The sequence below is a fragment of the Cylas formicarius genome, unplaced genomic scaffold (assembly GCF_029955315.1).
Source record: "Cylas formicarius isolate icCylForm1 unplaced genomic scaffold, icCylForm1.1 PGA_scaffold_7__23_contigs__length_41026272, whole genome shotgun sequence".
NCBI lineage: Eukaryota > Metazoa > Arthropoda > Insecta > Coleoptera > Brentidae > Cylas > Cylas formicarius.
In genome coordinates, this window is record NW_026844352.1 from 8943463 (window position 1) to 9189604 (window position 246142).

The window sequence follows — 246142 nt, forward strand, 5'->3', positions numbered from 1 at the left end:
TTGTGCCACCAGCAGAGACAAACTTAAAGAACCATGCTCAACTGAGAAAGACTACAGAGGTAAGGGAGAGGAGAGAAGTTTCTTGATTTTTAAGTAAACATATTAGGTACTGAGATTGCTGGAAATTACGCCATTTTGCACTTTCATTTATTTATACAGCTGTACAATGTACATTCATTCATTCATTTTGATTAGAATATAGATAAAATAATTACCTACTAAAATACAACAATGAACAAAGAACTGTGGTCTCCATTTCGCAAATACAAGTGTCAAATATGAAATTGTCATTCGTAATATTTATATATTACGAACGACAATTATAAAAACAAAACATAACTAAAATATTTTATTGGTATAATTAATTTCATTTGTATTAATTTTTATTTAATTTTGTTAATACGCTGTTCAGGAAAGCAAGAAATAACCCCTTTGAATTATATTGAATGTAGCGGTAGCTTCCAACAACACAATCATGTTTTGAGTTTCGCTCATTAATTTTTAAACTACTAACCAACATGACTAATACGTGTCACCAGACATTATGGTGACACGTTCTCTTCCAAAAGGCGGAGCTAAAGCGATGCGCCTAAAGATTGGGGAAACTTTTTTCATCATTTTTTCATATTTATACTTACATTTATTTCAAAAAGAGAATTGTATTGTTTCCAATGGAAATAAATATCCTATGCAGCTACACTAATGTCATGATCAGCTGCTAAAATGAAATTTAAAAGATTTGAAATTTTAGTGTTACCTAATAGATTGTTGTAAGTAAAAGCAACAATGCACAGAACGCGAAAGAATGAGCCATATTGCTCACTGGGTGCAATAGTGGCACATCCACAAAATGATATTTCCGGGAAAACAAGTGATTTAGGAAAATAAAAACTGAAATATTGAGATAACTCATATCAACTCTCCCACTTATTACAAAATTTATAGTGATATGTCTTTATAATTACATATTGATTTGTATTATTCTCTTTTTAAAACAAAAAATATCTATTTTTGATATGTGCCATTATTGCACCCAGTGACCGATATAAGCAGTTACATTTTTTGTTAGGCTAGTTCGCGATCGCAGGCTCTTGCATTAATAACCTTTTAAAATATTCGTCGTAGTATATTAACCGGCCGTTTTTCGAGACTGCCCTATTCAAAGAAAACATATTTAAATAAAATTGCAAATTTAAAAGACGCAACGTTTGCAAAGTCGACTGCAGATTTTTTTGTTGTTGTTTTCATTTATTAAACCTTTATTGAACCATTACACTGTTTTCGAATATTCCAAAGGGAATGCAGTAATTATTTTTTTTTTAAATTAATTTTGCATCTCCCCTGTAGTTTAATGTCTTTGGTGATATCAAAACTTGAGTATCCGATACTCGGTACTAATTGAATTTAAGGGCTTCTAATCCATTATAGGTGTCATTATCGAAAGAGAAGGCCGGTGCATTTCTTAAACCTCAAATACCTCGAAGTAGCGGTTTACCCAGGCCTACGGGAATACCCAGACCCGCCTCCCGAATTCCGGGACCTCGAAGTAGTAACGTAAGGTAACTATGGTGTGTAAATTACCCGCTTCGTGGATAGTGATCAGAAATAGGCCTACAACCGTTTTTTGTTAAGATATATATATATATATATATATATATATATATATATATATATATATATATATATATATATATATATAATATATATATATATATATATATATATATATATATATATATATATATATATATATATATATATATATATATATATATATATATATATATATATATATATATATATATATATATATATATATATATATATATATATATATATATATATATATATATATATATATAGAAAAAAATAAATAAAACTGACCTGTGGTTGGATCTGACTGGAACTATTGTAAAATAATGGCTGCTTAGTTTTGCTTTTACTCGAATGCTCTTCACATTACAGCAGGAGTTGTGATTTTTTTAGGCCTTCATACTCAAGGAGCTCAAATTACTGACGAATAATTTTAAGAAAACAATCGTGCCTTAGTGACTGCTTTGTCACATATCTAAATCCGTACGTCATGTAACATATCTTTTTGAATAAATTTTTTATTATAATTTGTTATACGGTCTATATAATGTATTTATAAATTGTCCAAAATAATATATGGCATAAAACGTTCAGCATGTTACAATATTATTTTCAATAGGTGAATTGTTCTTCATCCTGCAATTAACGTCATATTCAATTTTCAAAGATAAAATTTATTGCAAAAAATAATTTAATTTTTTAACTTTGAAAAGAAATGACAAAAATATAAAGTTTATGGTTTGCTTAACAAAGTAATAATCGAGAAAGTCATTCGCTTTGGTGGTAATGAATACTCCCATGTTGAGATAGTGTGTGAGGTACAAGAAAATCTTGTATATTATGTATGTAAATGACTGATACCCTAATCCAAAAATAATGTTAGTCTAGATTTTGCTCATGTATATGATTTGTTATTACTTGTCTGCTTTGGGGGAGGGGGAGGCCTTAACGTATATTGATTTTTCTGTAACTATTACCTAATAGACCACATAATGCTGGGCGGTACAAAATAAGAAATGCTCTTTTCTTTTCTTATATGTATTAATTTATATATATTGTTTGTTGAATTATTAAAGAGTTATTGTGTGATTTTACAGGGTGTGAATTGGAGTCTTTTAAAATGATTTATCTATATTGGGAAAAATGTAAGAGTACAAATATTTTAATTGATGATTACTGATTGTTGGTAAATTTTACCCATTACATATACCCCGTCCCATACCTAATTGAAATAATAAACTAAACAAGTTTTTAAGGTGATATCTTCTCTTTTTCATTATTGAAAATGTTTGCACTCGTACATTTTACATGCCTCTGCCATAGTTCAAAGTGTATCTCCATTCGTTTAATTTTCTTGTTAAATGAGTTTGGATGATATTCATTTTTTAACTCGTCATTTCTTTAGAGTTTGTATAAGGTGTTTCAAAAAATGCTCTAACGCTCAGCTGGTGATTCGTCATTCATTGCTTGGTTTTCAAGATATGGGGTTCAATATTAAAAAAAAAAACACGGCTGCTGTGAGAATCCTTACATCATAGGCTAGCTATATGCATGCAATGAAGCAGATGGTGGTCATTTTTCTCATTTTGTTGAGTGTTAATCTTTTAAAAGTTTGTGTGATCAATGTTTCCAAAAAATAAATGTTCAGAAAAATGTTTTGTCAATTTTTGCTAGAAAATGAAGCAAGACATGAAAACAACTCAAGAGTAAAAAAAAGTTGTAGTTTTAGTGGCTTATTCAAAGTAAATAACAAAAATTGCAAAAAAGTCGCCCTCGCCCATATCTTGAAAATAAACATCTCCATACCAAATGAACTTTTCTTTTTATGTTCTCCAGTGGAGCGTTGGCGCATATTTTTTGAAACGCCCTGTATTATAATTTTTTTGCATTAACTATTGGCTATATGATAAACAAAATTAATTGGTCAGTATTAAAATTTTCTTCTTCCCATATTTTATGACAATAGCATGAAAAACAAATTAAAACTTTTTCACAATCGAATATATAACATAAGTAAATTTTTGACAATTTTATCGTATTTATTTTAGTAATCTCAGTTTTTTTGTTAATATATTATATATAACTCAATAAGTTTGTTTTATTTACAATTATCCTACACTCGAATTATATATTGGGAAACATACATTACGAAATGTATATATATTTATTATAAAATTGAATACATAACAATAGAGCACATCATACATTTTTAAAGTTTATTGGAAACAAAGAGGAATGAATACTAAAAAATACTACCACCACTAAGTGAACTGTTATACCTATATACCGCTATACCGCCAAAAACCAACCGCACTGATCTTTTCGTCTAAGGCACTAAAATCCTTTTCAAATCCCTTACCTAGCTGGGGAAAAAAGTTACTTTGCACAACCTATGACCTTTTGTTAAACGGATGTTTTGGATATACCTGTGTCGAAACGACTTCCGTTTCCTAATATAGGGCGCCTTACGCTCGTAGAAAAGTTAAACGGCTGAAGTCAAAAGAGTATAAATATGCTTTAAATAAAACACCTTGCATTGTATGAGCTCGCAACTACCTCCTACAATAATTCGCATCAGTATAACCTTTAAACCCATACGATGCATTTTATGGGGTAAGATCTAATGCTTGCAAATTAAAAGTTGTTTACAGTCAGAATCCTTCGGTTCGATACCGTGATCATCATCCTACAGGTCATCCTATAAAAATATTCAATCCAAAAATATTTTGAAAACGTTGGTACAACCGTAATTAAATGCCAAATGTTGCACCCAAGAAACCTATATCACATGGTGCTGGATATAAAAGAGAAAAAATTGGTATTTCAAGAAGTGTGAAAAATGTCATAGTAAAGATGAACGTTCTCTAATTGGCACAGGTTTGGCATTTTAAAAAGAAAAATAATCTCTTTAAAGGGTATATTAAAGATTTCATAAAAAGCTGCATTTATCACATCGTACATATCAGCTGCAAAGAAACATTTAGACTTAGATTTAGATCAAAAAAATATTAATCCAAATCCAGGAAAACGAGCAGTTTCAAAAATTGGGACAAAGACAAAATGTATCTAAAAGCGAATATATTACTGAAGCTAAACCTTGGAATAAAATTGTATTTGTAATGTTTTTATTGTAACACTTACTACCTTTAACGTCAGACTTAGGTTGTTTGATCAATTAGGCGAAGTAGTGGTATATAATAATAATAATACAGCTTTATTGTCTAACACACAGATTTTGTCCAATTATAAGACAATTATACAGCTAGTATAATTTATATTTATGAAGGCATCAATACTGTTAAAACAAGTTGTATGCTTGGATAAAGATATATAGATCAAAAAATGGTGAATAATATGATAAAAGAATGATATTGACTAAAGAGTAAAGATGGTATAATAGATATTATACCTTGGAGTTATTGTTGAGTTAAATTGAATATAAAAAATATTTTATAAAAATAAATGAAAGAAAACAATACAATTAATAATGGAATGTAAAATTTTAAAAGCAATGTGTGGCCGTTCTCAAATGCAGAAGGAAAGCCTGCGGAATGTAGAGTGTAAAACATCCGTATAGCCAAGTTTAGATTTGTTAATGGGTGCAATGCTATGCAACAAAATGGCGGAAGAAGAATTTGGTGAAGAATATTTAAGCTGTGATATGATTTGTAATTCGGAAAGGAAAACTTAGTGAGCAAAATCCTGAATTGTTGCCTTCGTGCACAAATGCAATAGATGAATATGAAGATCAAGTATCACCAATAATAATAGTAGAAACAAATAATACAGAACTGGAATAGAGCAAAAATGATAAATCAGTTTTTCCTTTATCAAATTTGCTTACGATACTTAAACAACTTGAATTACTTGAAAGAAATCAATAATACAGCCTCTGTTATTTTAGAATGCCTCCCAGATTCGCTGATTAATGTTATTGTCAAATAAACCATAGCCTAACTTTATGAAGTGTGATAAAATCTTTTGGACACTGGTGAGACATCAATGAGGTGGAAATTTGATGGTGTTTCCAAAAATACAATATAGCGACCATAAGAAAAATAAAAGTTAAGGAGAGATAACAGTAGACCGAAGGTAAATCTGAAGCCGGTTATCAAAGCCACTAAGTTTCCTCCAAAACTTAACCCATTGAACCTTTGCAGTAGATATAATGATTAAACATATCGCATCTGGATGCGAAGCGTCCTAATAAGGTTCTTCGAACTGGAAAGTGCTATTTATTGGATTAATTCATTATAATACCTTGCTCCCTAGTGGAACCTAAAAAAGAGACACACATTTATTGCAATGATTGTGTAAGAAGCACACAATCGTTGAGGCACGAAACGACTCAATTTACTCTTTTGTGTTGACTACGAATGCAACTGAACTAAACCCTATACAAAAATAAAGAATAAAGCCCAGATAGCTGGTAGGTACACTTTTTCTATCCCTGCCATTTAAAACATATTGCGCAAGTGCTGATCAAAATCCACGGCGGTGGACAGCATTTTGTGGCCCCAATTTAAAAAGCAGGTGCCAAATGTGATATTTTCAGGTGTAGGTTATAACAGCCCAGTTAGTAGTTATAATCAATGATCCTCATGATTAATGAGCTTCCTTTAAATTTCCCTGGGTACTTGAGGTAGACACATATTGTAATAGGCACTTTTATCCCAAAAATCTACCCCTTTCCATCCGCACCACCCTTTACTTTGTATAATATGCAAATCTTCAGCACCAGTATAATGGGGGTCAAGTATCAAAAATTTCAAGGTCCCTGTTTGTTGATTATAATCGACCCCTAAGATTGTATGTGCCAGAACACCCCCACCTAAAAAAAGGAGATATTGTTAAAAAGGTGAAAACCATGTCTGGACTGAGACAAATTCCAACAAAAGCTTAACGAACTTAATAACGGAAACAGATTTGCAAAATATATGTTTACCTATCATTACTGGAGACCCATGTACTTCAAAATGATTAACAAGTTCTGGTCCTTTCGAGCCCATTTCATCACCAGAGCTCACAAACAAAATCCTTGAGGTGACACCCAATAAACTATCCAAAACAAAGCTAACTTCAGTTGAACCGATCCATTGGCGTGAATCTATAAAACTGGGTGGTTTGTCTCCAATTTCCACAAGACACTTTTGAATATCTTTAAATGTTGGGACTTCTTTATCAGTGTACCCCTTTATAAATAAAAAAAAGAAATGTTAGAATTAAAATCTATCCCTTGTCTCAATCTAGTACTTGATGTTTATACCAAGAAGCTAAAGTTTGCAGAGAACGGTACGCACATCCCCATCCATTGTCATCTATTTTGTTCTGGCAGTAGTGATAATACTCATATTTTCCTCTAACAATGGATATTTTTCCACCTATGGATCATTGAATTATAATACAGTTGTAATATAATTAATAAAATCACCATTATCTGTCAATTTAACTCCTTCATGGGGACAAATTAATGGTCCATTATTTTGATTTTTTTTAAACACAAACTGATTATTTTTTCGAAAAATTGGTCTATCTGTACTAAGCAACAGGGTTTTATGTAGTACTTCCCTTTGTATTCCTAAAAAAGAAGCTCTTCATGGTTACAATAACACTTTTAATGTCTGACTTACTCTGTGTGTGTTCTGGTTCATGGAAATTGATTCTGGTTATGAAATGACCACATTCTTTAGGATAAAAATGGGTCGTTTCTGGTGTACATGGACCAGTAACTCCTTGTTTGACTTTTTCTTGAAGAGCACTTTCATATAATCGCAAATTTCTAATTGCACATTCCAGTAGTATACCATACATCTTTGAGAGATTAGTCTTTTTGTGTATCATGGCCAGAAAATCAATTTTAATGTTTAAATTGAGTAAATTACCTGGCCCTGGGATAAAATATATTAACAACATTAAGAAGAGAATATTGCACATATTCACACTCACTTATATGAACCGCAATAAATGATACCCTTGCACAGGGTGAGTCAAATATAGAGTAAAGTTCATTATTTCTTTGGTATCAAATTTATGAGGTTGGGAAATTTATAAGAAAATGATAAATAAAAAAATTGTAAAAATTGTCAGGATGAACAATTTAAGGCTCAAAAAACCCTAACAACACATTTTTAAAAATCGAACACCCTATTCTTAAAGTGACATATATATGACTGTTGCTATAACATTAGTTGGCCATGAGACAATGACATTGTCAAATGATTACCTAATACCTGAGTAAATAAATTCATAAAATTGATTGCCGTGTCAGTAAATAATAAAAAAAAGTATAGGGTTTCTTAAAGCTGAATTAATTGATATATACTGGGTGAGGCGGAAAGAATAGTTTGATGGCAGTAAGACTTTACAAGGGGAAGTACCCTAATAGACGTATACCAACTAAACAATGGTTTGAGGCCACCATTTGAATATGAAAAAGAGAAAGGGGAAATTTGGCAGTTATTTTCACTAAAATTGCTAAGTTCTTTCACCCGTTTTGTAATATTAACATTTGGCTAATAAGGTTGTCATGTCCAACTAATGTTAAGTCTTAGACAAATAGGTATATGACATACTTAATACGAGTTGTAGGTTTTTCTTGGATCTTTCAGAAAAAATAACATATATGGTGTGCCATTTAAGAAAATTGAGATTTTTATACCTAAAATGATCCAAATATATTCGTTTATGAACTTTATTGTGGACTCACCCTTCACATATAAACTTTGCAGTTACTCACTTCTATTAAAGGCGACAACCGGAGAATGACTTGTATTTTCACTGTTAGGATCACTACTTGTAACTTTTTTCAACATTCTCATATCCACAATTTCAAGATTGTTATTAAGGTTTTTTTTCTTCTTCTGAATGCCTTCATTCTTAATATTGGCTTCATCACAAACTTCCCCAAAAGATGGATCACCAGTCAAACCAATTATACCATTTTCATTATCATTTGCTACCAAAATAACATTTAAGCTATTAAAAGTGAAGGCTATAGCTCCTGAAGCTACAGTTTTACGAAGCTGTTGCAAATCTTTAGAGAGTTTTTCCCGATCTTGGCACGTGTTTAAACAAAATTCACCTTTTAGCCTAATATGTGCAAAATCTGTATTAATCTCTTGTTCTGGTGTTACAATAAACTGTATGTGTTCAATTTTATTACTGGAAACAAGATTGAACGAAACTTCGTTTATTGCACCTAGCTTTAGAGATATAAATATTGGATTGTCAGTTACATCTACTCTTGAAATACGAGCTACAATTTCTTCCTTATGGAAATGATCTGAATAAACTTCAAAAACTCCATAGAGATCAACTTCTGCGGGAAAACTGTATATAAAATTTGGTTCATTGTCTACATCGACTTCTAAACCAACAATCAGAATAGTGTTTTTTACCATAATACCATATATTTTTCCAAAACATGGTTCACCTATGTTTTCCAGTCTCTACAAACCAACTAGGTTATACAATATTTTATAAAATATACATATTACCTTCAAGGTGATTTCTGAAATTTTAATTTGGGGTCTCATCCTGATATTGACACAGACATAAGACTGCTAAAAACAAATTAAATTCGAGTAGTCTGAAAGCTATTTTATTTAAATTAACAATAGCATAGCCACAGAATCTGCCACGAATGCTTCTTCTTCGTTGCTTTTCACAAGCAGTTGAGCAGACTACTATGGCCATTTGCCCATTACCGACTTCCGTCAAGCAATTTCTTCTCTTGTCAAAAACAGCGGGACCGACAACGACTACAACTTTGAAACTTTCACAAAACACTTAGAAAACAGAAACTACAATTTTAGAATCGACTTCAAACTTTGTGGGCCAATTACACCGGATTCTGGCGGGAGCGAACGGAGCTTAAACCGGCGTGGAATCTTCTTCTTACTTTTCCTTAAACTGGGGCAAGTCAACTAAGGACATTCGCCCATTATCGACTTACGTCGAGGATTTTCCCTTTGGTCACAGACCATCACACAAAAAAATAACTAACATTTGTTCTTTGACCGACACCAAAAAGACTCGGTCTTCCCCCGCTACCATTGCGGACCATCCTGGCCCATCCGGCCTCCATACCGGTGTGAACGGATAAAACAGCAGGGCCGGCAGAACTTAAACACTTAAAAACGATCACCAAACACTACCGAAACAGAGTCACACGAAAAAAGATCGATACCAAGGTTTTGGAACGAATACAACGGATTCTGCTAGGAGCGAACGGAGATTAACCCGCCGCGTGCAATGCTCCTCCACAGAATCTCGCCACGAATGCTAAAATGAACCGACCAGATACTAACGGTTTTTTTACTGCTGTTAGCCATATTTACCAGGATCATTGGGCCAATAGACCAAGCCTGTATACTTAGATTAGAGCACATATTGTGTGATCATTCGCCTATTACCGGCCTTACACATTGACAAATGGTTAATGTATTACCTCTGTTTATAGATTGGTGAAGCACAATACTACTAATTAATTGTTATACTACAAGAAAGATAATTAAAATAAGGCAGACGATAGGTACTTATCAAATCAAAATAATATTTTTGTTTCTGTGACGTCATTGTGACGTAGTTGTTTGTTGTTTCAATAGCAACATTGATCTCCAACAGCTTGATTACCAGTTTTCAAAGATTTTTTTGGTGAATGTTGCTCCCTGATCATTTATATTCTGGATTTACACACTTAGGTAGATAATAATTCGTTAGTTATTGTTTATCTAAAAATGCCCTCTAAAGCCGTTATCTTGTTACGAAATTTTAAAACTACTTTGTTTTGTATTTTTGGTAAATAGGTAACAGCAAGTTGATCTTTACGTTCATAACAAAAATTAGAATTCAAAATTTGCAATTTTAATGATTTTTGAGGTTTATTTCGGTACGTAAATAATAAAAATTACTGAATTTAGAGTGGTGTGTTATAATAGTATCTCCAACTAGCGCAATCTCTTAATTCTAGAATTTAGTCCATAATAATGAGTCCCAATTTAGAGCAGCAACTGCCACGTGACGACCCATCCCATGAACTTGATTCTATATATGATTTCACTACGCAAAATTTAACACCAGTTTCTGAATTCAGTGGATCGAATTCGTTGTCCGATGATTACAGCTCACCACTTTCTGAATCATCTCACCATGATATAATTACGCAATACACGTCGGAGGAATTCGAAGACTACAGAAGTCACGTACCTTGGGAATTCAACCTCAGGGAGCTATTGGTAAGATCTAACTGGATAGGTATATACCTAAAGAGAACGGTTTTCATATATAATTAATGCGAAATTCCCTTCAGAAATATTTGTTGATCTGTTGTCATATAGCTCTATCGATACTTATTTGGGTACAAATGTATCAAATTTAAGAATACAGTGATTGTGTTGTTTAAATATTGCTTTGAGTATCTGTTGTTTTTTCATCTTTATCAATTTTAAATAAATGTGGCATCCATGATGACTCTTCCATATATTGTAAAATGTATTGTCACTTTAAATGTTTATTTATCTATTTTAAAAAACACTTAAGGTATAGGGTGTTCGAATAAAGAAAAGTTATTGACAATGTGCTCGTGCACAATGGTTATTTAACTTTTTTGCACTCCCTTCATGGGTTTGAGAGCGATCGGATGGTTTCGGCTGATTTTAGCCACGATATCTTTTGATGCTGTTTTGCAAAAATGTACCCAAAATCTAATGATTGTAGGAAATATCATAATATGCAACACGTTCTATAAATTATTAAATTATTGAGGCGGCAACTTTCCCATTGCTTTACTACCATCTAACGGGGCTGTTTCGTTGACGGTATAGGGCTGATTCCTTTTTAAATACGTTACGGTGGCACAAAGTGAAAACAACTAAATGAACTAAAAAATACTAAAAAAGGGCTTAAGAATGAGAATTAGCGCCTGAGGGTACCCAGTTGTTTTATTAACAATATTGTTTCAGGTAAGAGTTGCTGGCACTGACAACTTGGAATCTGTCACGCAAATAAAACTGAGAGTGATAAGCAGGGACGTATCACTCCAGCAACTAAGTACTTATCTGCCTTTTGTACGAGAACTTAATCTAGATGGAAGTGTTGTTTCTTCTTTTAGAGATTTGGGATGTGGGCTTAAGAACCTAAAAATTTTAAAAGTTAACAGATGCCAATTGACTTGTATCGATTCAATGTCGGGGTAGGAATTTTATACATAACCCTAACGAATGTTTAAAAAACCAAGATTTCAGTTTTGAAAATCTAGAAGAGTTTTACATTGCCGACAACGAAGTGTCTGATCTAACTCCTTGTGCTTTTCTGACATCTTTAAAAGTTATTGATGTTCGCAGGTTAGTAAGGGTTGATGTATATTTACTGTATCTTGAGATGTAAGTTGTATTAAATGTTTTATTTTATTACTTTGCTTTTTACAAAACTAACAATACCTATTCTGTGTGTTGTTGTTATGATTCTGGCTCTGTTTTGCTGCACCGACTTGAATTAATAAATAACTCTCCACCACTCTTACTCTACAATTATGACTCATTCACATAATTTATTGAATACTAAGAAAAAAGTCAATTAAAAATCAAATTTAATTAAATTTTAGTTAACAGGAGAGTATTAATACGTATTACTTATTAATAATAATTAATTAAAACCACCATTAAGGTGATAGTAAGAAGAAGTACATTTTAATTTTGGGTAGTACGAGTGAATTGTATTATTTTGCTGAGCTGTACTTGTGGCGCCATCTATGGAGTGAAAACAGAGACAGTTATTGTTTGGCTGTAAGTAGAAGTTTTTGAGAAAATTAGTTTGTTTATATAGTGACCCGGCTACGGTAAAAATTGATGCCCCGCATCTTTTCGTAGAGACGCACGCCTCCACATTTCACTCACTAACCTGCACTTCTCGTTATTTAATTTTTAAACGTTTAACTCGTGGTAGAACACTTAACGAGACTTAGGCATATTTTAAGAAAATAAGCATACCGTATCCAAATTTATGTTTGATCTATTGTAGGCCATGTTGGTTGTTGAATGTCGCAATCGCATTGAGTAAAAACGAGATTTTAAATCACGGGCATGCGCATGTTGAATGGACTTTGTCAAACATTTTTTCATAGGTGCTTCATAGGTTCCTGTATTATCCGCATAGGCAGGGCCTCTATTACTCAAGTAGCTATATAGTTTAAACACAACAGAAAAAGTGGTAGTGAAAAGTAATAAGATCGTCTAGTCCGTTTTTTATTTTCTTATTTGGATGTATTAAATTTATGGTCCCGAAGTCTACTGAAACAAATTTTTTAGGTGTGAATTTGAGATTAGCAACCTTCTTTTAGCAATCCGCCAAAAATTATTCGGGACCACTCTGCAGTTTTTTCATATTTGAACTTAATGCGGGGTTGCACGATTTGGCACTATGGCAGCCCTTGTGCTTTATCGCTGTCATTATTTCATTTCTAAAAAAAATGACAAGCATTTTATATCAAATCTTTAACGAGATATTTGTCTATTGACTGTCATTGAATTATGTGGTAATAATAATTATAATAATCTTCATTTTTTGCATCTATATTAATATTAGTAGAGTATTAAATAGAAATTGTTATGAGATGTGCAAATTCAATTGAAATCATTTTGTCCATTTGTCGAATTAAATTTAACAGCTTTGCAACAAGGAAATGAAAATTTAAATTGACTACTTAAACAATTAAGTGAAATATGAAAGCATTTTCGAACGCTAAAGAGTGTGAAAAACTTATTCGCTATTTTGCACTATGCAGGGTGTTCATTAATGTGTCAATACTGGTAATTTCTGAGCAGCTTTTAAGAAAAGAAACTTATGAACGTATGTCTTGTAAAAGACTTAAATTTCGAGAGGTTGTAAATTTTTTTTAGAAAAATATTTTATTTATGTTATGAGGGAAGCAATTAAAGATATCCTTGTAACATTTGGTAAGTGAGTTCTTGCATCAAGAGGCTTATTGGAATGTTAGGTTGTAATTAGTTGTGGCATTTAATTTATTGATAGCAGCCGTAAAAAGTAGTTAGATGCAATGCCCGAGCCTTAAATTCTCCTCTATCATCTCAAGCGTCGGGTTTAATAAAACAGTTCCTCCTTATAATCCAATCGCGTCTTCTAGAAACGCGTTAAAGAATTTCGGCAGCCTGAGCTTCCTTAAGCTCTGCCCGCATCTGGAACATCTGTACGTGGCTGGAAATGCTGGCTGCGATATATTTCCGGGGTACAGGCAGGTAATAGGAAGATTCCTGCCCAATCTAAAAATGCTTGACGAGGCGACCTTGGAACAAGGTAAGTAGGTCAGTAGGACGCTGATCCAGGAAAACGTATTGAACGCAATCTTTTATTCATATTCAGATTGTCATGAACGGATTAAAAAAAATGCTTTGAATGAATGAATAGTTTTAAACAGCTCGTTTCTGAAACTATTTATTAATCAGGTGATAAATAAAATAAATGATTTTTACCGTTGTTTCCGAATATTTTTTTAATTCAATTTATTGGGTGCTAAACTTTCTGTTATTCGCTTTATTAGTGTTGATAATAAGCACTACTTCTCTTGGAACAGGTATCATAATGAAATCTAATAGTGGCACTATCTATTGGACCACTATTATCCGTTGTAATTTTATTAAACCATGATAGGTTAAAAGTACATACAGTTTTATTGCACAGTGAACTATCAAAATCATATATATTATGAAGGGGGTGATAAAATTACCGATGTTCATTAGTGGAAATGATGTTTTTCCTTTTTTCCACAATAGCTACAGTTTCAATTTGACATAATTTGTAGACATATTAATGTTTTCCGGGAACAATAGCTAATATATTCTTCGTTGTATGTTTGAACCTAACCTAGGCGCTTAGTATTTAATATTTTTATAATTATTATTTTCATTTTTTTAACTTTTTGTAACTTAAACCAAAGCATAATTTTTTTCTTAACTATATGGGTTGTTTCAAAATTTAATCTGAAGATCTTATCCATATTTCTCAACCAAAAATATGTCTGGATTTTGACGGAAACATGTATGCTACTTGCTTTGCTTTCTAAGGTGACTAAGTTTTATCAAAAAGTATTTATTTATTTATCACAATTAATGTTGTCCCCCATATGTGCGAACGTTTTTTTGAAATCCCCGAATCATATCTGGTAAGCACTATCTGCTATAATTTTGTGTTCTTCCAGGGATGTTTTCTTTATTTCCTCATTCGTTCGAAACCTCCTTCCTTTCATGAGTTTCTTAAGTTTTGGGAAAAGAAAAAAGTCGCGGGAGGCCATATTCGGTGAATATGGTGTCTAAGGCGTGTTGCAAAATCCGTGAATTCTTTTCCCACAATTCCGGATATTTTCTTCCTATTGCTTCTAGCGGAGGGCGCATAACTTCACTCTATTGACCGTACGACCTGATGTGCTCTGCCACGATAATCAAAGAAAACTGTAAGCATAACCTTAACATTTGGCGAATCCGGTTTCTTCAACGCTTTCATTAGTTATAGACGTGCTTGGGCGTTCAGAGCGAGGTCCGTGGTACAGCTTGTACCACTTATAAAAATTTGTTTTTGCTCCATATGCCGTTATAAACATTTCAAATGTTTTACAGTACTGTATTCCATTTTTTACACAACATTTTATGCAAATTATGTAAAACATGTCTAACGCTTCTGTCTTATAAAACATAATAAACTTGCAAATTGACTGAAGCTGTGAACTGTGTGTATTTGTTCTCATAAGGGAATTTATTTTTCGTATTTAAAATACAATTATTCATGTTAGTTGCCTCCAAAAGAGTGATCTAATTAATATTCATAGGTAAAACTGTGGTACTCCACTGTGGTGGCGTCTTTTTCATGTCATGTACCTGGAATGAAACAATTAATAGTTCCTCAAAATTAGGTTTTCATTACAAAACCGCTTATTTTCCAGAATTTAATAAAATCGAAGAACAAATTGGAAGACACAGATGACCACAAAATAACTATATCCTGTTTTATGGAAATCCTGTTAAAAGTTTTTCGATTAATTCATAGGAAAACGATTTCTCCCGAAGATTCCGGAACATGCAGACAACGGTTTTTAATTTTTATCTTGAAGGCGAAGTAAAATACAAATTAAACGGAATAAATAAAAATGTTTATAATAAAATTATAAAGAAATCAGTAACGTACCATGATTTTACCTAAAAGGAGCGTACAAAGTTTTGTCAAAATCAGGTTTTGAGTAATACGTAACAAACCGATAATATAATACTAAATTAACAAGTTATGACACACGCTTATTTGCAAAATCAGACAGATTGTTGCTGGTATGTATGGCCTTAGAATCTTTGTAACCAGCCCTTTTTACCCTTATAAATCGCTGAGGAAATTCTTTTATATTTTTTGCAAAATCTTTCTGACAACGAAATTAATTCATAGCTATGTTTATATACGTGGTTGAGGTGAAGTTTTCCAGTTTGACGGGGCTGAAATTCCATCTCATTTAGTATTGGCGCTCAACTAACAATTTTCAACTTTGTTTTTAGACTTTTGTTGTTAATAACAATAAGTAATTCGTTTTTATTAAACGTTGCACACTTTTTAGTAAAAAATTATTAGCGTTTGCCAAGCTGCAATTCTTTACGCATCAACGATATGGCCCTTATTTGTTTCAGTTACAACAAACCAACTAATTCTGATATTTTAGATATTGGAAACGAAAACCTTATCCCTTTACAAGGCGGTATAAGAAGCGAAGAAGATGAAAGGGTCGAACACTTGCAGGTAACTAATACAGGCTGATACTTATTTAAAGGTATGGAGTAAATTTGAGGTCGTTCAAATAAACATGGGTCCTAAAATATCTTATTTTTAAGATAGAGAGAATCAGCTTTCCTTTTTTAAATCGGTTCTTTATAGATATGTTGAAATTTGGTAGGGCTAGTTCAAGTTATAAGTAGCCCCATTTGCACCCAACAAACTGATTAGGTTCATTCCGATGGTTTCATCGGCAAAATTATTGCACAGAAAAATATACGCACTTAAATCTAGAATGTACTTTTAAGTACTGCCCTATATATCACTGAGCAAAATCAGATACATCAAGATTATTAGAAATTGATTGAAGACTTTATCTTGTGTGCTTGCTATTTTATTTCAATTAAGTTATAGCTCAGTATTTGCCAATTATACAATAAGGGGGATTAATTAAAAGTGTATCTAATATAGCAGTTTCTGTTGAATCGTATTTTTTTATAATCTTATTATTGGGTCCATTAAATTTTTCAATAATTTAATCAAAAACATAATTAAGGAAGTTCTTTATTAGTTTTATTATGTACATACTATATACATGTACCGGATGTCTCACATAAGATAGCTGATACACTTTTCTCAAAACCTGTAATGTTTCAACAAATTGATTCACTTCTAGATTATTCAGGGTGCGTCAATTCATTGGTATCGGCATCAATTTTGGAATTTGGCCCTTTATTTTGTTTTTATAAAGGTAACTTTCATCAGACCGACGTATTTTATTTCGGCACAGCTTAGGATATATATAAGGTTATGTGAATTAGCATATTAAGAAAAGCCTGCAAAATAGATATTAGGCCAACCAGTAAATATTTGCACAAAATATATATACACACACACACAAGTCTTAACTTTAATGAATTTTCGAGTATAGATTTATGATACGCCCTGTATTGAACGCTCATAAAATATCTTCTATACCTATCTATATACCTGGTGATTGTGGAATTACTTAACTTTTTCTCAATCCCACTTCTCATTTAAAAAATAACGCAACACAGTGAGTATATATGTTTATCAAGACAAAAAATATAACAATATCGTAAATTTATAAATAAATACTTTTATTATAAATGATTCAAGGAAAGATTTTATCTTACATCTGTAAATAAATTTTGTCAAATTAAAACACCCAGTTTTGGACTATTCTATACTAGGCACTATTTTAAATCTTGCCAGAACTCTGCTGTTGCTGACGGAAAGAGTCATATTTGCCTGTTTTGTAATATACGGCTCAAAATCAAGGGGGTCTAAAATGCCAGTTAAAGTGGCAGTGTAATTATGTCACTAGTTGAAGTTGTTTAACGAGTAAAGTGAAATACAAAATACAAGATAAAATTGTTTCAGAAGAAGAAAGATCAGCGCTTACCCGAATAGGTAAAATAGTATATTACGTAACAAGTGTGGTAAACGGCATTTGAGTCACGAGTTTATTCGGCACGAGCGAAGCGAGTGCTTAATAAACGAGCGACTTCAAAAATTCACCAAACGTGTTGCATAGTATACTTTTTCTACGACCGTTTTGTTTTTGGGACCGTGACTCAAATGCCGTTTACCACGTCTGTTGCATAATATACTACTCACGCTTTATGAGAGACTTATCTGAACATGGAGTTATAATGACCGAAAACCAGCAATTGGATATTTTGTTGTATTTCCAGAAAAATCTCGAAAATTCTAAAAGAGATTATGAACGTGACCTAAGATTAAATGGATTAGTTGAAGTTGTTTATTTAAGTTTTTTTCGACTCAGTTCCTATTGGATGCTGATTATCAATAAAGGCTGGGGTTTTGCGAAACAATAATAGACTTAAATTTCAGAAGCAAATTTTTGAAAAAGTGGTTTGGACGGTCGAAGCCATTTTCACAACGGCTGGAATGCACAGTAGAAAAAAGTGCCACAGCTGGTCGTGAACTAACCATCATCCAATAAGAAAAATTAAGAACAGAGGCGTCAAGCTTCAAATTTTGGTGTGCAGTAATAAGGGACTGATAGTGCACCCTGAGAGAGGTATTTTAATTTGATCGGACATCAAATTGAAGCTGAAATGAATTGTCGCAAAGTTATCGTTAGAACCTGGGTTTCTGCAAAACAGTGCAGTGTTGTGTTCAACTTGTAATAAATAGAAAATAATTTGATAAAATTAATTCGTCTTCTGCATATTCGCCCTGCGAATTATTCATAAGAAAAGTAGTTTTTTTAGTTTACGATATTTTTTTTTGCATTACATAAACATTTTTAATTTAATTTAAATGAGAAAAAGTCAGATAATTCCACAATCCCTGTATATAAAGATGTAGGAGATGTTTTATACTATATTCTATTACAGGTATAATATACAGAATGCACTAAGAAAAAATTAGATATTGGTATTTACAAATTCTGAAAGTCACAGACCACACCCGGTATATGTATAAAAATATGTATAAATTCTAGACTCGAAAATCACAAAAATCCATTAAACCTAAGTTTTGTGATTATTTCTAGTTAGCCTAATATCTATTTTGCAGGCTTTTCTTAATATATATTTTTCAACAAGTCACATAACCGCAAACATTTCTTAAACTGTGCGGAAATCATGAAAGATTCAAAAAGACAATAAAATAGAAGTTGTTCCGATTAAAATTCAATTGTTGATGTTGATACCAAAGAACTATGTCACCCTGTATTATGAAAAAGTGAATAATCTAAAAATTTTCTTAAATACAAATATCGTTTGTGTTTAAAATTTCTAAATACCTGTTACAGGTTTTGAGAAAAGTATATTGGTTGTTACCTTATGTGAGATGAATATTACATATTTAGAATTAGGTCACTAGTATTACAGTTCCAGTTCTTTGCAGCGTTTTCTTCTGAAGATCCAGATTGTTCAGATTACGACAATTGGTCTGAACTCCGGTATGAGAGTGCTGAAACAAATTGCACGGTACAAGTGCAAAGAATTCTAATTACTTGAAGAATTGTGCTCACCTTTATTTCACCGACTTCTTTGTCCAAAGCACCAACTAATTCCCGAACGTTACTCTGTATCCTCCTAGTACAAATTTGCAAACAGATCTTGTTGCTCATTTTTCTCGCAAGCACTTGATGCGCCTTCTTATACAATTGATCCACATTGATGTTTCCTATGCTTATACGTTTGAGAATATCGATGACCGTGTCCTGTGTCGCTACGGAAATAGTTTCGTCTTCTGATTTCCTCAACGTTTTGTCTTCTCGATTGGACATCTTTTTTAGGAAGTTTCGAACAACTTGAAATGGTGGTTTCTTCTTGGGTATTTTACGTTCGGGATATATCTTGCTGGTTTGGCTGGGTTTGGGAATGGAACTTGGCAAAAACTGAGGGGATTTTCTCAGTGGCGCTTTACTGCTTGGCATTTTGCGATCGGAATGTATTTTGGTCTGGAATGTTGGTTTGGGAATGGAGCTGCGCTGGAGCGTTTTTTTCTTTGTTGGTTTACTTGTTCGAATGTTATGTGCGGCGTTTGTCTTTTCGGATCGGTTATTTGATTTCTGAATATGGTGACGCAGAGGAAACTTTTGTGGGGTATCTTTTGTGAAATCTTTCTGAAAAAGAAATACAATTAAAAGTTAATGCGGCAAGTGCCTAGAATTTTTTCGTATAGAACAACTAACCGAGATGTCGGTCCCTAAAGAATTTCGCTTTTATGCGACATCCAAAATCGCCAAAATTGTTCACAGATTTAATAAGATAATGACTAATTAATAATAAACTAATACGATAACTGCGAAAAAATATACCATTTAAAAACCTACCGTTAAATTAACTGTATTCAGATGATTTTTGACAACATTTAGTTAGTCAATAACCAATTTAAAAAAACATCCATTTTGGGAATTCGTCGATTATGTGAGGGGTGCCAATAGACAAACAACACGCATGTGCTTATGAATTAATTTCGAGAAAAACACGGAAAACCTTTGTGTATATTTCATTTTCACAAAATTAAGTGAAATTAACCCACCTCGTGTTTCGTGCAGAATTCAAAACCACCTGTAACCTTCTCGTTTCGGGCGCAATAAAAATTATGGAAATAATCCAATTAGGGTAGGTTGTGACTGAACAAATTACTTTTACAGCTATTCTAAGATGTATTATATTCCGTACAAGGATAACAACCGTTTGGAAAAGGGTATCCGAATATCTATGAACTGCTTAAAATCCTTCAAGAAGAAAAACGGTACTACGATGTTATTGTAAAACAAACTGAGCTGAATGTGAACACCCTACACATCTAAGGGGTACGATCGAAATGAAAAGTTTTTAAGACCCCGCACGAAAAATGACACCCAAAACAAGCACAAACAGTTTGTCCTATTTATCGGATATTTCAAAAAGTTTTTGTCTCATTTATCGGACACTATTTATCTGACATAACGTTTTGTTTCTTTCGAACATAAAAACCATGTTGTTTTTTGAAATAAATATTTATTAACAACATGCGATAAAAACTGAAAACCATACTCTATATTTGTTCAATTATTCACTTTCAATTGCTAAATTGGTTTACCTTTAAGTTGTTATCGAGTTGATAAGAAGACCGTTTTTGTTTCGTGGTTCTCTTGGATGCGTTTGGCGGTTGATTGTGGGATACGGCTTGTGCATCCTTCAGCTTCAGAGTTTTCTGAAAAATTCATTTCACGTACAGATTTTTGCGGACTATCCTGTCCTCTTACTTACCAATTTGATAAACCTTCTCTCCACTACGTCCCACTTTTCGATCGAATTAATAGAATTCGTGGAACCCGATCGATTATATTGGATTCTTCCAGTTTGGAGTTTCTGAAATCGCTAAATTTTATTATTTTTTTAAATTTATGTTAAATGTTCAAAACAGCAAGCCTTACCTCTTTTGGTATTTTTTGTTCTTCGTGACGGAAAATACGCGGGTCGTACTTCGCTGTCGAGGTAGTGTGTAAATAAGCTTTCGCGAAAGACATTTTGAATTTCACTAACGATTTCTGCGCACGTACAACTATATTGTTTCACAATCACTATTCAACTGGGGCTGTTAGTTAATAGGAAGGGCAATATAAGGACAGGTAGGAATGGGTAATTACAATAATTCCCTGTATTTTCTGAGAATATTTAGATCCCATTTAATGCTCGGCATTGCCTTATATTACCTGCGATAGCATTAGCCCAGTAGGAGCCAGTTGGATTTCGCTTTCTTTATTCGCGTTTTCCCATTTTTAAAAGCTGAATTTTTGTTTTGTTTTTAAACATTATGCACGTTTTCCTGTTTATTTGCCACGTTCTTTTAGGCATTCACGCCGCGCCAGGGGCAAGCGAATTTGCCCAGAACGAGGCAATTTCCTGCCGAAGCATCTACCGGATTTGTCGTTCGATTTCCACCGAGAGTATTCGGCGAAAGAGCGAATAAATCCATATAATACAAGGCAAATTGGAGGCAGATTTTTGGAAAAGACATATACTTGCTATTGAATATGACTGCAAGATCTCGTCGAATTAAAGGGGATTTCAAACCACGCCAGTTTATAAGTCTGTAGATCCCAAGAAACGCGCTCTGTGTCGTATTTTTATTTGGCTAATTGACAAAAAAGTGTTTTTTTAATAATTGAAACAATAAAATCTAAACAGTATTGCATTTATATTAAAAAAATATCATCCATCAAAAGTCCACATCTGCAAAACTAAGATATTTGAAGGATTACGGTGTGTGAACATTTTAAATTGTGTAGTTTTTATTATTAGTTTTTACAATTATCTTATATTTTATTATACCGTGTGCTAAATCAGGCTGTGTCGTTTATAAAAATTTCGACCAGATGATATGTACAAATTATTTTTCGCGTATTTTACAAATGCGTTAAATTCTATATGATAAATGATATTAAGTGTTCAAAAGGCCATATATAATAAAACTTCTTCAGGATTGTATAACAAATGATGAATACCGTTACCGCAATGCGGTTCAAACAATTGCATAGTGTATGGCTCCGCACAACATTAACACTCATCAATTAGAATTTTGCGGTTCTAAGCTGCTGCAGAAGACTGTAGAGTAATAAAATATAATTATAATAATAACTATTAAGAAAATAATTTAATTTCCTAAACTAAATGATTTATTCATGCCTAAACCATGAATAAAAATACCTTCTTTAAAAACGTGTTATTTAAACTGCGTCACTTAAATAAAAACACAGAAAAGCGATGTAAATATGTAAAACACCTACGCCAAAATCAATACAATTTTTATAGTTAGTTCTGAAAATGCCCTTAATTCCGTGGAAAATGCCTGGATTATTTCTTATGACATTACAAGACGATATCCAATTATCGAGAGGATTTAAATCTGGGGATAGAAGCGGCCAGTGATAAAGTCTACGCTTTAATAACCAGCAGTTTTGATAAGTACGATTTAAAACGTTCGTACATGTGAAATGTGCTGGGGCACCATCATGCATGCAATGCATATCTCTTGTAGTTAAAAGGTGTACATTATTTAGAACACGAAAACAGGACCCATCGGTTAATCTTCAAGGTGTGAATTAGATGATCATCGATAATTCTTAACCAAACGTTAACGGCAAACTGATATTGATGCATACATTCTGCGAGTCAATGAGTATTATGTTTAGGCCATACATGCTTATTATCAAAGTTTTGAAATTAATGCTTTGAAAAACTAGCTTCGCCCGAAAAGAGAATTTTTGAAAACAATGACCATTGGTATTAATTCATCATTACATTGCTGGTATGGATATAATTGTTGTTCTCTTAATAATCGTCACGCAGTTGCAATTTTCATAGTACTCGTCTTCGGTTGCCCTTCAATAGTATTTAGCACAACAGACTCTTATTATTGAAAAATTAAATAATTTTTTTTTTCAAACTAACTGACTATTATTAAAGCAATTTTTTTTATCCCCTGTTAGATTTGATTTTTCTATTTGGAAACGGTAAGTTTTATCAAAAAATGCAGGCAACAAAAAAATTCTAATAAACCCGTCTACTGAAAATTATTTTTTTTCCATACCATTGCGTTAGTTTTTCTTGAAATTTAGTTAAGAAAAATTATAGAGATAATCTAATTCAACACCTTCCACTCTCATTTAAAAAAAACATGCAAGGAATCACCTCTTTAAGTGTTTCTCATTTGTTTTGAAACACTCTGTATAACAAATTTACCTCCAACATCTTGCGCCGTTGAGGAAGTGACAGCAGAGAACTAGTGAAAAGCAGTCCAAAAGAAGAGGAGATTTGACTATTTGATAGATCGGACCGTCAAATCTGTCCGTTTATTACCTGAGATGACGAAGAATATTATGATTTTTTATAATTTAATTTCTGGATATTTGTTCTTAGTATAATTTTTAAAATAAAAAGGGCAATACGATGTACATAATGCTTAATTTTTATTTTGTCGAAATAAACATCTTTCTTTTATACGAAACAAAGCCAGATTGTATTAACTTGCACTTGATAAAAAGAAAGAATTTTTCAATGAATCAATGCCAACAAATTTGTTATTTAAGTCGGTGGGTTTAAAAATAATGGAATGCAGGGCCTAGGCTAATTTCGAAAGCAAACGCCACTGTCCGTCCTAAATTATTTTATTAACATCAATCCTTTTGAGTACATTAACTTTATGCTATTGTACGTTTAATGTGTATATTTCCGAGCCCACCTTAACGAAAATATATACAGAGCGAAATAACTTATAATAATATATAACATACATTGTGGTTTGTGTAAAGGAATATCCACGATTTATTTCCACAGTCAACAAAATTATACTTTGGCACGTTATTGACAAACGTGTAAAGTGCAATTGCGCAATTCATTTTGTTCAGATACTGGCATATTTAATATATTTGTGTTACTTTTTTTTTAAATGTAGGTAGCACTAAAATTACACAGGAAAACAATTTTAGTTCATCGGTTTAAAGCATAGAATTTCAAGTGATACGTGGGACGATTTGTCCGAAGCCAGGTTTAAGAGATCAACATTAGAGTAGGTATAAAAATATTTTAGAATTTCTTATCGTACAATATACATATAAAATATTAACTTTAACAAGTGTAATAAAAGTAAAAAATAAAGTTACATTCAGTAAGAAAATTTTCGATTTTCATTTCTGCAGAAAGAGAATTATAGTAAGACCGATACTATTTTCTGACAGATATAAAACAGGCAAACTTCTTTCATTCACAGAGGGTTTTGTATTGTCTAACACACATACAATAATTTAAGCTTTAATTATATAGGGTGCGTCAACAAGGCGTACGGCTGAGATGAAAAATAAGTAATAAAGTAAAAATATACAGGGTAAGAAAAAATAGTTATTAACAAATGATATAAATATTTTTTCCACGTTCCGCGCGCAATTTAATTGCATTCTGATTTTCGTTGAGATTAAAAGGGTCTGTGTAAATAAAGATACGTCTTAGGACTCCAGCTAACCGCACAAAATATATATCACAGTTAACCAAGGGTAACTGATTTTTAATCATTAGGTGAAAAGATTATGCGTGGTGCTATTTGTCTGCCAAAGGATTTCATTTATAACTAAGTATTTTACCTACTTTATTTAAAATCTATTCAAGCAGCTCCAATTTTTATTACAAATTTGATGGTCACCCAAGATTAGCAAATTGCCTAACTTTTTATTTCTTTTGCTATTTTTTTTCGTATAGTTCCTAAATAAAAAAAAATAAATATTAAAAAAAAAAGTTTGATATAACACGTTTCAGTAAAAAATCAAGTCTATTGATAAGCAATTCGTAAAATTTGTACCCCTTTAAATTTTTATTAGATATATTGACCAGATCTCGGGAACCCTTGAGTAACTATTGAATAATCTTTTAGCTTAAGTGTTACCAGCGTCTTATTAAAAAGACCATTTAAAATAAAAAACAAAACATGAAATTCACAAAATAAAAAATTTCGCTCTAACGCGGAAGTGGAATTTAAAGAAAGGGGGTGCAATAGTAAAGCTTTGCCCTAATGCGTCAAGCGTCAGGTGTTAGTTTTGTACAGTATATCTACAGTTCTTGACTCAACTTGTATAGCTGTAACTACTTTTATCAGCTCAAAATGTTTGCCAATGTCTTCCCATTTATGACCTATATCAGTGGTACTCCTTGTTGACGCAGCATGCATAGTTCATATTTACACGACACACGAAAATAGACAGACTGTAAATTTTTCTACATAAAAACGTGGAGACACCATTTCCGTATAGTAGTTAATTGTTTAAATACAACTTCGAATGTGCCAATTTAAATTGTTAATTGATGAGGTTTCTTCCAAAAAGTGCTTATACCAACAAAAACATAATAATTTACCCTATTTTTCTAACAATATGCTGTTTTGTAGCATATCAACAGAACCCACCCACTGACACCCAAATTTAATATTTAACGCAATTTGGCACAGAATGCCGGAGTAGCGGAACTTTGTTTTATACTTTTTTTATCCGATTTTTAATAATGCCTTCATAAATGTTGAAACTATTCAGTCATTTTGTATAATTCTGTGGAAGACGTGATCAAAATGTAATGATTCGGGAGGTTTAAATCTTGATATTTTGCATTGAATTTTTGTTGGTGCGTGACACCTTGCCTTTCTCAAATACACCGTGTTTCCGAAACAGCTGTCACACAAATTTGTGAAAATCTGAACAACGTTCGTTCTAATTTAACTTAAATGGATTTTCATGGAAATCCACCTCTGTTCAACATTTTGTAGAGTACCACCTGCTACGGCGGCTCTCGTCCTTATTTTGTAGCTTGGCTTTTTTATTTTATTTTGTTATCTTTCGCTTCATCTATTTGCAAGGAATTTTTATATTTATATTGGAATAGATTATGTTTACACTTGACACCATCTTACATTTTGTATCTCAATTTGAATATAGCGGCTTTGCACTCAAGAAAAGTTTATTTATTTTATAATAAACAGGAAAGTATAATTTGTCACAGTCACTGTCAAAAATTCGGTCAGAACATTCGCCAACATTGATAATTTTTACCCAAAGCTTGACTTGCATTTAATAATAAATAATATAAATACGAATAAATTAAAAAACGAAATATATAAAATATATCAAAGATTACAGTAAGTAAATGCATATAAATTATTCACCTCAAATTTCTTACACATTGTTTTGATGTTACTACAAGAAAACACAATTCGATTTTTTCCTATGTGATAAAGCCCAATTGAAAAAATGTTACCTTATTTCATAATTAAAGGAAAATGCAATACTTAGATCTACAAAATGATAACAAAATAATCAACATAGGATAAAAAAAGACTTTAAATTTGTATTCAAAGAAAACATGCTAATGGATTTCCGACGTATAGATACGTTATTTTTCAGCTGGCGAATTTTTGTATACGTCACAAATAAGTTACGGTAAAGCCTGGCGAACACCGAACACGAAAGTCGAATATTCCCCCACAATGGGCAATTTATTTCTATTAGAGAACGCTTTTTTGTCGGTGGTTCAACCAGCTTGTGCTTTATTTCTAAACGCGTTACGCATCAGTTCGAACCAAGTAACGCTGATATTTCAAATAGCGTTTTTTGTACGTTACATAGTGGAACGGCTTTAGAAGGTGGTAATATGTTTTTATATTTTCCTTGCATAACTTTTTAAAAGAAAGTCCAGTTGTTATTATCTGATTGTAATATTGGCATATAAATTATCTCAAAAGGCGAAATTAATTAACAGTTTAAGCCGAACCACCTACCAAATCTCAGTTAAAATGTTTGCATTAAGTAAATAATTTTTCTGAAAATAAAAAAAAATTAACTGACTCAAGTAAAAATACACAAAAATCAAATTTCGCTCATCTTCTTCTAAAAGTGCCCATCCTGCATGCATCACATTGCCCATTGACCCCTATATTGAACGAGGAGCGAGACAGACCTAACTAGAATATCATATGGGCTCGTCCCGACCTTTTTCCTTCTATTTTGCCATGTAGAATTAGTTGTAGGATCAGATACGTGTCACTTCGCACCAAGTGCCCAAAATATGCCAGCATTCTCTCTTTCATGGTATTGAGAATTTCAGGTTACTTCTGTACTTGGTGCATTATTATATTTTTTATTTTTTATACGATGCACCCAGGAAATTCTTAGTATGCGAAGATAACACCAAATATCAAATGCAATGGACGTTTACGTTGATCCGAGGTTTCAGTAAGAGTCCAAGCCTCTTCGCCATATACAAAAATAGTGACATCGAAGAACCCGGAGACGAAGACAATTTTAATTTTAAGTTCTATAGAAATTGGAGAGCCTCAGCACTGTCTGCTAGAAGTGTAGTGTTATCAGTATATCTTAAGTTGTTTATTGCTTTTCCATTGCTTTTCTTTTAATGGGCGGATTTTTTGACAGCAGATTGACAGTTCCTGTAGAGAGCTTAATATCTTTGTCGTCGTTTTTCTTTTCAACATTTAAATGTTATGATGTACTACAGTTGACAGTTTTTAACCAATGATCTTGCGGCATTTAGCAACCAACATGGCCGCTGACAGATCGTCAAGAAGTTTGAAAGTTGGAAAAATGAAGTTCAGTATGTGGATATCGCTGTTTAGATGTAAAAGTGAAATGCAGAGGTATGGGCGGCAGATCATATAATATGTATCTTATGAAAATATCATAGCCACCTGAGTCGCATCAATTTTTAACGTAGTAGGGCCACTATATTACATAGCTATATGTCTGTAAATTTTGTAAATTTAAAAATAATTTCAAGAAAACATTCAGAACAGGCTAAAAGTGTAAAAAAAAATAAAAGCCTTAAAAAAAAAGGTTATACTGCCTTGGTTGGCACCAAGTTAGTAAACTAACAGCAAACTGCAGTTTGCGGTTACTGCAGAAAAATAATATATATTTCGAAACTTATCAACTTGTTGGGTTATTGTATTTTTCAATACTGTTAATGTTTCCATGTTAGATTTGCATATATACTTAAACTGGTATAATATATCTTACACTTATATATAAAGTATATAAAAAAATTGCCAATTAGCAAAAAACTAAATGCAATAAATGGCATATGTTTTATCTAGGTTAATTTAAATAAATCTTTAGACAAATTATTAATGTCCTTTATAAAAAAAAAATAAAATAAATAAAGTATTCTGTCTTTAAGAATAAAAACCCCATTATTATTTAAGTCATCAATAAAATTAAGTCTTGGTGTTCTCATACACTTTTTCGAGTAGAAAAACACAGACCCTATTATAATGATATGCAAATTAGTTTTAATTTCCACCGACATACATATAATATAAACATTACATATTTATATTAAACATTTTCTTAAGTTCTCGCGCACCTGTGCAGCGTATTTGAGCCCAATTATATTATCGCAAACACTAAAATCCGTACGCATAATATTCTCCAGTTGGTAAACTATACTGCAGCTCTCGAAATCGTTTGGTGCTCACAACCGTTCAGAATTTCTATGAACTACTGTAGCCTAATCCTAATCTTATTGACTCTAACCTTAAGAGCTAATGTTATTATCACAAATACAAAACAAATACAATAATTTGATTGGTGGTGAATATTTTGAAGCGACAGTATTAATAAAGCAGTTTTTGCTTCTTGAGCTTATCCAAATTATTTGGACTGAACATTACTTCTGCACAATATATATATATATATATATATATATATATATATATATATATATATATATATATATATATATATATATATATATATATATATATATATATATATATATATATATATATATATATATATGTAATTATTTGAATTGGCATTTTGCACAACCCTGTAGTTTCCTGATGAAATTTGATCCTGCGCCCCGCGTAATGTCTAAAACGGCTACAATATAACCAATAAAACTCTGTATAAATATTCACTAATACGCAATATACATTAACAAACAGTCAATCTCTACAGTAAACGTTATAGTCGTATTCCGTAAAAAACTTCAGTCAAAAATATTAGAAAAATATCAGTTGATATGAATCATTCCTCCGGTAACAATGGAAAGTGTTTTTTTTAACTCCTCTGCTTAGCACGTTACAAAATCTACAGTATATCTATAATATTCCTCTATACGGAATTCTATTTCATCTCTTCAAAAGTCCGTTGGTTTTTCTAATTTCCCATATTCTAAATTTCCAAGCTAGCCTTGAGCATCGCGTTTCAAAAAATCTTCAATTTCGAGTTCAGTTTAAAAACTTCACCTGGAATAAAACTGTAGATTAGCTGGGCCTGCTTTAAAAATATTCAGTTGTTTTCAATACTCTCATTGTGCAGCCTCTCTAGATATGTCTTCGTCACTTTAATTACCAGCGAGCCATGCAATGGAAAGAAAACCAATCGAAAAGATATAGAGCTCTGCTTATTCGGAGTTCAAGAGGCAGTGAAATGTATTGGGCGCCTCGAAATTATGAAAATTATGTGCAACTTCCTAGAACCACCGCTGGCATCGTAATTTTCAAAAAATTTCGTTTTTCTTAGCTTGAACCAAATAAAGTGGTCGGGCAAGGTTAGATTTGTTTTTATTTATATGTTAATCAGCCCGGATGGGGTTGAGGAAATTGAAGTTCAAAAGAGCTTCTCCTACTCTATATTGCAGCTTATAGAAAATAATAATAAACGAATTTTACACTAGACGCTGTTTGTATCTTGTTTGAATTTAAATATGAATTCCGAAGTTCTATTAAATTTGTTAAAGTCAAAATTTGCCCACCCTGTATTGTTAGCAATAGCTTTTGTTCGTATATCTGGAGTATTATATCTTTAAAAGAAATAGTATCATGTTTTTGCTATTTAAAAAATACCTAATATTGCCAACAAGTGACCTAAGTATTTATACGGGTGTTATCTTAAAGTAAAATTTAAATGTAGGATAAATTACAAACTTGCCTTATTTTTTGTCCTAGAATTGATATGTGAATAAAAAAATTTTGTGTTTCATTTGAAAATCTTGAGATTTTGTTAAATGAATTCGTCAAAATGACACTACCTATTTGGAACACCCTGTATAAGCTGAGGCGCATATGTCAAACTGATTGAGTAGTGCATCATTTTCTTAGTCTGTGGTTAAATTTTCGTTGCATTACCCGGATCAGTAGAGTTACAACACAATTTTATATGGGCCAATCAAAATATAAAAAAAAAACATATAAACCCCGATTTCTGCCTAAACGATGCAAAATTTGAATAGAAATTTCTTAATTTTCTTTATTTTAACCAAGGATTCCAAAAATGTCGAAAAATATGGGGTGTTCCATTTAAAACAACAAAATTGATATCGGGGAGACACTTTTGGGACACCCTGTATCAAAAAAAAAATTAAATCTTCAGGAGTCTTAGAAATTCTTGTTCGAAACTTTTTTCCGTATCTCCTTTTTTTGGCACATATTAGTTCCTCTAATAATATCTGACGATGTATTGGGTAAGCAATTACGTAAATTTGATTTCTTTTCGAAATAGTTACAAAAGGCAGCAGAAATATGTACATAACTCTAGAACTACTCTAGAGTAAAATGCATACACCCCCTGGAAAGAAATGCTACAATTTCCTTCCCTGGTATTTGAAGAACGTACCTGCTGTTGAGGCAGCTGAGGATTAGTGTGCCGTCTTTTAACGGTGGTACGTTCGCAGGTACCGATTCCATCAACGGATACCATTGTGCCACCGGTTTTCTTGGATTGTCCAACATTTCCGTCCAGTGGTCGCGCCCTTTGCCTATAAAGCTTGGTCCTATCACCGTGCAGCCCATCAATTCATTTAGTCCTATTCTGCACATAGAAATTAAAAAAATTAGCGGTTTGAACTATTTAACCGCATAGATCGATATCAACCAATGTCGAGGTAGATATACGGGATAAAAATAACCATACAAAAAGGCTAAAAATGTTGGAATACCTGTCGTAATCGATAACTTTAACTACCAGCGACACGTCGTTAATGTTTTCCTCAGGGACGTCGAATACCAGAGCTTCGTTATAAACTGGCGATAGGGTGTTGTATTTAACGGATGTTTTCTTTTTACGTATACGCTTCCCTTGACATATGAGGTATATTTTTACATAGGGATCTGGAAGTAAGGATATCATTTGTTAAATATCGACGGCGGAAGGGATCAGAATTTTCAGTTCCGGTAAATATTTTACTAACACACAATACAAAGGTTTTCTATATGAGGGCCAAAGTGTTATACTACTTTATAGGAAAGCGCCATGTTTAATCGTAAGAGAGTGGAAAATATCTATAAACATAAAAACCAAGTTTTAAACAACTTATCTATATGAGTAAACTTTTACTATTGATAGACTGTTGCCTCAACATTTTCTTAGCATTGTGATAGGCTGAACTTTAAGTCAAAAATAAAAATCTTGTTCAAATTTGCGCCTGTTCCATTTGGAAGCTCACAACTACTACGCAAATTATCTTAAAATAGTTATCTGTAAAATTTGTTATCGAATTGTTTAATTTTTGAATTATTATGTATTTTTGTAGTGCACTAGTTTAAAAAGGTTCCTAAAATCTGTATTTTAGCTTCTTTTAAATTCGAGCATTTCAGTTCTTTTAAGAGTACTATTTACAATTTTTAAAGTAGTTTTTTATATGCGCGGTGTATAATTATTTTTAAGACAGCTTTAAGTTTATTCATGTGGAATATTCACAGAGGGATATCGGACCCTCGCCGTTTCAACACAGCAGCTAATAAACATTATTGAGTTAGAAACTCAATATAACCAAACTACTCACAAACTAACCAAAAATTTTGAAGTCGCCATGTAACTGTTGACATGTTGAGTAACTCGTATTACCGTGTGCTTCCATAAAAGTTATTTACGAGTGCATCACTAATTTTTCGTCGGCTTGAAATCACTTGCAAAACAAAATGTGAAAAATGTGTATGAATTCTTAATAAATAAACAAAATGCCTTAAAGAAAACTTCGTACAAAAACGCCAATATTGTTAATAGTGAATCATTCAAAGAAATAAATGTAGTGATTTACATCACACCGTTTCCAATTTGCTACGCGATCCTTCATAGAGTAATTGGTAAATTGGGATTTAAATATCGCAAAATGACAAAAAACAAGTCGAAATGGAATCGCACAGCTTGCGCAGTTGGAAAGTTAATTACCTTTAGGAAATCAAAAGTATAGATCTGAAAACAGATATATAATTTACTAAAACTTGGTTCAATCCACAGACAAAAGCACCTTCAAATAAAGAAAACGTATCACCTTCATGTATGTTGGATCAGAATAACTATTAGTTCCAAACTGTTTGCTGTTGCCTGCGAAGAATATTAAGGACAATCATGAACATGCCAGTGCAGAACTTTTAGAAAACGGGTATCAAAATTAACTTTTAAGACTGTATAACGTATCACACCCGCCTGATACAAAAAGCAGCAAACTCATAAAGTACAGTGACGTAAAGTACAGTACAGTACAGTAAAGTACAGTAAAGTAACAGAAATTTAAGAGTATTTATTACAAAATAATATTTGTTGGCTGTTAGAAGTGTTAAATTAATATTTTATTAAAAAATAATATTTTATTAAATAATAATAGGTTTAGCTGAATAATGGGGCACAGTGTTTTATCGCTCCCTCCATATCATTGTAGATTCAACACCATAGAACTTTTGTGTCACCAAGTAAAATCAAATAATGTTATTAATTGAGAGCTGAAAATTGACGATTCTAACATTTGCAATACAAAATAACATAGAGCCCATTAGAATGAATCTTAATGATGACTCTGAGAGTGAAACAGAATTAGATTTTGAATAAACACGTACTTATTAAGTCGATTATTGATAATTAGTATAAATTTAATGCTACCGTATTTTCTATTAGTGATGTGATTTTATTATACCTAAGTAAACATATTATAATATATAATAGTTATATTTTTAAAACACCTTAAATAAAATACCGATTGGTCAGGTGTTTTGTTGCAATCGGAAGTTTATTTCGATAACGGCGGTAAAAGGCACACCATATGGTGCAGAATTTCAAAAATGTAATGTACAAATAATTATACATTTTCGGGCCTCTGCCTCTAGACCGTTACAAGGGTTTAATGTTTAGTAAGCCGGATTAATCTTTTGAGGGCGGTAAATCGATTTTAAATATTCGAATTGGTCTACAAAATTCACCGCTTAAAATTGCGTAGACAATTAAAAACTTACCAGATTTTCCGGTAATATCCATCGCTTTTAAATTATGGCCTTTTATGACCGTAATTGTCAAACGTCCTGCTTTTGGAAGGTAACACAGGCATATCATCAATTCGCCCAGGTCTACTTTATCCTGGAAAAGAAATGGTAAATAATTGAAGCGCAGCTGGTTGAAGCCTCTTTGTGTTATTTATTTCATTAGATTCTACACAAAAAAATGATTTTTGCTCACATTATTGTTTCACATATTTTCGTAATAAACAATATTATTTGTCATTTTTAAAAAGGCGTTTCAAAAATACGAAATTACTGGGGGAATGTCCATTTTAACTGAGTCTCGAATGGGCATCAAAAAATCTTTAACCCACTTTGTAGCTTACAGTTTCTGATATTAGAAATAGCGGTTTCCCTTAAAACGGACACATACCATTATTATTATTATTGAAGTCATATTGCAGCTGTTCGGTGTCATTAATATTTTCAACTTTATGTAGATATATTTATGTTATATGACTCTCAGTGATAATAATTTTAAAAATACAATTCAGTAAACATAAAAGAAATTTTCAATAGTCTATCTATCTAGTCAATAGTCCTGCACGTCTTTTATGGGGCTTAGTACTGCGTTTTTGCAACATCAGCATCTTCCGGATAAACTTTTCCAAAGTCCTCCAATTTAGCGATTTGGATTTGGATCGTCGTACATTTTAGATAAAAACAATCAATATAGATGTTTCGGTGTAATTTTATCAATAAATTACAGCAAATTTTTTAGGGTAACGTAAACGATAAATAACTAATAACCGGCCAACGGGAACCATTTATTTATAACAAAATGTCTATTGATTGATTAGAATTTCATTACCTGCTGTTGATCCGAGCCTGACCGCAGAACATACAACTAAAATGGAATCTGCCAACAATCCGATGCATAAAATATTGATGGGTTTAGATAGATTATGTTTGCTAATACGCAACACGTGCATTCGCATAAATAGGCATTTGGTGTTTGGCTTTGATTGATAACATGTAATTTTTTTTGCTACTCGCTGCTCTAAAATACCGATCAAATACACTTCGGGTATTTCTGGTACTGGGTTTCAGATGTTTTCTGTAGATCTTATCCACAGGTGGTATTTTGAAGCCTTTAAATTCTGACCGTCAGGTAGCAATGTATAGCATAATAGCTTCTTCAATCTTTCGTTTTTTAAGCAGTGTAAATAACCAAATCGAACTCATGACTAAAACGGCTTTTATCAAACTTATTGTCTAATATATTATTTCAGTTGAACGTTTTTCATATGAATTTTCACATTTTTTAAGGAGAAATGTAATTGATTTAATTATTTCTCATTAATAGCCAGTCCTGAGGGGCAAATCACCATCCAAAACGGTAACTAGATTTAGCACAATCATGGCATTTCACAGATTTCACGGATTTCAAAAATATGTCATGAATTTTTCAATTTTATGAATCTGAAACTATTAAATTAAAATTATTTTACGAAATAAATAAGTTAATTTTCGAAACGGTTTTCAGGTTAGAATCTGGTCGGTGGGTCCATCCGCGTGATATGTTTAGGATGTCCGCACTCGTATTAATACTTGATTATTTTAAATAGAACAATTTTTGTTATACTGAATTATTTATCTTTATAACTTTAATTGCGTAATTTTCATCATAGAAAAGTGCGTATTTAAGACATTTAATAAAGAATTCTGACTGCTCCAAAAAATCCAAAGATCACACGAATAAATTTTGTTTAATTTAACAATGGTATTTGTAAATATGGTTTCGGTTCAACCAAATCTTAGATGATAATCTACATCTTTCTTTTATTTAATAAATACGTTTTTGAAATTTTTGTTTGTTTATTTTTTGCGGATTTTGCAGGTAACAAAGATTTATGAGATTTCACATATTTCACGGATGTGGTAAATGATGAATTATGCCTAGGCCAGTCTATGCCTCTTCTTTTTTTGCGGACTATATTTCACAAACTCTGTTACCATCGACCAGGAGTTCGGCGCGCCTTTAGCAACATTTTTCTTGGAAATTATTGGCGATTTGGTCGCTTTCGCCGTAACTTTCTCATAATTAGTGTTTTTTGCAGTCTCTTAACGGAATTCGACTGTCATTAATCTTTCCTCGCCCCCGATCTTGATCCACGTTATCGAGTGGCAGCATCTAACAAACTCCAGGTACCCGTTTTAAAGACATCGTTAAAAGAAATTTTAATTGGATATTGATGTTTTATGCACGAAGTCGCAAAAAAAAAAAAGAGCTTTTCGTTATCCGTCGAAAGATTTCGAACTTGAGTCGGCCAAGAGTTTAGTTAAACGCCAGAGTAAATCATCTTGGGAATTACCGGAGGTTGCCGGGCCTCACCGAAGAACTTTGCTAACCTCATCGGCACGTGTATGCTAGATATTACATTTCTCTGTCTCCCCAAGGTTAATTATGCCAAATTACGCAGAAAAACAACTTCGAAAAATAACCTAATGCTCAACACGTAAATGAAATCCAAGCTGTGTCACCGTGGGAATAAAATCCTAAGCAAATTATTTATAATCTCGGAATTAATTTGCCTGACATTATAGGCTCGTTTGATTAGTAAGCAAATTGTTTGGGCATTTTTTAAACTTCTACAATCTACTGTAATTCTACTTATGAATCTTCTAGATTCCTACTGCGACGGTTGTTTATAAGCCAAACTTGATGCCGTTTAGGCATAAACTATTGGCTTTTTCAGAAACTGAGTTTTAGGACGACTGGATATAAGCCACCAAGTTTGATTTATAAACAACCGACGAAGGTGGAATCCAGAAGATTTGAAATAGTAAATCGGTTGGGCGTTATATTTTTCCATACGGCTGGGGTGAAATGAAAGGTGAAGAAATATCATAGCTATCTTGAATTTCAAGGTTGATTTTAGAAATTTCGCATTTTTGACACCCTTTGTAGCTCGGTTATGAGCAAACTTATCGAAAACGTAAAAAATGGTTTGGATAGGACGTACGTACGTACTATTTCAAATACAAATTATTTCAGTACAAAGCATATGTTTTTTATAAGTAGGCCATAAAATGTTCAGATTTTTAATTAATTTAAATGATAGCATTGATAATAGCCCCTATTTTAATATAGTATAATATAATTTAATATAATACAAGATTATATAATATAATATAATATAACCAGTTTGTCATAATTATGATTTGTGTGATTAAAATGAGCCATGGCAGAAGCAGGAGGAGGCAGAAGTAAAAATAATAATGACGAAATGTCACGACTGTGATGAAATTTATATTTGAAATAGTACTTATATTTTCGAAAATCTCAGGTCAAGGCTAATAAAATTATTTAAAGACATACAGGGTATTAACAAAACGGTTGTTTTGTTATTACCAATAATAACACACGGAAAAGATGAAAACGAAAACTTGCTATGGCCGTTCGATTCACCTAACATCCTGATCCGTATTATATTTCTTTTATATTACTGGTTTATTACGATTGACTTATGCTTTATGTTTTTTGAATTTTGACTAATTTATTTCTGTTGAACTTATTTCATGGTTACTATTATCATTAGCGCTGCAATCGATAAATAACTAAATAAATAAAATTTAGGTTTCAGTTTGATTGGTAAAATTTGCATTGGTGTAGGGAAGCAAACAAAAACAATACTAATTTTTCAAAATTGTCTACTGATTAAAATTCTTAGGGAGTTCAAAGAGCTAACCAAAGGACGTTAAATTTTTGAAAAGTATTAATGTCTGAAAAAATATAAAAACTTGCCTTGCTTTGTTGGTAAAATACGACGCATTTGTTTGTTAAGAAGTGTTGTCTGGTTAAAATTTGCATTGGTTAGTTTACGAATCTTCCACAGCATGATTTTTTGAGTTAACTTTGGCAACTTCGAATGTTACTGTTTAAGGGTGGCGTGACAAACAAAATTGACCAGTTTTAAAATTTGTAATGGTGTTGAAAAAATGATTTTAATAAACTTTCAAAACGAAATTGACAGCAAACCGATAAGATTCATTTCTGGTAAGTTGCCGAAACAGCGAAGCGATGAAGTTCGAAGCGTTAGCGGTGAAATCTGCGAGACCAAAATCTCGCAAAGTAAGCGATCGCAAAAATGCTATCCATTAATTTTAATCAAGTCCCGGGTTAATTAACGAAAGTTCTGAGATAAAACACTGCGAAACTATTCGAGCGACTTCATTAATTTTTTCCTCTCCAGTATATTGAATCGAACGACTTTTTGATACTAATTGTTTCGTATTTGACATTTGGGCAATATTCGCAACTATTTTGAAACTTTTCCCGGACGATCTTACCTCCAATTGGGATTTACTCACTCCGTTATCCAAAAATCGATTGAATTCAGGTTAATTTTGACGGTTTTATTTATGCACATTTTGGGGCCTACGTTTACGTATTCAGCATGTGCCGTAAAAAAATATGTACCGTGCTGTTCATTAAAAAATTTTAATTTAAAAGTGCATGGTGTCAATTGTTGATCGACGTCCAAAAGTCAAACATTTGAAATTTCAAAATCCATAATGCAAGAACTAATCATAACACGTATACGGGATTTTTATGAACATGGGGATGTTGAAAATAGAAGGAGAAGCAAATTTTGTGATATCATATATCTATACAATTTCGTAGTTACTATATGTGCACTGATGGCGCATGTGGAAAATGTCATTTTGAATGTCTTTTGTACTTTATTTACCGGTTTGGGAGCGATCGGATGTTTTCGGGAGATTTTAGCGGTCACGATCACGCCATTTATTAAGCTAACCGAATCAGACTCTAAACTACAATGGCGTTTATCAAACTTGCATAATATATTAATAATAATACAAAATGCTTGCATTCGTTAAATAATGATAAAATAATTGTAGAATCTGTTTTTACTGTTTGTCTTACTGCTTTCTAAGTTTTTTTTTTAAGGTTAACTTTGAATTATTAAATTATTTAAAATTTAATCTTGGGGGGAAACTTATTTGGGCGTAAAAATGTTATGTTGTGGAAATAAATAAATTCACCCATAAAATTCTGGTTGCAAAAAAGCGGACGTTTTGACGGAGCGCAAATTAACTTGGGGCTTAATTAAATTTTTTTGACATTTGCGGCAGTAAAAAACACGGCAGCATAAGAACGCAGCTGCAGCGATGTGAATAATTACATGTCGTAACGTCCGAGCCTAAATTCGAAATATAGGATGTCAGGGATGAGTACTTTTTTTTTAAATACTGGTCCACACATCTTTTTGAGTCGAAAATGGATATAACGAAAAACAGGGTCACGTTGGTCAGAATATTTATGTTTATTAGTAGCACCACTTTAATTTTTGTTTTTTTACTTCTTCGGACTAAACAAGTGTAAAGAGAAAGAAACAACCTTACCCTCTTCCACATACGATTTAATGCAAAATGCTTACAAGGGCTCGTCTTCATCTAACGCAATGCAAACTAAATGCAAATGTGCTCAAAGCTATCAGCCACTAAAACTCAATATTCGGGGTTTTAAAAGTGGTTGAAATATGTTCGAATATTTCATTTGTAAGCCTCATGTCAGGAGGAAAATAAACTATATTAAATTGGGATGATGTTATCAGAAGAATAATGCACCGCATAAATAACCACTTATAACTAGAAGAAATAAGGTGGGAAGCTCAGAAACTAGATTTTTTAACAATAATAAAATGTTTCAATATTGTTTCTACTTCTATATAAGTTTTTATTTACTTGAACTTAGAATAATTAGTATCTCAATTTTCTGCCTATCCCTATAATTATTATCATGTGTAATTTATTATTATAATAAGCTACCTGTAGTAACGCCGCTGTCTCATTACTTTCATTCACCAAACGCGTACTTCTACTTATTAAACTTGATAGAAAATGTAAATCTGAAGTTCCAAAATTCAAATTTCTTAATGACTCAAATTTCTTTTTTAACCATTTATCATCCTGCTATAAAACAATGCGGTAGCATTGTTTTATAGCAGAGTAGAACTTTTTTGCGACTGCGAGATATTAACACTATTTTCTCGCCTAGTTTCTTTTCTTTCAAAAAATCAAAAAACTTTTGCCACCACGCACCCCTCAGTTTGTATTTTTACAGACAAATCCGCCACGATTAGGCGTATCGACTTATTCGAAGTTTTAAAATCAAAGGTCCTTTATACTCTAGAAAATGTGACAGCCAACAAATACTTTTTGATTATACTATACATTGGTTCTCAAGATTATTGATAATTTTACAAAAAAACTGAATGAAACGTGGAACAAATCGAAACGTTATTTAACAAAGTTCAAGCGTATACATGAAAAATGTCTTTTGGACGAAATTTTAAAATCAGGACCAAGACCACTATTAAGAACCATTAATTCGGTAAATGTCCGAAATTATCATTTGCTCAAGGAAGTCGACAGACTAAACGCAGGAGGGTTGAAGCTGAACTGGCGTCGAAATCAGAACAGGGACTTTGCTTTGCCACTGAAATGAAGTTACGGGCCGCAGGAAAACGTGATGCCGCGGCATTTCTTCAGAAAATAAGATTTTCGCCGAAAAAAGCAATTCGTTTAAAGAAGATGGAAAAAGTTCGCAATGCACGCTTAGATAATGTATCGTTTTCTGCGGATGAGGCTCTTGCCTTTTTTTGTTAGCTTTAAATTTACCCGTCACCAATACATAGGTTTAAGAGCCCTAGTTAACGAAAAAGGTTTCAAAAAATTGTTTCCCACTTATGATAAAATTTTAGAGGCCAAAAAACAATGCTACCCTAATAAAATCCTAGTGACTAACTCATCAGTCGAAGTTCCTTTGCAATCATTATTAGATCATCTCGTGTAGTTAAGGTACAAAAAGAAGTTTTCGGAAGGTCTTTCGACAACGTTGAAGGAACTGTAACATCTTTAAAGCTAATCAATAAATGAGGATCTGACGGAAGTGGAAACCAAAGCAATTATAAACAAAAAATTGAAGGGGATGATTCAACTATATTGACATCAATAGTACCTTTACAATTAAATGTTAAAAACGCATTAGGAAAATCCACTATATTGTGGCAAAATCCATAAACCTCCTCGACTCGTTTTTGCAGGCCTTTAAGATTTCAGTTTGTTAAAGAAACTGATGAAGTAATTAAGTCAAAAGTCTCTTATGTTGAAAGCATAATTAAGCAACTATCCCCAACTCAATGTAGGTAGTAGAGAATATATTGTGTATCATGAATTATTAAAAACTATGGTAGACGGAAAGGTTTGCAATTCCTTAATGTCTACCTCATCACAAAAATGTTACCTATGCAAATCTCGACCTGCTCCATTTAATAATCTTAACTTTATAAAATCTTTACCTATCAATAAGGATGGGCTTAATCTAGGCCTCTCCACTCTCCATGCGTACATACGATTTTTTAAATGTTTCATTCATATTTCGTATAGATTAAATTTAAAAGTTTGGCGAGTGCCAAAAATTCGTAAGGACGCATTTAATCATAGGAAACAGGAAATAATTAAAAAATTTTGGGAAGAAGTAAGTTTGCTAGTCGATATTCCCAAAGCGGGGTTTGGTAATACGAATGATGGGAATACGGCTAGGAGATTTTTTTCCGACCCTGCTATTTCATTCAGAATTACTGGTGTAGAGCAAAACTTAATTTATAGATGTGGTACTTTATTAAAAACTTTAAATTCCGGTTATCAAGTAGATTCAATGCAATTTGACCATTATGCTTATGAAACAGCTCAAATCTATGTGAGCGTCTATGGATGGTATCCAATGCCCCCTACAGTGCATAAAATCTTGATGCACAGTAAAGAGGTTATCGATAACTTTTTATTACCGATAGGACAACTGGGAGAAGATGCCCAGGAATCGAAGCATAAAGAGGTTAATACTACAGGGAGCATAATACTAGGAAGATATCTAGAAATGATTGCAGCAAAGACTTATTTAATATTATTTTAGTCTCTTCAGACCCTCTTGTATCTAGTTTGAGGGTTGTACTACCAAAAAAAGAAAGTGTTTTTAGTACAGAAGTTATTAATCTTCTAGCAGAACCTGAATTTAATTAGATATATATTTTGCACCATTCGTATTATTAATTATAGTTAGGTAATACTGATTTTTTATAATTAAATACTTTATAAATTTATAACATTAACTTTTACAGTGACGTTGTTTCTTGATGGTAGTGTATTTAAACTGTGTGTATCTTTTTTAAAATCGGTTGAATTTTAACTCAAAAAATGAACTGTAGTGTAAAGTTATTCAGGTGATAAAATTAACTAATTTTAATAATTACCTATTGGTTAGAACATGAACAATTATTGTTTTTTTTTTATTAAACTTATCTTGTCACCCTGTACATTCAGTTCATGGAAATGGTACTATGTGTAAATATTATTTTACCAAACCGGTTAAATAAATATTCGCCATGCCTATATATATTATCCTTATAAATCCAACGAATTAATCGCATTTATTCGCCTATGTGATTATTTCTGGTAATACGGTGGATGTTTGCGTCAGCACGCATTCACATCCAACGCGATAACTGGGGCATTTTCAACGGTACAAGGACGATGCTGGCAAATTTTTGTTTGTTGGTGCAGCCCCTATTTTAAATCGGCTCCGCCACAAAATTCGTGTAGACGATAAGATCTTTTACTAATAAACGCGTTACGACATATCAGGGAAACAAAGACTAGCTGAGTTTTTGATGATTTTTGTGGACCGAGTGCATAATTTTCCCGAGTTTTATAATTGGTCCTTTCCAAATCAAAAAATTACTTTGTTTGACCCTAATATAGATAATTTTTAAATATTGATTTAAAAGCCATTAGCATGTTTATTAACAATAATCTTCTTTGCAAATTGAAAAACAAATGGTTGATGGTATATTATGCAATAAGTTTGATAAATGGCATTTAAGTCGTGACTTTTATTTTGACACTAGCTGCTTTGACGTGCTTAATAAACGAGTGACTTTTAAAGTTTACCAAACGTAGATATTGTATGTGTAGCATATTGTACTTGATATGACCGTGCGAATTGCCAAAAGTCAAAATTTAAGCTGTGCGGTAAGATCTACGAAATGGCCCGCAGGCATAGAAAACGAAACGATCGGTATATAGTTGACTATTTTAGCGAAGCGAGCGGAAACACTTTTCAAGTCTCTCGTTTGTTAAAGATTCGCTCCGCTCGTGGCAAATAAACTTGTGACTTAAATGCCGTTTACCACAGTTGTTGCTTAATTTACTATCATGCGAAGGAAAACAGGCTTGTCTTTTTATTTATTTACAGCTTCATTGTGAAAATTTTGGATTATTTTCGGAATCTTTATTATTAAATAATGTCCTGGAGTAATAGAAGCTCCCATATTTATTAAAGTTAAACTATAGCCCATTCCCATATACAGTGAAGTAGAATAAAATTTAAACAAAGAAGTTTCTTTTTTGACTCATCAATTGCATTTTTATTTTTTAGCTAAAATTGAGCTGTTAACGCTATTACAAAATTTATTGGTAAAATTGGCTATTAAATAAAAATAGTACTAATAACTACGTTGAATTGTTGAAATTAATATCGGGTACTTATACGCCTGATAAAACGAAATATATTTTGACAAAATAGAAAATTATACAATTAAATATTAAAAAATTTTCTCCCTCTTTTCCAATGTCTTACTCGTTTGAATTATATCTCACAGATATAATGAAATTTAATTAAATTTTCTGGCGTTGATCCTAATCAAATGTAGAGGGCTGAAAGAAAGGGGTGTTTAATCTTATTTGCTTCTGAACGTTAATCTTGAGAGACGTTTTGCTAAAATCGCTGTAATCTTTATTTCGGCCTGCTGTCAGAATAAAATTTTGCAGTCAAATACTTGCTTAACTTATTTCATCTTTTTGCTTTATTTCCGGAAAACAGTAGTGTAGTGATCAAAATGTCAATCTCAATCAATCAACTAGTGAAATTTAAAATTTATCTTACAGGGCGAAGTCTAGCCTAAGGCCTAAATCTAACCCTGGTATAGTGTGGAACTGAGGAAACATTTCAATACAAACTACTGACTAATAGATCGATTAACAATTTGAGCCCCGAGAGCAATGCTTGTCGGGTTTGTAGGTTAGAATATTTCCAACAGCCACGAGAAAACGAAAGAGGAAATTTTCTCGCCAGTTTTTCGGCAAACGCGTCTATTATATAATAGCGAAACACAAGGAACTCAAACAAGAAGGCAACCAAAGGAAGCTTGGGTAATACCGAAGCAAATAAAACTTTCTATTTTAATAAAGTTTCAGCACCCTGCTTGGCTGATAAAAGGAAGCTCATTGCGAAAACTTGAACGTGCACAATACCACACTCGTTTCTTTGCAAAAAGTTTCTTAAGCCGAACTTCTGGTGAAGTAGTCCACAATATAAAACCTAAATAATGAAAATTGTAGAAACAGCACCTTCTAATAACAGAAAGCCGCCAAATTTGATCACTGTTGTAAGGGTCAGATATTGACTAACGTTGACTAATATTAAAAAAGTGTAGTAATACTATAACAATCAATGGCCGTATTTAGAAAAAACGCATTTACTTTTAAGTAAAATGTAGAAGCAAAGGGTAGACAGAAGAAAAATTTTTATTAGAATTCGTATTCATAAATCACGTTACACACCAGCTTCACCCCACTAGTGGGCAGAGTAAAATTGATTGATCCCGAGGAACTATCCAAACTATTCACGAATTGTACTTCCACGAGAGTACAAACCCGCATGGCAATATCCCGGAAATATCCGAAATGTGTCGGTGTATAATTGGCTATTTTACCTAGCATCTATTATGCAACATTTTATTTTATACATATCGCGTTCTGTGAGTTTTACACGCCAAGGCTATATATTTTAACGGGGTTCCTTTTTTTGCGTAATATTGCCGGGACTGGAGGGGTAAATTGCTACAACAGCTTGTTTTAAAATTAACATTTTTATGATTAGTATCGCATGACAATTTCAGCTTGCAATCGTAAATTTTCACCCTTTTTAAAATTTGCTCTAACCGTTTTATACATGTTGTTTCAGAATGCAATGCAAAAATTTGAAGGGTATATTTATAAGTCAGTCTTTTTAGATACGCTTTGTGTCCTAACTTTATAAAATATTCGCTTATACGTCGTGAAAACAGTTGTTATTTTGTGTAATTAAAATGAAATTATTTATTCATCCCAATGCAATGGCGTCCCTGACCAATAACAACAACTTTTTTTGTTCCTGTCATTTTTTTGTATCTATCTTCGTCTTCAAAATAAAAATTAGAAACCGTTGCTCTGCATGTTTGTGGTCATCTATATTTATCTATTTGTTTACGAAAATAATCCGTTTTTTAATTAAATAAATCTAAATAATCCTGACGCATTATTAATTGTTATATTCCAGGTGCATAAAGTAAAAAGCCTATTTTCGTTTTTTAAACTAATCTACACACAAATAAGGTAAAAAATAAAAAATTTTGCTTTGATTGCTTGGTTTACAAAAATTATTCAATTAAATTAAAAAAAAAAACAAAATAATGATGTTTACGACAACAAATGCCAGTGCAAAGTTTTGTCAAAATCAGCTGAAAAGTTTTTGAGTAATTATTAAAAGAACGGCCAGTTAGGAGATATGAATATTATTCTTGTGAAAACTATGCTTCATTCATTTTATGGTTTGTGAAAATTTCCACTTGAGCGACCCTTTTTATGGACACAAATATCCCGGGAAGAAAATTTTTGATTTCGTAGTTTTTATTTAGTTATCTAACTCGGTACAGGAGTCTCTAAATTCCACATTATATATATATATATATATATATATATATATATATATATATATATATATATATATATATATATATATATATATATATATATATATATATATATATATATATATATATATATATATATATATATATATATATATATATATATATATATATATATATATATATATATATGATGACACTATATTCCGGGATATCATCCGTTCGCTCGTTGAACTCCGACTGGAATCCTGCATCCGACTGGAATCCTGCAAATCTTGCATCCGACTGGAATCCTGCAGACGTTTCGCCAAAATCTCACTTGGCATCTTCAATGCTCGCGCTCCGAAAACACTTCGAACAGTGTTTTCGGAGCGCGAGCATTGAAGATGCCAAGTGAGATTTTGGCGAAACGTCTGCAGGATTCCAGTCGGATGCAAGATTTGCAGGATTCCAGTCGGATGCAGGATTCCAGTCGGAGTTCAACGAGCGAACGGATGATATCCCGGAATATAGTGTCATCACATTTTTCCATCCGTGAATCAATACGTGAGAATATATATATATATATATACATACATACTTACCCTCGGTGGACATAAAATTTTCATTGTGTATTCGATCTCTTGCTGTAGGTCCGCAATATCTAACAGGCCCTTGAAAACTACGTGGCCTATAAGATCGTGCCTAGAAAATCTGTCGAAATCGTAGACGGAATATTGCAGATATCGATCTCGTAGTTCTTCGTAAGTCACGCTGAAACAGCAGAAAAATTTTTTCTTTTACAAATATTTTTTTCACCTTTTTCGTTTTTTGCGGGGACAAAAATTAATAGATAGATGTGTATTTATTATAGACTATTTATGTTTGCACAGAATTATTTTTTGTTTTCTTCTTGAAATGAACTCAAAATATGTTTATATTTCCAATATTATTTAGACCGATTTATTGATGCTAAGGAATTATTTTTTAAACAAACGGCTCTCTTAAAAGTCAATATGTTTGGTTATAGTATTTTAGTTTTAAAATTTTAAAGCATCAAACTTTTCCATAAATGAAAAAAGCCATACTCCTAAGCCATACGTGTTTCTGAAAACTGATTTTTTTCTTTAAAATGATTTCTGTATGGTGGATTTTTCTTAATATATTGTTACAACAACGTTGTCTCTTTTTTACGGGTAGTCTACCGGGACGCTTTTATAAAAGGAGATACTTGTATACCTAATAAGGTTTTGTTACTCTATATCTTTCTAAAATAGACTTTAATTACAAAAAAAAATTGGTTAGTATCTCTACGAATTAGTTTACATTGAATATTGTTAAATTTCGCTAATTTATGGTAAACAATATGTTCAATCTTTTATTGGTAGAGTACTATTTTTCGGGTAAATTGTAAGTATTATTTATTTTGTTTTTACTACAAATTTGCCTAACCTCTAGCCAGGTGCAGCCAGGCTCTTTTTTGCGACGCTGGTAGCAAGGTAGGATTTACATTCTGTGTTGATACAAAATTTGGTCCTTCGAGTCGGATATTATATTTCGCAAAATAATTGTGTAATCGGTGATTACACAAGAGTTTCCCCGGATTTTTCTTTATTCTCGATCAAGTGCCTTTCATATTGTCGTATTTGGATCTACAAAAGTCGAGAAAAGATCCAGGTAAAAAGTTGGACAAATAAATCATTTAATTTTACAGATTTTACAATTTTCCTTGCTCCGCAATCAAAAACTTCGTTTTATTTTTTTATCGATTTTCGTTGAAATCCGATTAATATATGTATGTATTTTTTTTCACTTTCGCTGAGGCAAAATTTTGTATGGTAATATGGCCTTGAAATATTTTTTTTTTTCGTGTTTAATATATCGGAGTTTAGAGCAAATCCAATTGGCTTCACTTTTGCTTTGCGAGGCATTCTAGCCGGGTTTAAATCTTGACTAGCCTCATTTTCGGATTCCTAATTTAACCTAAATAACTGATTACATTTTATAGGTAGGTGGCAATTTAGAAAATTTCGGGTCTCTTTTTGTCCATTTTGTTGTTGGAGAATGGCACCCACTCTTTCGGCTTCCAATACTGAAAAATTAAATAGATATATCGTTTAAATAGTATTAAAGAGGCATACTCCTTAGCTGTAAAAGCCAAGTCTGATTACTGGCCAATTTATGAACTCAAGGGTAGATATGAAGATACATTGAAAGAATATACAAAATTTCAAGAACTTCATAACAATATCTTAATTTTAACTTCCGCTTTGGGGGAATAAGAATTTTTACAATAGGATGAAGTTCAAAGCGATTTATTTCGAGCTTGTTGGTACTGGTTCTTCGTCCGCACCCGTTTCGCAATGTACAAAAATCAGGTAAAATTTAATTTGCTTTTGTACAAAATTCTAAGCAACATGCGTAATAGATTTAAACTCGAATTTGTTAACAAAAAAACCAGCGATGGTAGTAATGGAACTTCGAAGGGACAACCGTCAAATAAGGACCTGTATTTATTTTTGGTTGAAGAACTTCAACTGCAATACAGGTTAAAAATAATTTCAAAATTTCATATCCAAATAAAGATACGTGCGCCTCATTTAAGAAATCATAATCAACACCTGGTGTTTTTATAGCTGATGGAGTTGTTTGTTCGTGATATAGGGGGCGGAACATCCTTTAGCGTCTTGCAGTTAATTTTTGAAGTGTCAATTTTTCCTACCGCTGAATTTGTGTCAATTCTTGTTTTGCATGACTCCGCTTCAGCATCCAATTTTGTTCCGGGAGATTGTCTGATGTGTCTTGGGCTGCCTCGCGAACGATGTAAAACTCATATAGCGAACATTGGCAATCAAGAATTCGTAACGGCGAAGGGGTTGTTAATTGTATTGTCAAGCCTCATTTTTCACCAGAAACACAGTTGCTTTTAAGGGCTTTGGTCCTTCCAACAATTTTTGCCAAGTATTTCAGCGAATATTCCGCATATGCCATACTTTGATACTTTTGTACTGGCCGATAGGAAATTTTGGAAGCTTGCCGATATCGATTTGCTAATTGGGGTAGCGGAGTTTACATCTATTATGAAAAATAATAAGATGAATTTCTCTGACCCGGAAGGGCCCATGTTTATTGAAACAATTTTTGGTTGGGTTGCTCTAGGAAAATCTAAGATTTTGAACAAAACTAATGTCGCTTCTTTGCCGACGTATTCTACAAAAATTTTGGAGTCGAAAAATGATAATATTAAGCGGCTATGGGCGGTCGAATGCGTACCTATTATCAAAACGGTATCGCCAGTGAAAACCTATACAAGAAAACCCATTTTAGAGATTCTTCTATCCGAGAAAAGAAGAACCCAATTTTTGGAGAATCAAAAAATTTAGCTTTACGCAGACTTTATTCTTTAGAAAATAGATTGTATCATAACCCAGCTTTGTTGGATTTGTATAGAAATTTGATGAGAGAACATCTCTGGGCTGGTTATATGTCGATCGTGTGTTTGTTTGTTTTGGCGTCAAGACACTTTCGTTGGTGCTTTAAACCTGTCTATCGCAGGTAGAGGACGCTCAGATTGTGGCACCAATTTTATTGGCGCCAGTAGACAACTGGTAGAGCTCATTAAAAACGCTGTTGAGACGGAAAAAATCAAATGGTACGCTATCAGCACTTAATTTCGGAGGGTTATGGGAAGCTGGTGTGCGTAGCATGAAATATCACCTGGTTCGGTCAATAGGGCTAAACATATTAACGTTCTAGGAAATGTACACTACACTGTTGCATCAAGTCTGTTCTAAACTCAAGACCTTTACACCTTTTGAGTAGTGACCCTAATGACATGAGCGCTTGACTCCAGGGCATTTTTTAACTCTGGAGTCTCTTACTTCTCTACCTTTTAAGGATTATACCGAACGCTGATATTAATACTTTGCAAAGTTGGGAATTGGTGTAATGATTGCGCAGTGAATTCTTGATGCGGTGGCATCACGATTACTTGAACACGCTTCAGCAGCGTTCGAAACTAAATACGAATTAAATCTTCTTTGTTTTCTCTTCTTCCATTAATTACAGTAAAATGTTATTTTGTCAAAATACACTTGGTGATTTTAAGGTCGGTGGTATGTTCGATCTTATATTGGTAGAGGAGTATTTTTCAGGTAAATTGTAAGTATCAATTAGTTCATTTCCTAGTATAATTTTTTTTTAAGACAATCGGCAAAACGAACGAGAACTGCACGTGTCAGTTGGGATTAAACAAGCAAAGTAGGGTGTACATTCCTCGTCGATACACAATAAATCAGCTCTTAATTTTTAAGATCGCACCGCAAAAAGCTCCCAAATAATACGCGTCGACCTTGTACAGGGAAAATAACGTGATCGAATGCGGGGAAAAACCAAATCTCGGAAACATCACTTCGGGACTATAACATGAATTTCAAATTCCGAATAAAACCCAAGGCGGCTTTACTTTACTTGTTCTGCTTCGTCTGTTCCGGTAAAACCTTTGTAATATATTTCAAAGGCCTATAAACAATCTCGCATGATGCCAACCAGGGACACAACTTTTGTAAAACTGTGAAATTTTGTTCCAGTCCCTACAGTATTTCGCATTGTTATTAAATGAGACCTGCGGAAAGGGTGTTGAGGGGCCAAACGTGAATGTCATACCAAATTACTCACAAAAGGTTTTTTAGAAAGTTTTGTCATCTGATGTCACTTTATTATATGCCATTAGCTTCAGAATAGACAAAAGAAAGGGAAAAATCGAAGAAGTCTGCGTGAGGATACGATGAACTATACCTACTATAAAACATGTTATATAAGCTATTTAAGAGTCCGCTCCATTTGGGTCTCGACCACAGAAATCATAGGCAAATTTTCAGTAATCATTTTTTTTTATTGAGAGAAAGACAGCAGGTTAAGTGAAACCTCGCAGGAAAAGTCCAGGCAGACCAGTAAAAGTCTTTTATGAAGACTTCAAAGGTGTAATTTAATGATAAAAACACTTTTTTTAATTTTGGATTGTGCCTGGGAAAAGCATAACCATAAATCACTTTCACTAAAAAACCATGAAATTGTTTGCTGAGAACCAGAAACATAAAGCGGTACCGATAACAGTAAAAGAAAATCTTTTATCTTCATGGGATTTGGAATCTGTAGATTATTTGTTTAACAATGCATTTTTACATATATTAAATTTGTACTAAGACAACACGACATTCAAAATGAAAGACCTTCAGCTTGTGTTTCATGAAGCCGTTGAGGAAGTGACATTAGAGAACTGGCGAAAAGTAGTCCAGCATAACATTAAAGAAGAGGACAAAATATGGCTAGTTATAATGTCAAGATTAGAGGACAGTTTCTTAGCTGAAGAATATTATTATTATTCTGCATAATGTATGTCAGTGTTGGTGAATGAAAAGCAAAGTTGGTACTGCTATAGTAGACTAGCACTACTAGACTATAGTAGACCGAAATTTTTCAACCATAAAAGACACATGGTAAGTAATAAATGTTACTACCGTCTACGATACTATAGATACGATAGAATTTCTGCTAAATTCCTAAACTGACTTTATTGAATAAATTTTTTCAGTCAGGAATTTTTCCTGACTGCTTGAAACAGTCGCACGTTGTTCCAATTTTCAAAGGTAAACGAAACGGGAAGGATCTCCAAAACTATTGGCTTGTTTCGCTACTATCGGCTGCGGGTAAACTTCTTGAAAAACTTTTATATAGTAGGCTAACATCTTTTTTTAACTTAAGTAAAATTTTAAGTGACTGTTAACAACTACTATTGCAATGTTTGAGGTGGTTTCTAGAGCGATACATTTTTTAGATAAGAAAATTGTGAACGTTGGATTCACGTGTGTCTTTAGTAAAGCTTTTGGAATGCAAGCACTGGCTTACAGCTGATTGGAAAGATGTTTAATTAATCGGATTTAGTGTGTGGTTTTGTCCGACTATAAACTTAATTATCACAAGTCAGAATGGGGTGAAATTCAATGTGGGGTACCACAGAGATCTATTTTGGCACCGCTGCTATTTTTGATTTACATTAATGATGTCCCTGCCTGTTTCGAAGATTCTAAAATAGTCTTTTTTGCTAATTGATCTAGAAAATAAAATAAATACCTGACTGAGTGGTGTTCAGCAAACAAAATGAAAATAAACTTCTAAACTCAAATTATATACTTCCAAGATGCTTTCAACCAGGGAAACAAATTTTCTTATGATGTTGGAGTAGCTAAAAACTCTCAATGTTTAGGGTTTTACTTGGACTCATCTTTATCATGAAAACATCATATTAAATACGTGAATGATCGATCGACGAACTGCATTTCTCGCGAATGTTATGTCGCATATCGAGTTGGGTGGCGGTGGCGTTTTATCCTATAGAAGAGAGCTATTAGAATTATCTTTATTCTGAACAGAACTGAATCATGTAAACATTTCGTTGGTTTAAAAGTTCTGACGTTGGCGAGCCTTTATATTATAAATATACTATATTTTGGGGATCGATATAACACAGCTGTGACTATATAGTGAACTCCCAATTGACCGTAGGCATTTCAAAGAAAAAGTAATGAAGGTCCTTTATTCAAAAGGCTGTTATAATATTCATGAATATCGGCAGGACCATGATTTTGCTGTTTAGTGTGACTTTTTTCTGTGTACAAATCTCTCTTAATTTATATTGGAAATTGTATTATCAATATTCAAACGCAAATTGTAACTTATATATAACTCTCAAAATCTATCTATGTATGTTCTACTCACTATTTTTCAACGCATTTATTCGTACATTCCCTTTCTATTTTTTTTTCTATTTTAATACAATATTAAGTCTTGTGGCTATCAAACAATAACACATCTGATTTAGGTTTTACGTATCGCGATCTGTAATTTACAAGCCGGTGTCTAGCCTGGTATAATTATACAGATAAAACAGGTTCTTGTTTTGGATATAAACACAGGCACGTGCAAATCTTTGAGCTTGAATTCCGCTCAACCGCAAGGGATTATCCTGAAGCTGCTTTTTTTCTATTTCTCTGGTATGTAAATATTACCGCTCATTTACGTGAGATAGACTGTATGGGTAAATATAAACAGCGTGGACTAATGAAAAGATAACAAATTAGATTAATCTATTTGTTTAATTGTAAGGGAATTTTAAAACCGTATCTCGGTATCCATTTCCGCCTCCTTAATTCGTAGAAAAACTGTTTGGTTTTCCGATGCCTAGTAACTGAATTTAACATATATTAAATTAAAACCAATAAACTATTTTAGCACTTCCAACGCTAAACATATTTAACTCCCATATAGTAATCATAGAGGAAGTTACGCGTAGAACAAGCATTTTTCAGTTACTTGATTTTGATAATATTTTGACCGTTGTGTTGACAACTTAATAATATGTCGTCTGATTTTTATGTGATTACTAAGGAGCTCCTCGATGCTCAGTTTTATCGTTTATGTTTTTTTCAATATATTGGGTTGTTCGGAAAGTCATTTCGTTTTTTTTGGGGAACATGAAAGACAGTTTTCGTATAATGAATAAATATTTTATTAAATTATATATTGGCCATTCTGGTCCAACACCTTTTGCCATCTTTCTGGCAGTAACATAATTCCCCTCTCATAAAAGTTTTGGTCCTTGCTGTCAAAAAACTGGTTCAGGTGGTTTTTGACATCTTCATTTGAGGTAAAGGTTTTGCCATCCAAAAAATTTTGCAGGGACCGGAACAAATAGTAGTCGGAAGGCGCCAGATCTGGAGAATATGGTGGATGTTGCAGTACGTCCCATTCAAGCTGTAAAAGTTTTTGGCGAGTGACCAAACTTGTGTGAGGTCTCGCATTATCCTGGTGGAACACTACACCCTTCCTGTTGATTAATTCGGGCCTCTTCTCTTTAAGTGAATCATTCAATTTGTCCAGTTGATGACAATAGACTTCTGAATTAATCGTTGTATTGTCCCGCAAAAGCTCAAAAAAAACGATTCCTTTGACATCCCACCAAACGGAGAGCATCACCTTTTTTTGGTGAATGTTGGCTTTTGACACGCTTTGAGCCGGTTCATCTTTTCTGCTCCATGACCTCTTGCGTTTAACATTGTTGTATACAACCCATTTTTCGTCCCCAGTAATAATCCGCTTCAAAAATGGATCATTTTCTTGACGTTTGAGGAGCAAATCACACACGTCAACGCGACGACACAAATTTCGCTCCGTAAGGACATGGGGCACCCACACATCGAGCTTCGAGGTTAAGCCCATGCCTTTCAAATGGCCATAAACAGTCGAATTCGACAAATTTAATCTCTCACCGATTTCTCGTGTGGTTATTCGCCGATTTGCATCAACGAATGCCTTTATCGCATCTTTGTCAGCTTCGACCGGCCTTCCAGACCGTGGTGCATCTTCGACATCAAAATTGCCGGATCGAAATTTTGCAAACCAGTTCTGGCACTGGCGTACTGTTAACACGCCTTCTCCATACACATCCGTCAATTTTTTTCTCGCTTGGATAGCATTTTTACCTTTTCTGAAGTAAAAAAGTAAAATATGACGAAAATGCTGTTTATTGCTCTCCATATTTAAAAGGGCACCAACCAAAAACTACTGCGTAGAATTAATAGAACTTTTTCACACACAAGCCTTGCAATATCAGCTCTCAAGACATATAATGGTTATGCGGCTTAAGTGTGAAGTTGGTTTCGAAAAAACGTAATTAAGTCCTCTGACGGGAAAAAACGAAATGACTTTCCGAACAACCTTATATAATTCGAAAATTTTGCAATTTGTCACATATAGCGAACTAGACCCATATGAAGATGGCAACAGCAGCAGCTCAATTAAACTGTTGCTTTAAAATGTCGGTATATTTATAAAACACGCCTCTTTTTGTCATAACGTACGTCTTTATACATCTCAATTTTCTCTTTCCTTTTTAGTTCTAAGTAAGTATAAGCAAAACAAATAATGTTATTTAGATTGGTAAAAATTATACTGCCCAACAGTTATTTTTGGAGTGCATTTGGACTCAACAGACGTCAAGTCAAGACATTTCCTTAGGAAAATGATGAAATAAATGATACTCCTTTTTCATTTTACTTGTTGTGATTTGGATTAAAATTTTGGAAAGCATCCAAAGAGTCAGAGAATTTGGTCACTAGATTAACCTGAATATAAAGTGTCCACTCGGGAATACTAAACTAACTAACCAAATACTCAAACATATATCAGTCGTTAATAAATTAAATTTTTCATAATGTGCCTATGCCATTTAAAATACGATAGTTAAATTATTTCATTTATCTCATCTCCATCTCAAAATTATTTATGACAATTTTTGGTGCACATTATTAGAAAAGTATAAAATAGTGAAAAATGCCAATGCCAGGAAACATAAAACGTGTTTAGTGCTTCAATATCAAAGCGAAAACTGGAGTCGTTTACATTTTACAATTTGCTTGTATTCAATGCATCAACGCCATAAAGAAAGATGCATTAATTACATGGACTCGAGACATTCCAGCTGTTCACTCGAGCGCCATCGTAATATTTTTGTATCGTTTTAGGACGCTATTATTATTGTTATTTAGTGTTGGATTAAATGGGATGAAAGTATTGTATTTAAATATATAATGTTCTGAACCAACTATAATTAAATTACCAGAGGTGATACGAAATGTTGTAGAAAAAATGCACTTATTTTGCTTATAACGTTAATTAAATAATTATTAACAATGAAATTATACGCCCTCCATTTTTGTGCACTTGTAGATTCTTGAAAAATACTAGTTAATGAAATAATCTAACTCATGATAATTTAGTTTCATCCAATTTAATCGGCCATGTGTCTTTAAATGGTTTAAACGTATACGTATATATACGAAGAAGTATGGTCCATAACAAAACGTTTTATAGGTACCGGATTGTAATCTAAAATATTTCAAAATTCAAAAACGTTTATTACACGTTGTTGTATTTAACAAGGGAATGAAAAACCTTCGGGGCCAAAAGGGGGGAGCAAAACGTTCAGGGACGAAGTCATTAACAGGATCCCCACTGTTCGCTTTATATTTAATAAAAAGTCACCGTGGATCCAACAAAAGGAATTTTTTACCTGAATATAAACGTTTCATTAAAGACGGGATTCTGATTTTTCCTGTGGACCTTTGTTTGGAACTTTTTCTTTCTGTCCGGCAACAGGTACAGTTTAATATATGGATCGCAACTTCCGTTCATGTCTTTTACCGGTAAGTCCCTTGCCTCGAAAACCTGTAAAAGAAAATGTGGTTGAAGCGGAATAATAAAACAATAATACATGCCGTTGCGGCGGCCTGATTGTGTTAAAAAAGCATAAAAACTCAAAAGTCGTGCATACATAAACGCAATTTTGTGTGATTTAATATGTAGAGTGATTCACGTAAAGTTTGACACGTCGTTAAAAGGAACCTGCAATGTTATTCAACATCCAGTTTTTGAAAAAAAAATGCTTTTTAAAAAAATCACTACATAAGTAAAAATTAATCTTTACTTTCGCAAGGACCATTTGGGTATTTTGCATTATGATATGTACAGACTGAGTCAAAGATAAAGTTCATTATCTCATTGGTTTTAACAGTTATCGTGGCCAATTAATATTACGACAACAGTCTTAGACAGAAAGAAGGGTAAAATATTTGAAAAGTTAAAATAAATTGCAAAGTATTAACAATAGTTATATGACATGTTAATAAAAATTTTTGAAAGATTTCTCAAAAAAAAAATGTACATGGTAGCCAAATTAAGAAAATCTACATTTTTCAATTTAAAATAATCCAAATAATTCCGTTGCATATATCTTTTACGTCATATTCAAATAGCGCTTATATCAAATGTGATCTACCGTTAACAGTGCCAACTAGCTCAGATGTGTGGGAAGCGAAACTGACGTGGTAAAATGACACTTAAAATGTTCATTGTATTCGGTAAATTTATTATCAAAATTGTGAAAAAATGTTACATACAAGCATGGGTTCTTAGAGACGGAATTTTTTGAGTTTCTATGCTGCGTAAGAAAAGATTATTAATTACTTTATAAACCATTGAAGATAGGTTTGGGTTGAATTTTATGGTTAATTAAATTTTTACGTGCCATCGCAATCTATAATAAAATAAACGATGTTCCCTTTGATATTCCAAGTTCTCGTTGGTATCGGAAGATATGGAAACATTAAATGTGCCATAATATTTAAAAATATAACATTATGGATCCGACAGTCGCCTATCTCATTTTGAAGACCCAGCTTGGTTAGTTTTCCTAAACTTTCGAAACGGTACGTGAATCACTCTGTATTAACATGGAACTGTAGGCGCCCTACTATTTGCGCCAAGTAACTCACATTAATTTGATAGATAAGAAATCCGCATCCGCTCAGAATATTTGTACAGCACAGTACAGTAAATGTAAATTTAAACTTTTAATTGAGTTTTGGGAGTAGATATTTCGGTAATTTGTAACGCAAGTTAGCACACATTAAACACAAAACGTACATTTAATTTTTGCTGACACTGTGCAAATTTTCAAGAATGAAATACATACTGTTTAACGATTTTTAGCAATGAATTGCAGGCATCCAGAAAATGTAAAAGATTTTTCAAAGAAACATCCGTAGGCTACTGCAATACTATTTACAAATCCTCTAGATTCGTCCTGCGTCGGTGGTTGATGAATCGAACTTCATTATCACCAGCAATCGCAAATATATTTATGGAAGCTTTTGAGAAGAAAGCCCTCGACACTTGCCATCTAAACCAAGGACGCTAAGTTGAAGATACTTTTGTTATTTGGCCTTATGGTCTAGAATTCTTTTGAGATTTTCTTAACAATTTAAATTCCTATACACCATCATATACGTTTTACCATTGGATTAAAAACTAGAAATAATCTCCCATTATTCGAGTTTACAGCGTTCCATGCATGTACGACAAAGACAATGCTCATGTTTCCCCTCCTTTATCTCTGTTTCCCTCAAACAGTATCCAGGAATCCATAAATTAGTATTGAAAAATATATGAGCAATAATATAATCTAAAGAGGATACCATTTTCCAATTTGATTTTGTTGATGTAGTTTTTAAAAACTTCTCTACCCTTACTTTTCTCACTGTAACAGCTAAAAAATTGCACACAGTACTAGTCTAAAATTAATTAAACAAACCGCCATCATACCGGATCAATACGCGATACGCACTACATTTTTTATACACTGGGTGCCAATCAGCGTTCTTGAGTAGTGCGGAAGAGTCGGGAAGGAGATCGGCAAAAACGAAATTAAATCTGCGAGTACGATTTTGGAACGATTTTCACTACACGAACTGAAAAAAGTATCTTCGAGTTTAACAATCACTTAGCAAAATTACGTTGCCGTTACTAAATTGTATTTTATTTAACCACAATTATGTCCCAATTTTGCCTGACTAAACAATTAGCTTGATTGTGGCTTTAATCGGATTAAAAGTTTCATTAAATTTTGCCGTACCCGCCAAGGTGTCAGGTGCATCTGCTCGGATAAAAGCGTCTTCCCCATTTTATATTTCGCCATTCGAGCGTGTTACAAATAAGCATTGAACTTAAATACAAAATTTATTAGTATTAATAATTTAGTAAAAGCTGTGTAAAAATTTTTCTTGTATTATAATTCCGCATTTTAGATCACGTTTCATTCAAAATTTTAATGTATTTGTCTCTATGCTCCTAGATTATGTTGTTGTTAGTTGTTTGAGAAATTCCAAACGATTCATAAGTGTATTAGTTAGTGTCCGAAACACTTGTTGATTTAAATTGTATTAAAATTTTGAAGCATTTTGTTAATATCTTTTTTTTAATTTTTTTCTTTACTAAATAAAACTTCCAAAGATGTTCTTTATGATTATCTATGCTTGTTTATTTGTCTTTTCTTCCACTAGTTCATTGCTATCACTAATACGCAAACATATCTATCTCTATTAGGGTGGCTAGGATCTGTATCTAACAAACAAAAACTAGTTCCTAGGTACCTCTAGTAGGTACTTATCACGAATGAGCTCTTAATATTAATGGGAACATTATCCTAATTACAGTTTTGCATTTTCGATGTAGTCTCATTAAACCAATTTTATTAATAATCTTTATAGGAAATTGAACGCTCTAGAAAAATGTTCCCTTGTACTTTTCAGATAAATCAAACCATTTCAAAGATATTCGAGGTCCAAGATTGAAGAATTATAGTGAAGTGTTTTCAATCATTCTTATAGGAAATGTAAAGCTCTACAAAAAAGGTCTCTTGTAGTTACTCGAACCAATCTTGATTCATAGTTTTTAATAAATATTCTCAATTTATTCATTAAATTAGTAAACTTTGAGATTATTTATTATCTATTTCAGAAAAAAAATCTGTTCTAGTCAGGAAATAGATCTCGATATTTTTTGACAACTTGCAGCAAGTATTATAACTGTTCTTCGTTTTTCGTCAAACACTGATTATATTCAGTGACCAACGCTCTGCTGCGTCATTTAAAACTTTCATTTATTGAAATAATCTTAATTTGCTTTATAACTCTCATCTGAAGCCCACACTGCAATGGTAGTTCAAAGATTTTGAACAAATTCAATTATTTTTGAGAAACGAAATCACTCAAATCCTTTTGAATAATCGAATTGATGATATTTTGATTGATATGAAATTTTTTAACCCTAGAATTTATACCATCTCGAGTTTTTACCGCTTCGACTACCACCTTTTTTATATCGAGTGGAACAGAATCATCAGCAACCGTTTTAAAACGGGGAGTTCATTATTTAAATACCACATTGGTGATAAGATATAATTATTTATATATGAGCCTAAATCGAAAATGCAAAAGTATATTGAGGATAATCTTCCCATTAATATTAACAGCTCATACGTGGTAAGTACTTTCTAGAGGTACCTAGCAATTAGTTTTTGGGTGTCTTTCTTTTGCGTGGCATTGAACATTCGATGTTGAAGCACTTTTTATGCTCTTTTTTACTCCTGTGTGGACTATTTTACTATGTTTCGTAAGGCGTCTGCAAGTAGGTATTGTCTCCTGTTAAACTTTGCTTTGCTGACTTTTTATCAATCCTAGTGTTCCCGTAATTATTGTTGAGATTTTCTTGTTTTTTGTCAATATCTGACCACTTACTTAACCGAGGCATGCTTATTCTCTTGTCTGCTTGACAAGTAAAAAATAACAGGAACTACATCGCATTTCATTCGTTTCTGATTTCTTCTTGCTACAGAAAACCATTTTTGTTCTTCAGCACTAAATTTCTCGGTACACCAAGAAGTACCGGGTTTGGGTTATTCTTTGAAGTATTTGCACAATCAGCAAATTTTAAACGATTCCAAATCTCAAACGTGGTTGTTTAAAATTCTATGCTCACGTGTTGGATACAACACCATAGTTTTGGTCTTCCTTTTTTCCTCAAGAATTAGGATTATCTAAAATTTTCACTGGCGTGGTGAATACGTGTTTTTTTTTTTACTTAGAAGGATTTCTGATAATGAAGAAGTGCTTTATTAAGATGACAATAGACATTAAAGCGATATCAATAGACGGAATAGTTTTACTCCAAGAAAAAATCAAGTCCAATGGAAGTAATACTTTTTTACATTAACAAAATATTTTCTCTCGCATAATTGCGGAAACCAATCAACAATAGCGCGCGGCCTGTCAGTAGAGCACTTTATAAACCAGCTTTTACAACGACTGAACAGTAACCTTAATTGAACGGAACTGAACCGCAAAGTTTATAAAATCCGGATTTATTTCGCGAGCGTTCAGAGATGCAGCTGAAGAATTAAAATCTCGCACACTGGAGATACCTCGTTCATAGCGTTTTGTAGAGTACTTCCTTCGAATGCCAAACCTTTAAAAACCATTAACCCCATTTTATGTTCTCATGTCTAATTAACTGCGAATTTTAGCGGTTACTTTGTATAAAATATTGATCCTACGCTCAACTGCTTATACAAAAGTTAAAATTGCTTGGGCAATATGTGTGTACACTTTTTGTTTCGAACTTTTTAATCGTAGTTTGAAATTGGTTTATCGGCAAAAGTTCTTATCTGGATAGATATTAATAAAGTTTCAACATCGATCGTATGTGCGTTTTACAATAGAATCTATTGCGAAGAGTTGATGCTACTTCAATTATAAAGTTAATTAAGGAACTTGTTTCATTTCTGTTTGGAAGGACGGCGCTAAAATTGCATTTGTTGATTTTTTTGTGCTTAATGTATAGGGGGTTATTGAAATGCCATCATACAATTTAATTATAAAAAACTGACGTGAATAGAATAAAACCTTGTTCAGCAAAACAAGACGATTATGGCCGCAACTAGCTATCTCACTCTCAAACTGACAGTCACGATGCCTATCAAGCAACTCAACCTTGACATTTAATCAGAACATGTATGCCGCAAACATTTCGTATTAATTTTGATAAAACGCTGCAAACTGTCTCCATTTCAATTAATAAGCAACAGGGACCAAAAAAATTGGATTGTTAGTAGAGTGCACATTTTAAAACTCACATGATGCAATTTTCTGTCACATACGAATAAACCATAAAAATATAACAAATGAACAGTTAATTTCATAGGGACAAAAGAATTTTGCGGAGCTGATATGACAACTGAATAAATAAAATAATTACTTGCTTGCTTTTCAGTTATTTTGTAGTTGCAAATAAAAGTTTGTGTTTGTATGTTTCGCCAATCATCCTAACTCACATTTTACTCTGTAGCTGCTTATATATTGTTTGAGGGGATGGAGCTTAAAGGTGGGCAATGAACGTTGTTTCGGCTGACTGGTTCTCATATTGGTGAAAGGTAAAAACTTGAGTCGCGGTTTAAATTGATTGGTTGTTTATAGATGCAAGAATTTTGGTTTTATCGAATACAATTTGATGTCCGGTTCCTTGTTCGGTAACTGCTAATGGATTTATTTGTCTTAGTCGTAAGGCTCCTTCATGTTCTTTGAGCCTAGTTGATATTTTTCGTGTGGTCTCTCCAATGAATTTTGTTTTTAACAGATCGAAGATGTTTTGGACAAGTAGGTTGATTTGTAGTTTGGGTTGCTCTAAAGCTCATTGTCTTTGGAAGGTTGTGAAGTGTTAATTTATTTAATGTGGAAATTATTAGAAAGAAGAGCAGATATACGGTGTTTTAATTCTATGTCCAGTAACTCGAACTGAGATAGTTTTACGGTTCTGCAAACAAGAGAGTTGATTACCGATGATTTTTGGGTCAGATGGTGATTTACTATTGAGAAGAATGTTTAAAAATAGGAGAATATAATTACGTTACAATTAAATGATAAAACGTATATTAGAATGTATGGCTAAAATAATCTCCTAGGGAGAGACCGGACGAAAAATATCAACTAGGCTCAAAGAACATGAAAAGCATCCTAACACTACGACAAATAAACTTATCAGCAGAAGACAATCACAGAACCGGATATCAAATTTTATTCGACAAAACTTAAATTTTTGCATGTAATCAATTCCTCTCAGGTCTACCTTTCAATAACGTGGAAAACAGTCATCCGAGACATGCCCCTCCTGTAGCTCCGACTCCTCAAACAGTATATAAGCAGCTGACGAAGCTAACAGGATGTTTGGTGAAACGTCAGCAAGTTCAGTTCATCAATAATCGACACAGAAAGAATTCAGAAGATTTGTAAATAGTGTTACAGTAGCCTGTGGAAATTGGATTGATTAAAGTAATAGCGAGTGTTTAAATTTATTGTTGAGTAATGAATTAAACTATTAGTAATATATTTGCAATGTTTGTACCTCGGTTTTGCACAAAAAATGAATTGAGACAAGTTAATAAGTGATGAGACTGCTTAATCATTTTTTTGGAAGTGTGATAGATATATTGGCCAAATTTTGTTAACACTAATAATAATTAATTAATCGGTCATAATCGGTTGCGTGAGCAGGCAAATCAAAAGGATTAATCAATTTTTTTTTCATACTTGTTAAATACTACTACTGAAACAAATAATTTTTTGGGGTCGTCTACCTATGATTAAAAATTAGTGGGAAACACTGTGTAGTATTTGTAGACATAATAATAAGTCCGCTGAAAACGCGGAGTTGTATGGCACTGTGGCAAACCTTATTGTCTGGCTTATCGCTGAGGCATGGCAAGCATTTTTTAGCAAATCTTTGCCGTTTGTTCCTCGACAACTGGATTAACACCCTGTATTAATATTATAATATTCGCTGGCAATTATCGGAATGGTCTGATTTTTCATCAAATCTTCTTTCGACGATAACGGACGTTAGATATATTACGTTCGTAACAATTATATTGGTGTCATAAATCAAACCGTTGGGGGTTCTTCCTACCGGGTCCGCGAGGATGCCTCTTAAATCAAATTTGAATTACCTTTACCACGAGGGCTTCCAGCTCTTTGTCATATTTTAGGGCGAAGTGTAATTTTCCGCAGTATTCCATTTCGATGCCGCCATTGCTATCGACCGAGGGCTGCCGGACCAATTCTTTTTTGTACAGTTCTGGCTGCAACAACATAAGGAAAATATATTTTAGTTTGCGCGGGATTCACGTGCGCTATATGCAGGGAGAGGTTTGAGTTAGCTGTAACAACTGGGACAATGACCCACTAGAAAACACAAACAAAAACTGACAACGAAGGACAATTTAATTTTAACCATGGAAAACTATGGAAAACTGTAAGCAAAAAATTTTCCGGGCTGTTCGTTTGCTACCAAGGATCCTTGCCGTTTTCAATGCTTGCGTTTTGAAATCAATTTAAAAGGGTTGCGGTTATCGGTGTGCGTGTTGCAAGGGGTATCTTAATAATCGCAACAAAAAAATAAATTGGAATATCAGTCAACAATCAGAAAATTGTGGGAGACAATTGAAGGACTCTAAAGATACAAATTTGTAATTACAAATAAATTGGCGATAAAATTCAGTTCAGGCAAACAAATAGCCGACCTTCTAATTTTTTGTCCAGGATAGTTAAATTGGCAGAGCAATATAGCATATATAATATATAACATAAATTTAAGAAAACATTCTTTATCTGTGATTTTAGTTATAGTTATATTCAATTAATAGTTTTTGGATATCAGAATGTTTAACTCCAAACCCATCTGTTATTTTATCCGCAAAAAGTTCTTCACGGTGGAACTCGCCAAAGATCATTCATCTTCAATGCCATTTCCATCCAGAGAATGTGCAGCAAAGAAGTTGATTGAGTTTTGAATGAGGCAATGAAGCAAACACTTTTATATTTTTAAAACCATATAACTGCTCATTATAGATATTCTGTTTTCCCATTGATGCTGTGTTAAATTTTTGGGCCATATAAAGTTAGATCCTTACCAATCCTATTAATATCACAACTAAAATTTTTGACTCCCCTTTGTCTATTAGTTGCAGGTGATCTTATGACCTTCCCAATTTTTTTTTATAGGAAGTTTTTCATTCAGGAACTTTTAAAGCTTCCGAAAAAATTGTTATGTTTTTTTTAGTATTTGGTATTATGGTATTATGGTATTATAGTATTTGTCAAACTCGACAGTTGAAAAGCATCTTTTTTCTCTAATACAAAAAAAAAATAACGGGAAAAATTTGATATATATTTTTATTTCCAAAAATAATTTTGAACAAATTTTCTTTTGCTCATGTGGGAGCAAGTTTATATGACGATCATGTGGGACTAGATTTATATCACGAATGCCATTCAAAATATGAATAAAGACAAATGGATTTCGAAGTGAAAGCATTCAAAATGCAAAGCGGAACGTCTGAGACATCCCAATATACGCACGGATGATATCCCGAATTAGTTTTTCAGCAATAAGCTAAAAAAAAATTATTATACATACGAAAATAGTAAGTATCTTATGTCCAGTGTAAAAGATCACATATCAAATCAAATCAAATATCTGGTTCTTATGATGGAGTTTAAGAAAACCCTTATATTTTAATATCTCAAAGATCTTTTTCCTTGCTCTAAGTATTTTCTGAAGGATACTAGCTAAAGCTACTCATTTCCTCCATTCTCCATTCCTCAATAAAAGCAGTAACAATGATTGGGATTAACGCCATTCTCGTGTGTAGCCTTTTAGTTTAAACAGAACTGCTTTTCTATGAATGTTTAGTATTAGTAAATTCTTCTCGATCATTGCATGGCATTTCCTCTGCCTGGAAAATTTAGTTTATTTAACTTATTAAAGATCAAAGATATTTTGCAAAATGTTGATACTGCGTCACTGAAGCCCACGCCGAAACATTCGTCAAAAGAAATATTAAGCATTAAAAATTATTCGTCTGTGATAAATACTTCCCACGACATTGTTTCCAATTCCTTTCGGTTTAGCATGCAAATGAGACAGGGTATAATAAGCAGCAATAAAACTCAATTAAAACCGTAAAGTCGACTAAACAAGTCTTGGCGGAATTATGTAGATTAAAGTTTAATAATTTTATGTACTTTAACTACTTAAAAGTAATGAGTTTTTAGAGCTTTTACGAATATTTAGGAGTTTGAAATTATCGTTCTATGTGAGTTGTAGTACTGCCGGTGGCGTTTTCATTTTGGGTCGATTTATATTGAATCTTAGAAAATTTAGAAATAATTTTATGTTATTAATATTTTATTCATTCTAGAAAGATAATTTGAGAAGTTTCAATCTTTTGACCTCTTTATAATTAATCCTTTTTAAAATACCATTAAAATATTTTCTCATATAGTTTTGTTTTAAACACCAGTGAGCAAATTATTACCAGCGAAGCGGTTTCTGCCACAATTATGGAGCTCGACAGCTTAAATGACGCAAAGATACGCAAAATACAACAGAAGGCGGTAGACCGAGTCACGTGCTGAAGCCGAGTTTTTTCTAGACAAACTAATTATTTTGTTGATTATTCGGATTGTTTAAACCAATTATACGGTTGATTATTTTTTATCATAACTGTTGCTACACTGAGTTCTAATTTATTTTACACTTAGTTTGTAATACCTGACTTATTAATTTATATTTATCTCACTTTGAAAATTCGGACTAATAGTTCTAATTTTTCCTGGTGAATACTTTACTAATGTTTATTTTCTTCACTAAATAAGGTAACAATATTAAAATGTGTATGCGGTTTTCTTTCTTAAAAATACCTGGACCATTTTGATCTCCCTATGTTAGAAATATCACTGTCTTCACTGTAGTGTTCATATTTCTTTAGTGGATGATTCGAAAGTAAAGTCAATTTGTCTCAAAAAGTAAACATAACGAAAATGATCTGGACTCAATAACTGTAAAGAGTTGACGAATTGAGAGAGCGTTTTGATTAGTTTCTAAATTAGATATATGTGTATCTACCCTACATCTTAAGGCCATTCAAAAATGAATCAGTTTACCTTAATAAGACCAACGGTACTGCTGTGGTTCCTCTCTAAGCTGCAGATGCTAAATTTAACGTCCGTCGGTATGTCCAATCGATGTGATAACTGTCTTTGGAAAGTTTGATGGCGGTCGGGGACTATCGGTAGAGTTGTTTGTCGCAAAACCTGAAACGAAATCAATGCGTTTTCCAGAAACGTTGAATATCTTAAGGAATATTGTAATATTTGTGACATTGACGTTTCCGTACCGGACGAATTCATGTCTCTTTTCTGTAGTATAGCCAGCGTTTGTCAGTTCTCCTTTTGATTCGATTTGATTTGTATACATTTTAACTGCGACTCGCGAGATATGTTGCACGATTTGCCGTAAAAGAAATGGCCCTGGAGCTGGGAAATAAAAAGCTTTTCATTATTGGGAACTACCGTTTTACGGGAAGGCATTTGGGGAAAGGCAACTTCGCCAGGTATGTGTATTTCTAATCTTATTTGCGAATTTGGAATTACATGTTAGACAAAACATTGACGCTGCCAACAATTTAAAAGTTCCCAGAGACTTATTATTATCATTATAATTGCGAAATGTATACCTGTAAAGTTGTGTCGAACCTTTCTGAGTCACTAACGTGTTTAATGAAGTTACTAAGCAAGTATTTTATTGACAATAATACACGCATATGTGGAATTTTATAGATTAAGGTTTAAAACATTAACATTAACATTAATAATTAAAATAATATTTTCCTTTCTAAATTTCGCAATCAAATAAGATGTTACTATCTCTGTGAAATATATAACCCCCGTTTAATTTACATAATTATTGTTTCTGCTTAATTATTAAAACTAGAATAAAATGTGTTGATTCCGTAGTTATGATATAAGACAAAATCTTGACTATATTTGACTTTCACTTAATTTAAATTTGTTATAGTTTACCTTATTTTACTGAATGTAATGAGAATACGTATTCATCAGATACAATGAATAAATAAAATAATTAAGAAGGACGGAATGGCAATATCAATTTTAATTTTTCTTCTGCTTCTCTTGGTGCCTATCCTCTGTGGATTTTGGCAATCAAGTTGGTTCACATGATGTTATTGACATGTTCTAAATAAGCATGCACTTGTCATTCCGAACCATCGTCTGATATTCTTCAGCAATTACGTTCGTCGGCGCCCCTAAGTACGTCTTTTTGCTTTGTAACGCCAGCTGCATGAGCTGATATTTTTCATTGTCCCCATACATGACATTTTACTTATTTTTTCACATGTCTTATTATTTCTGGAAAACCGTATAAAATAGTGAAAAATACATAGCATAGCGATCCAATTCTTTATTCAGACTGTAAGTTTTCGTTACCTCTGCTGTAACTATAGATTCCTAATAAGTCTATCGTCAATATCAGAGAATTTTAATACTTGGTAATGTTGCACCAGTCCAACGGTTTTACAAAATCGATAATATATACATTGCAGTTTACGTCCACATCTCTTTGACATGAAATCTTAAATTTTGAATGGAAAATCCCGCTTTTCACGTTCCAAGGCCACTTTTGAAGACACACAGAATTTTGAGAACATTATTAAATATTTTCTTCGAGGCGTATTGAGAGCATCTGATGGCATTTTCTTTCTTAGGATTACGAATGAAGGTGGAAGTTAGCTAAACTCCTGTTTCATAGATTCTGTTGAGTGAATTAGTTAGTTTTGGTAGTAGCATTTCGCCATGTATATTAGCCAGATCATACGAGTTATTGTTTTATAGTTGTTTCATTGCTTATCTTTTGCCACTGAGTGTTATTTCCGGTTCCAGCAACCTAAGAATTTCGGTTTCTCTTTGTTACTGTCATATTTCAAGTATTCTTATTGATTTGTCGAAAAACATATTTTGAATCGGCAGGTTGTGTTGAATCTGTATTGCAATCGCCTACATCTTTTAGAAGGTAACGTTTTGACAAAAAAAAAACGAATTTCACTTTTAATAAAGAGTTTTTGCATATTTAAAAATATAAAAATTTCATTCGACATTTTCTCAAAATGCGATTTTTGAAAATATAAATTTGCAGGGTGACAAGTAGGATAGAACACAACGTAATGATACAATTCAAGAAAGAATCTGAACTATTTAAGGTCGATTTTACCGAAAATGGAAATTAACTTTTCATTTCCCCCGCATTCGACAAATTACTTGAGGTATTACATAATAAAGTGAATTTCGGTTGGAATTCGATATGCACCTCAAGTAAACCAATGACTATCGTCCCAGGAGTTAATTATTATTATGCTCTGTAATGTCGACAAATATGCACTGGAATTTAATTATTGAACGTTTCAAGTCAAATTAAGATTAAGCTGATGATCGAAAATTTATTTCGACACGGATTCATGTTCTTCGTCATACGCGGAAACAATAACTCGGATCTTTAGGGCTTTTCGGTAAAAGAGAAGTTTTGGGCAACCCGAAACTCGCAGATTAGAACCTAGATACGCAAAGTCTTCTAAATGCACCCATTAATTAAATTCGAAGCCCTTGGAAAGTTCTAGCCCTCCATTGCAGCATAGCATTGACTTAATTCGAAACCGGTCATTTTCAGAACACCGACATTCATGAACCGAACAACTGTTTGCTTAAGCGAATACTTACTAGCTATAAATTAACTTATTTTTATATATGTTTAATAAAAATGAATTATGCGAATCGATACGAATATGGGAAACCATAATAAAAGGGGTAAAAAACAAAGGAGAATTATTAATATTAAATTATAATGTAATTACTATATATATATATATATATATATATATATATATATATATATATATATATATATATATATATATATATATATATATATATATATATATATATATATATATATATATATATATATATATATTTATTTATTTATTTATTTTGTCTTTCGATTTTATGTAGCACCCGATAAAACAATTTTTCGTATGTATTAAAAACGGGTGATATTGTTATTTGTCACATTATTGCGCCATCCTGTATGTGTCTATATCGTTAGCGTATAGTGTATCTCAAATAATATCCTGTTCCCTTTCGACGGACCATACCCTAATAAATCATTAAAACGATTTTATTATCTATTGTTATTGGATAAACGCTTAATATGTCAGCTGATAGATGAGGCTACAAGCGCGGAAATTTTCGAAAAGTTTGAAATTCTCATTTATAAAATATTCCCGTTAACAGCCGCCTGCTACATAAAGCACGAATCGTGTCAGGTACAAAAACTAAAATCCCATGTTATTTGCTATAAATTTTGATTAAGTTCCCAGAAAGCACAATCTTTGAAACTTGTAAATTCATACGTATTGATATGTATATGATAATTTTGTATCATTGTATGTTTAACCTCATAAAGCATTTGTAGTACAATCAAAAGTCAATGAAAAGAAAAAAAGAAATGTAAGGAATACCTCGGTCTCGAAAAGTAATTGTCGGTATGACGTGGAGTGAAAAAAAAATATTTTTTTAAACTGGGAGTGTTTGAAACCCTTTTTAAGATATCGATGTTGACCTGAGCAGAAAAAATTAAATGCGATATCTCTCAACAAAAGATGGACAACTAAGAGTCTAATAATGCTAGAGAAAACCGCATTTTGATATCTGTTTTTTTTGCAAATCTATAATATCATTTAAAGAAATAAAAAGTCGAAATAATGACGCATATTTGGGAATATTTTCATTATATCTGCCATTATTAAATCTTAATTTTCGTTCTATATGTAAGAATTTACTGTAAAAATTGAAAAATTATATTTAAAATGTCACATGAAGTTTGAAATTTTTAAAATCCAAATGTGTTTTAGAAAACAAACTAGCAAAAATGAATTTTTTATATAGAAATGAGTATTAATTGTTAACATTTTGAATATAATGTTGGCGTTTTAGAAGCAAATTTATATACAGTAAACGGCTAAAATATGGAACAAAAATTTGGCAGTTAACAGCAAATAGTAGATGTCGATATCAAGTTTTTTTTTTTAATTTCTTTAAGTCCAATTTCGAATTCTTTATCAAATTTCACGCATAATTCATGTATCATGTACCTATCTTCTAGATTTTATGAGCAAAAGAATAAAAAACAGAAATTTAATTTAGAAATGAACAAACAATCCAAGTAAATTTTTCAAAGAAACTTCCACAGGCTACTATAATGCTTTTTACAAAACTTCTGGATTTCTCCTATATCGGTTTTTGCTTAGTCGAAATTGCTGACGTTTCGCCAATCATCCTGTTGGCTTCTTCAGAGGTGTCAGTTTCAGTCAAGCTCTGAAGAAGCCAACAGGATGATTGGCGAAACGTCAGCAATTTCGACTAAGCAAAAACCGATGTAGGAGGAATCCAGAAGTTTTGTAAAAAGCAGTCCAAGTAAAGTTGTTAAATTGTTAGATTTACATTTCTGTCAGTAAAAAAAGTGAATGTGGTAAACGAAACCCAAATAATTGAAATTTAAATATTTATAAAAAATGGAGACAAAACGAGAATTTAAGAAGAACTTTGTAATTTGTTTAACGCAAAATTATTTAAAAATTTATAGAAACAGGGCATGTAAAAGAAAATTGCCCCCATATTAAATAAACATTAAAATTTCAATTCTCTGGGTTTCATTTAGATGAGCAATATCCACTTTCATTTTTAAGAACTTTAGTGATACTAGCTACTTACCTGTTCATTTCAAAGTAAAATTTCTTTTTTTTTAATCTTTTTCTCATAGAAAGTAAAGTATAGGGTATGCTACATAAATTATGAGTGAAATGTGTCCCAGAATTCCCAAAATGGATTTAAAAACATGGGGTTCCATTTAAAAAAGAAACTTGGTACCAGCATCCACTTTTTGACCAACCGTGTATATTTTATACTTTCTGAAAAAAAATTGTGTGCGGACATTTTTTTGATTTTTAAATGAATTTGTTCTATAATTTAGGTGTTCATTGTATATTGCTAAGAGAACGAATATTAGTATATTATAATGGTAGGTATATTATTTTGTTTTAATTTCTTTTAGTGATATTAGTAATTAACCTTTTTCTCCACCAATACTCATAATATCCAATCAAGAGTCCTGGAAGTAAGACTTTAAGACGTCAGTTTCATTAACCCCTGTTGCGAGCAGCTTCACGACTAAACTGGGGTTTCCCAAACTTCTCCTACTTTTATCTTAATATTGTGGTAAAATGTTGACCGTTTAATACAGAGTGCTTCGAGGTTCGTTGCTACACGATCCTAATCTAGCGGTAAATTTCATCAGCTTGAAAAAAACCAAAAACAGTTCTACACCATTTAGTCACTCACTTGGCCCGTCAATTTAGAACCAGTTTTACCAATACTTTTTGTGGTTTTATCTTGCCTCGCCAGAATTTGGAGAGCTTTGGCTTTACATTGCTTTGTATTCCATTTTGTCAGTTTATAATTTACCACGAAATCATATCGTGTGATGACGAAAACAAGGCTTTTGTCAAAAATAGTCCGGATAAAATAGAATATCCTATTTTTCGTAAACAACACGTGCCTAAAAGTTCTAGCAATATGTATTTCATCCATCCGGCTTCCGTATTCGAATACACGTCAAAGCCGCGCTATCAATATTGGGATTCGGTAGCTCGATTCGGAATGCGTGTTACGGTTTATTTCCGTCCATGTAACAAATTCAATTGTTATTTTTATCTTGCTGCACGGGCCCAGGTATTGCCTCAAGGGAGACAAGAGCTGCACAATATGCAGTATTTAACTATAACTTTCTTGTTATTCTATTAATCATCAAAATAAACAGTAAATATCATAGACATATTTACACATTGTTAGAAAATATGATAAAATGGTATAAAAATGGGCGACAATGGTTCGTTAACGGTTAGCTCATGTTTTCCAGCATTGATCATTTGAATTGGTCACTGTATCCTCATTTATCACAAAAGCTGTCATAATTGCTCAAATAAAAAATTGAGTTCGCCAGCACTCTCATTTCGTTCGTGTACAATGCACATGTTTTAACACCAATAGGATGTATCAAAATTATGAAATGTTAAATAACAAACAAGAAAAAACAAATACTTTTTATAAAACTTCTGGATTCCTCCTGCGTCGGTTTTTGTTGAGTCGCACTAGCTAACGTTTCGCCAATCATCCTGTTGACTTCTTCAGAGCTTGACTGAAACTCCCTCGCAATTTACTCTGTACCTGCTCTTATATTGTTTGAGGGGGGAGGAGCTAAATGAGGGGTATAAACACCGTCTCGGATGACTGATTCCTATATTAGTGACTGGTAGAGACCTAAGTCGCGGTTAAGATTGTTAGGTTGCTTATAGATTTCTATAGACTCTCGGATTTTTCGTTGGCGGAAGAATTGATTACATGCAAGAATTTTAGTTTTATCGAATAAAATTTTATGCCCGGTTTCGTGATTGTGTTCGGCAACTGCTGATAAGTTTGTTTGTCTTAGTCGTAAGGTTCCTTCGTGTTCTGTTCGGAGAAAAATATCAACTAGGCTCAAAGAACGAAAAATATCAACCATGTTGTCTTGTTATCTTCGTAGACAGGCTCTAGAAGACACGTGTCGAAATTTTGGAGATCAGTTAATGGCTTACTCAACGGTCTGAATATTTAATAAAAAAGAGCTTTCGTCAATATTCAATTTCGATAAAAATAAAAATATAAAAAAAAAGATAAAAAACTCCTCTGGAACCATATACTATAATTACTACCATTTGTATAAATCGCAGATTGGAGAGTGTACACCGTAAATCCTATAGCTCTTCGCAGAAATTCAATTTACAATTTACAACTTAAGTGCCCTTCAACATTTTAGAGTCGAGGAGGCCGTACACAGCATCCTCAACGTTCGGGTGGCCATCAAAATCATGACCGTCAACGAGATAAAGGAAGATTACGTGGTGAAAAATCTGTACCGCGAGGCAAGACTTATGGCTAAACTGAATCATCCCTGTATAGCTGCCCTTTATCAAACAATACAAAGATCCGATAACGTCTACTATCTGGTAACAGGTAAAAAAAAGACAATCTCCCATTTACCTAAAACTTATATGCGAACCCATTTATTTGCGGTTAGAGGTGGCGTCCGGGGGAGATTTATGTTCTTTTATAAAAAACCAAAGAACCGGCAAGCTGGATGAGAGGGTGACGAGGATTTATGCGAGACAATTCGTCTCCGCTCTATCTCACATGCACAACTTGGGCGTAAGTTTGTTTCGACGGCGAAGGTTTTGCGGAATATTTCCCATTTGCAGGTCGTGCACAGGGACCTCAAAATGGAAAACGTTATGTTGAATTCGGCTCAAACGCAAATAAAAATCGTCGATTTCGGTTTGAGTAATTTATATGATCCTAACGAACCATTACGAACCCACTGTGGGTCTCCGGAATACGCTGCGCCCGAATTATTCGTCACCGGAAGGAAGTACGGACCCGAGGTGGATTTGTGGAGCTTAGGAATCATTCTCTACGGCATGGTAAGAAACAACCTGATGGTTGATTTGGGAAAAATAAAACATCACTATACTAGGTGGTTAGGTACTTGTCCAAAATAAGTATAATTAAAAATAAGTTTTAAACTATGTCAGTTTCACTCTCACCGTCACCCAAGTTCACAATAATTATTTCCCTTACCAACAGATCTAAATTTACGTATCATTGTTCTACTTTGTGAATATGGGCTACACAATTTTCCCAGCTTTTGTTCGAAAGATTTTGCAACTCCGTCTAGCTCAAAATCTCTATTTTTCTAACTCTACCATAAAAGAATAAAGTTACTTTTTATAAAACTTTTCGATTCCTCCTAGGTCGGTTTTTGTTGGCTCCAATTAGCTAACGTTTCGTCAATCATCCTGTTGGATTCTTCAGAGCTTGACAGTTATCAGTCAAGCTCTGAAGAAGCCAACAGGATGATTGGCGAAATGTTAGGTAGTTCGAGTCAACAAAAACCGACGCAGGAAAAATCCAGAAGTTTTATAAAAAGTGTTACAGTAGCCTGTGGAAGTTTCTTTGAAGAATACAGTTGGCTAAATAATGTACCTTTTTACCAACGCTTTGAGCTTATCCCATATAAATTCAATCAGTATGCTTGTTGGTATAGTTTTCTTCAAAAAATATGTCTTCTTTTCTTTTCTATCCTATAATTCTATGTCATTTGGTGTGTCACTGCAATGTGGAACTTTATTTAATCTACGACTTCCAATACTATCAAGCTTTTTGGTGATATCTTTGGTAACAATTTTTTCTCGAACCAGAGTTTTAGTTGACCAGATAAGTCTACCCAACCTTTCTATGTAATATCACGAGTGTCATTCTATGTCTTAACTAGATAAACATTTTCCCTTCCCATCTTTTCTAAATCGGGCATACAACAGATAAAACAAATGCATTTGGGTTCCTTGTACACCACAGGTATGTTTCGCAGTTTAATCCAATCAATTTTGAAATAACTAATACAATTACACTGCATTTAAATTTCGTAAAACACATAAGTGTGAGTAGGAGCACCTCCTCACAAAGTCATGCGGATCAAAAATTATGAAAATATGGAATATAAGACGGGGTTGGATAGGGAATGGAACCAACAACCAGGACTTCAACAAAGAACTACGGTGGCAATTAAACAATTAAGAGAAAACCCGGAGATCATATAATTCATGTTTAGGAAACTCTTATTTTCTTACATTTGTAAGTTGTAATAAAATAAAAAACACTTATTTTGATCCTGTAAAATGTGTAATATAATTGTAATCAAAATAATCTGTTCTATTGAACATCGATAAAATATACAAGGTGTGTAATTTGGAAACAAAATCTAATAAACTCGTATCTCAGAACATTTTCAATGTTTTGTTTTACGTTTATACAGGAATTTGGTTGCTCAATTCTGTTTTTTCATTGATCCTGATATCTTTAAAAACAAAAATAACATTAATAATAATGAGAGAGCTTTTTCATCACATGCTGTAAATTTAAATGCACTATGGATGTTAGTCAGTCTATCTCAACCTTTAAAATATTGCCTGCTTAATTTTTGAAATTTTTACTGCGCTATCTAGTTGTCTTTTTCACACACAGGTAATTTTAACTCCATCTATTTATTTTCGGACAAGGTTTGCCGCTACTCATGGTGTTTGTCGTAAAATTATTCCACTTACATATATATCAAGTAAATACAAGTAAAAACCTGAACACAAGTCAATCATGTATCAGTATGATACGATGCATTAAAAAGAATTGGGTCTTAAGATTTTGCATTCCGTTAAAATGAGTGCGCAAATTAAAAAAAAAAGCGTTACAAAATGAAAAAAACAAACGAAGAGAAACAAGTTTTTTAAAAGTTACATTAAATGATGATCTAACCTGATTCATTACAAACAATTGTTTTCGCAGTCCGTAGTTTTCGTCGTGGAAAACGAATTTGATTTTTTAAAAAACTTTATTCAAGCGAGATGACAAAAAAGCTAGCGACGTGGTTCGCACCGTGGTTTTATACAGACAAATTGCTGACGCTTTGAGAAACAAGTAATATAATATGTATGGGAACCTTTACTCAGCAGTTTACAGTATTAAAGCGTTTATAACTCCTCCGCCCTTAGATAAAAGCACGGGTACAACAAGTGCTTTTAAATAACAATATTTTCTTTTTGTTTATTAATTTTAGATTTAAATGGAAAATATTTATATAATAAATAAATCAAGATTAATATAAGTATTACGTATAACAAAATTGTCCAAACACTAGTTCTCGTAGAATATATACGTGATGACATCTTTCCAAGGTTTTCTTTTGCTTCATCCATTTGGATTTGCAGCTCCTTTATTTCCTTTAGGTTAATCGTGTCCAATGTGAGTTCTGGTGGATCGAAGATTATTTTCTGTTTATGTAGTAGTGAGAGATTCACTTCCGGTAGACGAGTGTCATCAAATCTCAATCGATTAGGGGTATAGGTTCTTAGTTCAGTTTTTCCAATTTGTACTTTGCAAATTGGGGAGGATTCGATAAGGTGGGATCCAAATAATGGAACAGTATTAATGTCGTCATTACATTGTACTGTTGCTATTATCTTCTTAGGTGTCACAATAATCCATTTTCCATTTTGGATTTTAAAAATTTTTATTTCTTGAAGTTGGATTTTAATTGGTTTACAGTTTGTTATATTAGTCTTGTGAGTTATTATTTCCACTGAACAAGGCGGGTGTTCCTTCATATAGGTAATATGTATATTTTTACACATGAACTCATTTTTTAATAGTTTTACGCATTCAGAGTCCATAAATGAGTACATATTTCCACTCAATGCAAGATATGGTTTGACCGGTATATTAACGTAATATTGCAGTTCTTGTTCACTATTAACTGGTAGCGGATACAACTGGTAATATTGATAAATTTCTGATTCTAGTAGCGGTAGTTCCAAAATAAATGTTATTATTAGTCCTCTAGAGTAGCTTTTTATTTCTATAATTTTTTCAAAATTTAATATATTTTCGATAGATAACTCGAACGGCAGTTGATTTTCTTTTAATTCTTTTTTTATGTTTTTAATTTCTTCGAATAGATCAGACGGATCAATTATCGAATTATGTAAAGTGTTTAATTTGGCAAAACTAATTGCGGTTTCAATTTTCTCAAAAATATTATATATTAAATTATACATAAAGGTAATTTGATTCATTACTACATGTATTTGGAAATACTCATAGTCATTCGTTTGTTCAATGGTTATCTTTTTAATTACTTGATCAATTTGTAATATTTTAGATTTAAGGATAAGTTGGTTATGAGAAATATTTGATATCGAATTTTTAAATGAGTTGATTGTTTTTTCTAACAGTTTTATTTGATTAATTGAATTGATTCTTAAATTATTTTGGTTTTCTTGCAGTTGTTTGATTTCTACATCGTATTTTTCCGCATCAGATTGGTCTAAGTTTCCAGTAATACATTTAATAATAGAACCGATTGGGTTTAATAAGCCTCTTTTACTTCTTATAGATAATGGATTGAGTTGACTAATTTGATTTTCAATGCGTTTTTCTAATGTTACAAGAGGGATGACTGAATTAGAATATTCGTGAAAATAATTAGTATTATTTTTAATCTGACTAATTAATATTTTTACTTGATTATAGATTACATAGAATTCAGCAACAGCTGGGTTTAAATCAAAAATTTGTATAAAGGAAAAATGGTTGGAGGTTATTTTTGCGGTACCTAGTTTATAAGGAAGGATTCCTGGATAGTTGTTCAGGTTGTGGATTTTTACTTCGTTTGCTCCGATGTTTGTGAGCCATCTGGAACAATGTTCATTATTTTAGTCTCGTTAACGTGAGTTATTTCTTTTTTATTTGTTTTTGGGTTTTCTATTTCAATTTTATTGTTATCTAAAATTTTTGTTAATATGAATGGTCCAGAAAATTTTTTGTTTAATTTACTTTTTCGACTTTCGGTGCGCTTATACACTGTTGCGCCAATTTTTAGTTCTACTGGAGTTTTGTTTTTGTTAATTTTATCGATCGTTTTTTGTTTTTTTAAAAGGGAATCATTATGTACCTTTTCGTAAAGAAGCTTAGTATTTGTTTGATGGTTATTTACGTATTCACAATATATTTGAGAAGGAATTAGGTTCATAGGGTCACGTGTATCAGTGTGTCCTAGTGTTAATTCAAAAGGCGTAAAATTAGTATTTGAGTGTATAGTACTGTTATATGCAATGATCGCATAGGGCATAAGTGAAATAATATCGGAATTTTTATCTATTTCTTTCAATAGGCGTAAGTGTTCGATGAGGGTTGAGTGAAAACGTTCGATAGGTGAATTAGATTCGTGGTGACTCGGCGTTGTGAAATGGATTTTAATTTTATGTATTTTTAATAAAGAGTCTAGGACGTCATTTTTAAATTCTATTCCGTTGTCAGAAACAATTTGTTTTGGTATTCCATAGAATGAAAAGAAATGTACTAATTGTTGACATGCTGAAATCGCAGTTCCAAAATAGGGCAATGCCTGTCCAAACTTAGAGAATTTGTCGATTATAGTTAAGAATTTTTGTCCGCCGGCAATAAAGGTATCGACGTGTATAATTTCAAATGGTTTAGAGGGTGTTTCAGTTAACATTAAAGGTTGATCTGGTGGTTTTCGTTGATATTTTGCTCGCTGGCAAATTTCACATTCGTTAATATATTTTGTAACATCTGACTTTAAGGATTTCCAGTAATAATTATTTTTTAAGAATTTACAAGTTTCTTCTATGCCTCTGTGATTAGTTTTACCTTCATGTTTATATTTAATTAATATATTTCGTTCTTCCGGTTCAACATTATTTATTAATTTTGTGCATTCGATTAGTTTATAATTTTGAAAATGTTGGGCGATTACTTTTTGTACAATTGGTCTTAGTTGTTGAGATAAAAAGTGAATATACGTCTTTTTGTTATTTAAATGTTCTTTGAAGAATTTTGTTAAACTAATTTCTTCTTCTGGAATTGTTGCATGTAATATATTATGACCGTCGAAGTTTTTAAAGTTACATTTAACATAAGTAGAATACGGAGATTTCTGAAGTATTATCTGATTTGGTTTGTTGTTAATAATTTCATTTAATATAGGTATTCCTTGTAAAGATTCGTCAGTATTTGTACTATGAATTGTATTTTCAAAAGCCGGTCTTAAAAGTTTGTTTTCGAGAATGATTATTTTTGGGCTCTTAGGACGTTTATTTTCTATTTCTTCGAGTGTTTTCGAAATTTCATTTGAGTCTAATTTATTCGGATCAAAATCGTTGTCTAGAAATTTGTTAATATCAAGATCAATATCTCCAGGATTATTGTAAATAGAGTCGGTTTCTAAAGCATTTAATTTTATTCGTGACAAGGCGTCCGCATTTGTGTTTTGTTTACCATTTTTATAAAGAATTTCATAATCAAATTCTTCTAGTTTAAGTCTCCATCTCATAAGTTTTGAATTTGGTTCTTTTAGGTTAAATAACCAGACTAATGGTCTGTGGTCTGTAAAAATTTGGAATTTTCTACCGAAAAGATACGGTCTAAAATATTTACAGGCCCATACTATGGCAAGTAATTCTTTTTCCGTTGTAGAGTAGTTTTGCTCGGTGTCATTAAGTGTGCGAGACGCGTATGCGACTGGGTTATCGTTTGGTGGTGTGCCTTGTGATAATACGGCACCTAACGCGTAATTTGATGCGTCTGTAGTTAACACGAATTGTTTTGAAAAATCTGGATATTTTAATATTGGGGCATTTATTAGTAATTGTTTTAAATGGTTGAAAGCTGTAATAAATTCGGGGCTGTGTTCTACTTTAGATTTTTTCTTTAGACATAAGGTCATTGGTTTTGTGATTTTAGCAAAATCTTTAATGAATCTTCTGTAGTATCCTGCCAATCCTAGAAATGACTTAATTTCTTTTTGTGTTTGGGGGAGAGGAAAATTTTTTACTACTTTTATCTTGTCAGGATTTGGACTAACGCCTTCTTTAGTGATTTTATGACCTAAATACGCTACTTCTTTATGTAGAAATTCTGATTTATCTAATTGAATTTTAAAGTTTGCCTCCCTTAGTCTCTGAAAAATTTTTCTTAATCGATCAATGTGTTCCTGTAGGGATGTGGAAAAAATTATAATATCATCTAAATATACTAAACAGATTTCGTTTTGGAAGCCTCTTAGCACATTATTCATAACACGTTGGAACGTCGAGGGTGAGTTTTTCAATCCGAAAGGCATGCGTTTAAATTCGAAAAGTCCAGTACCAGTAGAAAAGGCTGTCTTTGGGATGTCATCGGGATGCATTTCTATCTGATGAAAACCGTTAGCTAGATCCAGAGTTGAAAAATACTGAGCTTTACCGAGTTTATCAAGAATATCTGAGATATTAGGCAAGGGAAATTTATCATCAATTGTTTTTTCATTAAGTTTCCGGTAATCTATGACAACGCGCCATTTACGTTTATTTGATGCATCTAATTTTTTTGGTACGATCCATATAGGACTACTCCAAGGGGAATGTGAGGGTTGGATTATATTATTTTTTAGCATTTCGTCTATTTGTCTATTTACTTCGGCTTTATGTATTTCAGGATAACGGTAATTTTTTGTGTAAACGGGGGTTTCGTCAGTTAGATTAATTTTGTGTTTAATTTGATTCGTGAAAGATAATGGCACTTTATCACAATAAAATATGTCTCGATATTCGTAACATAACTTCCTAATTACTTTATATTCTTCTTTATTACAGTGATTCAGTCTTAAATTTTTTAGATTTTCTTTTTGCAGATTGTCGAAATTACTTATTGAATGTTCGATTAAATTTTCATTGTTATCTTCTATTTTTGTTATAAAATTAGTTTCACATTCATTTATTAATTCTATTTCTAGAGGTTTAATAAATTGTATACTAACAGGATTTTCAGATGTGTTAGTAATGGTTGTTAACGCGAATGAATCGACAATTTTTACTAAAGCTTCGGGCATTTCAGCATTTACAAATTTTTCATATTTTAAGATTCCTATACCATTTTGTTCTGTCACGGGTATTTTAACTTTATGTGTTGTTCTTGGTTGAATAATAATTTCATCGAATGTAAATTTGGATTCGTCAAAATTTTTATTTATTTTTGGATCCGCTGGGGTGTTTTTAATATTATGTTGGTAATACAGTGGAATTATTACATTCGGTGTTTCCAGTGTAGACTCGCTAATATTTATTTTTGATTTTATTTGTTTCAAAAGATCTACTCCTATAAGTCCATCAAATTTTGGGGAAAAGTTAAAAAGATAGAATTTATGTTGTTGATCAGGACAATTAAAAGAAGGAAATAATGGTATTGTCATTACTTCATTATGAACGGATGTTGCATGAGCTGACATTACTGAAAAATTTTCAATATTTATAAAGTCTGGGTAATATTTGTAAGCTAACTGTGGATTTATAAAACTTTTCGCGCTACCTGTATCTAATAGAAATTGAGCATCAAGTTCAGGAAAATAAACTATTGGTAAATCAGAATGATTATAATTATTAACATATATTGAAGTGTAGTTTTGGGGAAAATTTTGCGTTAAGTTTGGTTGCTTGTATTCGGAGTTTCCTGAAAATTTCCGTCCTGTTCATTATAACAGTAGTTATTTTCGTCTAATTGATATATTTGATCGGAAAATTCTTGTGTATCATAATTTGTGTCGTAGGTGTATTGTTCTTCAAGGATGGGATATTCGTGATAATAAAAATCATAAGGATTTTCACTTTCAAAATTTGATATTTCGTTGTTTGAATTAGCTTGGGGGGTTGTGGATTGATTGTCAATCTCTTTTGCTAGATAGTAATTTTTATTTGGTTGAATTTGATTTATACGGGTATTGCCTGATGAAGTATCCATAGGTTCCGGTTTGTCAAATTTTGGGGTTGGATTTTGGTTATATTGATTAAACATCGGTCTTGTAGTTGAATGCATAGGTCTTTGCATAAATGGGTAAGGTCTTGGATTAAATTGATGTCTTTGGATCATCGGGTTAATTCTTTGAATATTCGGGAAGTTTTGTCTTTGATTATTTTGGAAATTTGGTCTTGGAATATTCTGAAAATAAGGTCTTGTTTGGAAATTATTTTGAAATCTCGGGGGGTTAAAATTATTAAAACTTGGTCGAATTGTTGGCGGTTGAAATGGGCTAGTGAAATTTTGTGGAGCTAATGGGTAATTAATTGGGTATTGACCTAATAGAGGTTTTGGCTTATTTTGCATTGCAACAGGTGTAGTTTTGGTTGAAATATCAACACGATTTTTATAAGCGATAAAATTTTCTTCTTCTAACGAAAACGACATGGCTTCTTCGAGAGATTTTGGATTTCTTAAACGTACAACTAACTGCATATGGTAATTAAGACCGTTTATAAATGTTTTTAAAATTAGATCTTCAAATTGGATAATTTTTAGAGTTTTTATATTGATATCTTCGCATGTAGAGTTAATTTTTGAAAATAAAATACTGCGGGCATCTTGCAAGCGTAAACCAAAATTATGCGCACTTTCGCTACTATTGGGTTTCATTGAAATTATATCCTGTAAAAGACAATCAACTGATCTTTGATCGGAGAACGTTGCCAGAAGGGCTGTTTTAATTTTTAACCAACTATCGAGTTCAGAACGAGAAGCTATTAAATCAGCTGCTCTACCAATTAATTTACTAATTATTGTATCTATTAAACAAACATTTATTGATGCATTTGGGTTATTTACATTTTGATGATTAGTTAGAAAATTTTCGCAGATTCTAATAAAACGATTTATTTGTTTAGGATTGCCGTCGAAATGAGGGATGTTATCCGCTTGGTACCTAACTAATTGAAGATTCACCGTATCCGGCATTGTGTTTAAATTAGTGTCAGAATCGGAATCGGAATCAGATGATGTATTAAAATTATCGACAGAAGCTACTCTAGGTTTTAACTCTAATGTTTCAAAACGAGAAATTAATCTTTCCAGTTTGAATCAGAAAAATATTTACAAAAGAAAAACTTACATTAATAGTGAGAGAACGACGATTTTCATTCCTGGTTGTTTCGTTTCTTAATCTAGTTTTCCAATAGGATGAGCGATGCTTGTCTCTTCCCTGGGCTACGTATGAAATTCGGACGATTTTTGTTCCTTATTTCGCACCAATAGGGTTGTGGACGATGCTTGTTCCTTCCCCTGGCCAATTGAGCACTTTGCACCCACTTGAACAGTTTTTTGTGTTGTTCGGATTTCGCGAATAAACTCTTGAGAGAGACCAAACAGTGTCGATTTTGGAATGCTTGTTTCACGGAAATCCTACCGTGACTGCGCCAGTTTTCGTCGTGGAAAACGAATTTGATTTTTTAAAAAACTTTATTCAAGCGAGATGACAAAAAAGCTAGCGACGTGGTTCGCACCGTGGTTTTATACAGACAAATTGCTGACGCTTTGAGAAACAAGTAATATAATATGTATGGGAACCTTTACTCAGCAGTTTACAGTATTAAAGCGTTTATAACTCCGTTAAGAGTAAAGTTTGCAGATAATAGTAACATTTTTTGTGACGTCAAACATACTACCTCTGCCTGATTTGGTTTTTGAGATACATGCCATAAATAAGTTTTTAGGTAGTTGGGCAGTTACCGTTCGTTAGCAACCGATCGGAGCAAATATCCTCGCAAGAAAGGCGGAAAAAGCTAGTAGCCCAGATAAACAAAGGTCTCGGTAGCTACCACAGAAAAATATTAAGCGTTTGCAGTGCCGAATTTCAAAGTGTGTTGAGCAAAATGTTGCTGGCCGACTCTTCCAGAAGGATGACGGTCCGCGAGCTTCTAACCCATCCTTGGATAACGGAAAAAGGAAAGAAAATAATCCGTAGCAACCCGATTAGGGGTCTGGACACGAACGTTCAGTCGAGGATTTTTTTGCAAATGGGCGAATTGACCGGTAGAGAGTTCGAGGAGGTGGCGTTGGCTGTGAAGAACGAACCGCTTGGTCCGTTAGGCGGGATGTACAATATCATGGCCCATAAGTACTGGTTAAGTAGAATCAATGGGGACGGCATTACGAAAAACTTATCCTTGAACGGATTGCATCTGGTCAAGGAAAAGATCACAAAAGGATTGTTCAACTCAAGACCGTCGACGTCGAGAACAGCACCAACGAAATACGACAGAGGTAACAACGATGAAAATTTCGACGGTCGCATCACTTTACGTGGATACTGCAATGCAAAAAGAGGATCTGCATCCCACGATCCTAATACGTCACGGCCAAAGACTGTCCAGACACCAGTCGCGATGGATTACAGGGCGATAAAGTCTCCATCGTTGAGAAGGAAGGTATATTCGGCGACCATTACCTCGAAAATGAATAGACCGACCACCGTACCTCCAGCGCTCAGCAGAGTTTGCAAATCAGTGGACGCGGCGTTACCAAAAAGACTTGATTCGAGTGCCGCAGAGAGGAGGAAACTGATCGACGTAAAATTTATAAAACACGGGTGGCCCAAATGCCCTCATTGAAAAGTTAGTTTTGACTGTTGTCGTTTCAATTTCAGCGAGGTGAATAGAGGTCAGATAGAGGTTGAGAAGCCTGCATCTAAAATGGCAGAACGAGTCAGGGAAGTTCATCCAGTAACGGTCGTCGAAAGTTGTAGCTCCAGGAGGGTTTCAAAAGAAACGGTCATGAGGACTCGGGCCGTTGAGAGTAAGAGCGATTCCAGATCAACTGATAGAGGAGCCGCAACAAGGGTAGGTTTAAAAAATCATAAAAATGATTTTCACGGGGATTTAATAGAAGAACATTAACCTTATATAGATAGTTCTTATAAAAGTAAATGTAAAACTATCCTGATCGAGGAGAGGAAATTCTTTCCTAAATCACTAAATCTCATGGGAAGTCATATTGAAAATTGTCATTGTCTTTTTTTGTTACTTTGTATAAGTTTGCATTAGATATGTTGTTGGGTTCCTTAGGAATACCTTTACCAGGTGTTGTCCCCATTATGATTCTCGGAAACACAAATCATTTGCCTATCGAGGTGTTCAGTTACATTCATCCCATTAAAAAACTTAAGTTATGTTTCATGTTTCATATATTCTCAATGGAACTTTTTTGGCTCCATCTTTTACAAAAGTGTGTTTTGGCTATTTAGCACTAACGCTGTAATTAGTATTTTTATTTTCATATCGAAATATATGAATTTAGTGACACTAATTAACGAAATATTTTGCCATATTTACAAACATTTTATATTAGTAGGGTCACAATAATTTCAAAACTGATCATAGGCGCGAAAACGCAGATAGTATATGGAATTATATTAAAAAAACATCTTTTTTCGGTCCGCTCTTAACTCCCGTTTACTAGATTTCCATCATCCATGTGTTATATAACAAGAATAACAATAATAATAATAATAATAATAATAATAATAATAATAATAATAATAATAATAATAATAATAATGATGATAATGAAAATAATGATAATAATAAAAAATAATGATAATAACAATAACAATAACAATAATAATAATAATCAATTAATCAATCAATCAATCAACAATCAAGAAAATCGCTCACGATATTTTTCAAAAGACCTTGCATTTCATACATTTTTGGTAAAAATAGCAAATATATAAAAAAAGCTGTTAAGATAAACAATGGCATAATGTTATATAAAACAAGTTTATAATAATACATCTATAGAATTGAAATTTGAACTTCGATTACTGTCTCTTCAATAAAGAACTTTATTATTATCATTATGTAAAGCAACTCAAGTTTTAATTCTCAAACCGTTTTGAAATTGTTGAATGCTTTTTTTTTTCTTGCCGACCGGTTTATTTGCACCATTATATTCTTACTTCTCCCTGTAGGCGGTTTCGAGGTTGTCGAAACAATCCGATGCAGCTGCGTTAGCTGAGCAATTGGAAAAATCGCCTTTCGGATTCGGGGACTTGAGCAAGCAACCAGCGACACTGCCGAAGTCACGAAAGCCGATAATTTACGACCCTATCGCCAGATCTATTGCAGGTTACGTTGCGAATAATGTTCCCGCAAAATTACCTACTTTTGCGTTAATTAAAAAAGTAACTTAATAAGGTACTGTTTCAATAAAGTAGTTGAGACACTGGTTGGTTAATGTTGCTTCAAATCTCTGTTTTATAGTCTATTTCAGAAAGGTAATAAAAAATAAAGAAACATGTTTTTTTTTTTTAATTTCTATTTATTACAATCAAAAATAATTTTATTGCACAAATTTTACCCATGCCTATGGCTGACGTCGCAATTGAGTGAAACCGAATTCTCCATTTTATTATTTACATTTATTCTTTTGTGAAATAGACTTATTCACTAGCAAGAGAGAGTAGAAAATGATATACAGTGTGTCCAAGATAAGGGGATATTGGAAACCATAAGGGACGGAGAACGGTTAAATTGAAAGGCTTGAAGAACTTTGTCAGTTGACCTTCAGTCTCAAAAACTCGCTGTTAAACATAATTTTTGCAATACCTCACATATAGTGGAGTGGAGCGAGGTCTAACCTATACATTTTTTCAGAAATTTGTGGGATAGGTACCCGCGCACTATTAGGGTTTTGTGCGCGGGTGTGCCGTCCTGTTGAAACCGACACTTTTTAACTTTTGCAAGCGGTAAGTTGCCCAAAGCATCTTCAATGTCGTGCTCCAAATTATTGCGGTAATGCTTAGAGTTAAGCGAACCATTATTAAAAAAATTCGATTAAGTCTGTTTCAAAAATCCCAACTCTCATCTTAAACCCAAAACGATGTTGATGTCTAGATATTCTGTGTACCTGAAGATTTTGGCATAATAATGAGCAACCACCTGGTTAAAAATTGTATTATTTGTTACCAAACTTTTTTCCGATGAAATAATCTTATGGTGAAAGTTTTCATCTTTCTGACGGTTCCTAGTATGCCATTGCCAAAATGTTCTTCGGCTTTCTTCAACACCAGGTCTGACCGCTTGACAAATTTTCAACGTTGTTACTCTAGAATAAGATCTAATATTGTAGCATATTGAACTTGTCCTTAGATGAAAAAGCACATTCCAGTTTGCATAACAAAAAAGAACCACAGCAAACAGACAGAAAACAACGTTACCATTATGATAATAAAATTATTTTGATACTTTCTCAACGCCATCATGCCCTGTTCTGTGATTTAAACAATGTAGAATCATATTGTGTCGTATATCATTCTATTCGTAATAAAAAATGCTTAACAACACATGCTGTAGTTTTTCCACCGACCATATGAAAAAATTAAGTTGATGATAAAATGACGTACTTAAAATCTCTCAATGCTATCCTGTAGTGATCAAAAAGTGGCAACGAGAAAGTGACGTCTATTTTTTTATATTTCTTTAAATAACACCGTAATTTCGGAAGTGGCGGGAATTTTTTAGTTTTCACAAGAGCAGTTTATTAACCTTTAAATTTTGCATTTACGAAGGGCGGGCTTGAGAATTTGTATTGTATTGTATTGTATTGTAATGGAAGACAATAATCCCTCAAACTTTAGAAAAATGTCCACCTGTTGTTAAATTTAAAAAACACTTAAAAGTCGGCAGGTGAATTATTAAAGCGTATTTGTTATACGGGGATTTGTCAGTATACTGTTCTGAAAAACTAATATCTGTTACTAAAGAAGAAAAAAGAATAGAAAATAGTTTCATCTATTCTTTTTTCTGCTACTTTTTACTTAAAATTTTAAAACTAGACTTTCCAAATTTATGTAAAAATAAAAACCCAACTCATTTATTCACGGTACTGACAAAAAAAATTGAGTCCCAGAATTTTTGCGCTATTTCATAAAAAGTAAACAGTACTTGGATGATGTACTTTCAGCAAGATTCACTAGACGTTTCATAAATATCAGTTATATAAATTCAGTGTTAACTTAAAAAAATAACAAAAAAGTGTATTTTTTTTAGATCATACATATAATAATTTAAAACGTAATTAGTTAAATCACTTATTGCGACAGAAAAAAAGAATTTATATATATGTTCATGATCATCTAATTGATTCAAAAAATTCATTATTTGATTATTAATTGATCACTGATGAGAAAAAACAATACAAGACATAAAAAACCATAGTTAAAACAGGATCACCCATTTATAAATTAAATTGATATATATGCATATGTATATTGCCACAAAAGTTTCAACGAATGAATAACACGACTTTTGTAATTATTAATCAATAGATTTTTTTTAGTACTTGTACGGTAGGTCTCATCGAAATAGTTCTCTGGTAGTCACTGCTATTAGACCAACCGTGCACCATAGGAAACTACGACAAAGCCATAGTAACCACCACGGCAGCCGTCTAGTTTATACAGATGCCATTTTTGACACTTTCAGGAAAAGAATAATAAATTCGTTATAATTTTCATTTTTTCATGCCTAGTTGACGTATAGCCAGAGCTAATGAGACTAACCAAAACTAACTAAAACCAACCAAAACTCACCAAACTATGTGTGGTTATTTGTTCTAATGTTGCGAGGGAAGTTCTAGTTCTAATATCTGTTTTAATTTTGTAGATATGGACTTCAGGAAGTAGTGCTGTTTACCCATTTTGAGTATCCAGAAGCTTATCTAAATCCTAAATTAAATCAATTGTTCATTAAGCCAGGATCACAAAAATTGTCTGCTCGATACGTTTCGCTTTGCGAATATTACTTTCATTGCTCCTACATTTTTCGATGTTGCTATTTACTATCTATTCCAGCTACAATTAACGAAAAAATACGGTCGTTAATGCATCAGGCTGGTCCATTACACAGCGTGGTGTCTATTATGGACAATCAACTCATTGGCGGGATATTTCCCATTGTTTTCGTTCATCGAAATTGAACGATAATAAGATCAATTTAGGATAGCTTAGTGTGTTGTGCTAGGATAATCTGTATCGATAGAATCTCACACAAATCAACCCGAATCGGGAAATTAATCTGGCTAAATGGAGTAGCTTTATGAAGCAGGTGTTTGGTTATGAGGTTGCTCTAATAAAACCGGATTAGCAATACCAGGCTATATCGGTTACTCACACTATGAACGGTTGTAGCCAAATATTCATTTTTTTTATTTTTGTAAACTGGAGGAAATGAGAGAGAGATAGAAATAATTTCCACTAGGGAAGCCGATTATACTACTAACCAACCAACAGCAAAAGAACCAACCGTAAAAGAAGTGTATAAAATCAAAACCTAAATTAGTTTTATATATAGTATATAAATTAATATCTTGAAAACGAATTAAAGTTTTCGTGTTAGAATCACTTTAATGATCACTAAAGTTTAAAATTATTATTTCTCTAGTAATATACTATGGGTAACATAAAAGTCGAATTGAACGATCTAATTTTTGGATGCATTGTCAAGGGTAGTATGAAATGCTGATGAACAGTCCGGTAAATTGTGTTTACAAGAAACTTCAGATTTCAAATATTAGAAATAAACATTTTAATAAAACTATTAAAAGATGCGTATGTTGATTCGCAGAATTCAAAAATGGTGATCCAATTTTTAGGTACAAATTTTATGACCAAAGTGGCTAAGAAAGTTATTTTCAGGTTTTTAAAATAACTGCTAAGCTGCTAAAAAGTGAATTTTCTCTTCAAATGTTATTCTTATGGGTTCAACAAATTTGCTATAATTAGGAAGAAGTTCTTTTCACGATTTAATTTATTCCTGGTGAATGTAATTTGTTATAGATAGATATTTTATTGATCACGTTTCAGCGCAAAACTAATTGTGGCAGGTGAATTACATAACAAGTCGATTGTAAAAACAAGGTTAAATATAAGACAGTGATGAATAAAACTAATCAAAACTGACACAATTTTCGACCTTTATTATTGAACGCCACTAATGAGTCTTTTTAAAACCCAAACTTAAAAATCAAACTAATGGAATCCGAAGCATCATAACATTAACTTAAAACAATAATTAAAATAAATCTTACCAAGTTAATTTTACAAATAGGAGGGAGAGAGAGTGTGAGATGGAAAGGGTTGAAACTTATTTTAGTTTCAGAAAATATGCACTATTCTTTCAATATACGAGGTTAGTGCCAAAATTTCCCGGCCTGACACAGATGCAGCTCCTGTATCACGATAAAACTTTGTCTTCTTTTAAATATGTATGTTAGTAGGCTGCGGGAAAAAAATTGAAGTCTTGCGTCTAATAGTTTTTTATTGACAACATTTTAAACAAGACATGTTCGAAAAAATGTCGCACATAACGCAAATTGAGTATAGAGCGATCATAAAGTTTTTGACAAAAGAAGGGTTAGCACCTAAAATTATTAAAGAAAGGCTGGATGGTGTGTACGGCCAAAGTTCTCCTTCGTATTCTATAGTGAAAGAGTGGGCAAAACGTTTTCCAATGGGGCAGGAGTCCCTTGAAGATGATTCAAGAACTGGTCGACCAGTGGACGTCATAACGGAAGATATTGTTGCGATTGTGGAAGAGGTGGTTGGTATTGAGTGATCGTCGTTTAAACGTCAAGGAAATTTCGGAAATTACTACGCTTTCTGATACAAGTGTTCGTCGAATCCTGCATGATCATTTAGGTATGCATAATGTTAGTGCAAGATGGGTTCCTAAAAACCTTTCGGCTATTCAAAAACAACGCTGTGTCGAGTGTGCGCGGTCTTTTTTGGAACTCTGTGGGTCGGAACCGAAGCCTGTGATAAAAACTATTGTGACGGGAGATGAAACTATGTTTCTCTATTATGACCCTCTATCGAAAAAAGAACCAATGGAGTGGCGTCGTAAAGGTGAATCATCTCCAAGTAAATTCAGACTCTGCCAGACAACAGAAATGGTGATGGCCACAATCTTTTGGGATTGCAAAGGAATTCTTTTGATAGATTTTAAAGAAACTAATACCGCTGTCAATGGTAAATATTACGCAACATTATTACATAAATTGCGAGACAGTATACGTGTAAAACGTCGAGGAAAACTGACCAGAGGCGTGCGTCTTTTGCACGATAATGCACTTGTCTGGTGTTGCACAAGCTGCTATTTTAGAGTGTGGGTTCCAACAGATAGATCATTCCCCCTTAATTCCAGATATGGCCCCAGTAACTATTATTTGTTTGGAGATTTGAAAAAGGAAGTACGTGGACGGCGGTTCAACAATGAAGTTGAGTTAAAAGAGGCTGTTTTAGCTCATTTTGCAGACAAACCAAAAGAATGTTTGTTGAAAGGGTTTGAGTTGTTAATAAAGAGATGTAATAAGTGTATTAAAGTTAAGGGGGATTATATTGGAAAAAAAAAACAACAATTGTTACTGTACTTTGTTTCCTTTATATTCAAGCCGCGAAATTTTGGCGCTTCCCTCGTAAACAAGTCAATTACATTTTTTTTGCACCTTTTCATAATTAAACATTTTATGTCGATTATTTGAATTCCCTTTTTACATTCATGAGGTGCCTGCTGAAAATAAAATCGAAATTGCTTTCTCAGCAATACGTCTCGGTTTTTAAAAAACTTTGGCTTATTTAATTATTTAAGTTTTATTCATTTATGGGGACGTTGCTTGAAAACAAGATATCAGTACGTAAAATCTCAAAGTAACACACAATTTAGAAAAATATAGGGAATTAAATATTTTTATATTTATATTTATATTTTTTATCTGCCCATACATATTGGTTTGTTTGAAGTTTATTAATTATTATTATTATTAATTATATTATTTATTATAATTCGATAATGTGTTATTTATACACAAAAAAATTTACACAAAACTTCACTAAGTACTACAAGGTAACCAAATATGTGTGTGCTATTTAATATATTAATGCACTTGGATCATGACCGGTATGTGCAAAATATTAACATGAATTCCTAAATTTTAACCTAAATAAAGTTATTTCAAACTGGAAGTATCAAGAAAAACAAAACAATAATAAAAAATATGTTAAATGAAACTAGCATGGCGGACTAAATATCTGAAGCACTGGACTAAAGAGTTATATTAAATTAAAAAAGGTCTTAAAGTTGGTGAACACAACTAACTTACACTTTTTTCAAAATATTTTTCAGTTTGTAAAGCTTCGGACCCAAGCTTGTAGTAAAACTATACTAACCGTCCTTACTAAAGAAGGGAACAAGCAAGGTCTGGTTCGTTTTTTGCCTATTTTAATATGTGTGCTCAACTTAACAATCATTTTAAAAAGCGTTAATTTCTATTCTAAAACAACGTATTTTGAATGTCGCCTTAGAATGTAACGTTTGGATGTAATCAGATATAACGTAACTTTTATAATATGCTTGATAAAGTAGACGTTGCTTTGAAAGCAACCAGTTCCGCACAAGACGCAAATAATTTTGTTGTCGAGGAAGTTCTTAAATCTAGACAGAAGAAGTTTCTCTATTTTCGTCGCAACAAAATACGATAACTAAATCTCAACCGAACTTGTCCCTTTTCGTTGCTTGACAAAGACAGTCCCTCGATTTTCATTGCATCGAAATAGGATAACTAAATCCCGTTCCAGTCAAAAATTAATTTATTCTGCTCCTAGTCGCAATTACTTTCAAAAATTGAACTGAGGTGGCTTTTACTTGATGAAAATCCTTTAACAAAATAAATAAAACTAGAAGTTCAGATTTTCGAGAAATTATATATTTTCACATGCCAATTGTTTCGTCTTTTCGTGTCTTTATCAAATGTGTGTGACATTTGATAAGGACACGGTGTTGTCGAAACAATTGTCATGTGAAAATATATAATTTCGTGGAAATCTGAACTTTTATTACTTATTTATTTTGCAATTACTTTCGGTTACTATTTTTGTAGAGTCAACTTTTATAATTATTTATATTCAATGTTCGCGTGCATCGGCGTGAAATTTGACACTGTGGGCTGTGGGTTCGGATTTCTACGACTTGTTTTCAAGATCAATGTCGAACGAAGGCACACAACAAAATTCGTTCAATTTTACCGAGATCTAAAAAGCGAAGCAAAAAATGTTCTGCTGCAGTTTATATTATTAAAAATTAATGTCGGCTCAAACTTTTCTAATTTCTAATTTCTCCAGAAGATCAAGTTTTTTATTCTTTAGGCACTCATGTAAAATATCCACATTTTTGTTACGAGAAAAGTCTCCTTGTACTTTTTCACCAAACGTCAACCCTGATGGAATTTTCCTTCCAGATGATATCTTATCGAAAAACAAATTTGGGATAAATATTTCCGATTTAAGGTAGTCATTTATGTCAAATTTTCAACAAAAGTTCTTTGTTAATGTAGAATAGTATATTATGCAAAACATTTGATAACCGACCATTATTTTTTAGATACTTTTATGCAAAATAGCACGACTATATCACTGAATGACGTGACCTTTATAATTCATCAGAAAACATCAAATCGCTTCCAAACCCGTCACTAAAACGTTGGAAACGTCCGAAGTGGTTCGCGGTCTTGAGTGACAAAGCCGATGTCTTAAAGTGACACTTTCCCAAAGCTTGATACGAGCATAATTCGGTATTTTGTTCATTTCATTGATTTAAAATCAGTGTAAAATTATTGCAAAAAGTGTAGAATCTGAACTAAATAATTTTGGTAATCAATTAATATAATAAATATTACAATCAATTAATCAACAGTCAAGTAGAGAATACTTTTTAGAGCATTATGCATTTAAATTGTGATCTAATGTTAATTTCTCGCATCTTTCATGGGATGTTTTCCAAAGCACATTATTTGCCACGTAGGAAAAAAAATCGGTCTTCACGTCTCATCGAAAAAGGAAAAATGAATGAATTATTCGACAAATGAAACGAGTTTAACGTCGCCGAAATTTCAAGACGGTTCACCGTTAATTAGAGTAATTTGGAGCTAAATTAAAATCTTAATTAATGTCCAGACTGTTTCGTCTGCAGCATTCGAATTTTTTTCTCCTTTTATTTTCTAACATTAGATATTTTAAACGAGTTTCAAGCGACGAAACGAGGAAATTAGTATTGGTATACTTTAATTTAAGAAATACATTTTCCGAGAGATATTAGTCTGAAATTTGATTTGAAAATATTTTCGATATAATAATATAATTAAAAATAAAACACAGCATCCGTCCACGAAGACGATTAAAGGAAAAAAGTTCTAATTTTTCAGCTACTTTTCATAAAATCTGAAAACGATATTGAAAAATCAAATATATAGCTGTACAAAATGTCGTCAAACCCAATAATCGGCTAATGTTATGTTTAGCAACTTTCCAAAAATATCATATTATCATTGCGAACAAAAGTAGACGAAAGAAGTCAGTAATGACTTTTGCGAAAATAATACTTTGCACTTCTTGAGTATTTAACGAAATTTTTCTGTAATAATCGTCTGTTTATCAGGTTTTATATATTTTTTACCCAATCGAGAAATACCACACAATAGCACACTGTTTAGAATTAATTATTAGAAGTATAAAATGATTTGCGGCCATACTATGATTTACTCGAATCGCACACCAAGTTAATTTTTTTAAATGGAATGCCCTGTATATTATTACATTTTTGACTTTTATGAAAAATTCTGAAACTTTCTATGTAATATATGTTGTGGCTCAATTTTGCGAAAAGCATCGGTCATGGAAATAATTAACCGTCTTTCAACCATGTTAACGGAAATCTGTAACACATTATGTTTTATAAATGTAGATTAAACGCTGATTTTAAACGAAAAAAAAGGACAACTCATTCTTAATGTACAAATAAGAGTAGTACAATTTTTAATGGTGGCGATATAGTATTTATCAAACAATTTATTTTATTTATTAAATTATGTTATTTTGATATTCAAACAACAAATTAATAATTTTATTTTTATTTGAGGTCAGTGTTATAAGACTACATCAAGAGAATGAAGCAAATTTAATAAGCTCTATAAAAAATTGCCCCGATGAATGAAAAGGAGTTTAGAAGTATTGCGATAGGCATTAAAAACTATAACCTACTATAACTTTTATCGAAAATCTCATTCGCTAATAAACAGTGCTATAAACAAAATTGTACTCAAATACAAGCCAATAGAGGAAATTTTTGAATACATGTAAAATGCAAGATTATAAGTTAATTTCAATTCAATTTGTTCAACCCAATGACCCGCCTCAGGTTTTGATAAAATATGAAGACAATCCACAATTTAAAAAAAGTTATCTGTACTGACGAGTGTAAATTTCAAAAAAAGCCATTTTGCTATATCCATAAATCGTGGGAATATGAATCCGCAACATTAAAATAACATATATATTTTTAATAAATTAATAAAAACGGTCTAGAATTGGCAAACGTACCATTTTAATACTTTTAGGCCAAGAATGATTCGTTCTTTTTATTGTCTAATTACGATTAAAAGGTAGTTAATTATTCATGATAGACGTTCTTCGCCAAATTTTCTAAAAAATAGAGAGCTGTATGAGTCTTACGCTGAAAGTTAGAATTTTCCGTAGAATCTAAGAATTTCACAAATATTTTTTAAAATTGAGATCATAGTCTGATACCGCCAGCCAATTCTTAGAGGCATATCGTTATTTATTTATTCTCTTTTAATAGACCATCGAGTTTAATTGAACTCTGTATACCCTGTCGCAATCCAGAATTTACACTAAAAGCATTTATTGGTTGTTTTTCTCCTATTCCTACTTGTGCATAGGAGTTTTTTGTACAAATTTGTACTAGTAATATTTTGCGTTTGCTAAGGACTTCTGAAAAATAAAGACGTCACAAAAAATATATATTTTTTAAATTATTTATTGGTTAGCAAAAAATGAAGATGTTTATTTGATACTTTTTATAAAACTTCTGGATTCTTCCTGCGTCGGTTTTTGTTGAGTCGAACTAGATAACGTTTCGCCAATTATCCTGTTGGCAAACAGTTTCAGTCATGCTCTGAAGAAGCCAACAACAGTACAAAATTTCCAGAATTGCGCTACAACTGTTTTATTCAAAAAAATCTTTTTTTGTTAACTAAAGGTTTTCTTTCTAAAATTTAACAAAACTATCAATTTTTTGAATAAAAATTCTATTTTAAAAAAAGCAATTTTCCGACGTATAAAATTTGCCTAACAAAATCTAAAATAGAAATTATATAAAAACTCCGGATTTTTCACTTGGAATTTACAATTGCCCTGTTTGAAAATTCAATATAATCAACCCCCTTTCCAAAAAAAGTTTTTTTTAAATTTTTTAAAAATGTTTTTCAAGGAGGGGGGTCAAAAACTCTAACTACAATTTTTCAAAATCCAAAAACTTTGAGTTTTCAAACAATTAGATCAAATCTACCTTCAAATTGAATTTTACATTTTTTTTTCTTTTTTTTTTCATAGACTCATAAGTTAATCCCCCTGAATGGGTCTCCTATAATCTATTCATTTACCCAAGTTTTAAGATTTTTATGTCCTAAACTTAAAATTTGCCTTCAAAAATTCAAAAATGTCGTAATACTAATTTTCTATTTAACATTCTGTATAATTTGTATTCTTATATATATTATTTATCATATAATAAATTTATATATTATTATTTAAATTAGTTTTTTTTATATTTATAGGTATATAAAAAGTATATTAATTAATATTAACAAAATAATTTTAAAAAATAAGTATTCTCAAATCAACTGATACCCTTTAGAATCAACACCTGATTCTGAAAGATCTCGTATACGGGAAATTAAATTTGCATATGTTTCGTGACATTAAGGTAATAACTGTAAAATTGAAATTCTTAGTAACGCGCTTCTCAGAACAAACAACGAGAGTTTAACGCTTTGTAAGGGGTCTAGTTTTGACGCCGTACAAGTCTCAATGAAATGAATGTGTAAAGACCACTTGTATTAAATTATATACAGAAAGCAGTTTAGTTAATTATTAACTTTGAAGAGTGACGCTTTTATTGTTATTGTTTCGTTACTAATTAAAGGTGAACGCACTGTTAATTCCACAAATCCAAAGTGATTTCCTGTATGAAGCAATTTATTCGGTCGCCTAGATTTTGGACTTCCTCGGTTGCCCGCTTAAGTGCACTCGACAAGCTGCGTTCATTTGCGACGATATATCAAGCCGATTACTGATTTATCGCGGCAGGTTTTGAGTTGTGTGTTGCGCGTTGCTTTGACCTCGTTGTACCGTACCTCGGTTAGCGAGATCCGCTGCAAAGCGGACGAGCTCGTATTGTTTGGTTACTTGTTACTTTGTATGTAATATGAAATGATATCTACGCCTCAGCTAGACGGGGGTCGTGATAGGAATTTTCCTGCAATGAGGGCCGCAATCGCGATCTGAATTTTAAGAGGATTTGTTCCTGAGTCAAACAAGTGTGTGATTTGGCTGCGCTGCCTGCAGGTTGCCGTTCTATTTGGGGTGTACGAAAACATATCTAAAAAACGAAAAATCAAGCAGCAGCATTGGCGTCTTGGAAATCGTCAAATAGTTCTTTTTGAAGTCGGTACAAGTTCTTTCATGATGGTGTTGAGAAGAACAAGTGGGATTAAATAAAACTATAGATATTCTTTAAATTTGAAATTATTTTTTGTCTGAGCTCCACTTTTAAGTACAAAGAGTTTTTCAATTTCCTAAAGTATTCAGGTTTTTTGTCTGATTCCAAAAACAATTTCAATTTAATGGCTTTCATATTTTATTTTTAATCTCTAAGGAGGACTTCTATTTTTGATCAAGCAGCTTATAAACAATAATGAAATACTTAATACAATTATTTATTGTTAATATTATGAAGTTCTATCTTCCAATCGTTATCAAGATACTTCGTTTTTTCTTGTTGTTCCTTCTTTAACGTCTTTTTGAAGCAGCTACTTTGAAATCATAAATAATTGTGGTTTATTCCATGCAATGAGCAACCTGAAAACCTACCCAAATATGATGTAAATAAGTCAAGTAAAAATGCGCAGCGCAAAGGTTTATAATTAGGTTAATAAAATGCAAACGGAACTTTTAAAATATTACAAATGTATGTTATTCTATTTCAGTTCTATGTCGCTGTCCCTATCTTCAGCTAACTTGGAGGAATGTCCTTATAACGATGTTTCAATATTTGACAAAACGACAACGAACTATACCTAGTTTTTTAATGCTTTAATGTTATTTTGGATCATTAAACAAGGTGGAAATCTTATAGGTTATATCGTAAAGTTTAGTTTTGGTTAGAGTGCTATAATAGCATTTCATTTTAATTCATGCTAGAATCGTTCCTTTCACTGAAAAAATTCCGAAAAAATTACGATAATAAATATATATTTGGAACTTTTTATTTCCTTTGAATAAAATATGTTTCAATAGACTAATTTTTGATAGTAGCAAATAAATGTATGTATTTGCATATTTTCAATCACTTCTTTGAATTTTTTAATTTTTTTTATTTAGAACAGTAATTTATTTATTTACACCAAATAAAAAATAATAGGATTTGCTTAGTTCATTATATCAAACAATCGCTTCTCTGCTTTAAATGCATTTATTAAAACCAAATGAAATTAGTTTAAATACAAACAACTCAATCGTATATAGCAAGGATCCCCACAAACGTGACTTGTGCCTTCTGTTAGCAGTCTGCGGGGTCCTAATTTTTTTAGTTTTTTGGAGGAAAACCGGTAACAATTATTATGGAAATAGCAATATTTTTGATTGAATGTGGCGTGGATCATTGTGACCCATATTTCAGGATAAGTACTTGTAGAACTTAAAACTTATATATATATATATATATATATATATATATATATATATATATATATATATATATATATATATATATATATATATATATATATCGTCTTCCACGGGCGGTTGATGCATATGCGCTGTATGTTGCAGACTTCTCAAAAAATTAATAACTTATCTAAAAAATCATAATTTAATAGTTTAACTAAAATCTTTTCTTTAGGTAACCAACAGCCGGGAGGAGAGGAGAGTTCGCTGCAGTTAGCCCAGCGCAACATCGAACAAGGTTAATAGTATGGAATTTTCTCGTGGCTTTGTGGTTTACTGCTTTACGGCGAGGCGTGTTAAACCTAAAAACAAAAATAATAGAGTCGTGTGCTTTTGTTCTTGCGTATTTCTGACAATTTATATTCACTGTGAAGTATGGACGTAGTGTTTAATCTAATTAATGTGAACAGATAAAAAAAAGGTATATATGTAATAATGTTATAGTTTTTACCTAACTCTGCTTAGTTGGATCTTAAATAAATAAGTAAAATAAAATAAATAAAAATGAAATGACTGAAGTTTAAGTTTAAAGCAGGTATATCTAATTTCATAGTAGAATTGTAATAATGTGTAAAAACAAACTTTTTTCAGAGCCTCACCTTAATGTCCCGATGTTAATATTATTAGCAAATCAATTGGTGAACGAATTCGCCTTTAACAAGGTATCCGTAACCTGTCGGAGTGTACCTACTATAATAATAATAATTTCCAAAATAAAATTACACTTGCATTTAGTAGCATTTAACTTGTTGGATTAAAAATGTTAACAGTTTATAGTTTTGGTTAGCATCCGAGCGAAGTTGAGCTCCCGACTAAAAAAAAATCCGTTAAAATCTATATATATTACATATTCAATTACTTTGAAAAATTTGGTCAATGTTCCAGCTTATTAATGAAGATTTATTTATTAAGCATTTACTAGTATTTTTTAAAACTGCACTTAATCATTCCTCTAAGTGAATATTAAATGAACACATTACTAATTAGATAAGATATTACAAATTAATCTAATGTACTTTGCTATAAATGCCATTCAAGTGTTTTAACATCAGATTGCTATTATTATGCATTTGAAAAATACAAAATACCGAAACTTTTAAGTAGAAATGCAAATGAACTAAGCAAATCCAGATATACGACCAACCAACAAATTTCTTTAAATTAAATAACGAAATCCTCAGGTCAAATAAAAACAATCGAAAGTAAACTAAGCTATTCATTTAGTTAATATTAATCCATCAAGTTATTGAATCAAACAAATTATATATTCCTAAGAAACAAACAATCGTTTAATCACAATAAACATGTATTTCACTTAAATAATACTTGTGAAATTTAAGAAAAAACATATTTATTGTCTGGTCATCCATTAAAAAGGGGCGGTAAATACTTAGTGGATATAAAAAGGATAAACAATTCAATTTCATTTTTCTAGAACTTCAAATAAATATTTGTTTACATACAATAGAACACAATAAGAAAGTAATCTAACATCGGCTATGCTAAAGGTAGTTTATTAGAATAATAAACATAATAATTATTATTCAATGGTTATAATTATAGAAATGATTATTATATTCTAATTCTATTCTATTCTAATAATTCAATAAAAACTAGAAGTAGGAATGAAATGGATAAACTGTAATAAATATTATTTTTTTAAAATATGTTTACAGCACAACTTCATTTGTATATTTTAGTCATCATGTTGTTGAAGTCCAGATAAGTAATAAGGGGCTCTACAGGGTTTTCTAGCATTTTTGACAATCGACTCCATTGCCTCTTGCAAGAGGATTTCAACGCCTCTCATTTTAAAAATAGTGTTATGCCTTGCTACAAATCCTTTTACTTGCTGTCATACCAATTCTACGGGGTTTAATTCACTGTAATATGGCGAAAAGCCAAAAAGTAACTCCGTTTCCAGCATATAAGATGTTTTAAAGTAAGTTCAAGGAGCAGTATTTGCTAGAAGTAGTCTTCAAAAACATCAGCATAGTCTCCGGTCTATTATGATTCAAATACTAGTAAGGCACCACCGATAAATCTATTTTTGCTACCTTTTCTTCCTGTTTGGTGCCACTAAGGCAACCTGTCCGTCTATCATAATAAATACAATACTAGCATTAAGAAAGAGAGCATAATAAGAGCAAATTTTTAAAAATAAAATATCCCCGACATAAGGACATATTTCTACCTACTTCTCTTTTCAAATAACCACTACAGCCTGATCCATACCACTGGTCATATGAATTTACGTCCTTAGACCAAAACCACATATAGTTAGAACGCTAGTATTGCCGCGTTTTGTTCAAAGTTGCAATACTTGAAAAGCTGAAAATTTTCACATCGCTTCTTATTCCCTAAACTTAACGCGTTCGCTAATCTGCAGAGTCCGAGAAGAAATCTAATCCACCCGTGGAAATAGCAAACATTCTGGCAAATTTAATAAAACTACCGGCTTCCTGCTTTAATAACCTCGTGCTTAAATGCACTGTTACATGTCAGCGCCGTAGCCTAGTAGCACGATTGCCTTAAAATTAGTTTACACTTGCCCAATAACGACAACTTAAGTTGTAATCTCTCAGTTTTAATATTAATAAAAACAAAGTGATGTACAGAAAACAAACTAAACCATTAAGCACACGACACATGTTGGTATTAACTATTTCGAACCTATTCACGGATGCCGGTAACGCTATTATTTCAATAATCGCACATCAAATAAAGCCGGATCGCTATGTAAATTCACGCGAATAAAAATGCATTTAATTGTACAAATGCGCAAAAAAAAACAAATAGAAATGGACGAATCAATTGGGCGGGAACGATATTTTCGAGATTTGGATTCGCCGCTTTGAATTCTAAATGCCGCACGCAGCACATAACGCCATCGGATATTGATTTTTTTTATGAGCAGAAAAGTCGGTTTATTAATTTTTAATTAATTGCCTTTTATTTGCGTGCAAGGAATTTTAAAAGTTTTCTTCAGGCGACTGAATATTTTCTAGAATGCATTCCAGAATTGAGCGTTGGCAGACAGCTGAAGCATTAAGCATTTACAAATAACAAAATAACCGCTTAATAAATTTTATAAAATTTAGTACTCTGCTATAATCTTAATTCAATAATTTATATAAAGTAAAAGAAAGTAATATTCTAAAAACATCTTAAAAAAAATAACAATTACTAAAAATTAAATCGGAAGCGGATCGGCAAAGCTTTATTTGGAAAGGACAAGAATTATTACAAAGGATGGTTTGTAACCTCGTTGTAGATAAAATAAGCAATTATGATCCAATTTTAAGAGGCAAATGTGGTATATTTTAATATAGGATAGAAATTTTTACTTACAATATTCGATAAGTCTGGTTTTACTTTTCAAAGGGCCGACAAAAATGTTTCTTATTGTAAGTTGCTAATCAAATCAATATTTTTTCAGAGCGCTTTACGTGTTAATGTATTACTTTCTACGTATACTTTTTTGATAAATTTAATAAGATTTTTTCATAGGAACTTGCACAGACTATTGTTTGAAGGGGACCGACCTAAAAGATATCTGTCTCGAATAACTGAGTCGCGGTTAAGGTTGCTTATGGATCTCTATAGATCCTCGGCCTTTTCGCTGGTAGAAGAATTGATTACATGCAAGAATTTTAGTTTTATCGAATAAAATTTGATGTCCGACCTAACATTGGATCATTCATTATTACAGAAAACCTACGCACACATATCGATACCTTATACCATACCATACCTTATACCTTATACCATGTTTACAGAGCCATAAAACTATCTCAACCTGAGTCACTGAACACAGAATCGAATTGAAACCTTACATCTTCTCTTCTTTGTAATAATTTCCACATTAGAGATATTAAGCGTTACACCACGAAATAGATTTCACCATAACCTTCCAAAGACAATGAGTTTCAAAGCAACCCCACACCTGCCACTATTGTTCTTTATATTCACTAAAATAATAATTTAACTAAAACTATCTGCGTTTATAAACTCTAAACTATATTGGTTAAGGTAATCCAAGAAAATTATTGGAATAAGTACGTATAGTAATCATATACATCCTCGTTAGTGGAATGTATCTTGATCTGGTTGGTACTTTGGTTTTGAGAGCACTGACTCGTTAGGACCCGAAGATGTAGAATGGTCAATGCGCGTTAGGTTTGCGCTGTCTAACGGTTATTTCGGCACTGGCGTCCTGTAGGGCATCTTTTTGGATGCACATATTTTTCTCGTGTTTATTTCATAGCATAGTTTTAAATAAAATAAAAAATTAATAAGTTCTTAACATGTCTACGGCCTTGAAGTTGTTTCAAAAATGAAAAACTAAGCTAAGAAGAACTAACTAAAACTAAACACTTAAGCAATGGTCAAATAAAATTTAAACATGGTGACAAAGTAACAGGTAAGGTAAAATGTAAAAAGTAATTTAAAGGTAATTGGAAGTTGACACAACTTTATGACAGCGCGTTTTATCACTCCTGATGCGGTCTTGATTGAAACGACACATACAATATTGTCACACTACTACACACTATAAGTTCTTAAGTATGCACTTTCGCAAAATCCATTATATACGTATAATATGTTTTTTATTTTGTTATAAGCTATTTCAAAAAAGTATAGATCAATAAAATATGAAATTTCGTGCGGTTCGGTTTAATTTTGGTGTCTTTTATCTTGATGAGACGTGAATTAAAAAAGGACGTATAGTACGAAAAATATGGCAAGAAAATGATGCCTTCAATGATTCAACCAATGGCGACCCCTTGTATACTTAATCGGGTTCTATTACTCTACATCTCCCTGCAATTGACCAGAAATGATTTTGGACATTTTTGGGAGTATTTAAGTAATCTGACTATGGATAACAACTTTTGTATAGGGTACCTAAAAGTATTGTGTTGCCTTTTGACAAATCGTGCTTCAATAAAATTTTTATTACCTAATGTTACCATCGAGTGCCGCAATAGAACACTAGGTCGCAACCGGAGGCCGGGACATCGGCCACACACAAATCCTATACCATCAAGTGTGAATGTAGTGTAAATACATCAACAAATAATTTATTCATGGAGTCACAGGGCAGTCATGGTCCAGGTAAGAGCCTCTCCCTTTCTTTTCTTTCCTTGGATACCTACAGGATAAATACAGGAAAAAGCAAAAACGACATTTAATTTTTCAAAGAAACTTCCAGAGGCTATTGAAATACTTTTTACAAAACTTCTGGATTCCTAGTGCGTGGGTTTTTGCTGAGTCGAACTTACTGATGTTTCGCCAATCATCTCGTTGGCTTCTTCGGAGTTTGACTGAAACTGAAAACATCAGCAAGTTCGACTCAGCAAAAACCGATGCAGGAGGAATCCAGAAGTTAGAAGTTTTGTAAAAAGTAAAAACGATATTTATTTAGAAACAAACCATGCCTATTACTTATTTACGTATACGAAATTTTGGTTATTTTTAATAACATTTACTGCCAGATTGTCAAGTCGGCCACTACCATTATTCTTTATATTAGCTGTACTATGGACACAAATCACAAGTTAACATCAAAATACCAGAAATACGGACAAAATTTTGCTAAATTAACGTAAGAATGTTACAGACAGCATGAATGTTCTACCTAATAAGCGAGTTTGTCATCGTTTTAAATAATTCGCCATTGATTTTTTCTCATTTCAATGTTTTGTCAACAATTTGTAATTTAGTTTCTCAATGACAAAAAACATGTTGATTTTGTTGGTATTTGCCATAAAAGCGTAATTATAAATATTCTGTAATTAGTGACGAAATATTCCGTACCGACTGACTATTCCTATAGCTAAAACTTTCACTCAAAAGCGTCGGTTAAACACGAAAGCGCGGTCGAAAGGCACGTATCGACATGTAGCGTTAATACAAATCGGGAACAAGTTTCAAACGCTCCCAGTCGAGACTTACGAAATTAATCTCAATAATTAATACGTTAAATTTACTCGGAAAAGCATTTCGCAAAAAAGAAAGTTTGCGCAACAAAGCTGCATCCGACAAAATGCGGAGACAAAAAGGGAACTGCACGGGCACGCTTTTACGGAAATGGATCGACTTCTAAAAGTTGTTTTGAGTTCCAACAGCTTTGTGCCCCGTTACCGTGATTAATTATAAATTAAAATCGTTATCTGCGGTTCCGCTTTGTCGGCATTGCTAGTAGGTTTGAGGTAACAGCGACTTTATTTCTTACGAAGATCTTTTTCGTGTCGCTCTTTGTTTAAAACGTATCCAATAGCAACTAGAATTAGTCCGTCGGTTATTGTACTTCGTTTCTTCCTTCGGTCTCTTTTTGAAATGAAATTGAAACATAAAAAAACGAAATATTATAGATTGTAAATTTAAGGAACGAAATCTAACCACAGACGATACCGGAAACTAATTGACGTGGGAGTTTAGGAAAAAATCATTTTAAGGAAGATAGAGAGATATTTCTGGTGGAAATACTTTTGTTCACTCTCTCGCTCTCTCCGATTACTATAGTGAGTTAAAAAATTTATCTTCTTGAAACAAATAGACTAGAAACATTTAGTAATTCAAACAAGTGAAATACAGTTCTCATCAATTGAGGGACTGTTCTTTGTTGAGATTTATTGTTGAGATGTCACGTGGTTAACGTTGTACTGTTTTCTTTCGACGTTATTTAGATAATGTGCAAGAAAAAAATATTTTTGATGACTGAGGTTGAGGTTGGGTTCTGTTTATTAGACTTTTATTATTTTATATCAAGTAAAATAAAAAATAGTTATTGACAGCGAAAGTGGGTGATCTAAGAATTTTTCTACTGATAATCGTAAATTTAAAAAGGTTTAAAAAGGAAAAATAAGGGATGACGCGAAGATTTCACATTTCTTGATAAAATATCTGTAACATTGGCTTGGCTTGATGAAATTTGGAAAACTAAGTTTCATCTACTGTATGTCGATATATTCACTCGTATCCCAGTTATTGAACAGAATATTTCTAAACAATCCATTTTTATTGAGGAAGCGATTTTGATCAGGTTAAGGCTCCAGGATATATACCTTGAAAGAAATAAAAATAAGTCAATGATAACTAGATTTACGGTAATATAAACTGCGCAAAAAATGAACTTTCAAGATTCTGCATATATACCCACAATTTCTACTCCTTTTTTTGAATTCAAATCAAATAAAATTGCAAATAAAAATCATGTAAGGTATATTTGCTAAAAACATGAGTGAAGAAAAAATATAATTGGAACAACTAAATATAAAAATTTTGTTTGGACTACTCAATAGACTGCTGGAAACTTGATTATGCTTTCGTAGAAGGTAAAGATATAAGTTTTTGCAGGGAATTCAGTACTCGATTCGTTGCTTAATATAAAATTTCGGTAAAAGCAAAAATGTTTATTTTTTGTGGTTTTGAACTTGAGAAGCTAAGAACTAAAATGATACACGTAAATTGACTCAAATTTATTTTTGGTAATTTGTCTTTTTTTACAATTTAAACCAATACAAGCCATTACAATTTATATTTCTACATTCGATTAAGGCTTGCATTTATAATACTAATTTATAATCAGGACAACAACTAATATTTCATACCTCCAAAAATTTTTCATTAAATCTGAAAATGCAACAATTTTAATAGTATATTATGCAACAAGTGCGGTACACGGCATTTGACTCACGAGTTTCTCTGACACGAGCAGAGCGAGTGTTTAATAAACTGATAATTAGAAAACTTTACCGAACGTGTTTCAAACTATACTTTTTCTACGACCGTTATATTTTGTATACATTTTCGCAAAAGAAGACAAATACATTCACTGACATGGCCGTCAGAATGGACAAACGTCAAAATTCAAGGCGAGGGAAATATCTCCGAAAACATCCGATTGCTCCCAAACCCGTGCGATAAAATCACGTGGTAAAGTGACACTTCCCGCACGCTAGATCGGTGTGTAGAAAATAGTATATTATGCAATAAGTGCGGTAAACGGCATTTGACACACTAGTTTTTTTGACTCGAGCGGAGCGCAGCGGAGCGACTTTTTAATAAACGAGTGAGTTAAAAAGTTTACCGAACGTGTTGCATACTATACTTTTTCTACGACCGTTAGTTTTTAGGTGCATTTTCGCAAAACAACACAAATACATTCACTGACATGACCTTCAGAATTGACAAACGTCAAAATTCAAAGCTTGGGAAAGATCTCCGAGAACATCTGATTTCTCCCAAATCCGTGAGGTAAAATCCTCCTCCCGCACGCTAGATCGGTGGGTAATTAGGTATTTTACAGACGGGAGTAGAAAAAAATAATTATAAATGTACCATTTGCTTTCATAAGACGTATTTAGACTATGTCAACGAAATTTACAGTAGAGTGTACCAACATAAAATATTTTCTATCCTTGGTGGCCAAACATTTATCGTAAGTTAATTACAACTTTAAGTAAGTATAACTTTATCGATTTTAATTAATTTAGTTAATGCCTATCGAATGTTGTTAGGGTTCCAATAGCAAACTATTCGCGTTTTCACAGAATACTGATTGTTATGGTTTTTGGTGTCATTTCACACTGTTTTTTATGGTGATACATAATATTTCTTAACTTTATATATTTTTAACAGGTTTTTAAGAACACAATATGAAAATGGGATATTGTGAATACATGTTTTTATTAGTTAGCTGCGATTATTGACTAGATAATAAATGATTGTTATTATCCATGTCATTGTTTATAATCCCTATTTAGTTGGTCCACTTGTTGCTTTTGGAACATACTACAAGTTACAATTGTAAATATTTGAATTTGCACCAATGTCAAATCCTGATAAAGTGTCAGAGAAAATAATCAATGCAGTCAAAAAATATTTAAATTCGCAGAATAAACAGCAAAACCAGACAAACAAACTGACAGCTTCAATAAATTTTCCGTTATTCCTAGATACTATAGGCAACTACATTAAATAAAACATTTATTTAGATAACTCTTAAAAATGTAATTTCACGCATTTTGACAAAAGGCTTAAGCTATAGAAACATTCGTTTGGTAATTAAATAGTACATTCCCGAGTTGGTTAAAAAATATTGCGTAGAATTTTAATTAATGAAGATATAATCGCTTAAAGTTATTAGATCAGGATAACATTTTGGTCACCCTGTGTAATAGCAGCCTTTACGATTGAGGTATATTATTTCGCCACAGTTTACTCCAGCTTTTGCTTAAATACCTTAAATATGTAAATGTTTTTGAGAAAATTTTTGACAAAATAAAAGTAATTAAAAAAATCTTAATATTTAGTTATCATAACTGAACCATTTTTACATTTATTTTGGCTGTAGAATCCAAAATATACAAGGGTTTCCTTTAAAAACTACAACTTCGAAACTTGTTACAATTTTGCGACAACCTGAATAATATAAAAGTAATTTTAAAAAATTATCTTAATAGGAATTTACACATCCCAAAAGTTTTAATATCCTTTCATTTAGGCACAATATTTCACGCCGTATGGAACAAATAACCCTATAATAATATTAGTTTCAGCTTCAGATTAGGGAGGCATTAAGGAAATAATACCGTTTCAAAGTCGAATACACGCTTAAGTCAAATAAAACCGTTTAAAAGTCAACGATAAAATTGCCGTCTTGGAAAACAGGGAATAAATTTCACTTGGGGTGGTTTGACTAAACCGCAGCGTCACGTGCTTTTAGTAGCGGCGTTCGGGGTGGCGGCCGTTTCACGCCTGTTGATCCTTCATTTATTACCGTGTATTGACACGCTTCTATCGGAAAGGCGTCAGCGTGAAAAAGATTGTTATTGGGCAAATAAATATTTAGCGATTTCCACGGCAAATACACTTTTTCATAACCATTATTGGCCTGCCCTTTTTTTGTTTGGTATAAATAGCATGAAAATTACCGAGTATAGTCTTCCCTTTTGCTTAAGGTTCCTTTAATACCCGCCTTGCCTGCCTTCCATCAAAGTTTGAGAAACAATGGTTCTATTTTTATATATTTGGTATTATCTGAGAGGCTAATTTTCATTTCGCAATAATATTTCATAGATATCCAAAATTATTTTTTCTACTCCCTTCTTTAAAATACCCTATTATACAAGGATCGATCATGCGTAAAGTATCTTTTTACGCCGTTAGTGTTTCTCGCAGCCGTAGGTAACGGACATTTTCGGAATATTCCCGCACGGGTTTGGGAGCAAACGGATGGTTTCGGAGATTGTTGCCACGGCTGTAATTTTGACGTTTGACAAATCTGAAGGTCATGTCAAATGTTATTTAGTGAATGAACATGTATTGTTTTGCAAAAATTTAACCAAAAACTAATATTCCTTTCTCGTTTATTAAGCATTAAGCAATAATTTTTAGTTTATGCGGAAAATTTTTGTTTTCCGTTTTAATTAAAAAACTGTAAAAGTAAAATAAAAATAAACTTTTTACAAAAAAAAGAAGAGAGCATCTACAGTTCCAGTGTTAAATTATATAAAATTTTATAAATTCTAAGAATTTCTTCGTAGAAACCTATTCACTGAGGAATTCCGATAATTATTAATATTTAATTTGAATTATTATTAACTATTTAAATTAATAAAATTACAACTTACACAAAATAGAGAGAATGCAGCGAAATTATTTTTTTTCAAATAAAAACCACTTTAAAAATCCTAAGTGAATTTTTTAAATTGCTTGGAATGTTTTCAGAAAGTGCAATTTATTAGTTTTTTTTAACATTTACTCAAAAAATAAATATTACAATTTTTTAAATCTTGCCATTAGTTTAAGTGGTGGCAGGTGTCTGCAATAGGTCACACCATTTTTGAAAGACTTAACGGATTAAAAGTCGGTGATATATGATCTTATCTGATCACCACAAAGTTGCACACCGTGTTAACTGCTTAATTCTCTTTTGTTTTTCAACCTGAAAAGGAATGACGAAAACATCAAGACGCAATTCTCCCAACTTGCCGAAATTAATCAAAACAAACCATTTCAGGTAGGTAACATTTTTTTTCTTAAGCAGCCATGAAAACAAAATAAGAGTTTGGGTTGTCGTCTTGCTCGTTTTCTTTTCGGATTGTTTCAAAACCCCTTTTACTTGGACACACAAGCTAGGTTTTCTGGCGAATAAACCCAAATCGCTATAATCAGTTCACTGAAATTTTTCTTCCGACAGAGCGGTGTTGATTGTAATTTCCTTTTTACGCAAAATGTCTTCATTGGTGGATTTTTTTATGACCTAAACTGATGAAATCAAGCTCTTATTTTATTTATTTAATTTTGAATTTTATAAAAGCTCTGTTCGGTATATGAAATTTTTGATAGATTAAGAAGGATATATTCGGTTAGTTATTTTGGTTAGTTTTTAACTTTAACTTTTAACATTTAATTCAATAATAATTTTTTTAGTAATATTTTTCGAACAATGTATCAATAATCAAGAACCAAAATGGATGCTTGATTTTTAAAATATTAACACTAAACCCAAACAAATTGACACTTACCTTTTTTGCTACGATGTCTTTAATTTCCTGTACGTAAGTCGGCTTTAAAGGTTCCTGCAAGTCTGGCATAGAATTGCTTATCTGTAAAGTCGCCTGCGGTGGCTTTTCCAATTCTTCCTGCAGATGGGTGGGCCTGTAGCAAGCTTTCTCTCTCAACCATTTCCATGTGATGGCGCACTGGTAACTCAGAGCGGCTAAAAGTACTGCTGTCATTGAAGTTTCCCTACTTTCTAGTGCCCAAGTTCTAATCATATCTACTATTTTGGTACCTGTTAGCCAGTCGGAATCTTCTGAAACAATCAATATTACTTTTTACAAGGAGCTATAAAACTATTTAAAGAATAATAAAGATTGCTTTATTTCACCACAAAAAGGCCTTGAACAAATCTGAAAATCAGGGCTCCAAGATTAAAAAAAAAGGATTGTGATCATTCGAGGTTGCTAAATTTCTTTATGTATCTATGCACATAATTATTACTATTATAATTATCAACGATCATCATCATCATTTTTCATTCTCCAGAACAATTTTCAGTGTGCTGGGATTTATCAACATATACGAAAAAAAATCTGTATTCCGAATTTTCCTTCCCTAAAATACGATTTATTTTATAATATTTTATCATCGTTTATGTAGATAAAAATAAACTCTCTAGCGGCGGTATTTTCCTATAGCATTTATCCTGAGCGATTATAAACTTTCCCATTTACATTGCAGACAACTTTAAGCATTTTCCAGGATTGCCGACATTCGAAGTTTTAGTAGTGAGTAATTCAGACTTTACGGCGGCAACATGCGCTACCAAAGTTTAGGCATTCGCAACGGCCAAAAAAGTTCCTGTTTTAACCGAGCTCAGATAACATTCTGTCCCGTGAAATTTGCTTTGTTAAAATATATTTTCTCGTACAACTCGCAATTAACGATTATTTGATTTATTGGAACAGATGGCACATTCTTTTGCAAGTGGTAATTTTTCATTCCAAAGGTTCAAATTCCTTCAAAAGAACTTATATTTGTAAAGTTACTGGGTGATTCATTTTTGAGGGCACGCTGTATCACGATACTCTCTTGTATTCTATCGAAAAAAAGGTACTTTTGGGTTAGAACTCGTATATTAAAAAAAATTTTGTTCGTGGTCAATAAATATATAAATCCATACCATCTCTGTTTTATTCAGGTTTTTATTGAAATGACATCATGTAATAGAATAAAGGATCTCATCATGATGCCGAATCGATATTTTGATGACTTCAAAGTGGATAAAAATCTATTTAGCATATTTATTTGGCAAATGATTATGGTACAAAATTAATTATCAACCGTTAATGCGGGTTTTATAACAAGGGGCAAAAAACTTAAATGATTCTATACACAAGATATGCTGGTTCCTAATTCATTTTTATTGCTGCACATCCAACTCACCCGATGTTATTTTCTAATATATCCTATTCCAAATATCGCTTAAAGACATAAACAAGATCAGCAATAGTTCATTTAATAATAAGACAATTATCAAATAAGAGTATGGAAGACATTAAATTATCAAGAATAAGAAGATAAATAAGATCTAAAAATTGTAAATGACTTTTGGTTAGTTTAAATCTGTCTGTGCATTAATCAGAGTTTATTTGGGATTATCTACGACACTCTACTACTATTTTTATGGAAATCTAAAATCACAAACTGGAAATTTTCGTAGCTTGCAAATAATGAAACCGGGTCTTATGTGTATAACTTGTATCCTTTTTGAAAATAGTTTAGTGAGTTGGTGCAACTTGACTTTTTTTTCCTTAATTTGGTGAAATAATGGTCTTCAGTTTTTCCAACTACCAGTGTTTGTGGCAGTAGTAGCGGACAAAGTACACACAAAATATGCTTAGTAATTTTTTTTTATATTTCGACAAACTAATGGTGCCTAACTTTCGTTAATGTTAATAGTAAAACGAATTATTTTTTGCAGTAAGTAAGTAAGTAATCAGAAATCTTTTGCCGCGTTAGTAAACAACATAGCAAGTTTCGTTTTTTTAAAAAATATTTGGAGTTATTAATTGAACACTAATGCTGGAGCAGACCATTTTTTGGTATTTGAATTTGAGATTAGCGATGTCCCTGATAAAAATTAATTATAGACGCTTTGCACGGTAGGTAGACGAAGTAGAGTCCTCTAGAACAGTTTTGAACATATTAAACCTAACTTTTTATGCCTTATCTTTGGAGCAATTTATCTAAAATATCAGGTTGCGATGTCTGTAACGAGAATTTTTGCCATTTGTCTCCTTAAATTTTGTTGATAAAGTAACTTAAAATTAAACTTAACATTTTCTCACTTTGTTAGTTTTCGTTTTTTAACTCGGTAGGAGGTACCAAATTTAATTTTTGTGTGCGAAATGACACTTCGATAATTAAAAGAATATAATACAAATAAGTAAAAAATAGTCTATTTCGCTCACAAGTTGAAAACACTATTTAAGTAGCATGTAACATGTATAATTCAGTAATATTTTTAGTTTAATATAAAGAATGGTGTGGAACTGGGTTAAAATATTCATTTCAAATCAAGTAATCACTGTAACTATTGAAATAAAATTCCAATTATCAATAATTATTAAACATTTAGCAATAAACGATTTCTCGGTGTCATGTTATGTCATGTCATGTGGAAACGCAGGAATTGAAAAAAGAGTCAGTTCGTTTATCGTTGAAAATATATTATAAGATTTATAGTTTATCATTTTTTGACGTTTGCAGAAAAAAATGTCGAAATATATTTCACTGAAATACTGTTGCATATTTTAGTTGTTTACCTTGAAAGTTTGACGAAAACGTATCGTTGCAAGTTATAATTGTTTATTCCAAAAGTCTAACAAAAATCCAAATTCGAAAAAAAAAACTTTTTGCAGCAAAAATCTTTTGCCGGTTTCTTTGTGCCCAAAAACTACCCCATTATTTAATTGATTCTAATTGACACAATGATATAATCCATTATATAATATTATATAATCTTTTTGAATATTGCAAGCATTTTTAGTCTGATCAGGCCCGCACGTCATCAATCAATCGCATACATGCCGCTACAAAAATAAATCCGATTTGCTGTCGGTGCTGCGAAAGGCCCACTGTACCTTCGTCAGCCATACATGATAAATACCTAAACGCTATAACTAGGATTTATCGGGAAAACCGGATATATCGGCCGCACTTGATAAATTTTCCCTATTCAAGTGTTTGTTGGCAAACAATAAGTGATAAATTGTTGGACAAGCAGATACATATTAGCCAGGAAAAAGGAAAACAATTTGCAGAGGTATTAATTGAAAATCATCCCTTTTTGGGGCAAAATAAAATATTAAACAGTGAGTTAAGTATCATACTTATATGCTAGAAAACAAGTTCTATAGATGGTCGAATTCTGTTTATAGTTTTTGTTAAAATTCTGTCTAATTAAATATACCGTAAAACAAGGGCGCAAATTATCAGTGGAAGGATATTATTGATACAAATTTTGATATAATTTTCATCCTCTTATAGAAGTAGCATAACATCAAGCGATTAATTCGGAATAAGAAAAGTATAAACATTTTAATTTTTAGAACAAGACATTCACGAACTATAGTGCCAAAGAAAATTAAAACGTTAAAAAAACTGTTACATGTAACTGTCAAATGTATGAAAGAGAAAACATTTTACGTATTAAAATATGATGGGAGAGAGACAGAATACGAATATCTTGGAGCTTAAGAATATTAATCTTATATTCATGTACGTAGGTATATAGAAAAGTGTTTATTTATATTGCTTTTCCATCCCTTTTCACAATAATAACTTCTTATCGTTTATTTTTTACTGGTTAATACAAGTTTCTCAATCTAAAAGACATTACAAACAGTTGGATCACTGTCTCATCTTATCAAGTCTTATCAAGTGTACAAAGTTGTATAAAACGCTGTGTAATTAAGTCAAATAAAAACGATGGAAGTTCTAATTTCTTTTAGTTTTTATTTTCGAACCTTCTGTTATATCTGATATTAAATCGTTAAGATTTTATGAAGGGAAAGCATTTAATTTCCTCATTATAGTCTTAATGACCTAAAAGTTCACTTAATGTGCAATAGCCAAGATCAGTGAATGTTATTTTTTGTCAAAGTTTAATTAAGTTTCATTTGTGGCAACTAACCAAAATAAATTTGCCTTGGTCATATAAACATCAAATTAATTTTTTCTACTCCATTCTGTAAAATACCTAATTATTCACCGATCTAGATCTAGACTACTACCAGTTATTGATCGTTCTGGTGCGCAAATAAAAAAAGATGGGTCTATATGAAAGAGGTGATTTCTGGGATCGATGTAATTTTTATTTTATGTCGAAATAACGAGCTTGCGGAAGAGTAACAACAAGAGAATTGACAATGACTAAGATAAATGGATTAGTTTTCTGGAAGAGATGCAAAATTCGTGTTGACTGGCAAGGGTCAGTTGCTGAGACCGTGTCAAAGAGCCTTAAGTGGGCGGAGTGAAGAACCTGGTTTTCGTTCACTGAGCATGTTATGTATAGTAGTAGGACGCTGTTTAAGGCATTAGAAAATAGATAGATAGATAGAATACAGGAGAAAATGACAGTTTTTTTTTTAAAGAGGTGTAGAACCGTATTTACGGGTATTTACGGAGCACAAGACATGACCGACGCAACATAATGTCAACATAATATAAATTCCTGTTAATCTCACGTCGTGCCAACAAATGGAATTTATTTTCTTCGTTCGAAATCTATTATCTTTGTAGACCTCTTATCATATCCGACGAAGCAGCGATTCATTTTCTTTCACAGATATATTAAACCATTACATTCTCGGAAATCACTCCGTGTCACGACGCATATTCGAGAACATAATTGTGCCAAGGGCGGAATTTTATTGGTACGTCATGAATACAAACTTCACGCCTGTCTACATTATGCCCCTGTACGCCATAGACCTTGTCGCTGCTATATATCCGCGAATAACTGGAACAAGATGAGTGCCGTGGCTTCGGGTAAAGAAAATCGAAACGTCACGTTGGAGAAACCTAATAGACGTGAATACCAGTGCGAATGCATTAAAGCAGAGCTAGATCGTTGAAAACAATATTGCAGGCAGCGGAGCGTGGTTCGATGCCACGTAATATAGAGTATAACGTTTTCATGCCATTGTTATGAGCCTCAATGCTTAGTCGTTATCGTGGTAATAGTTCATAGGATACACAGTCCCGACGGACGTTTCCATAACCTTTTCTTGATAACGTCAGTAAAACAACAAACCAAGGCAAGACAATAAAACGACGGGCTGATCTGGTATTAATAATCTCTTATGCGATAAATATATACAGGGTGGCGCAATTGAGTAATAAATTGCAATATTTGCCTCATTTAGCGCCGTTTACAGAAATTGTTTTAAGGAATGTTTCAAAAAATTGATATATGTACAGGGTTGGTAAAAAGCAACCTTTGTGTGAAAATATTTAGAATATATAGCACGTTAAATTTTGTTTAAAAAATAAAATTTTTATTTATAAATCTTACAGTTACCATTTACAAAACATCTGGATTCTTTCTGAGTCCGTTGCTGTTGAATTTGCTAACGTTTCGCCAATCATCCTGTTGGCTTCCTCACAGCTGAACTGAAACTGGCTTTGAGCAGTTCAACAACAACAATCGACGCAAAAGGAATCCAGAAGAAAATCTTACCTTTTTCACTATTCACTATTTTTCTTCTGATCCTTGGTAATATATATATATATATATATATATATATATATATATATATATATATATATATATATATATATATATATATATATATATATATATATATATATATATATATATATATATATATATATATATATATATAATTGTCCTGTTAGGTTACACTTTTTATGTAAATGTTATTTATTAAGACTTATTTCATTTAATAAACCCCCTCTTTTGCATAATTTTTTCTCTCTTGTGTATTTTTAATCACAATTGTAGTTTTTGAGACAGTAATAACTTACATTGATAAAAAAATGCAAGTATATTATAAAGATGAGGTATTTTAATATTAATTTAACAAATTTAAATTAATTGTTCCATGCTTCCTGATTTTTTGTTAATTGACTTGGGCTCCGAATTTTTTAAAAATATTGGCTTTTTATTAATTCTATAAAATTCCCTGTCCCATATTGTGGTCACTGTTTTTGTAAACTTCCAAGGCCTGAGAGCGCATTGGCCATTGAGCAGCTGTACCAATTAGGGAGTACTTTGTTTAAATGGTGTCTAACGTTTCTTCAAATATGAGGAGGGACATTATCAAGATACGATGTTTTTTCCCCAATAAGTTGGCATATATCGGATGCTCAGTGAACGAAAACCAGGTTCTTCAATCCGCCCACTTAAGGGTCTTTGACCCCGTCTCAGCAACTCACCCTTTCAAGTCAATACTATAACGATTTTTGCATCTCTTCCAGAAAACTAATCCATTTATCTTAGTCATTATCAATTCTCTCATCGTTACTCTTTCGCAAGCTCGTTATTTCGACATAAAATAAAAATTACCTCGAGCCCAGAAATCAGCTCTTTCATATAACTGCTATAAATGGAGGCTAGAATTATTAGCGGTCATTGGTCGTCCTGGACAAAAGATGTGAGATCCATCGTTTTTTTATTTACGCACCAGGACGACTAATAACTGGTAGTATGGTCTAGATCTAGATCGGTGTATAATTAGGTATTTTACAGAAAGGAGTACAAAAAATTGTTTTGATGTTTATACGACCGAGGCAAATTTATTTTGGTTAGTTGCCACAAATGAAACTTAAAAAAAAATTGACAAAAAATAACATCCACTGATCTTGGTTATTGCAAATTAAGTGAACTTTTAGGTAATTAAGAATACAATGAGGGAATTGAAAGCTTTCCATTCATAAAATCTTAACGATTTAATATCAGATATAACAGAAGGTTCAAAAATAAAAACTAAAAGAAATTGGAACTTCCATTGTCTTTATTTGACTTAATTACACAGCGTTTTATACAACTTTGTACACTTGATAAGATGAGGCAGTGATCCAACTGTTTGTGATGTCTTTTAGATTGAGAAACTTGTATTAATCAGTAACAAATAAACGATAAGAAGTTATTATTGGGGAAAGGGATGGAAGAGCAATATAAATAAACACCTTTCTATATACCTACATGGATATAAGGTTAATATTCTTAAGCTCCAAGATATTCGTATATCTGTCTCTCTCCCATCATATTTTAATACGTACTGTTTTTGTAAACTTACAAGGCCTGAGAACGCATTGGCCATTGAGCAGCTTTACCGATTAGGGAGTATTTTGTTTAAATGGTATCTAAGGTTTGAATGAATGCATTGACCAATTGACAAAAAATACAATTGTACTACAATTCTGTTAACAACGTACTGTTGATTTAAAGAGAATTTGTAACTTAAAAATTGTATGTCAAACAACGTTAAGAAAATTGGGACCAGGCGGTTTGAAATTTCTTAATTTCACCCACATATTTGAGATATTATATATAGAGCTGACAGACTCTATTAGCATCCACAGTTAAGTTGTCGTTTCTGTAATATTTTTGCCAAAAATCACAATCTGCTTTTAAATATATTAAAAAAAAACTATTTGCGTTAATGCCTTAATGTTTACAAAATTGTTATGAATCTGGAAATAAAGCCCCTGTTCTATACCTTACAGCAAAGTAATAAACACGCATCTAATAGTGAATTTGTAGATATATTATTACCCTCTTATAATTTTGACGCCACCATATTGTTTCGTAAATATGCACAAATATCCGCCGCCATTTCCTCCGAGTGATGCCTTTTGAACTGTGAAGGTTTACGCAGACAAATGTGGTAAATAAACCCCTGATTGGATATCCTGTGCGATGTACTTTCGTCCCAAGCCGTATGCCGATGCAGTACATTGAGGTCATTTGGCTGGACAGATGTCCGAATATATACTTTTTTGAACCCCATCTACTCGAAATAAAATGCGGGCATGGAGTGGGTTTAATTCGTTAGATTCTCTTCAGAGGGCGCAGTGCTATGCCCTCTTGGAATGTTTTTAAAATTCTAGATTTATAAGATAACTTAACTCTCTTATCACGATTTAAAGATGTTTATTTATATGACATAAATTTTGCAACAAATTACCTAGAAAACAATTTTTATTCCCAAAAAAATTCGTATTCCATTTAAATAATTGAAGTTGGTATTTGCTGGGTTGATACTGTATTCCATTTCAGTAAATTAATTTTTTATGTTTGTATACTTATCAGCGACGTAATTTTATTTTCAAAATTAAATGAAACAACGAATCTACGAAAAAAGCGGAGGTAAAATAATATCCGGAATCTTTTAAGCGGAGAAAGCGTTCGGATAGCTCGCCCTGCAATGTGGTTAACGTAGCGTAGATCCCAGACCCGTGGAAGAGTTATGGCCTTAATTTGCATCAGCTCGAGAGAAAGTATAAATATATTTCCATGTAATGGCGTCGGTGTTTTTCTAGCCGTCCATTTCGTGGCAGACCAGAAAGCCACGCGCTTTTAGCGGTAAAACCTTTAAAGGGTAAGTACTAGCGGATTTTCATTTCTATTTGCACTATGTTTTCATGAAAGGTTTTCTTTGTATAAAACTTGGTTTCGTTGTTTCATTTTCAAAGAAAATCTTCTTTAGTCTCCTTTCTTCTATGTGAGGAAAAATGTAAACATTAAACAAAGAATTCTCGCACCCAATTGGTGGTTAAATAAAATTTGATGTCCAAAAGAAGTTATACAAACATAAATATAAACGTTGGGTATAGAACTTTAAAATTTCTTTCTTGAAAAGGAGTGACAATTCAGTACCATCCAGTGCAATGGTTAAATTATCTGAATTCGATCCGCTTCTTGTCATAAGATTGTTTATGGCGATGCCTAAAAACTGAACCAAAAATATTTATTGCAATTTTTATTGGATTTATTTTCTCAATCCAGTTGAGTTTGATCATCAGCCGCATTATTTGTATACCGTTACTTCTAATAGAAAACTTCGCTATTATTGAAATAAATGATATAGATTTTGTCAAATAAAGACCTAAGAACAAAATTAATTAATTAATTAAGTACCTAAAAATTAGTTTAAAGTTATTCATAACTGGGCGCAATTATAACCAGCGTCTTTAGTCACGCGCTCTATTAGCTATTTCAGCTAAGGGTTCTCACATACTAAAATTAAGGGCGAAAAGAATGCAGACTAAAATCTCTTCATTTCAACGTTCTTAACAAAGATAAGAAGGGACGCTCTCGGTGAGCATGTTATCGCGGTTAGACGCTAGAGTCGTGAGGTACATAGTTCGCGTCGAATGAATGTTGTCTTAGTATAATAGAACATTGGGTTAAAGTATAAAGAAAATTTAATTATTTGTTGATTAATTATTCGCTCCGCTCGTGCGAAATAATCTCGTGACTTAAAAAATTTACCACACGTGTTGCATATTATACTTTTTCTACGACGGCTAATTTTTAGGTAAATTTTTGCAAAACAACACGAATACATCAGATTTGACAAACGGCGGTAATATCTCTTTCCGCATGCTAGTTCGGTGTATAACTAGAAGGGAGTAGAAACATTTATTTTTACACCTGTTTTTTTTTATATCTTAACAACATTTTCGATTCGTTAGCAGAACTGTTAACTAGTTAGACCACTGTATCAACGTACGTAGAAATACACACGTCAAATACACAAATAATGTAAAACGGCCTTCAAATAAATGTAAACATAAGCCTAACCTAAAATTGTACATTTCGCTGTTTTAATTGATAGTATTTGAAAAAGCGTTAAATGTTTGACTGTAATCCATTGTTGCCAAGTAACCTGCGCAATGTGAAAAAAAACCTTTAATCCACAGATTAACTAACGCATCAGACATTTTGCAGATTGCCTAAATGATAGTCAACTTGCAGATTACCCACAAAAGTAGGGATTTTTCATAATGCCCGTTAATTAGTTAGTTTGCAGAAGACGACATTTCGCACATTCACGGTTTTTGTAAATTGCCGGTAACACATGTACGATAACATTTTCCTATTTGTTCATAAAAACCATTACAAAAATGTTTACGCAAAGTCTAAAAATTAAATAGTTAATATACTAAAGTTTAAAGTTTTATGGTCCATATATAAAGTTGCCTACGAATTATTTGACACGAACATTTTTACAAATTTTTAAAATGGCGAAGAAATATTTAATCATCCAAAGTGTTGATTTACGCATGTGATATAGTCTACAAACAGAATCTCGTTTTTTTGGATTTTAAGTTAATGAACAAAGACGAGACAAATTAGTTCAAAAATAAACAAACAGCCAGTATATATCATCGGTAAGTGATGCGCACTACATCATATAGAAGTTGCCTACGAATTATTTGACACGAACATTTTTACGAATTTTTAAAATGCCGAAGAAACATTTAATCCTCCAAAGTGTATATTTCCACACGTGCGATAGTCTGCAAACAGTATCTAGTTTTTTGGATTTTAAGTTAATTAAACAAACAGCCAGTGTACCCGAACGGCAAGCGATGCGCAATACAGCCTGTATACGTCGCGTGGTAACAGGTATTGCTAAAGAGTAAAGAGAAGTAAGGAGGCAAATTTTCGAGTCTCGAGTTAAATTGTTCCTATCGTACTCAACGCTCGGTGATGGTAATAGCATATGCAACAAGTGTGGTAAACGGCATTTAAGTATCGAGTTTACCAAATGTGTTGCATACTATACTTTTTCTATGTTTTTGGTACATTTTTGCAAAACGACACGAATTCATTCACTGACATGACCGTCAGAATTGACATATGTCAAAATTTAAGAGATGCGGTGAAATCTCCGAAAACATCCGATTGCTCCCAAATCCGAGTGGTAATATCCTGGAAATATCCGAAGTGGCTCTTGCGGTAGCTTGCGTTGGGCTGGATGTAGAAAGACCTTAAATATCCTTAACTATCCTGGACACGTGCTTGAAAAGTACTCTACTGCACTACTGTAGTTTTGAAGATGGGCACATGAAGTCGAATTTGGTACATTCTAGGCCTTTTCTTGTGTTTACTCTTCCATTGACTCAGGCGAACGCAACGGCATGCGTTATGCTAACCGGATAATACATGGCAGCCCTTCGGGGATATGTCGACTGACTCGGGAACAGGAACTATTCGTCGGCAAACATTCGAAGCTACTAATCAAAACGTTTCCAGTATTTAATCTAATGAAGACTAATAGAACCAGCTCTCTAATTTAATGGAACATTGCAGCTGACCTTTCGATTGTATAGAAGAATTAACGAAGCCCTTAGTAGTTTTTAACGGTCGTAGTCGAAAATTATTAATGCAGCTTTGTGCTTTTGACATTTCATTCAACGAAGTTATTTGCCCACGCGATCTGTTCAGGGCTGCAATTTAAGTAAGAATACAAAAACGCGCCTTTGAGCCGCAGCGATTGAACTCCCACTCGCCGTGAATTTCAATAATGCACGAAGTGAGCATCGCTTTTAACAGGGTGTTAAATCGCTGATAATGTTTACAGAAGTTCATCGGATTTTGCAGTCGAAACGCGCATTGCCTACAATGTAGACGCGTTTTAATTATCACAGGCATCGATTCAAATTCTGTCAACAAGTGCAGGTCTGGAAATTGCACCGAATATTCAGGAAACTGATTAACAAATGACCAAATGAAATTTTATATGGAGGTCACAGTTTATCAATAATTGGTAGTATACATCTTTCATCATGTACTCAATTGTCGTTTGACAACGTGAAGTATTTCTGCTGCCGTTAGTTTTCATGTAAAATTTTGCAAAAGAACACGAATACTTTGACTTGTGGCGTAACTATCAGAACTCACAAACTTCAAACCTTCAAAATACCGATCGTGTCTCGCTCGCTTGATTTGATAATTTCTTCAGATCACATTTAACTAATAGATACCACATATTTCAATACGAACTAGGTTAGATATTCCACAGAAGCTGAATTTTTGATTTATCAATCTATTCAATCAAATATCTTTGAAAAACACTACAAAATTATGTTATAAATTTGAAAAAATTATGAATTTTAATAGTCAAATATTTCACATTTTGAAATAAACTCCGTTGTTTCTTACATTTGCTTATTTCATACCTTTTTGCTATCGAATCACTTCAATCTTCACTAAATGTGTCCTATACTACCTATAAGTTCTTTATTTATTAAAATACTTGAACATTTTTTACGAAAATTACGCGCATCGGTCCTTAATGGACATTGTTTTTAATCGGCTGAATATGTTAAATATTCTGATATCGTCTCTTTTTGGTGCACTCTGTATTCTGTTGCATTCTTATTAATATTAAAACATCTTTAATGGGTCACTTTTAGCAAAAAAAAAGAAAAACAATGTGCTGATGTCACACTATTAAGCCCAAAGTATTGCATTGAAAATTTTATGTTGAAACAATTTCTATGCTTCTTTCTGGTTCTGTCTGAACTGCCTTACTACGATAAGGTATTCGAGCCGAACGGTGGTTGCTGTTCTAAGCTCTCTCGGAAATATATTTGAGGTCATGTAGTTTTCAAAGTTGCATTCAAAAAATCTTTTTCTACTCCCGTCTGTAAAATACCTAATTACCCACCGATCTAGCATGCTGGAAGCGTCGCTTTACCACGTCAGTTTCGTTTTCCATGAATGCGAGCCACTTCGGACATTTCCGGGATTTTACCGCACGGATTTGGGAGTAATCGGATGTTTTCGTAGATATTTCCCACACTTTGAATTTTGACGTTTGTCAATTCTGACAGTCATGTAAGTGAATGTATTCGTGTTGTTTTGCGAAAATGTACCCAAAAACTACCGGTCGCGGAAATAGTATAGTATGCAACATGTTCGGTAAACTTTTTAACTCACTCGTTTATTAAAAACTCGCTTCGCTGCGCTCCGCTGGTGTCAAATAAACTCGTGAGTCAAATGCCGTTTATGGCACTTGTTGCATAATATACTATTATAGTTATAAAAGCACTTTTCTGTTAAAATGTGTTTCATAGTTCTTAAATTCAATTGGGGAACAGTTGTTTTTGAAAGTTGCTGGTATTTTATTATATAATTTAATACCAATGAAGTTAATTGGCGATTGAGTATTTTGAGATTTTGTTTATACGATAATAGGGAACACACAGATCATTTTTATGTCTGGTATCATACATGTGAAAGTCGGAATTAAATTTTTTTTATTTTCATGGACATACATTATGCCTTGATATTATGATTTTCTTAAATGGTGGCTTACAGTGTACAACATAAAGTGGGAAAAATCTTTTTTTTGAATTTTAAAGATTCTTTCTGCCTCTGAAGAGTCTCCCCACAACGATATGCTATATGATATCAAGTGAATGAAGTTACTAAATAAAACGTTAAACCCGTCCGTAAGAGTAAGTTGAATAAGTTTTCGAATCTGAAATGTAACTTTGTTTAATCTCTCAGCCAGTATATGTACGTGCCAGTTAAGTCTACTATTTATGTACACGCCTAGAAGTTTAGCGTTGTGAGAGCTAACGTCAGGTGCACCTGAAAAAAGACAACCTCTGATTTATTTTCTTTCAATTTAAGACGATTCGAACGAAACCACTCTTCTGCATCAAAAATTGTCTGAGTACAGATACTGCCTCACTTAAATTATATATTGTTGTGTCACCTGCATATGAAGAAACTAAACGTGATCTTTTATTCGCAAGTAAGACGTTTATAAATATTAGGAAAAGAATTGGACCCAGTATTGAGACTTGTGGCACCCCAAGCGAGACAAATTGTGGTTCGGAAAGACCACCGTTAGGTAATGTAACGATTTATTGTCGATTGTTTAGATAAGATTTAAAAAAGTTCAAACTTTGACCCCTTATTCTGTAAAATTCAAGTTTGTTTACAAGAAACTCTTGGCTAACGGAATCAAAAGTATTCGAAAGATCCAACAACATTCCAAAATCTTTTCCAGAATCGCTACAATTGCTTTCAACTACCCGAAGGGTACCCAAACTATCGAAAAAAACAGGTAATACAGATTCAGCCACGTATTTAATAACCTTAACATTTAACCCATAAACATCTCCACTACTGGAGATTTTAAGTTTCGGATCACCTTTTACAACTCAGTTGCATTTGTGGGGTATTTAAAAAAAGACTCTAAAGGAGATGTAAACTAATTTGAAACAAATCCCTGATAGTTATGATCCGTGTCTGCTATTGCTTCTTGATACGTATAATGTATTTAGCTGTCAAACCTATTTTTTACTTTGGGTGATTATTACTGAACCTTTCCTCTTTCTTGTTCGAATGTAAATTCTGTCAGTCAAGATCAACAAATGCAAGACCAACAGTTTTCATTTGAAAAAAAAATAGAATGATGGTCATGATCAATTTGACATTTTAATGCCTTTGCCTTTTTATGTATTGCCCTTTTCTGTCAAATTTCTGTTCATCATTAAAAGTCATCAAAGTCAAGAATGTTAATCAAATTAGAGCAAAAATGTGAAGTGGTATTTTCCTATCTCGCATCACATTTTTTGCAGCAGCAATCCGAAATGGGAAAGTTCACTTTATTCTAGATGTTTTGAAAACTGCTTTGGCATTAGCGTCTCGCAGTAGTTATTGCTCGTTTCCTTATTTATGTTCTGCGAAGCCGGGTAAATCATATCGGTTTTCGATGCATAAGTAATGGGTCTAGATGGAATTTCATAGAAGTTCATTCTGTTCATGGATGCGATAGTTCTAAATCGCATCCCTGCGAATTGTAATTGTAAAAATACAATAATGCAAGTTAAAAATGTTTCATTGTAAATTTAAAGCCGTAATAACATTCCAAAAGACTATTTTTCAATCTCAATGCAGATCGAATGAAAATCCCGTTCGAAATGTCATGCTCGCTTTTCAGAAAATCTTCTGTCGTTTGCACTCTCGGGCAAGCTATTATAATAGCGGATAGATTCTATGACGAGTACATTTAAATTTAATGTATATTTCTGAAGAATTTTCATGGATACCAAAAGTTGAAATGAAATTTTTTAATTATTTTTATTTTTGAGAAAGTTGGAAATTTTGATTAGACATTTCTTTCAAACAATAATAAAAGTAATTTCGCGAAATAAATTTCAAAAGAAAAGAATTTTATTTGCACAAGGATTGATACTATTTCAATGTTTTTCTATCACTTTGGGTAAATTTGCTAAAATATGCGAGAAGTATAAGTGATTGTCGTAGGTCACCCTATACAGAAAATTAACGAATGGATTAACCAATAAACGGCAATGTCAAGAACAGAGAAACGAATATGGAAACGAAAAAATATGTTAAAGGCTTGGATGGTGGAACATCTGACCATGGAACAAGAGAGATCAAGAAATTGTGACAAAGACAAAACAATATTCCGGAGTTGAACAATTAATAAATGAAAAGTAAAGCAAACAAGAGTAGGAAAATGAGAATGTAATAAACTACCGAAGAACCAAGAACACAATCTATCAATCAATACTAGAGTAAGTAACAAAAACAAACACCCTAAGCCAACATAGAATCACATAGAATCAGTTCGAGAAAACAATACTAGAGCGATGTATTAAATAAAAAAACGTATCTCTTAATATAAGGAACTTAATTACAACTGCTCCACTAAAATGAAAGTCGGGGGAAGGTATCCGAAGAAATAAAAATAAATACAGGAATAAAGCAAAGAGACAGCTTAAGCTCTTTCCTGTTCAACCTAGTAATTGACAAAATATTAGAGAAAGTTAAAACATAGGTAACAGACAACAAAGAATACTACATAAATTTAAAAAAATCGCAATAGAAAACAATGTGGTAATATCAACCAAAAAAAAACGTAATGTCTAACTGTATCTAAAGAATATCCTCCAACCAAGAAAACGAAACTAGAGCAGGCGGAACCAAGTAAGAAATGAAGATATCCCGCAAAAGTGTGATATCCAAGACATAATAATATGGGGAAAAGAAATAAGTAGGAATCAACACATAACGAACATGGAGGAACATAGAATTGCAAAAATCACAAGAGATAGAAAACCTAATAACCATAATTCGAGCAGACGGAAAAAACTTCAAAATGCATAAGCACTATAATAGACATTAGCGTGATAAGTAAGCAATAAAGTCAATCTTTTAAGCAAGGCGTACATTCGGAACTTAGCAAAGACTTTTCGTTCCTGTCTCCTTATCATTCCACGATGCTGGAAAATTAAATCCGATCCCGAGAGAGTGACTACACATTTTGTGTCCAAAAGTTTTCTAAGGCAAAACATAGTCTGCGTTTGAAAAGAGCGCCGGATATGACTGAATAAATTCTACCCTATTAAAGGTAATGAGACAAATCTTCACAATTCGTGGCGTCTCTCGCTTATTTGACCCACCCTGTATTTTGCAACTGTATTTATGGTTTTTATAAGGAAGAAAAGAAGACGTCCCAAATACTTGTGCCTTGTGCAATGTCTAGAATCGAAAATTATTTAGGAATTGTTTTGAATTGTTTGAATGTTATTTTTGAATTTTTGTTTGTTTAATTCGACAGCAATTCATCTTTTAGATGTATATCCTAATAAACACAGTCGGTGGGATATCAAGTTATAATCAGACACCTTGTAATATCACACCTTTCTATGGCAACCATTGTATTTAATTTTTTTCTTAAAACGAGATCAAGAATTATCCCTTTCAGTATTGACACACCATTAATGAGCGTAAATGTTTACTATTTTTTTACTAACTTTAAGAAACGATTCCTTGCGTAATTTTAAAACAAAAATTTCATATAAACATAAAAATATTGCACGCCACTGCTTTTTCTGAAAACAAAAATGATTTTTAAAATCCGCATTCAATTTGAAGCAAATTTGGTGCATGAACCTGCTTTCGTTCGACGCACGGTTTTCACTTAAAAAATAAATAAATATAAAAAAAACTAGTAGCAGAAAGACTTTTGTTATTAAATAATATTTAATAACTGTAAACAAAAGATAACCATCTTTACAAACAATACTCTCCCAGAAAAAAATTAATTAGAGCAACTGCTGGAAATGACCTCCCCCGATTTCGATACATACGTTTGTACGCCTTATTAGGGACTGGCGAACCTTTTCTAAAATACCAGGGTTATTCCTAATAACTGTACAAGAGTCTTCTATCCGATTTCTTAGATCTTCTTCACTTTGGACTGGTGCTGCGTACACTAATGTCTTTAAGTGTCCAAAGAGAAAGAAATCTATTGGATTTAAATCAGGTGACCTGGGTGGCCAAAAATGTGGTCCGGCATGCCCAATCCAGCGATTAGTATAATTTTCATCTAAATACTGACGTGCTACTAAACTCAAGTGCGGTGAAGCTCCGTCATCCTCCAAAAGTTCAGGTAATACATATTCAATAAATTGTCTGTACTGCTCACCAGTAAGTCTGGCAGGCAGAAAGTGATTTTTGATAAGGAAATCCCCTATAACTCCAATCCAAACATTTACCGAAAATTGCGCTTGAAAATGGTTTTTAATTACGGCGTGAGAATTGTTATCAGCCCACACGATTGCTATGGAAGTTTATTATTGAGTAACGGGAAAAACTTGCATTGTCGGTAAACAACACTTGTGATAAAAACCTTGGATTTTGCACTAACTTATTTTGTGTAAATCTACACAAAGGCACTCTTAGATACATCCGTCTTGCGGCGCAAGCACTTTCACCAAAACAAATAAATAATTTTTCAATAAACTTTTAAAACCAGTAATAATTTGTTAAATAAACTTTTAAAAACCACCAGCAAACAAACCAAGTGCAATTTTATTTATAAATTTGACAACTGTCATGTTATTGTTATAAACAAATGGATTACTGTGGTTTAGCAAAGCTCACTTTGCCACTTTAGTTTCTTTTACTAGTAAATTGTAGTTTAAATTGCAGTTTGTTTCCTAAATTTTCCTATTAAATTGCAGGTTTAATTAAAAAAAAAGTACAAAAAAGCAAAAATAAAAAAAAAGCTAAAAAGGACCGCGTGAATGCTAATTGGAAAACAAGAACGGGAGATAAAAAAGACACCACTGGTAAAAATAAAAATAACGCTTTTATGTCAAAAACCGCCTCTCAATAATTAAAAGATGTTCACCAAATTTGACAAAAATATCGAAAGTGATATAAAAGTTATAAAAGGAAAAACATTTTTTTTAGAAAATTTTAACACCCTGTATCTTGAAAAATATGCATTTTTTACTTACATTTTTTTAAAGTACTGTATATTAAGTAAATCCAAATAAAGCACGGCCACTGACTTGCTGACATTGGTGTCAGGTGTGGGGTTCGAAGTGCAAGAAAGCCTCCGCGAACTAGCACTATAAAAATTGCACAATATACTTGGCGTCTATATGTCTGCAATAAAGTTGATGGTGATCATTTTTGTCATACCAAAGGGCCTAAAAATTAAATACTTATTTAAATATGCATTGTCGAAAGAAGTTGTACTTTTAGCGGCTTCTTTTTTTTCTTGTGTCAAACGTCTGTGGGCGATCAGTCACCGACTTCAATTTACTATATTAAGAGCTTTTTTCCTAAGCCATATGCATAATGTTGATGTCGCACCATTCTCGGATATTTCTCATCCACGAGTGTTGTTTCCTTCTAGGCCTTCGTCTACGTCTAAGGTATTGTAAGTATCCACCTTTTCAATAAGTTGGTCATCCACAAGAAGTTTCTTTTGAGGATGATGTTGTCTGCTAACTATTAATCATTTCGTTTTACTGTTATTTATAACTAGGCCATATTGCTTTCCTATTTGGTTTATCGAGTTAACCAACGCTTGTAGATCTTACAAGCTCTCAGCCATTACCCCAAGTTGTTACTGGTATCCGTTTCGTTCATGTTTTCTAACGCTATTGGGAATATATGTTCGACATAAATGTTAAAAAAGACCGGCGAGAAGATATAGCCTTTAAGTTTGAAGTAAATAACAAAAATGGCGAAAGGGTCAGTAGCGTACGTACGTAAAATCTTTTATTTTAATATTAAACACGCTGTATCTTGGAAGTTAAATATATTTGTGAAGACGTAGCATCTGCTATTTTAGTTTGTCTGTCAACAAAGCGACTTTATTGAAAACGGAAATATAACCTCTATCTTAAAAAATTGCAGGTTTCCTTTTCATGCTGGAATCATTTTGGACCAAACTTGAAATGCGGGATACTAATATTCAGACACTCCTACTACTATGCAATAATTAATTTTCTAAAAAGTTAGTATGGCTATTAATATTTGTAGATTGTAGTGCTTGAATTGGGATATTGCCGCACGGCTTGAATTTGGACATTTGTCCATGCTGACGGTTATGTCGGTGAATGTATTCGTGTTGTTATGCAAAAATGTACCCAAAAACTAACGGTCGTAGAAAAAGTATATGAAAAGTATGTGATAAAATATGCCGATGACTACAAGAAATGCTTCAGAATTCTCAGTATCTGCGACGTTCGCATAGGAACATTATAAGTATGTGTTAAATGTGCTTTGCAGTTAGTTCTCTTTGTAACGGCTTAATCAAAAGCTCGTAGTTCTGTGTGTGAAACCACAGAAGAAGTTTTTAAAAACGAGACTCGTCGTTTGAAAACCTTAACTGGCGCAGTCATAACGGATTTGAGTGATTGTGTTCGAGTGAGAGCAAAGAAGACAGGAAATCACCCTCGCAATCAGCGCTACGCAAGTGAAGAATCCAATAGGAAGAATAGGCTGACAACTAAGAGACATCAAGGTTAGTATCCAAAAATTAATATTGTTCTCCTTTCATCTTCCCTGGTTAGGACGGTGGAAATAATTTTAGGATTCTAAATTTTAAGTGCAATTTTAAGAAATTACAAAATCAATTAAATTTATGAACGAAGATAAAGACGTAAGTAAGTCCTTTATTTTTTTAAATTTTAGTGGAAAAGAAAGTATTAAAAACGAATTCTAATAAATCGTCAACTATACAAGGTGTAAATTACACTTTATTAAAAATGTTTATGGACACTATTCTTATTTCCTTTTTGCAATCTATGGTAAATCAAAGGATTTAATTTTAAAACAGTATTTATTAAGGACTATAAGAATGAAGCTGATCGCGCACATCGTGGGAAAATATTTAAGCAGCTTTGTTAAATTGTTTTGGTGAGAGGATTTGTTTATGGCCACTCCTTTTTAAAAATATACATCTTTTAGATTGTGGGAAAAGATAACAATGTTTAAGAAGTTTCCTTGCTCAAAAAATCAACCTATTTCCTGCCTATATCAAGGCCAATGCAATGCAATGCAATACGATCAAATTTGTTTAAGGACGTTAATTAGAGAATTTCCAAGACAGTTGGAAAGTATTATAAGACTTAAAAATCCTAGACCGTATAGGATTAGCTCTGACCCAAATCATTGAAGATGAAAATTTTCAATATACCAAAATCTCAATTCAATTCCATCAAAAATTTTTGCTCATACTTGTATCGAACGCGCTAAACAATTTTCACAAAATCGAAAATATTTTAGCTACCAAAATTTTAATTTTTGCAACCTATTCGTCCCACAAATTTGTTTCAAAACAACTATCACGATAACCAAAATCAGTTTAATCTTTCTGAAACTAATAATTTTCCCAAAGGTCCAATTAATATACCTCAACCAAGCAAAGTTCCAAGATATTTTTCTACAAATAGTTTTTGGGCCACCTAAAAACGTATTTAGGCCTACAGGTGGGGTACGTCAACGATAAAAAACTATACCAAAGCACGTCAAAATAATCGATGAAGGTATCGCGGTACAAACCGATGAAACATCTGCGGTATTTGATAATGAAAATATTAAAGGAGAGGAATACTCCGAAAATCTTAAATTTACAAATCAAATTGAATACTTTAAAAGCTTTCAAATTTTAAAATAACGAGCCAATACGACTCAATGAAATGACTTTAGAAATGTATACCAAAATTAATAACAGTTTACCGTATATCCAGATTAAAGCATCCGCAATTAAACTTTTAATTAATTTAGGCTGTTTTCACTCTATTCGACCTTCCAAAAATATATAATTTCCCAACTATCACAGAAACAGGAACTGGTGAAAAGGAAACTCTATTTAAAGCAGTTATTACGGCTTTCCCAAAATTAAAAGCTAATACCAACCTATCTTTTATTCTACTTGACTTTCATAAATTTTTTGACAGTACAATAGGATTAAACGACCTAAAACGTTTTAATTTTCCTATCCATCTTGTCACTAAACAATTAGGAACTAATTAAACTAGTGTACCAATTTTATTTAGACAACCACAAAACGAAATATATTATTACTGTGAACGCACACATTCGTTGCGAACATTTAAATTCAGAAGAACAATTTGTTATATTAAGGCTTTGCAAAGAATATCGCGATTTTTTTATCAAGAAAGTAAAAAGTTAACATTTAACCAAAATACAAACCGTCGATATCATGTACTTAGGAATTACCTACTCCAAAATAAGCCTAGGTTTTCTGATTATTTAAGTCAAAACTATCAAAATGAAATCATTAAATCCTTTTTAGATTATTTGCATCCAACAAAAATGTACTACCTTTATGTACAAAACACTGAAATAGATTTAAATAGGGAACTATCTGTTTTGTTGTCAAAAATACTCAAAAACCATGCTTATAAACTAATATCAAGAACTCTTTTAACTGACGTCACTAACTAGACAAAAAAAAACCTGTCATCGAGGTATTAACGAAAACCTGATAGCACTAAAAAGGCTCTACTATTGGCCAAATATGAAAACTAACTAACTAACTAAACTTCTGGTAAACTACTTAAGTTACTCGTTTATTAAACGCTCACTCCGCTCGTGCCATATAAACGAGTGAGTCAAATGCCGTTTACCGCACTTGTTGCATAATATACTAATTACAGTCCAGGTAAAGTATAATTTCGGAAGGAAAGGTGTGGAATTTGTTTTATTTCATTCACTGAACTTGATCACTGTCTAGGCCAAGACCAATTAACTCCGCATTGGTCGTCTCCTGGGAAAATAAAAAGATATGATTACGAAATCGGAACAGGTGTTTTGAAAGTCGATGGAAAATTTGAAATCCGAGAAAGCGCCATCTCAAGCGGAATATTTCGTTATCCAATTGAATACGCGAAGAAAAATTTTCAATAATTTCTCAAGGTCTTTCTGTTGTCGCGCGTTCGGCTAAAGACGTTACTCGTTTCGCTTTTCTCCCGATCTCCAACCGGCAACGTTTGAACACCCTAAATCGCACGGCGCCTTAAAGGGCGAGTAACATTCTCGGAATTAAATTAATACTACCAATTTCGTTATAATTTCTAAAAACGTTTTAAGCTTTGCGACTTCCTCGCCGTCTAAACGAGGAGGGACCTTAAGCGTAACTCTTCGTAATTTGTTTTTGTTTTCCCGAGACGGGGAAATTTCGCGAGAGCTAAAAATCCGAATTAATGTTTAAATGGTGCCGCTTATTTCGGTTAGACCTCTCTTTGGTCTGTGTTTCGTTTGTCGGCGACGCGAATTCGAATTTCGACGCTACACGTTACCTTGGTTCAAATTAATTATTTAGCTTTCCGAAAACTGTTCGTGAAATATTTATTTCGTCTATTTCCGTTAAAATATGTGAAATTGAGAAATTTTAGGAAAAAATTTTGACATAGTTTGAAAATTTTGAAATTTTGAAAATTAAAAATTTTAAAATTTGGTGATTTATCTCCATATCCAACAGTAGGAAGAAAACTTAAATTCTAAAATTGGGCGTCTTAGGTTGGAATTTAGAGTCGATACTTGACGCTTTCTCAGCTTTTATGACATCATCAAGGCCCGATGAACGAATATGACACATAACATAACATGTTATGTTATGTATACATTATTTTCATGTATACAGGATGTACCGTAAATGTGTAGAAAGTAAGGTTAGGTAATTTGTTATGCATCCTACTATTAGTAGCTGACTCTAATTTCTTTTTTATGTTTGTAATGTTGCAAAACTTATATGAATGATTTCAGCCTTTTGACAAATGTAGTGCGAAATTTACTTTTTGTGATTGCAGAAACATTACAGAAACTCTGACAGGGCAGGTTCACATTAATCCTATTTGCCAGCTGAGTTAATTACATAAATAATTAAATACATAATATCCTTACTCTTTTGGGCATACAAGGCAATTATTTTAGGTCATGCACTTTTCTATTAAATTTAATTCCTTTTTCTATCGCCAGAAGTTTCCAAGATGTCACTCGCTGACATACTATTGGGTAAAGCTGTATATCCTATTGGCAGTAAAATTTGGAATACAGAGATTTTTAAAATAAAATTTAGATATATAATTCCAAAATTTTGAGATTCAGAAGTTTATAGAAAAATAAATCGACCATCTAAGGCAGCAATTCCATTCTAAAGGCAGGTAGACTTCCTTTTTTGACCGATAATCCGATGTGAGGCTGCAGTGCCTGGTGCATAACCCTAAGAGAATTATCATATTTGGTTTGTTCATTGCTATTAGTGTGTTGAAGTTGAGCTTCTTCCTTCCCTTCCGATAGTACCAGAACGTTTTAGCAAGTTTTCTATATTATCCAGAATTTGATTGGCGACATAGCAAACATTGCGGCACCATAAGATGGATAAGGCCTCTTGACTGTGTTTTACAATATTGCAGGATCACTGGTGCGATTTAATGCTTGGAGTACTGCATGACTGTCCGAAATTATGTTATTTCTTTCCTTCCTTTCCAGCATTCTTGCGAAGTAATATTTTCCGTTCCCAACGGAACCGCCAGTGTACCCTATGAGGTCAGCCTTATACGGAGCCCACTCATACCTGCTTGGTAGGTAAGATAATTAAGAAAAGGATGTTTTAATATCGAGGTTTGCAAATTGGTACATCACACATGCCTGCGGCTTCTCAGGCCTGCAAGTTCCTAGCTTGCCCCTCCCTCATAATATATATGTTTTCTTGAGTCAGAATCAAAAGCACTGTATTTAAATCGCAATAATTCAAATTTGTAAAAGAGTCCCGGTCCGTGAGTTATGTTTTGAAATTAATTAGAAATAAAACTCTTATAAGTACTAAAACACAAAGTTTTCGATAGCGACTTCGAAAACAATTCCCCTTCTCTGCGGTAAGCATTACGCTAAAGTTGTAGCGAGATTCCGGAAAACTTAATATAAAATAAAAATCTTTCTACTCGAAGGCAATGATAATCGGCTTATGGGAGCTTCGGGTGCTTGTCTAGGATCGCTTGTGTTGTTTCTATGGTTTATAGGGTTAAAGGAAACGACTGAAAATTGGCGGCGATAGCAAAAACCCCCGGGGAAATAAGACATAGACGTGAGCCAGCAAAAAGAAAGAAATAATTAAATGCACGCTTGCATGTAGCTATGAAAACTGTTCGATTTAGCGAGCAGCTGTTATTAAAAGAAACGATAGAATATGACGAGCACATTTCTGACCCTACTTCACACAGTGATAACGTTTCCAAACCTAAATTTTTGAATCAAAGTCAGTTTAAAGCATCTGGGGCAGCGACGCCCTAAAATCCATAGCCGTACATTGGCAATATATTAATTTTGTTACCGTGTTACGTTATAACTTCAAAGGGGATCCTGGCCGAATTCACTGAATACCTTTGTACGGGCTAACGTGCTAATTGGTCTTCCGACTTAGTGCCTGTTCGCTTGTTATCCCGAAATTCTAAATCTGGGCACAATAATTAGGTGATTTTATGTGCGACGAATCTTTTGTCAGAGAGACTTCAGGGTTTCAAGCGTCAACGACGCTATTTATTTTACCCAACCCGGTGTAATTAAAACGACATTAAAAATATCGCCATGGTATAATAACCCAGCTTCTGAAAATAATACAACATTTTCATAGAAGTGCAAGACAAAAAAGGGATTAGCGTAAATATATCCATGGGTATGAAAATTGGGACAACTGCAGGTTTCCTTTTAGGATCAATAGAGCTACTCCTCGGCAGAAGCAACAGAAAATGTCCCCTAGGCAATATAATGTAGTTGGAACACAATTGTGGAGAAAAGTTTACTCTCGAGACGTAAATGAATTTAAGAAATGTAGAAAAGCAGTAAATCTCGGGCTTGTTTTAAAACCGCGTTCGTAGTGATTTTATTGTTCCAAAGGAAGTTCAAACATATTGTAGTTACATAAATGCATTATTGAAAATATTTTTTTAAATTTTATATGATTATGTTGTTTGATTCCAAAAGCTATGCAACTTATCCAAGATTGTAAAAGAAAGATTTAGTTGTTAAATTTGGTACATAATAAGAAAGGGCAGATGAGCTGTTAACTTAACCGAGCATATAAAAAAATTCCATAAATTAACTTACAATAAGGCAAATTTGACAACAAATGTGATAAATTAATTATTCAAGTAAATGAGCTAACAATAACAATAACAATAGATTTATAATATCAATAAACGTGGGGAAAAGCTAATACTGTTGAAATAGGCAAAACCAAAAATTAAAATATTAGAACAATAATTAAAGCAATAAAATGGACAAGACTAATTAACATTTAACAAAAGTACAAAAATATGACCTACTATTTAAGGCTTATTTTGGGTTATCGGTTTAGTAGGCATATAAGAAAATGAATTCTGAGACATAGCTTTTTACATTTTTGGTATCTGATAAAGATTGTTAATACTTGTACAACGGTTATGAACAGTATTCCGGATCGAAATTTTTGCCATTAAATATTCAGGTTATCCAGTTTTGAGCATCTTAAGTAAATAGCAGGCTAGGTCAAGTTAAGCCAGCGTAATTCTTTCAACTTTCCACTTATATGGTGTTTGGGTTTTAGATTTATTATGAAACGAATACATGAGTACTTTTTGTAGTTTGGCTTTAGTAGCCAAATCCAAACAGGGACCAAATACAAAATTGCAATAGTTTGTGTGACTCAAGATCAACGCTTCAGGCAATGATGTTTTTAACTTTCTGTTAAGAACATATTTGTTTATTTATAAGTTCCTTACGTTATAACAACCTTTTTGTATAATGAGTCTCTCGGAACCTCAATTTATTATTAAAAACAACATTCAAGTTCGTGCATTCGGAAACAACCGCTATTTAAACATCATTGAGTGAAATGTCAAACCCGGTCTTTAAAAGGTCCGAAGTAAATAATGGCTGACATATCGATTTAACATTAGCCCGTTATTATGTGAGTATATTGCAATCTTTTATAAACTTTTGTTTGACTTCTTTAAAACTTCAGCAGTCTCAGATCTTGGGAAACTTGTATATAATCGGGTGTCAACACCGTACTGATGTATGTTACACTGCTCAATATAACCATATCCTATTATCAATGTTCGTTATCTGTGATCTTCTTTTTAAATAAATTCATAATAATGAAGTTTCGTACAGAAAAGGGAGTGACTGTGTGTGTCAAAAGCATAGTACAGTAATGCTTATCGGCAGCCAACAGAACATCATCGAGAACTTTCAACAGCTCTGTTGGAGTGCTAAACCCTTTAGCCAGGCTGATATTTTGGCAAAAGTGCAATTGTATCAAAATAATGAATTATTTGTTTGTAAATTAACTTTTCAACACTTTTGAACCCTTTGACAATAAGCTAATGGGTCTAAGATCAGATACATTCTTTGGAGCACTAACTTTAACTAAAAGCAAAACTATTGCAACTTTCCATAGCGCCGCAAATACTCCTTTCTCGATGCACGAATTAAAAAGGTATGTTAATACGGACGAACGATTCTTGGACAGTACGGTTAAACATCTCAAGAAATATTATGTCATTTCCTGAAGCATTGGACTTTAACTGGGATAGAGCTCAGACTACTCCATTACCTATCAATGCAAACTCGAAGAGTTTATTTGAATGCTTTGACCTTAAACCACTCCTAAAGGTTTCAGTGCTTGAAGGATGAGAAATTAATCTCATAGTTTCTATAAAAGGATTGTTAATTAAGTTTGGATTTCTAAGGTGAAGCGGTATCTCATTGGAGTTCTTTGATATAAACATTTAAATGATAAACATTAAAACATATTTTTTTAAGACTCCGTGCGACTAGTGAAGTCAAGATAGGCTGTATTTTTTATTTAATTTGCCTAATGGAACTAAAATAGTTTGAATGAATATTTTTCTTTAACTTCCCCATACCTATCTACTGCGAAGTATTAATTATTTTTCTTTTTTTTTCCTACTATTACTAACTTACTTGCCATTTAGTTTCACAAAAGGCAGAAATTTTGATTGCAATTTAAAAGAAGCTGTATATTATTAAAAAAAATTCTATAAGTTTATTAAACTTCATTTAAATTGATTGATTGAAAATAGTGGTACTAATGTGCTAAGGTTTTTGAAATAGTAAATAATAAAAACATAGTTTATTAAAATATTTTTTTATTCTCTATCATAAGAAAAGTCACATTCAGTGTGTTCCATTTTAATTAAGTGGAATGCAACACTTTGAATTTACCTCGCATACTGAGAGATATTTAACATACACGAAGTGCCTCAGTTTTGCTTTTATCCTTTTATTATTCTGATATCTATTCTCTTTTTTTCTTCAATTTTCAAGGCTGTTGCAATCTTCTAATCTTGATCATGTTATCGCCAAGCGATTAAATAAGAGCTCTCGTTACGTTCAAATAAAAACAGACAACATAAATCCGAACCTGTAGCCGGTTAAATCCTGACACTTCGTAAATCAAGTAAATAATAAAAAAGCTTTTTCTTTTCACTTAAGAAAACACGCACGATCCAAACTGATTTGATGCAGCGCGGATGTTCGCAAATCGATTTTTCAGTGCAGCATTTGCTTATTGTATCGCTAAAAAGGCTGGAACGCTGAATAACTCGCTAAGCATAACTGCAGGAATGAACATCTTTCTGAATAGTGTAAAACAATTACAAATAAACACAAAAGGGGGCGCAACATTAACGAAATCAAATCAAGTGGTTCGGCTGACGGTATATACCTCTTCCCAATAAATTTTTTACATGTTTATGTATAGGAAAATATAATTGGTGCGCAATTTAAATCTACGTTTTAAAACCAAACGAAAGTCACTCACTCATTCTCTGCCCTACTGTTATCGATTATCATTCAAGGAGCAAACCAAAACTTGCAACATTGTAATCAGTGACACATTGCGGTTCAGACATAAATGTCAATGACATCTGTGGTCCACAAGTACAAAGCCAGAATTGTGAAATAGTAAAAGTGGTAAATTTATTTGCTACAGCAAAAATAATATTTCACTTATTCTGGAATAATGTACGATAGAATCATCATTTTTTTAATTAAAAACAGCTTGTGTATAAGAAAAAAGTATACAATCTGCAGTTTTGAATGTTTTTATCTGTTGTCTTTCCGGTAAGCTATAAAAAAATCACAAAGTGTTCAAAATTGGCGTGAAGTGTATCGGAACCTAATTTTACTTCGGCTCATTCGAGAAGGTCATTGATTATTATAAGTGATATGGTGTTGTTGAAGAAAGTTTTGAATGCCTTCTTCTAAACAGCAGATCTGAAACAAACCACTGACATGTTTGAAAAGTTTAATTTTAATTTAATTTTAATTGAGCTGCTATCAAAACCCACATGAAGCTGGAATGTGTATGCCGGTTGCGAAAGTTGTACATAAATTTATTCCATAATTTACAGCCCCGTTTAAAAAACAATCAAAACTTTATTTTTTCAAACAGGACACACCCTCATATTATTTAAAATTGCATTCTTTGAGGGCCAGCAAGTTAGTCACCATTCACTAAAGAGCAGGCCAGGTGGCGTACGCTGCAGGACCACACTGAGTAAAAATTTAAAAAACCAGAAATTCTAAACAAATTTAAACGTCCGCTAATTGCATTCCATTCATTAATGGAACACACAAATTAGTTTCTAATTAAATTTAAACCGGTATCAACAAAGCTTCGAGCGTTTGCAAGTAAATTTTCCTTAACCGAGAACACGATAAATTACCATCGGAGAATTTTCGTCCTCCGCGACTGAAGCCGTAAAACGAGACGACTGTTGCGTTTAATTGAAGATGCTGAACGGCCGTGTAGAAGCTTCGAAGGGGCTATTAAACGAGCAAACTGACTGTGCAGCATGTTAATATGAAACTTTACTCCCTTACTAATGAAGAAACAATGAATGTTTCAGTTGTATTACTTTCCCGAGACAATAGATAAAATTCCAAGAATTCGCTATAGAAGAACAATATAACATTAAAAATGTTACATCTAAACTGAACACTGTGAACGATCAGTCATGTTGGTTGTTGAGCACCAATGAATACGAGATTTGAATTGACAGCGTATGCGCATTTTGAATGATCCTTCTCAATATCTGTTCCATGTTGACTTCAAAAGTTGCTGTATTATCAGCAAAGGCAGTGGCTCACGAATATTGTCTTTCATGGTATGGAAACCGTGCTCACAGAGGATATTCCTCTCAGCATTTATAAAAAGTCTTTTATTGCTTATACCTTTCTGTAAAAAATTGAAATAATATACTATTGGGTGGTCTGGGCATAGCAGCAGTGACATTAATTTAATTTTAATCTTTGTACCCTACCTAACTTTATAAATATATATTTTTTAAATTTACAGAAAGAGCTTTAGCAAATGTAAAGTTGAAAAAATAAGGATATTCTTTTCTTTAAAGATTTCTCTGCATGATTTTCATTTCATTCAGTTGATTGGCCCCATATATTTGGCATCGACCTACACGTCAAGGAGCTTTTAGTTATAATAATATATGAACGATATGTTTTACAAGACGCAAATTGACTTAAAATTAACTGGATTGAGTGTATTTTTTAGAATTGTGGAGTACTCGGATTAAATATGCCACAACAATTATTTGCTTTTATTGCGGGATTCTAAACATAGGTACCGGATCATGATTTATGGGTTTTTAAGACTCCCAGAAAAGTCTCTGAGAGATGGTATGTTGGAGTCACGAGCGAATTCACTGCACATCTTACTGTTCAACCAATGGAACTATATTCTATAAACACAAATAAACAATCAATCAACACCTCACTATCAATCTTTTTATTAACAATAGTAACTATGTTATGCAATTTTATTAGTAAACTAAAGGTTGATGGAAACTTCACAAATATTCAATTTTTTTTGCAATCTCAAATTTATTTGTTATTCCATCCTATGAGCTTTATATTTGCTTTAATATTCTGAATATATACTTTTGCTTTCTGAAGGCAGCTATACTTTTATGAATAATAATTAAATATAAAATTAATTTCATACAAGTTTTTAGGAAATCCCAAAAGTTTAATCTCAATTGTTGCTCCAGAATTTTGAATGTCATCATTCAAGATGAAAATATTACAAATATCACACCTACAAATTTATTCGAGTTCGAGGCTTATCTGAAGGAAATAAAATTCAACGGTTACAATATGGTCTAGAAATGTCAAGGTATATAATATAGAATCTGAACCATTATATGTTTTTGAAATCAGAAGAAAAAGATCTTTTGTCATAGCAGAAAATATATAGGAGCTTCCCTTTAAAAATAAAAAGCTTGCTACTAAAAGATAATACTGCGAAAATTATACCACTTGAAAATAATTAAAAATAATTAAAAAAGGCTGCCATATTATGACAATATATTTGAAGTAATTATAGATTCAATTTCAAAAATAGAAATAAAGTAAAACATAATTCAAATTAATTTCTAGCATGTATTTCTTGCTTGTGTTTAAACATCTATGAATATCTTGTAATTTCTTAAATAAGACGACAATATAGCGACTTTTATTTATTACTTATCTAATCATCATTTTTTTAATTATGATTTATGAAAATCGGTGTAGTGCTTGCTTTTATTTATAATTTATAATATTTTTAATATTGGCGGTTCGCAAAAAATTCAAATATTTTCAATTTTTTGTTTCTTTCAATAATAACCGGTTTGTTTAAATTTTGCGTATAGAAAAAATGAAAAAACAAGTTTGCTGTTGTAGTCCGCAAGTTTGTACCTGTGATAATAAATTATAGGAACAAATTTTTCACCACGAACATATAAAAAAAATCTAAAATTATATTGTTACAGGTTTGCAAAAAAAACATCATTTCGACTTTCGAAATTTAGAATTTTCGCCGCAAAGACAACAAACTCACCCTCATCCTGGACGTCCGCGTCCTTTCCGGTCTCGTCGATCACCCGAAACGGTAGTTTTCCGACGGTCGGACTACTTCCGTTCTGTATCCCGTTGCTCACCTGTGAAGCAGCCATCGCGTACTATATCCAGTTTGGCGGTCGCGTCTTATAAAATTCGCGGGCAAAGTCGCACGCAGACACCCACTGACGTAGACTCTTTGGCTGCTCTCGATTGGCCAGGTTCAATGTCACCGTTCGGCCGGCCCGCCAGCTTCCAGCTGGGTTAAGGCCAAGCAACAAGGTGTACGCGTCGTTGCCAGTTCCCTGGATATTCGCTATCCTTCCAGAAGAGACGGTAGCGAACTTTACGATGAGGCTCAGTGAACATCGTTAACACTTTTACCCCGAGATGAAAACTGTAAGTTAAGAATTACGCCGTCATTAGGAATTTGGTTTTGCTATGTATTCCTTCTTCTTTTCATTTCGTTGGATATTGGAGAGTTATCTTGGTTCATCTAATTTTACCTCTAATCAACTCGAATAGGAAAGAGTGAGTGTATATCACGTCATAGTTAACGAAACATCTAAAAGCCGATCCAGTTTTCCTGACATAGTTGTAACCACTAACTCAGTTTTGGATTCACTTTCTCTTTACTGAAGGGAACTTAGACACAATCACTGAAAGTGATATTTTTAATAATATACCAATATAAATTATGATTTAACAATTCAATAATATTAATCCATTTTCGTAGCATCTGCCCATACTGACTATTAGTCAACTTTGTTTGAATCAATGCAACCCGCTTCAGCTAAATGTAGAGTATCATAATAGACAAGTGCATTGAGAGAATTCCTTAGCTTTTCTAAATAGCTAGACATGCCAGTACGTTTAGTTTTTTCCTTTTATTTGCAAGCATAATTTCATTCTAATGAGCTTAGGGTAGTTGTCGTTGTAGTCGTCGTCTAATCTAAATTGAAGATAGTATGCCCTTTTTGCCAGCTCAGTTCGCGAAACAGCGGAGACTTCTGTTACAACCTCACAGTTCTGAAATTGACTCGCCGAATAACTGTCGAAAAACTTTATTTCCACTACTAATGGTATAAGTTAGAGATAATAGATCATTAAGGCATTTAAAATTCCTTCCACCACTTCACACGTCCAAACTAATTGTTGAAATACACAAATGCCAACCAGAATCAAAGGGAAGATCGCATATACTAATAATAACAAAGCTCCTTGTTGAATAAAATTAGGTGAATAATATTATTCAATAACCACTACATCGACTTAGTTCAGCTCAACATTTCAGGAATGCTGACTCCTCTGACCCGTTATAAGGTAAAATAATCAGCAAATTGGATTATAATATAATTTATTGTTGTGTGGGAGCTTTCGATTGCTTACACAGTTTTCACAAAAAAGAGAGATAAAGATACTAACTAACCAAAACTATCAACATTTAAGTAAAACGCGCAAAACAGCGTCCTTGAATGATTTCTGAGTTTTTAATATTTTAAGGTCATTAGGCAGATAGTTTGATTACTTTGAGAGAGAACTTGAAAAAAGTATTCTCGTTTTATAAGTCTCGCTTTAACATAATTAATTAAATAAAAACTAGATGCAGAATGTAAAAAATGACAGTTTTGCATTTTGAACCACTTGATTTGAACTAAAATTTGGATATCATAATATGTCATTCAGGATAATCCCACATAGCTACTAGAGATATAGAGGCGCTGCCTATCCCGATAATAAAGCACCTTACGAAGCAACTATAAAACAAATTTCGTTTTTCTACTCCCGTCTGTAAAATACCTAATTACCCACCGATCTAGCGGGCGGGAAGCGTCACTTTACGTTTGCCATGAATCCGAGCCACTTCGGACATTTCCGTGATTTTACAGCACGGATTTGGAAGCAATCGGATATTTTCGGAGATATTTTCCACGCTTTGAATTTTTACGTTTGTTAATTCTGTGAAAATGTATCCAAAAACGGTCGTAGAAAAAGTATAGTATGCAACACGTTCGGTAAACTTTTTAACTCATTCGTTTATTAAAAACTCGCTTCGCTGCGCTTCGCTCGTGTATCTAATAGCTATAAAATCAACGATTCACGAAGTTAAGATTTGAACAGTCTGGAAAATATATGTCCATTAAAAGATACATAAGAGTCTCTTTCAAGCACGTACTAATATGTTGAGCAAATATTAATTCTGAATCGACGAACAACCCTATATTTTTTTATTTGATCATTAAAATGTATGGGAAAAATCAAAAGAAATTTCATTTCATCTACTTTCCCACCAAATACATTTGTTATATTAGTAAATTTTTTTATCGATATGGCAACATCCCGCAGCTGTGGGTTTGGAGATGCGACGAGCAAGTTTTGCGCCGAGGGTTGAGATCGGAACGAGGGTGAAAGCAGGAAGGAATTAGGTCGATCCGAGTGTCTCGTCGGTCTAGTGAAAGAGTCGATATATCTTGGACCGCGTATAAATTTACGACTGAAGTTTATCAATTTATGTTATTGAATTGTTTGGGTAAGGCCGTTTTCGAGATTTACGGAGAACAAATGAGATTTTTATGAGCTCGGAAGTAGAACAACAATAAAATTGAGCAACGGCTTGCGGAAAACGCAGTTTGTGTGTTTTGAGGCCCAATAGAATTTTATATGCAACATTAAATTTAAATTTCAAATCCAAGTACTTGTTATAATATAAAAATTAGGTCAGGTTGTTATATAGTCAGCCCAATTTTAAATGTATACGAATTGTAACATTGTACATCTCATAACATACTAAACCGCCAGAACAATCTGGTATCAGAAAACAATCATAATTGTTAGATGCTTTAATTGACACTACTGACAATCTGCTGCGGGTATCAGATGAAAGCAAAATGAAAGTCCTGATTGTCCTGGATTTCAGCACACATTTCGACATGATCAATCATAAAATGTTTATTTCAGTTTCAGTTTCGGCTTATTAGGTTAAGTAGATTTGTTACCCTTAAATGTGTTCCGAACCACTCTCTGTTGAATTAGATGTGCCACAGGGCCGTATCTTGCTCCCCTTGTTGTATACAGTTTATACTGGCAACAAGCCTTTCAGATGTTATTTTTATTTTAGTGACAGGAAATGGCAAAGCTGGAGATTACCATTAAAATATTATCCCTAATTACCCTAATTACCCATCGATCTAGTGTGCGGGAAGCGTCACTTTACCACGTCAGTTTCGTTTCCCATGAATCCGAGCCACTTCGGACATTCCCGGAATTTTACCGCACGGATTTAGGAGCAATCGGATCTTTTCGGAGATATTTCCCACGCTTTGAATTTTGACGTTTGTCAATTCTGACGGTCATGTCATTGAATGTATTCGTGTTGTTTTGCAAAAATGTACCCAAAAACTAACGGTCGTAGAAAAAGTATAGTATGCAACACGTTCGGTAAACTTTTTAACTCACTCGTTTATTAAAAACTCGCTCCGCTCATGTCAAATAAACGCGTGAGTCACATGCCGTTTATCGCACTTGTTGCATAATATGCTATTTTTCATAACTGCAACTGAATAGACCTACATCTCCCCTGTTGGTTTTTAGAAGTGAATCTAAGGTACACAGTGTTAAATAATAATTATAAAAAATTAAGAACTCCGCAATAATTTACTCAGATACAAATAAATTACTTTGCCAATCCATTGTTTTATCACGGTTCAATTATTATTGTGGTATCTATGCAATTTGTGTCTGAACAACACCCTGTACAGCAAGTACAAAATTCTTGTTTGTTGTTTATTTCCGACGTTCGTTGGCACCGTGCTACACTGTGTTTAAAATTAATTAAGCATGGATCTCTAAAATATCTCTTCAAAAAAATCACTTTTCGTACAGAAGGCAAAATTTTGTATTGAGAATTCCACAACATTGAAAAGAACTATATACTCTGCGTGTTACTCCTACTTCTCTCCACTATTTCCCGTTGGTCCTTCCTTTTTCCTTCCGAGTTACATATCAAAAGATTATTTATTTTTTCCATTTGTTAAGATACTTTTATTACATAGATATTGACGCTTGAACAGTATCTGGTATTGTTAGATGTCTGCATCTTGATTTGGTCTTTTGTTAGCAATAAAATTAATACCACCTATGAATGTATGAAATTTGTATATGTGTATTCATTTATTTTTTTTACATCATTTTTATTTTATTATATAATGACTTAAACAATACAAAAAAATTAATCAAGCTTACAATTTAATTGCAATATTACCAAAGTTAATATCATCATTTTCATTGAACCGTTCAACACTTATAAGCCAAGTTCTCCAAGCAATTGTTCGCCATCACATTCGACTTCGGAACATCTTGCTCCTCATAAATAATATTCCAAGCTTTCATTCACAAGTTTGGCCGCCCTTATGTACATTGCCTGAATGACATCGAACAGCCATCTCCTGCGTGACGTTTCATCGGCTCCAGCATATCGATTGCTCTTGACCCCTACCGCTGGCAAAAAGGTTACACGCCAGATGTAAACGGTAGTAGCAATATTGGAGTTTCCCTTACAACGAGTTCCCAGCGTTGCCAGCATGTCGACGTAGGCAAGGAAGTTGTTTGAAGAAAATTGTTCATTGACATGTGAAGAACATCCAAAAACCAGTCGGATCTGTTAGAGAGGAGAGAAAAAGAGCGTTGAGAATTGGAGACACCTATAATAACCTTTCTCAACAACTCAACGTTCCGTCCGGCATTAATTAAGTGTAATTCTAAGGACTAACTCCAAGGTTTAATTTGAAGAAAAAAGTTTAAAGTTAAATTTTTTGGTTATCTAAGTAATTTTAAAAAGTTAAAAAGATTTTATTATCGCTCTAACTAGAGAAGGTGCCATTCTTTGTGAGAGTCATATTCTGAGTACATTCTTGTACACCTATAAATTTTTTTGATTATTTATATTATTAATTAATTATTAATATATTTATTATGATTATCTATAATATTGTTATAATGCATTAATAATTAATTAATATGTAATATTTTAAATTTTGTCACAAGTGACGAAATTCCATTGTTGCTGCCTATGGAGTTTCTGGGCATACCATTACAAAAAATCTAAGCATTCCTCAAGAAACAGTATCAGTGATATCAGTGACATTATCTCACTGTTTAAATAATATGGAAATATTCAGACAATAACCAAAACCGGCTGTCACTCCAAGTGTAATTTTCAGACAAGATCGCCAGAGATGCATCTACAAGAACATACTATTTTCATTTTAGGCGGAAGAAAAGCCACTTCTCTCTGTAAAACAAAAACGACGTCTACTTGTATGGACAAGGGAGATTAAAAACTGGACACCATGTCAACGGGATTTATTTATTTGTGGTGAAGTATCTGATTTTGCAGTTTTGTTGGTGATGTACGAAGCAGAATTACATGAATATATATAAATATAATATAATCATTGAGCTTTATTGAAATGATGCAACGAGAGGAGATTCATATTTCAACAGGATGGTGCGGCATATCAATATACTTAAACCAAGTCTTAGTCTTCTAAGCTTTTGGCACGAAATGCAAAAAGCACTTCGAAACTTTTCACTGCGCACATTTAAACAACTAGACATTTTTTTATTTCTATCGACTTTTTACAAAGTATGGGCTAATGTCAATTACCAAATCTTATTAGATATATACATAAAAACACAAAATGCAAAATATAAGACAAACAATTTCATATTGGGAAGTACACAAAAAGAAAATTTATTAGAACAAGAGCTCAGAGGCGTTGCAATTTAGATATTCGTCTATAGTTTAATAGGCATTTTTTACCAAATTATTTAGTACAATTTTAGAAGCACTACTTTTTTGTATTTCCTTATCCTCAAATCATATTGACGTTTCTAAACGCAGCGTAATCGGATATGATATTTTATATGCATGATGAACTCCAAAATAAATAAAGATGGGAACTTTAATAAATTTAGTTTAGGAAATAATGTTTTGCAAAAGTATATATGTATAATATAGCTTAATTCTCACTATTATTTTTGTGCTCTGCTAAACCCACCACTCCTGACACAGTTACTCTAACACATGATGATAAAAACCCCCAGATATTTCATAACTGTGGTTTGTTCAATCGTTTTATTATTTTATTTATTTATTTAGTCTTACTTAAATCAGTCAAGCTAAAACGCGTCATTTGCGTTTTGGATTCATTTAAAACAAGTCCATTTCTATTGCAAAAAGTTATCATCATTCCTGAATTGAAGCAGAAACTTCAGAAAATTTGTAACCAATATTTCAAAAACTGTTGATACCAACCTACCAAACTACCAAACTAACTAAGTTATTTGCCTGATATATGCTATTGGATACTAATAAACAATATTTGTTGCTTTGTTTTTAAGGATGTGGCTGAAGTTAGATTTGGATTTGGATTCGGATTTGCAAATATTACAGTGGACCAGTTCCTTACTTATTTTAAGTAAAAAAACATATTCCTGTGAATATGCTGGTTCACTAAGCACGGAAATATTGTAAGGGAACTCCAAAAAATCATATCCAAAGTTACTATACAGAAATAACCCCTTTTCCCTATCATCATCCCAAAAAATAAATTAATTTAATTACTATTTCGCAATCTCTAAAAAACATGTCTCAGAGATTCAACCACACCATTGAAGAGCCACTTGGGAGAGCTTCAAAATGACGTGTTACTCAACCACCTTAAAACCGTCTTATGATTATATCTTCCCAACTGTTTCGAGGTGTTTGAGCAATACATCATTTTGAAGCTCTTCTAAGTGGCACTTCAATGGTCTAATTCAATATATGGGACGTCAGATTTTTTTGAGATTGCGAAATAAATATAACTAATTTTTAGATAGTAGTTTTACGTCAAGTTTCAAGGTGGTTGAGTATTACATCATTTTGATGCCTTTCTAAGTGGCTCTTTAATGGTCTGGTTGAGTTTCTGGGACAACATCAGATTTTTTCGAGGTTGCGAAGTAGTTATTAAATTAATTTGTCTTTTAGGATGATGCGAGGGGAAAATTGGTTATTTTCTGTATAGCAACATTGGATAGGTTTTTTGGTAGTTCCCTTACAATATTTCCTTGCTTATATGTTTTTTTTTTAATTAAAATAAGTTACGAACTGGTCCATATATTTGCAAATCCGATTCCAAATCCAAATCTAACTTCAGCCATATTATTTCTCCTTGATACAAAAACAGATTTTATAATTTTTGAAAATTAATTGTTTACTTCATTTTAGTAGATTACAGGGAAAGAATAATAGCGAACTATAAAAAAAGGCAATTTTCAACGGTTTTGAATTCTTTGATAACATAATGATAGCAATTTAGCTAGGCCGAATCGTGCGAGCTCTGGTATTGTGGAGTAAATAAGCGGCAACGTCGCGACAGGCGCGTTTGCGAGCACCAAGCAAGCGATGCAAGGGAGAGAAAGTTTTGCATGCAACAGTTTTCCCTTGTCTCTCCCGTTTCGAGTCCTGCGTCATCTCGATTCGGCCACGGGACCTGTTGTTCAGAACCTAAAGCCTACTCATTAAGAGCACGTTTTCGGGTATTGAGGAAAAAACACGCTCACGTTATTCGTTGTAGATGTTCCAGGCAGCACATAAAGTCACGTGGCTCAATCGTCAATGTGACGTCGTTATATACTTAGAGCAGCTGTGCATTTGTTTGCAAAATTAACAATGTGGTTAATCTCGTACATACAGGGAGATAAAGCTTAAAAATAAAATTTGATGTATTTTATTCTCTTGTTAGTGACAAGTGATATAGCTATAACTTTGCCTCTTTTTCGAGGTATAGCTCTCATAAAAGCAATATCTGAGTTGAGGTCCATCAGCCTTATGTTTCCTGACTCTCAATCAGGGTTTCGCAAGGAGTACGGTAGGACATCCTTCCAACTACTGATAGAGCTCAGTGCGCAAACGTCGAGAATGAAATGTCCGACTCCAGACCCATTAGTAGACGAGTGCCACATTGCCCAATTTTGGTGAAATGGCTGTGGCTGCTGAAAGAATGAGTTCATGTTTAAATGAAATTTTTGCATTACTCTACTCAAAATGGTTTAAAACTCAATCTCTGTAAGTGTTCAGTTATGTTTTTCGAACCCAATAAAGACTGGGCAAGCGAAAATGTTAAGCTTAATATGGCTGGAAATGAATACAGAAACCTACGTATCCTTCTTGGCACAACTCTTATATTTAAAAACCGAGTTTGTAAAATTTCTCTAAGAAATTTACATAAGAGTAAAAATATTTTGAGTACATCTTTAAAAAGACAATTAAGTGAGTCTCTCTCGTACTCTCACATTGCTATTACGCAGACTTTGTTTATGGTATTTGTCTTGATTTTCAGGCTAAAAAAGATTGCAACCAATTCAGAATTCGTGCATTAGCTTTATTTTTAACCATAAATCAAGGGACCATGTGAACCATAAGATAAAGGATTTAAAATGGTTAAATATGCAAGATAGATTAAAGCTCCATTTCACTTGCCACCTGCATAAAATTCTTAGCAACGAAACTCCAAAACATTTACCTGAAAAGTTCATTTTGAGATCTAGTACTCACAGCTGCGAAATTGGCCATAATAGCCAACTCAACATACTGCGACACCGAACAGCAATATTTCAGCGTTCCTTTTTTATGTGGCTCCCAAACTGTTTAACTCTGAATTACGTAATTGTTTTATGAACTTTACATATGAGGCCTCCAAAAAGAGATTTAAAGATTATCTGTTGAATAAAAGCTGAGTTTGGGGCTTTCTTGTTAATTAGTTGTTAATTGTATTTATTATATTGCACACTTTAGCCTTAGTTTATGTTAACCTGTATTTGATTCTAGATTTGGTATGTTTTGTATTTTGTAATAAAATTATTGCTAATTGTTGTCTCTTACGACGTGGCGTTGTTATTAATGAAATTTGTACTCATTGTAAATTGTAACTCATTTATATTCATTGAGTATTGTTTTGTAACTTATGAATGCTTGGTTAAGCAAACAACTTTACGGTCCTTGGACAGGTTAAAAATAAAGGTTTTTCTATTCTATTCTATATTCCGATATTTGGTATACCAACACAAAGTAGAGGCTTATTTCTTGGAAGTAGAAAACTAAAGAGCCACTTGCCCGACAGCACGTCTGAATGGCTGCTAAATGTTTTTTTCATTGTAAAACTAATTGTTCTTAAAAATAATTTTCTGTGCCTATTCTAAGATTATCAAAAATCTAATGACACTAACCAAATACCTACACATTTTTCCATGGTGTTGGCCAATGTAGAAGAAGATGCTAAACCACCTTTGAAAATCTCTCCTCAGGTTCACTGTTCCGCAAAAATGTTCCTGTTACAATAAAAAATATTCTGAAAAACAAGGTATTTTTTCTTTTTATAAAACTTGCTGACGTTTCGCCAATCATCCTGTTGGCTTCTTCAGAGCTTGACTGAAACTGGCTCGCATTTTACTCTGTACCTGCTTATATATTGTTTGAGGGTGGCGGAGCCAAATGAGGGGCATAAACACAGTCTCAGATGACTTATTTCCATATTCGTGACAGGTAGGGAACTGAGTCGCGGTTGAGATTGTTAGGTTGTTTATAGATTTCTATAGACTCCCGGATTTTTCATTGGTAGAAGAATTGATGACATGCAAGAATTTTAGTTTTATCGAATAAAATTTTATGTGCGTTTTCGTGATTGGGTTCGGCAACTGCTGATGAGTTTATTTGTCTTAGTCGTAAGGCTCTTTCGTGTTCTTTGCGCCAAGTTGATATTTTTCGTCCGGTTTCTCCTATGTATTCTTTGTCGCATATGCGTGGAATGCCGTAAACTCCTGGTATATCAAATGGAATTTCATCTTTGACGGACCGAACATGTTGAGAGATTTTTGGACAAATGGTAAAGCTGGTTTGGAGGTTATACTTCTTTAGAACTTTTGATAGGTGGTCAGTGACATTTTGAATGAAAGGAAGAACCACAGTGGCAAGTATAGGATTGCTTTCGGCGTCATTGCTATTGGAAGGTTGTAGTGAAGTGTATTTATTGATCGAACACACACCTTCACACTTCACTACAACCTTCCAATAGCAATGAAACGTCAGCAAGTTCGATTCAGCAAAAACCGACGCAGGAGGAATGTATTACAGTAGCCTGTGGAAGTTTCTTTGAAAAAAAAAAATTAAAATTGAGGTATTTTTACTTACGGTACCTTTTTGAGATTTAATGTCGTAAATATATGTTACTAGTATATGAGATGTGATTTGTGTGCTCGGCGATTTTCTGTCGTCAAAAAAACTTGCATGGGGGAGAAGAAGTCTCGGATACTAGTTAAAAATCGACACCTCAAGCGACTCCAACAATATCTTAGCAGACCTTACAAAAGAGGGGGAGTCCAAGTCTCGGATACTAGTACCGAACGGCCGGACACCTCAAACGACTTAGACTGCGGAAGATGCTTGACCAGAGCTTCGCGCGCCCCCAAACAAGCGGTCGCTTAACAAGCCCCCACACTTTGCGAGCAACTGCTTCTCCCCAGCCAAAAAGCGTTAAGAGAGTCATAGTTACTCCCGCCAAGAATTTTCATAATATTTTGTGTAAAAAATGGAATACAGTACTGCAATGTTGACAACCGCATGGGGTGAATCTATTTTGAGCAAAAGGAATGTTTACAAGTTGTTCCAAGATGGCCGAGGAGACGCCGATGACGAACCTCCCTCTAGGCGCCCCAGCACGTCAATAACTAATGAAAACGTTGAAGACGAGAAACAAATGGTGGTTGTAATTTTTTCTGAAGTTTTGGGCATGAAACGTATAGCATCAAAATTTGTTCCGAAAATTATTAATTTTGAGCAAAAGGTCAATGATGATCCTGATATCCTCAAAAAGATCATAACTGCTGACGATTCATGGGTATTTGGTTTTAAGACCGAAAAGTTCGATCAAATGTTAAGGTTTTGCTTATTGTTTTTTTTTATTATCGTGGCATAGTACATCAAGAGTTCTTACCAAAAGGAATTGATAATGCACCTGCTCACTCATGATTGCTTGTGTCTATTTTTTTTGACTTTTTCGTGTATCCAACACTCAAAAAACCCATGAAAGGAAGGAGGTTTAGAAAGATTGACAAAATTAAAAAAAATACTGGAAGAACGCAAGGTTATACCAGGGAGCGCTTACTAGAAGTGCTTCGAGTATTGTAAAAAATGTTGAAATAAGTGTATTGTCGGGGGGATTGCTTTGGAGGGGACAACATTAATTTTGATGAATAAATAAATACTTTTTGATAAAACTCAAAAGTCACCTTACTTTTTGAACACACCTCGTATGGTCGAATAATATATTCCCCAAGTTTTGATGGTATTTATTACATTCGGTTAATTAGCGAAATGGTAGTGTTGTGTGATATTTGTTTTGACGTGGTCATTTGCGGATAGAAAAGGGTTCTGAAAGATTGTTTCGGAATATGTTTTAAACGCAGTGATAAATAATTTTGACAAACAAGCTGCTGGTTTCTTCAGAGCGCTGTATGAAACTGGTTGCTGGTTAATAGCTTCATGAACGTGTTTTAAGATTTTGACGGAGTCTAACCCATCTTTGATGTACTTTTAATCTGATTAATATGTTTCGACCGGTTTCCCCGATATATGTTTTGTCAGAGCGGGGTCACATTGCGCAAGTGGTTCTAGATCGAAAGTATGATATCCTGATAATAAAAATTATTTGGGAGAAACACTGATTTTCGGAGATTCAGGTTTCAGAAACGATTGAATAGATCCTGGATGTGTAATTAACTAACAAAAAGATCATCTACATAGGTAGGCAGGTAGTTTTTCGGAATTTAAGATGTCTGAGATGACGAATAGTCTCAGGAACAGGGACTTTAGGAAAGAGAAATTCAACGTCAAAGCTAACTGGAATCATTTCACTCTCTAGCCCGAGCATCTTCAGGTATTAACAAACGAGGGAACATTAAGTTGGACTAGATGCTTGCCCGTTGAAATCTGTTTTTGGAACTTTTTTGCAGACGTTTTTTTGATCTATAAGGCAGCAAGGTGATCCCTATATACAGCACAAATAACTCGAAAGCATAGGCACTTGAATTTTGATCGGCTCAACTCCGACATTTCAATTCGCCATCTCATGTTTGCTTAAACTACAATCGCATCCGGCCAAAATCGAAACCACTTGCCTCGTTGTTCGCGTTCGAAATATTGCGGAATATGAATTCGAGAGATAAATTTCAATCAGCGTAGAGTGATTCCCGCGAAAAATCGAGTTTCCGGAAAATTCGATTAAGATAGTTTGGAATGTTTCAATTTCTACACCGCACTCGTCCGCTTGAAAGCGTTGGCGATAAGTTATTTATTTACCCTAGTGTTAGAAAAATACCCAATTCGCCAACATTGAGTTTCTTTTAACTTTTGTCGAACAGACGCGAGTATAAAATAAATTTTAGAGTAACGTTCGTAAATAAATAATTGCTGCTTGAATCGCCACCGCGAAAATATAGCGAAAATATTTAGAATTTGCAGTTTTTATTTTCGTTAGAGGAAATTTACGATAAAAAGAATCAATTTTGCAAAATGTATATTGTTTAGGTTAATCATTTGTCCATTTTAATCCTTTAATTTGTTTTTATTGGACGATACCTGGGATCATTTCGAACCATGTTGTCATCACAATTTTCCCGATCATATAGAAATAATTATACAGGGTGTTTGCTAAATAATTTACTAGATATTAGTAGAATGTCTAACCTGTTCATTTTCGACACTTTTGTGAATTCTGACATTAAATATTCTATAATAGTTGGAGCGAAACAAATGAGGAAATAAGTAACAAGTAAGATGCCCACCATCTTTAAAGGACAATAAAGGAAACAGGGTCTAGTCGCTCAATTGTCAATTTCATTTTAGAAACGAACTATAGTATTAAAGTAAAATTTAATAAAAATTTTAAAATGTTTAATTTTTTGTCCTCAGTGATCATATAGTGTCTTATGAAAATGATTTACTGGTGAGCCGAAAGAGCGAAAAAACGAAACTGTATTAAAAAAGACAGATTTGAGAAATATTTTTGACTACCGAATCCTTCGGTTCCTTTTCAAATAATTTCATTACTTTCTTCACTGACAGGATGGCAAAATTAGCCATTTAATTCTCGGTAAGTTCCCGAATTTGCCTAAAGAAAAACTCGGTTCGTTTCATCCCACGCCAAAAACAAGATTTTAGCCACAGGCGAATCACTGAAATATGCTTATTTTGAAACGCAAAATAAATGTTTACGAGTTTTAAGCTTCTTCAAAACAAAGTCATACCACCTAGCTATTTTTAGCCTTTTATTGTAATCAATAATTTTTGAGCTAAATGAAATGAAAGAAAAATTGACTACAGTAGAGCTTCGCTAATCTGAACTGCACTAATCCGGATTCTCCAGTAATCCGGACAAAATTAAAAGAGAGCATCAAAACTTTAACACTAAACTATGATGCACTAAAAATATGATATTTTAGAAAAATTAAAAAATGGTGTTAGTGGTAAGGTATTGCCAAGGTGGGCAAATGAAGAAGTGTGTATATTGTATAGCTAGCATGAATTTTTAAGCATGTAATGTAAATTTTGTTTTGAGAGTTTTGAAATGACTGAATGGAAACTAAGTTATACGGGTGGTTTATTATGCAGCGGGAAAAACGTGAAACATCATGCAACATGCATTACATCCCATATTTTTAGAGAAAAGGCGATACAACTTTATGCAAAATGTTGTGGTGATAACAACTTTAACACAAGTTGAGGTTGGGTAACCAAATTTCAAAAGAGACATGCTATTCAGAACCTTAAAGTTAGTGGGGAAAAATTATCTAGCGACAAAAGTGTTGTTAAGCCTTTTCTTCAGAAATTAACCAACTAAATTAGGGAGATGCAGGTGGAACCAAATCAGCTTTACAACGCAGACGAATCAGCACTGTTCTGGAAAATGTTGCCAGATCGTACTTTGGTACATCATAAGCTAAAGATGATGGTTATTGACAAATCAAAAAATCCGAGGCCATTTAAAAATTGGATCATTCCAGTTGCATATCATGCTACCAATAAAGCGTGGATGACTTCAGGTTTATTTCTCAAATGGTTTCACGAATCTTTTGTTCAACAAGTAAAAACATTTCAGAAAGATAATGCTCGAAGTCATTCAACAGAAGATCAATTGATTAATGATTATGTAAATATCGGGGCTATGTTTCTTCCGCCTAATACCACACCCTTAATTCAACTGATGGATCAAAATGCAATCCGGCTCAAAATATTTTACCGCAAAGACTTATTAATTTAGAGTTGTTGGAACAAAATATTTTTTCATCCAGATCTTGATGAGTCAAACTCTGATTGGGACCCCGAAGATTTGATCCCATTGCCTTTACTTATTCAAAGATCTGAAACCGCCAGTAATGAGCAAAGCAAATGAGACTGTTGCCACTGAAAGTGATCCTTTGCAAGAAACAGAGATCAACGATGATGACCCCTTTCGCTGTACAGTGAGAGTGGCAGTGAAGAGGGTGACGAGGATGGTGTTAGAATTGATCTAAAAATTAAAGATGAGGAAGCTATTCGTTGCTTTGGTACATGTATATATGGGCAGAAGAAAATGGTGCTGAACTGAATGTTTTGTCCGTCTTACGAACCAAACATAAACAAACAAAACTTACAGATTTTTTTAAATCTTAGTTTCATAAGTCCTAAATGTTAGCCTTATTAACATTTACCGATATGCGCATCGACGAGTTACATTTTACAATAATGCAAACCATTTATTTGCATTATTTTCGTTGTCGTTCTATGTCAGTAGGTGTAAGAACTGCCTGTGGGTGTCCTTTTTCTTTTGGTTTTAAGGTGTTAGTAAATGTTTACATTTTTAGTGTTAATGCTACAACAATGTGTATTTGGTGAATTTTTATCCGGATTGCCCCGGTTTTTATCAATCCTCTGTTTTTATTCATCCGCATTACTGAAGTTCTACTGTATAATATTGAAACTGCCTTTTGAAAAATTTTCAATAAAGAACCTGTATAAAATATAATAAAATGGGACTTCATTTTTTTTTTCAACAAGAACACTGGCGTGTATGGTTTGCTGAAGCAATTTTAAGTAAGTTAATTAATTTTAAATAGTATTTCCTATTTTGTTGAAATTTGGTATTTGTTATTTGAAATAGCTCAATTAATTCAAGCAAAAATAAAAATAACAAAATCTTAGTACTACCTACCTGTACGATTTTGGGAGACAATATGTCCGGTAGGTGGTACACCAAATATTGGTGAAATTTTGTCAGCAAAACTGATAAGCAATACATGTTTGTTTCGCTTTTGCAATACAATTATTGAAAATCATAAATGATAATTAAAGAAAGAGCTATAGTAATGGTTTTCATTAATTAGTGTTAATAGATTTTTTTTTGTTGATTTTTTTGTTATGGTGTTGTGAAATAATGCGAAAAACACCAGCAGTAGAAAGAGTGGAAAATATAAATACTAAAAATACTTAACATAAATAATACAAGACAAAAAAAAATAGGAGTAGGCAATAGTTTTATGAAGATGAAACTAGTATTTTGCAACAGGGATATTTCATTGATCTTAAAAGTGAAACTACTGATTGCTGTGATCTCGGTGGGTTTTTACTAACCAAGTAACCAACTAATCGAAACAGATATACGAACACTGCATGCTTTGAGATATGGTTGTTTAAAGTGTGCCCTTAGGTTTTGTTACAGTCAGCTTGGTTAGAGTGGCAAAATATTCGTGTAAGCTTGCGGCATTTGATTTTCGACCCACTCGTCGGTAGAAATGTCTTTCTAGAAGTCGCAACTGTGTTTATTGGGTTTGGGGTTTGTTCGAGGAAGCATTTAAATGAAATTGGAAATTATAGTCAACTGCATCTAAAGTAAATATTTCAATGGTTCGCAAATTAATTCCTGGAGGCAATTTCTGCTTTCCATTTCATATATTCCAGGAAGGCAAAACGTCGCCTTCTGAATAGTTAACCGACAAAATATCCCGTTCGACAAAGTGCAGACCTTCGCAGAATTAAAAAAAAATCTAAAATCCAGCATTAATATTTACTACTGTTTTAAAAAATCTATTATTGAGGAAATTATTGTCCCATTGTTAAGTAAATATTTCGACAAGCTGTTCGAGCCCCATATTAACAGAATTTCTTTATGTTGCGAATAAAGTTTTGTGTTATCGGCCTATATTTAGACTCCAATATTTTCATATTTAATCATATCGTATATAATATCATATCATAATCATTTAATCATATTCCTCGGACGGCGAGACTAGCCTTTTTTTTGTTTAAAATATTAGACCTATACACACATATTTTCGTGAATAGAATACATCCACTCTTTAAAGACAAGTGATACAACACCCTGTGAAACGTTTCTAATAGGTACAATTGATCGAACTGAGGTATATTAATCGTTTAAGTAAATATAATGTACGTGGTGTAATAACTTAAATTTGTTAAAAACATGGAGTATGTGTAAAAATCTTGTAGTTAGTTTTACTTGAACTTTATTTTTATTAAATTCATTAATAAAAAGGCAGCACATCCAGCACACCGAAACGTAGGTGGTAAGAGAAACACAATGCGTAATAAATATTTATTTAAGAAATATATTTACAAAAAAGATATAAAATACGAATTACGCCAAATTTACGATATTTCCAACGATATCATGTGGCCATCGATCATCATTTATCCAACTTAAAGAGACGACACATCGCACTTTTGAGCAAATTTGAGTAAGAAATCCATAGTATAAGATTAATACGGAGCATTCGCCATTGTCGGAAAGGAGTTTTGTGTTAAAATATTTTTAAAGACTGAGTTAAACATGATAAATTAAATTCTATTGGTTTCGAATTAATCACAGAAGAAAAAATCTATTACTTAAAAATTTTCAAGGTCAACGCGGTTTTACTTGGGGACATTACCAAAATTATTGTTTTGTTGTCACTTTGTTTCGAACATTAAATTATTGTAACTTTGAGTTACCTCCAATGTCCTAGGGAATTCCGCCTCATCAGAACTATAATATATATAACATATATAATAATAGTCGATAATTGCAGACAGTGTTTTTGTAACGCTTTAATAATTATTACTCTGCATGATCAAACCCTAAATCTACATGTCTGTCACAATTTTCGTATCCGCAAAACCCAACGATATAGATTCCATCTAAACCTCAATAGCAATTTCACCAATCTGCAACCACAATTCAAAGTGAGTGTTACTTAGTGTTTGTATCCATTGAGATGTAACTATGAAATGCGGTTTTGAGGTTGCCAGTTGCTAACGTCGGCAAGATTTCCTTATATTAGTTTTACACTGACAATAAATTCATGAAGCTCTAGACGAAGGATACTGACTACTTTGGGGACGAGCTTCGTCAATTTATTTGACATTGACATTTACCGGTTCAACCAACTCATAGTATTTAGTTTTATGTTTGTCTGTTTTTGTTGGTTTGGAACAGCGTTTATTCATAATAGTCCATATTTAGTTAAAATATTTAAGTCCCATTCTCTTCTACAGAGAATTAAAAATTAAGAAATAATAGGAAAAAGAAATACTATCCTTTTCATTTCCTTCCTAACATTGAAAGAAGGTCTTGAAAGGTCTAGAAAATGAAAATAAAGATGGGTTAAAATTGATCAGAAAAGAGTGTAAAAAGGACCTTGAATCAGATCAGATAAAACCTTTGAAGCCTACAGTTTCGCAATCCACTATTTCCTCATTAGTATCACAAGTTGGTACTTCGAGTAATAATTGATACTTTTAAGGACGAATTTGTACAAGTCAATTAGCAAAATTTGTTTTTTATTGTTCCGTAACGCTAATTATAATTATGTTTTATGGGATATGGTAAAAATTGGTTAGATTATCGCGTTAATGTGTTATAATAATGTGATTACGCTTTTCGGTTGGCATTAATTAATTGAAGCAAAAATCTGCTGTTGTTTAGTTTTGTTTAGATTGGAACAAAGTCTATTTCCTGAATAAATTAATGAAAACGTCCTGCATCACACTCGTCAGTTTGTTCGCGAATTAACATCCTGTAAAAATTGTCAGCGTAAAACTAATATTAAAAAATTGCGCTTGTCTAATGAGATATCAAAGTAATTTTCGGTCAAGCCGCTATGGGACAAACCGGGACCCTCTAGACAGACGATCGAGTACTGAAAACGAAAGAAACGGGTTGCGCAAGGAGTCCCGATCATTAGGTGCACGCGGTACATTTAATCAGTCCAGCTTCATCACAGCTCATACACTTTAACGCGACGAACTCCGTCGTGAAATGGTTCCTATGGACGGATTTTTTGCTGCCGTTGCACACGTGACAGGGGAGAAGTCGATAACCCCCGCATACTTGACATGTGCTGCACGCGTCTGGGCTCTGAAAAGGGAACAAAAATGAGAATGAAAGAGATAAATAAAACCGGCAAACGTCTCGAATCAACGCGACGCGCGTGCGTGCAATTGCGTTTGCATCTCATTACAGTTGGAAAAACGATTCCAGCAGATGTGCGTTTCGGCGAGCTCGACCTCAAATGGACCCGGTGCGATAGAAAATGAGGCAAACTTTACGATGGAAAAAGTCGGCTAATGATAGGAATTTCTTACTTTACTTACCGATATAATTCTTACTGAAATCATTTAAATATTTCATGTTTTGATCAAACAATATTTTCTTTAAATATTTGAGACTTCTAATCTAATCTAATAGTATTTCCTAATGTTTAAGAATTTATTAATTCGAAAATAGCAGTATCAAGTTTTTCAGGAGTATTTATTACTTACAACAACAAAAAATAAATACACAATACACCAAAAAAGAAAAAAAAAGACTGTGACAACTAAATCATTAGATCAATCATTAATATACTTAAATATTTATTATTTCAAATAATAAGCACAAATATACACAATTGACACAATCTTATTAATATATTTTATTTATATAATAACTTTGAGTTATTATTTATCCATAAAACAAAATCAGATAATGTGCAATATACAAACTTGCACAGAAAAGAATAAATTCAAAAATAATCAAAATATATCACAACCGCTTAGTTCAAAGAAGGATAAACAATACAACAGCAAATTATTTACCCTCAAAAATCGAAAACGGTGAAAAAATACCCATGGGTCCAATTCTAGTTTAACGTCACACGCCTTGCGGTAATCGTGTGTGTATGTGTGTGTGCGTAAATTAAAATGACACATTTTCAAAACCGTTTAATTTGTGCAGAGTGTTTTTGTTGCTCATTATGATTCCGCCAAGAAATGTTTATACATTTCCTTTATCATTTTTTTTTTTGGGGAAATAATAAAAAAATCACATAATTTTCATCTTCGACTGCGCAGTTTTTATAATATCAAAAATGAACTTTAGGATCCTCAAACGTATTACGTAAATCGCCCTTAGAATAATTTTTCTCTCATTTTTTGAATAGAATAGCCTCTTTAAGTTTTGTTAAGGGTTTCTATCTATTCAACTTTTCCCGTAATATTGGTTTTTATTAACCGCCATCTAGTGAGCGGTTGGTATATAATACAGTGACCGGTTTATTTTATTTATTTAATTATATTTAAAAATACATTTTTGTTACCACTAAATATTTCATTAAAATATTTGTGATATAAATAACACTTTACGAATTTTTAGGAGCTGCCGGTGGTTAAGATTGGTTTAAACTAGTCAAATTAGATATAAATATAATTAATTAAATATTAATTATTAAGAGGGAGTTGGATTTTGGTGTAGACCTTGGGTACACAGGTAGAAACAATATGTTAATAGTCCCCATCGTTCCCATGTGTATCAGAAAAAGTTATTCTATGGCAGAAATAAAAATTTTCATTTTTTTTTGGATTTTTCTCAAAAACTGCAAATATAAAAAATATTTCCGATATAAATTGTAGACAATAAAATTATCTACAAAAATTATGTTTATTGTTATAGTCACTATTTTTAAGATATATACGGCATTATATGCACCAAATGCGAGGAAGGGTGTTTGGCACTTTCCTTCAACGTGATTTCTCCGGTTGGTTTAGTCCACGATCTGTTATGACGAATGTTTATTGGATATTAGTGGGTGTTTTTTTTCGATGTATAGAACTTTAAGTTGGTATTACTGTTCAAGATGGCGACCGATTTAACAGCTTTCAAGTTATTTATTCTCAGTTTGGCTTGGCAATTCATTATGGATAGACTCACGCCTGAACAACGCTTGCAAATAGTGCAATTTTATTTCGAAAATAATGGTTCTGTGCGGAATACGTATCGCGCACTACGTCCATTTTATCGTTTACAAAATCGTCCATCAGAGCAGTTAATTCGATTAACCATGGAACGTTTTCGCACCACGTTTACTCTTATTGATAACTCGCATTCCCAGAGACGCCGTACGGTGCATACAGAAGAAGCTATTGCTGCTGTAGCGCGTAGCATTGAGGAAGACCCGAATGAGTCCATCGGCCATCGAGCACAGGAATTGGATCTGTGTCCATCCACTTTATGGAAGATTTTGCGGAAGGATCTTGGTTTACGTGCTTACAAAATCCAACTCGTGCAAGAATTGAAGCCAAACGATCATCAAGGCGTAGATTCGTCGAATGGGCCCAAAACGAGATTGCCGTGGTTCCCGATTTTCATAAGAAAATTTTGTTTAGCGATGAATCGCACTTCTGGTTGAATGGCTACGTCAACAAACAAAACTGCCACATTTGTAGGGAAGCTAATCCTCAAGTGTATGTCGAAACACCGTTATATTCAGAAAAACTGACTGATTGGTGCGGTTTATGGGCTGGTTGAATCATTGGTCCGTACTTCTTCACAAACAATGATGGCCAGAACGTTACAGTCAATGGTGATCAGTATAGAGCTATGATTACTAACTCTTTCATTCCTGAATTGAATAACCATGATGTCCAGGAGATGTGGTTTCAACAAGACGGCGCAACATGTCACACAGCTCTTGCTACAATCGATTTATTGAAAGACACGTTTGGTGACCGCCTAATTTCACATTTTGGACCTGCGAATTGGCCTCCAAGATCTTGTGATTTAGCACCGCTAGACTACTTTCTGTGGGACTATGTAAAGTCATTGGCCTATGCGGATAAGCCACAAACGCTTGATCATTTGGAAGACAACATTCGCCATGTTATTGCCGCTATATGGCCACAAATGTTGGAAAATTGGACGTCCAGATTGGACTACATCCGCGCCAGCCGTGGCGGTCATATGCCAGAAATCATATTTAAAATGTAATGCCACAATATTATCTTTCGGATAAATAAAATTCATGTCAATCGAATAATCCATCGTTGTTTTATTGCAACTTAAAGTTCTATACATCGAAAAAAAACACCCCTTACTTCATGAAAAGTGTTGATATTTGTTTAGATATTTGATCTATTTTAGCACACTTGAGATCGATGGGACTTTTGTCTCTTTATTTCTACCGGTGTACTCTAGGTCTCTAACAAAATGCAACCCTGTCGGATTTTTTATTATTTGAAATGAATCTTTTGATCGTACTATTTTTCGACCTCCCACATCTTTAGTTACAATTATGCCACGACGGTTTGACTGGCACGTAACTTCATTAAAATTTTTACTTGCTTATTCGCAGACGCCTCGTCCGCCCCTGAAGCAATAACGCTACGCATCGAATTTTCCCAACGGCCGGAAAATAAAACGTTAAGTAAAACCGTCATAAAAAGGAAGTATCTATTAAACGCAACAATAAAAACTCTCGGGTTCGCACTTTCTCCACAAAAACAATAAAGCTGTTTATTGTTTGTACCGCGTGAGGGGGGGTGGTTAAACATGACGACTAATTCCGATAAAATAATTCAATTAAAAGTTTTACGTTATGCGCCACAATAAAAATTTCTCGAGCCCAAAAAAAAACATTATTAATTAAATGGCTTTCATATTTTTCGATACGGCAATAATTACAGGGCGAGCCATACGATAGTGAAGTAAGGTAAATATCTTACTTTAGAATAACGCCAAGAATAAGTCTTGATGTAGTTTCGCTAATATTCTTTGCCTGTAGTCTACCCCCATTAAATGAACTAACTAATTATTACTTTTAATTATTGCTTTTGGAGTCTGCTTTTGCGGGCAGTGTTTTTGTCCCCCTCCCGTCTTTTCCACTCCAAATATTTTAATTATTATAAAGATTAACAAAGAATTTAAAGATCCCAAGTCACCGATCATGCTCTGTAACGCCTATGTGTGGTCCCATCTTGAGTTTGTGAGTGTCAAATGGAGTCCCTAATATCATAAATCAAATATGTGAATAGAGTTGAAAACATTCAAAAAAAGTTTATTTTTTATTTATTCTCATGAAGATATAACTGCAATATATTTCGTGTGACTTCTATTGTATGTTGAAATTATCTGTTAAGCAAGTAGTGGATTTTATGCATAATATTGTTAATATCAGAGTAGACTGTCCAAAACGGTTAGAAATATTTTAATGCTAGGGTGGAGATGACTAGAACGCTGGCTTTGTTCTATGCGCCTAAATATAGTACAAATTTAGAAAACAACTCACCAATATCTTTTTTGCAAGGAGATTATAACGGTTACTTTTTGTCCAATTCTGAATTTCATTTATTTCTACTACTTTGTTTTTTGTATTTTTTTTTGGATTTGGAAATATTTGTACTTACTCGTTAAAATTAAGATAAATGTACCTCGTGATAATTTTAAAAATAAAAATGAAATATTATATTAAATATTATATATAAACAATAAGTCTGAAAGTTCGGCGCTTTATGTTTGATTTGTCGTTTTTCTTTTTTTTCATGTATTATTTTGATGCTTGAAATTATAAACTTTATTATTATTATTATTATTATTATTCAATTTAACTATAACTTCCATTATATTATTAAAAAAATGTAAAATTCCGAATAAGTTTTTTCCGAGTCTCTTAAGAGTGTGAGAAGCTTCTATTCGTATATTCGGAACTACATATCCAATGTCAACACACTTAAGTTTGCTCGAAAGAGTAAGTGTTTTGAAACAGTTTCAAATAAAATTGCAATTTGCAATAAAAAGAGTTTTTTTTGTTTTGTCACTAAAACACAGAAACTCTGTATATCGTTTAAATACTTCTGGAACGGGAATAATTTCTATACTGTTATTTTTTTGATGTATAGCTATAGTACGTATGCCTATGCTTCAGTGTTTAGTTGGGAATTAAAACTTTGAATAAATGAAAAACTAAATACCCAGGAAAATGGGAATAACTTTCTTACTCGCTGGAGATGAAAGGAAAACAACGAATTAAACAGAAGCATATAGTCCTGCCGGTTGGAAATTCGTGATAACATACTAAGTAAATATTTTAAGGAAAATAGAAAGTCGGTTAGTACAACTTACCCGGTATGGCTTCAACAACTTTCGTAACTCTCCAGATTCGTTTAACCTCTCAATAGTTTCGACATCCTGTAAATAATTAAAAAAATTAAGTTTACAATCACATGAACCGAAAAATGTATTGAACACATGGACGCCAATCACAATGGTGAAAAATACGTTCCTATCCATGTTTTTAGAGGAAAATGACTTCCGTTCAAACGCTGCAGGTATATTGATCAGCGGAAAAAATTCCAAACGATTTTTTGATTAAGATATAATTAAAATAAAAATATATTAAATATATTTCCTCCTAGAAATCACTTTCTGACATGTGGCACCCACCCAACGTTTCAACTCTCTCTATGGTTTATTAAGGGTTTATATTTCTTTAGCAACAATTGTAAACCCCACCTAAACAGTGTGGGTGTTTACACTGCGCCGGTGGGTTTCAATAGAAACTTCACTAAAATCTCCTTTTGTTTACCCTTTGAATATGTCACAAGTTGTGTAAATTTTGATATCCAATGTATTGGAAAAAATGCGAAAGTTTAGATAAACCAAAAGTTTTAATTTCGGGTTCTGTTCATTCCAAATTAAGCCGACGTTAATTTATGTCCCCAACTGGGTCTGATTTTTTAATAGCGGCAAGTGATCAGTCAGTTTTGCATTGCGCATTAATCAAAACAGCTAAATCTTTTTTATTTTGGTCGACGGCGACGAAAGCTAATCGGAAAAGATTTTGTGCTTCCTATTGTATACATAGGATAGAACGTAAACCAGATTATAGCACTTATCCGCAAAGGAAACAATGTTCGAGATACCTCCAGGCAAGAAATAACAATCGAACAACGTATTTCCATTAGGTTTTGCAGATGGAAAGCGACTGGAAGCTTTTAGCGCGGAACCCAATCGATAACAATTATCGTACGAATTTTGCAAGAGCAGGAAAAACATTACTCAATGGAATATATATATATATATATATATATATATATATATATATATATATATATATATATATATATATATATATATATATATATATATATATATATATATATATATATATATATATATATATATATATATATATATATATATATATATATATATATAATGATAAATGGATGCTTGTTCCGAGGGTTAAACGATGCCATCTTTTTCTTTTCAGACGATAATGTGCGCCAGACAAAAGACAGTAGGAATTGATGCGAAAATTAGAAAATATAGCAAGCCTACGAGAAATAAACAGTTTTGATGACGACAATGTTATCGAGAATTAAATGTTTTTGTTTTCCACCAAAAGCGTTTTTGCAAAATTGTTGTTGCGTGACTACTTTCTGGAACAGCATTTTAATATAAATTCCTAATTCGAATCGACAGAATACTATATTTGAATAACGCAGAGTGTAAATTATAACTACGCAATCAATTAGGAATAAATATATAAATAAATGTTCAATCGTTATCTTATTATTTTTATAAAATTTTGAATAGAAAGGAGATATTTAGAAATAATAATTAATCTTCAGCAAATTTTTAATTTATTTATGTGCTAAAAAAATATAATAATATATAAAATATATAATAAGATGTCAGGACAGGTACGCTTTATAAAAAACTCAGTCCTGAGATAATAATTTAAACGTCAAAATGTTACTACTGCTATTAATTTTGATCGATTCAGTGCCGTTTTGTTTCATTACAATGCCTTGCCAATTGCGACACATTTTGAATTTATTAGCAATCCGATGCATCCTACAAGCAGGGCGCAGAGCCAAACGATTAAACGTTCTCTCTTAAACTCTGGCAGCAATTACTTCAGAAGCGATTTCGTCATAAGCATGAGCGCTAATGACACCGTTACAGATAGATACACATAGTCACAGACTTATTTTTTCGTAATTATGAATGTGCTTGTAAATATTTTCGGTTAAAAAATAAATATTAAGCTACGATTTTTGGTTACATTTGATGGTTTTCCTCCTCCTTAACTATTAGCTAAAATTATACAGTCTGTTGCGTCTGTTGTCGAACACATATTATTATTTCTTATGAGGTGGAATATAGAGTAAGAAACGAGAATTTTCGATGGTCTTTTCTGAGAAAAAGCTGTGAGCTATTCTCAGTGGGACATCCGGAACATGTGAATAAGTGCAGATGATTGAAACTATAGATATAGGAGATACAGAAACTGACAAAATACATTCTGTAACTTCACATTCTACGTAAAATGTAACTTGGCCAATACTTGTTGGAATAGGAGACAGTGCATGTAATAACGAGTCAAATAAGTAGCAGTTCTATACAGGGATATTATAGATTCGACGGGGAGGAGAGGACACTTTTTAAGGCTCGTTCGTTTCATCCCCATTAAATTAACAAAATAAAACATTTATCAAAGAAAACGAATTTTCTCGTTTCATTGTGGGAAAGGAAATACTATTTGTAAACGTATGTCACACCATATGTGTTGGATTCATTTCTCTCTTTCCTTTATATCATTTCCTTTTTTAATTACAATTTAAACGAAACTCCATTAAAATATTGTATATGGAAAGTATTTAAAAAAAAACAAAATAAAGATAATTATTATAACAACGAACTCGTTTAACTTAAGCATACTTTTTGCCATTTTTTGGTAACAAATTAGACATAACAAAACTTAGGTTGATTTGGAAGTTGAATAATCAGTTTAGTACCACATTTAAAGTGTCGACTAAAAACAGCATAATAAAGAGGACGGCTTAATAAAGAACGAGGGATACCGCGCGCCTATGTAGAAAATCAAATAAGCACCCAGCTTTCGGTGGACACATCTGGTGTATATAGCATATAATGAAACGGTAGCGTGTAAAGGCTGAGAAGAAATTTATTTTCAAAAATCGATAACAGAGGTTTTATCCTAAAGGTCTTACGTAGCTATACTCGAAATCAGGAAAGATGACGACTACGTCATGGTGATGGTACTAGCAAATGCCATAAGAATATGCTTGGTATCGTTGTTAACGTAATCGTCATTTTTCCTGAATAGCTGTATACGTCATTATAGACTCACGAAATTTAAAAAAAATGTTGCTCATTTCACACTTTAATCAAATTTCTATTTAGAAATTTTCTGAGCTCAACCGAAACTGGCTTGCATTCTACTCTGTATCAGGTTGATTGAGTGAGTCGGCGGAGTTAAAGGAGAGACATGAACATCAACAATAATATTGTTGATGAATTTATTTGTCATAGTCTTAGGTCCATTTCTTGTTCTTTTAGCTCAGTTGATATTTTTCGTCATGTCTCTCCAAATGCTGTAAACCGCTTGTGTCTCAAGATGTTGAGAGGTTTTTAGACAAGTGGTAAATCATTATATTTCTTAAGAACTTTTGGCAAGTGTAGCTCTGTAAACAATGTCTAGTTGCTGATTTTTGAAATGACCCAACGTTAGTTAAGAATATATAGGATTGGGAGATTATGATTAGTTTCTAATTTAATGGTAAAATATATGTTAGGCTGAACACAGTTAAGTACGAAAACTATCAGTTTTCCTTGAAAATGGTTTTAATATACAAGCTAGATATTTATCTAGAGAAAAGGTTGGGGAACCAATGTCGTTAAAGGGGTAATCCCGGTTTGTGAATCTTAAGGAGTCCATAGAAATGAAAAATTTTTTCACGGATTCAAGTAAAATAGAAGCTTTTTCAAGTTGACGATAGGATCCATATGTAAAAAAATCTCAATTTTTTTGCTGATAGTGGTTGCGTTCGTGACTACCTATCTTTACTTGCTATGTAATATTAGATTTAGAAGGCTAGAATTTTTTAGGGATTTTTGCGGTTTCGTTAGCCGTTTGAGGTAACACTTTGTTTAAGATAGATTTCAAATTTGAAATTATTTCTTTTTTGGGATTGAATTATATCTGGCAAAACTTAAGCTACGTATATAAACTCGAATCAATTTGAATTTGTTCAAAAAAGGCACAGCAATAAACCAACAATGGTACCGTCGTTGTTGTACTATTTACGATAAAAATAACAGAAAATTGACAATAAGACGACTGACTCAATGCCTCAAATTTTTGTAATTCCTCAAGCAAAAGAAGCGCGGTAACGCTTGCATGCAACTACTGAGAAATAGAAGGCACGATCGCAAAAGATAAAAATCGCCAGATTACAAGGATAATTAGCGATTAATTAATTAGAAGCGATGGAACCGACATCGCTGTTAATTTAGATTTCAGATTACTTACAAGAGAGCACAAACACGATTACTAGCGCGTTTGTTCGTCGTAAAGAAACCTTATTAATTTAAAACCCTTCTGGTTTTGATTATATCAAAATTATATTAACGTTCTCTGATTAAATGTGCATCTCTTTAAGGGTTCTCTTAGCCGAGTTCATGTTTATGCCACCAAACAATTATAATATCGAAGCAAGCTGGTCTAAAGAAAGAAAATTTTTTTGGGAATACCTATAAGCTAAAAGTATTTCAAAATTTCAAAATATTCAAAAGAATCTTCAAATCGCCTCCTCATGTAGATGTAAATGAACCAAAGACATTTAAAAATACAGTTCCTCTAAGATCTAAGATCAGTAGAATACGAATTTGGATCATTAATTTCCGTTCTTCAGACTCCTGCTCAACAGAGCCTTTTCATGGAGTGCATGTGAGTCAATCTTGACCAATGATTGGAGTAGAAAATCTAACAGTCAAATTACCAGAAGTATCCGACAATCTTTCTTTTCAATTCGATGTCACATTTTCATCAATTACTTGTATGTCTGTCAGCTAATTTGATGAAGAATATAGTGAATTCATTTCTTTACCTACATCTTCAATTTGTTTGGGCTTTGCAAATTGTTTTGCATTAAACAAATTTATGCAATCTTGCTTTTCGTACGCATATATGGAGAGGGAATTTCATTAAATATATTTTCAAGTTTAGGTTCTTAAAAGTGACAAATTAGCTATTGCAATTTTTTTCCTTGATCTGCTTTTCTTGCATATTATTGCATGTTATTCCAAACATTGTTAATTTTTCTCTGCTTCTTTTTTTTAATGAGAGGTACTTTTTTGCCAGTAAAAATTCAAATTTAACTCCTGGTACACCCGTCTTCAGAAGAAATGTCACAATATTTTTCTGGTACATTTAGTAGGTGATTTTCAGCCCAAGTTGGAGGTTATATCCCATAACGGCCATCTCGTGAATCTGAAAATATTCTCCAGTATTTTCTATTGGCCACTTTACTAAAAATTTTTACCGTCTAGATCAGGGATCAGCAACCCGTCTCGGACGGCGGGCTATTTTCATAGTAAAACTTTTTATGAGGGCCGCACATCCAAATGTAACTTAAATAGTGCTTTTATATCATATGCGATTATAAATATTATTAAAAATAAATATAGATTTTTTATTGACATGCTATAATAACAACAATGACAGAATAAAAATTTTAAAATTCCTTAATTAAAGGGAACAGAAAAAGAAAAAAAAAAAGAAAATACAATATAAATATAAAACATATATAATATTAAGGAAAATAGCTTATTCATTTTATTAAAACTCAATGCGCTTGTTGTTCTTGGATATTGATAATATTGATAATTGATATTTATAATTCATTTACTTTTGTAAATTTTCATCCGTGAACCTAATTCTATATTTTGATTTGATGAAATTCATTATTGAAAATGTTTGTTGACATAAATGGGTGCTTGAAAAAATACAAATCATTATTTTCATCAAAATTATTTGTATATACAATGTTATATTGCAAATCAATTAACTCCAGTTGTAAACTATCTGCTGCTTTTACGATATCAAATTTTAAAGGATTTTCAAATATTTAATATATGGCAATTTCTTTTGCATAAAAATCTTGAAAACCATGACGAAAATTTTCGTCTAGTACTTTTAGTGACTAAATAAAAATATTCAAAGGAAACTTTTTGTCGGTTTCAGTTAAAAGCGATTGCAAACAATTTTATTTTAAGCTGGAAGCTTTTGATTTCTGTAAATAGCTCGTTTGCCTTGTAGTGTTGGATTTAATTTATTGAGGTAATTTGTAATGTCCACAAGAAAAGTTAACTTGTTTATCCATTAAACATTCGATAATTTTGGTCAATTAATGCGCATTTTAATCGCGCTAATTAAGTCAAAAAATCATTTTAGAACGTTCTAACCGCTGAGTCATGCTACTTCATAAATATAAATAATATATTCATATTCTGCGTCAATTTCATTTAAGAAATTCCGGAATGTTCGATGGTACATATCGTTTTTGCGAATATAATTGATGGACTTTACTACAGCCTCCTCTACAACAATGAAGTTGTAGAGGAGGCTGTGTAATATGTTATTCTTCCAATTATTTATTAATCAAACCTACCAAACCAGCATTCTGACCGGCCATATGATTTGCACCGTCAGTTGTAAGATTTTTTCATTTTTCCCACTTGAAATCGTACATATTGAAAACATCCAATAGTTTCAAAAATATATCTTCACCTATTGTATTCCTGTGAAGGCCTTTCAATGCAGCAAATTCTTTTGTTGCATAAAATTGTTAATGAATTTCATGCATAAATATCAACAATTAAGCAGGGCTAGTTGTACCGTTGCTTTCATCAACTGCTAGTGAAAAATATTCCAATTGTAAAGAAGTTTCGTTTAATTCATTAAACATATCAGTTGATATATTTTCAATAGGTCGAACTACTGTACGTGTTTCTCACAATCCTTACATTTTTATATACGTTTTGTTGTGCTTCTAATGATTTTTATATCAATTTTATTTTGTATGAATTGCGATTCAAATTATATATATATATTATATTCACTTTTGTGTTTCGTGTCATAGTGGCAACGCAAATTAAATTCTTTGAATAATATTATAAATTCTTTGCAAATTAAACATAGTGCTTTATTGTAATTATTAATAAAAAATAATCAAAAGTCCACTTTTCATTTCAATTCGCGATTCTCTCAATAAATTTTATGTGCTTTGGTGCTTTATTCATTTTTCCTAAGATAAAATATGAATCATTTTGTTGTCATGTTTATAGTAGTAAACTTAGTAGGAAAGTGGCGAAATGAAAGGCTAAGGCTAAGGCTAAGAATAAAGACTGATTTCCGCAGTAAAATAGGCTTTTCATTATGTTTCTGTTAGCGCGTTAATGCCTTCCTGTATTTTTGCAATGATTGTATCCATATATGCAGAAGCTATTTCTTTATATGGATTTTTAAGTTTAGATCCTCTTGTAATTTATTTCTTTTTGAAAGTCACAAATCGGTTATGGCAATTTTCTTCTTTGCTCTGCTGCTATGTTCATCATACATTTCAAACCTTGCGTCTTTATGTTTTAGAAATATGATGTATTTTTTTGCCAGTACAAAATGAACTCCTGTTACACCTGCCTTCAGAAGTAATGTCGCAATATTTTTCTGCTACATTTAGTAAGTGCACTTTGCCAAAAAAAAATTCCGTCTAGATGAGGAAAAGTTACCGAGATATAGTACAGACCACCATGTAAGTTAATAGTTAACTGAACGGTTGAAGTGCTCGCGTCACGTACAGCAACGGTGACGACAGACGGAAATATCTATGGTTCTTCCGGTAATAGATATCCTTCGTAGAACCGTTTCTCTTGTTAGCAATTAATAGACCAATAGGCCGATTATCCGGGTCAAACGGTTCTCGATTTGCTTTCGATTATTTTTATCTCGCCAGTGAGGATACGCAAAAGCAATCTTTATTCGTTCGAATTTTGATTAATAACGTAGATCGATATCTCGCCTGAAAATATTTAACTTCGCGCATTTGGATAGTAATTACGAAGCTAATAAATTACGCCAGTGCAAATTTACGGAGCGGCTCGTTAAACTAGGTCATACAAATCGGTTAAAACTCTTTTTTCGTCTACACAGGGTGTTCGTTAACGGTGTGCCCCAAAAGCCATAACTTTTCAGGAAAAACAATTTTTTTAATATTATCCGAGAAACGATTCTCGACATCTAAAAAGTGCCTAATTCTGCGTGCGTAATTTCTGTTTATAAAACAAAAGTATTTTTTCCAAAATTTTAAAAAAATTCTCTATAATAAACTGCTTTCTTTTATATATATATATATATATATATATATATATATATATATATATATATATATATATATATATATATATATATATATATATATATATATATATATACATATATATATATATATATATATATATATATATATATATATATATATATATATATATATATATATATATATATATATATATATATATATATATATATATATATATATATTCTCACGTATTGATTCACGGATGGAAAAATGTGATGACACTATACTCCGGGATATCATCCGTTCGCTCGTTGAACTCCGACTGGAATCCTGCATCCGACTGGAATCCTGCAAATCCTGCATCCGACTGGAATCCTGCAGACGTTTCGCCAAAATCTCACGTGGCATCTTCAATGCTCGCGCTCCGAAAACACTTCGAACACTCAGAGCGCGAGCATTGAAGATGCCAAGTGAGATTTTGGCGAAACGTCTGCAGGATTCCAGTCGGATGCAGGATTTGCAGGATTCCAGTCGGATGCAGGATTCCAGTCGGAGTTCAACGAAACGTCTGCAGGATTTGCAGGATTCCAGTCGGATGCAGGATTCCAGTCGGAGTTCAACGAGCGAACGGATGATATCCCGAAGTATAGTGTCATCATATATATATATATATATATATATATATATATATATATATATATATATATATATATATATATATATGTATATATATATATATATATATATATATATATATATATATATATATATATATATATATATATATATATATATATATATATATATATATATATATATATATATATATATATATATATATATATATATATAGCGATATCATTTATATGGCCACCAAAAGTCACGTATGCTGAGTTAGGAAGTAGAAGAATAATGGAAATCCCATTATTAAAAAAAAAGTGAGGTTAATAATGCCAATTCCATTATTAAGTAAAAGAATAATGGCAATCCTATTATTAGAAAAAAAATTGAGATTATTAATGCCAATCCCATTATTTAAAAAAAAAAGGTGTAAACCAGAGATAATGGCATTCCCATTGCTAAAAAAAAGCGAAGTCAATAATGGCAATCCCATTATTAAGTAGAAGAATAATGGCAATCCCATTATTGAAAAAAAAAGTGAGGTTAATAATGGCAATCTCATTATTAAGTAGAAGAGTAATGGCAATCTCATTATTGAAAAAAGAATTGAGGTTAATAATGGCCATCCCGTTATTAAGTAGAAGAATAATGGCAATCTCATTATTGAAAAAAAAAAGTGAGGTTAATAATGGCAATCCCATTATTAAGTAGAAGAGTAATGGCAATCCCATTATTGAAAAAAAAAGTGAGGTTAATAATGGCAATCCCATTATTGAAAAAAAAGTTAGGTTAATAATGGCAATCCCATTATTAAGTAGAAGAATAATGGCAATCCCATTATTTAAAAAAAGTGAAAAAAAGAGATAATGGCAATCCCATTATCGAATAAAAAATATATATATATTTAAATCATGTTACAATAGCAACCCCGTTGGCTGTTTGTAATGAGTTAAACTTCAAATAGTAGCATTTACAAAAATTCTGTTGTTGGTTTCTAAAATTTTAGAAATAGCGCGAGAACGCTTTCAGAGCAGGATGGCCGTGTTAGCGATATCTTTTATATGGCCACCAAAAGTCACGTATGCTGAGTCAGGACGGACGAGCGGCATGCCGTTCCAACTACGCAACTACGCAGGAACGAAGAGCAGTACGACGTATACCGAAGAGCCGAAAGCAATCAATGTTGTAAGAGGTTTTCAAATAGAACAGTGCTTTGGTTTTTGGGGAGCGTTTTATTCAGGATTGAAAGATTTTCTTTCGCGGAATGAGAACCCTAACGCGGCGTTAAATGAGGGGCATGAACGTTGTCTCGGATGACTGATTCCCGTTATTGGTTAACGGTTAGTTTTGACATAGAGTCTCTTTTTACTAAAATTAATACATACCTTCCATCTAAAACCAAATCCCTCCAAGATTTTCTTAGCCATTTGGACTCTATACACACCAGATACGTTTTATCATTGAATTAGAAAATAATAATAATGTCCCATTTTTAGATTTTCTTATTAATAGAAAATCAGACATACCATTGTGTCATTCTGTGTACAGAAAACCTATGCTCAAAGGCCGATACCTTAATGCATTGCCACATCACCATTCGGCCCAAAATCATCGGTTATCAACTCAGAACGAAAACATCTGACATCTTCTATTTACAAAATTACAAAATTAATTTCAATACAACCTTTCAAAGGAAATGAGTTCGCGAGCAACCCCCACACTAGGCATTATGGTCGTTCCTTACATTCAAAACATCCGGACGACAAATCTTATTGGACAAAATAAAAATTCTTGCATTTAACCGACGCTTCTACTAGAGAAAAATCCGAGATTCCATAGAATTCTCTAAACAACTAGACGATCTTAACCGCGACTTAGTTCTTTACCTGTCACCAATCTGACAATAAATCATTTAAGACAATGTTCATGCTCTTCATTTAGCTCCGCGAGCCAGTTTCAGTAAGCTCTGAAAAAGTCAGCAGGATGATTAGCGAAAGGTCAATTTATCTACAACGGACGGAGGATGAATCCAAAAGATTTATAAATAGTATTACAGTACCCTGTGGAAGTTCCCTTGAAAAATTAACCACGATTTTTTACCCATTTAAGTATTTACAATCCTCTTGCAAAAAATTATTCTGTCACAATTGCTGGATGCCGTCAAGTAAAAATAAGTTCCTTCTCCCATAAACAAAATAACATTAATATAAATATTAAAATATACTATACCTACGTCATGTTCATCTAACACGTTGTTACAATAAAAATTCGCAAGAGCCCTTTAAGTAAATCGACCGTAAGGTCTTTATATAATAATGAAAAATTGGATTTTCCGGCAATATTCCGGATTACGGATTCCGTCCTCGCCCGAAGTCAAAAACTTGGCGTAGTAAATAATCCAACTTGAAGTTTATGAAATTATTAGTCTTTTAGTAAAAGTTTTAATGGTGTTCGCGATGATGCGACCCGGTTTGATAATAACACGCAGAAAATTCGATGAAGTGGAAAATATACAGCACAAACTGCAAGCATCCGAATATGTGTGATGTCAGCAACCTTCAAAGAATATTTGTGATTGAAGAAAATTATCAACGTGTTGCATACTATACATTTTCTGTCACCCTTGAGTACATGTTTGCGATACGGTGTGACCCAGTGTATTCGTAATGAAAAATACCTTAATGTTAATTCTAAGTCCAGCTCTACGGCTGATGGTTTCGGTACAGCTCAAATATTTAATAATTTTTTTATCGAAGTTTTACTGAAGTACATGATGTTTACAACGATATTATCAATGAAGGCTATGATAACAGACAATTTAAAATATTAAAAAAAAACTTTTTCTGACGTTACTGAACAGACAGTGGATAAGGTCATTATTCAGATAAAAACTAATGCAAAAGGTGTTGACAGATTTGGTATTAAACTTATTTCTCTCGTTCTTCTCCACCTCACACCTCATATAACTTTTTTTAGTAATAAATGTATTATTTTATCAAAATTTCCTTCCTTATGGAAAAAGTCTCATGTTCTGCCAGTAGCTAAGGTTCCCTCTCCAAATACTCTCTCCGACTTTCGACCAATTAGCATATTGTGTTCTTTGTCCAAAGTATTAGAAAGGGTCATAAATGAACAACTAAATGAGTACTTGCTAATAAAGGGTATTTTACCCCAGGCAATTAGGTTATCGTTCGGGCCATAGCATCGTTACGGCTCTTTCGCGTGTGTCGGATGACTTGCTAAGGCAGGACATTGGCAAGAATACGTGTTTGGTATTCTTGGACTTCAGCAAGGTGTTCGATACTCTAGATCACAGTGTACTTCTCAGAAAGCTCGAGTATTTTGGGCTAAGAAAGGAGTACCACAGGGAAGTGTGTTGGGACCGTAATTGTTTTCGATCTATACAGCAGACTTTTCGTATCACCTCAAATATTGCTTGTCTCATCAATATTTTATAAAGATAACGTAGATGATGCAAGTCATTGTGTGAATACAGATTTAAATACAGTATCTCGGTTGTCTTCTTCATAATAGTAAGACTAAGCTGTCTGCGTTAGTTAATTATAATTGTAATATAGTTTTAAATATTGTTAGGTTAGTACGTGTGAACGACGGTAAAAACTTGTGAATTCTGATCGATATTAATTTAAGATATGAAGACCATGTGGCAACATTAATAAAAAAAACATTTTTTAAAATGAAAATGCTGTTCATGTTTAAAAACATTCTCACGACGAGCATTCGACTAAAACTGTGCGATAGTCTAATACCATCGAACTTGGGGTATGGGTCTTACTTTAAAAAATAAAGGATATCTGCAAAAATTCAGAATTCTTGTTCACGTTATTGCTATATCCTCAGGAAATATGATCATATTAATGACAATCTGAAACAGTCTGAGTGGTTGAATTTCTCTGAAAGGCATTAATTGCACCTTACCACTGTAGTACATAAAATTAAAAGCACTGCAGAGTGCTCTTATTTATTTAACAAATGCACAATGCACAATACTGCCACCTTTCAGAGATCTTTCATTTATAACGCTATTAGAATTTATAATGATGTCCTTGCTACTGTTAAAGCCTTTCCATCTGCTAAGTCGTTTATAAATAAGTTCAAAGATGTATTGTTAATGACGTGACAATGAGTCCCTTCATTAAGTGTATAAATAATCAGTCGAGTTTTTTTTTTTTAAATTATGTATGATTGTTAAATTATATTTCTTATAATGTTTTCTCAAGGATGGTTAGATGAGCAGCTATGCTGGATGCAGACACCAAGTGTATTTATTTATTGTATAATATATCCCTCCAGTACCACTACCAGTACATTTTGAACCGAATTGAATTGTCATTCACCGCGGAAAAAAATATATATATAAGATTGGTTTTTTCCATCTGGAAACTTTGTACTTTACTTTTTGCGAAATTTTCCATTTAAACCAAACCACTTTTTTTTGTAAATCAGGCACGATTTATCTGATTAATTATTTCAAAAACTTCGAATTTTTAATCTGAAGTTACTGTTTAACTTATTTTTTGGAAATGTGTATGACATATAACTGAACCATTTTTATAGGAAAATAATCATCACAGTTTGTTCCTAGTGCCGATCGATTTTTTTAATGCTCAAATATATGTAAGTCCATATATCTGTGTCGCATCCCTAAAATTAAATTTTACGTTTCAAGGGAAAATCCACTGCAATTGCAAACTTATGGACCGATTTACCAATTGACGTTAAAATGTTCCCTCTTTTATTACTAGACGCTACCAGGTTTCAATGGAACGCTTAAATGAAACGCAATGATGATAAAGCTCTTATTAATTTCGAGTGGTCGATTACGTACGAATGAATGTTTTATTTCACATAGATCTGAGGACAATCCTGTATAGCTTCGCTACTAGAATGCTTTACGTGAGGGAAAAGCTCGCACTTTCATAGCATTGGTTTGAAAAATTGAATGCAATTAAAACCAATTTTGTACTTTAATTTATCGTCTCGGTCTGCCATCTATCCAGAGATTGCACAATATCGCCGCTTTTTAGAAATAAATAAGGATATATTCGTTGCCGACGATTATGTTCCATGACCGATATAATTATCAGAACTAGAATTAATGCATTTAAGCACCGTGTAAACGAGGGATTCGTATCGCAAATTATTGCAACCGCATTTACATACGCAACTGCTGTCGCCGTTAATAATTACATTAACTGCCGAGTACACGTTTAAATACGCCAGGGGCTTTAGGGAAGATTTAAAATAATGCCGCAGGTTTTCGGATAATTTTTATGGTACCGGTTCTAAAGCTGTATTTAGCATAAATATCGGGATATTATTAGAGATGTTTCGGGCTCGATTTTTGAGAAAACTTGAAATACGAAAACCTCAACTTGATACGTCAACCCGATTGAGAGTAACAGGGTCATTCTCAAAAGCATGCATTTTGAAAATGTCGTCGTAATTTTCTATTTGTGAAAAGTTCGATTTTTTTGAGGATGACTTATTTTTACTATTATTCGGGATGAATCCGCTAGATAAATGCCAGTATCAAACTGCAATTGGTTTTCGAGATATAGCAGAAAATTGGTGTTTTGTTGTGACCATGCTGTTTGTCTTATTAGTCTTAGTATTATTGTATATTTTAATTTTTAATTTTTGCGATATTTACCGTTTCAAAGAAAATGCCATAATAGGCTATTATTTTGTGTCTATAAAATCAGAAAGTCATGCCAAATAATATCAATAATTTGTGGTATCAAAGTGGGTTTCGACCAAATAAAAGAAAAGTTTAAAATGTTCTTTATTTAAGAAAGGAACTTGCCGCGTATTACAACGGAATTTCAAAGTGGATATTCAGTTGACGACATACACGGCATCTTTCTGTTTATCGCAGCTGAAAGCTTGGCGAAGCGCTGATATTAGTTTTCCTATAGAAAAATATCGCAAGGTGTGCCGCTAGAGGTGGCCAATAAATTATAACATGTTTGCTATCTATTCGACAGCAAAAAGTTCATTCAATGCAACTAACTGCAAAGATGTTGTGGTGTAGCGCAAGATCCACACTTAAACACATCAGCTGCGACCCTAAACTTTCTAGGTTGGTTCAAATTTCCATAATTATGGTTCGTTGTTCTAGGTACTTCGGTGTTTGATTTCCAATGCCCTTGTAGAAGTGTTTGTACCAAGATATTTTTTATCTAAAGCGGTCAACTCTATCAGTTCACGTTCTTGTATAATATTAGATGTTGTCTAAGCATGGTTACCATTTTATCGGAAGGTTGCCTTCTGATAAGATATTCACACATATTCACACTGTTTGTTTGTAAACATAAACACAGAAACACTTTTTATTTTTTTCAAAACTAAATGACATGACTTTTTTTCCTTTTTTGCTCTTGGAAAATACAAATTAAAAGCTTTCGTTTTCCTAAAATGTAACCAAATTTAATACTAGCTATCAAGAAATTTAGTGAAAATCCCAAATAATGAGTGTAGAAAATAAAAAAGCAAATGACCAGATCTTGCTCACTTATGCATATGTTGTAATTAAAACTACTAAAAACATTTTATTACAGATTTAGACAAAAAATGGTATACCGGGTGTTCATTTTAACTGGCGCAATTGATGTATTACAATTAGATTATTTGTAACCAGAAAATACTATACAAGGCAGCGTTGTAACGGCATAATGACAGATGATTACTATTACTATTACTAAAAAGCTATTAAACAACACACGAATTTCTAAATGAAAGCTAAGAAATCTTCCCCTTGCGGTAAATTTTAAAAACAAAATGTACTGCATTGATTTCATATAAATATGAGTTCAAAATATAATAAACCTAGCTAATAAAACCTAGAACAAAAAGGAATTTGCTTTATGTGTACTAATAATGGAAATATGAAAAAAAAAAGGTAAAAAAATATTAGTTCAACTTCTGATTAACAAGAATTCAAAATTTTGCTATAATTTTCAAATAAAAAGATTATGGAAATACATTATAGTAATTTTATTATAATTTATGTAGCATGAAATATTTAGCGGTTCAAAGACAAAACCACAAATTGTAGCATATCCAGCAAATCTTTTTGTTATGTACTTTAGGTTGCATACCGACCAAACTAGTATTTTCTCGACCACAGTCACCTCTCAGTCATAATACGTCTTCATACTAATTATATTAATATTCGTAATGTATTCTAATTAATTCGTTGGCAGTGTTTGCTCATTCGTTTCAGCTTATCAAACCGAAAGCTCCGTCTTAAACCGTCGAAAATTCCAAAGTTAAAACCGAAGCCATTACTTTCTTCATTAGGCCGCCCTTCATTAACAACAATCACTTAATTTGCAGCAGCCGAACTGCCAAAAACATCGGTAAGAATATTGCGCATTAAACTTTGTATACGTCGCGAAAATCCGTTTCGGAAAAATCAATTTCTTTCATTTGCCATCCAGCAGAATTAAATCTCAAGTATTATAATAACAACGGGCCGTCAATCAAGAACAGTCTTCAACAAAAATTAGAGCTAGGCTTGAAAAGAAATTGTCGGTCACGAATTAAACATCGCCTTGATCGTTTTTAAAAATAATGGAAAGAATTTTTTTAGCTTTATTCCTTTCGGTGGAGGTATTTCCAGCTGTTTCAGAACTGGATTTTGTTTTTAATGATGGCCACTTTTCCAATTTCATTGTAGCAAGTATTTTAGGAAAGTCATAGTTTTTGATTTGAATATTTCCTTCCTAGAACATTGTGTGTTCAGTGCCAGACCACGTGCTCGTGTGTAGAGTTAGAGTGGGCCGTAAGGATGCGACAAGGAAAAGGTATTTGAAGGTAACTCTGTAGAGATCAACAGATGTAGCGTTAGGGGTATGAGCTGTATAAGTCAGTTTGTGGTTGTGACTGATATATTCGCGGTCACGAAAACCTGGCTAGCAGGATATAAGCAGGATAATTCGAGCTGTAGTTTTGTTGACATGTTTTCAGACGTTCAGAGCTAGAGATTCATTTACGCAACTTTCCATCACGACACCGGAGCTTCACTGAGCTTAAAAGTCCATTACCACTAAAATATAAAGGGTTACAAACAATCCATACTTATTGCAAATAACCATTATGTGTGCTAGGCACCAAACAGTCTTGAGAGAAAATCATCCTATGAGTGTAATACTTGGATAGCGTGGATGGATCACGGCAACCTTATCAGTCACTCTTAAGAAATAACAGATATGTATAAATGCTGCTCAGACCCTGTGGTTAATGCAATTCTCTAGTATAATAAATTTGATAAAAACGTAGGTACAGTATATCAGTTGTTTCAAAGGAAAATAATTCGTCTCTTTATTTGAAAATACTTGCTTCAATCTTTGTTCAACCTGTATTATTATAATTATTATAATTGTAAAATATTTGTTGATGGAAAAATGGTAGATATCTTGCGGTATGCAAAAGACTTATACGAAACAAAAAACTGAGGAGCGACCACTCAATAAACTATTCAAACCCGAATGCGTTTTTTGCTTGCGTAAGGGAATCTGAGGCGGTTAGTAGTTCGTGGCTGCTGAAACTCGAAACTAGCTATCCATTTTAATGAACCAGTAAAAGTCACGTGGCAATCATCGTGATATCAAACTTTTGCATTTCGAATATTAAGCGATATTACCACCCACACACCGTATTTGTGATTTGAGATTAAAGTATTCAAGCAGTTATCGAAAAGATCAACTGCTCCAATATATAGTGCGGAGAGTCTTTCGCTAGGGTATGGAGAAAATGTTTAAAAAACATATAAAAAAATTCTTCGAAACTTATGTTTGCTTTAAAGCGGCGAAGCAATAATTAATAAAATAAATATAATAAAGATCGCCTATTAGAAAGAAAGAAAAAATGGATAACAAATCAAAATATATTATGATGTATATACAATAGATTCTCTGACGAAAATTGATTTGTTCCTTAAACTTTAATTTTATTTGATGAAACATTAAAAAACGTAACATTGATCTTATTACTTCGAGTCTCAAAAAAGGAGAGAGCGAAAACTCCTGCCTGCCTGGTATTATAATGCACTAGATTAGTGTTTGACATATGAATGAATGAATACGGAAATGTAATTAAAAATGAGCATCATTATCATTGATAAATACTTAATTGTACCTTAACTCTCAGTCTAACAAAATTTCTATAAATTTAGAAAAAGGAAAAAATGATTCAGATCAGATTGAATAGAATAGAATAAAATTGCTCCTTTGTTATGAGTGAGAGTAAGTTCCACTTAAACATATAACAAAACTCCTAGAGTAAGTTCCCAAATCAACCTTCATGTAAATCGCTTTAACAGTACTTACCCCAATATGTTGACCATCGACGTATACTTGTGGCACTAAAATGTGATCACATTGCATTCGTTCCCTAATTTCAGTCTGATATTCGGTGCTCATAAAAACATCTCGTTCTTCAAATTTGACCAAGTGCGTCCTCATTATCTGCTTGACTTTTGTGCAAGCCTGATAAGTTTCTCTGATTATTCCCATTGTGGTAGTGTAAACAACCACCTTCCCTGCATCCTTTTCCTTGTAGTTCTGCAAGAAACGTTCCAGTTAATATATATATATATATATATATATATATATATATATATATATATATATATATATATATATATATATATATATATATATATATATATATATATATAATAATTAATTAATAATAATAATTAATTAATAATAATAATTAATAATTAATTAATAATAATAATTAATAATTAATTAATAATAATAATTAATAATTAATTAATAATAATAATTAATAATTAATTAATAATAATAATTAATAATTAATTAATAATAATAATTAATAATTAATTAATAATAATAATTAATAATTAATTAATAATAATAATATAACTTTCTACTACTTAAATCGAGGGTCGTAAAACTTTTAAACAATCAACATGTTGAAGATTGCTGTCCAACTTATAGTTTACAAACAATAGTTTAATTGCTTTCGACAGAAATAAGAGCTTTGTAGGTTTCGTCATATAAATAATTGGTGATTGCAAAATTTCATCTGGCACTTAGAGTAAGAACTTTACTACAAGAAAAATTTACTCTAGTATTAAAAATCACAATATGCTATAAAAGCGTAAAACGTGTTTAAGTTCGAGTTATTGTGAGTTATAGCTGTTGTACTTAATTATCTATCATTTATTGCAATGTCATAAACAATGGGACTTTCAGCAGATTAAATAGGTATCAGCATCGAAGAATAGCGTATGTTTCATATAATTTATACGAAAATTTCACTGGTATACCAAAATGCAAATTGTACTATTGCAAAAATTTGTATTATCAAAATACAAACAAATACAGGCCAAGAATATGTGTTTTTATAGAAAGCAGTTTCCGTTTCTAAATATTGCCTTCTGTTTGAAAACGACCCAAAAATGTACATATTCGTTTTTTTCTTCAAAATCATCAACAATTTAAAAAATGCTTATGTATATGTATCAGCCATAAAAATGATGAGCCTATTTTTAATTTTTACGAATTTAAAATAGAAAAAACAAATGGAAATTTTGGAACATTTTTTTAGTGTTCTGAGTCCGTTGTTACGGTCTGCCTAGGGCAGTTTCAAGGAGTTTCTCCTACGTCCTTTTTTTGTTTTATCCTTATTAAAGTGTTGATATTTATGTATTCTATTTTATAAACTGTCGTTTTATTAACTTCGCAGAGGAAAAACTTATAATAAAAATATACATTGACTACTGTTCTTTTCTATTTCTGGATTTAAACCATAGTCCGTCTTTAAATGCACAAACATTTTGCACGTGAATTTAAAAACAAACGATAGTTTTAAAGTTTGCATGAGTTCAAAGGTTGTCATCTGATTCCACAGAATTTATGTCCTTTATTATTACTCTATCTTCCACATAATAAATTAACTACTTTATATTCATTTACTGCCGCTTTAGACGATTACAGCTTTCCAGACTCTATTAAAACACTTTGAGCCAATTAGTCAACTATAACTGGCCCTAAAATTTGACGGAATATTTAAGTAAGGCAATTCCCAGGTAACTCGGTCAGAGGGTCCTACTTTATCCTAAAGTTCCTATAGTGCGATATAGTTAAAATCCGTAGATTATTAATTACTCAAAAAAGTTTTAACTGATTTTAACAAAACTTGCCACCCTCATCTGTCGTCATAATGATCTTTTTTTTTTGTGTAATTAAAATAAAATTATTCCTTTCAGTTGCGCCCGAGCGGGTGATCTAGTTGATATTTATTTCTTAAATTATGGTAAATCGAGATTTGATAACTTTTTAAATCAAATCAAAATTGAAAACCAGCACTTTCCTTTATGTACCCGGACTAAAATCATCGTGAAGTTTTTAATTTTTTATACTAACGTTATTTATTTATCACAAGGGAAAAAGCAGAAGAGTGCAACGAATAGCAAGGCACCCACAAATATTAGATATGTTTGAATAATTTAAACTCTGTGGACACCAAACGAAGACATTTTTACAACAATCGTTGTTTATGCATATGTTTCGCACTTGACAGAAGTTCATTCCAGTATTTTGGGCCAAAGTACAAAAAAAATTCTACATTTCTGACCTAGGCTGGCATGTTTTCAAAGTTCTGTAGATAAATGTAAACACATGATAATGAAATAGTCGCTAGGCATAATATGCATCGAATTCTGAAACACACTGTATAATTGTCGTATTGAATCATTTCCGTTTACGCATGCAAAGGAATGTATAACCGCAAGCTTTCCATGCCTTCGTTATTCTTTATCTTTTTAAACTGCTTGACCACTGACCTAGAAGCAGTTCGTACTAAAATTCGCAGATGTGGGTTAGGCACATGCTGTGAAATTAAAATGATTGCGTAATAAATGCTTTTAGTATAAAAAGTGAGTGAATTTGCGAACTGTACCGAAACGGCACCGTTATATATTACGTTACACTTATGCGTGCGTAATTTAATACAAAAACCTTTCCAACCCGGTCGAAGCGAGTAAAGTATTCAGTGAGGCCGACCCGTATCGTTAGGGGGTCGGGAATTTAAACGTATCAAATATATATCGCGTCAAAACAATGGGAAAGGGCGACAAAAACACTTTCCTTCCGTCTATAGAAATCGCGCCCAGACCACATAAACAATTGAGTCGCGAAAACTTGTTAGCCTTGGTTTAACAACAGTTTGCCACATTCACAAGTATTCGCGCTTTGCAGATTCGTTTATAACAATTGTTTATTTTTTTATAGATCGCCTTGTTGCGATGTTACCTAAATGATCTAACCTCAACAAGAACGATTTGTGAAATTCGTGAGAATCAATACTCGTGGTATGACATTCATATTCAACTTTTTAAGGAGTAAATTTTGATTAAAGTGAAAAATATTTATGCCCAATACCAAAATAGTACTCGATTCAACACAAATCAACTATCTAATCCAGGGATTCCGAAAGTGGTTTATATCGATCCCGAGGGATCTATGACCACCTGCAAGGAGTGGAGGTCAGCGAAAAAAAAATTGAGGGTCCGTGAAATGAAAATGGGGGTCCACGATAACGGATCTCAGCATACACTGATAGTATCTACTTACTTGCATTATATTATAATATAAACACACTTGTTATAAAGTAAAAAAAATATTACATGTGTTTATAAAATTGCGTAAATACGCGCAGTAAAAATTTTTGTCTCAGAGCTTCGCGAACTTGCATAGACTTGTTGCTTTCGAAAATCGATGAAATCGAATTTTCGAAAGTACCTGCGCTACACGTTGACAATGCCAACACAAAAATTCGTGAGAGTAACAATATTTTTATTTGGGATTGTTATACGTTATTAAACGCGCTTTAATTATTATTATTATAATTATGTGGTATTAAACAGTCTTAGAGCAGTGTATAAATATTTTCTCAGTTTATTTTCCCGCTAAAACTATACCTTCGATTTCAACAATTAAACGTATTATTACCCAGTACGAGTGCAAAGGCACCGCAATAAATAACTGCAAATGTTCAGCTGAAAATGTCTATAAGCAGAAGAAAGGGACAAGAGAGACTTTACTGCATGTTGAGGAAAACAAAATGATGCAAATAAACATGAAACCGCAGTGTTGTGCACATTAAAAAAACATAAATATTTTTCCTATAAATACGAAAAGCACCAAGATCTCCTGACAGACGATGAAGAATGGAGGATAGGATTTTGTTTTGAAATGATTAAAATTGCAAATAATGAATTAAAAAAAAAATGTTTCGCTCATGAATGTACATTCACACTCAACAACGAACCAAATATTCAAAACTGTCGGTACTGAAGCCAAGCCAATGAATATCGTTTTGTTATACTCGCAGCCAATATCCTCAAAAAACAAATGTTATGCCATTGTTGAGCCATTTTTTATGGACTATAAATTCACTTCAGAAACCTATTTGGACTTATTACAAAATCAAATTGAACCCGAAGTAGAGAAGTTGTTCGTGAAGATCGGGATATCTGGTACCAGGTGGTTGTCCCGCCTATAATTCCAGTATTAACGGAAAAGTTTAACGGAAATATTACTGGCCTAAGATACCGAATCCTCTGGCCATAAGATCTGTCGCCAATCTGCGAGGTCACTTATATTGTGTCGTCTATAAATATGTGAATTTTGAATATCTTAACCAGTTACAAAACGCTATTTCCTTAGAATTTGACAGGATTTCACATCGCTTAGGATATTGTTTAACTGTTAATGTTTGTTTAATGTTTAACTGGTTGTTTGAATATTTAATTAAATAATGTTTATTTTAAATAATGTTTCTTTTTAGCCATGTTTTGTTTGTTTATTATTTTTTATAAACTACTTGAGGTTCGATTTTATAGTCGTTCCTTGAAACTTGCTTGTTGCCTAAACAGTCTTTTAAATTAAATTCATTCCAAGAACGTTTTAAGGGACAAGGAGGTCTTAAGAACCGAGTGGACTTTGATCCTAAGAAAAACATAATGATTTATCTAAATACTTAGTTTATTTTGAATGAGGCAAACTAGCCTTTATTTGATATGTCATTGCCCAGCTTGACGTCGTCAAGTTTTATATTCGCTAATATTCAATAACTCAAGATTGGCTTATCAAAATTTATTCAAACTCAGCACATGAGTTAATCATACCGTTCCCTTAAAAAAAATGTATTACAACTTTTCCATAAAATGAACGGGAGACCACCTAAAAATTTGCATGCGATTTCCTACGTTCCGTTCGGCAATGCATCACTTGGTATAACAAATATGATAACAGAAAACAGTTGTGATATTTACTAAAATATTTTATACATATAGTGGCGTAGAGTTGTGCAGTATATGCGGCATATGCGCAATAAGTTTGGTCAATACTTATAATATTTGCCTGCCATTTTTTCAACTCTTTTTTACCATGATTTCAAAACCCAAACTAACCAATATTATACAAATTACTTTCTGTCTTTTGTACTTAGTGCCGAAGAGCCAGAAATCCCGAAATACAACAAAAGTGGACGCCAACAAAATCGGTCAGTGCTAAATTGAAATTATCTTTATGTAACTGGCCCCGCATTCGGGGTTATATCTTTGAATTGAAATCTTGCGTGTCCATGTCGGCATGTCCATTTTAATTAAAAATCAGTTTCTGTTTGTTTGTTCGGCGTCGAACTCTATTTTTCTGTTTCAGCTGCCTGCTAGATGGTTAATTAAAAATATCGATTTACATTCGGCGGCACAGAGAAATACAGTTCTGAAAATTATCCACCCCTAACAACAGTTTGCTAGTTTACGGTGCAAAATACAACGAAAGAAAAACAATCGCTGGGTCAAAGATGTGCAGCATTTTTAATTCGCAGGTGTTGTCGATGACGTGGATTCTGCATTAGCAATCTAATGGGTTGTCAAAGCACGTGTTATTTATTACATACATACGCGCCCGTGCGGCACTGGCCAACGCCGATGTTGTAACCGAACTTTGCTCATCATTACAAATAAGTCGATGCATCTTCTCGTTATACTTCGCAATTTCGTCTCAGATTATAAACACCCTGTCGATGTTTAAAGAATTCGCAATATAGACGAGAAAAAAGAAATAAAAAAACTATAACTTTTTATATTGTTTGCCCTCTGTGGTTGAGCAATCCATGAGGCGCGTCCCCCGGGTGGCGGATAGGGGAGCCCAGGCCCTCACGGGCCTGGGTGGCTGGGAATAAGGAGGCTTGAGGAGGTAGAAATCCAATAGGGCTGACAAATAACCAGTCGTGGACCAGCTCACCCTGCCCAGCTGTCGTGTCGTGGCTAAGGGCCTGCACAGGGTATAACGGTGCCAACTGGCTTGTAGTCGGTTGATAAACCAGGCGTCGGGGCCGGCTCGACGAGTGGGCACGCGACGCGGGGGGTCTGAGCTTCACCACTTGGACCAAGAGGAGTAAAGCTCAATAAAAATCCTAAATCCTACGGAGGGGGTCGGGCCTAGGGGATGCATGGCTGAATAGGGCGCACCTCGGGGAAGGAAGCCTTACCTCTGCATGCAGGGCTCTGCAGAGGTGGACCGTTATGTTTCCCTAGCTACTCGTGGGACCTTTATGGAACCAAAAATGAAATGCGAAGTAATGAAGAAGGAGGAGAGGACCCAGGGGGGCTCCAGCAAGCAGGGGCGTCCTCAGGAAGGCCCCCTCCAAGGGCGATTCGAACAGGATCCCCAGGTCGCCAGCGGGGTGGAGGGCTCGGTACAAACCGGGAACACCACCTCGATGACACACCGCCCCAGATATAGGAGTGGGGCGGAAAAAAGGAGGGCGAAGAAGAAGAGACTCGCGGTGATGGTTTCGGAACCGCAGACGGGCTCTCTTCCGGCGCCCAGGAATCCTGCCACGCCGTCTTCCGAGGACCTGCTGCGGTTCATAGGGTCTCTTAACCTCCGCATAAGCATGTATATCATGCAGGGGGGGCAATACACCCCTCCCCGGATACGCTCGGTTAGGCTGTGGAGAAGTCACATCCTGATCGAGATGATGGATGAAGAAACCAGGGAGTGGGTTCGCAGGGAGCTGATTAACGTCAGGCCCTGGGGGCACGCAAACCTGGTGGAGGTCGATCCGGAAGGATTGAGACTGAGAAGGGCGGCGATATGGATTCCGGGCCTGGGGGCGGGTGTCTCGAATGAGGCAGCTCAGAATGGCCTAGATTGCCGTGCCTGGAGGGTCTCGCAGAGGACGGAGGATGTAAGGGGCACAAGGTTGGTGGTGGGCGTGGACGAGAAATCGGCAAGCGCCATCACGGCTAAGGGCTCACTTCTCTTCTGCCTGGCGACACAGGTAAAAGTGAACCTGGCGGCGCCGAGGCCGCAGGGTGATGAGGTGGCCGCGGGGGGCTCACACGAGGAGGGCTCGTCCATGGAGGTTGGCGGGCCTGTTGGAGAGGCGGCGCCCACGGCTTCTGTGGAGGAGACCTCCGGAGGGCCCTCCGAGGAAGCGAGAACCGAGGAGGTATCTCAGATGGAAGTTGACCGGGGAATCCCATCAGGGTCCACCAGTCAGGAAGCGGAAGCGGAGGGAGGTGCTACCTCGGGCTCGGATTCGGGCTGAGGCTAGCATCGTGACCCGCAGGTGGTATTCCCGTAATAACATCTTCACGGGGATATTACAGATTAACCTGCAACACAGCAGGGCTGCAACGGTCCACTTATGCAGGAAAATTTCGGAGGGCGGTACATCTATTGTACTGATCCAAGAGCCCTGGATTGTAAAATCAAGGGTTAGGGGCTTATCTCTGGGAGGATCGATGCTGCATAGTGTCGACTCCTTAAAGGGCGGTCCCAGGGCCTGTATTCTAACCATGGGGCTGGATGCCTTTTTCCTAAGGGACAAGGCGTCCAGGGACCTGGTTCCAATTCTGGTCAGATCCCCCACTCGGGACGGAGTGAGGGAGGTAGTGGTCGCCTCTGCGTACTTTCCAGGCGACCGCAGCTGTCCTCCGCAGGAGATCAGTGACTTGGTCTCCTACTGCGAGGAGGCGAATCTTCCTCTTTTGATTGGCTGTGACAGCAATGCTCACCACGTTTTGTGGGGCAGCGCGGCAACGAATAGAAGGGGGGGAGACCTCGTGGAGTTCATGGCCTCTGCAGGGCTGCAGGTGGCCAACAGAGGGGTAGAACCCACGTTTTTCACGACGGGTCCGAGCTCGGTCATAGATTTAACACTTTGTACCAGGGCTCTGCTCCCGGCAATAACTGGGTGGTGTGTCTGTGGGGAAGACTCTATGTCGGACCATAGATACATCACCTTTGGGTTGGAGATGGGTGTTCGGGAACTCGTTAGATTTAGGAACCCCCGGGCAACAAACTGGGAACTCTATAGAGAGGAACTCGCTTGGCGCCTAGGGGGCTTACCAAGGAAACACCGCACGACGGAGGAGATTGACGAGGCCGCCGACCGAGTCAGCTCCGCTATGATGCGGGCGTTCGAGAATAGTTGCCCTGAGACAGAGGAGCATAGAGCGGGAAGGACTCCTTGGTGGAGCTCTTCCCTGGAGCGTCTCAGGAGGAAAGTGCGGAGGCTGTTCAATACAGCGAGGAGCAGCAGCCAAGGTGCGGACTGGGATCTCCATAGGGAGGTCCGCAGACAGTACAAAAAGAACTACGGGCATCACAGAGGAGGGCCTGGAGGGGCTACTGCGACGGAGTAATGAATATCCCGGACGCGGCTAGGCTCCTTAGGGTACTCAGAAGTGACCCTGCGGGAAGACTGGGGGTGGTCCGCAGGACCGGCGGTGGCTACACAGCGGGACCAGCGGACACACTACAACAGTTGCTGACCACGCACTTCCCAGGGTTCGCTGATCCGGACACAGGGGGGAATATTGAAGCCGGGGGTCGTCTTGGAGGCGACTACGCCACGGCAAGAAGGGTGGTTACCCATAGTAGGCTGAGGTGGGCTATTGACAGCTTTGGCCCCTTCAAGTCGGCGGGCGGGGATGGAGTATTTCCGGCTCTGCTGCAAAGGGACGGAGGTCTCCTGACCAGCCCGCTGATGGACCTGTTCAGGGCCTCCATTGCGAGGGGGTACGTGCCCGAGCTGTGGAGACACAGCAGGGTAGTGTTCATTCCCAAGGTAGGGAAGAGTGACTACACAGACCCGAAGTCGTACCGGCCTGTTTGCCTCACCAGCTTCATTATGAAGACTCTGGAGAGACTGGTGGGCCGGTATCTGAGGGACTGGGTGGAGCTGGAGGCCCCTTTAGAGCCAGCTCAGCATGCGTACCGAAGTGGCGGGTCTGTGGGCTCAGCTCTTCACCATCTGACTTCCAGGTTGGAGGAGGGTATGGGCTCGGTGTGCGTGTTCGCTGACATCGAAGGGGCTTTCAATAACACGGCCCTGTACTCGATCTGCAGGGCGGTGGAGAGTACTGGAGTGGGGACGGCCATTGTAAGGTGGATCCGGTCCATGCTAACCGACAGGAGGGTCGAGGCAAGACTGGGTGGGGAGCAGATCTCCATCGGTTCATCACGGGGTTGTCCACAGGGCGGGGTCTTGTCCCCGTTCCTGTGGTGCCTAGTGGTGAACGAGATATTGCATATTCTGAGGGAAGAACCCGGGGTCTATGCTCAGGCATATGCAGACGACCTTGTGAAAATGACGCAGGGGACGGACGTGAGGAGGATGCAGGGGCTCCTGAACGGGGCATTGGCAAGATTCTCACAATGGTGCCTGGATAGCAAGTTGGCTGTCAATCCTGGCAAGGTGGAGATGGTCATCTTCACTAGGAAAAGAAAGATGGAGTGCAACCTCAACATTTCGATGGATGGGGTGCCTCTTTCTGCAAGCGGAAGTGTCAAGTACTTGGGCGTATGGTTGGACTCTAAGTTGACCTTCCAGGAACATATAAGATCAAGGACCAGGTCGGCCTTTGGAGCTCTGTGGGCGTGCCGGAGAGCGGTAGGGGGCACTTGGGGCCTGGGGCCGAAGATCATGCAGTGGATCTACGGTACCATGGTGGTGCCTATGCTCACGCATGGGGCAGTGGCATGGTGGCTGGGGACCAAAAGAGCGAGAGCAAGGCTAGTTCTTGACAGACTGCAGAGATTGGCTTGCCTCTGCATAACGGGCGCCATGAGAGGCTCTGGTGGGGCTGCCCTCTCTGGCGGATCGGGTGCAGATGGAGGCGGCCAGGACAGCTGTGAGGCTGGCGAGCTGCGGGCTCTGGAGGGAGGGAACCTTCAATCGGGGTCCGTACGACATTTTAGAGGGCTGTCGCGGGGATCGCGGGGTCATGAGCATGCCGAGTGACGTCATGATCCCCGAGATGACCTTCTTTGATAAATTGACCTTTCTCTTTCCATCAAGGGAAGATTGGAGAGAGGGCAGAGTCGGCTCCTGGGATGAACTTATCTGGTACACGGCGGGTCCAGAATGGGAGATCTGGCCGGAGCTGGAGCGTACTGCGAGACAACGGGATCAAGCTTGTCGGTCCCTCTGGGTCAGTACTGCACTGTGTTTCAGGCGGAAATTTTTGCTTTACTGATGGCGGCCAGAGAGGTGCTTCGGCTCAACTACGGAAGCAGGAGAGTCTTCTTCTGCTCGGATAGTAGGGCTGCACTCATGGCGCTGAAGTCAGTGCGTACGCGCTCCTTGTTGATAAAGGAGTGCAAAGGGGTACTGAGGAGGGTGGCTGAGGAGAGAAAGGTCACGTTGGTCTGGGTCCCGGGTCACACCGGTGTCCGGGGCAATGAGGCAGCGGACGCGTTAGCCAGGAAGGGCTCGTCGCATAGGCATATAGGGCCAGAGCCCCGCTTGGGGATCGCCCCGTGTATGAGGCGGGGAACTCTCGAAGCCTGGGCGAGAGACCGGGCCGCTGGGGGCTGGAGAGTTGCTCCGGGAATGAGGCAGGCGAGGCTTATGATGGATGGGCCCGCCCTTCCTCGGACCAGGGAGCTGCTTAGACTGACCAGAAGCGAGTGTAGAGCACTAACAGGGGCCTACACAGGACATTGCAGGCTTAGGAGGCATCTCTGCTTGCTAGGCATTGGAGACGACCCGGAGTGTAGGTGGTGCATGGAAGGGGAGGAGACCCCGTATCATCTGCTCACCGAGTGCCCTGCCTTGACATGGGCAAGATTGGGAGTCTTCGGAACGGCCCTGATCGATCCGGACTCAGTGCACGGTATTGGGCTAAAGGAGTTGCTGACCTTCTACAGGAGGGGCGGCATTCTGGACGCCCTCTAGAGCGACCTGGGGGCACAACGGGCCCATCTGGTGGCCTAAGTGCTTGGACGCCCGCGAGGGCGCCCCCCTTTAATACCAATACCAATACCAATACCAATATATTGTATAAGCCTCGCCTGCCTCATTCCCAGGGTGGCATAATTTTTAGTAGTTAAAATGGATCGTTTCTCATGCATTGGACGCACTGTTCTGTTCCCTATATATATTCCAAAAGTCAATCCTAAACCAAAAACTTAAAAACCTAAAAGTTCTGCTCTTTCTTTGAAAAAGGGTAATATGAGAACTGGTTGTAGTATTCCTTCCAGATCTTTTAAGTTTCTGTGCGATAAAAATCTCTATATTCTGTTCTGATTGCTTAATTAAATCGAATTAAATATAGGTCAAGTTTTGTAATCTTTGAGTAGATATAAGAGTTAATAAGGCTACCATTTTAAAGGTTAGTTGTTTCAAGGAGACGTTTTGCAAGAGGTATCATTCTGCCAATTTTTCTGTGATTGTGGATCTCAAGTATAATATTTGGGCTCAAAAGGTTTCATATTATACGGAATTTTTAGAAATCTCTTAATTAGGGGTTGATTTCGGTCCTTAAATCTAGCATTATTGATTATTGAGGTTGAATTAAATACCTCGGTTAGAAATAAAAAAAATTGATCCAGATTATAAATAAAGTTTTTTAATCTGGCAGTAATTTCCCACCTCCGTAGTGCATATAATCATACTGGCAATGCATTTTTTTGCTTATAGAATTTCAGATTGCTTCTATACCAGCTTTAGGGAATGGTCGTCCGAGAAAAGCGCTCTAGATAGCTTGGCCCCAACCACGATAATAGGATCTCTTTCGAACCCAAAATATATAGGGTTCCGTTTTTGAAACGTTTTGGTACCAAGGTTGACTTCGCCATTTTTCCATTTTTTTAAATAGTTCTCTTGATTGAATAAAAGGTGGAAAGGCGTAAAAGAATAATTTTTACCAACAAATCAAAAAGGCGCCAATGCTGATGGAAGCTAGGTCAGGTTTTCACGAAACATATATCTTACATTTAGTATGTAATTGAGACGTGAATAAATCTATTTCTGGTTCACCAAATATTAGACAATTTTTTGGAAACAAATAGAGAGTAAGTGTAAGTTTCTCGACTCAAAGTCTGCAATTTATACATTTTTCTGTGTTTATATAAGATGCATGTAGAATATCTTGCGTCGTTCAAAATTGTCGCAGATTTCCAGGGCAATTAATTTTGTTCAGATTTTTATAGCGACTTACTCCCATCTTGTTGATATACACAAGAGCTGTAGTATTATATACACGAATTAAACCATGTTGTGTGAATTCTGTTAGTACACAGCGGTTCGATAAGATCGTGGTACTCAAGAGGACTATAAGCTTGCTGGAATTTTATTATTCCTTGTGTACAACATTATGACCAAAACGGGAATAATCGATACAGGATATTCACCGGCAGCTGCTGAAAGAGTTGACCATTAACTTCACTTCTTGAGCTGTATAAATTCGATGTTATTCGCAAGGTTTGCCTACCCTGCACGTAAGGTCACAGTTGAACATATTGAACTGCTGGGCATGCTGCCACAAGAACACCTAGAAGAACTGCGTTTTTCAAGCTAAAAATATTTACAGTATTAATTAAAAATCCTAGAAATTTACAGTCTTGTATGGGAAATAATGTACTGGTCTGCTCATTAATTATGAATCCTAATAAATAGCAATATTTTGGTGGCTTTCTTTAGATGCTTTAACGCTTCTTTGAACGATGATGCAATAAGTAGTCTATCATCTAAATGTGTTGTGTCTACTCAAGTCAACTCAAAAGCTCCTGAATGGCTTGACTAGTCCGATAATAAAAATTCTGTAAACAATTTGGAGCAACCTCTGATTGAATGATTTTATCCTGTAATTTAATCGCCCCTGTTACTTTTTCCATTTGAATTTGTAATCCATCTTGCTAGGCACGGGCTTCTTCTATCTTGTGTATTTGTATCTTCGGGCTAAAAAACTCTGTCCTTTATTAGTATATGCCGGGGATCCCGGGTTTTTATTTTTTAGGTTTTGAGTCAGTTTCTTCTTTAGTTAAACATTCAATCTCTTGTGCCAATTTAACCATAGTAGAAATAACTGCTCCGTACAAAAAAGTATCTATAGATCTGTCCATCACTACCTTCCGAATAGACGTGTCTAAGTTATTTGCCTGTTGTGTGAAGATAACGAATAAATGGTTTTGTAGCATCCGCTAAACTTTGTAACTCGAAGACTATTGCCTCTCAACGCTTCACAAATTGATATAGCCAATGCAGATATTGTATTAGCAGTTAAGTTCCGGTGGCGAAAATCCTAGTGCATTCATTGCCTTTGGGTATTTTTCACTTAAAGCTTCCCTATTTTTTTTTCAATACTTTTTCTGGCAAAAGTTGTCTATCTATTAGTGATCTCTGGATGAAGTTCTGGGCCGTTTTGATGATCAGGGGATTCTCACTCAAAATAACTAATTGTCATCTCTCCCTGTCAACACTATTAGTATCGCAACGTAGATAAAGAGATCGGTTGCTTGGAAACGAAAATATACAATAACGTACCGTTCGCACGGGTACGACACGATACAATGATTTATCAGTCGATAGAAATGCAACAAAGTGCGGTTGCGTCATCGGCGTTGGCCAGTCGTAATACGGAAGCGTCGCGCTGTAGTAGAAGATCCGAATGTAAATCGACCTTCACCGGGGTTGTTTATAAAAATACTGGACAGACAATTTTTAAATATTAAAAAAAAGATTGTTTATTAAATTTTGCAGCTTCAAAATTAAAAAGAAAATCTTAAAATTAAAAATGTGCAGCCGTTGAGTTGAGCCTATTATTTACCTGGACGAACTACTTTATTACTAGCTATAAATAGGTATGTCGATTCCAGTTACTTTCACTTGACATTATAGAAAAAAAAATATATCAACAGAAGCGCTGTTTTATTGCGAACATGTGGATATAGGGTTGTTTAAAAAAATTGGGTTCTAATAGGTGTTTCCGAATTCTAAACAGAGAGAGAAAATGATCGATAGAGAGATCTGAGGTAAGCATACAGTGTAATAATTAATAAAGGACGCACCTTTGCACTCGCACCTGATGGGACCCCTAATATAAGAAAGTATTACTTACAAACAAACAGCATAAATGTTCATAAAAAATAAATTCTAATTAATATCTAAAATGGCGGTATAGAGTTGAGTTGAAACTATTTATCTTTAAAAATTGGAAAAACAAACTGGTGAGAGGTCCTTCAAAAAATTTGTTTTTTAAATAATTTGTTTGATAGAAACAAATTCAAAGAGTGTTGAAAAGGTGCAATTTCGAATTTTGAAAAATTTCAAATTCTTCATTGTATGTGTTTGCTAAAACAGTTAATTTTTTGTAACAAGTGGTGTGAAAAGCTAACTTCAACGAAATATTAGAATAGTTAAATAGTTAAATAGCTTCATCACTAAAAGCAATTAAAGAATTGTCCGAGCTCCACAAAAATACTAATTAGCCATTTTTTATCACAATGATACAGAAAAACATATATTTTCCATGAAATATAATACTATATCTTTAGCTATTCCAAGGTAACGCTCGCTGTTTACTATATGCAGGTTAGAAATACTTTAGCCATAAAAAATTTACATACGCAGCATGCGCACGTTCCCATATTTGGGCTCCCATCAGGTGCGACTGCAATGTTGCGCCTTTTTTTATTACACGGTTTACTTACCTCGGATTTCTCTGTAGGACATTTCCACCCGCATCAAAATTTAAATGTTTAAAATTCGGAAACCCCTTTTAAGACGGAATTTTTTGTAGTCAACCCTATATCCACGGGCTCGCAATAAAGCAGCTATTGATATAATTTTTTTTATCATGTCAGGTGACCAGCATCGACATACCTGTTTATACCTGTCAACACAGTAGATCGTCCAGGTAAATAAAAGGGCAACCTAACGGCTGCAAATTCTGTACATTTTGTACTTTAAGTCAGGGAATTTTTTTTTATTATCTTGAAGTTGCAAGATTATTTTTTTTTTGTTTCAAATTTTTTATAGACATTTTAATATATTTTCTAATAAACTAAATTAATTATAAAATATGTTTCATTTTATTATCAGCTCGGGGAAGGGCAATTTACTTTACTACTTCATACTATTTATAATCTGAGATGAGACTGCGAAGTATAATAATTTGACTTTAAAGACTTTAGAGGCATTTCAGAATACGAAAGTATAAGCTTTCCCCGATCATTGCTAAGTTATAATACGTCTTGTTGACATCGTCTCGAAATATATTAAGAAGTTGAGGTCCCCAAACAAGAATAAGAGGAAGTTAGAAATAGCTTCAAAATTGGTTTATTGACAATTTATTTATAAATAAATAATAATTAAATATATAGCCAAGCAAATTAAAGAAATAGTGGTTTGTAAAAAATGGTATTAATACAGTATAATTTGTTGTTTTTTTGTCTTATATGCTGTTTCTATACCAAATGGTCTATTTTACAAAACAAAAGATTGTAAGTTCGAAAATTAGTCAGCACCTACTACCCACCTAAAACATGAGTTACCTCACATTTAGTATTTTTTTTTGCTATAATCAATTTTAATAGATTATACGGACACAATAATACCGTTCTAGAACTTAACGTCAGTAGAAGTAGTTGAAGAATTTATTTTGCAGATTTAATTAAATAAACCGGAAGTCTTTGAACGTTTCGCTTTTCTGCTTTGCAAAGAGATTAAAGTTTACTATCCGCGAGAGAAAAATTCTGAGAAACAATGTCAGCACCGGTAAAACTCTTAACGAAAACAAATTGATGTTGAATATCCCGGAAATTAGCCAATATGTATCAAGAAAAGTCTATTAGAGGAAAATATTCACGCTTTAATTAATTTTCTCCTTACTTGCGTTAACTTAATTGCAAATTAAATGCAAATGGAGGCCCAACAAAATTATTCGCAAGATTCGTGCCTAACGAAGGATTATTCATCGCGATTTGCTAGGTAAAAGTTCAAGGTTGACCAGTGTCGACCGTTGGGATCGTCAATTCTTGCACAAATACATTCCGCAATGTTTTATTGCCTATTAAGAGATCTCGGTAAATCGTTGTCGATTACCGCAAAAGCAATTTATATAAAAGAACCGCAATCTGTCCGCTGTCAAGTTTCGACCAAATTTGGCAAAAAAACTTTCGACTTGTTAACGAAATCTATTGCTGTTCAAGGGACCAGACAGACAAGACTTTTAGAACATCACATTGTTTAATTTGTTATTTCGAGCTGAAGAAAGAGGACCCCTGGAAGTTTTGTCAACCTAAACCATCTCAGCTCCTCCATTATTCTATTATATACATTTGGTAGCCGTGCCATGGGTTTTCCATATTGCAGAAATTAAAAATTTCTTTAAGCGAATAGAATTTTTTGTTTTGGTTATATTTGACGTTATTCTAAAATTATTTATTTCATCCTAAAATATATTATTTTAATATTTTAAACGCTTGTCTTTTGTTGTAATTGTTGTTTATTAACTTCTATCTTTAAATAATCAAGTTGAATTATTTTAAAAACAGCAGAATTAATTACCGACAAACTACATGTTTTGAAAATCGAGATAAAAAGGAAAATTACCGAAAAATATAATTAAATAATACAGGGTTAGTCAAAAGTTGCGCAAGGGTCATATATGTCAGGAATTATTAGATTTAAATTCATGAAATTTAGTATACGGGGGTTTCTAATTAGCTGGATCCAATGGTGATATATGCCGTATTTATGTTTTTTCCCCAAGCTACCAAACTTACTTATTTTAAAGAGAAAGGGCATGTTTTTATTATATTATATTTGTATTGCTCTTAAAATTCTCACTATTTTTCATACATACCCTAGACCCAAATTCACATGATTTAATCAATAAACTAAATTTAATTTATGAACTAAAAAATAACAATAAAAATTATTTAGAAACACAGAAAAAATTTACTCATTTTAAGAATTGCTTAAATCGACGTCCTTCTGCCACTTAACAATGTCGTAAGCGGTCTATAAATTTTTCTAACGGTGTTTTCGAGAGCATTCGGTGTTATAGCTCGAGTTTGAGCTTTTATCCGCTCTTCTAAGTCAGTCAAGGTGTTAGGTTTGGTCTTGTACATTTTAGTTTTAAGATGATCGCAAATAAAAATAATTATGGGATTTATCATCCCTGTTTCGCCGTTTCAGATGTTCGATTAAATTAAAGCTAATTGGGCAATAACTTGCGGCCTTAAAAGGATATAACATTTTTCACAGGTGAGAATGCCATTAATAATATTTCCACCAATTACTCCAACCCACAAAGCTTTTGAGAATATGGGGTGCGATGTTCCATCATCTAATGGCGATTTTGGTTTGATCAATATCGGTAATTGGATACCATTTTTCTTTGTTTTAAAATAGTTTTTACTGTTATTTAAGTTTACCAATTAGTGAAAATCATTAATTATGCCGCACATAAATGAAACTCTAGTTTATTGATTAAATCATTAATTATTTTCATTTTTTGTCACTCCTGGAAAAACGAAAAACTTGTCTATTTAAAATAAGAAAGTTTGATAGCTTGGGGAAAAAACATAAATATGACAACCTCGGATCCAGCCCAATTAGAAACCCTCATATACTAAATTTTATGACTTTAAGTATGATCATTCTTGAGATGTATGCCCGTTGTGCAACTTTTAACTAATCCCATATAATGAAGTCGAACGTGTGAAGTTTTTAATAAGGCAAATAGGGGTTTGTATTATTTTACCACTTTAAAAGTTATTCTTCATGCAAGTCGCATTTATGTGCGTGTGTTTATCAAAATTTGAAAACTTGTTCTAGGTTGTTGTGGTACGTCGTTGCAAGGTGAAATAACAGGTGATTTCTCAATATGTAGTCAATAACCGCTTGTGTGCTGGCCTCGTTAAATTCCGTTCACCTTGAGCATTTTTCTCGGGTTTTCTTGAAAAACGAGATTGCATTGATTTTTGTCGTTTGACTGCAAATAGGTGATTTTGTTTTGGTTTATTGATCCCTTAAAACCTCTATGTCTAAATAGAAGAGGGGGAGATGTGACGCGGATAGTTTGGAATGGTCCTGTTTCACTTTTTACCCGGATCTGAGATGATTCCTTATTTCTCGAAAAACTGGAAACGAGAATCGATTGCGCCAGGAAATTGGCATACTTGTGTCGTGTATAGCGGGGGTTGCCCAATCTCTTTTCAAAGGTGCGAGACGTTAAAATGTTATTAACAAAATATAATTTAAAAACAATAAAATCAAAACAATTTTAAGATATTATGACCTCATTTTGAGATATAGTAGAAAAAGTACAGTATTGTAATTATAATCACAGTTTTTTTTTCAACATCTTTATACAAAATTTGTTTCTTTTTTTAAAACAGATGTCATTCAAGAATTTGACCAACCACTGATAAACATTTGACCTTGCCAAGCAAACATATAATATATATATATATATATATATATATATATATATATATATATATATATATATATATATATATATATATATATATATATATATATATATATATATATATATATATATATATATATATATATATATATATATATATATATATATATATATATATATATATATATATATATATATATATATGTGTTCGAAGTGTTTTCGGAGCGCGAGCATTGAAGATGCCAAGTGAGATTTTGGCGAAACGTCTGCAGGATTCCAGTCGGATGCAGGATTTGCAGGATTCCAGTCGGAGTTCAACGAGCGAACGGATGATATCCCGGAATATAGTGTCATCATATATATATATATATATATATATATATATATATATATATATATATATATATATATATATATATATATATATATATATATATATATATATATATATATATATATATATATATATATATATATATATATATATATATATATATATATATATATATATATATATATATATATATATATATTTAAATATAACAATTTAAAATTTAGTCAAACTTAAGCTAAAAAATATCCCTTTCTTTTTTAAAAAACAAATCTGTAAGATTCTATTACAAAGTCAGGCAAGTTTTCTAAATTGTCCCAGTTCTACTTAATATATTTTTTAAGTAAGTCAAACCTTTTCAAGAAAACCTAACATTATACGGCTTCCAAAACAAAAAATTTCATTGCCTGTCTTGAATTAACTTCCCGGTCGTTCACTTAAAGACTAAAGGAAATATAATTTAATTGAATTCTATATTTATTAAAAAAAACTTTCATGAAAGTAATATTAAAAAGGAAACTTAAAATTAATAAATTTAATTTAGTGAAATTTGTGAAATTAATAAAAATAAATAAATAATAAAATTTAAGCGAATTATATATTCCACAAATTTGGAAAAACAAAAATAAACAAAGTTACGTATAATAACGTCTCATACTTTTTGACATTTTTAGATGCTTTTAGGTTTTAGTTTTGGTTGGAAAATGCTTAAGCAAACTTCAAAAATCATTTTTTATGCTTAATATCAACTCTGCCCTTTTGTTCAGATTTATTAAATTTTGTAAAAATCCCTCGTTATCGGGAAACTAGTAAAACTTAGTCATAATAAAATATTTAATATTATTTAATGTTATGGCCGGCATATATTATGTTTTTGGAGATAAAATTTACAGCTCTCACAACTCTCTCCAGGCACTTAAATATCTCAGATAATACTAAGGTTTGCGTTGACAAGGGACATATTTCATTCACACCCTTTCGAATGAAACATGCAAGCATAAATCCCTTTGGACCATCGCAAACACTGTTTCGAGATTTTTAATCAAAACTGACAAAAGCTCGAGGCGGGGATTCTACTTTTAATTTAAAATATCCTTTCGGTGTTTCGAATGCGATGAGAAAAAATATGGATAGCGTTCATTAAAATATTCCAAATGCCTTTTGTCTTCAGGTCGCGGAGTGCAGATTTCGCTATTTCTTTTTTGTCGTAATGTGGGGCGTAATGGGATTTCATCTTTTAACAAGCGAAGCAAACAATATAATTCGACGTATTGGCAATCCATCTCGTTTATCCAATGCGGAAAATAAATTAATATTGCGCAAGTATGAGTAAGTTTTTCAAAATTGCGAACGTAATTATTATAAGCATTCCCAATATAAATTCTCCGAGCGAAAGCCAAAGTAATTATTAAGAGAATGCATTATTCAGTAAATATAATTTACAATGTGTTAGTCTACGACGTTTATTTAATTTTATTTGCAAGCTGCCCGACATAATCGATATTTGAACGCGAGATTATAAACGATGTCTTATCGATTTTTTAGCTTACCGTTCACTGGATAGATCGTATTGAGGATAAATTTTTGAGTGGAAAAAATAATGCAGGAAGCGTAGAGAATCTTTTAATTTGCATTATGGATTTACTATTACTCTATGAAAGTGTTTATTATGGACTCATAGAGTCAGTATGGTTCATTTCCATTTTGCTCGGTATTTACCAATGCACCAGTTTAGGTTGCTTCGAACTACCCTTTTAGTAATGCAATCCTCACAAATTTTCATGGTGAACAGAACTGAGATTATCTCAGTCTATTCAAAGCGTAGGAGATTAAAAGTAATAAAAATTCAAAATTTTGAGTCCCACGAATTAGCCAAACTGTGTATAGTGCTGGTGTTATTTAAATTTAAAACTTTTGAGTGCTTCCGCAGACGGAGTTTAATTGTACTTTTTTACTTTAAATATCAAGTCGAGCAAGAGATTCTGCATAATAAAATTAGATTTCATCACATTATTGTTAGAATGTTATAGATATAGTATTAATGTTTTTTTATGCGTCAATTTTAGTGAAAAAAAAAAACGGAAAGGAATGTGCATATCAATTCAAATTCGCTCCCTCATTGGTCTTGACGCCGGCGCTCAAATCGAAACCTTTCAGCCAGACAGGACCTGCAGAAATATTAGTTATAATAAGCAAATGTTGTTGATTTGTTTGGTAGCGGCCCGCAGTGCATATAAACAATGTTTAATTGTAGTTCTCCATATTGAATAGCAAACTACGACTATTTAACTTTGGTTCAAAGGCACAAAGGTATTCTAAAAATGTAATTTATTCTTTTTTCTTTTATAAATGTCAACATTTTTAAGTATCGGCATCTTATTATGAAACGCTCTGTATTATAATTCCTAACTTTATAAGATCGCGTTTTTATTAGCAATAAAACAAGTTAAGTATTAATATTAGAAAATTCGAAAAATTCACAAGTCTTCATATTACAATTAAGTCAGCAATTTTCGCGATAGACTCGTAGATTTAAATTGTATTTAAAATTTTTCATTTAGATTTTTTCATTCGTAAACCCACAACACCAGGTTTTTCTATACGAATGTATGTTTGTTTATTTTTTTTTATCTTCCACTAGTTCTATGCCACCACCATCGCTCTACTTATATTTTTTTATCATCTGTCTGGTTCTGTAGGAACGGCTTTATATAATGTAGGTACTGGATTTGGCGAACAAGTCGAATGTCGATTGCTGCTCTAATTTCCGAGGATGTTTTTTACGTTGGGTAAGCTTCTACTGGTTCGGAATTAAATAGTATTTACTGTTTCTTTTTACGCCTACGGATCAGGAAATAAGAATGTACTTAGCTGGCCTTCCATCAATCATCAGCACTTTTAGTCATTATTACTGGAATTTTCCTGGTTCTTGTTGGTATATGAATACTCAACTGAGGCATACTTTTTCTCATGTCTTCCTGATATCGGGCCTCATCGGCGGTGCAACATTACCTAGTATGTATTTGTGTACTTCCTATTGCTGCAGCAAACCTTTTTTTTTGCACTAAATTTCACTGATTACCAACATATATTCGGTCTGGATTATTTTTCGAAGTAATTGCACAACAGGAAACACGACAACACTTTTTGAAGTTTTTGACCATATTCGGATATTTTATTTGCAGAACACAGCTAATAATCATTTTAACTCAATTGGACGAGTTTGTTCAATTGCTAGATATCGAAAATCTGTTATACTTAAACCAAAACCAAAATACTCACCACAAGATTTAAAAGCTAACTAGTAGGTGAAAAAATCCATAACAATTCGAACAAAAAAGTAAAACGAGCAAATAATTGTTAACAAATTTCGAATCGTGCTATTTGACCCGCTTTCACTGCCACGCCCTCTACCGACACGTTAAAATTCGTCTGCTTCATTCCTTAGAAAATACACCTTCATTTTGCTTCACGGGCGAAATTCATTTGTTTCGACCATACGGCTTCGATCCGTATAAGATCGTGCTTTGTTTTTTCGATTGACTGAATTTGCATTTTGTGCATCAGACGGAGTTCCAACGTGCATACATTTTCTAGTTAATGAATAAAATTGAAATTGAAAATTGCCTTTTACTTTTTTTGGTCGCCTTTCGATTGCGCCCGGGCGTTCGAGCACGAGAAAATTAAGTTGGCAGCTACGATTCAGACGTATTGTCCAAATAACCCGGAGCCTAGTGACAGGAAGTTGCGCAATTACCTTTACGTAGCTTTCGGCTGGGTTGGCAGGTCTTCCCGTTGCTAAGACGGATAGATTTTGAGAAAGGCAAATTTGTAATTAATACCAAAATTATCCTTTCGCTTAAAAAGTGCAGGATGGCCGAAAATAGGCAACATTAGAATCATATACTCATAAGCTTCAAAAATGGACTACGTAACGTAAGGATTGTAATTTCTGAAATGACTTCTGAATGTAGTCGTGCATCGGGGGCGATTTAAGTGGAAATTGCTAGAGAATCGTAATTTACTTAATCTACTTTTTATTTTCATTAGTTCCATACAGTTATTTAAAATTGTTATTGTGGTTTAGCTTACTTTGCATGACTTGCCATGTGATTTTTCATTCAAGCATATTAACTTAAAAAATATAAAAAATATCATATCTTCATATTCATATCATATTGAAATAAATGCCATTTTCGTAACCTTGGTGCCATGAAAAATTTTGGACCAAAATATAATTTAAACGAACGCTGTTACTTCATTGCAATATTTATTACTAAAATAAATTAAAGAGGCCCGTGGAGTAATTTTAGTATTAGATGAACTCAAAATAGAGGATCCACAAAACTGTTACCACACTGAGCATCACCACGTTTAAAGAGTTGGAAGTCGGTGATAATTTAGAACGACAAAATATATTGCTTTGTCAATGTATATCAACACAATGTAGTTGTAAAATGGTAGAGATAGTAAATATGAATGAACAACACAAAAAACGATATCAACGTAACTTTAAATGAACGAGTATTCATTCTTTCACATACGCATAGCAAAAATTAAGACAGAAAAGGTAATCGGTCCTGTTTAATGGTGTACATGACCTTAGAAATACGTACATTTTATAAATCGAATAGAAAATCAAATAAAAAATCAAACAAAGACACCTTTATATATGCCGAGGATAGTTTAAATTAAAGAAAGTATAATATAACGGATACCTTCGTAATAAAACACACACACTTTCAAGGATTATTTTAAAATAAAAAAGGTTAAATGTAGAATACGTAAATGCTGATGGTTAGTCTAGTACTACTGTTATTTTAAAAAGGGGCTGGCCACCCTAGAATTTTGATGGAGCGTGCACAAGGAGATAACATTAAACAGTGTTATATCAAAAATAGTAAATGTAGGGTATATTTCAACAGAAGGTTGAGGTTAGGAATAAACCCTGCAACTTTTGTTTTTGCCATTTCTTACGCATACATCTATCTATAATTTTTATTATCCGTAAATGTTAAATTTAATGTAACACATTAAATGAAATTATAATAAAATTTCGTTTCCTTTTGCATTCAACACACATCCAGAATTTTTTAACTGATAATGATAGGCAAACTACTTGGTATAGCATAGACCGTTTAGTTGTGACCAAGCTATCGGACAGAACTAAAATAAATCAAATCGATGAAAAAAAACTATTAAAATATTGTAAAAATACAAAAACGTAATATTAGTTATCCAAAAAGTACATAAAAATATGTATACTTTGGAGTAGTTGAAAGAGTAAATGTCGTATTACTTGCTGTGCTAAAAGCATTTATCTAACTTGTAGTGAGGAACTGCAACTGATAAAATTAAAAAAAAAATTGGGTTGGGTTCTAATGTTGGGTTGTAATGTTGTCGTTTGGCATGTATAACGAGGATTATATATTTATTATTATTATTTATTACTCCGCGCCAGAAGTGGAATATAGATTGTTTTAAACAGAAATCATAAACATGAAAATAAATGCTTCTTTATGACCCTGTTTCGCTGACAGCACAGGCTATAGCCGGTAGTATGACTCACCTTTCCAGTGGTGTTGATCTGCAAAAAGGTGGCAATACCGGCCCTTACGCGGTTCTTCACTCCTCGAACGGTTCCTCTGGCACTTCGTATGGTCGCTGCTCCGTCGTCCAAGAAGTCCTTGTAGCCTGCAAATGTTTCATCCTCAACTACCGAATTTAAGGGCACAACGATATCGCTGGGATCTTTCTCGTTCAAATGGAACTTGTAGAACATGTCGGGATTGATCGGTTCCGTACAGAGCTCGATTTTGGACTCCTTCTGCCTATCCTCGTACGACTTTTCGTCGACGATATGATTACCGTTGCAAGGGTCTGAAAATAATGGGTTATAAATTAGAATCGAATCGTTATCTGCATTAAAATATTAAGATAATATTTTTTGAAGCGCGCCGACCTTCGAAAATATATTAGACTTAAAAAAAACCGTATGATTACGACAGAGCGTATCATCGAAGATTTTTAGAAATGGCCATTCGATATAGGTATTTTGTAGATTTTCAGAAATTCAAAATTTTGTGTGTCCGTTTTGATGAAAACATTCAATATATTAGAATAAATATAATTACAGTTATTTAGTTATTATAAGTTTTTTGTTTTGTATTCTTCTGTTTGATGTTTGTTGGTTATTTTTATACTACAACGGCTGTACCAAAGTGTTTTAGCAAGCATTAAACACCTCTGCATTTCACGGACATGCGCCGATTAAAGCAATGCCTCGGCATGTACAGCGTGGTCAAATTAGAGTTCAAAGTATTGTATTTCAAAAACAATTCGTCATCCAGACTCTCGGTAAAAGTAATGTACTTAAATTTTTCAGTAAAAATTAGATACTACCTCGGATAATAATAACACGTTAGTTTTGGGAGATGTGATATGAAAATGGACAAAAAATGTGAGTTTTAATGGAAAGCAGAATTGTCTTTTTAATACGAAAAACCACATTATCAAAACCACAATTAAAGAAAGATAGGACTATCGCGATAATATTATTGGCAGATCTGCCTGGCTAACTCGGGAAATAAAAATAAGGAAAGTGCGATCTATGGATAATAGAAAAAGGCATCTCCAACGTTGCTAAATGCTATAAAAGCAGCAATTCGTAAATTACATTTTGAATTTATATTATTGAATTACCTTTTCTGGTTCTCTTCCTCAATTTTCGAAAAAACATTTTTTATTGGCTCACAATTATTTGCAATAACAATTAATGCTACGGGAATGAGAGGTGACTGTACCGATGTGACGAATGAAAACATTAAGAGTACCTTATCAATTTTATGACGCAGGTATCGTCGAGATAAGTTTCCGACACGCTCTTTAAAAGAAACCAATGTGAAATTGATCGATCTGATTTCTGAGATCATATTTGTTTGGTCCAGATAATAAAAATGCCTTAAATTTTTGGCGCTAGTGATCCGAAAATTAAATAAGACTTATATTTTCTATAAACAAAGTTCACCTTCATTTCTGGGTTAAAAATAAGTCAATAAATTTGAATTTGAATTAGTTTGGTATTATTGGTATAATTACTAACGAATAATTTATCCCTTCCCAAATATCAGCATATCATCTATAACCATCAATTTTTCGCCTTCGGAAAAAAATATTAATTTAAATAACCAATATTTCCCCTCCGTCTTACTAGAGTACGATAAAATTTCTCTATTGATCTGATTTGATTCAATTCCTATAAGACAAATTATATCACAACCCTACTAAATAAGATATCGAAGCTCAATAAAAAGCACAAATCTAATTTTTCCACTATTACGAACTCAGATACAGACGGGCAACACAATCATCCATTTATTGTTGCCAAAGAACCGAATTAACTGATCGCTTTTTCATGGTAATTTTTGGTTAGTAGCTTCATAGAATCTGAATTAATACAACCAAGATAAATATGTCCAGCTATGTTTTGGAATCGATTTTAGCATATAGTTCATTCAAAAGTTTAAATATGTTTTGTCTAGTTTTCGAAATCATATTTATATTTCTACAAAAGCTTTGGTGCTGTGCTAAATAAATTTATTAATATTGGGACCTAATTTCTTGTTTCTCTGGCGTTCTCTAGCTACAATAACAAATAACCCACATCATTAAAGTTAAAGACTAAAGACAAAAAAAATTCTTGCACCAATTAAATTCGTCTCCGTAATTGGCGATTTTTCTCTAAGTGCTTTAAACCATAAAACGGAATCTCTTAGAATTATGCGTTTCACTAATCACAAAAACAAATTAAATTAATTAGAACAAAATTCAGAATGGAAATTAATAGCATCGAAGCGATTTGACTTTCAAATCCTTTTATTTATTTCATTTTGTTTTCACTGCCACTAAGTTAATCCGAACGTGACCTACTGTTGATATAAACAAAATCTTGTAATTGAATGCCAATTAGTCAATCAAATATAATAATAGTGCTCCAATTAATTAAATCAATTAAAAAGAAAATGTTAAAATCGGTCTAATTTTAACATAAGTTATTCATTTATGCAACAGCAAAAATATTCCTTAAATTTATTGATTTAATTACGATTTAAATACAAAAAAAATCATTTTCTATACTATACAGTATCTCAATGCGTGACATATTTCTAGCGCCTATTAATTACAGACATCGGCTCCGACGTAAATATACCTATTTACGTAACACCTTATTTATTCGTAATTATCATTATGCATCTCACCTTTGACATGATTTCTCTCTCGAATATCTTGGAGTAAAGTCTGAGGCAGGATAGAAGTCTTGTCCTTAGAGAGACGCAATGCAGATTTGTTGGCAAGAGGCGATAACTTGCCACTATTCAAAGAATCGCAACTGATACTGCTGCTGTTGCTTTCGGTATCGTCCGTGTCGATTTCTGTTGCGCTACTCAAACTCTTTGTTTTCTTGTGAGTACCTGTACAAAGCAAAAAACTGTAAAAACTTGGAGTTGAACTCATGTCACTTATAGTAGTGGTGCTTTGAGGCGGAAAATAATTTAAAAAAAAATTGGGTATGCTACTTTTATTTAATATGCATATTATTACGATTATGCAATACGCAATACGCAATAAAACATAATCTATTCATATCCTTACTACTACCCTGGATCAGTTTGATTTATTGGACCAAAAATGCCTACGAGCAGATAAAAGCGTTAATACAATTAATACTGTCATCAATATTTATCGTGTGCCGGACTATACTATATACATCTCATATCGGACACCTAAATTGAACAGAACTGGACGGAATTTCCCATTTTATTACTCCACACTTTTCTGAAATAGTCTATAGTGAGGTTTTTAGTATACTACCAGCCGTCAACGTCACTGTCAAATCACAAATATCGAGATCCATCTGTGCGCATATTCGATGAGACAATATCGGTAACAATTTTGATTAATTTGACTGATATTCGATAAAATTAGTCGTACCCACGCTGCAGTTAATTATCTTTGTGCTTCAGTTTGCGGCAAAATTCCATTGATTTAGTTTGTCGGGCAAATAACGAGAATAATTAAATTGTCGTTGTGTTTAGGTTGTTTGGCAGTGGAATGGGAAGTTGAATATACGAATACGTATTTGACACCGGAAGTAACAGATCTGGAAAATGTCACGTTCCGTTAATAGGCGCTGTAAAAAGAAGTTTTTCCATTTGCATCAGCTTATGTGTTAATTCGTTTGGAATTAACTATTGATGGAACAAAATTAATTTGGACTTGGTTGATAATTCTGGAACAACATTACCAATCAAAATAAAACAAATCCCTTTCCATAAAAACGGAAAGATTTGGAACTTACAAAATACAATAATGAAATTGGTATTGGTAAATTGGTAAATAATGCAACACAAATAAGCAGAAAGGTGGGTCTCCGTGCTGCAGCCTTATTTTCATAAAATCGGGTTTTCATAAACATAGACAATAGTAGGAATCTGCCCCATCCAAATTTTAGAAAAATACTTCCGGTAATGGACAACATTTGTATGTCATATGCCATTTTCAACTTTTTTCTCCCACTTGTTTTGTGTTTTTCGGCAAATAATCCGCCACCCAAAAATTTTAGAAGTTTTAGTTTATACCTTTTTTATTTTGATTATTTACAAATATTCTGGATTCCTTCTGCATACTCCTGTTTCTGCACCAGTTTCAGTTAAGCTCTGAAGAAGCCAACAGGATGATTGGTGAAACATCAGCAAGTTCGATTCATCAACAACCGACGCAGGATGAATCCAGATGTTTGTAAATACTTTTATGGTAGCCCGTGGAAGTTTCTTTGAAAAATTTCTTTATCCGATTTTCATTAATTTTTTTGCCATTAAGTATATCCCTTTAGTTTTTTTTTGTCGTTTTAGTAGGATAAATCAAAATCTTGGTTTGCGTCAGAGATTCAAAACATCCTGAGCAAGATAATTTGTTTTACAAACTGTTCACTACATTATTTTACGTATCCGAAATGTTTTGTTTTTCCACTAATACCATTATCTCATTCCTTGTATGAAACGAAAATTTTTAAATGAGACGCTGACAATGTTACTATATTTCTTGGAAAGTGCATGTTTATGTTATGTTAAAAATAATGACGAAGTGAATATTGCGACAGCATGTTTCACGGTGACAGTATTGCTATAATAACGGACTGGAAACTTTACTAGGCGAAGATCTACTACCGCTTCTATAATAGCAACGGTACATACAAGATTGGTAGAAGCAGAGCTTCATTCACGGACATCGACAACAGGGATTGAGATTTGCAAGATTGTTGTCTGACTAGATGTAAAAGAGTTGAAAAAACTACTATTCGCAGATGACGTTTAAATGAAATATATGCCGACTGCGCCATTCATTTCGAATCAATTTAGTTGGATTGCCAAGTTTAGATTGATCAGCATGTATTCCGGATATCAATCCCATTGAGCATCGTTGGAAAGAAATTAAAATAGCCGTATGTCGACACCCTGTGCAACCACAAACTTTGTAGGACTAACACCTGGTGTTGATGGAGGAATCAGACCACAAGCCGTAATTGCTGCAAGAGGTGGAAATATTACCCTGTTAAATTTATAATTGTTGTTTTTGCTTCTTATCATATAAAATTTATTTTTCTTAATGATACCTAAATAAACTTCCATGTCATGATAAACATAACACTCAAAAGAAATGAGATTGTGATACGATTTTAAAAAATAAAAGGTCTAAAATACACAAAATACACTTAGTTTTAGCGCAGGGTGTTTTAAAACCATGAGATAAAACAACATTTTGATTTACCCTGTATGATACTGCCCAAAACGAAGAAAATTAGTTAATAAAATAAAAAACCATTGAGATAAATGGATTCACTAAGTTGTAAAAAAATCATCCGATGAAAAATAAAGAAAGTTGTGAACCATAAAACTTATCTAAACGTTTAGGGTGACGTAATTTTTTGTCGGGCAGTGTAGTTTTTCACGTATGTGTTTAATGAAGCGTCTTAGATACAACCTTTATAGAAAATGCCTCCCCCTCCCTATCAATTGCGCCTTGTATGCCGTGGTCTTTCTAAGAGCATTTGTGTACTCATGGGTACTAGCTACTTAGGAGATTGTAGCTATAATCAAATAATCAAATTTTCCGCCATGTGTAAAACAAATATTGAACCCCACTCCAAATCTAGACAGAAGGCATTGGCGATTTTGCTAAAATGATTTCGACGCCGCGTTATGCAGAATCATCATTTTATAAACTCATCTCGTATGATTGCCATCGGCAAGTAATTTTACGGTCAAAAAGCGATGGTAATCAACATTAAAGATTAATTAGATTTTACCGTAAAACCGTGAATTTGCTTTACATGTGGCTTTACTAATTCTGTTCAAGTTACCGCTTATTTATTACTATATGTTTCGTTAAGCAAGTGCCCTAGTGAAGAAAAAATGCCCACGTTGCCAGTTCTACCGATGAGTTGCGGATTAGTCCAGCTAATCGCGGCATATTACAAAAAAAACATTAGAGGTCATTCAAAGATAAATTCTTCATGGAGATACACGGTAGTTATAGTTAATAGTTATAAGCTCAAAGCATGATATAACTCAGTATTTTTTTATTAAAACAACGTAGGTAGTAATTATATTCATTTGTATTGAAGTTAATTTAGTTGAAAAGTTATAAAAAATAGATTAATAATATTTCTTTAACATCTAGAGCCCATTTTTCTTTTGAAAGCTTTCGTCGAAATCTAGTAATGATTTTTGAAGTAATTTTTGTTATTTTTAAGATTCAAATCTATTGCGTGACTAATTTATGCTAAACTTCGCATAGTGTTGTTTGGTGGGTTTCCCGTCTACGTCAGATCTTAAAAACCGGTCAAATTTTCCAAATCAAACATATTTAAACCCTTGATTTGTAAAATAGAAGAAATAACTGAGTGCCATTTTTTCATTATTTTCGGATGATATGTCCTTAGGATATATACCGTACTAAATATCAGCTTGTCGACGGTAAACTTATTATTAAGTTGAGTTAAATTGGACTGTTAGTTTTCTATAAATTCTGTATTTCACTTTTTAAGAAATATAAACCTCGAATCAGACAGTATAGTGTTGATTGCCCAGCTCCAGTCATATTTCAACACATTTTGCATATTTTTGCAACTCGAGATGGAGAAGAGCTTTCAATACATTGAGAATAATAATTATAAACCAGAAATAATACAACTTTGAAGATGATCCTACCAGTGATGAACACAAATAGTGAATATACAGGGTGTTTTAGAATTCGTGCTAACATGATTCATTCTCCAGATACAGGATGTGATGGTTTATAGCAAAAACTGGTTTTTAATTACTCAAAAACCTTTTAACTATTTTACTTTATGTAATTGAAGTTAAAGTACTCATTTTAGAGGCTTCAGAGAGGGTGATTTAATCGATATTAATAGTTAAATTCACTTTACACTACATATTCTGGAGATGGGAGACTCAGACACAATTATCGAGACCACAATGAGAGTATTGTGGTGTCTGAGAAGCACAAAGTTTGAAGGTACTTTTCGTATGAATTTTAAGAAACATTTAAAGTTTTTTCAACAAATAATACTTAGCGATCCGCTTTTTTTTTCTTGAATGGGACTATTTCAAGTCCTAATATAAATTTTTCCCAATATAGAGTCAATGTCGATTTGACTGTTTATTATTGGGACTTTAATGATTCAAAGTAATAACGACATACAAAAGTTTATGTATAACGCGTCTACTCGTAAAAAATGTTCAACCTGTCAAGCGAATGATCATTCTCAACATAATTATTTCGTCCATCTTTCTCAATCTTCAATTTGTTCGATACAAATTTGCATTTACCATTTATCGGTTGTAATGACACATCGTTAGGACGGACCAGTTTATTTTTTCATATTGTCCGCTTATCCCTCACGACTTAATTTCCGCGGTGATATTACATGAAAAAGCTCGGAAGCAAATTGCGTTGATGTTGCAGCATATTAATGGTAATCACAAACTTCACGGGTTTACGGAAAGTCTGAAAAAATAACATCCAGACCTCCCTAGTTGCAGTAACTGGCTGGGATAAAATATTGCAAATAGAGCGTGGCCAATTAATACTTGCATATTTTGAACATCTTACTCTTAACTTATGGTCTTTGAAATGCAGGGAGTAATAACGACTCAATTAGTTATGTAAAACTTGTACCGGATGCTCACCACGATTTTTTAACAACCCTAATATGTTTTACATTCTTTTTCTTCATGTGCTTGTATCGAAGATTGGCGATAACTACAGCAAATTCTTCTCGTCTCTCAGTCCATTCTCATGTAATTTTGATCCAAGACTTACATCTATTGCCGCTTTTTTTCAATTTTACTTTTGATGACCAATTGTAGTAGGCAGTATTTATTTAGATTTCTACTTTTTTAATAATGCGTAGTAGTTCTCTTTCTTAATTCACACGAGTAATACGGATTCACTCGATACATACTCTGTCAACAATATTCTCAGTATACGACGAAATACTCGCAATGCAGACTTCAATTTTCCTCATTTCATGCAAGAATACAGAATAAAGGTAGGACTTAACCATCCGATCTCGGGTAATTAGTGTTAAATCTCTGTTACGGCCGCGGCTGCCTCTGCATCCCGGTCCAAATCTTCAGTAATTAGCTACTTATTTTACCACGTCGGTGTCCCTTTTTGTTGATGTTGGGTCTGTATTCGTTCCCGGCTATTGTAATTCTATTCAGTAGGTCTTGAAAACTCATCAACGTATTCTACAAAAACATGGTCTAGATCGCACACGTTCACTTCATGTTTTATTAAATGGTCTACACGCTTTTATTTTTCTTGTTCCTTGTCTTTTTAGTTGAACGCTTAAAAGCTTAATTGGATTAATCTTGCATTGGTTGAGAAGAACGTGGAGTGCATATGACCCCCTTGTAATTTTTAAATTTGAAAGTATTTGAAGGGAACTCAATATCAGGCACTGTCAATTACTACCTTACTACCTCCACTTGGTATTATGTCCATCATTTTTTCAAACAATCCTTCAAACAGATCAGAGCTTATATCTTCGTTGGAAGTCCTGGTTTTGTTTGATTCAGAAAAAAAATCATCAATGCTTTGGCGAAATTTTGTTTTGACCTTTTAACATTTTTGTCGGTTGAGTGATGATATTCATTACTCCAGTTATCATATAAATAACACCTTTTTTTATTTAAAGATAATGGTACAAGGCATTTACAGGGTTGTTCTGAATTTTCCATAACTAAGGCTTACTTGATAGATTTTCTAAATAAGTGAATACAAAAAAATTGTACTATTTTAAATTATGCAGTTAAAAAAAAATAAACGTTGCTTTGAAATCTGTAATTTGTGAATAAGGTTTGAAAATTTTTATGTTATTGCACAAATAATAAAATTTATTTTTAGATCAGACATCAAAGGGAACTAACCAATCAAAGAAGAAAATAAAGTCTGGAGCTTCAGACGCAATGTTATACCTAATTTCGATTCCAATGCTTAGATTTCGTGATGGAACGGCAAGTTTGTAGCCCCGCCACACAAGCTATTAAAGATATGAAAGTTTTCATGTTCAAAATTTGTCTTCGTTAAATTTATTTTATCTTAAAGTTTACTACTTTCGAAGTCTCGGCTCAACTTTGGTTCCCCTTCGCTGACAAAAATAATTCTATCGTTAGCGAACGACGATAACATAGCGATCGAATTAACATCTTTTTAGCAAAGCATATGGCTAATTGATTGAAATGGGTAATTTATGCACGTTTTTACGAAATTTTTAAAAAGGGCAATGACCCGGACACTTTTTTGTAAAATGGATAGTTCGCTTCGCTTGGTTATATTTTTGTTCATTTTACTGCATTTTGCAGCCATCGGTTTTGATTAAGGATAACATAAATTTTAGAGTTCATGGGTCCAGTATCAGAAACTAGTAAATAAAGTACTTATAACAATATCGCTGGCATAAAATATGAACTAAAATGTAGGAGCATATTGCTGGACAATTTCAAATTGAATATAACATGTGTTCAAAAAAGTGTTGTTTTCAAGATACAGTGCGTCAAAGTTTCTATTTTAAATAGGTTTCTTTGTTAACGTTTTTTAGTCGACATTTTAGTCATTTTAGCACTAGTAAAATTCACGTTGGTCCAGATTAAGTAAATAAAAATCAAACTGGTAAGCCACCTCATTGAATCTGGTTTTTATTTCTTGCTCTATGTGTTAGGCGGTTGAATAGAGAAGAATCAATATCTGCTGATGTCTTATCTTCATTTATCTTGTTACTGGGTTATATTTAAACTTTTGTAAATAGTCGTTAAACTTTATTATCGTTCCACATAAAAATGCATATTGGGAAATTTAAAGCGTTAAAAGGGTAAAGTAAGAGAGACATTCTGAATTTTGTATTTTCATCGTTTTCGCACACACAACAACCTGTATATTTTTAATGTATGATTTATAGTAATCCTTGTTGCTCCGTGTATAATAACATATTTTTCGCAAACTTAAGATCATATTTTTGCTATGATGCTAAAAACTGCAACCTGTGTTGAATGATATATCAAAGTTGAAAATAAGACTCCTAAACACTACTGAAAATTAATTTAAAATATGCTATAAAAATAAGACTCTTAAAACATATGCAAACATATAAGTGCAATAATGTATTTCCCTTTAAAATTAATTCGGACCTTAAATCGTATTGTTGGATATTTGAATAAATGTTTTGAAAAGTTTCTTATCAATACTTGAATTTGCAAATCATCAATGAATATATATTTGACTCCGAAACACCAAAAAAACACATGCACTTTCAAATGTTGGATTTAAATTCGCAGGGAAAATAGAATATCAAGGAAAACTTAGTTATAAATACGAAGTTGATGAATGAATGCACCTCAACAAATTGAACAAATGAGAGAAATTTTAAATACAAAGGTTTTTTGCTATTAGACAGGTTTCTCATAAGTATTTCACAGCATCTCATTTCCTTATTTTAAATGGAACATCCCGTATAAAACTTCTTTGGATCTATGAGGAAATTTTATGGTAGGTTTCTTTAATATATCATATTACTTTCTTTACTTAAGCTCAATAGTTTCTTAGACATATTCATTAATATTAAAAATTTGGAAAATGTAATATCTGTCACACCTGGTAGTCACCTGAATGATAAACGGAAATATGACAATTATCCTTTCGATACTGGCATTGGGAATTGATTCGCTTCGACATCCTGTATATTGTTGTGTGATACAAAATTTAATTTTACATACATATTCCTATCGAAAATTAATAAAACAGCAACCTTCCTTTTAGTTAGCATTGATTTTGAGTATGCCAAAATGAACATTGAATTCACTTTGAATAGTAACCAGAACATACCATAAATAAATAAAACCAGAAACAAGATTTGCTTCTGGTTTTATTTACGTCAAAGAAATTAAGGAACTTTGAAACTGGCCATCCAGATCACCGGCAAATAACTAAATTTATTGGAAGCTTTGGAGATCAACAAAATGAGATATTCGAATCTATTACTTAATGACTAATTGGATTTGTACTTGATAAAAACAGGGTTTTACCGAAACAGCTGTCATAAACTAATAAATGACTCTAAACATCAACATTTTTTTCTAACTCATCAATAAATTGTGAAATATTATACAGGGTGTGAAAAAACAAACCTTTACAGCTTCGATGATATCTAAGAAACTGTTGGGAAACGGAAACCTTAAAGAACTCTCTCTAAAACATACTGTGAGTCTTATGGAGATATAAAGTATCCTGCAAGATTGAGCTATCCTGTATAGGTGGTAAGATACCATAATAATATAATTAAATGAAAATCACCTGATAAAACTCTAATTTTTGAGAGATCAAACAGAACTCACCGAGATGAGTGTGGAATATAAACCATCACACGGTATTCGGGCTGAATGATAAATACGCCATCACATCTGAAAAACAATTCTTCATACGTATTGAACATCATCACTTCATAATATGTAGACATTATTCAGTATAATAAAGACACCATTTTATTAATAACCCTCTCAAACGGATGCCAAAAGAAAACATGGCAATCTGTTTTATGCATTATAGTTGTGCTCTTTGCAATAATACTAAAATTTCCGTTGATTTGATTTTAAGAAATCAATGTTGTTTGTCAATTTGGTTTCCATTATATCGCGCACTAAGAACTGATTTTGAACACCAGTCAAATTCAGTGCATCAGTCTAATACAAATATATACAAAACCAAAAAAAAAATGAATAGGGCAAAGCAGTTTTCCTGATGGGGATCATCGTTACAGGGACTATGTATGTATGTAAAAATGAAATATTTAATAAATCTTAAATTTTGAAAAAAAAAAATTAAATACTTTCAAAACATCGATATTAGCCCGGATTTTGGAAATGCCGGCAAAATAGGAAAACAAAAACATATTAAGAAAATCAAAAATACTATGCAAAAACAGTGAGATAGCGAGTAAAACAATATTTATTAATTTATCTATCACGGTTACAGACCACACTGTTTGGAGTAGAGCTATTATTAAGCAACGTGACAAGAATAATTATAAAATTCGATAGTAGACATTTTCAGGTCACCAGTGTACAATGAATATGCACTGTGAGAGTTTAGAAAATTATAAACAAGAACAAGCCGCACAAGTGTGAACCAGGCGGAACCCAGAAGTCACATCCAAGCAAGCCCTTCCCATTCTATTAACGGCATCTTGCAAAAAAAATAAATAAATAAAAGGCGGTTCTTTAGACTGAAATTTCCAAGTTTAACAGCCAACGTGGGGTGATGAACATTGGACAAGTCGGTATAAGCAAGCATTGCCATTGCCTCATAGGTTCCCCGAACGAAAGGTATAAAATTGGTCAGAATAGTCCGACCCTTATAGAAACCATGTTGGTTGCTGTTATTCTTCATTTCAAAGAACGATAACTCCAACAAAAACTTTTCCATATTGATGTATTAGAGAAATTGGATTGGAATTCGCCATATTACTTTTGCTTCTGTTGCCGGTTTTGTAGATCGGAAGAATCTGCGCAACCTTAATTTTTTTTGGAAAAATTTTCAAAGTTGCAAAATAATTACGAGAGCGCCATTATTTTTGAAAGTGGATCACTCATATTTGGCGTTATTTGAAGATGACAAAAATATTTTAGAATTTTAATTAGATGCTACAGGGTGTTCAAAATAAACAAATATATTTGGATCATTTTAAATTGAAAAATCTCAATTTTCTTAAATGGCACACCATATATATTATCTTATATATCTTAGATCTTATAAAAACCTGCACCTTTCGTTAAGTACGTCATATTTTTAATACTTTGCAATTTATTTTAACTTTTGCAATATTTACCCTTCTTTCTGTCTCAGACCATTGCTATAATATTGGTTAGGCATTTGGTAAAAATAACCACCAAATTTTAAATTCCCAGAAAAAGTAAATAATATTAAATACCTAATAATACAAATTAACTTGTCGTATTTATAATCATTATTATGGTGCCATAAATGTTAAAAAATATGTATTTATATACACATGTTTAGTCTTTTTCGTATATTTTTTTTTACAATATTTACCCTTCTTTCTGTCTCAGACCATTGCTATAATATTAGTTAGGCATTTGGTAAAAATAACCACCAAATTTTAAATTCCCAGAAAAAGTAAATAATATTAAATACCTAATAATACAAATTAACTTGTCGTATGTATAATCATTATTATGGTGCCATAAATGTTAAAAAATATGTACTTATATACACATGTTTAGTCTTTTTCGTATATTTTTTGGACGTTCCTTAGCATAAACGGTGTTATTCTCCTGTACGCGCCCCGAATCCTAGTTTTCATATCTTGTGGTGTTGTAGGGGGATTCATATAAACACGATCTTTAACATATCCCCACTATAAGAAATCTAGTGGTGTTATGTCACATGATGGACAGGACCATCCAACGAATCCTCCTCAGCCGATGCATTTCTGTATGTAATCATTATTTACAAATTAATGCGGAGGAAATCCATTTCGTTGTAACTATATTTCTTGGATCTCAATATTATCAACTTCTCGAAGAAGTTAAGGTGAATCATTCTGCAATATCGTAGGAGTTCATGGTAGAGTTCCTTGACTCGTTGACTCCCTGTTACCCTGTACAATAGTTTACTTAAGCTAGGAGAACTCAAAAATATCCAAAGGCGCGCTGTCCCTTCTTCGGAGGTTGCAGCGCAGAGGATTTTCGTTCATTAACGAAGGAAACTTCAATCCGGTTTACAAAAAGAAGGCGTTTCAGATATCTATCAGAACCTAACGAGGCGTATTGGAAACCACTACTCCGAAAGATAAATCTGTCACATCTGAAAAAACTTCTCGCAAATCCGCAAAAACTCACCGATAACCGTAACCGAAACACTGGAGCCGCCCTTTTTCTTCGGCAGGGGCGGCGGCGTGCCGTCCAAATCGCTGCACGTCCCCGAATCCAAAGTGTCGCTGGGGCTCACCTGCCCGCTTGACATCACGCCACTGAACTGATTAAAAAAATAATAAGGGCTCGACCTGCCTACCACCGCATCGACCATATTGTTCCCGTGATTCGTATACTCTGGATTATTGTTCGCGTTTACGGATATTCGTATACAGGGCGAACGCGACACATCACCGATCACCACCCTTCTCGATTCTTCCTCCTCGTCGTCCCTTAACAATCTCGTCTCGTCCGGATTGATCAGGATCTTCACTACGTGCGGTTTGTTCTTCGTGCCGCGAGAACTCAACTCTTCAAACGACGTAGGAATGTGGAAGTCAACGGAATTTAGATTTACCGTTGTCCTAGCGGCCGTTGTTGAAGACGAAGACGACGATTCCTGAAGTGGGGAACATGAGCCGCTGATGGACCGCGTCAATTTTTCGTTTGCGTTTCCGGAACGAGCCGCTTTGGTTTTGAGCGGTAGTGGCGGCGGCGTTACCGCGACGAATGCCGTCTCGTCGTCCATGTTGCCTGCGAAAATTTTACCCCGATTAGGTAATGATTAGAATGTAGTTTGCCTTTCTAAGATTTGCGATATAGCTCGGTCGTATCGAAGCAAAATAGAGCGACAGCCGACAAAAAATAATAATTTTACGGTCCGGTTGGTTTTTGTTGTGGATGAAAATTAATATGTGTATGTAATTGAAAGGCGAACGGCTGTTGCATAGGACAGTCCCATAATAATAATGGCTTGATCGATTCTTTCACAAAAACTAAATAAAATATAAGGTTCTGCTCGCTCGAAACGGGTGCCCACGTGGTGGAGGTGTTGGTTGTGGCTTTTACATAGTCGGTACGATTTGCGATGGCATAGTCGGCAATAAAATGCCAAATAGAATAAAATAGATTGTTTATCTTGCTCCAACTTATACTTCAACAGATGTTGCGTGGTCCTAAATATCTATCTAGTAAATAAGTGAGAGTAAGAGAAACAGGTTTAGTTGTACTTAGCATTTTTTAATTTGACTAGTACAATCATACTCATGTTCATGTAGACCAGGGGGTTCCTTAATGATATGCGAATATTTAATACACATGAAAAAATTATTATAAGAAGTAAACTATTGTCCATGCAATAAAAATTACAACAATACTAAAAAAATAGGAAAACTAAAAAATATATCATTCCGTATAAAATATAATTAATTTGTCACTATTAAATATAATCATCTTTATCATCATAGCTCAAACTGGAATGGCTACTATCAGAAAATCATCATTCGTCTATATTAATAACAAGTAGTGGTACCGTTATATCAAGTGTATTCTATTTTTCACAGTATTTTTTAAATGTATTCTCTGTATGTGTTATACAACTGATCCAATTTTCTTTGATAACTGTCTGAAAAGAATTCAAAACAGATACTACTGCTGCAGTATCATCATGTCTTACCTTACAATATTTTTATTAAAAGGACGCAATTTAAAAACTTGGTGACCAATTTCAGCAATTATTTTGTCTGTACCATACGGCAAGTTTGTTTTGTAATTTTTGACAATTTTTAATAACTCTTATTTTAGACAATTCTCTGAGTAATTAATCCGCTTACTGCGCCGTCAATTCATAATTTCTTCTTTTTTTGTTGATGCAATTGGTACACTTTCACTAAGTCTAGAATGCAATCATGCATTATCCATAATAATTAAAGACGGTCTTTCGAGATTTGGCAGCAGTTTTTCAAAAATGAGATCCTGTTTTGTAGTGGAAACTACTATAATTATCCGATAATTGGTTCTATCTCTGTCGAGTGTACGACCCCGGGGCGTAATAGGCAAAGGTAGAACACTGACTGGTAAATGGGTAGGTTTTGCCATTCTTAGTATATGTGCGGAAGGAGCTCAAATACTGAAGCACCTTTTCTCTTGGTTTTATGAGCGACTATGCCATCGTAAATCGCACTCTATTAATCATTACTTTTCGACAAGCACATCGTCACTGACATGTTCTTTCTATAGAAATTCGCAATTAAAAAAGTTTAATATTAGTTATCGAGAAAATAAAACATTTCAAAGATCTCCAGGTTTGAAAGAATCTTAATTAAAAAGTCAAACATCTTATGCAAAAGTAGTGAGATAGCTGATAAAATGAAACATAGAAATTTGTTTAAGATGTTTTATCTGAGTTAACAGAACTAATTTTGACGATTCTTCATTCATCTTTCAAACTGACCATAGAATTGTGTTGCGCCTGCGAAAACTTTAAACCAAAATTTTGAGACTGTGCTACCTGTACAGAAGTCATTTTCCATGAGAATTGTTAGGAGGCTATTGTTATTTTCCTTTTATCCTTTTAGTGGATTCTTTAAGCTGACATTGATAATAGAGTCATCGTAGATATGTCCTTAGCGAAATATTTAAATGATTATCAATTGAGAAATTGACTCTCAAGTTGATATCATGATGGCAATTATTTCGGGCTGAACACCATTACAATTCAGCCCTCTTTCTTGTCATTGTCTTAATCTGTCTCTCTGACCCTTTGAAACAGCTAATCTTTCAGAGTGAATACTTGTATTTCTACTTCGTATGTCCCATTAGTCCCATACAATTTCTCAAATAGTTGCTTATTCTCGAATGTTGTGGATAAAAATTTACCCTAGCCTTTTACAGGATATAATGCAAATTCTAACGAAAAAATGAACCTTCCGATTTCAAGATTATTTAAAATTCTTTCCTCCACATTTAACCCGGTCTAGCCAGATCGTGGAATATGACTCTAAAACCACTTCTACGTTGAAAATTTTGCTTATCAACTGTAATAAACTTCACAACTGTGGGGTATTGAGCTCTCAACAACGCAGTTGACTTGACTATAAAGCGTTTGTATCTAATGCAAAGTTCCAGCGTTAATTTACGTGTTAATTTGGATTGTTAATTAAACAATCAAATAATAATAAAGGAAATACGTGAATTTGGCAAAAATAAGAAGAAAGAAATATTTGTGAAGCACCTACAACTAGAGAAAAACAAATCGCAAACAAAGACATTTGTAAAATTAAAGTGTAAAGTAATAGATTATATTACATAGACTTAATTTGACCATGAAGTCAGCAACAGAAGACAATTAATTCCCCTACCAAAAGCACCGGGTTTGGTATATTACTCAAAAAAAAGAAGCAATACTGATTTTCTTATAATGACAAACAATAAGAAGGACTGGGTTCACGACTTGACTACAAAGCGTTTGTATCTAATTCGAAGTCCCAGCGTTAATTTGCGTCATTAATAACGGCTGCCTGCAATCGAATAGTCTAGGCGTCGACTCGCCCCTTAACGTAATGGAAACACTGGTATTGTCACTTTTTGTCAATTATGGTACAAAGCAGTCTACAACTCTATATTCTCTTAAACTCAACTCGGATAGATTGTTGTAATGATGGACTGACTGGACTGGATTGGATCTAAAAGTAATCCAGGGATTGTGAAGAAATTGTATGCTGTGGAAACGGTGCGATCCATGCATAAACACAAAAATTAAAAATAAATATACAGGGCGTTCCAATAAAAAGCATAAGTTTATTTTATAACTTAAAAATAATAAATACGAACAAAAAATACCTCAACAATTTTTCAATTTTCAATTCAAGTTTTTGAGTTTTTTGAAATAAAATTCCACCTTCTCATAATGAAATCAACATTTTTATGCCAATTTCGTATGGGTTTAAACTTAAAAAATAGTAATGAATTAAAAATTTGAATAGCAAGGTGATTTTCAATATTTTTATTTGAAGCATTACGGCTTTTCTATACCAAAAGGGCTTTCACATTATTATTTGCAATTCGAGTCTAGCGGCATTAATTCACTTTGAGGTTGTGTTATGTTGTCATGCTTCATTTTGTTTACCGGTTTTTAATAATTTTATGTAAGTTGAATATTTTGTTTTAAAGTTTCAAGTTTTCAACTACTCAATTACTAGTACTCTTCGTACACAAAAAATTGAAAGTGGACCTAGCTTACGTTGCCTTACAGGCATATAATAAAACAAACAAAACTCAAATAACCAAACTGAGGCAGACATTTCTAATTTTTTAGAATATTGTAGTATTTCTGTCAGAAGATCAAATAAATGATCTATGCTAAAATATTGGAGACAAAATCAAATTACAGAGACTCGTAGACTCTTTGAATACTTGAACTACTTGAATAACAAAATAAAGTACCTATTATAATAAAAATTTTGCCATATATGTTAGTCTCATCATTTGTCGTATTCTTATTTGTATATTTTATTAAAACAAATTATGTTTGTATTCCTAAATATTTACAGATTTATTTGGAAATTTATCTCAACAAACTTATGAAATGTAACTTTGTAGGTAGGTGTATATTGCCCAAAACGCAATTTTAATCTTGTCAATATTATAGTGAGTAATACCTTCCATTCTATTTACTTTACAATAGTTGTGCGAGTTCATTTTGTGGTGGATAAGAAATCGGTGTTATTTTTTAAGTATATTTTATTTCAAAATTTGTTTTATTTAAGGACCCGAATTTTCTTCCATGAAAAGATATATATATATATATATATATATATATATATATATATATATATATATATATATATATATATATATATATATATATATATATATATATATATATATATATTCGAACACTCGAAGTGTTTTCGGAGCGCGAGCATTGAAGATGCCAAGTGAGATTTTGGCGAAACGTCTGCAGGATTCCAGTCGGATGCAAGATTTGCAGGATTCCAGTCGGATGCAGGATTCCAGTCGGAGTTCAACGAGCGAACGGATGATATCCCGGAATATAGTGTCATATATATATATATATATATATATATATATATATATATATATATATATATATATATATATATATATATATATATATATATATATATATATATATATATATATATATATATATATATATATATATATATATATATATATATATATATAAATTTGAATGTTTAAGAAAATTTTGGAGAACGCTAAATTATTATTTACTCCAAGAGCGCATAGATATCGACGCAACTATTTGCTAAGAAAAATATTATATTTTAAGTGCCCAAATGTCCCAACCTTAAACTAATTTATAATGATCTTGAACCAAAGTAATTACGAAGATATGATAAAAGTGAAGGCCCTGCTTTAAATTAATATAACTTTAGCTGAAAAAATACGGCAATTCCCTCAAAATCATTGGATATTATGACTAAACTATAAGTTAATAATAATAATAATAATATGTAGATTCTTCTTCAGCAAAGCGTTGCGGCATAGTTATTTTCGTTGAAATGTATGAAACTTATTTAATATAATATAATAACAATTGTTGATCCATAAGTAGCCTGTATTTTTGAAAAATTAATATATTAAATAATATTATTGCTATTATTTATAAACCATGGATTAGATATAGTGCACTTCATGTTATCTATGCTAACCAGTGTTGATTTATGTTGATAATGCCGCCTTATTCCAAAAATAACATTTATTTGGTTAAATGGGACATTATACAATAAAGCAAAACAAAACATTACATAAATAAATAGTGAACACGTTAACCGCTAAAAGAAAGAAATTTTTTTCCTTTATTTAATTTTAGTAGATTACATGGATAATAAGAAAGCTATAACAACACTTAAGTTTGAACCCCTTTTTCTTGAAAAGTGCTCGATAGGTGGAATATTTAGCATAATAGTCACTTTTGTTCACCTTGTTGGTTTCCCTTTCTGCGCTAGAGGTTAGCTTTGGTTAGTTCCAAATTGCAAAAATTATAATAAGAAAATATTGTTTCACAACGCATGGCTAAGTGACTATATGACTCGGCGTCTTTCACTCTCGTTTATATTTAACGAAATAGTCGTTAATTTTGTAAACGATCGATCAACTTCACACAATTCGCCGCATTAAGTTCAGCCCGAATGAAAATTAATAGTACAAAAGCCGATTGAATATCTTTCTGCCGAGGGCTGTCGAACCATTAAGGAAATTTTCTTCTTATATTCCTGTACGTTAAATAAAAACCTTATATTTATCGATTCATTCGTTGTCGATTCATTTTTATTTTTTATTATGTCCTCTTTATTAGGTACTAAGCGTATTACCGTATTTCACTATTATTCTGACATATCTGATAGAGAAAAAGGAAGAACTCAATTCTGCGTTTACTATAAGAAGGGTTTACTATCAGTCAAAATGGTTAAAGAAAAAGTTAAAGAAACGGTTCCCTGATTTTCGTGTGATCAGTAATGATGTGATTCTATTCGTATTGTGTAATTTAAATTATGTCTTTTTTTGTAATTATATAAAGTTCAATTTTATATAAATTTAAATACAGTATTCTAAGTTTATTTTACTTAAACCGTGGATCCGACTTCTGATTAATGATACTAACAACGACCCTAAGCAATACAAGGCTTACACCACGTATTTTCAGCAGTACGCTTCCAGCCCTTTAACTAAATTTTGGGGGGGAAATTAATATTAGCCGATATTAAGATTAATTAATCGTTTTCAAGGTTCAGATAAACAAAGCGAACTCTGTAAACGATTTTTCCTTATGAAAATGAATGCGATCTACAACCGTGTATTTATTTTTTTTCAGTTCAAACCTTTTTTTTTATATATTTTGTTATATTTTTAGCTATACTTATGAAGAAGCGATGCTTGATATTTACTTTTTTTTACTTTTAAGCCATATATGGAGCCTTTTCCTATTCTGATAATAGAGGGACTTTTGAAACCAACGTGAATAAATGTTGAAGAAGAATAGTCAATATGCCCATGTGCATAAAAACCTGTGGGTAAATATCTATTTATTGCCTATTTCAAACAACAAACAAAAATGTCATCGACATCGATAGATTCATAAAGTGAGAGCAACGTTCTCACAGCCACTGAGCCGATACTTGAGATGCCGACAAAGTCAAATAAATTTGATTTTTTCAGCAAAGTAAAAAAAGCAAATAATAGCTATAAAAAGTGAAACTGTTTCATTAGACAAAAAAGTTATATTACGTCGAAATTAAAAAAAAACTGATAATGAGGCCAAATTTTTAAACTGATCGTAATACAAAATAAATTTTTCTGTTCTCTACTCTAAAATACACTATACACGGATCACCCGTGAGGAAATTATCACTTTAATTTCGGGTTTGGGAGCAATCAGATATTTCCTGTAGATTTCAAACATTTTGGCAGGCATGTCACACGATACTCAATGTATCCGTGGTGATTTGCAACAAGGTACCCGAAAACAAATGGTTGTAGAACAAGTATGGTATGTATGAACGTTGGATAAACTTATTCAGTCACTCGCTTATTATGCAGCACCTCCACTATAGCCAAATCAAACTCTTGACCACTAAAGTAATAAGTCAGTGAAAAAATTCCCTTTGTTGTGATGTCGATATGGGAATTTAGGCAAGGGAGGAATGGAGCGAAAATGAATGGTTGCTATAGTAACCACGTAAGTGTATATTATGCAAACAAGTGCGGTTGAAAAGTTTACCGAACGTGTTGCATACTATACTTTTGCTACGACCGTTAATTCTTGGGTACATTTTCGTAAAACAACGCGAATATATTCACGGACATGACCATCAGAATTGACAAACGTCAAAACTCAAAGCGTGGGAAATATCTCCGAAAACATCCGATTGCTCCCAAATCCGTGCGGTAAAATTCCGGAAATGTCCGAAGTGGCTCGGATTCGTGGGAAAGGATACTGACATGGTAAAGTGACGCTTGCCGCACGCTATATCGGTGGGTAATTAGGTATTTAACAGACGGGAGTAGAAAAAAAAATTTGACACTTTTTTCGAGATAATGCGCTCAAATACACAAAACAAGAGAATAGGTACCCCGCCCATTACACGATTTGTTTAATCTTTGTAATAGAATTATCTAAAACCTCTTGTTAACTTTGAAAAAGTCACTTTTCTTATAAAAAAATAAGCAACCGCAGGTGTAGTACAAGACAAACTTGACGTCGAGGTTGACAACTCCCTCACATTTAAATGCAAACAATGCTATCCTCTTTGATTCCTTGATCTATCCTCGTGACCAAAACGGCGTTTATCAAATTTGGAGAGTAATATACTAAAATACACCGCTTTGAGTATATTGTAATTTCTATAATAAATGGGAATTTAGATATAATAAAGACAGCAAATTAAAAATCAACATTGCGTGCAAAAACACGATTTTGCATTACCATAAAACTATTAGCAACTGGTCGATTTTGTAAAGTTCTCGCTAGAAGTGATATCGTCTGTATGAAAACGCATCGGAGCTTGAAATCAAGATGTTCGAACTATCCGACTACTTAATCGCAAGTAACACAATACATTTGTAAGATCAGAAAGATAAGAATTGATTAGATCGAATAATTGTAAAACTCCTAAGAAGTTTTTCAAGCGGTCAACAGGGGATGAAATTTCTTGTAAAAGGTTTGGTATATAGTAATGAAAAGATGTTAAATCTATTCCAGATACTGTGCAAGTATTTTATAAAGCGACGAACATGTTTTGCAATAATTACGCAAAATGAGACTGAGTATGTTAAATTTAATGAAGCCAGTACACACGCGGGTTATTTTATTAAGCTCACCAATTGTGAACAAAGGAATATTGTTTGCCCACATAGGACAATACGTTCGTTGCTATTCTGTAAAATATATACTGCAACCGTTACGAAACGTTTCAAAAGATGGGAATCTCGATGAGAACTAATACGCAAGCATTTTTCCAAATAATTTCAGTAGTCGACACGTCGTTTCTCTTTTCGGAGGTTTCACAAACTGTAATAAATTACGATAATATATAAAAAGGTAACCAAGGTGACTAAATTTATTAATAATCAGTTTCGACACTCGATTGTCCTTGAGAATAACAAAAAATGTGTTTTAAGCGAAATAGGCGAAATCATCTTTTAGTTCCAGTTTTTCACTAAATTGTGGTTAGACTTGGTAATTGTAATTTCAGTTAATATTGGCAGTATACGTAATTTTTCAATAGAGTATAGCTAGAAATACCAAAAACTTTAGATTATATATTTTAACGGGTGTACAAAGAGTATGGAAACGGTAAAATATCTCGAGAATTACACAATTGATCAGAAAAACAAGAAAGTACGTTTAAATATCGAAAGAAACAACTGTTTAATAACACCAAACGTCCGCCCACCGCAACCCAGTGGTGGTGGAGCAGGGGCCAACTTTGAATTCTTCAACCCCCGTTTTTAGCATAGATTCATAAAATGTCAAGGTTTTATAGGAAGTTTTTTTTTGGATTCTCGGTAGATGGTGCTTTAATAGCGAAAAGTCTATTTATCATATTTGTCAATAAACAGACGGGTCAATGTTGTGAATCTGACTTTAATGTTATGATAGGATCGTTTTAACATATTTTTGTTACTCCCCACACTAAAATGCCCAATAATGCACTAATTACGCATACGCAAAATGTCACTTTAACAATTATTTTAGTATATTTACGCATTTCCAAACCCTAATTAAGTTACGAAAAACTCGCAAAGAGAAAATGGGTTAACAAAAAAGCGTGAAAAGCCTTTTGCGATTTGTGATTTTTTTTCTTTAAATAATCCGAGAATTAAGCTATAAGGTGGAGAACATTTGGACGCGCACTAAGCCATCTAAGCATTTGTGTCTTTCCGCTAGGGATATTAAGACCTTTATATTTTATTTTAAAGGTCGCATTCTACACGGTTCGAACAAAGGAATAGCTTCTTCGTGTTTCGTACGCACGTCACCTTGAAATAGATTAAAATCAACAGAAATATCTAGTACAGTAAAAATCAAATTGACTTTTAAATATCTGCAAAATTCGTGCGAATATAACAAACCCTTAAATTTAACGACCACAGGGACAAGCTAAACTTGACATTTTAAAATTATATCGCTGTAAATTATAATTGACCTTTCGAAACCCCTTCTTAACCCAATTTCTTTTTATTGGTCACGAAACCTAGACAGAAGACGCAGCAATTAGAATAATCGCTTACGGTCGTTACATAAGGACTCCTGCGTAAAAAAATCTATCAATTAGGAGATGATTTAGCGCTTTTTTCTCGTATTCGTTTCGTGGATGAAAGAAGGAATAGCACGGGGTGGTGTTTAATAACTGATCGATATGTCAAGATGTATTTTTAAGAAAAAAAAATCATAAAAACAACTGTACGCAAGTTGACGACAGACCAAAAAGGGAGATCAAATTAGTACACATTTTTGCCACTCAATTTAAATTTTTTCGGGCATTTGACTTTATTTGAATTAAAAACAAATAGAAAACTAATTTTGGTTTTTATTTTTTCGCGAGAAACCGATGAATCGTACGAGAAAATCAAGAGGAAGAGGAAAGCGTGGCATACATTTTTTTTATTAATCAGTATTCGGTCTAAACTCGTAACGGATGCTACTGGTCGAAATACTTGGAGCCAAAAATATCATTTTGATGCTAATTAGATGTATAGCAAATTTATTTAAAATTTTTCATTTTCAAAACGAACGCCTTTCTTGAAATTTTATCTAAAAGGTAATTGATAAATATTCCTTTGATGTACCGGGTACAGCCTACATATCGCAGAGATCAATGCGCTAAAGTGACATTTTTCTAGCCTGAAAGTAGAAATGCACTGAATTAAATACAGCGTTTAACAAAAATAATTTTATTGGTTTTTTTTTATGTTGGCAAATTATTATACGAACACTTGTGAATCATGTGCCCTAATAACAAATACAGTTTGTTTTATTGTTGGTCTAATCGGCATTTTTAGTACTTGATAAATTTAAGTTTTCAATAAAAGGGATAAATTATTAATAAAACGTTGTCCCAACACTATGAATGTTGATGGATATCGAAGGATAAACCCCAGAGGAATTCTGGTAATTAGCATGAGGGAATTCCGAGGAATTATAAGTCATTAACGCAATTGCGGTGTACACTTTTCCCTCTGCGGTTTGCCTCTGTCTCCGTGGAGACCAGAAGGATATCTAGGCAGGAAAATCCAATATTCCCTAGTGTTAGAAGAAAAATCTATTATTTGCGCTCGACCTCCCACTCCCCCAACATTTAATTATTATAACCCTATTTTTACCGAATACTCCGTGTGTTTTGGTAGACCGCGTGAAAATGTTGGCAATGGTCCCAAGAAACAATTCGCTATAAAATTAAATGTCCTGTCAGTGTAATTGCAATGTTTTCTCACGTTTGTCATTTCATGACGTCTCTATTTACAGTCACTTTCAAGTGAATATTCAATCCCGTAAGTTCACATCAGATTTAGGAAATTCGTAATATAGAGAAAGATCCTCTAATCCCAAAATCTGTGGTTCCACTTTAAAACGGCGAGGTTAGAGCCTTTAGCTTAATTTACTTGCCGTCTCTTTATGACTTATCTCAATAAGTTGTTATTATATTCCATTAACAACCAATTTGCAAATAATCTACCATAATATTTTTATCCGGAATTAAAGTTACTAGCAACCAGAACAGTTTAGAAATAATGTGATCTGCAAATGTTAATTACGTCCCGGTCGCTATATTCCGCCGTTTATTATCCCCTTCCATGGTGGATGTCTCCATTCCATTAACGCGTTACTTATAACGTACTGTAATAAATTGAAAGTAATTTGCAAACCGCACAAGAAAAATTACCTGCCAGCGGTGTACTTTGTCTTGCTAATCTACATAAGATGTAGATGTAATTTATGGAGAAATCTGAATACATCTTGTTTTCTTGCATACGTTGCGAGCAATCGGCCAAACGACTTGGACTTTGGGGAACGTGCAAGAAGAAAGGCTGACTTCATCTTTGAATTCTGAGTCAATGTATCGGCTAGTGATTCAAATGTTTTGCTTCGTCTATTAGAAGTAAGAAGACACTTAAAAAAAGGATAATTTAGCTTAGATTATTTATAAAGCATAATTTTAGAAAAGTATTTTAAGAGACAAGTAAGTGCATATTTACAAATACATACAAAATATATCTTGTAAATGTATTTTCATGTTATTTTATTGTCTATGTGTTTCTCTAAAGTTCTATTATGTATATTATTTACTTTGGCTTTCTCAATTTTATAGCGGTGCATGTTGTTCATAGAGTAATAAAAGTTAATAGGCACGTATAATATTTTTTTACAAACAAACCTTCTTACTAGCAGTTATGTTTTAGGACAAAAAAGCTCGGAATCATCAGCGCATAGCCTATAACAATGACATAAGTAAAAATGAATTTCGATTTTACTTGTCTTCCTTTAAACTACTTATAAGTGACTTATGCAGTTCCGTTTTCATTTCAGCACATAAAAATGCCATAGCGATACTAAATGAGAATTTTGCATTGTTGCAAAATGTTATTTCTGCAATCATAATTGTCAAAAAAGTTATGTCACATGATAAAACACAAATAGTATATTATGCAACAAGTTTTCGGAGATATTACCACACGGCTTTAATTTTGACGTTTGTCAATTCTGACGGTCATATCAGTGAATGTATTCGTGTTGTTTAAATGATCTAAGGAATATATTAAAATCATTTGCTTTATTTTATAGTTTTTGTTTATAATTTCATATAAGGGGTTTTTTTTTCGATGTATAGAATTTTAAGTTGCAATAAAACAACGATGGATTATTCGATTGACATGAATTTTATTTATCCGAAACATAATCTTGTGGCATTACATTTTAAATATGATTTCTGGCATATGACCGCCACGGCTGGCGCGGATGTAGTCCAATCTGGACGTCCAATTTTCGATTACTTTATCCAACATTTGTGGCCGTATATCGGCAATAACACGGCGAATGTTGTCTTCCAAATGGTCAAGTGTTTGTGGTTTATCCGCATGGACCAATGACTTTACATAGCCCCACAGAAAGTAGTCTAGCGGTGTTAAATCACAAGATCTTGGAGGCCAATTGACAAGTCCAAAACGTGAAATTAGGCGGTCACCAAACATGTGTTTCAATAAATCGATTGTGACACGAGCTGGGTGACATGTTGCGCCACATCTCCTTTACAACATGGTTATTCAATTCAGGAATGAAAGAGTTAGTAATTATAGCTCTATACCGATCACCATTGACTGTAACGTTCTGGCCATCACTGTTTGTGAAGAAGTACGGACCAATGATTCCACCAGCCCATAAAGCGCACCAAACAGTCAGTTTTTCTGGATGTAACGGTGTTTCGACATATACTTGAGGATTAGCTTCGCTCCAAATGCGGCAGTTTTGTTTGTTGACGTAGCCATTCAATCAGAAGTGCGCTTCTTCACTAAACAAAATTCGCTTATGAAAATCGGGAACAATGGCAATCTCGTTTTGGGACGATTCGACGAATCTACGTCTTACTTGATGATCGTTTGGCTTCAATTCTTGCACGAGTTTTATTTTGTAAGCACGTAAATCAAGATCCTTCCGCAAAATCTTCCATAAAGTGGATGGACACAGATCCAATTCCTGTGCTCGATGGCGGATGGACTCATTCCGGTCTTCCTCAATGCTACGCTCTACAGCAGCAATAGCTTCTTCTGTACGCACCGTACGGCGTCTCTGGGGATGCGAATTATCAATAAGAGTAAACGTGGTGCGAAAACGTTCCATGGTTAATCGAATTAACTGCTCGGATGGAGGATTTTGTCGACGATAAAATGGACCTAGTGCGCGATACGTATTCCGCAAAGAACCATTATTTTTGAAATAAAATTGCACTATTTGCAAGCGTTGTTCAGGCAAACTGAGAATAAATCACTTGATAGCAGTTAAATCGGTCGCCATTTTGAACAGTAATGCCAACTGCTATACATAAAAAAAAACACTCATTATAATGAAATGATCTACTCTTTTCCTTTGAATTTTAGAGAAGATATAATTTTGCACATAATAATAAAAAAAAAAACTGGTTTTCGTATTCCCTGTTTAAATCACATTAATAGGTAAATTCTCATCAAAATTCCGAATTCACCTCAAACGATAAACACGATTCCAAGAAACTACACACAATCGTTAAACGAAATGACTATAAATCCGTTTAAAGCGCGTCATCTCCGTAATGAGCAAATTATATAATATTCTAAGAAAACAATTATTGTTGCAAAACCTTTTAACGGCATCATTTATCAACAATCTGATTAATTACACAACCGTTCCCTAGTGATTTCTAAACCGGAATGAATCCAAAATGCGCAACAAACTAACCAAATGAAATCTCTCTCAGATTCGCATGCCATAATAAAAGCATGCCGTTTCCGAGTTGATTAGTAATATTGGTAACTCACCCTCGATCAATTACAAGAATTGGCTGGCTGACGTCACACAAAATGAAAAGGAATAAATATTGATTATTTAAAACATATAATTAATTATTTAAGTTAAAAATTACGTTTTTGTGAAGTTCAGTACTCGTGAGAACTGCGAGAGCACGGCCAATTGAACGTAAAACTTTACCGTTTGTTGCAAATTATAAAGGATTTACTTGATTTGCTCGAAAAGTAGTTTTACATAAAAAACATGTCAATTTTATCTACAAATTTTTGTAGGTGGCTCCTTCAGTTTAGATAGCGAAGCCTTATGAAGCGGCTAGTGTTGGGACTAGTCAATTGGTGGTGGTCATGGACCATCAATTGACCACTTCATAATTGACCAGTCAGATGACCACTTTGTAATTGACTATTCAAAAAATGTTTTAAGTAACATCTTGCAATTATAGAGTGTTGTCTATCATTACTTAATAATAACAAATTATTATGAGTTTGTGATTTCCAATTTACCTATAACCCTCTTCAAGGAATATCCGAATACGATACTTAGCGATTCGGGGAATCCCAATAATAATATCGACTCCATATGGTTCCCAGAACAATAAAAAGTTCAGATTTTCACGAAATTATATATTTTTACATAACAATTGTTTCGACAACACCGTGTCTTTATCAAATGTAAGATTTACAAACTACCTACTACTTTATATACCGAAAAAGGACAATAAAATAAAAAATAATGTTGGGAGAATTTAAGTTCAATAAAGGAGAAGTATAGTATCTTTCATAACAAAACCCCAAATAATTAAATTCTAAGCAAAGTACGGACCTGTTCGGCCATATTTCATTCTTACAGCTTGCCCGGGTGTTTCCTTAATTCGTATCAGTTAGTCACTTTCTTGTATCTCTGAACATACTTTATTTAAATCTATTTGATCGTTAAGCAAGTCATTTGAATGTCTCATTTTGTTAATCTCCATGGCTTCCAATAAATTTAATTTTCTACTTTTTGTGGCTATATGTAAAATATCAAAATTGTCGTCAAAAATGTGTTTTTCTGTGGTTAAATGTGTAGCATAATTAGAATCTAGACATTTGTTTTTTTTTAAACGCTCTTTCATGTTCGTTAATGCGTTTTTTGGAGGATCTACCTGTTTGTCCAATATAAATTTTAGGACACGATCCGGATTTCAACCTGTAGACACCTGATTTTCAAGATTTTGGACATTTCGTTTTATTGTTTTTAAAAATTTTCCTATTGTGTTCTTATTTCTGAAAGCTATTTTTAAACCACATTTTGATAAATGTTTTGAAACTTTTTCACTAGGTTCTCCTATGTATGTAATTGTTTTAAATTGTTTTAAAGTGAAATCAGCCATTTTGTGTGTATAAGGGTGATTTGAGCTGTTGTGTATGACTGTGTCCGTGTGTGAAGGTTTATGGTAAATGGAAAAATCTAATTTGTTTTGCGTTTTCGTAATAGTTAAGTCTAAAAAATTAATAGAGTTATCCTGTTCAATCTCGATAGTGAATTTTATACGATTATGTAATGAGTTAATCTAATTTAAAAAAGAATTCAATTGTCTGTCCGTTTCAACAAAGCAAGCAAAGACATCATCCACGTATCACCAGAGAAAACTTTTACTTAAAGGATGTTAAATGTTAAATGTTATTCTGTTTATTATGTTAAAATTAAATTTAAAATAATTTTGGTCTGAATGGGTTAATCTGTTTCCGACTTAGGGTAAAATCTACTAAATCTATCACATCCATAGGTGGAATACTGGGAAATAAGTTTTGTACATCAAAAGACAATAGTGTTGCGTTAGAAGGGATTTTGATATCTTTAATTTTGTTACAACAAAGAACTTAATACCATTAATAAAATTGCACTCACTAACGGCTACAATCCGTCCATTATCGATAAAATTATAAATAAAAAACAACTCCAGACAACAGTGAACTCTATTTATCCGGAACCTAATACAGAACACGAACAATTTAAAACAATTACATACATAGAAGAATCCAGTGACAAAATTTCAAAACATTTGTGAAAATGTGGTTTAAAAATAGCTTTCAGAACTAACAACACAATAGGTGTCTACAGGTTGAAATCCGGAACGTGTCCTAAAATTTATATTGGACAAACAGGTAGATAATTCCAGAAACGCATTAACGAACATAAAAGAGCGTTTAAAAACAATAGCCTAGATTCTAATTATGCTACACCCTTAAACACGGAAAAACACATTTTTCACGACAATTTTGATATTTTACATACAGCCACAAAAAGTAGAAAATTAAATTTATTTTAAGCCATGGAGGTTAACAAAATGAGGCATTCAAATGTATTGCTCAACGATCAATTAGATTTAAATACCTCTCCTTTATTGAACTTAAATTCTCACAACATTAATTAAGGTTTTATTGTCATTTTTCGGTATATATAGTAGCAGGTAGTTTCTAAATATTACATTTGATAAAGACACGAAACAATTGTTATGTAAAAATATATAATTTCGTGAAAATCTGGAATTTTAGTTCTTATTTATTTTGTTAAATGCATTTTCATCAAGTAAAAGCCACCTCAGTTCAAATATAAATTTCATGGCATTTTAAAGATTATTTCGGTCACTTGATAAGTCAGAAGTAAGAGATCTTGGTCCAGTTAGGGACCCATTTTACTTTTTAAATATACCCATAATAGAGTCTAATGGGGTTAAATCTGCAGACAGTGGAGGCCATTCGATCTAAACGATGACTTACATTTTCTTGTTAAATGTTATGGATGAACCTCACCACTGGTGAACACACGACAAACGTCAACAAAAATTTCGAAGTAGCTAGATTATGGTTTGCTTTAAAAATAAATTGACGTGTTTCAGGATGTTGGACAAAACATTAAAAACTGAAAAAAAGTTGGTTCATGCAACGTATTAAATCGGATATCTCAATACCGAAAGGTAGATCAAAGACCTTTAAAACGCGCCCTCATTATAGCCTAATGTTCTACCCTTGGAAGACAAAATCTACGTGGGTCAGCGTTTTTAATTTTTATCAGTGAAATATCGACTGGGGGAAAAACATTTTCATTACACACATCGTTTAATCTGCCGATATTTGGGCGGTAATTGAGAACATTAATAAAGTCCTACAAAATCAAGCGGTTTCACATGAAGAATCTCCAAACTGGAAATTGATTGGTGCTGTTAATTGCAGTGCAGTAAATTGAACATTTTGCTGCTACACTATGGTGTATTTTGCAACTGTTCAATAAATACTTGCTGCCTGCACTTTATTTGAATTACATTTTTCAAGACTTTACCGTCTTAATGTGAGGATTATTTAACGGCGATCGTATACCGCGCGTTTTTTGAAAGAGAAGGTGCTCGCGCCTTCTTACTGCCATTTAATAGCCTTGGCATCGACGGCATAGGTATATATGCGTAAACGTTAATCAAGTACCTACGATTGTGAGTAAACAATGCCAGCAAGTCTTGTAACGGTTTGCAGATACTCGAGATTGTTGCGCAAAACAATTTTTAACCACGACTCGTTTTCTTTATGGCTACGTGCTTGGAATGCAAATAATGATAATTTCTCAATAAAGCCGTAATCGGATTCGTGATAATAAAAGTTTCCGTAGGTCAGTAACGTACTGAAAAATAACGGCCATTTTACTATCGAAACGACGTAGCTTGGAGCCTAGCCGGCGTAACTTATGGAGTATAGTACTTTCGCAGATAAATTGTTTTGTTTTGGGTAATGTGCGTATTAGCGAGTTTTTGTTTGGCTCGGAGTGTTCCATCAAAGCAAACTGTAAAAACTGTTAATAATTCTTTACTTAATGTATCTTGGATAAAGGATATTATTAACAATGAATTGTTGAATGAAAAAAAAAACATCTAGCGATTTTCAATCTCACCCGTCTGCACAAAAGTTTAGAAAATTTGATAAGAAAAAAAATATATTCCCTTTGTTGCTACTTTGGATAAACTGTGGAGGATGCTAGAGTTATTTGTATAATTTGATTTGATTACCGCAAAATAGACAAAAAGTAAGTGATAATGGAATGGCACAGGTTGCGAATTTGCAGATTGAATTACCTTCAGGAAATTAAACATTATATATCTAAAAACGGATGTATAATTTACATAAATGAAACTTGGTTCGATACACACAATATAATATCCAAAGAGTGGGTTGATTCCAGTAAAACCTGTCATACAAAAGTACCTTCAAATAAATGAAAACGCAACATCATATTTCACGCTGAAAGATTTCGGATTGTATGCTGTTGCCTGCGAACTATCATGAAAATACAAGTGCCGAACTTTTGAAAACTGCTTTTAAAATTATTTTTTAACAAATATTCCGGATAATAGTGTCATTTATCAAGTACAAAAACAAGAACATTTACATTTTATACTGTATACCAATTATTACACTGCAAAAAAGCTGTAAATAGTTCTTATTTTGATTTAAGCAATAACTTAAACTAGTCCACTAAGTATTTTTTTTGTGACATTTTGTGCTTTGCTTTTACTGGACAGCAGCGTCTGTGTGTAAGAAAGACTTGTTTATTAATAAATAATAAATAAATTGAATTATACTCATTTTGCTTTCAATTGCAGGAATGGGCAACTGTTGGAAGTATTAAATTAAACCCCACAGAAGATTTGAGGCACCAAATAAAATCAAATGTGTTTTAACATTTGCTTAAAGAATTAAATAGAAGTAATTAATTTCAATGACGACTCTGAGAGTAAAACAAGATTAGCTTTTGAATATAAGCGTAGTAATTTATGTAATTATTAATAATTTGAATACAATGTGCCCAAGATAAGGTTGGTATATCGTGGGGATATTAGAAACCATAAGAGATACAAAGATGAAATTAGAAAAACGGTGCAAATTTTAAACGTTAATACCGTTCTGTTGAGGAAACTCTAATAGATATCGTTGAAAGAGTTTAAGTCCGACGTATTGTTCCGGCAAAATAAAAAAATAAACCTATCTTCGGAAGTAAAGGGAACTTTTTAGTTTTCTCAACAGCACGTTATTGATCTTTAAATTTTACAAATTTTTCTAATTCTCGTGGTTAGCAATATTCCCATGATAGTCATGCTTGTCTAGGACATACATCTAGTGTCGCCGTATTTTCTATGAGTACTAATGCCAGTTGCTTATACCAAAATAAACATAATGTAATATTAAATGAAACACCTAAAAAATCCACCTCTGATGCTTCTACAATACCTACTGATTAGGTTTTTTATTGCCGTCCGTCGGCAATTTACATTTACCTTGATAAGACATGGTTTGATACTTATTCCACACCAACAGAAAGAAAAAGGTAACAATCTTATATTCCGCCTGGGCTCGAAATACTTTGTGGCTTAGCTGTAAAACATTAAAGACCCATTCGTCGGCTAGCATGGTTCAAGGATTATCGTCCACCAAAGATTCTTTAGAATAGCGTGATAGTGACGGACAAAGGATACAGTTTTCAACTACATAAGGTTAAATGATGCAAAGTTGGAAATTCAATTCTTTCAATTTTTAATAAAGGTATAAAAACGTGAGCTTTTGGAAGTTTAAGTTTCAGTGTAAAAAAGTATATTTGTGACGTCCAGTGTTGCGCCTATCATTCATATTGTAGTGTCACACTAGAATTAAATATCGTTCACAATTTTTTTCTCCCACTTTAAGTGTCAGTGTTGTAGATTATATAATTAATATCTTAAAACTTGTGTTGATATATTTTAGCATTTTATAAAATTAATTATAAACCTTTTTTGCCAGTATGATTCCTTTCTTTCCACAGTCCGACCTTGCATTATATCTTTTTACATTGCTCATTATTGCCAAGCTTTTTTCTACACAATGGGACTGGTACAAGTAGTTTTAAGCATTCAATAAACCAAACCCATTTATCTGTGAAAGCACCATAGTGCGATTATTCAAAATTTTCATATAAAAGTATGGTCTGTCCCAAAATATTATCGTCTGGACTATTGACGGCAATTATTGAAAAAACCTGAAGCCGGGCATAAAACACATGACCAGTCGGTATTTTATAACAAAGCTTTAGAGTCGCACTTTTAAAAAACATAAAGATTAAATATTACATTACGTCTTTTTGAGTACGCTAGTACTAATGGAAAATACGCTGACATAACAGAAAAATTAGTGATATACTCGGAAGCATCAGACATCTACCTTTTCTTGTCTTGTCTGTTATCTATGACGGGGGCGGGGGGGTGCGTTAAAAGCCAAGACCGGATACTCTGACACACACTATACTTAGTTTTTACGACTACCGAGACCACCTGATTTGCACATATGATATGGAGCACATAGAAAAAATGCCAATGAGAGAAAAGTTCGGTCTGCTCTGACGAAATTATGATGTAAATTCGCTGTGGTTAATGCACACAATTTCCAAAAACGGAAGAGTCATTTTTATGAGGGAGGAATTATTAATGTGAGGTTTGGTCTAAGCCTAGGAGCTATTCGGGTCGCAAATTAACGTAGATAATGTGAAGGCCTTTATTAAGGACGTATAATTTAACAAAACTCTTATGTTATGATAGGTAAATGTTTCTATAGGCAAATTGGTAGATGTGTTACTTGGTTTGGATGCGAAACTAATTTGTTCACACGATTTATAAGATTAATAAGTGAGCACGTATGCGGCAATCCATCATCCACCCAAATTCTGATATTGTCCTAATAATAATGATTAATGATAGGTGTGAAATATAGTTCAGGTAATTATTTATTAAAACATTAAAATAAAAACAATTACTTAAGATTGTTCGTGTTTAAAAATTAATAAATAAATAAGATAAGCTACTCCTCCTATGAATTCTTTAGTATTAACAGGCAATTACTCCTACCTAACCTAGGTTAATTGATAAACAGGTGCTTTCATTGTGGGTGAAACAAGGAAATATTTATAATTGGCTAATATTTAGCGAATATTTGCGTCATCGGTGACTTAGTGGTCTATTTCAAGGGTTAATATTGTTGTGTTTTATTTAGGTAGGATATTTTCTCTGTCAAGGATAACTTTATTTAAGTACGCCGGGCACAGATATGACATAAGTACATCTGATAGCAAAAATTATTTATAACTTTTATGTAGCATCTAAATCTGCAATAAAATTTAGAGTATTCCAAAACTTTTTGTGTACGAGAGTCAAAAGTAAGCGAGAGCTAACAAAAAGGGGCCGACCTTTACTCAATAAATTTTATTAACTGAGATCCCATTTTTAAGTTGCTACGAGATACGGGATTTGTATGCTTCCATTAAAATAAGCCGAAAGCTGTGGAAAAAATACGTCCTTCAAGAATACGCTGATAGTGTACATTTATACGTAATTTATTTGCGACGAAACAAGCAAAATGTCAAGAATCGGCCATAATTTCTATTTGTGCGCAGCTTCTCATCGGTAAAATATTCTAGGTAGGTCTTCATGTGCGTTTGGGAATCTTTAAAAGGGGGAGGGCCACATCGCATCAATCTGAAGTCGGTACTCGTTAAATTATTCTGTGTTTAGATTGGGGAATCAAATTTTTCAGCATATGAGCAATAAACAAATTTTCAATATTAATTTGGAAAAGATAATTGTTGTGATTTCGGTTACCGCACAGGTGGGTGATTAATGAGAATCAATGTTAGATCGTTTAAGATTTAAAAAATATTGAAGATATCTTAGAAAGTATTGGGATCAAGTGTAGGGAAACCTGAGAAAACGAAAATATCTGGTGTTTCATTTAAAATAAGGAAGTTAAGTGGCGTGAGAGACTTATGAGATACATTGTATAATGATAAATGTTTTCAGTGGATCATGTATGTAATTAAAATTTTTCGAATATATCAATCATTATGGAGAGGTAAAAGAATTGCATAGTAGTGGGACATCCTGTATACGTGCGCGCAATTAGAGTTGAAAATCTTTTTTCTTCCTACTTCAAAATTTGGTCTTGAGTAGAAGTGTCTTTTTCCAAATACCCGTTTTTATTTTCTATTCTTCTATACGCTAAAGGCCGCGATCCAATCAAAAATTTCAATGAATCATATTCCTCGCCAGACGCTGTGTTCTAAATTTTATCTCCACGTGAAAAACCCGATTCACAAAAGCGAGCCCGTAAACAAATACTGTCGGCGACAAAATTACCTTTCATTTGTGCGAAATAAATCCGAAAATCATCAATTAGGACCGATCCACCATGGTTCGAACCGGACGCCCGTTAGTCCGGCGACAGATGTCAGGCGAGTAAAATGCACGAACAAAAAATGCTGGCCGATCTTTTCCACAAGCGCCGGCTGTCCAAGTTTTGATTCACGAGGAGCACAAACCGAACCAAAAATCGGCAGTTATTTCTCAAAATGTATGGGACTCAGTCGTACGGTGTACCCGTTTACATTCGACGCTCGAAAAAGAAGCCGCTTAACGGTGTTCGCGTACGATGGTCAAGTCGTAACTATCTGGTCGGGTGAGACCGCACAGAAAACGGCCAAGACGTTGTGCCACTTGCCCGATCGTTGTAATCTCCAACAGGTAGGTCCGTAGACGCTTTCACGGTGACATTGGGCCGTCTCAGGTATACTCTCTCCTCGGTAAGTCTTCAGGCCAAATGCCTATTATCAACTCGCCTCGAAGGTAGGAACCATTGTGACTACGTGCCCCGAGTTTGTTTATCTTTTCGAAACCTTTCGCCGTGAATGACGAAGACGTATTTTTCTCCAATTTTTCATAAAAAGCACAAGCATTTAACGCAGTAGCTTTAGGGAGAACCTTTCAAGATGTTATATTAATTATTTATTATTCGTTATTTATCATTATCACGAATGTAGCTGCATTATCGAATCAGAAGATTTGGAAAACTTCTAAAATCCTTCTTTACCTGTAAGGTTCGTACCCGTATTCATAAAAGTTCTTGAAAAAATAATAAACCAAGAAATTAAAGATCATTTATATATTTTTCTACTACCGTCTGTAAAATACCTCATTACCCACCGATCTAGCATGAGGGAAGTGTCACTTTACCAAGTCAGTTTCGTTTCCCATGAATCCGAGCCACTTCGGACATTTCCGGGATTTTACCGCACGGATTTGGGAGATATCTGATGTTTTCGGAGATATTTTCCACGCTTTGAATTTTGAAGTTTGTCATGTCAATCATGTCAGTGAATGTATTCGCGTCGTTTTACTAAAATGGGCCCAAAAACTAACGTTTGTAGAAAAAGTATAGTATGCAACACGTTCGGTAAACTTTTTAAGTCACTCGTTTATTAAAAACTCGCTCCGCTCGTGTCAAATAAACTCGTGAGTCAAATGCTGTTTACCGCACTTGGTTGCGTAATATACTATAACCAGTTACTTCCCTTCTCGCAGTTAGGGAACTGCTGCCCATCAGCACTATTAAATATAACCAACGACACTCTTCGGGAGAGTGATATAGGCGAATGCGCTTATTTTGTTTGGTTATCCAAAAGCATCCGGAAAAAATCAATCATAAAGTTCTATTATCAATACTGCACTGTTTAGGTTTTTCAAGTGCCCCAGTCTCTTTTATGCGTAGTTACTGTTCTACTGACCGCTGTCAGTTTATTGCAACATGTAAAAGAGAGTCAAGTAGTGAAACAATTTCAGTTAGGTTCTGAAGAAGCCAACAGGATGTTTGGTGAAACGTTAGTAAGTTGGACTCAACAAAAACCGACGTAGGAGGTATCCAGAAGTTTTGTGAAAAGTAAAAAATTTCAATGTAATTATCAACTATAGTGAGACAGTTTGTCTCGATATATCATCAATAAGGCAAACTCTGTTGATTTCGGGGATCATACTAATCAACCGAGAAGGTTTCCAAATTTTTAAGCCTGGCAATTGGTTGATAATTTTCTTATTTAAGTTTATTAAGTCATTATACACTTCGCCATTTCTTAGTACGCTCTCAGCAATCTTCTATAATATTGTTTTAAGTTTTGACGCTGAAGAAGCCTTTCATAAATGTACCATAAGAAATCAAAGGAATAAAATATTTAACTGAATTGATTGGCTAAGTTATATTTGCAGTTTGCTCTTTTGCCTGGTACACAGCACGTAGTTTTGGTAGTTTCGTACAACTGTAGTAGTATGAGTAGTAGTTTTCGAGGATGTTGAATGTAGAATTTCAAAAATTTCATTTCGAAAATATAGTTCAACATAGGAGTAAACATCGTATTTAGCCCCATTTGAGAAACATCACGGTTTTTATTAAAACATTTCCATGTAACCTTAGAAGTTCTCAAATAATTTCTCCTTTTTTATTCTTCCTTTACTGCCTGCTTATGCAGTAAGTGTGTGTGCCTGTGCCTGCCCTCATTCGAAAGTATCTAGGCAAGCAGTCATTACTAGCAAATAAACTCAACTATTTACATATTTTTACAGATACATACCCAAATAACTCTTCGCTGCACAAATATGGCCATTAGTGCATCGTCACGTGGCGTAAATCAGATCGAAATATATATGTCATCATTAAATATGATACAAATATTCGTCTATTTTGTCGACAAAGTGCTTAGAAACTTGAACTTCATATAAACGCCTTAAATCACCATAAATTCATGAATTACAAATAAGTTTTCCCCCATTTTTTTGTCCATACTTTTTTGTAATTTGAAGGTAGTAAAGAGCCACACAGTATTTCCATTCTTGATTAAAATATCAAAACAGTTTTCTTCTGCGGAGACCCTCATAATTACCTCAATAAACAAAATTGTTTACAGTGTTGTCCTAGATTGACCATATAAGCAGCAAGTACCCCGAAGTGTCGGATTGAGAGATAGTAAACATTTCGAAACCATAAGGGGAAGAAAAATATCATGCTTACACGCATGAAACGGTGAGAACGTGATATCCTTTAAGCTAATATCGAAGGGGCGAGAAGAGGGATGACTGAGGAATATTCGACGGTGAATTGTAATACAAAACTACCAAACATAAAAAGCTGCAACAAATTTATTATTAATAAAGTGATTATTATTATAACTATCATTATTAAAACTAAAGTTCGCTTCATTATTACCTGGCCCCGCAAAAAGC

General features: G+C 33.3%; 5 protein-coding genes across 5 annotated transcripts in view; 2 read left to right on the forward strand and 3 right to left on the reverse strand.

The window, feature by feature from the left end:
- LOC132705690 (uncharacterized) overlaps window positions 1-2126 on the forward strand; it is a 4910-nt gene extending 2784 nt beyond the window's left edge. The window contains exons 5-7 of the mRNA XM_060676463.1: window positions 1-59; window positions 1429-1559; window positions 1987-2126. The exon at window positions 1-59 is cut by the window's left edge and continues 319 nt beyond it. Coding sequence (XP_060532446.1) covers window positions 1-59; window positions 1429-1559; window positions 1987-2017 — 221 coding nt within the window. The 3' untranslated portion in view covers window positions 2018-2126. The remainder of the gene's footprint in view (window positions 60-1428; window positions 1560-1986) is intronic.
- Window positions 2127-6201: 4075 nt separating this feature from the next.
- LOC132705691 (ufm1-specific protease 2) lies at window positions 6202-9231 on the reverse strand. The gene is made up of 7 exons (XM_060676464.1): window positions 9090-9231; window positions 8330-9041; window positions 7224-7481; window positions 7025-7171; window positions 6847-6974; window positions 6539-6785; window positions 6202-6424 (listed from the first exon to the last, which is right to left on the reverse strand). The coding sequence occupies exons 1-7, from the start codon at window positions 9126-9128 to the stop codon at window positions 6213-6215; spliced, it is 1743 nt and encodes a 580-aa protein (XP_060532447.1). The 5' UTR covers window positions 9129-9231; the 3' UTR covers window positions 6202-6212.
- A 979-nt stretch (window positions 9232-10210) lies between these two features.
- LOC132704739 (leucine-rich repeat-containing protein 56) lies at window positions 10211-21952 on the forward strand. The gene is made up of 7 exons (XM_060674949.1): window positions 10211-10295; window positions 10565-10829; window positions 11556-11785; window positions 11838-11936; window positions 13736-13905; window positions 16304-16380; window positions 21698-21952. The coding sequence occupies exons 2-7, from the start codon at window positions 10581-10583 to the stop codon at window positions 21824-21826; spliced, it is 954 nt and encodes a 317-aa protein (XP_060530932.1). The 5' UTR covers window positions 10211-10295; window positions 10565-10580; the 3' UTR covers window positions 21827-21952.
- Window positions 21953-29242: 7290 nt separating this feature from the next.
- On the reverse strand, window positions 29243-141044 carry LOC132704457 (synaptotagmin-10-like). The gene is made up of 11 exons (XM_060674465.1): window positions 140930-141044; window positions 109960-109980; window positions 109691-109884; window positions 65870-66019; window positions 62872-63003; window positions 55549-55703; window positions 46025-46193; window positions 33625-33745; window positions 31335-31506; window positions 31013-31207; window positions 29243-29643 (listed from the first exon to the last, which is right to left on the reverse strand). The coding sequence occupies exons 1-11, from the start codon at window positions 141042-141044 to the stop codon at window positions 29640-29642; spliced, it is 1428 nt and encodes a 475-aa protein (XP_060530448.1). The 3' UTR covers window positions 29243-29639.
- A 16565-nt stretch (window positions 141045-157609) lies between these two features.
- Window positions 157610-243567, reverse strand: LOC132705354 (glutaredoxin domain-containing cysteine-rich protein CG12206-like). The gene is made up of 7 exons (XM_060675893.1): window positions 243233-243567; window positions 220653-221258; window positions 209430-209642; window positions 206741-207051; window positions 182452-182685; window positions 164433-164498; window positions 157610-159416 (listed from the first exon to the last, which is right to left on the reverse strand). The coding sequence occupies exons 1-7, from the start codon at window positions 243237-243239 to the stop codon at window positions 159240-159242; spliced, it is 1614 nt and encodes a 537-aa protein (XP_060531876.1). The 5' UTR covers window positions 243240-243567; the 3' UTR covers window positions 157610-159239.
- Window positions 243568-246142: the final 2575 nt, after the last annotated feature.

What these genes read in the sequence shown, in the direction of transcription:
- LOC132704739 (XM_060674949.1), top strand. Translation starts at nt 10,581, where the DNA reads ATGAGTCCCAATTTAGAGCAGCAACTGCCACGTGACGACCCATCCCAT. An exon ending in AAAGTTATTGATGTTCGCAG is followed by an intron (nt 11,937 to 13,735) that starts GTTAGTAAGGGT and finishes CGCGTCTTCTAG; the next exon opens with AAACGCGTTAAAGAATTTCG. An exon ending in AAAGGGTCGAACACTTGCAG is followed by an intron (nt 16,381 to 21,697) that starts GTAACTAATACA and finishes ACGTTCTTTTAG; the next exon opens with GCATTCACGCCGCGCCAGGG.
- LOC132705691 (XM_060676464.1), bottom strand. Translation starts at nt 9,128, where the DNA reads ATGAGACCCCAAATTAAAATTTCAGAAATCACCTTGAAG. An exon ending in TTTCAGAAATCACCTTGAAG is followed by an intron (nt 9,042 to 9,089) that starts GTAATATGTATA and finishes GTTGGTTTGTAG; the next exon opens with AGACTGGAAAACATAGGTGA. An exon ending in CTTCTTGGTATAAACATCAA is followed by an intron (nt 6,786 to 6,846) that starts GTACTAGATTGA and finishes TTATTTATAAAG; the next exon opens with GGGTACACTGATAAAGAAGT.
- LOC132704457 (XM_060674465.1), bottom strand. Translation starts at nt 141,044, where the DNA reads ATGGCTGCTTCACAGGTGAGCAACGGGATACAGAACGGAAGTAGTCCG. An exon ending in GTACCGTTGGTCTTATTAAG is followed by an intron (nt 63,004 to 65,869) that starts GTAAACTGATTC and finishes ATGTTGTTGCAG; the next exon opens with CCAGAACTGTACAAAAAAGA. An exon ending in TGGAAGCCCTCGTGGTAAAG is followed by an intron (nt 55,704 to 62,871) that starts GTAATTCAAATT and finishes TTTCTTTTACAG; the next exon opens with GTTTTCGAGGCAAGGGACTT.
- LOC132705354 (XM_060675893.1), bottom strand. An exon ending in TCGATGGTCAACATATTGGG is followed by an intron (nt 164,499 to 182,451) that starts GTAAGTACTGTT and finishes AATTATTTACAG; the next exon opens with GATGTCGAAACTATTGAGAG. An exon ending in AGTTGTTGAAGCCATACCGG is followed by an intron (nt 159,417 to 164,432) that starts GTAAGTTGTACT and finishes TTCCCTTTTCAG; the next exon opens with AGCCCAGACGCGTGCAGCAC.